This window comes from Phocoena phocoena, chromosome 12, assembly GCF_963924675.1.
Source record: "Phocoena phocoena chromosome 12, mPhoPho1.1, whole genome shotgun sequence".
Lineage (NCBI taxonomy): Eukaryota > Metazoa > Chordata > Mammalia > Artiodactyla > Phocoenidae > Phocoena > Phocoena phocoena.
In genome coordinates, this window is record NC_089230.1 from 73301978 (window position 1) to 73590335 (window position 288358).

Sequence of the window (288358 nt, forward strand, 5' to 3'; positions counted from 1 at the left end):
GATATAACATTCTGATACATACTCCTCTACTCTGTTTTGATCCTAAAATGCACTGACTGGTTATATTAGAAACATCAAGGACATTAAAACAATAACAACAACAACAATAGGAAAAAGAAAAAGAAATGAATGACTTGGAGATCATCTAATTTTATTAAGTGATAATGGGCATATAGTATAAAAGAACATAAGCTGTTTGGAATTAATAAAACTTTTAATAAAACTGACGAGTATATGAGATAGTTTAAAATATGTCCACAAATTCTTTGATATTACTTTCAAAAAGCACTGCCTAATTCTCCAGCCCTGTGAGCTGGATTCTGGGACTCAATTCTAAAGAAAATAGTAAGGCAGAAGTGACAATTTGTAATGGCCAAGACTAGGTCATAAAAGCACTTCAGTTTCCTCCCTGCTCTCTCTCTTAGATCACTAGATCTGGGGAAAGCCAGCTGCCACATCACGAGGACACTTCAACAAACCTTATGGAGAGGTTTCTGTGGTAAGGAACCGAGGCTTTCTGCCAACAGCCACGTGAATGAGCCATCTTAGAAGCAGATTCTTCATCCCTAAGAAAGCCTTGATTTGACTGCAGTACCAACTGACATCTTGACTGATTTCATGAGAGATCCTGAGCCAGAACTACATAGCTAAGTCTCTCAAATTCATGACCTAGAGAAATTTTGTTGTTTTAGGCCACTGAGTTGGGGGGTAATTTGTTACACAGCAATAGAATAGATAACTAATGTGCAGTAGTAACAAGGAATCGAGGCTCAACTTAAAAATCAATGTGGGGACTTCACTGGTGGCACAGCGGTTAAGAATCCGCCTGCCAATGCAGGAGACACGGGTTTGATCCCTGGTCTGGGAAGATCCCACATGCCACAGAGCAACTAAGCCTGTGTGCCACAACTACTGAGCCTGCACTCTAGAGCCTGCAAGCCACAACTACTGAGCCCGTGTGCCACAACTACTGAAGCCTGTGTGCCTAGAGCCCGTGTTCCACAACAAGAGAAACCACCGCAATGAGAAGCCCGCACACCACAATGAAGAGTAGCCCCCATCGCCTCAACTAGAGAAAGCCCGTGTGCGGCGATGAAGACCCAACACAGCAATCAATCAATCAATCAACAATCAATCAATCAATCAATAAATAAATAAATAATGTGGCCTCTCCACCTTTTTGGTGTCCTATCTGACTTTTAACTTTGCACCCTTCCCTAGAGCTGGGTTTGTGGATCTGCAGAAGGATCTAAGAACTAGCCAATACAATTAAATGAGGGTTAAAAAGTCTTTCAACAAATGGCTTTGGGATAACTGGATATTCATATGTAGAAGAATGAAGTGGACTCCTTCCTCACACCTATACAAAAATCAACTCAAAATGAATCACAGATCTAAATGTAACAGCTAGAACTATGAAACTCTTAGAAAAAAGTACAGGAATAAATCCTCAAGGCCCAGAGCTAGGTCTTCTTAGGATTTCTCAGAAATAACACTAAAAGCAGCATAAGCAATATAAACACAAGCAAGGAGAAAATAAACTGGACTTCATCAAAATTAAAAACCTTTCTCTGCTTCAAAAGATACCATCAACAAAGTGAAAAGACAACTGACAGAATGGAAGAAAATATATCTCCCATATTTCTGATAAGGGACCTGAACCAGATATATAAAGAACTCTTACAAGTCAATAATAAAAGGACAAATAACTTTGAAATGGGCAAAGAATATGAATAGACATTTCCCCGAAGAAGATACACAAATGTCCAAAAAGTCCATGAAGTGATACTCAACATCATTAAGTATCAGGGAAATGCAAATCAAAACCACAAGATACTTCATACACACTAGGATGGCTATAATAAAAAACACAATAATAAGTATTGGCAAAGATATGGAGAAACTGGAACATTTGTACAGTGCTGGTGGGAATGTAAATTGGTGCAGCTGCTTTGGAAAACAGTCAGGCAGTTCTCAAAATGTTAAACATAGAATTACCATACAACCCAGCAATTCTACTCCTGGGTATGGTACACATATTCAAGAGAAATGAAAACATGTCCACCCAAAAACTTGTACATGAATGTTCAAAGAAGCATTATTCATAATGGCCAAGAAGGCGAAACAACTCAAATGTCTATCAACTGATGTGTGGATAAATAAAAAACAATGAAATATTATTCAAGGATAAAAAGGAATGAAGTACTGTTATATACTATGATATGGATGAACCTTGAAAACATTCTGCTAAGTGAAAGAAAGCATGTATTTTATAATTCCATTTATATAAAATGTCCAGAATAGACAAGTCTTCAGGGATGGAAAGTAATTAGCTTTTGGTTAGGGTAGAGACGGGAGTGACTTGGGGAGAAACAGAAAACAACTCCTAATGAGAACAGGGTTTCTTTTGGAAATGACAAAAATGTTAAAATTAATTATAAGACCCACACACCTACGGTCAATTAATCTTCAACAAAGGAGGCAAAAATACACAATGGGGAAAAAGTCTCTTCAGCAAGTGGTGTTGGGAAAGTTGGACAGCCGCATGTAAATCAATGAAGTTAGAACACACCCTCTCAACATGTACAAAATTAAATTCAAAATGGCTTAAAGACTTAAACATAAGACATGACACCATAAAACTCCTAGAAGAGATCACAGGCAAAACATTCTCTGACATAAATCGTACCAATGTTTTCTTAGGTCAGTCCCCAAGGCAATAGAAATAAAAACAAGAATAAACAAACAGGACCTAATTAAACTTACAAGCTTTTGCAGAGCACGGAAAACCGTAAAAAAACCCGAAAAAACAACCTACAGAATGGGAGAAAATATTTGCAAATGATGCGACTGACAGGGCTTAACTTCCAAAACATACAAACAGCTCATAGAACTTGACAACAAAGAAACAAACAACCCAATCAAAAAAATGTACAGAAGACCTAAATAGATATTTCTCCAAAGAAGGAATACAAATGGCCAATAGGCACATGAAAAGATGCTCAACATCACTAGTTATTAGAGAAATGCAAATCAAAACTACAATGAGATATCACTTCACACCAGTCAGAATGGCCATCATTAAAAACTCCACAAGTAACAAATGCTGAAGAGGATGTGGAGAAAAGGGAACACTCTTGCACTGTTGGTGGAAATGTAAGTTGGTGCAGCCACTGTGGAAAACAGTATGGAGGTTCCTCTGAAAACTAAAAACAGAATTACCATATGATCCAGCAATCACACTCTTGGGCATGTATCCAGACAAAACTCTAATCCAAAGAGTTCATATGTTCATAGCTGCACTATTCACAATAGCCAAGACATGGAAACAACCTAAATGTCCATTGACAGGAGGAATGGATAAAGAAGATGTGGTATATATACAATGGAATTCTACTCAGCCATAAAAAAGAGCAAAATAATGCCATTTGCAGCAACATGGATGCAACTAGAGATTATCACACTAAGTGAAGTCAGAAAGAGAAAGGCAAATACCATATAATATCACTTATATGTGGAATCTAAAAGATGAGACAAATGAACCTATCTATGAAACAGAAACAGACTCACAGACATAGAGAACAGACTTGTGGTTGCCAAGGGGGAGGGGATTGGGAGAGAGTTGGAGTGGGAGGCTGGGGTTAGCAGATGTAAGCTATTATATATGGAATGGATAAACAACAAGCTCCTACTGTATAGCACAGAGAACTATATTCAGTAGCCTATGATAAACCATAATTGAAAAGAATATAAATAATGTATACATATATATAACTGAATCACTTTGCTGTACAGAAGAAATTAACACAACATTGTAAATCAACTATACTTCAATAAAAAATTGTTTATAAGGATGGTTACACAGCTCTGTGAATGTACTGAAAACCACTAAATTATACACTTTAAATAGGTGACTTGTATAGTATGTGAATTATATGTCAGTAAAGGTATAGAGCTATATATATGTGTATATATGTAAGATATATATCTATATATGTAAGATATACACACATATAGATATATGTATACATATAAAAATGGGCTTTAGGGATTTGTGCATTACCTCAAATTACATGCAAAATTTACATCTTACATTTTATTGGGGAATAGCCTACTTTTATAATACTGTCAAAAATAGTTTTTAAAGTAATCCTCAAAAAGGCTAAGAATCACTACCCTAGAGAATGTACTCTATATTAATAAAAACCTGTTTGCCTGAAAAAAGCTAAAATTCTCTTAATTTATTAAATCAAAATTTCCCTGGTTAAGGTTATGCCAAAAAGAAGCAATACGCACTTCCCAATTCTCTATCTCAACTCTTTAATCCATAAAAACAAAACCAGACAAATCCTAAATCCCGTCTTTGGAGAGAATATCACCTTAAATACAGAGTCACTTGACATATGAAATTATTCACTTCACTACACCACGTGCCAAGCAGTATGTTTGGATGCTGACTAGAGAGAATATACCTGATTTATTGATGCTTTTCCCATTGGGAGTGGTGGGAGTGGAGAATAAAGTAAAGTAAATCCTTCAAGACAGTTAATCCGCTTTTCTTTGTAAAACTGTGATTTTTTTTTTTTTTTTTTTTTGCGGTACACGGGCCTCTCACTGCTGTGGCCTCTCCCATTGCGGAGCACAGGCTCCGGACGCACAGGCTCAGCGGCCATGGCTCACGGACCCAGCCGCTCCGCGACATGTGGGATCTTCCCGGACCAGGGCACGAACCCGTGTCCCCTGCATCGGCAGGCGGACTCTCAACCACTGCACCACCAGGGAAGCCCAAAACTGTGATATTTGACCCTTGGGGCTTAATATAAAGTTTATGAGGAAAAAAACCCACTTTATAGTTATATCTTCATGGTCTGGACTCTCAAAGCAGCAAACTAAACATAAAGCAGTATTTTGAAGAACTACTCTGTGAAATCCAAGATGACTGTGAAATTTAAATAAGTGAATCAAAAATTATCTCAACTACCTTCCATTTCAAAATTGATTTTGTTTTACAGAAGCGTTGGATATGTGATTCTCCTTCTAGGGCAGGAGTCTTTGAGAGCAGGAACTATGTTTTATATATACTCGTACACTGCACAGCACATAACTTACAATAGTGAATGAAGCTCAAGCTGGAGTCATACAAAGTGGTTTAAGTGTAATGGTTAAGACTGGGAATAAATTAAAAATTCTGCAAGCTCTTGTTTTATCATCAATCTATGGTTTCTAAAAATTTTTTAAACTAGATTTAACCACAACTATAAACAAACACACTGCAATATGTGCTTCAGATACAAAAGACTGACATACAAAAACATTTAAAGCTATAAAATTTGGTAACTAATAAATATTAATACATAGTGAAATATGGAATGAAGGTTAGAAGGAACACAAACTAAAACATTTATGAAACACTTATAATTTTTCTTCTGAAAAACCAGAGAAGAAAGAACTGCAAAACCAATTAAACTTGGGGGAAAAAACCAACTTGATTGGATTTTCTGAAGGTGTATAAAAACAGTATAAAATAACTATAAATTCTAATTGATAAACCTAAGAATGTACTAGTGGTAGACACAGTAAAGCACATGTATAAATTTTACTGACAGGGACATTTTTTTCCTTAGCAGTATTTCCAGTATAAGAGATAACATCTATTTTGAAGATATACAATATTTGTGCATGGGGAAGATTAATCTGAAAATCAATTTACTAGTAATTTCTAACAATGAAAATGAGTTATCTGTAATTGGGGTATTAATATAATTGTGAAGCTAAGTTACCTCAGTTGACATTTTCAGACATACTTTTTTTATTTGGTATTTATATATATTAAAAAAAAATCCCAACCAATAATGAACAGCTAAGTTTCTGAGGTTTATAACTCTTGTACATGCTTACAGCTAAAAAAGTTGAGTCAGGTAAGCAATTTGGATTTACTTATTTAGCTAAAAAATTCTAAATTCTTAAATATGATTAAAAAGAGTACATATAGCATGGGACACATATAATACTAGGTAGAACATCAAAAGCAAAATCTTATGCTTCCTGCAGGAACTACTCAGTATTAACCAATTCTAAAGATATACCTGGGGACTGTCCAAGTGTTCTACCACATCCCAAGGATGTATATGAATAAATTATTTAAAGCATCATGCAATGCAGGGTAAAAACCCTATTTGTTGATTATGAAAGAAAAAGCACCTAAAAAAATGCTACAGAGATGCTTTTTCCAAAATTTTTTGACGAAATGAAAAATTATCAACCAGTAATTGTTATCATCTAACAAAGGAATGTGGCAATTATTGACAAATCTATTTCATTTTGACCAAAAGTTCTGAATTTCAATGTTGACACTTTCACTAAATAATCTTTAGCAAATCATTTATTTAACCGATTTATGAAGCTAGTTACCCCAGAAAATTAGTAAATTCCCTGGAGGGCTAACAATACAGATAGAAGAAAACACCTACCAGGTCTTTCACAAATAGGTTAAGATCACCCACTAGAACGCTTATGCTCTGTACCTCCCCCTATCTGACCCAATCTCAAACCTTCAAATGGTATATAGCTAGGAAACTCCAAACACAGGATCAACAGATCTTCAGCTTTTCTCTGCAGGTCCTGCCACCTGCTGGTCTTAAGTATATTCTAAGGATAAGACCTTCAAAGCAGCAGAGGTAGCAGCATCTTAGCTAACCTTATATTATTATGTGCTTAACCTTATGTGCTTAACTAAATGCCAGACACTGTTCAAATGCTTTGCATATTTCAATTCATTTAATCCTATTCGATCTTTTGAGGTATAGGTACTTACCATTATTACTGTCAACATTAACAGATAAAGAAACTGAGGCATAGAAATATACGTGACACAGTTAAATGGCAGAGCCAGGGATTTACACTTAAGCAATCTGGCTTTAGAGTTCTAACTGAACCACTGCTCTTCACTCTCATGGAGACTTTTTTCCTTCTTATACCCAATCCTACCTCAGGGCCAGGGAGTGAAGTGTCTTTCTTACTCCCTCTATAACACTTACCTGGAAATTCCAATTCTGGTTGAGCTCAGTTATGCCTGAACCCAAGCACCTGAACATCGCCGGAGAAAAATTATACAACTAGGCTGACCAACTGCCCTTTAAATTGAGAAACACAAACCTTAAACACTCAACACTGTTCTAATCCACCACGTTTCCTTTATAACCTTACCTGCCTGACACAACTATGTCATACCTTCCCTTCTCAAAGCTCTAATGCCACCTTTTCTCCATCATGGCTAAAGACCAAGCTTCAAATTATGTAAGAAAACAGAAGAAAAAGGAACGCTCTTACATTCCCTCCAACAAATCTACAAACCTATCTCCACCTATATTCATATTCTCCACTTTCCCTCCTGCTCTGAGGAACAAAGGACCCTCCTCCTTTTGCCGTGTTCTAGATTCCATCTCCTCTTGCCTTCTCAAGACTTTTCCCCAAGTGCTTTATTGGCTTTCTCTCCTCCCTCAGTACCAGTTTCTCCTTCTCTACAGGATCATGCCACATATAAGCCCTGGAATCTCTCATGGTGAAAAACTAAAATTAACAGCCTCCCCTCCACCCCCATAGGCTCTCTGGCTGCCAACCCATTTCTCTGCTCTCTATTATTACAAACCTTTTGGAAAGATTTCTCTGTACTCACTATTCCACGCCCTTATCTCCTATTCACTCTTCAGCCCACTCAAAAATGCCTCACGATGCTGTCCCTCCAAGAAAACCACCCATGTAAAGGTCACCAGGAAAGTGACCAAAGGTCACTTCTCTAGCCCATCATCTTAACTTCTCAGCAGCATTCAGTACTTTGCTCTTGGCTCTCAAGGTATGTTCTGACTTCTCTAATCAGTCTTTTTCAGTCTATGTAGGCTTCTTTTCTCTATTCGAATTTTATTTTATTATTTTTTAAATGCTAAAGTGCTTCAAGGCTCAATCAGGAGCTCTCCTCTCTTCTCTCCCTTAAGTTATCTCCTCTAGTTCTACAGTTTCAAATAGCATTTAACTGATATAGCCTAAATATATTACCACCTCTTCTATTATTTCCTCTTCTATTCTTCTAACTGGTTGGCGTCAACTCTAGCACGCCACTGAATCCTGCTTCTATTCTTGAGCGCATTCGTCCACAGAGAAGCCAGAGATCTTTTAAAATCACATTGTATCATTATAAGAACATCCAAACTGAAATACAGCAACATGTTTTGTATTGCAGGGCATCTTGCATTTGCTATTCTCCACACGCGGAAATTCTTAGGTCAACTCTTTGTGAGGCAAATGCCTTCCCATCTCCAAGTAATATCAAACCCTCAGAGAAGCCTTTCTCAAGTAGCCCACACTCGGCCCACAGGCTTAACATCTATTCTAGAATATCACATGATTACCCTCCTAGCATTTATTACAGTCTGAAATTATCCTATTTATTTGCTTGTTTCCTATCTACCCTCCCTCACTGGAATGCAAATGTCATGAGATCAGGAGCCCTACTGGACTTGTTCATTCCTGTATCAGCAGTCCCATAAAAGTGACTAACACATAGTAGGCCCTCAAATGCTTTGAATAAATGAATTAGTCAACGTGAACACAGTTCACAAACCATTTTGCTTTGTTTCTCTGAGAAAAGCTTTGTAGAAAACAGAATTAGTTCTATTTTTCTAACCAGCGTAGCCAACATGCACTCTCTTCAAACAGACTGTATTCATAATCGCTATTAAGTGCTTTAAAAAATTAAAAGATTCTCCTAAGAGCACCTATAAAAACTGTGCTGTATCCAATTATATTTAATATTTATATTTTACCAAATTATAAATTAGTTCAGTTTAAGCTTCAGTATTAGGCATAATTTCTTAATGTGGAAAATGTCATTCTAGCCCTTGTGAAAGGAAATCTGTTAAGTATGATACTCCCAGAGGTCTAATCTTTTAAAATTAATTAGGTGACAATCTCATGTTGAAGAAAATTCTGACAAAGAGTTTTACTATATTTAGCTACATTTTCACTTTTGCTTTCAGTCTATAAAAATTAAAACCTAAGATATGAAAAATCAAGAATCCCAGCATTCCATCAGAGTGAAAAACAACTAACTTGATTTAACTTTGCTTTTTCTTCCCATAGACATATACAAAAGTATACATCTGTTAAAAATAGTCTTTGAATTCTATAAAAGTGGTAACTTAAGGTTCCTTGTAGCTTTAAATTCTGTGATTTTTGTGACATATAAGCAATATGACGAAAAGTAATTTAGAAAATAGAAAAGCGTGGGCACATATTACAACTTAAAATGATCCATTACTGGGTAGCTGGGATTCTACTGTAAGCATCAAGTAGTAAACAGCTATAATAGTGAACACTAAGCATATGCCCTGAGTTAAAGATAACTATCCTGCCCCCAAAGCACACCTGGCAAATAAACATTGCCCATACATTATTCAAGATGGTGATATTTACAGCAACTGACTCAGGAATTCATTACTCCGTGGCAGGCACTACACTAAGCTCTTTTACATGAATTATCTCATGTAATCTTCACAACAAATCCATGAGGCAGGTATGCTCATGGGTCCACGTACATAGGAATGCTTTAGTGTTTGAGGTTCCACAGAGAGTAAAGGGAGGAACCTGGAAGAACTCTGGCAGGCTGACTCCTGCATCTGGTCCTTAATCACTTATCTTTCTGAACTACTTTTAAATTACAGGTCTTAATTCTTCTGACTGGCATATCCTACCTCTCCTCTGTTTTTCATTTTTGAAAACCTGTTCAGGCTATCTAGCCTTTCTTGACTCTTTACCTCCCCAGTTTTTAGACACTGTATTTTCTTTTCCTGTTGCACTTATTTCTTAAAAAAACAAAAACAAAAAAAACCTGTAATAATGTAAGTACATAATATCTCTGTTGTTCCTTCCAGACCTTGAGTTAAGCACAGGGACAAAAGCTCAACTCTGAATACCCCTACCTAGCTCACTGCTTGATATTGCAAGTGTTTAGGTTAAAGTGTAAGGCTAAATGACTATAAATTCTGATGTAAAAGGTTTTGTTTTGGTTGTTACATGTAAAACAGTGATTCTAATTCAATAAATGACTAGAGTGGAAGAGGAACCATACATAGTATTGCTATATATAATATATATAGTATATACAAGAACTATATATAGTATGTACAATCTACTTGCCTGAGAAAACAATTCTAAACAAGTAAAAATACGCTCTCAAGTGGAATTAAATCCTAGAGAGGTGCTACAGGTTTGGGTTGTGTCTCCAAAAACAATTACAGGTGTGGCTTCCCCAAATTAATGATGCCCAGGGCTGATGAATCCTGTACGATCTAGTTTATAAATTCTATTATTAAGCACCCAAGGGATGCTTTACAAGACCCAGTAAAGACAGGTTTTATTTTGTTTCTCTTTTGGGAAAGGGAGATATAATTCATGAGGGCTGCTAAGTACGAGGGGACAAAATAATAGTTCAGAAAGTAAGTGTTTCAAAGAAGTTTCCCACATTTTCATGAAACCTATGGGCATCACTGATAATTCAATTACATATTCTAGTTTCGTCATATTTGTATTAAACATATCTATAGAAAGAAATGGTTGTGTTGATAATTTAAAACTGAGAATCTAAAACAACTGAATTTTGCCTCTAGGACTTACCATATGCCTTTTTTAAACATACCTTTTTAAAGTTTGGCATTTGCTAATATTAAAATCTGCTTGATTTATCGATGGGGATGGGAGGGGGGATGAAACAGAAATGTTTTAGGTGGCAAGGGTAAGTCAGCCTGAGAGTAAATATCAGAATAATACACTTAAAGAAAATCTAAATTATCTAGATTGACCATGTTCTGGTTTGTTTTCAATTAGGAAGAAGCAAGAAAACAGTGTTTGTTTTTTATACATAAGAACAATAATGATAAAACTGAGTAGCTAGTCAGAGTAATTAAAAAGAAAGATGTGAAACAAGATAAAGGACAAATCTAACTTTCAGCTAACCTATCAAGTACTTTTCCAAGTTTATTGAAAACATCACTTTTCAGAAATTATCTTTCTCAAAATAAATGTTCATTTGTAGCTATTTTCTTCATTTAATAATGAAGAATAATGATTTTGCTTAAACTTTGAATGAAATATTTTCTTAACTAAAATAAACTACTAGAAATAAAGTAAAAGAAGCAAAAATAATCTTTACAGTACAATTAAACCCACCATATTAAGTTAATCAATTGTTTCAAATAAAATTTCATTTTTTTAAAATTAGTACTTTAACAATAATGGTCTCAGCATTAAAAAATTAATGAACAATATACTATTAATTTTACTATTCAACTTTAAAATAAAGACTGGTTGCTATACAAATTAACATAAAAATACTATACTGTATATACTAAACATATTTTTCTGTAATGTATTTAAGTTCGAGTATCTGTAAACAAATTTTATTCCCTGTGAAAAAAGATATAATTTTTTTCCCAACTGAAAAAAATCCTACACAATAAGGTTTATTTTCCTTTGTGAATTTTATTGAAACTGCTCCAAAAGTATAATCATGAGGAGTAAAACATACACACATACATGTTCACTAAGACGCAGATTCAATCAATGCCTATGCATATAAAGGATAGGAGCAAAATATGACACAAGCAGGGAGGCATCCACACTTTAGCTGAGTAATTTTACATACAGGGATTTACAAAAAAGCATTCACACTGTACACAAACCATGCATGTGTTTGTGCACATAGGTTTGCTCAAAGCTATGAAACAATGGTGCTACATAGTAAGTAGCCTTGCAAGTGTTAAAACCCTTGATGCGTAAAGGAAAGAGACTAGAATTAATCTGAAGGACATCAGGAAAACTTCAGAGAAAAATGAGGTACTACCTACAGCAGACCTGCCTTGCTTCTTCTACATCTCTTCCAATGTTCATTCCCTCTCACGTTTTATGGTTAAGGTAAAAATAGAACAAAAGTATTAATAACACATATATGAAAGAACAAAACCTTGCTGAGGTATTATTACTCTGCAAGAGAATTAACTCTAGATACTTTGGTAAATTCTGAAGCACCTAATAGAATCAGAACCAAAATAAGGTATTGCTTGATCTTTATTCAGAGGCCCTTTATGAAAACTAGGTACCCTCCAAAGCACTGATAAAACCATCAACTGTTATCATTATTATTAGACTCTCCTTACTTTCTGTTTCAGTCACTCTACTCTGTTAAATTCCTTTAGGATATCACTCCAATACAAGAAACCTGTCAAGCACTGCTATCATTATTCTCTGAACGTCGTCGTCTTTTTTTTTGTTTTTACTTCACTACTGAAGTAAAACAGCACCATCATCTTTCACACAATCACACAGCATGAGCTGTGGCTTTATTCCCTATTCTCATATTCAAATCTATCAACAAATTCAGCTTTTTTTTTTCTTCAGCTGAAGTTGACTGTGGTAGACAGTATCATTCAGAATGGCCTTTTAACCATGGCTCCTGAATAGTTTCCACCTGGACTAGTACAATAGCCATCTATCTTTCACTAACTTCAGCTTTCTAAGAGCCAATTAATTTTACACAGCAAAAAAAGAGTTGGAGCATATAACTCCCTGCTGGAAGCTCAGAAAAATAAGTTCATACACCATGAAAAGCACTTCAGCCCAGTGCTTACTTAGCATGTAGGAAGTACTCTCATCACTGCTACAGCTGTGACATTCAATCACTTAGAAAGTATATACATGCAAGCTTTTAATCATATGATTGAAGTCTTTTCATAAACTAGACCCTAGATTTCAATCTTAATACATATTTCTGTTCTAGCTAAGCAAAACCTAGTGACAAAGATTCTTTGCTTGACCAAACTTTGGCCAGGGTCTGAACCTTCTCCTGGGCCCATCTGTGCACTTTCTTATAAAATATAGTTTTTTCAAGAACACTGCTATGTCAGTTTAACCAGAATCCTCCACCCTCAATATCTGATCAGGATCCTCACCCTCCAACTACTGATTATCCTGGTCTGTCTGCAGCAAGAATCCTGTTAGGTTGGTTTTAACCAGAATCCCCTCTTACTCCTGATGTTTCCTCTTAAGAGTAGTTTTCCATCCACTGACCCTCAACTACTCCTTGGCTATAAAGACCCACGTGCCCACGCTGAGAGTTGAGGCCAATCTCTCTCTTCCACTGTAAAATCCCATTGCAGTGGTCCCTACACCTATGATGATGATACTGAATAAGGTTGGCCTTACCATCTTAAGAAGTGTCACTGAATATTTTTTCTTTAACATTAGTCAACTGTTCAAAGACTTGCTCCCTTCCACCTCAGTGCTTTTTTTTTTTTTTTTTCGCGGTACGCGAAACTGTTGTGGCCTCTCCCACTGCGGAGCACAGGCTCCAGACGCGCAGGCTCAGCGGCCATGGCTCATGGGCCCAGCCGCTCTGCGACATGTGGGATCTTCCCGGACCGGGGCACGAACCCGTGTCCCCTGCATCGTCAGGCAGACTCTCAACCACTGCGCCACCAGGGACGCCCCCACCGCAGTGCTTTTACATATGCTATTTCTTCTCTGGATAGGCCCCGTACTCCTTTTCATCACCTAAAGTTTTTCTATCAAACTATATTTGAAATGCTATGCCTCTGCACAATACCTTCTGATTCAACCCCTCTGACCTGGCTCATTCTTTAAACAGTACCATTTGTCAATATTTGGAAACATGGCTTACATTACAGGATAGTATTTGAAAATGCTTATATGCCACATTTTGAAAAGTTTAATGTCCTTTTTTCAATTGTGGTAAAAATGCATAAAATTTACCACATTGACAACTGTTAAGTGTACAGTTCAGTGTTATTAAGTATATTCAAATTGTGCAATTAACCTCCAGAACTTTTTCACCTTGCAAAACTGAAACTCTATACCAATTAAACAACTCCTTTTCTCTCAAAGATCATATGACCATATATACACCAGGGTTTATTTCAGGGCTTTCTATTCTATTCTGTCTTTATGCCAGTACCACAGTGTTTTGATTACTACAGCTTTGTAATATGTTATAAAGTCTTTTTTAAAAATTCCTTCTGCCTGAAACACTGAATCATAACTTAACCTGGCTAGTACCTACTCATCCTTCAGACCTCAGATATTACCTTCTTTGGGAAGTCTTCCCTGACCTTTACATCTCCCCAGCATTCACATACATACATCTTTCTGTGGACTCCAACTATACACTGTACTTCCCCTATCATAGAACTTACTTTGCTTCACTGTAATCGAACCGTGACTCCCAGTGGTGTTAATCCCTGTGACACAGTCTTTAACATTTTAGCTTTCACATCCCCAGCTCCTAGCAGTGCTTGACCTACAGTAAATAACCAATAAATATTAAAAACTGAATGACAATAGAATATACTCCAATGGTAAAAGAAAAAAGTCTAATTGATTTAGAAAATGTTCCTAAGACATAAGAGGTAAAAAATCAAGGTGCAGAATACTGTTTACAGAATGCTACCATTAATATAAAAAGGGGAGAATATATATTCATATAATCAGCATACATATGATATAGCTCTGAAAGAACACACAAGACAATAGTAAAGCTGATTACTTCTTGGAGGCCAGGTGGGAACTTGGGTGGATGGGGGCCAGGGAGACGGAGCCTTTTCACTGCATACTTTTTTTATACTTTTAAAAACACATGATTTATTCCCTCTTTATGGTATTAAATAAGTTTAATTTTTTAAAGGTATATGAATGAATAGTATCCCTAAAGAAAATCAAATAGCAGCTGTGTAATATGTGGCACTTTTTCCCCCCTCCTTCGTCTCATAAGAAGTAAGAAAATCAAAATGAATAAAACCTGTATCTTCAGTGTTACATCTGAACCCAGTCATCCCATCATTCCCAAAGAACCATGGAGACTAAGAATTTAGTTGATAAAGTACTTGCTTTGTTTAGTAATCTTCAAGTGGCATGGTAAGTTAATCTTTGAACATCCTTTCTAAAAGCATAAGCTGTGTATAAACTGCATTTTGAGTAAATATGTACTGTTTATTACTTAGTGACATGTTCACATACTAGCTTTACAAGATGTGGTAGCTAGCTTCCAAGATGGCCTCCGATGATCCTCAAGCTCTTGTGTAGTCTCCTCCTGAAATTACTGCTGGCCTATGTGAACAATAAATAGAATACTGCAGAAGTAAAAACAAGGCCATAAAAGACACTGTGGTTTCCACCCTGATGTCCCTTGGATCTCTTATTCTGGGGCAAGCTAGCCTTTATGCCAAAAGGACATTCAAGCAGCCCTGTGGGGAGGCCCCTGTGGGAGGAACTGAGGCCTCCCTTCAACAAACAGAAAGAACTTCCCAGTAGGTGAGTGAGCCACTTTGGAAGGGGGTTCTCCAATCCTAATTAAACCTTTAGATGACTGCAACCTCACAGAATCTCAAGCCAGAACCTCAAAGACAAACGGCTCCCCAATCCCTCCTGAGATTTATATTGTTGTTTCAGGTCACTACATTTTGAGATAATGTTACGTAGCAAAAGAAAACTAAAAAGTTTATTCTCAAATAATAGATTCCTTTTTAAACCACACCTCTATTACAACTTAAAAGCCATAATTTAAAAAGTAGTTAACAGATCACGTGAAATTGGCAGCTTCAAATTATAGAATCAGGTAGCCTTGGAGCAAAGAGTTTTGAAGACAGCCTTCCAATAAAATGCCAGTTGCCATTAAAAAAAAGATAAGTAATTCTGCTGGAACCCCTCATTCAGGCTCAAGGGTGAAATCCTGATTAACTGGTGTAACACCTATGAAACTGGTGGTATACAGTATGGAAGTCATTTAAATATTTATTCTTCTTTAAAAATGACAGACATTAACTTTAAAGCAAGTACCATATTTTCTTTTTTTCCTCAGGAGAAAAACCTCTGTCAAGGAAACTTTAAAATTGTTTAACATCAACATTGTTAATGTTGTTAAATTGATCATACTACCCAAGGTAGTCTACAGATTCAATGCAATCCCTATCAAAATACCAATGGCATTTTTTTTACAGAACTAGGACAATTTAAAAATTTTTATGGAAACACAAAAGATCCCAAATAGCCATAACAATCTTGAGAAAGAAAAACGGTGCCAGAAGAATCAGACTCCCTGACTTCAGACTATACTACAAAGCTACAGTCATCAAAACAGTATGCTATGGTAGAAAAACAGACAGATCAATGGAACAGAGCGCCCAGAAATAAAACTACGCACCTATGGTCAGTGACATGACAAAGGAGGCAAGAATGTACATTGGAGAAAAGATGGTCTCTTCAAGAAGTGGTGCTGGGAAAACTGGACTGCTACATGTAAAAGAATGAAATTAGAACATTCTCTAACACCATATACAAAATAAACTCAAAATGGATTAAAGACCTAAATGTAAGGCCAGACACTATAAAACTCCTAGAGGAAAACATAGGCAGAACACTCTTTGACATAAATCATACCAATATTTTTTTTGGATCCGTCTCTAAAGCAAAGGAAATAAAAGCAAAAATAAACAAATGGGACCTAATCAAACTTAAAAGCTTTTGCACAGCAAAGGGAACCATCCACAAAACAAAAAGACAATCTACTGAATGGGAGAAAATATTTGAAAACGTTATGACTGATAAGAGGTTAATATCCAACGTATATAAACAGGTCATACAACTCAACATCAAAAAAAACAACAACCTGAGTTAAAAATGGGCAGAAGAACTAAATACACATTTTTCCAAAGAGGAAATGCAGATGGCCGACAGGAACATGAAAAGATGCTCACCATTGCTAATCAGCGGGGAAATGCAAATCAAAACCACAATGAGATATCACCTCACACCTGTCAGAATGGCTATCATCAAAAAGAACACAAATAGGGGCTTCCCTGGTGGCGCAGTGGTTAAGAATCCACCTGCCAATGCAGGGGACACGGGTTCAAACACTGGTCCGGGAAGATCCCACATGCCGTGGAGCAACTAAGCCCGTGCGCCACAACTACTGAGCCTGCACTCTAGAGCCCATGAGCCACAACTACTGAAGCCCACGTGCCTAGAGCCCGTGCTCCGCAACAAGAGAAGCTACTACAGTGAGAAGACAGCGCACCGCAACGAAGAGTAGCCCACACTCACCGAAACTAGAGAAAGCCCACATGCAGCAACAAAGACCCAACGCAGACAAAAAAAAAAAAAAAAAGAATATAAATAACAAATATTGGTGAGGATGTGGAGAAAAGAGAACCCTTTTACACTGTTGGTGGGAGTGTAAATTGGTGCAGCCACTGTGGAAAACAGTACGGAGGGTTCTCAAAAAACTAAAAATAGAACCAGCAATATCATAAAAATATGATCTAGCAATTCCACTCCTGGGTATATAGCTGAGGAAAACCCCCACTAACTGGAAAAGATACATGTACCCCAATGTTCAGAACAGCATTATTTACAATTGCCAAGATATGAAAGCAACCTAAGTGTTCATCAACAGATGAATGGTTAAAGAAGATGTGGTACATGTATGGAACACAATGGAATACTACTCAGCCATAAAAAGAGAATGAAATTTTGCAATTTGCAGCAACATGAATGGACCTGGAGGGCATTATTCTAAGTGAAATAAGTCAGAGAAAGACAAATACTGTATGATATCACTTATATGTGGAATCTAAAAAGTACAACAAACTAGTGAATATGACAAAAAAGAAGCAGACTCACAGATACAGAGAACAAACTAGAGGTTACCAGTGGGGACAGGGAAGGGGGAGGGACAACAGGGGTAGGGGATTAAGAGGTACACACTATTATGTATGGAATAATATACAAGGATATATTGTACAACACGGGGACTACAGCCAATATTTTATAATGACTATAAATGGAGTATAACTTAAAATTGTGAATCACTATATTGGACACCTGTAACTTATATAATATTGTACATCGATATTCAATTAAAAAACATAATTAGAAACGCAAAAAAAAATTGAGACACACTGTAAGACATGTAAGTGTATATGAGAAGCCACTGCGCCAAGTGATGACTCTTCATCATGTTGAAGATAAGCAAAAAGTATAACTACAGAATGGGATGGCATTTATGGTATATAATATAAAAAATTCCAGCTATCTGGAAAATTTGATCACAATAACGCATATACTAAGGGTTTCGGGTGGCTGATACTCTACTGTATTTTTTCATAAAATAACAGCACAAGCAAAAGCAACTGGAAATGCAGGGCTATTTATATGTATAATGCAAAGGACTAAGCCTGCTATGCTTTTATAGTTTTTCGGATTACAGTCTGCTGTCACTTTTAAGTGATAAGAATTTATTTGCACTGCTTCTATACTGCTGCTTTATTTTATAGTACAGACACAGGAAAGAAACTACTTGCTTGGGTGAAGGTTTTTTTATGAAATAAAAACTATTCATCCAAAGGGCTCTTGTCTTATTTCCAAATTTAGGTTGCATTCCAGAACTTTAGATTACCTAGTATTACCACTCCGGTAAAGTAGTTTTTGGAAAATGATAGCACCAAACTAAATGGTCTATTTACCTAAACTCTTTGTTCATAAACATGAAACAATGGCAATTTAAACACTAAGTACATAATATAGATATATACTGGTAAATAACGTCAGCAAGTTGAGATACAAAGTATATTTTATAGAACAAGAGTAGGGAATTTATTTCCTTTCCTGCTCATATAAAACTCCATTAAGAGAGGAGAATTTTTCATTACCTCAGAAGAAAAAAGGCTGGAAATGTCTTCTGCAAGATGGAAATAAAAATATACAGCTCAAACTTGAGAATTGATGAGAGGAAGAAGTAGAGGAGATTATCAGACTCTTTTAAGTTTACTACCTCATCTACTCGTATAGGAGCTTTGCCAGATAAACATATTATTAACATTTCATCACTCTTGAATCAAGTCATCACTTTGTCATATCAAAGGCTTTAACTGGTTTTAAATTTAGATTTATTTCTCTACAGTCAAAGGTTTATCTTAAAGCCAATGTACCATAATAACAAAAAGATGTTTTATTTGTAAAAGTTATTACTAACATTAAAAACATTTTTGAAGAAAACAGACATTTACCGATTCAATAATGATCCTATTTAACTTTAAAAATGCAATACAAAGATGAAACGCAGTACACCTTTTAATTTGCAATTGAGGCTTTATTTCCCAGTTCTTACACAGATAAAATTCTAAGGAATTCTCAGGCCCTGATTAAGCCAGTATCTCCCAAATTTTGACCACCAATCCGATGGGAGAAGATTTTATGGGGCCCAAGGACAGGGCTAAGTGACACTGAATCAAGCGAGGAAGTTCTTCTCCCTTCATTTTCTTTCAATTCCTCTGACTACATCAGGAAATCTCAGATACCTGCTTTTTACTTATGGTGGTTACTTCAAGTTTCCTTTAAAATTATGTTAATAATTATATTGATAAATATGAAGTAAGTATACAGGAAGTATGCAGATATGGCCAAAATTCTGAAGCTGATATAAGAATGACCTAGTCAAGTTTGAGAAATACTACACTTTCTATTTGGTCAACAAACATAACTGCCTATTATGAGCATGCCGTTGGTTTTGCCATCATGAAGGACAGAAAAAATGTTCAAAGAAATGTAAACAGGAAAGTCAGAAAAGAAGGTAATTACTTCAAAATGAGGTAATTAAAGGATTCACAGACAAGGTGGCATTTAAGCTAGAACTTAACAGGTACGATTTAGACATGCAGAGACAGGGAGAACATTCAAAGAGAACAAAAGCATAACAATACAGGCCTGAGTGGTGTGTGACATGTTCTAAATCCTGACTGTGGAGGTGGTTACATGGGTGTGTATATAATGTACACATAAAACGAGTGCACATTATTACATGTAAATTATTCCTGGATAAGTGTGATACTGTATCTTTGACCTATGCAAAGAAAATCATTGAGGTTTCAGGCTTGGATAGTTTGGGAAGGGGAGGTAAACACAATCAGGAGAAGGGAAATCCCAATTCAGACAGGGGGATCAAAAGTACTTATTTTCATATAATAAATTTTCAAAAGTTGTTAGCTATTACACAAAAATAGCAGCTCCATACTTAATAGTTTCATTTCAGGGACAGAACTTACCCGAATTAAGGCTTACCTATTATAATTAAATGTACTGTTCCCCACCCCCTCAAACAAAGAAGCACATTAACAGTACTCACCCCTAACAAAGTAACAAAGAATAGACAGAAGTAGCCACACAGGTTGTGTTGTGTTACTGACACCTGAGGGAATTTAGCAAAATGATTTGAGATTGTATTCAACACAGACCTTGTTTGTAAGCAATTTAGAAATAACTGCCTTAGTATTTACATTTCAACCTTTAACTCTTTTTTTTTTTTTCGTGATACGAGGGCCTCTCACTGCTGTGGCCTCTCCCGTTGTGGAGCGCAGGCTCAGCGGCCATGTCTCACGGACCCAGCCGCTCCGCGGCATGTGGGATTCTCCCGGACCTGGGCACGAACCCATGTCCCCTGCATCGGCAGGCGGACTCTCAACCACTGCGCCACCAGGGAAGCCCCTAACCTTTAACTCTTTTCAATGATCTAAGCTCTTAAAATTATTTAGTTATTAAGTACATTTCAAGTGGCTTTTATCACATTTCATAGGTTAAAAATTCATGACTAGAAAGTGGAATCACTGTAAAAAAAACAATGCAATCATCAACAAGTCTTTACTTTTGGAACTTTATAATGCCATTCTTAATAAAATCAATAACTTGACCATAAAATCAAATTCCAAACTTGAATTAATTACAGTTATAGAAAAGCATCAAGAGCCCAGAAAAAAGATGATACTCTTCCGCCATAAATTAGAGCATTAAGGTTCACAGAAACCTATGTGAATCCCCAATATCCTACTAAAGCACATATAAGCCCTTTGGTCCAATGAGTTGCCACCAAGCTTAAGCTGAACACCATAGATGCATACAATGTAGGGAATTTTAGAGCTGAAAGGGCACTCAGCTCAACTACAGTAATTTTCCAATCGGATTCTATGTAATTATGCCCTAGGAGACGTTAACAGGTTGGCCATGAGAAAATGTGCTCTCTGGCCAGGTAAGTTTAGGAAATGCTTGGATAACCTTCCCCGGGAAGCTTACACCCTGGAAGTGTACGTGCGTATTGGTACAGTAGTAAAGGTTTTGAGAAGTCTTGCGGTTAAAAGTAAATCAGAAGTTAAGCCTGATGAAAACCAATGTGCTCCCAAATTATTTGCCACGGAACACTGTTTGGGGGCAGTAAGAGTATTAATGGATTCAGAACAGTGTTCAGGGGAAACAGTTTGGAAAAATGTGAACCTATGAAACTCCCTTAAACAGATGACAAATCTGAGGCCTAGACAGATCACACCTGGTCATCAGGAGAACAAAGGACTTGAATGAAATCTCTCCTTCCCAGGCAAGAGTTCTTTCCACTAGTTTAACTATTAAATAGGACTCCTTTGACTGCATATAGTCAAACATTTAATTAACATTTACTTTACATTTAATATTTTGGTTATGGTGTTACATTTCCAGGTTTGTGTATTAACTTAGATGTTTTTAATTCTTTGAGTCTCGGGTTCCTGATAATCAGGGTCACCTGGAGATCTATTGTTTAGTAATTCTGGGTAATGATTTAGTTCAGAGTGGCTGAAAGTAATCACTTTAAAATAAACCATTTGTACTACAACTGGTTTTAATTTACTCTCGTTATAACTTGTCAGCTCAACAAAATCACTGTTGTTTATCAGGTGGAGAGTTACTTACAACATAAAGCTAACATATGTTATCCACAGTAAAATGCGAGATCTTATGTCTACATCAAGACAGCCAACAACATCGAAATTGAAGGATTTTGTGTTTCTATAGTTCGGGATTTATTCCTCAGGCAAAAACTTAGTTTCCTATCTTTCCTGTAATCACAAAAAAAGTTTAGATTGCTTTAACTGCAATCTCCAAATCAGATTTTTCCAATCTTTATATTTCTCAAACTCCACAGAACTCTAAGAAAGTGTAAGAATAATCAAAACACAAATTACTTAGCTTTAAAAAAAAGTAGTTGTGTGCCACTCCCCTTCCCCCTCCGAGAATGGAGGAGACCGGAACAAGCGACTATTGTTATGTTGCAACTTTAAAAGTCTCGGGAATCAAAGGTGATGATTGTTAACAACTTCCTCATAACTGACCTGACTTCCTCTAATAAACTTCTACACTCCTTTCCAACCCCCCCGCATGTAATATGAACCAGGGCGGGCATTTGTGTCTCCTCAATCCTAAACCAACCCCCCCAGATGCAAGAGGCCGCACGAAGCCTCGATTCCGCCAACACAGAAGTGCATCCGCGCGCTCTCATCGCACAGGTGCGACTTCCACCCCAACCTCGCGCACCGCGCGGCCCCTGCGCAGGAGGCTCGGCCCGGTCACCCGACGCTCCGGCCCCGCCGGCCCCGGCCTTCCTCGCGGCGCCGCCGGCCGGCCCCGGCCCGCCGGTCCCCGCGCAGCTCCCGCCTCCACGGAAACCAGAGGGCGGCCGGCCGGCCGGCTTCGCGAGTTCAGGCGGGGCCGGGGCAGCAACATCCCCCAACCCATCAGCCGACCGGCGGGGCGTCCCGGCGGCTCGGGAACGAGCCGGGCCAAGCAGGCCGCTCGGGTCCGGCGGCCGGCCTCGCGACCGCGTTGGGGGCGGGGACGCTGTTACCTGCCGGGGCTCGGCCGCTTCCTGCCGGCGCCGCTCTCCTGGCAACCGCGGCAGCGACACGGAGGCCGGGAGCCGGAGGGCCTAGTGACAGCTCCCGGCGTGCACCGCGCTCGCGCTCGCGCTCGCGCTCGCGCCCACGCCGGCGTCGACGTCCTCGGCCCTCGATCCCCGCCCCCGGTCCGCTCCTTGCCTCCGGGCGCTAGCTGTAGCCACAGCGCCCTCAAGCGGACTGTCGGGGAAGCGGCCCATCACCACCAATTGAGGGAGCGGACCTGCAAAGGGGTGTAGCAGGTGTTTTCCACGCGCCAGCCCCATCATGACGGGTGGAGAGGTGGAAGGGATGCTAGGAGTTGAAAATAGCTTTTAAATATTATTTAAGTATTTGTTTAAATTGTTTAACTAATTGTTTAATTCCTCAATATTAAGGAACCCCAAGCACAGAGAGGTTAAAAGATTTGTGAAGTTAGGAGACAAATAGTTGTTATCACATAAGGAGATATTTTCATTCTAGAACCCTAGAATCATGTTGTTACAAGAATTGCACCCTTTTACCTAAAATGTAGGGTGAAGAAAATGGTTGATTTCTTTTGCGAATGTGAAATACATGAATACATGAAATATAACAATTCTTAAAAATAATGAAACATCAATTATGAAGAGCATGCTGTGTTAAGAATGGTATATAGGGAGTTCCCGGATGGTCCAGTGGTTAGGACTGCACGCTTCCACTGCCGTGGCCCACATTCAATCCCTGGTCAGGGAACTAAGATCTTGCAAGACGAGTGGCCCACAAAGAAAAAAAAAAGTTATATTTCAAAGAATGTGTCAGTGTTTAGGCACTTAATAGCTTTGAGAATTAAAGGTGGAAGGCATAAGGAGTCGAAATTGTGGAGGGAAATAATCAATAAACCAATATATCATATATATTAGGAAGAAAAAAAGAGTTTTATTTAAGCCAAATTGAGGACTATAGCCTGGGAGACACAGATTTAAGAAACACTTGAATTGTGTTCCACTGGACTACAAAATGGGGGCAGCTTATAAAGGCAAAAGGCCCAAAATTACATAAACTATTTGTCAAGTATTAGGATTGGAGCTGGCAGGAAGTACGGGTGCTTGTTAGGTAAGGATTGGTTGGGGTCTGAAACGGTTGCATAGTTACAAGGGGAGACCTTGAGACTATAAGTTTGCAGCTGGCAGCTGCTAGCAGATACTGTTCTGAGAATGGCTGGTGGCGTCCTTGAGTCTGATACAGTTCAGAAAATTTAAGTTCTCGGTAATACAAGAACGCGTCTGAAACTATGTCCACGATGACCACCTTGGCTCCATTTGGAATGCCTGAACCACAGTTACTCCATTTTTTTTTAATGCATGTTTTCTTTAATGGTTAAAGTAGATGCACGATGCATTTTTTTTTTGGCCGTGCCAGGTGACATATAGTATCTTAGTTCCGAGACCAGGGATTGAACCCACGTCCCCTGCAGTGGAAGCACAGAGTCTTAACCACTGGATGCCAGGGAAGTCCTCAATGCATATTTAATAGGCCACAAATAGGCTGTTCTGGTTATCCTAAAGTTCAAGTTAAACCTTGTATAAGCCAGAATGACTTCCCTTTATCTTAATATGTGAAAATTTCTTCCATCAAAACCATCATGCTTCATCACCATTGAGATGAAATAGCAGTCAACTTAATTCTTTTAATTGTGTTACCTCCAGCCATAATTTTTAATTATTCTGATGGATACAGGAATTTGTGAGGCAAAACAATAAACTTTAAAAACTCCAAATATAGATTTTAGAAAAACTGTCTTAAACTAGTATCTCTAGGGACATGGCTTTATTATTTATTTGGAAAATCTTCAAATTAATACGTTTGGTGTGTGATAATTGTGACGTTGAAATGATAAAGTAGAAAATCAATAAACATACGATTTTCTACATACAAGCAATCATTGTTTCTATTTTTTAAAAGCCTCTTGTTTGAAAAGAATTTTCATTATAATACCACCATGGCCTTATATTTTAATATATTCCCATGATAAGTACTTACATTGTGTTAGATCCTTTTCTTTACTGGGTCAAACTTTCCAAAAACATCTTCTAGTAGCATGATAGTACAACTTCCCTGAGTCAGTTTTTACTTTTGCAAAAGTGAAGAGCGGAAATGTACATATGGAGTCATTCTCATCTTCCTCTTTTCAAAAGTTATGGGAATGCTTGATCCTGCGCTTCATGATACTGGATTTAACCACACTCTCTTCTGCATAGATAACAGAAAACTTCTCTAATTTTTGCAACCGTTTCCATCCTGGAGCGACTGGGTCTAAATTGAGAAGCAACGCCACGTCAGTCCTGGACATTTGTTGCCTCAGACAGAGCTACCAAACGGCCGACTAGCGTTCATTAAAAAACAAAAAACCAACCGTAGTTCATTAAAACAAAAACAAAAACAAATCCAAGATACAGTGTGTTTGGGGTGGGGAGTTCGGCTCTCTGGCTTCCTGGGGACAGTGCCCAGCTATACCGACCCCTCTCCATCATCTCCCTCTCGTCCAGTCTCCTCCCTACCCACACTACCCAAAGCACTGCACTGGGGGTCTGACTTTGAAGGTCATTTCCAGGGAGCCGGATTCATCAGGTGGCACCGTGGGAGGACACTTCGGCTCCCCCCTCCGCCCATCTTTCTCCGCGCTCAGACCCAAAGCCGGAATTTGAAACTGCCACGCCCCTCAGATGGAGTCCTCGCGGCGGCGCGCTCTTCTCCCGGCAGGTGGCGCTGTGGGCTGGCGGGCAGCCGACCTCCGGGTCCTGGAGGCCCGCGCCGCCCGCGCCGCCCACACCGCCCACACCGCCGCCGCTGCCGGTCCTGCTGTGGCTCGGGTCGCACGTGCAGCCCCTTTCCGGCCCTGGTGTCCGGGGTCGCTGGAGCCTCTGGCTGGGTGCCCGCCATGGCGGCGGCTGCGGCGGACGCGCGCGTGTTCCTGGAAGTGCGGAGACGGCTGCAGAGCGCGCTGCTGATCCTGGGGTAAGGCGGGCGGTGGAGTGCGGGCTTCCAGGCGCAGCCTAGCTCGCTTTTCGGCTGCCCGGGCAGGCTCCGCCTCCCTCGGAAGGACGGGTTTTTGAATTTCTTTTTTCCAGTTGCTTAGAGCTTCTGGGTTACTAAAAGTGGAGGTGCTCGCCCCCGCGCGCGCCCCCAGTCTCCCCTCGGCTGGCAATCTCAGCATCACCTGGGAACTTTTTAGAAATGCGTTGTCTTAGCTCCACATCAGCACTACTGAATCAGAACTTAGATTAACACGTTTCCCGGGATTCAGATGCACAATAAAGTTTGAGGATACCTAATGTAGCACACCGTTGACAGTTCCCTGAGTTTCCAACAAAACAGTGGAAAAAATGTTTTGATTGCCTCTTTGGGATCCTCGTTGTAAGAAATCTGTTCCAATGTGAGAGCTTCCTGTTTTGTAAATAAACTCCGGTGTTATTTTTTCCTCCCCAAAATGTTCTCTATGCAAAGGAACTGACACACTGGTTCAGTAAACGTGTGTTCAGTGAACGACTAACCAAGGTTGCAGACTTCTTATTGGAGCTCATTCTTTTATTCATATTCGGAGTTCCAGTGAGAAGTTTGCAAGCATTTAACTTGCTATTCGTTACACAAACAAGAAACTGTTAGGAAAAGTGTTCTCTTTTTTTGGTTTGGTAGTATATGGGACCTCGACTGTTCCCTTGTGACCACTGTTTCAAACAGTGTAAATTAGACGTTAAAATCCTGAACGTTTTATTACCCAGTACCACTCTGAGATAGACTAATGCTTAGCCTTCTCTTTTCCTGAAACCAGCCGGATGTCTGGTGTGGCAGTTTTGGATTTGGCCTGAGAACTGGATTCAGTCCTAGCTTCTTCACCAGAGTAGAATCCTTTAATTTGAATGTTTTCAATTGTAAAATGGGGACGATGTTTATTACTTTTATTTCTCTTTCTCCCCTGCGTCCTCCCCTGCCCTTTCTCAAATCATGAGTTCCAATAAGTGCTGCACGTCCAACTCAAATTCACCTTGTGAGGTTATTTGGAGCCTACACCTTACACAAAACGAAACAAGACAACCTCCCTCCTTTCTCTCATCAAGGGGGCCCTTCATGGTTCCCCTGGATAACTCTCCCTTCTTTCAGCAGGTTAAGAAACCTAACTTTCCTGGACTCCTGTTTTGTCCCTGGTGGTCTTTGGCTGTTGAACTTTATCACCAGTCAATTTCCCCAACCCTAAAAGCAACCACTGTTCTGATTTCATTCAACAACGATTAGCTTGCCAGTTCTTGAACTATGTGTAAATGGAGTCATACAATATGTACTTGTTTGTTTCCGGCTGCTTTCCTTCAACAGTGTTTGCGAGATTCACGTTTCATCTATGTCATAGCATATGTCAATAGGCCATTCTTTTTTTCCTGCTGAGTAGTTTTCCAGTGTATGAATATACGACAATTCATTTATCCATTCATCTATTGCTGGATATTTTGTGTGTTTCTAGAGCTTGCTTGTTATGAATAAAGCTACCATACATTTTTTTTTTTTTTGGCCACACTGTGCGGCTCGCTGGATCTTAGTTCCCCCACCGGGGATTGAGCCCGGGGCCCTCGGCAGTGTGAGCATGGAGTCCTAACCACTGGACTGCCAGGGAATTCCCAAAGCTGCCATACATTTTTGTGTAAGTATTTTTGCTGGGTCATAGGGTAGACGGGGGCTTTACTTTATGAGAAACCATTGAACAGTTCTCCAAAGTGATTGTACCCGTTTACACTCTAACCAGGGAAAACTGAATTCTAATGGCTTCACATTCTCATCTGCATTTAGTGTTGTCAGTCTTCGATTTAGCTATTCTGGTGGTATACAGTAGTATCTCATTGTCATTTTAATTTGTATTTCCCTGATTAATAATGTTGAGTACCTTTTCATTTGCTTTTTGCATATATGTTCCTTTGTCAAGTGTCTTCTAATATCAAGTTGTTTGTCTTATTGTTGAATTTAAATAGTTTTTTATGTAGTCTGGAAACAAGACCTTTTTCATTTATGCCTGTGAGTATGTGAATATTTTCTCCCAATCTGTAACTTTTCATTTTCTTAATTGTGTCTTTTGATGAACAGAAAATCTTAATTATTATGAAATCCAGTTTATTGCATTTTTTTCCTTAATGATTAGTGTTTTTTGTGTCCTTAAGAAATCTTTGTCTACCTTCAGCTTGTGAGACTTTTTTCCTATGTTTATTTTCTAGGAGTTACATAGTTTTAGCTTTTACATTTAGATCTGTGATTATGTCAAATTAGTTTTTGTATTTGGCATGTGGTAGGGGTCAAAGTTCATTGCTTTTCTATAAGGATGCCCAGTTGTTCCATCACCATTAGTTAAAAGGCTGTCATTTCTTCCACTGATATAACTCTGTGTCTTTGTCAGAAATCAGCTGACTATACTGTTTGCATGGTATGCCTTTTTCGACCCTTTCACTCTCAACTTGTGTCTTTATATGTAAAATTTTAAAAGCATGTACTGGGCGGAGTTTTTTAAAATCCATTCTGAGAATCTCTTCTTTTTAATTAGAATTTTTAGTCTATTTGCAGTTAATGTAAATAATATGATTTTTATTCTTTCCCAAATCTTTTTTTTTTTTTTTTTTTTTGGTAGGTGGGCCTCTCACCGCCGCGGGCTCTCCCGCTGCGGAGCACAGGCTCCAGACGCGCAGGCTCAGCGGCCATGGCTCACGGGACCAGCCGCTCTGCGGCACGTAGGATCCTCCTGGACCGGGTCACGAACCCGTGTCCCCTGCACTGGCTGGCAGGTGGACTCTCAACCACTGCGCCACCAGGGAAGCTCTCTTTCCCTAATCTTAAAAGAACTGCTTCTAGCATTTCATCATTGGGTGTGATGATGTTGACTTTTGGCGAATCTGTTTGGCAGACTGCATAGTTCCTTTCTTTTTGTTTTAATAAATTTATTTATTTATTTTTGGCTGCGTTGGGTTTTCGTTGCTGTGCGCAGATTTCTCTGGTTGTGGCGAGTGGGGGCTACTCTTCCCTGTGGTATGTGGGCTTCTCACTGCGCTGGCTTCTCTTGTTGCGGAGCTCGGGCTCTAGGTGCACGGGCTTCAGCAGTTGTGGCATGCGGGCTCAGCAGTTGTGGCTCGCGGGCTCTAGAGTGCAGGCTCAGTAGTTGTGGCGCACGGGCCCAGTTGCTCCACGGCATGTGGGATCCTCCCGGACCAGGGCTTGAACCCACGTCCCCTGCATTGGCAGGCAGACTCCTAACCACTGTGCCACCAGGGAAGCCCCATAGTTCCTTTTTATTCCTAGTTTACTAAGGGTTTTCATCATGAATAGATACTGTGTTTTCCTTAATGATTTCTACATGTATTGTAGAAATATATGGTCATATTTTTTCCTTTAGTCTTTACTTCTGTGAATTGCATTAGAAACAGTCTATTTATATTAAGCCATCTTAGCATTCCTGGGATAAACCTTGGCCATTCACTTATTAAATTCACAGACGTTTACTGAGTTCCTATTCTAGGGCCCAAAACTCAGATTCTAGGTGCTGGTTATATGGCTGTGAACACCACCAACAAAGCAAAGACAAAAATACTTGCTTTCATTGAGTTTACAGTTTAGTGGTGGCAAGAGGGAGGCAGAAAATACACAAATATTTATATATGTTATAGTGAATAGAGATATGTACCTAGCAGAAAATAAAACAGAAAAGGGGGTAGGGAAAAAAATTCCAACCCCTTATTCTGAATGAGAAAGCAACAGTGGAGCAATAAACTGAAAGGGGTGAGGTCTGGGACTGTATTATTCCCAGTGGAAGACTGTTGCCCTGTGAGAGAACAGAAAGTATGAGGTGGTGCCTAGTTCAGAGAGACGTAGGTGGGCTGGTGAAGCACATAGTAAAGGGTCTTGCAGTGGTGTGCTGGAAAATGTTCAATGACCTGCTCTCCAGGAAAACCAGACAGACAAAAACATTCTTCCTGATTTGCAGCACTTACTGATTCCTGTGGTGGGAATACTTTCACCATAGATGATATCAAACTACCAAAGTGAGGTCAACTGGCTTGCAAAATGCCTGGAATGTTAACAATTGCCTCTAGTGTATTACTGGGTCTTAGAGACCATTGAAAGGACCTTAGCTCGGACTCAGAGTTGAGATGTGAGGTTATTAGATAGTTCCGAGCAGGGTGTGCCACCTGAAAGAATACAAGAGAATAGTGACAAAAGCCTCACATATAAAAAGTGTGGGCAATTAGGGTCTCAAAGACTTTGTTTTGGAATAATCTCAAACTTGAGAGTAAGTTGCTGTCACTCCTGAATACGTTACTGTGGATTTCCTACAAATAAAGACGTTCTCCTACAAAACCAGCATGCAGCACTCAAAATTGGGAAATATGTTACTGCCATCTTATACTCAGACCTTATTCAAGTGTTTCCAGTTGTCTACTTAATATCTGTAATACAAAGGAATCCAGCTCAGAATCATGCATTGCATCCTCATGTGTCCTTCGTTTGTCAATCTGGAAGAGGTCCTCAGTTTCCTTGACTGACACTTTCGAAGATTACAGCCCAGTTATTTTGTAGAATGTTCCTCCATTGGTTTTGTCTTATGTTTCCTCAAGATTACGTTCAGGTTATACATCTTTGGCAGGAATATCACAAAACAGATGCTGTGTTCTCATCGCATCCTCTCAGGTGGCACATGGTTTTGATTTGTTCCATTCAAGTTCACGTTAACTTTGAGAACTTAAATGGGGTGGTATCTGCCAGGCTTCTCCACCATAAATTGCCCTTTTTTTTCATTATCAGTAAGTATTAGTTGTATTAATAATTCTTTTCATTATCAATAAGTATTAATTGAGACTGTGTAAATGCCCTGTTCCTCATCATACTTTCCTTTTATTCATTTATTTATTATTATTTTAAATTGAAGTATAGTCATTCAATTATTCATTATCAGTATAGACCCATAGCTCTGTTTCATTCAGTGGGTTACTTTTTTTCTCAAATTATAAGCAGATGTGGCCAGGGGGAGTCCCTTCAACATGATTTCTGTGTTTTTTTGTTTGTTTGTTTTGACATTCTTTGATTTCTTCTTCACTTAGTTGCACAGCAAGATATGCCAGGCTCAGGCTCCTCTCATTCTCTTCCTGTCCCAGCCCTGGATGTAGTTATTTTTCCAAGGAACCGTGTTTTGTTTCATTTTTGTTCATTTTGTTTTTAAGTGGAAACTGACCTTTAGAAACCAAGATCTGGGCACAGAGTGTACTCATTACTATTGGCGTGTCACTTCTCCCAGATCCACTAGTAGACAGAACTAGAGTGTGTGTGTATGACATACGTATTGTGTTTATGTATATGTGTGTGTTTGTAAATATATCATAATACATACATATGTATCTCTATATATTACTGTATCTATTTATATGCATTGGAAACCATGACTTCACCCAGGTATTTTAGATTCTAGTCTACCACCATAGGATACGTTCTGGTTTTCTCCCTTTCCCTCTTTGTAGCTGTTCCCCCACAGTGAGAATCCTGGATTCCATTATCCTCATGACATGTGTTTATTTACTTGGTCAGCTCCACTCTATGCAATTAATCTTCCTCTGGCATCCTTTGCCACTTCCCTTCCCTCCACTCACTGTCGACACTCTCCCCACGTGCTTGGGCTCTCCTATGGACTGAATGTTTCTTTTCCCTCAAAATTCATATGTTAGGGCTTCCTTGGTGGCACAGTGGTTGAGAGTCCGCCTGCCGATGCAGGGCACACGGGTTCGTGCCCCGGTCCGGGAAGATCCCACATGCCGCGGAGCGGCTGGGCCCGTGAGCCATGGCCGCTGAGCCTGCGTGTCGTCTGGAGCCTGTGCTCCGCAACGGGAGAGGCCACAGCAGTGAGAGGCCCGCGTACCGCTAAAAAAAAAAAAATTCATATGTTAAAGTTCTACCCCGTGGTGGTATTAGGAGATGGGGCTTTGGGAGATAATTAAGTTTCAATGAGGTCATGAGTGTGGAGCCACTATGATGGGATTAGTGTCCTAATGGGAAGAGACTTCCTCTCTCTGCCATGTGAGGATACAGTGAGAAGGCAGCCATCTGCAAGCCAGGAAGGGGGTCTTCCCCAAGAACTGCTAGCATCTTGATCTTGGACTTCCCAGCCTCCAGAACTAGGAGAAATAAACGTCCGTTGTTTAAGCCACCCATTGTGTGGTGTTTTGTTATAGGCACCTGAGCAGACTAAGGCTCTGAAACTCCATGCTGAGCCGACCCCCTCTGCTGCTCACATTTCCTCCTTTCTCCTCTTGGAACCTGACGTCCTTGCTGGGTGGCCCTCCTCACCCTGCTGGGTTTCTCATATCTACCCCAGGCTTCAGTGGTTCTTCTACCCTTTCGAAGATACCTGTCTTGCTTTGCCGTATGTAATTGGCTGCATTTTTCAGGAAGAGGAAGAGAGGAAAGGGTGGTATGGCAGAGGTGGGCAGGCAGGGGACTTAAGAACCCAGTGGTTTCCCTTGAGACGCTTCCAAGTGCCAAGTGCACAGTCTAGTTTGAAAATCACTGAAGTACCAAACTGAACAAATTGTGTATCTTTAGAGCAGTGGTTGGCAAACTACAGCCTAGGGGCCAGATCTAAGCTACGGCCTGTTTTGTTACAGTCTATGAGCTAAGAATGGATTTTATATTTTTCAAAGGGTCATTAGGAAGAAAAAAAAGTAGACTATGCCTCAGAGACCATATATGGTCTATAAAACCTGAAATGTTTCCCATCTGACCTTTTATATAAAAAGTTTTCTGACATCTACTTTAGAGGATTATTATTTCTTAAACATCATTTCTGAAGACTAGACTTTTGACTCAAGAGTTTGAGTCTGTCTTCCCTGGAAAAGACTCAGGTTTGTTTTGTTTTTTTAATAATTTCTTTTTTAAAATTTAATTTAATTTTTAATTTTGGAGGACTTCCCTGGTCATTGGGGAGCTAAGATCCTACATGCCTTGCTGCCAAAAAGCCAAAACGTAAAACAGAAGCAATATTATAACAAATTCAATAAAGACTTTAAAAGTGGTCCACGTCAAAAAAATTTAAATAAAAAAAAAATTTTGACCACGTTGCACACTTAGTTCCCTGACCAGGGATCGAACCCACGCCCTCAGCAGTGAAAGCGTGGAGTCCTAACCACTGGACCGCCAGGGAAGTCCCAAGACTCAGGTTCTTGATATTCTGTATTGCCAATTAAGGGCAGATCTACACACTTCTAATAGGAACTAGCCAGAAAGTAGTTTTAAAATTTTCTAAGGCAAAAATAGGAGGCCTGACCAAGATTCACACCTGAACACACGGTATGACCTCTCTACTTGGATGACATGCAAGTGGATGGCCCACCTTCTGCACTTCAGTGACACTGAGTGGACGGCCTGCTCTTGCTGTCAGCATTTAAGAGGGGGATCCAGGTGCTTTGCTCCTCTGGTGCTTTGCTGAGCATATTTCAGCTTCATAGGAGTTTCATCTCTATATGTCTTCATACCCTTCTGTACTTATGGTGCCTGGTGGACAGCAACTGTGTTTTACTCTGTTGCCTGCACCAAGTGATTTGTGTTTGTCGTGGACTGGGTTAGTAAGTCCTTTTATGCCTGGTATTCATACATCACTAGATTGTTTTCTTCATTATTTGTTTATTCTTAAAATCGACAAAGTTTTTCTCCTGTACCTTTTGTTTTATGTAATCCTGGCTTCCTTATCAAAATCCTGTATATCAAATACCAATGCTTTACTCTCATGTATTACTGTAAGTAAAGTAAAACATTGAAATGCTGGTCTCAGGAGCAAGAATATGTCACTAACTCATCCATTCATTATTCACATAACATTTACTTAGTGCTTGGCCTAGGAGAGTCGCTGCCCCCCTCCACGTGCTTCCTTAGTCCCCTGTATTATGAATAAGTGCAACGTAGTTTTAATGCTCCCTTGATCATTCCTGTTTACTAGCCTGTCCCCTGCTTGGGGGTGTGGGGTGCAGAGGAAATATCTTGTTAATCATTGTATTCCCAGTACTTGGCACATGGTAGAACTCAAAAAAGGTGTGTTGAGTGAGTGAATGAAGGTCGAAATCATGCTAGGATCAAGGGACGCAAAGGTGAATAAGCCACCGTCTTATGCTGCCTTGTTGAATTCTCTGGCCAAAAATACTTTGATGGGGCTTCCCTGGCGGCGCAGTGGTTGAGAGTCCGCCTGCCGATGCAGGGGACGCGGGTTCGTGCCCCGGTCCGGATAGATCCCACATGCTGCGGAGCGGCTGGGCCCGTGAGCCATGGCCGCTGAGCCTGCGGGTCCGGAGCCTGTGCTCCGCAGCGGGAGAGACCACAGAAGTGAGAGGCCCGCGTACCGCAAAAAAAACCCCAACTTTGATGAGCAAGTGCGTGGTGCATGACAGACTAGCATTCCATTGTGCTGGTTTGCAGAAGCTGAAGTCAGGGAGACCGGTGGGAGGGAAGAGTCGGGGTGGGGAAGCGAAGTGGCAAGCTGTGCGGCAGATCCTGGAGCAGCCCAGGGGTAGGTCCGGGCTGGAGTAGATGGAGGAAGCACTGGGGTAGAGGAGAGAGTCGGCACTCAGGATCATTGGCAGTGGGGAAGAGTACATGCTTAAAAATGCATCGTTACCATAAAAAAAGAAGCAAGAATGAAAAATATGTCTCTGAACTTTCATGTCAACGGTGACAGCGAAAAGTACTCTCTGACTTCATCTAAACCTAGTATAGATTAGTTTCCTTTACGATAAGTTCACTGCTGTTTTTCCACGGCAGTGACTAAATTCAGGGCCCTTATTGAAGAGGAACAGAGAGCTCCTTGGCCGTTTTTGTTTCTTTCATAATGTGGCTTTCATCAATGAGAAATAATTTCTTGTGGGTTATTTTTAATTCCCAGCGTTCCAGACGAAGGAGGTCTGCCCATGGATGTTTGCATAACGCCGACCTCGCTCCAGATGAAAAGCCCTGGCGGCTGCACGGAGCTCTGGCTGCCAGCAGGGGTCAGGCTTGTCCCGTCCTCCTGCCGTGGGCTGCGGCACGTGGCCGGGGACGGCCTGCACCTGCGGCTGCAGGCGCGGGCGGAATTCTGCACAAGTGAGTAGTGCTGGCGGTCCTGTTTCTGCATTTGCTTTTTCGTTATAAATCAAAGGTGATTCTTTTTTTTTTTCCTTTGAAAGGTTGAACTTTTTCCAGGTGAAAATCACTGCTCATCAGCTGCATAGAATGTGCTGGGGGTCCAGAAGATGTATGTTTTTTGCCAGCTCTGCCCATTATTAGCTGCACGCAATTGAACATGTTACTTAACCGTTCTGAGGCTTTGTTTCTTTGGGGTTTTTTTAAGTGTTTTATTTTGTTTTCCTAATAGCCTGCACTTTTTTTTTTAGAGCAGTTTTAGGTTCACAGCAAAATTGAACAGAAGGTAAAGAGATTTCCCTCATACTCCCTGCTTTGTTTCTTTAATTGTAAAAAACCTGGCTCACAGAGTTGATAGGAGGATGAAATCAGATGGCAATCGTGCAAGACCTGGTTGATATTAAAGCATTACGTAGAAATATTCATTCAACAAATATTAGCTCATTGATCTAGGTGCTGGGGTGCAGAAGTGGGCAAGCTAGGAAGGTCTCTGCCTTCATGGGGCTTAAGATTCTAATCAGTGGGAACAGGTAATGAACACACAAGTTGTTTGGATACAGAGGTAAGTGCTGTGGGCAAAGTAAAGCAGAGTAATGGGCTAGGGCGTGACTAGGGGCAGATGAGGGTCAGGGAAGGCCACTCTGAGAAAGCAGTGTTTGACCAGAGAACTGAATGATGGAAATGATCGCATCCATTAGGGACATTTAATTAATTAATTAATTAAACTTATTTATTTTTGGCTGCGTTGGGTCTTCATTGCTGTGCGCGGGCTTTCTCTAGTTGCGGCTAGCGAGGGCTACTCTTCGTTGTGGTACATGGGCTTCTCATTGTCGTGGCTTCTCTTGTTGTGGAGCATGGGCTCTAGGCGCGCGGGTTGAGTAGTTGTGGCACACGGGGTTAGTTGCTCCGTGGCATGTGGGATCTTCCCAGACCAGGGCTCGAACCCGTGTCCCCTGAATTGGCAGGCGGATTCTTAACCACTGTGCCACCAGGGAAGTCCGGGACATTTCTAACTAGAGGGAACAATACATACAGATTCTGAAATTGAGTTTGATGCGTCATTGACTTTGATTGTTGCTATGCCTGTGATACTTCCAATATTTTGTTGTTGGCACATTGATTCAGAAAGGCAGTAGAAATGTTTCTCGCAATAATTTATCGAATGACCTCACTGGTTCATTGCCTCTTTGCCATGTGAATGATATGCTTCGGAGGATTAAAAATGATGTAAAAAGGGGAAACGGAGGCTGTGACAGCTGGATGTGATACTCGTTCTCAGAGAAGGATTGTAGTTCTTATAGATGCACTTGATTTCCCTGTTGCCTCATGGATGCGAAGCCTTTCATCTGCATTTCTCCATGCAGCCCCGAGGGCGGTCAACAGGATTGTACTGAAGAGCTGTTTAGGAGTTGTCAGGTGTTCCCTCGCATCTCTATCCTGGCTTTTGAAAGGAAAGAGAAGTAGAGGGAGCTCCGTTCCTTTTTTGTTGGAGAATGATTGTGCTTAAGTGCTGGATTAGTGAATAACTAGTCTGAGTTGATCAGGGTTGGTTTGAGGAAAGAAATGTCCTGGGGCTGAAGTGGCATAGGATAAACCTAAGAATGACTGTTGGAATAACCATGGAAAGAAGAATGGGGCCATCAAGATGGGAGATAGACGCTCTGAGGGTACCACATGATGGGCAGGGGAAGTGTTGTTTCAGGGAAGAAGCCTTGGGAGTCTGGCTCCTGTGATGTCATCACCTGTCTTTAGCGATGATGAACAGTACCCAGAGCAGGAATCTTGGGTCACATCAGGAAACTGGAGAAAGGCAGGCGTGAAAGCCACAGTGGAGCGTTTTCAGATCTTCTGCTAGTTTTCTGGGACCATGATTTTAGGTCCTATAATGAGGAGGTACGGAGACCTTCCAGAGACAGAATTGGTATGTTGCCTACCCATATTCTATAACAGTTAAATAGCAAAACTTGAGCCATTTTAAAAAATTTAAATCAGCAAACATTACCGTCTAGTTTCAACTGTTGGAAAAAATAAATTGCTGTGTGTTGGTTTGCATCTGTTGTTGGCATTCATGGGTCTCCAATTTCTTTACATTTTTAACACATATTTTACGCAACAGTCTGAAAAGGAGAAACATTTGAAGCCCTGCTTTGCAGTGCATGAAGGGGTATGCAAAATAGATTCCTCAGTATTTAATTGCTTTCGTGCTTTCCGCATAATAGGTGGTGAATAAATATTTGCCGAATGAATAAATATCAAATAGGTGCATACTGATGTAAACTTGAATCAAAATCTGTGGTAGGAAGCGAGTCTTAACATTTATAGCATTCAATCTGTGTTTTAGGGTTTTTACAAAGCTGACTTTTCAACTATAAGGATGCTCTTTTAAGGACTACAGTAGACATACTGTTACACTGTTTTGAATGCATAGGTCAGACGTGACCTTTGACCCAGAACTGGCTGCAGTAAAATCTGATGTAGTACCAGCATTGGATTCATCCCCAGGTGGCAGCGCTTCCCAGGATGCCCCTGGATCAGAAGGTTCTGACTTGAACCTGAGCCTGCATCATTGCTGGGTGAGCAGCAGAGGGCAGTGTGTCACTGAAAATTTGTTTATTGGTTCTGAAAAGAACATTTTGGATGTCTTACCCAGGTCTACTTATTATCTGCTCAGAGCTAAAGAATACTGTTTGTTTCGCTTTAGTGCTACAGGGCAGTCCTAGAAATTAAACAGAAGAATTTTTAACTCTAAGGCTTAAACTTGCTCACATCAATTTTTTTAAATCTTAGAATATAAAGTAACATAAGCCAAATTCAAATTGCTTGATTCTAATGGATATAACCTCATTTCTTCAGACTTTTTTTTAATAGACAAAAATTTTTGTAGGTTTGGATTTTGTTTTTTGGGCTTTTTTGGAAATGAAAGTTTCCTTCATGAATGAAATAATGGAAACTAAGGAAACATACTGTCTTATACTGCTCTTTCATATACTATGGGAAATATATGTTTTCCCACAGCTTTAATCAGAAATTGAGTTTCACTCTTGGAAGATGGAACTCTTCTTAGGAGCCGTTTCATTCCCCGGGACCTGTCCAATAAAGACCAATTTCGAGATTGATTTTGTTTGTACGTACTGGTGAGATGCCAGAGCGGACATCAACCTCGTTTCAGTCGAATTAAATTTAAGAAGTCTGTGCAGTCACAGTGATGAAAAACTGTCCCTAAGCATAGCAGAGGAAATAGCTCCTTTTCTCTCATCCTTATTGTTGGTATTTGCAGAATGAGAGAAATAACGAGTTATCTATGTGACACAGATCATTTAGGGCAACACCTAACTCTGAAACATGTAGCAAAATCTGTTTTTGAAAACACTGCCCAATATTTGCTTCTGCTTGAGTCATCAGATAATACTAACTAAATGGGTACTTCTGGGTAGATCATAAACAGTGCTTATTGGTGGTAATTTATTGCGGCTCTTAAACACTTAAGTATGTTAATGGATTTGTCCCAAACCGCTAAGATTTGCCGTTTCCTCGATTTCCTCTAGAACTGATCTCAGTGTTTAATCAACGCTCCCAAGCCCAAGAATGTTGCACGTTTTATTGCCAGTCCTGCGGTGAAATCATCATGAGGAACAGGTAAGGAACACAGTCAACTCTGGTTCATCCTGTGCCTGGCAATGGCTTTCCTCTTTTTCTATCAGAATCTTTGAAGGAACTGCCAAGGGAGCAGTCTGCGGCCTTCAAATGAGAGCCACATTGAACCAGACCAGCCCCCAAATGCTCCAGCAATCACGGAGCAGCTAGATTTTCTCCAGCTGACAAAGGGGAACAATAGGATGCTGGCTTTGAGGGAGGAAGGCTTATCTTGGTGGAATAGCCTGTAGAGATAGGCCCCTCTCCTCTGAAAACAGACACGGCATCTGTCACACGTTTTAGCCATCATCCTGGTGAATGAACTTCTTCCACATTAAGTGAATTTTCTAAATAACAGAAGCTTTTGCAGCACAATTTTGTACTTGAACTATTTCTATTAGTGCCTTTCTAAAATCCATTTCCTGTTTCCCTGCTTATTAAAACAGCATATAAAGCACAAACCAACCTTCTCTTGATGCTTAGGTTAATGCTGTAACCTGCCTTCGAGGTGTGCTGTGATTACCCCATTGAGATGGGAAGGGCCCTTTGCTGTATTCTTTGTATTCCCATGTTGTCTCTTTCAATTATTTTTCCATCCTCTCCTCCTGTCAGCCTCTTTGTTTCCTGGGCACAAACCCTGCTCTCTGAATTTTCTAATCACTCATAGGCTGGAAAGACAGAGCAAACCCTTATTATCGTTAACCATATTTTTTTTACTTTATTTGTTTTTGGCTGAGTTGGGTCTTTGTTGCTGCTCGCAGGCTTTCTCTAGTTGCGGCGAGCAAGGGTTACTCTTCGTTGCAGTGCGCGGGCTTCTCATTGCGGTGGCTTCTCTTGTTGTGGAACACGGGCTCTAGGTGCGCACAGGCTTCAGTAGTTGTGGCATACGGGCTTAGTTGCTCCATGATATGTGGGATCTTCCCAGACTAGGGCTTGAACCCGTGTCCTCTGCCTTGGCAGGCGGATTATTAACCACTGCGCCACCAGGGAGGTCCCTGTTGACAATATTTAAAGGAAGAATTTCGAGCTCTTCGTTGGACGGGTTTCCTTGGAGACTTACATGAGACCCCTCCTCCTCCAGTGTTCCAGGTCTCCATGGAGGGATTCAGCAGATCTCTGCTGGGAGCCTTTCCTGAACCCTGAGCTGGTTTATGTGCTCCTCGGAGATTTATTCGCCTGTCTTCCCGCTTAAACTGTAGGCTTCGGGTGCGGGATAGTCCTACGCATATTACTCCTCACTCATATTTAGGGTGCAGTGTTGTGTAGCGGCTGTTAGTACAGACCCGGAAGCCAGCCTGTCTGTGTTTGTGTCCACCAGTTACTAGCTGTGACCCTGGGGAAGTTACTTAACCACTCTGTGCCTTCATTTTTTTTTTTAATTATTACAAAAATATAGATAACAATAAGAGCTACCCCCATAGGGTTTGGGGGAGGAGCGAATGAGTGTAACTGGTAAGCATTCAGTATGTGATAGCTCCTGCTGTAATTCTTACTCTTACCACCATCTTCATCATCACCGCCCCCAGCAGCAGGCTCGCTGCCCGAGGAAGAGTGCATTCTCTATAAATTCTTGCCGGTTGACTCGAGTAAACGTTAGGGTGCTTAGCGCAGGCTCCGGACGCGCAGGCTCAGCGGCCATGGCTCACGGGCCCAGCCTCTCCGCGGCATGTGGGATCTTCCCGGACCGGGGCACGAACCCGTGTCCCCTGCATCGGCAGGCGGACTCTCAACCACTGCACCACCAGGGAAGCCCCATCAGCCTCTCTTGCTTGCTCTCTGATTCCTGGCAGCATCCCAGGTAGATGAGGTCGTGGAAAGTTATGCTGGTGTAAGTGGGGGGCTTGTGAGCAGGGCACCCTCTGAGTGATTATCTTGGGGAAGCCATGGGGTGACTCTGAATCTGCAGGGGAGGGAGAACGTCCTCACTCAGGTTCCCTAAGGCTGAGGTGGCCACACTGTCAGGGATAGGCCCGCTTGAGCCTGGAAGGTCCAGAGCATCCCAGGTTACCCTGGAGTTTAACCAGGACAGTTTTCCTTCTCTCAGTCTATTTCTGGCTTTGGTTTAACTCTCAGACGCAGTTTCTGAAACATGTGTGCCTCTACAACAGCGAGAGACCTGGAAGTCACAGAGGAGCGAGTTTACTAGAGTAACGGACCTCCCTGGTGTGCTTGGACTGAAGGATGCGCTCGTTCATCATTGGCTGATACTGCATCTTCTGTTTGGTGTCAGTCCTATTTACGACTGTGGACTTGAGAGCTCGGAGGGCTTAGAGGCTGACACTGGAAGGCTGTACGCGCTCTCCCGAATCCTGACCTTTGGGAGGCCGTGGGGTGAGAGGCAGAGCGGGAGAACGGGACCTGGGTTTGAACTCCAGCTTTACCGTCACAGGCTGGGGAACTTTGTCCACGTCACCTCAGCTTCTTCTTATGTAGATGTTAAGACGGCCTAGTTTCCTAACTTGTGAAGAGGATAAACGCTCTTACCTTTAAGGCTGTAACATATATAATAGTAAAGACTCGACAAGCTCTTTTTAGTTGGCTCTACAGCCTCCTTCCACCCCCTTTTCCATAATTGGCCTTATTGGCAAGCTAGCAGATTATCTAGTACAGTGTTTCAGGCCTTTTTGATTCAGGACTCCGTATTTTTGAGGGGTGCCAGGGAAATGACCCCCTCTCTCCCTTTTTCTTTGCGAGAAGGTCCACAGTGGACGTGACTTAGGTCTTGCTTACTTCACAAGGCTTCCCTGGACGCCTTTGCCTATCACACATGTGCGCCTGGCACCTGGGGGCCTCTTGAGCAATGCGGAGAAATCCTTAGTAGGCGACGGAAGGCTTTGCTTCCATTTCACTCTCAGGCAGCAGGCCCCGTGGCTCTCTGTTTGATGGAAAGACATGCTTCCTCCTGTGTCTGCAGAAGGATGTCATGCTGACTGTTTGCATCAAGCCCAGTGGTCTTCTCATTTCTCCCTCAGTTACCTGTGCCACGCAGGTGGTAAGGACATCTGTGCTTGTTGAGTAGAAAGGAAAACCAAAGGTATTTCAAAGGAGGCTTGTATGTGCTGTAATCAACTCACTGTCGGCATCCTTTTCAGGAAGGCATCTTGGAATATGGTGGTTTGTCTTAGCAGGAGCTCTTGTATTGGGAGCAATGGAGCCGAGTTAAGATCTGCTTACCGGCCAGCCTTTCTATCTGGGAACAAGTCACTTTGATTCTCGGTTTCCTCATCTGCAAAATTCGGAGGTTCAATTAGATAGACTTGTAAGAGTCCTGCCAGCATGAAAATTCTGTGCGTAGTCAGCCTCAAAAAGTTGCACCTTGAGTTCTGTGAAGCATGATTATTTGGATAGTGCAAGACTAATGCTTGTTACTATTTTTTTAATGAAAAAGATTCTTGTCAAGCAAATTATAGGTGCAGAAGACTGTTTAACCTATTAAGACTCATTAATGGCTTTTAATACTTACTCGCCCCGGGGTGCCTGAAATCTGCTAATTACAGCAGTCTTTTTTCTTCATTCAGAATCACACGTTCCTAGCCATTTGTTTGGTGGTTTGAAAATAATGCCTTGTTTCTTTACAATAAAATTCTCCAATTTGCATTCTTACCAGTTCAGCAGAGTTTTTCTGTAAAAATTGTCCAAACATATACAATTTTTGATCATTCTCTTGTTAACAGTCCCTAATATCAAGCAACAATAATAATAAAATTTAGTTCGTTGTGATCAGTCTCAGAAACAGCTAAATGGTCGTTGTGTTTGGAAGTTGTTATGTCTTTTAGAAATAAATTCATGTCAGACTTGGATTATATCGGTTGGCCAAACAGACTTTGAAACATCAGCCTGATTTTCAGTCGTTTGAGAGGTCTCCCAAGGTCTCTGGAAAGGCCCTCCCGGTTCCACCTGCACCAGCAGAGCTGGGTGTCAGCCCAGCAACTATGAGGGCATTGAAACTCTAGCAGGTAACAAGCAGAATGGACTTAACGGAAACATAAAAGATGTCGGAATATCCAACTAGTTGATTGGTCCATTTGACAGACCAGCTAATAATTATCGTAGTCTGAAAACAACTACTCCTATGAATAGTCACTTTTCTGTGAAAGAGAACAAAGAGGTGAAAAGAGAGGATAGGCACACACTGAATTTTTGGTAACATTGTACAAACTTTTGGAATACATAATAATGCCAGCTTATCTATATTCTAGTGGCTATATTTTGAGCTTTAGATATTTGATCTTTTTCTTAAAATTCTTATTGCCCACTTGGTTCTAATCCAATGTGAAATCTCTGTATTACCGTTGTTAATATCACTGATTAATGGTTGATTTTAAAGTTAAGGCATTTCATTTTCTTGTCTGTGTTTAAGTTTTAAATAAACACCATCAATCAATAACATTTATTAAAGTTGTGCATTTTAAAATGTAGTAAAATGGATATTCTTAGACGTTAGTGGTGGATCTTTAAATCGATCATTTTTTTTCTGAAGGCAATTTGGCAATACGAACTAAAAGACTAAAAATTGTTTATACTCATTGACCAAGTTTAAAAAAATAAATTAAATAAAATTGTGCATTTTAAGTTTTTTCCCCCAAAGCTTATGCTTAAGATACGTTAAAAATAACTAAAACATTTTAATTAATTAAAAGCATGTGTTGCTGTTCATCATAGAATCTTAAGCTGAGAGAATGTTCGAGAAATCATTTCACTCTTTCTCTGAGCTTCAGCAGGTTTTTACGTAAAAACTACCTTGAAAAAAATGTGGTATCTATTTTCTTTTGAAAGTTCTCTTGGGAAGTAGATCATATCAAAGTTTCAGGGTTTTCGATAGATACACTTTCAGGAGAGCTGTGATTAAAATACATCTTTTGTTCTTAAAGGTTTTATGTTGTTTCAGAACATCAGAAAATTTCTTTCGGCTGTAAAAACACTTTTATCTTTGCAATGACTTGTGAATTAGCCTCTTTCTTGCTCGATGTCTTATGTAGATAGCTGTGGGGTATAGTATAGCTTTTATTCACCGTGATACAGGGTCAAGTTAAGTCTGCAATATCACATTGTGCGCGAATGTGCATCAACGCTCCCAGATCTCTCTAAGTCTCAGTGCAGTTTCATTTCTGATCATGTATGAGGTTTTGACGTTGCTGCCTTTGACACTGTATTGAGCATCTGTTTATTGGCACTACGTGCAAAATGTCAAGGGACAGAGAATCTTAGTGATGGAGAAGATCTAGGAGCCTGTTTAGGCCCAGCTCTTACTCTAAACAGGCACCTTTGTTTGTCTTCCTCCTAATCTTTGTAAAAATTCAAATCCGACCTATCACTCCCGCACCTTAAATTCTGTGATGCTCCCCAACTATCTGTAGAACCAAGTTCCCGCCCCTTAGGTTGACGTGTCACACCCCATGTAGTCTGTACCATCCCACCTTCCCTGTCCCCTTTACTGATGTTCTGTGTTACCAGGAGAGGGAATATATTCCAAGGGAGAGAGTTAGTTTGGAGTCTGGAAGACCTGGGCTGTGATCCTGCCTTTCTTCATCAGCTCTGACTCTGTGAACTTGTAGAGACTATTTAACATTTCTGAGCCTCCCTTTGCTTCTCTGTAACAGGGGAATGGAAATTCTCATCTCACAAAGTTGTAGTAAGCATTGCATGGAATAAGGTGTGGGCGCTGCCCACCTGCGGTTTTCTTAAGTTCAGCTAAATGTGCGGACTTACAGCACTACCACCGGCCACGTTTCTCGCCTTCGGGGCAGTGGCAGGAGTTCCCCTCAGCAGAGGACCTGCAGCAGTTCAAGCAAATGGCAGGTCACATACCCCTCTGGGGACTCTTGTCTCCCCATGTGACACGGTTCCAGGTACAAAGTGCAAGATTCATATCTGGCAGGTGCAGGAGCTACCCGGAGAAGAAGCCTCATGCCCGAAACAGCCAATAGCTCCTGTGATAATCCTTTGGCATAGTTTCTAGGGTTCCCCACGAAGCTCTACATTCAGGGAAGTTTAAAGCACGGCATCCTCATCTAATATTTACAGCTCATTCAAACTTCTTCCTAGTCCAGATGCAATAGACCAATCAAGGATCTTTGTTACCATAGTCAGCATTGCCTAGCAATATAATCAATGCCTACCATCTATCTGGCTTCCAGGGTAACAGGTCTAGGTGGTTAAAACAAAGGTCGGATTCTCAAGCAAAGGAAAATATTTGTTAACCCTTTCATCCGAGTATGCTGTAGACCCAACCAGGGGCCTCACATGTTATAGTTATCAACACTCCTTTATTTAAGAGCTTACACTATGAGTCAGGCACTGTGCCTGACACTGGGACTCCAGTGGCAAGTTAAACATATATGGTGCCTGTCTTCATATTGTTTCCTACACCTGTGATGCCCTTAGTTCCTTTCAGTGCCTGGAGAACTCCTGTTCATCCTTCAAAGGTCTGCTCAGATGTTACCTCTTCTCTGAAGTCCAGCGGCACTCTACTTCCCTAGCACTTTGTACATGTTGCCCTGAATTCATGGATTGGTTTTGCGAGTCCATGAATCCCCTAAAGTAATATGCAGATTTTGTGTGCAGGTGGGAATGTATGTTTGAAGAAAGGGCTCTCATCGGATTTTCAAAGGGGTCTGAGCCATCCTCTCCCTTTCCCCCCTCAACTCCCAAGCATTTAGAACTGCTGCTCTGTTATGAGCATTTATTATATTCTGGTTTTGGTATTTGTTCATAGATGTATGTTTCCCACTAGAACGTGAATACCTTGACAAAGGGACTATATGTACTAATATTTTGTGTCAGCAGAACGCCTGCCTCCTAGCAGTAGACTTTTAGAAAGTATATGTTGAAAGAATCGATTCTTAATCTCTTAATAGACTCAGCAATCTGAATGATGGTAGTGGTACAGCATTTCCTAATTTAAAAGGGAATATTCTTGCTTCTAGTAAACTAAAATCAGCCTTTCTTGTTCCTACTTCTGTCCTCTGGAGTGAAAATGAAATGTCTCCCCTCTTCCACGTTGTAATTGCCCTTTTATGAGACTCAGAGTTGATTGGGGAAATCAAAGAAAAAGGGTTCATGGGAGGGAATCATTTAAAAATGATACATTTGCATCTTAAATCTTTTCATTTATAACATGGCAAATGTACATTACCGTACTAGTATTTTAGTATGGAACTAATATCTTTTTGTTGAATATGAGTCTGCTGCTGTGGACTCTTGGCTTTCTTCACTTATGCCATCCTAAATTCATTATCCAGAGTTTCCAGTTTAGGTTTCTTTAACGTGGAATGAGAAGTTAGACACTGAAGCAGTCTGATTGCAGAACTCTTCTCGATTTTTATTCTTTTTCCCTCGCCTCAGTTTTTTTAATAGTTGTATCTCCCACATTCCACCAGTGATTTTGTTTTTTAATAACTGACTGTCCTCTACTCTGAAATGTTTAGTTTTCAGAGGAATAGCAGCTCATATTTCCTTGGTTTACATGTTTGATTAAATTATGTAACTAAAATAACGTGTAACAAACTAACGTGTTGGAGTAAATTATGTAACTAAAAAAAACATGCATAAGTGGTATACACAGGTCTGTGATCAAATACAGTTGATCCTTAGCAGGCAAATGGTCCAGTCGATTGGAGCAGAAGCGAGCAAGTATTCAGGGTGCTTTAAGCTTTCATGATATTCAAAGGCATTAGGAAGCCCAGAAGCATGTTTGTATTCTGGTTGTTTTTTTTTGCGGGGGGATAAATTATTTTGAAATATCCTCATCATCCTGCCCACATTTCTTCTCCCCTGAGACCAATTTAGATTAAAATAGAGGTAAATTTAGATTAAACCTTCCCAATTTAGATTAAAATAGAGGTAAACCATGGAAAAGTCTCAGGTGTCTATATTTCTACAGGAAAAAAATGAAACCATTAAAACAAAAGCTGGGAGCAAATATAAGGGGCTACTTAATTGTAAGGACGTTCTAAGCATAAATAATAATGACAGAGTGGAGCTTAATTTCTCTTCCCTTGAGTGTGGCCTGGATTTAATGACTCACTTCCGAACAATAGAGTGTGCAAAGGCAGAAATAGGAGCTCTGCTAGTGGAGGAACCTTGCAGATGCCACCTTAACCGAGTGATCAAGGTTGACATCCCCAGGAATAAGTCATGTTGATACAGTGTCTTCTCTGGGTTTGGTGTGATGAGAAGTCGCCTCAGTGGTAGACATCCCCCGAACCCATAGTCTCAGTCTAATCTTGAGAAAATACCAGACAAACTCAAGTGAGGGATATTCTGTAAAATACCTGGCCAGTGCTTTTCAAAAACCTCAAGGTCCTGAAAAACAACGAAAGACTGCCACAGAGCAGAGGAGATGAGGGAAACCTGATGACTAAATGCAGCGTGTTGTGAATTGGATCCTGGAACAGAAAAAGAGGACTTTAGTGGAAAGTAGTTTTGACAAATCCTCCCTGGTTATGTAAGATGTTAACGTTAGGGAAAGCTGGGTGAAGTATATATGAGAACTATTTGTACCACCTTTGTAACTTTTCTGTAAACGTAAAATTACACCAAAATAGAAAGTTTATAGAAAATAGTAATGAGAGAAATCACAGAAGAAAGGGTTGGATGATTTGAAATTTAAGACACGTTAGTCAAATTAGAGGCAATAACACTGGAAAAATATTTGTCCCAGATTTTAGACAAAGGACTGATATTCTTAATATAGAATATACTTGTACAATTTAATAAGAACATACTAACATCTCACTGGAAAATGACCGTTGATCATAATTCACAGAAGAAACACTGTGGCGAATAGATATGACAGCCAGTTCAGTCTCACCAGTAATTAAGGAATTGCCAGTTACAGCAGTATTGAGAACATTTTCACCAATTACATGGAAAAATGATAGTATTCAATTCTGAAAAAAGGAAGTGGAAGAATTATAGATTGGTACAGCCTTTCTGGAAAGCAGTTTGTCAATATAGGAATTGAGTGTAAAAAAGATGCACATTGGGACTTCCCTCGTGGCGCAGTGGTTAAGAATCTGCCTGCCGATGCAGGGGACACGGGTTCGAGCCCTGGTCCGGGAGGATCCCACATGCCGTGGAGCAACTAAGGCCATGCGCCACAACTACTGAGCCCGCGTGCCACAGCTACTGAAGCCCGCACGCCTAGAGCCCATCCTCTGCAACAAGAGAAGCCACCGCGGTGAGAAGCCGCGCACCACAACGAAGAGTAGCCCCTGCTCACCGCAACTAGAGAAAGCCCGTGCCTAGCAACAAAGAACCAATGAAGAATCAACGCAGCCAAAAATAAATAAATTAATTAATTTAAAAAAATGCGCATCATTTGTGCTTGTAATGTCACACTTACAAGATTTCTTTCCCAAGGAAATAATCAGATCTGTATACAAATTTTCTGGGACTGTTCATCACAGCGTTGTTGATAATGAAATACTCAAAACCCAAATATCTAACAGTGAGGGAATGACCTAAAAAGTTTTGGCATACCTATGGAGTAGAATGGAGTCATTAAGTATCATGACATAGATAAATAAAACAATGAAAGCAAGATACAGTTTGTGTATTTCCTCTGATCCCAGACTGTGTGCCTGTGTACAGCTGTCTCTCTTGAAAGGCTGGCAAAGAAATACAGTCATGTAAAAAAATATCTACCTGACCTTGGGTGGTAAAGAAAGGATTTTTAGAAACAATTTTATTGGAGTATAGTTGATTTACAGTGTTGTGTTAGTTTCAGGTGTACAGCAAGGCGAATCAGTTATACATATACATATATCCACTCTTTTTTTAGAATCTTTTCCCACGTAGGCCATTACAGAGTATTGAGTGGAGTTCCCTGTGCTATACAGTAGGTCCTTATTAGTTATCTGTTTTATATGTAGTAGTGTGTGTATGTCAATCCTAGTCTCCCAATTTATCCCTCCCCCCCTCTTATGATAACCATAAGTTTGTTTTCTACATCTACTTCTGTTTTGTAAATAAGTTCATTTGTGCCCTTTTAAAAATTTATTTATTTATTTAATTTTTTTTCCGGTACGCAGGCCTCTCACTGCTGTGGCCTTTCCCGTTGCGGAGCACAGGCTCCAGATGCGCAGGCTCAGCGGCCATGGCTCACGGGCCCAGCCGCTCCACGGCATGTGGGATCTTCCCGGACCGGGGCATGAACCCGTGTCCCCTGCATCGGCAGGTAGACTCTCAACCACTGCGCCACCAGGGAAGCCCTGTGACCTTTTTTTTAGATTCCACATATAAGCGATATCATATGATATTTGTCTTAGGAATAAGTGAAGTAAGTCTGACTTACTTCACTCAGTATGACAATCTCTAGGTCTATCCAAGGATGGTTTTTATTTGCTTTATACCTCCCTGCGTTTTCAAAATTGTCTATAGTGAGTATATGTTACTGGTGCCATCAGGGGAAAAAATAACACTGCAAGTAATGTGGTTAATGAGTTTCTTTCATCCTTTGTGCTGATTTAATTAAGAGCATGTCACAGTTCCATTTTGTCCTGTAAAACACTGTTTTCCTCTCTCCACTAGGAAGCTCCTCAGGGTGCTCCCCCTGCCACACGAAAACTGGGGTGCTCTGGTTGACGAGTGGTGCTGTCACCCCAACCCCTTTGCTAATAAGCCACTTCATCCACAAGAGAATGACTGTTTCACTGGAGACTGTTTCTTCTTGGTGAATTTAAGACGTGATTTACAGCAGCCGAGACCTGAAGTAGCCCCAGTGGAGACGCGCTGTCTTTCTTCTGAGAACCATTTAAAAATGGTAATATATCTTTCAAATTAAATGCTCATTTAGAGGTCGGTTTAGAAACTGCTTTCTCCAATCTTTTCTTCATTCAGGGCATGTGACAGACAGTTCTAAAGACCAAAATCCATGATTTTCAGTTGCCCTAATCATCTAGCTCTGCTCTTTTGTTATGGAAAAAGCATGTGGCGACCTTAAACCAAAACAGTCAAAGGGGGGTGGGGGGGTGGGCGGGGCGGGGGGAGGTGGCGGGAGGAAGAAGGGGAAGAGGACTTCTTCCCGCGTAGACTTGGGAGTGTTACCGTTTTACAAACCAAAATGCCCTCCTTCCTTGCTTTTAGGACAATATTCCATAATCCACGTACATTTTATCCCCACAGTCTGATTTATGTTAAATGGGTTCTTTGCCTTCAGGATGCGTACTGTCCTGATAGGTCCAGGTATTTTCCTGTATCTGCCCATAGTCTAGACTTCTGCTGGCGTCATACAATCAGATGCCATCAAGGCAAAAGGGGGACTGGAGGAACCCAAGCGCGGAAATAAAGCTCTGGCTGCAGGTTCCAAGTTGATGCTTAACGAGCGAGGTCAGGCAGCTCCTGCGCTCAAAGTTGCTGGAGGGGGAAGGCACTGTGGAGAACAGGTGGTTTACCTTATTTTAAAAGAAAATCAGTGCCATTGACTTGGCCCTTGTGAGAAATCATTCCCTGGATGGCAAGTCAATACTGATGTGATTTAAAAAGTTAAGAAAATCATTGCCAGAGAACCTTCATTTTAACATCTGATTATTGGTAGGAACAAAAGCATTGTGTGTTAAATTTCATTTAGAACTCATTTAATTTTTGTAATGAGAACTGAGCCACTCTAGGAAACACGCAGCAGTCCACAGCCCTTAGGTCGTCAGCTAGTTTATGGAACTATTTTCTAATTTGCGGGAGGTTAAGGAGGTTTGTCAAATATCGAGGTTAAGCTGTTATCTGTTTAAATTATGTAAGTATCTCATCTTTCACCATAAACACAAATCCCTTTACCTTTAGGTTTATTTAAAAGTATAGTACTTTACTGTCTCTAGCTGTCCTCCTCTCCCCCAACTCTTTCTCTGTATGTATCTTTACCTTTAGTAAAATCATAACCATTCATATTTCCTTTGATCTCCACTGCTTTTCAGTGTGTATATGTGTGTGTGTATTACATAATATATATTAGATAAAATGTAGGTATATATTCTAATGTGTATATATAAATATGTATAAGAATCCCCCCCCCAAATTCTAGTGCTGTAGCCTTCTATATTTTTAAAAGATAAATGGTAAGCACATAATATAAATCTATGGTATAAGTACATTTAATATGGTTAAAGTAAAATTATATATATATATATATATATATTTTTTTTTTTTGCGGTATGCGGGCCTCTCATTGTTGTGGCCTCTCCCGCTGCGGAGGACAGGCTCCGGACGCGCAGGCTCAGCGGCCATGGCTCACGGGCCCAGCCGCTCCGCGGCATGTGGGATCTTCCCGGACCGGGGCATGAACCCGCGTCCCCTGCATCGGCAGGTGGACTCTCAACCACTGTGCCACCAGGGAAGCCCTAAAATTATATTTTAATCTAAATTTCTATACTAGTACTTTATGTTTTATGTATTTTGACTGTCATTTTTATGATTAAGCTATAAATTTTTTAAATGTTTGGAAGATATGAGAAGACGAGTGGGAAAGATTAAATAAGAAAAACCATGAGTTTCCTTCTTTCAGATGAACTCTGCATTCTGTATGGAAGTAGATTCCTCACATTTATGTCTTTATCAATTATATGATGCCATTTATAAGAATTCCTCTTAATTGTGGATGGCCATCCCACGTGTTAAAGGAAGACCCTTCATATTGAGACATTACAGTTTTTTAAGTATCAAGGAGACTGTGGGAAATTACCATCATGACAAGCTGCTGTTAACAAGATTGTTTTCAAGGTAGCCTAGATGAAAGTTTCACTTTCATTGCATATTACTGCAGTTGAAAGAATATACCTGTGACCAAAATAGTAATGTACATTTGGAGGGACTCCTTAAACAGTACTCTCAAGGGTCTTGTGGGAACAAGGCTTCTCTGTGCTATTGAAAACCTGTTTCTCATATCACGCAGTCTAGCCATCTAGCAGGGTTTTGAAATGTCACATGGTGACACAGCATCCTAATGGTATCTCTTGGGAAACATTTTTTTGGCGAGACAATATCAAGGGTCCTTAGAAATGGAAGCAACACAAAGGAAAATAAAAACGAGGACAGGAGGCTGATTCACCTCTCTGAGCAGCGGTGCCGTGTCGCAGATATATTGATTTAATTAGTCCACAACAATGTCTGTCTTTCATGTTTGCTCTGTAGAGTTCCTGCACTGCTAGGCTGCTGCTTTGCACAATTCGCTTTATTATTTCCTTTAAGCATAGGTCAAGAAAAATGCACTGCAAAGCAGAGTTTCTCTTTAACAGAATTAAAAGCATTGTAATATGTTAATTTAAAAGGTCAAGACTGTTTAGCTTATCAGACATTAATGGTGCATTCTGTGTGTATTCTGAGTGTTTGGTAGGAGTAATTTCTGCCTCTGCTTGTGAGAGATTATAAAAACCTATTTTAATTGTGGAAAAGGATCTTAAGAGATCACTCACCTCACCATGAGAAATGTATATTTAATTCTGCTTAAGGAGTATTTGACAATTAATTACTCCAAAGCATATCTCTTGAACTAAAATATTCATAAATGACAGAAAAACAGCATAAACAAAGTCCAACACTTATTCCTTTCCCTGAATAACCCCGTATGTGTACAGTGTATTATTTGTGCCTCTGTGAACGTGACAATATATATCTTTGCTTTTCAGAAGACATCTATTGAATATTTGTTATTTCACAATATTTTCCATTTCACCATAATAAAAATTTTGCGTCTTACAACAGGTTGATAAAGGTGGCACCTCAGTCTTTTAAGATTCATATTATTATTCTAGACAAAAGTATAGCCACACTGATGACTTCAACCTATATTTTAAAGAACAAATGAAATTGAACATTGGTATTTTAGCTGGCGAGTATGACTAACAGTTTTACCTTTTTTTTCGTTATTTGTTTGTCTTGTTAAATCCATGAGGGTGTCTCTTTTCTTTTTTCTTAGAATAATGTGTTGAACTTTGTAAACATTCCCAAACGTAAAAAATCGAATTATGAACTTCCGTATAACAGTCATCTTGATTCATAAAGTATGCTTCATCTGCCCATTTTATTTTTAGGTTTTCGTTGAAGTGCTTTAAAGCTAATCGCAGACATTATATCATTTCACCCATATGGATTGTTCTTTTTCACATGAATACAGTGTCATTTTCACACCAGACAAAATGAACACTCGATGGTACAAAATACCAGGCCATATACACATTTTACAAATTTTATTAGAAGTATCTTCTGATGTCATTAAAATTTGTTTGAATCAAAATTCACACATTTGGTTGTTTGAGGTAATTTATTTTTTTATTGATCAGATTTTAAAATCCCAGTTACCTATGTGTTGAAAAGGTAGAATTTTATTTTAAAAACCAACCAACAAAACCCACTTTTTCTGCTTCATTGAAAGACAAAGCAAAATGTGCTATAAGAGCAATGATAAATGAAATACATAACAGCACCTGACAAAAAATTTTTTGCTTCGAATAGAAAAATCCCTTCTTCTTAAGCATTACTACTCCAATAACCTGTATTAGTTTTTAGTAAAGCCCTTAGTATTTGGTAAGATTTAATGAGGATGGTCTGATTTAACTTATACGAAATAGGATCCTTTAAAAAGTGTCTTTAGTACCAATTTGGAGCCATACAGATAGCTTTTATTGTAAGAAAGCATGAACCTGCCAAAATGTGAAACTTTACAGTTGAGCATGCTTGGTTTCTAAGCTGTCGTCTTCCTGTAACCTTGCCTGGACCTAAACAAATTGGCACCTGCCTTGGTTTCTATGTCTGTGGCTTTTGACTTTTTTTTTTTTTTTACCTCTAACTAAAGTAAGAACTGTATAATAATTTTTTTACATTAAGATCTGATAATGCACACACAGAGACACAGATGCACCTCAAGTAGATGTTTCTTAAAGAACTACTTACACTATGTTTGAAGCACGGTGATATTTTCTGTTCCATTCTATTTCGTATTTCTTTAAAGATTCAGGGTGCCACCCACTGAATTGATTCTATGAATTAGTTTGGAAAACACTTGGCATAGTGCTTAGGAAGTGTAAGCTCTAGCATCAAAGGGACCTGGATTTAAATATCAGCTCTATTAGTTACTAGCTAATAACTGTTTTTATTAATGTCAGCTAAAAACTGACATCCAGACAAAAAAATCTATACCTTTGTGGGAAGGTATGGGTTTTCTGCCCATTTTTTGAATGACGTGTGCCAAAAGTGTATTTTATTTACGTAACATCTGCCTAGCGGTTACCCATGTGACAGGGACAGTGTTTTACAGCACTCCGTTTTAGATCCTAATAAACAGCTCTATGAGTTAACACTACTGTCGATTTCATCTTACAGATGAAGAAACCGAAGCAGGTTAATTAACTTGCCCATGGTCACACGTCTAGTAAGTAACAGAGCTGGGATTTGAACTTAGGAAGTCTGGCCCCAGACTCCAGGCTCTTAACCACCATGATATTAATTATAATATCATCTCTTATAACAAACTATAAGTCAGTAAGATTTTTTTTATTAAGGTGTAATTGACATTTTACTACTTTTAGGTATATAACATAGCGAGCGATTCAGTATTTGCATGTACTTCAAAATGATCATGACAATAAGATTAGTTAACATTCATCACCATACTTAGTTACAGAACTTTTTTTTCTTGTGATGAGAACTTGTAAGATTTACTAAGGCATCTCTCAAGTATGCAATACAGTATGGTTAACTATAGTTGCCATGCTGTACATTACATCGCCGTGACTTATTTTATAATTAGTTTGTACCCTTCGACCACCTTCACTCATTTTTGCCCACCCCTGCCAACCTCTGTTCTGTATGTCTAAAAGATTAGTCTTTTGTTTTCTTCATAATTAGGTGACTGCTAGCTGTTTTAATCTGTATCCCCAATGATAAAGTTGGATTTTCAAAGTTTAACAGTGTTTCAGGAATTTGTCCCAGAATGCTATCTTTCCAGGTACAATGCATATCTTAAATGGAAAAATAGAATTATATGAATGGGTTAGGTATTTTTAACTTCCAGTGGTGATTATGAATTATAGATTACTTTTACATAAGTTGCACTGGACTAGGAGTCAAAATAATGTAGGTTTGGGCTTCCCTGGTGGCGCAGTGGTTGAGAGTCCGCCTGTTGATGCGGGGGACACGGGTTCGTGCCCCGGTCCAGGAAGATCCCACATGCCTCCGAGCGGCTGGGCCCGTGAGCCATGGCCGCTGAGCCTGCGCGTCCGGAGCCTGTGCTCCGCAATGGGAGGGGCCGCAGCAGTGAGAGGCCCGCGAACTGCAAAAAAAAGGAAAAAAGAAAATAATAATATAGGTTCAAGTTCTAATTCTTCTGTTTTCTAGACACATGAGTTGGGGCAAGTCACCTACCCTCTCTACCTTTGTTGCCCACCATCTGCCTATTCTAAATGATGTTTGGAGGTGCTTTTTAGAAATGTAAGATGCTTCTTGTTCAAATTACTTGGCAACGTGTAGATTATCAGGAGCTGACTAGTTTGGAAAAATCATTCTGTTCATTTTGTGTTTAGACTTGGAAAAAGTGATCTCTGTGCATGTGAATTACGCATACAAGCTAAATGTATTCCCAGTATTTAGTAGACAGCAAAATAAAATGTAAAGTTCAGTGTATACTCTAGAGACCATGTTAAAATTATATATTCCTTTTAAGAAAAGCTGAATGACATTTAAATGACATTTTTCTGTTCTACAGAAACCAAAGGCAAATACCAAAGTAATTTGTAAGCGTTGCAAGGTAATGTTGGGAGAGACTGTGTCATCAGGTAAGAATTTCATAATAAAAAAGCCAAAATGATTGCCTTCTTGTTAAAAGAAAAAAACAGTAGAAGGAGATTTTTATAGGAAATATATAGGAAAGATAGATGACTAATACATGTTGTAGAATTGATGCTTTTAAAAATAGAAATCAACTAATATATCATCCAGTATGCCAAGAAGTTTGTGTATTTTGACCTTTGTAAGTACATAGTACTGAGTTTTAAGCATTAAGAAGTTGGGTCATTTTCAGTATTTCATATCTTCTTTGTAGATATAAAGCAATAGTATAAAGCTTGTACTTGGGTCTATCTTAAAGAAGATTGGAGCTTTTTTCTTAATACAGCTCCTCAGTCAGAAGAATTGGTTGCCAGAGATGATGGAGGAGATGCTGGCTGTTGTGTTCCTCAGGGCTGTGTTTTGAGGCTTGGAGGTTGGGGATGCAGAGAACCTGTTGAAACATTCTGAGTTTTATACTCTCTTCCTTGTTCTTTTTTCCAATAGTGTTAATTATATTTTACATAAAGCCTATGTTATACGACTTTCCAATATAATAATGAAATCCTGATAATTAAAATGCATCACTCTTTAAAGATATGGTTTAAAAATGTCTAGAGAGCTACAGCATGCTGTGTTAGCTTTGTGGGTGAAGAATAATTGTTTGTAATAGAATTAATTAGAAGATGTGAGTTAAGTGAAACTATTGTACTCAAAGGAAGGCAGATGGTGGCATTTTTTTTGTTTGTTTTTTAAGATCATCAGAGTCTCATAACTTGCTCTGAGAGAACAGAAAAGGAAGAATGAGTAGTAGTAAAGGATGCCACCCTCAATGTCATTTTTGGAGAATGAAAACAAGTCCCTTAAGCAATGACTTAGAAAATCTTAAGGCTTCCAGTTTAAATAAGGGTGAATTGATTTTTTTCATGCTTTTCTCCCCTCCCTGAAGCCCAGTTAAAATGTCAGTTAAGGAATAAAAAAAAAAGGACATCCACAGAGACAAAGAGAAATGGGGAGGAGGCAACAGTGATGTGAACTAGAGGTGTAAGCAGACTTCTTTTGGAAGCTGTAGAGCTGAGACGGGTAGGAACACACTTGACAGTGTGGAGGAAGCTGCAACCTTGGTGTCTGCAGAAGACCATTTAGATTAAGGAGTGAACCAGTTCTCACTGTAGATCCCCAGAACTGGCCAGAGTTTAGAGGTAGCAGGCAAGAGGGACAAGGGACTGAAAGCGGGATGATTAATGCAAAGTTTGTATGTGGAGCCATAAGATTCCTAAGACTCTTTCTCCGCTTGCAACTTGCTTATGCCCTCAAGGTAGGAGATTGGAGCAGCCTTTCTTGGAATAAGGGAATGGAAGTGTACTAACCAGAGAAAAGATCTGCAGACACTGATTCTCAGGGGTCATGTAACAACAAAAAAAATGAGCTTATATTCAGCCAGGCTACTCTCAACAAGCCTTATATCTACACACAAGAGCTCCCTCTCAGCATTTTACTACCTTACACTTAAATCTGAATAGATTGCTGAGAATCAGTAAATATTAAAAAGAGTCCAAAGCAAATAAATAAGTAAACAGAGTGGACGCATTGAGAAGAAACAAATTATTTATAAAACAGAAGAAAATCTTTTAAAAAACCATAATAAATGTCCTTGGAGAAATGAAATAATATTATCTCTATAATTCAGAGAATGTCGAATTAAAGATGTAATAGCTTGAAAAAACTAACCAAAGGACTGGAAAATGAAATTAAGGAACTATTTCAGAAATCAGGACCAAAAGACAGAGGTTGAAAATTGGAAAGGAAATTTCAAAAAAAAGATCATGTAAGTTTCCTGAGGATAGGAATATTGTCTATCTCATTTCTCATGATAACCACAGCACCTAGATCAATATCTGGCACATAGTGGGTACCCAGTAAATATTTGTTGAATGAGTGAATGAGTTGAGCCTTTTAGGGCATCTGACATCTAGCTAGGAGAAATTCTAGAAAGAGAGAATAGAGACAACAGGGTGGGGGAAATTATCAAAGAACAGAAATACCAAAAACACATTAAAAAGGTATTTCCCAGAGCTAGGGCTTAAGTTTCTCAACTGAAAGAGCCCATTAAGTGTCTCATATAATTAATGGAGGGGTGACAGGGAAGCTACTTAAAGCCACGTAATTGAGTGATTTCCAAACGCCAAGGGTGAAGTTTCTAGAGAGAAAAAAGCAGGTAATGTACAAAGGATTAGGAATTACAATGGTGCTGAACTTCTTAATAGCTAGAAGACAATGAAGAATGCCCTCATAATTTAGAAGGAAAAAGATGTTCAACCCAGAATAATTCAATAGACAGTCAAACTGTCAGTCAGGTATGAAGATTATAAATACATATTTGGAAATACAGGGTCTCAAAACATGGACCTCAAAGTTACATTTTCCTTAGGAATCTACCACAGGGTATGCATCACCAAAGCTAGGAATTTAACTTCAAAAGAGAAAGTGTGGGATTTGGGGAAACAGATTGTCCAACACAGGAGAATGAGGTAAGGAAGTCCCAGGGTGAGGGATGTACAACAGGCATTACAGCCTGGATTGAAGCAAGGGGAGAGAAACTGTAATAAAGACTTTTTCAGTTATACACTGAAACTGGTAAATTTGTTGAGTTGTTTGACTACATGTAGCAAATAATCTTGAGACAAGCCATTTCATCATATGGGAAGAATTAACTAAAGGTGTTTGGAAAAACTAAACACACGAAAAAAGAAAGCAGTTACGTGCTTCAGGAAAACAGAAGATTGAACAAAAAAGGAAGCACTTCCATGGTATCATTATGGTCACAATAATGTGAACACTGATTATCAATTTAACCAAAAATCTTTATGATGTAATATATAAGTATATTAGGAGGTCATTGTATGTGAATATGTGTATGGGGTGATGTAAGGGAGCTATATCCACATCTACTCTAAAAGTAAATTAGTAGGACTCTAATCCCAAAAATGGTGGCATAAAGAGAATGGATAGTTCTACGCTGTAGGAAACAAGTACTGAACTGTACAAGTTCAGAAGAACAGCTACTAGAAAATAACCAAAATGAAGCAATGATTTGAGAGGTGTAGTTATCAAAAACTGCTACTGCCTTGGGTTAGAATGGCAAATTTGTGACCTTTTTTTGCTTGGGATCATGGACATACTTCACACGACCCCCCAAACTTGGGCAGGAGAAAAAAAACACAGCTTTATTATCTATAGGTGGTAGGTTTGGTTCAGGGTAGGCAAAGGAGAAAGTAGAAATTTAAGAGGGATATTTTGGAAGCAAGAGGGCCGTGGAGGGGCTGAGCTGATAACTTCTTAACCTGGCTCTGGCTGACTGCAAAACTATATGTGCATACAGTAGATGCCAGGGAGTCCAATAAGAATTGAAAGCTTGGGGAGACCAGAAAATTTGCTGTGCCTTTGATTGCATTCCTCAATTCACACACAACTCGGGCAGCAGAAGATGGAAGCCTTAATGGCTTGAGGCATTTGAGCAGAACCTCTCCCCAAATCTGCGGTCGATCAAACTGTGCAGAGATAGTGAATACTCTCTAGGGAGTCAGGCTAAACAAAACAGGACTGAGCAGAGACATTAGTGACTACACACTGTGGGAAGACATATTTTCCGGTTTAAGTCGAAGCTTGGTAATTGACCTATAAACCAATTACCCTTAAAAGGACAAAGCAAGGGACTTCCCTGGTGGCCCAGTGGTTAAGAATCTGCCTGCCAGTGAAGGGGACACGGGTTCGGACACAGGTTCGAGCCCTAGTCCAGGACGATCCCACATGCCATGGAGCACCTAAGCCCGTGCACCGTAACTACTGAGCCTGCACTCTAGAGCCCACGAGCCACAGCTCCTGAGCCCGCGTGCCACAGCTATTGAAGCCCACACACCCTAGAGCCTGTGCTCTGCAACAAGAGAAGCCACTGCAATGAGAAGCCCGTGCGCCGCAACGAACAGTAGCCCCCACTTGACACAGCTAGAGAAAGCCCGTGCACAGCAATGAAGACCCAACACAGCCAAAAATAAATAAATAAAAATAAATTTAAAAAAAAAAGGACAAAACAAAATCCAGAATTGGTACGATGTATTACATACAATGTCCTACTTTCTTACAGAAATTATTAGCCATGCAGAGAAAGAAAAAGGAGTGACTCATACTCAAGGAAAAAGCACGACTCAATAAATAGGTGCTGAGTAAGCACAGATATTAAATTAGGAGACAAAGATGTTGAAGTAGCTAATTATAAATATGGCAAAGAATTAAAACAGAAAACCTCTTGAGTCAACTAATAGCAAATCTCAACAAATTGGAAACTTCAGAGAAAGAACCAGTTGGTAATTACAGAGCTGAAAAGTCCAGTAACAAAAGAAAAATTCACTAGATTACTAAAACCTCATATTTGAGGTGACAGAAGAAAAAAAATGTTGAACTTGAAGATAGATGAATAGAAATTAACCAATCCAAAGAACAGAGAAAAAAAATCTCAAAATGGAGAGAATGTCAGATTTGTGGAAAAATATTAACTGTTTCAATAAATGTGTAAGTGAAGCTTTAGAAGGTGAGAAGAAAAAGAAAGGGTCAGGGAAAAAAATGTAGGAAAAAAATGGCTGAAATCTTGTCAAATTTGGTGAAACATTTTAACTTTTGGGTCCAAGAACTGCAGTGAATCTCAAGTAGGATAAACACAAAGAGCATTTCACCCAGGCACGTTGTGGTCAAAATGATAAAAGCCAGAGGTAAAGAGAGAATCTTGAAAGTAGCAAGAGAAAACAAAGCATCACATATAGGGATTAAGCATTAAGGCCAACTTCTTATAGAAGTAATGACGGCCAAAATACACTAAAATGAGATATTCAAAATGCTGCGGGAGGGGCTTCCCTGGTAGCGCAGTGGTTAAGAATCTGTCTGCCAATGCAGGGGACACGGGTTCGAGCCCTGGTCCGGGAAGATCCCACATGCCACGGAGCAACGAAGCCCATGTACCACAACTACTGAGCTTGCGCTCTAGAGCCCATGAGCCACAGCTACTGAGCCCACGTGCCACAACTACTGAAGCCCACATGCCTGGAGCCCGTGCTCCACAACAAAAGAAGCCACGACAATGAGAGGCCCACCCACCGCAAGAAAGAGAAGCCCCCTCTTGCTGCAACTAGAGAAAGCCCGTGCGCAGCAACGAAAACCCCACACAGCCAAAAATAAATAAATAAATTTATTTTAAAAAAATGCTGGGGGGAAAACAAACAAAAACACCTTTCATCTAATCTTTTTCCAGCAAAGCTCTGCTTCAAAAATGAAGGCAAAATAAAGACATTTTTCTATAAACAGATGGAAATAATGCATTACTAGCAGACAATGCTAAGGAAAGTTCTTCAGGCTGACAGTGCTAAGGAAAGATATGGTAATTGGAATCCATAGGAAGGAATGAAGAGCAAGATAAATGGAAAATATGTGGGTTAATTAGCACAAAAGCAAACTCAAAAGAGGTTAGCATAAAATTGAAAAACACCTTTTCCCTGCCATTTTCCAGTTCTTTAAAAGTAGAACTTTTGATTGCTTTGAGAAGTAAGGACAGAAGTCAAAGACTACACAAAGTAAGAACCTAGCAGGTGACTGTACAAAAATATGAGAGCCTGAATGGCCGTACCATTCACCTTCACACAGTAAAGGTGAATCAGAAGTGAAACAAGCCTGTGGAATTACAGACAAGTATCAGTTCTTTGGGACATTAGGAATTTCAGAACTTAGTCTGCGTTGGCCTAGACATAATGCCATGAGCCTGGGAAAATCAAATGCAAATCACCTCTGGAGGAAAATACTTTCATTATAAAACTCATGTTATTCCCACAAATAATTTGGCAAGTACAGTGTTTACCATACAACCAAACATAAATAAGTACACAAGTAAACAACATCCATCCACAAGAACTAACAAAAATAGCAAACAATAGAAACAGACTTATGTTATTGGAATTATCAGATGTAAACTGTAAAACAACCATGCTTACTATTTTTAACAATACAAAAGACAGATTTGAAGATATCAAAAGGAAAAGGAAACTATAACACTAAGCATATTTGGAAAAGAATGTCTAAAAAATTTCTGAAAACTATAATTGAAATAGAAAACTCAGTGGGTAGTTTAACAGCAGGTTAGGTACAGCATGGAGAACGATTTAATGAACAGAAGATAGATGAGAAGAAAAATCTGTAATCCAGCACAGAGACACAAGAAGGTAAAAAATATAGAAGAGAGAGTAGGAGACATAAAACACAGAGGAGATCTAATGTATGTTTAATCAGACTTCTAGAAGGAAAAGAGAAATAGAATAGAGCATAGGCAATATTTGAAGAGATAATTGCTGAGAATTTTGCAAAAATGATGAACAACAGTTGGTAGTTTGAAGTCCAATGAATTCTACTTAGATGAGGCCCAAGTAAGAGAAATAAAAAGAAGTCTATAGCTAGACACATCAGTGATATGGCAGAAAAATTAAAAAAAGAAAAGAAAATCTTAAAAGTAACCAAGGAAAAATGACATCACCTTCAAAGGAATAACAGAAATGGAGGTTTGAAGACAGTGGAATGAAGTGGAATAATAGTGTGCACAAAGGTTAAAGACTGCTAACCTAGGATTTTATATCAGGAGAAAATGTCCTGGTATGAAAGAATCAAGACAAAGATAAATATATTCTCTGTCAAACAAAAGCTAGGATAATTCAATTCTAATGGTTTGGTTTCTTATGAAAAGAAATTTTACCTGTATATTAAGTAAAAGAAAACGATCCCAGATAGAAGGTCTAAGTTCAAGAAGGATTGGTAAAGAAAGTGGTAAATATGTGGGTGACACTAAATGAATATTAACTGTGTAAATCAATAACACCTTGTGGGATTAAAATTGTGGAATTAAATTATAGTTTAACAACAGCTGGGACAAAAGGGATCACTTTATAATGTTCAGAGGTTCAATTCTGCATCTAATAACATGATTTCAAAATAGTAAAGTGAAAAATTGGACTTCAAGGGGAAATTATAAATTCATCATCATAACTTGAGATATATAATAATCTGTTAAACTTTTAAATTTGTTTTTTTACCTTTTTCTGTGTGTTTTACTGAGCAGTTGTAAACATTTGTAGAAAATCTACAAGGAACAACTTTCCATCTTATTAAAACAATTAAAAAATTGTTAGCACACCATTTTTAATGACTGTATATGATTCTCTTGCCTAAATGTATAGTTGTTTATTTAATCCAACCATCCTCAATTTTTAGAAATTTCAGTATTTTTCTATTAATACTATAAGCCCCTTAATAGATAAATGTTACAGATATCTGTGAGTATTTCTTTGAGATAAATTTTTAGGCATTTAATTATGGTGTCAAAATGTATAAACATTTTTAAGGCCTTCACCAAATGGCTTTCCGGAAATTTATTTGCACTCCTGACAGCAGAATGTAAGTGTATCCAATTCTCCATATCTTCATTGCTGCTGCACTTTATCATTCAGAAATATTTTATTTATTTGATGCTGAAAAATATTTTAATTTCCATTTCATTACTAGCGAGTGAATATTTTCCATGGATTTTTAAAAAAATCCAAAATGGTTATGTTTATATTCAGTTCTATTAAATATTTAGTTTACTGTTTAAATTTTCCTGTAAATGAAGAACTCAGATAACCAGATTTGGTAACAATTGTACATTAATCGACTCAGTGAGATTCTGGGTAGATATCAATGTGAGGTTCACAGCTTCTGTTCATGGGCTTTAGAATACTGTGATTAAAAAGCCTTTTTCAGTGACTCCTAGTTTTGTGGCTACTCTGTAGAAAGGAGGGAACCAAATGACTAATTTTTAGGTGAGTGGGCTTTGCCTGTGATGTGACTAGTTATTATGACCTTGCATACGTGTGAGCAGAGTCTTGCCGCACCAGGCTCACCTGGCCACGTGCTCTTCTAAAACAACACCAAGTTACCTGAAGTCTCAGACTGTCTCCTTGTAGCCATCATTGCTTTGTCTTCTGACACTAAGTCATTTTTGGAAAAGTTTTACTAGATGGTAATTGGACCAGTATAACGAATATTTGGTTTGGAATGTCTTAATTTGGAACCAGCATGTCCACAATAGAAATATTAATGTATTGGGGGGATCTTTTAATATTCTTATTTTTTGTTTCTAGAAAGCACGAAGTTTTATATGACAGAGATAATTATTCAGCCATCTGAAAGAAATTTTCCCATCATACCAAGGTACAAATAGCTGATTAAGTGTGTTCTGTAATTTCACATGTAAGGAAAGATAGGTATTTGGGAATTATTAATTATAATTATTTATTGTAAGTGATTATTTGGGAATTCATTTTTATTTATACCCCTCTTTGTTTGGAAAGGAAAAATAAACGTCTTTGGAAAGGTTTTTAGGTAGTGGAACCAAACCACAGATATGAAAGATTTGAGGATTTATTTATGGTTTGCTTGCATAATGGTATAGACAAATGTGCTCTTATAAATCTTCTAGTTCTGAAAGGTTTTTGTGTTTCTTTTTTTTTTTTTTCTCTGCGGTACGCAGACCTCTCACTGTCGTGGCCTCTCCCATTGCGGAGCACAGACTCCGGACACGCAGGCTCAGCGGCCATGGCTCACGGGCCCAGCCGCTGTGCGGCATGTGGGATCTTCCCGGACCAGGGCACGAACCCGTGTCCCCTGCATTGGCAGGCGGACTCTCAACCACTGTGCCACCAGGGAAGCCCTGTGTTTCTTTTTATGTGCTAGATACCCAAGGTTTTATGATATAATCACTCATAGGTTTTTGAGTAATTATTTCTGGTTTTAATTTAACTTACTTGAAACATGGGTTAGTTTTCAAATGACTTGTGTGTTTTTAAAAAGAATGTTACTTAGCCACTCAATCCATTAGTGTTTCTTTTCTTGGAATCTTTTTAGTCTTGCAAATGAAAGTTAACGGTAGTTATGTCTTTATTTCAGCTAATTTATTGATGTCTAAAAATTATGGCTCTCTGAATATAACCTTGAAATTTATCCTCCTATAAATACTTTGATTCTGTACCTCAGATCTGACACTCTGAGGGAATACAAATGGAAAACATTGGAGATAATACTGTCTAATGTTTGGGAGGAAATTTCTTACCTTCTTTTTTAACTTATTATTCACTGTTGAATGTACCGCAGCACAAATGGATTATTGACTTGTCTAACAGTATTTTTTTATTCAGTGGGGGGAATAGTTAGGTTTGGGGTGGAAAATGTATTAAGGATCAAAGAATGGGTTATAGAAAGACTGGTGCAAGCACAAATACATTACAGTCGATTAAAATTAGCACAGGTTGTGAGGGGATGGACAGCATATAGAAAAGTCCAGCATGCACCCACCTCTGCCTTATAGGTGCCCTGTGGGTATTTTTGACTCATCCTGCCAGTTAGACTTATTACGAGAGGCACATTGTGAAAACTGGTTTGTGTTCAAACAGGTCTCAGTTTGTACAGAGCATTATTGCCCAGTGCCTGGTGGAACTCTCCTCTGCTAGAAGCACTTTTAGATTCACTCTTCAAGGACACGACGGCAAAGCGTACATCTTGGTAAGAAATGATTTCACCCAGCTTTTTGTAGCCTAGTAATCCCGGGTCTCAGAAATTCTTTGGTTTTTGTCATTCTTTTTTCTTAATTCTCGGGTCTAGAAAATAAATGATGAAAAATTGAGTTTTTAATCTCAGTTTAATTCACAAATCAAGTCCCCTTAATTGGACAAGTGATTTAAGTGCCTCTGCGTGCTAGGTACTAGGGATTTAGAGACAACTACAACCTGATTCCTCGGTAGAAGCTCATGCCACAAGGTGAAGTTTTTCTACTCTTAGTTTTTAATGGCTTTCTTGGTCAGCGTAACACAATTCTGTCTTTCTCACTTTTTTCCCCATTTGATACTCTTATGGCTAAAATACGTTCTGCTGCTCCTGTTTTTGTTTTTATTGTTTTGTGTGTGTGTGGTAAGAACACCTAATGTGATCTACCCTCTTTACAGACTTTTCAATGCACAATACAGCATTGTTAGTTACAGACGCAGTGTTGTAGAACCGGTCTCTAGAACTTACTCACCTTGCCCAACTAAAACTTTATACCCTTTGATTAACAACTCCCCATTCTTCCCTCCCTCCAGCGCCTGGCAACCAGCATTCTGCTTTCTGCTTCTATGTGTTAGACTATTTTAGATTCCTCGTGTAAGTGGAATCATGTATTCTTATCCTGCTGTGTCTGACTTGTCTTATTTATCATAATGTCCTTGAGGTTCATCTGTACTGTTGCATATGACAAGATTTCTTTCTTTTTAGAGGCTAAATAATATTCCATAGGGTGTATGTACCACATTTTCTTCATCCATTCATCACTGGTGGACAGTTAGGTTGTTTCTGCATCTTGGCTATTGTAAACAGTGCTGCAGCGAACATGGGAGTGCAGAGATCTCTTTGAGATCCTGATTTCAGCACTTGGATGCTTGAGAAGTAGTAGCAAGTTTTGGAGAAAAGCCTCCGCAGTTAGCAGAATCATCCCCTACACGTACCACAAGCATTTAATATTAAACTGCTCCTGTCAAAAATAATGTTCTGCAGAAAACAATTGGGGACATAATGTGAAAATCCAAGATCGAGGGCCCCCGCCTCTTCTCTGCCTCCACACCTGCTTTATTCAACCAGTAAACATATATTGAGTACTTCTTATTTGAAAGACACTGTCCTGGGTGCACAAGATAGAACCAAAAATGCCTTTGAGGACCTCGCAAGCTAATAAGGGAGCATGGTAGCTAAAAGGAGAGAGGGATTGAAGTGATTATTAGGTGTTGCTTTGTGGCTGTCCATCCATCACAGGGACCCCATGCTTCTCTAATTCCAGATAATTTCTATTCAAAGCTGAAATATTTTCTAACTCAGGTTGATACTAAGTATACCTCATAGTCCTAGTCTGAAATCAGTCTTTTTTTTTTTTTTCACCTTTTATTTCAGCCGTACTGCACACCTTGCGAGGTCTTAGTTCCCTGACCAGGGATCAAACCCGTGCCCTCTGCACGTGGAAGTGCGGAGTCCTAGCCACTGGGCCACCAGGGAATTCCCTTAATTTCCTTTTATTGCAAAGTTTTCGAGTTGAAAATCAGGAGTAGGAACTTTTTAAACTTACTACTAATGTCTATTTAAATTAAAAAAAAATTTTTTTTTGTAAAAGTAATACAGTCTTGAACCACATTCTGACAGCATGAAGAACATAAAAGAAGTGGTAGCTCCCCTGTCCTGTCCCCTCTTCTGCCCCGCTGTGTCATACCATCCGGAGGTAATCATTAACAGCCTGACATGCGTACTTCATCATTCTTTTCCCTGTTTACAGTTCTGTGTACATACGCCCACAGGTATTTGTAAAAATAACAATAATGATGTGATTCGCATTGTTCTTTAACATGCGTTCTTCACACAACCAGGTATCGTGAGGCTTGTTTCTTTGTTAGTGTAAATATGGATTGGACTCTTCCGAATGAGTAGAATTCCACTGTATGGCCGGTAAAGACAGTGCTGCAGGGGAAATCCTCTTTGCACATGTATTTTAGTACTTCAGAAACAGATCTTTCTCATCTTATGCAGTATTGGAATTTGTGTACTTGAAACTCTGATATTTTATATCACCTCTAAAAAGTTGGACTAATTTATCCCTTGTGAACATCCTTTATCCCTTATAGACATTCTTTTTTTTTTTTTTTTTGCGGTACGCGGGCCTCTCGCTGTCGTGGCCTCTCCCATTGCGGAGCACAGGCTCCGGACGCGCAGGCCCAGTGGCCATGGCTCACGGGCCTAGCCGCTCCATGGCATGTGGGATCTTCCCGGACCGGGGCACAAACCTGTGTCCCCTGCGTCGGCAGGCGGATTCTCAACCCCTGCGCCACCAGGGAAGCCCCCTTATAACATTCTTGGTGCCTCCGCCCAGGTCCCCTCTCCTTGGCTGGTCCCCCCCTTTCCCATTGCTGAGAATGTTGCCTGCTCACGGCTCACGGTCACCCTCTTCTCCAGAGACTTGTCCCATCCTGACAGATGCTGCCTGGCCCGGGAGTTTCCTGTCCTCCGCCGTCCCCCCACCCCTGCCCTACTCAGCCCACTGCCGATGACCCGACCCTGGGCTACAAAACCTGCCATCTCCTGTCTCAAGATGGGACAGACTCTGTAGGTGGAATTCAGGCTTCAGAGCTCCCTGTGAGATCAGGCTGAGTCCACATTGTTGGCTACCCTGCCTTATCTTCTTGCCCTCTCTCCCTTTCTCCTGAGAGTATTTCCTCAGTGAATCAGCTGTGTCCAAATCCCAAAATAGTCTTCCATGAGCAACGTGTGGGAATACCTGCTCCAAACCCCTCTTCTGAGCTGACTGTTACCAATCTTTTTGTATTTGCCAATCTGATAAGTGAAAAGTGGTGGCAAAGAATTTTGCATTTCCTTATTACTAGTTATGTTAACATTTTAATATATTTATCACTTATTTTTTCTGTTTATATTCTGTTCAGTTCTGTTCATATTCTTCGCCTGTATTTCTCTTGGGCTGTTTTTTTTTTTTTTCTCTTATTGATTGCTAGGAGCTCTATAGATTATGGATCATAACTTTGTATGTATTAAATATTTTCTCCTAATCAGTTGTCTTTTCTTTAAAAACTTTGTGTTGTCAGTGGCTCTACCAAAGGTTATACTTTGAAAGTCTTACCCTACTTAAAAGTTACATATGTGATATTTTTTCTGGTGTTTTATAGTTTTGTCTTTTTTTAATGGTTTTGTTTTTGTTTTTTTGAGTGGTGGTATGAGGTCTGAATAGGGTTGTGATATTCTTGTACTTGGACTTTTCTCTCCATGTCTTTAGCTATGGCTTTTAAACTCAGACACTTTGGTGATTGAAGCTTTGGAAAGTTCCACAAGTATCAAAAAATTCCCTCTGTTGGAAGACTTATTGAAGGCCGATTCCAGTTCTGCCTGGAATGCTGTTAAGGTCCTCTACCAGCCATGCATCAAAAGCAGGAATGCAGAGTAAGTCATCCTTTTGTTCTCTCCCTCCACATTGGTTTTCGTTTCTGTTGCCACATTGGTGTTAAGACATTAAGGAATTAAATGGGACTGTACCACTTCCCTACTTGATGCTCTGGCAATCATACTGCTACCCATTGTGCTTTAAAAATGGGTTGAATCATTACAGGTCATTCATGCTAATGTGCAGAAAGCTTGCTTTTACTGAAAATAATTGGTCTTTTTTTTTTGTAATCTCAGCTGTCTGTACATATGGCTGCAGGACTAAATCAGGCTTCAACAGCTATGACTATTTACTGATAAACACTTTCCAGGCATTGGGATACAGTTGTGAACAAAACGCAGCCCCTGCCTCCTGGGGTTGTCATCCTCATAGGGAGAAAGAAAGCAGGCCATAAACAAAACAGACAAAACATCAAAAACTGATATGGCTCTTCCTGTAAGTCAGGAGCTCATCTGAGGGCTTCTCGCTCCTTTAAGCCCAACAACAACCCTGTGGGGTAGGTACACTTATCACCCCATTTTAAAGACAAGGACACTGAGACACAGGTGTGAAATGTAAAGCAAGTTAGTAGGGTGTAGGAGGTTGGCATTTTGTACTGAAAAGTCAAAGAAGGTTCCTCAGATAAAATGATATTTAAGTGGAAAACTTGAAGGCAGTGAGGGAGTGAGCCATATCTGAGGAAGAGCATTCTTGGCAGAGGGAACAGAAAATGTTCTTATTTAAACAGATTGGAAGTTTATACTTGTCCTGTACTCTCTGATGGGTTTGATCAAATTTGTACTAAGAACAGAAAGATCCCAGTCTTCTTCTGGGAAGTAAATAAGAAATTTTTAAAAATTATTGCTTGTCTTTTCTTTTCTTTGAATTATGCAAGCAGTTCGAGTTATAAAATATTCAAACAGTAGAGACTTACATAAAGTAAACTGTGAAAGTTCTCCATCATGTCTCTCTCCAGAAGAAAAAAGTATGTTGTGAATTTTTCCACTTTTTTTCCATTTTGCATCTTAACATAATTTGCAGGATGCATGTGTATTTTTTTACACTTGAAAAAACAAAAAACAAAACAACAACACACTGTGTCTTGGAGATTCTTTCCATGTCAGTGCTTGACATTTTATGAAAGGATGTACTGTAAGTAATTTAACCATTTTTCTGTTGCTGGATATTTGGGTTATTACTTTTTTGTGGCTATAATTAGTATTCCACTGTATGTTGTATATTTGTTTTGCAATTATGTGTACTTTTTAATGAGGTATTTCTAAAAGTAGAATCACTAAGTCAAAGGGTGTAACATTTAAAATTTAATAGGTAATATCAAATTATTTTGCAAAAAGGCATTGCAAATTTATACTCCCACATAAAGTTTCTATAAATGCCCATTTCCCTACACCCTCACCCAAGCTGCTACGTAGATTTTTGCCCATCTGATGCCAGTCTAAATGAAACAGATTCAGTTGACTCTCCTTGTGTTTTATTGAAGCATGATCAGAGAATATGGCTTATGTATTTGATGTTCTGGGGACTTTGTTGAGGGGTGTGTGTGCGTGGTGTGTACCTTTATGTATTTAGATTTATATAGTCAAATTTATTAAAACTTTTTATTCCTCTTTTTAATTTATTTGAAACGTGGATATTTTGAGAAGGGTATGTTAAATCTCATGCTGTGATAATGGAAAAGTCATTTTCTTCTGGTTTTGATGCCTGTTTTCGCAGTATATATTTTGAAGCTATGTAATTAGGTACATGAAAGGTTTGTGCCATAACGACTTGACTAATTGTGTATTTCATCAGTAAGATTTTTCTCTCCTTTCATTTTATGTTAATTTTCTTTAATTCTAATTTGATGTTATTATTGCTATATTTACTTTTCTTTTTAAAAAATTATTGATCTTTTTCCAATTGTGTTTTTTCAGTTGTGTGTTATTTTATCTTAGGTATATATCTTATTAACATTAACCTTGTAAACAACATGTAGCTGGATATTTTAAAACTCCAATGTGACAGTCTGTTTATTTTAATAGTAAACTTAATTAATTTACATTTATTGTGATTACTGATGTAGTTGAACTTAGTCTGCTAACTTTTACATTGGTTGGCTTCTCTGTGTCATTTCTTTCCTGTAATGATTTGAATATAAAAAAAAAATCTATTTCAAAATGATTTTTAATGGTTAACCTTAAATTTTTTTTTTTTTTTTTTTTTTTTGCGGTACGTGGGCCTCTTACTGCCGTGGCCTCTCCCGTTGCGGAGCACAGGCTCCGGACGCGCAGGCTCAGTGGCCATGGCTCACAGGCCCAGCTGCTCCGTGGCATGTGGGATCCTCCTGGACCGGGGCATGAACCCATGTCCCCTGCATCGGCAGGCAGACTCTCATCCACTGTGCCACCAGGGAAGCCCTTAAATTTTTAAGACATATCCTTATACTTGTTTTTCAAAGCTGTCAATATGTAGATTTATCTAGTATCCATTGTCTTCACCGAAACAAGAAACGACTCTTAACAGAGTTTCACATTCACTCTCTTGCTCCCTCCCGAATGCACTCTCTCCCTTTCTGATTCTGATGATGGTGGTTGTTTCTTCTTAAAGAAGTATCAAGCCAAAGCTCTACCCCTTTTGCTTACTTCTTACTTATACTCGTGCATTATCACCATAAATGTTTTTATTGTGTAAGTCTGTTTCCATAAAAACATACAGGATTGCTTGATGGTTTTAAAAATGTTTACAAATAGTATTACATTGTATGTATATTTTTACAATTTTTTATACTCACGATTCTTTGTTCCAATTGTTTGATTTGATAAAGTCCAACAACTCTTTTAAACTTGGACTGTAGTCGATCCTTGAATATCTGAAAATGTCTTGTACCTATTTTGTCTCTCTGAAAACCTTTAGGATTTTCTCTTTATCCTTGATTTCTAAGATTTCTTTCAGAGGTGTCTAAATGTAAGTGTTTATTCAAGATTTTCTCTAATGTCATAATCTGTCCTCAGTCTCTGTGAGAATCATAATTATACTTAAAAGTCTTCTGTTTTTTCTATTAACTCTTGTTCCTTGGATATTAACTCTTCTCTTTTGGAAAAAAAGAAAAAAAAGCATTGTGTTTGGTACTGCCTTTCATGGTGTTGCTTTTCCCAAATGTTTGATGATTTTACTGGAATTCCTGCACCGGGCTGTAAACTCCAGGTGAGCCAGTACCTTGATGGTCTTACTCATCACTCCATCTAGATGAGTGCTCGTAGAAGTGCTCAAAACATGCAATTTATGTTTACGTCTATGAAACATTTGTGAAGTGAATCACACATAGTTTTCTGCTTGTCCTTGTATTTGATAAGTAATGTTCATCTATTGGTGACTGTTTGTTCTTGTTACCATAGCTTGCCTTTACAGACTGGTGAATGAGAACCCAAAGGAGTTACTAGTCTGGATGTGCCCGTTTTTGGACAACTTTTGGGTATCATGAAAAAGGAAGTGATTGTAGCTTTAGTTATGGTGGTGAACCTTATATTCATTATTGTGAAGGATCTTTGCACTGCCTTTCTTCAGGAGTGTTAACAAGGAAGCAGTGCACCTGTCCCATCATTTCATGTATTTTTAACAAATCCCTGTGACACTGGGATGTAATGGACTATAAATATATAGTCCATTGTATTCTGCTGTGTTTATTAGTGGACTTTTTTTAACGCCATGTGTCTTGGGGATGAGTTGACATCCAGTAAATGAATTTATTACTTCAGTTTGCCTGTTCTATAAACCTACTTCTGTTGTGCTTTTCCTTCTCCTACTGTTTGCCTCTGGGTCCTCCAAAGGTGGGGAGGAAATTTCTCAGGTTGAGTAAGCATCGTGTGAGTTATTTACTTTTGTCTTTTAAGGACATTCATTTCTTTCTTTTGGGGCATGACAGAGCAAACCATAGACTCCCTGGCATATTTTTGGCACATGGGGTGGTATATTAACTATTTTAGTCCAATCGGCTAGAATTTTTTTCCTAGTGGAAGTGTGGATTGCCAGATGGCAGTCTAAAAGAGGAAAGTAGCAAATGTAACTATGGTTTTATTTCCTTGAGCACATACAAAAACGTGGCATGTAATATTCTTAGAATGTTCTTTCTAGCAATAGACACATGTCTCAACATTTTGAAGTCTATTGTCTTTTATTTAATCCCCCTCACCCTACCCACCCCCAGCCAGAGTTATCTTACAACTCACATTCTTTAGTTTGCATATCAAAGTTTAGATCCTAAATATTAACTTTCTAGCTTTGGATTCTTTTAAGTTCACTTCTGCGGTTTAATTCTGCTAGTTCAGTAATTCACCTGTGGCCTCATAGTCTCTAGATTGGGGGTAATTTTGCCCCTCAAGGGACATTTGGTAATGTCTGGAGATATTTTTGGTTGTCACAACTTGAGGGACCACTGGCATCTAGTAGGAGGTGGAGCTGGGGATACTGTTAAACATCCTGCAGTGCACTGGCGCCCTTACAACAAAGAATCGTCCAGCCCCAAATGCCAGTAGTGCCAAAGTTGAGATACCCTGTTCTAGATTATCTCCTGAAATCAGGCTGTGTCTACCTTTTCCCTCTGGGGGTCACAACCCACACTTTTCTTGAAATGGTATTTAGACCAGCAAATAAGGGAAATTTTACTGTGTCATGAGTTAAAGTATCTATAATCCCACATGTTAACTTCGGTTAGAATAAAACAGGATAAGTGGTAAAATATAGTGTAACTATTGCTACACTTCTCTCTTTTTTGAAATGGGGGGGCAAACGTGAAGAATAGATGTATTTTTGTTAAACAATGACAAAGGATTTCATAGATATCAAGTCCTTTGTTCTCATATTTTTAAGAGAAGAGATCTTAGGGGAATGCATTCATTAAGTGCAAATAAGTGGGTTTTTTTTTAAAGCTAAACTGAATTCTCTTTTGTATAAGTTATGTAAGTCCTAATATTGGTAGTGGTTCTTTCCACCTTTTTCGAAAGATACAATATCTGATTTAGGAATCTGGAAAATTTGAACTGATAAGAACTCTTCTATATTCTACTGTTAACAGCAGCATTTTCTTGCAGAAGGTATTGAGGGAAATGCTGATGATATGTTATATTCACCCCTAACTTTAGTAGAATTTAGCAATTAAATTTTATAAACTAAGTAGGTTTGTCTGTGTTGGCTAAATATTGGTTCTAAAACAGAAGTATTGTTTTTGCCTTAAGGTAGTCATCATTACTGCTTTTTCTAATGAAATAAAAACACATATAAACCGCACGTGTATACATTTCCTATGCATAAAATAGTATTACTAGTTGTTTCTGTTTGTGAAGTAGTATCTTTTAATCTCTTTTTCCTCTTTATTTCAGAAGGAAATTTGAAATTTGGCTTAATTTTTCCTTATTGTGGTAAAAATCACATAGCATAAAATTTAGCACCTTAATCAGTTTTCAGTGTACAATTCAGAAATGTTAAATGCAGTTGCCCTTTGAACAAAACTGACTGTGCATTCAAAAATCCACTTGTAATTTATAATCAGCCCTCTGTGTTTGAGGTGCCTCTGTATCCACATTTACGGATTCACCCAACCAAGTATCGCGTAGTACTGTAGTACTTACTATTGAAAAAAATCTGCATGTAAGTGGACCCACGCAGTTCAAACTCATGTTGTTCAGGGGTCAACTTTATATTCACATTGTTGTGAAACAGATCTCCAGAAGTTTTTCATCCTGCAAATCTGAAACTGTACCCGTTCTCCCCTTCCCCCAGCCTGTGGTAAGCACCATTCTGTTTTCTGTGTTTATGGGTTTGACTACGTTCATCTGCTAGGGCTGCCATAACAAAATGCCACAGACTGTGTGGTTTAAACAACAGAAATGTATTTTCTTATAGTTCTGGAGGCTAGAAGTCCAAGATCAAAGTGCCATCAGGATTGGTTTCTCTTCCTGGCTTGTAAATGGTTACCATCTTGCTGTGTCCTCACATGACCTGTTCTCTCTGTGCATGCACAGAGAGAGAGAAAAATCTCCGTGTCTCTTCTTCTGATAAGGACTGATAAGGCCCCATTCTTAAGGACTTCCTTAAAGGCCCTATCTCCAAATACAGTCACATTGGTGGTTAGAGCCCTAACTGTATTCATATTCAGCACATGAATTTTGGGGGAGCCACAATTCAGTCCATCACATTGACTACGTTAGATACTTCATGTAAGTGGAATCATATAGTATTTGTCTTTCTGTAACTGACTTATTTCACTTAGCATAATGTCCTCAAGGTTCATCCATGTTATAGCATGTAACAAGATTGCCTTCCTTTTTAAGGCTGAATACTATTCCATTGTATGTATATACCACTTTTTGTTTATCCATTCATTCCTCTACGGGCATTTGGGTTGCTTCCACCTCTTGGGTATTATGAGTAGTTCTGCTGTGAACTTGGATGTGCAAATAGCTGAGACCCTGCTTTCAATTCTTTTGGATGTTTTGTTATTTTCTGTTTGTTTGTTTTTTTTATAGTAGCCATTCTAATGGATATGAGGTGGTATCTTATTGTGGTTTTGATTTGCATTTCTCTGATGATTAGTGATATTGAGCATCTTTTTTGGCCATTTGTATATCTTCTTTGGAGAAATGTCTGTTCAAGTTCTTTGCCCATTTTTTAATGTAGTTATTTGATTTTTTTGTTGTTGAATTGTAGGATTTCTTTATGTATTTTGATATTAACCCCTCATCAGACATATGATCTGCAAATATTTTTTCTTATTCCATAGGTTGCCTTTTTATTCCACTGACTGTGTTTTTTGATGCACAAAAGTTTTAAGATTGATACAGTTCCATCTATTTTCACTTTCGTTGCCTGTGGTTTTGGTGTCATAGCTAAGAAATCATTGCCAAACTCTGCTTCGTTTTGAAGCTTTGTACCTGATGCGCCAGAGACTATCATTGCCTGAAATACTTTGGAGATAAAAATAAGCGATTTTGAGACTTAGAGGAATTTGTCCTTTTGATTGATAAAAACATAAATGTTAATTTATGCTAATTTTATATCCAACAAAACATCCAAGACTTGTTATTTGCTAATTGCATAACCTGCTGAAACACTTCATATGAGCTTATGTGGATAGTGTGTGAATACGATGCTAGAATGAATACATGAATGAACAAGTGAATGAATGAGTTGATATGTGTCACCAGCCCCTCAAGAGTACTTCATTAAACCATCTCAAGTGAGCGTCTTCTGCTTCCCCACATAGGAGTCACATGGTGACATTGTCCATGCACTGCAATTAGGGACACTGACTTCACAGAGTAGGAGGAACTTGCGCTTGAGAAATGAATGTACACTTGTTATATTTTATAAGTGAGGAAACTGAGAGAAATGACTACAGTTAGTCAGTTTGTTAGTCGGTTATAAAGCCACAATTAGAGCCACGTTGTTATGGTTCCAAATCCAGTGCTTTGTCATTATATCCTGTAGACCCTTTTAGGGGACCTGAAAATGTCGCTATAAATGTGTACTCTTTCTCAAGGACTGTCGCTGTGGTAGTTTAGAATGTGTCAGCATTTTGATTACGCCTCAAAATATACTGTTTATTATACTCAGTGAATATTTATACATATTAATATGTAACTTGGGTAGCAGAAACTTCTGATTTATATTTTGTTCATATCTGATCGTACAGGTCAGAATTTAAGGACACAAATGTGATTTTTTTCAGAAGTCCCTCACCTTAGCTTCTTAGAACAGGAATCCATTGAAAGAAAGTTAATCTAAAAATGCAGGAAAATAATCAGGTACCTCTAGGAAAATATAAATGCTTCTTTGGAAAGGACTTTTCACACATTTTATCTGCTAATACCATATTATCACCAAGACTTACCCATCGAGAGACCACTTTTCATGATGAAGCAAGTTGAGCACACACTTCTTTGATCTGTAATTGGAAAAATCCCTCTTCTGAGTGGACTGTGTTAAGTACAGTGGCCTAAATTCAAGCTTATTTTATTTGGAATTCCTGTATTATCCACAAATTCATTTATAATCATTAAAGAAGATACAGGAAATATGACTTATAATAAGAGTGAGCGTTTTTTCCTAGAGATTCCAATCAAGCAGGTTTCCTATGAGAAGTAGTTCATCTCTTGGGATTGCTTTCTCGGGGGACAATCCGGTTTCTTTCTTCTGAAAGAACGTGAGATAAGTATTGTCCTGACCTGTGGTGGTAAAGGGGGAGGTGGGGTGACAGGGATTGGATAAAGCAAAGGAGGGGAATGTGTATGTGAAATTGTTTCTTCGCTTTCCTATGCTTTCTAATCATGTGTTGGGTATCTTTATAAGTCAGGTCTGAGGTAATTATCTTAAACTTTCATGTCTGAACAGTTTTGGGTTTTTCTTTTTCCTTTTATTACCTCCTACTGTGCTTGGTATTTTATGTGATTCCACAGTAAGAACACAAAGACTTCTGCCATAAAGGAACTTGCAGTAAAGTTAAGGCTATGTGGTAAATGTCCCCCCCCACCAAAAATATTCTTTCAAAAAACCAAAATCTACATATATACTGAGGAACAGCTTTTCATAGAAAACAGTATTCACTAGCTGAATTGAAGAAAAAGGGGGAAAAGTTAGGAAGTGCTCTCCTCCAGTCCACCCCACCCCAGTAAGATCTGAAAAGAGCTGAGCTGCGAATGTGGTGGGTTCTTGGGAGCTCAGTGGCCGCTGCTGATGGGGTGTCGCTGGCTCACAGAGGTGCTGCGGTGGGACAGACAGTCATCTGCCCACAGAGACGCTCCCATGTACTTGCTTAACCTATCAGGGTTGCCTCAAAAGCTTCTGTCTGAAGAAAAGCTTCCAGAGCTGATACAAAAATGTTTGAGAACAACTGTTCCCTGTGCTATGCATTTCCCCAGACTGTGCTTCATTGGCTCCTGGCAAAGCCGCCCCTTAGAAAGATCCCACCGAAATAGTTCTGAGAGTTAGAATGGTCTTCCTTTTATTAGGCTGAAATCTGCTTCCCAGAAACTCTCATTCGGAACTACCAGAAACTAATCTTCTGTCTCTTGAACGTGGCAGCTCTTCAAATATTTCAGATAATCTGGCACTCATTCCTAGATTTTGTCATCTCCAAGCTAGACATCCTCAGATGGAATGGTTTCAAGCTTTCCTTTTCTTGTGCAGTCTCTTTTTTTACTTGGTCCCCTTTCCTGTGACCATCTTTTGTTTTTTTTTTTTCTTTTAACATCTTTATTGGAGTATCATTGCTTTACAATGGTGTGTTAGTTTCTGCTGTATAACAAAGTGAATCAGCTATACATATACATATATCCCCGTATCTCCTCCCTCTTGCGTCTCCCTCCCACCCTCCCTATCCCACCCCTCTAGGTGGTCACAAAGCACCAAGCTGATCTCCCTGTGCTATGCGGCTACTTCCCACTAGCAATTGGTTTTACATTTGGTAGTGTATATATGTCCATGCCACTCTCTCACTTCATCCCAGCTTACCCTTCCCACTCCCTGTGTCCTCAAGTCCATTCTCTACGTCTGCGTCTTTATTCCTGTCCTGCCCCTAGGTTCATCAGAACCATTTTTCTTTAGATTCCATATATATGTGTTAGCATACGGTATTTTTTTTTCTCTTTCTGACTTACTTCAGTCTGTATGACAAATTCTAGGTCCATCCACCTCACTACAAATAACTCAATTTTGTTTCTTTTTATGGCTGAGTAATATTCCATTGTATATGTGTGCCACATCTTCTTTATCCATTCATCTGTCGATGGACACTTAGGGTGCTTCCATGTACTGGCTATTGTAAATAGAGCTGTAATGAACATTGTGGTACATGACTCTTTTTGAATTATGGTTTACTCAGGGTATATGTCCAGTAGTGGGTTTGCTGGGTCCTATGGTAGTTTCATTTTTAGTTTTTTAAGGAACCTCCATACTGTTCTCCATAGTGGCTGTATCAATTTACATTCCCACCAACAGTGCAGGAGGGTTCCCTTTTCTCCACACCCTCTCCAGCATTAATTGTTTGTAGATTTTTTGATGATGGCCATTCTGACTGGTGTGAGATGATATCTCATTGTAGTTTTGATTTGCATTTCTCTAATGATTAGTGATGTTCAGCATCCTTTCACGTGTTTATTGGCAATCTGTATATCATCTCTGGAGAACTGTCTATTTAGGTCTTCTGCCCATTTTTAGATTGGGTTGTTTCTTTTTTTGATATTGACCTGCATGAGCTGCTTATAAATTTTGGAGGTTAGTCCTTTGTCGGTTGCTTCATTTGCAAATATTTTCTCCCATTCCGCGGGTTGTCTTTTCATCTTGTTTATGGTTTCCTTTGCTGTGCAAAAGCTTTTAAGTTTCATTAGGTCCCATTTGTCTATTTTCGTTTTTATTTCCAATTCTCTAGGATATGGGTCAGAAAGGATCTTGCTGTGATTTATATCATAGGGTGTTCTGCCTATGTTTTCCGCTAAGAGTTTTATAGTTTCTGGCCTTACATTTAGGTCTTTAATCCATTTTGAGCTTATTTTTGGGTATGGTGTTAGGGAGTGTTCTAATTTCATTCTTTTACATGTAGCTGTCCAGTTTTCCCAGCACCACTTGTTGAAGAGGCTGTCTTTTCTCCATTGTATATTCTTGCCTCCTTTATCAAAGATAAGGTGACCATATGTGCGTGAGCTTATCTCTGGGCTTTCTATCCTGTCCCATTGATCTATATTTCTGTTTTTGTGCCAGTACCATACTGTCTTGATTACTGTAGCTTTGTAGTATAGTCTGAAATCCAGGAGCCTGATTCCTCCAGGTCCATTTTTCTTTCTCAAGATTGCTTTGGCTATTTGGGGTCTTTTGTGTTTCCATACAAATTGTGGAAATTTTTCCTAGTTCTGTGAAAAATGCCATTGGCAGTTTGATAGGGATTGCATTGAATCTGTAGATTGCTTTGGGTAGTAGAGTCATTTTCACAGTGTTGATTCTTCTAAAACAAGAGCATGGTATATCTCTCCATCTGTTTGTATTGTCTTTAATTTCTTTCATCTGTGTCTTATAGTCTTCTGCATACAGGTCTTTTGTCTCCTTAGGTAGGTTTATTCCTAGGTATTTTATTCTTTTTGTTGCGATGCTAAATGGGAGCGTGTCCTTAATTTCTCTTTCAGATTTTTCATCATTCGTGTATAGGAATACCAGAGATTTCTGTGCATTAATTTTGTATCCTGCTACTTTACAAATTCATTGATTAGCTCTAGTAGTTTTCTGGTAGCATTTTTATGATTCTCTATGTATAGTATCATGTCATCTGCAAACAGTGACAGCTCTACTTCTTCCTTTCTGATTTGGATTCCTTTTATTTCCTTTTCTTCTCTGATTGCTGTGGCTAAAACTTCCAAAACTATGTTGAATAATAGTGGTGAGAGTGGGCAACCTGTCGTTTTCCTGATCTTAGAGGAAATGGTTTCAGTTTTTCCCCATTGAGAAAGATGTTGGCTGTGGGTTTGTCATATATGGCCTTTATTATGTTGAGGAAAGTTCCCTCTATGCCTACTTTCTAGAGGGTTTTTATCATAAATGGGTGTTGAATTTTGTCAGAACCTTTCTCTGCATCTATTGAGGTGATCATATCGTTTTTCTCCTTCAATTTGTTAATATGGTGTATCACACTGATTGATTTGAGTATATTGGAGAATCCTTGCATTCCTGGGATAAACCCCACTTGATCATGGTGTATGATCTTCTTAATGTGCTGTTGGATTCTGTTTGCTAGTATTTTGTTGAGGATTTTTGCATCTATGTTCATCAGTGATATTGGCCTGTAGTTTTCTTTCTTTGTGACATCTTTGTCTGGTTTTGGTATCAGGGTGATGGTGAACTCGTAGAATGAGTTTGGAAATGTTCCTCCCTCTGCTATATTTTGGAAGAGCTTGAGAAGGATTGGCGTTATCTCTTCTGCAAACGTTTGATAGAATTCATCTGTGAAGCCATCTGATCCTGGACTTTTGTTTGTTGGAAGATTTTTAATCACAGTCTCAATTTCAGTGCTTGTGATTGGTCTGTTTATATTTTTTATTTCTTCCTGGTTCAGTCTCAGAAGGTTGTGCTTTTCTAAAAATTTGCCCATTTCTTCCAGGTTGTCCATTTTATTGGCATATAGTTGCTTGTAGTAATCTCTCATGATCCTTTGTATTTCTGCAGTTTCATTTGTTACTTCTCCTTTTTCATTTCTAATTCTATTGATTTGAGTCTTCTCCCCTTTTTTTTTTGATGAGTCTGGCTAATGGTTTATCAATTTTTTTTATCTTCTCAAAGAACCAGCTTTTCATTTTATTGATCTTTGCTATTGTTTCCTTCATTTCTTTTTCGTTTATTTCTGATCTGGTCTTTATGATTTCTTTCCTTCTGCTAACTTTGGGGTTTTCTTGTTCTTTCTCTAATTGCTTAATGTGTAAGGTTAGGTTGTTTATTTGAGATGTTTCTTGTTCTTGAGGTAGGATTGTATTGCTATAAACTTCCCTCTTAGAACTGCTTTTGCTGCATCCCATAGGTTTTGCATCATTGTGTTTTCATTGTCATTTGTTTCTAGGTATTTTTTGATTTCCTCTTTGATTTCTTCAGTGATGTCTTGGTTATTAAGTAGTGTATTGTTTAACCTCCATGTGTTTGTAGTTTTTACAGATTTCTTTCCTGTAATTGATATCTAGTCTCATAGCGTTGTGGTCAGAAAAGATACTTGATACGATTTCAGTTTTCTTAAATATACCAAGGTTTGATTTGTGACCCAAGATGTGATCTATCCTGGAGAATGTTCCATGAGCACTTGAGAAGAAAGTGTATTCTGTTGTTTTTGGATGGAATATCCTATAAATATCAATTAAGTCCATCTTGTTTAACGCATCATTTAAAGCTTGTGTTTCCTTATTTATTTTCATTTTGGATGATCTGTCCATTGGTGAAAGTGGGGTGTTAAAGTCCCCTATTATGATTGTGTTACTGTCGAGGTCCCCTTTTATGGCTGTTAGCATTTGACTTATGTTTTGAAGTGCTCCTATGATAGGTGCATAAATATTTACAATTGTTATATCTTCTTCTTGGATTGATCCCTTGATCATTATGTGGTGTCCTTATTTGTCTCTTGTAATAGTCTTTATTTTAAAGTCTGTTTTGTCTGATATGAGAATTGCTACTCCAGCTTTCTTTTGATTTCCATTTGCATGGAATATCTTTTTCTATCCCCTCACTTCCAGTATGTATGTGTCCCTAGGTCTGAAGTAAGCCTCTTGTAGACAGCATATATACAGGTCTTGTTTTTGTATCCATTCAGCCAGTCTGTGTCTTTTGGTTGGAGCATTTAATCCATTTACATTTAAGAAAAGTATCGATATGTATGTTCCTATTACCATTTTCTTAATTGTTTTGGGTTTGTTACTGTAGGTCTTTCCCTTCTGTTGTGTTTCTTGCCTAGAGAAGTTCCTTTAGCATTTGTTGTAAAGCTGGTTTGGTGGAGCTGAATTCTCTTAGCTTTTGGTTGTCTGTAAAGGTTTTAATTTCTCCTTTGAATATGAATGAGATCCTTGCTGGGTAGAGTAATCTTGGTTGTTCGTTTTTCTCTTTCATTACTTTAAATATGTCCTGCCACTCCCTTCTGGCTTGCAGAGTTTCTGTGAAAGATCAGCTGTTAACCTTATGGGGATTCCCTTGTGTGTTATTTGTTGTTTTTCCCTTGCTGCTTTTAATATTTTTTCTCTGTATTTAATTTTTGACAGTTTGATTAATATGTGGCTTGGCATGTTTCTCCTTGGATTTATCCTGTGTGGGACTGTCTGCGCTTCCTGTTCTTGCAACTATTTCCTTTCCCATAGTAGGGAAGTTTTCAATTATAATCCTTCAAATATTTTCTCAGTTCCTTTCTTTTTCTCTTCTTCTTCAGGGACCCCTATAAATTGAATGTTGGTGTGTTTAATGTTGTGCCAGGGGTCTCTGAGACTGTCCTCAGTTCTTTTCATTCTTTTTTCTTTATTCTGCTCTGTGGTAGTTATTTCCACTATTTTATCTTCCAGGTCACTTATCCATTCTTCTGCCTCAGTTATTCTGCTATTGATTCCTTCTAGAGAATTTTTTATTTCATGTATTATGTTGTTCATCATTGTTTGTTTGCTCTTTAGTTCTTCTAGGTCCTTGTTAAATGTTTCTTGCATTTTGTCTATTCTATTTCCAAGATTTTGGATCACCTTTACTATCATTACTCTGAATTCTTTTTCAGGTAGACAGCCAATTTCCTCTTCACTTGTTAGGTCTGGTGGGTTTTTATCTTGCTCCTTCATCTGCTGTGTGTTTCTCTGTCTTCTCATTTTGCTTAACTTACTGTGTTTGGGGTCTCCTTTTCTCAGACTGCAGGTTCGTAGTTCCCGTTGTTTTTGATGTCTGTCCCCAGTGGCTAAAGTTGGTTCAGTGGGTTGTGTAGGCTTCCTGGTTGAGGGGACTAATGCCTGTGTTCTGGTGGATGAGGCTGGATCTTGTCTTTCTGGTGGGCAGGACCGCGTCCAGTGGTGTGTTGGGGTGTCTATGACCGTGTTATGATTTTAGGCAGCCTTTCTGCTAATGGGTGGAGTTGTGTTCCTGTCTTGCTAGTTGTTTGGCATAGGGTGTCCAGCACTGTAGCTTGCTAGTCGTTGAGTGGAGCTGGGTCTTAGTGTTGAGATGGAGATCTCTGGGAGAGCTTTTGCTGTTTGATATTACATGGAACCGGGAGGTCTCTGGTGGACCAATGTCCTGAACTCGGCTCTCCCAGCTTAGAGGCACAGGCCTGACACCCAGCCAGAGCACCAAGACCTTTTCAGCCACACGGTCAGAAGAAAAGGTAGAAAAAAAGAAAGAACCAAAAAAATACAATAAAAGAAAGTCATTAAAGTAAAAAATAATTATTAAAAATAAAAAAATTAAGAAGTAATTAAAAAGAAAGAAGAGAGCAACCAAACCAGAAAACAAATCCACCAGTGATAATAAGCACTAAAACCTATACTAAAAAAATCAAAAAAGAAAACAGACGGCCAGAACCTTAGGAAAAATGGTAAAAAAAAACCTTAGGAATGCTATACAGACAAAATCTCACACAGAAGCATACACATAGACACTCACAAAAAGAGAAAAAGGGGAAAAAATCATAAATCTTGCTCTCAAACTCCACCTCCTCAATTTGGGATGATTCGTTGTCTATTCAGGTATTCCACAGATGCAGGGCACATCAAGTTGATTGTGGAGCTTTAATCCGCTGCTTCTGAGGCTGCTGGGAGAGATTTTCCTTTCTCTTCTTTGTTCGCACAGTTCCCGGGGTTCAGCTTTGGATTTGGCCCCGCCTCTGCGTGTAGGTCGCCGGAGGCCATCTGTTCTTCGCTCAGACAGGACGGGGTTAAAGGAGCAGCTGATTCGGCGGCTCTGGCTCACTCAGGCCAGAGAAGGAATTGACTAGACAGGAGAAAGAAGTGATGCCTGGTTAGCTAAGGTTCTGACAATATAGGGCTGGTACCTCCGGCTCAGATGTAGCAGCCAGCCTTAGGAGCACAGATGGTTCCCTTTCTGTGACAGGACAGAAGGAGATCAGAACTGAAGAGGATGGGACAGGTTTGCATATTAGGTTTTGGAAAGACGAGAGACTCATCTTCTGATGGCCTCTTTTTTATCTGTAACATAGATGTGATAGCGAAGGGGCACGAGGGAAAGAGGTGGGGGTCACGGACAGTTGGAGGTTGGAAGAGGATAAAGAAGATGAAAAATGATCATTTGGAGAGCAGGTGAGGGGTCAGTAGGCATTGTTCATTGCCCATTTGAGGTTTGCCATCCTGAATTTATGGTGATATGAATCTTCCCCTCAGTGTGACTTTCTCCAGCTTATCATCTACTTGAGTGTAAACTCAGAAAGCAGAGTTGGGTTCAGCAGGGTTAAAACTGTGTTGTCTCAATGCAAAGAGTGTTGTGTTCTCCTTGTATCATTAAAACCACAGAATCTACATGGCCTGTTTTAATGAAGATCAAGGGTTGGAAAGTGGCCATAGCTTCTAATCATTTACTGAGAGTTAGGTGTAGTAGAGAAGAAATTGACTTTTAATTACATATTTAAAGCTTCTAAAGTGTTCTTTTAAAGCACACCAGATTGATGGGAAATGAGCTCTTTAAAATATGTTAAGGAAAACGGTATACTTTAAAATGGAGCTTTGGCACTTATTTAAATGTATGCTCTGAGGAGTTAAATTTTCCATAGGATTTTTGTAATCCCACTTTGTAAGGAAATCTATTGGCCTAACATGGGAGAACAAGTATAAAGGAAAATATGCATAGTTTTTCAAGTCTGCCAGACTTTTAGTTTGACAGTTGTCACATAAAGCGACTGCAATGGTCTTGGTTGGTTCTATTTTTGTTCTAGGCATGGGGAGTGAAAAATGAACCTTCGATTCTAAGGTCATCTGGAGTAGAGGGAAGAAGTCAGTTTCTTTCAGTATCATTTGGGGGCCTTTTTTTTTTTTTTTTAAATCCGTATGGCTGTAGGAGCTCTCCGGGTACTTGCACCTCTGTTGAAAACCAAGATAAATTGACATTCCATTGTTGGCCTCTCTACTGTTAAGGCTGGCTTCTTCTGTGACATCCAACTGACAGCAAGTGCTTGTCTCAGAAACCCAGGCAGGGCTTCAGGCCAAGGGCCTCCAACAATGCTTCTGGTCTCCATGGGATGCCTTCACGCCACTGCACCAGGTCCACTGCCAGAACCCTCCTCTAGCCATTTTCTCTCCTGTGTTAGAGGAAAATTGTCTTCCCACCTTATAAATCATTACTAATTCCCCAGGTAAATGATGAAGCTATCGTTCTTGTGAAATAATTTCAGCATCATAGGGTAAAGCTCACATCTCCTTGGCCACCATCTCCAATTCCAGCACCTCCCCCCGCATAAGTCACCACTGTAACCAGGTTGCTGTGTATCTTGCCAGACTTTATCTAAACATACACATATGTGTCTGTATGCCCCAGAAATATACGTAGAAATACTTTGTGTTCTCTTTTCCTTTTTCTTGTCATATAGTATCCTTCTGCAGTTTATTTTTTCTCTCGACATTATATGTTCTCAGTGCGTATGGATATATCTCATTTTTTAAACTGCAGTCTGATATTCCATCATGTAGGTATTTTATGATTTCTTAAGCCATTCTGTTACAATTATTTAAAATATTTCCCTGATCCTAACAATTCTGCAGTGAAGACCGTGTTCTTTATGCACCTCTGCAAGGACTTCTTTCAAGTGAATAGAAAGAAGTGGAGTTGCTGCTCCTGGAATCTATTTATTTTACATTTTTTTAATAAACTTTTTTATTGGAGTAGTTTTAGATTTATATAAAAGTTGCAAAGATAGTACAGATGGTTCTTGTGTACATACCTTTCATCCATTTTCAGTTTCCCCTGATGTTATCTTACGTTTCCATGGCACCTCTGTCAAAACTAAGAAACCAACATTGGTACATTGCTGTTAACTAAACTCTAGGCTTTATTTGGATTTCACTAGGTCTCCCAAACGTCCTCTTTCTATTCTAAGATCCAATCCATGATACCACATTGCATTGATTCGGTGCATCTCCTTTGTCTCCTCTGCTCTATAGCAGTTCCGCATACTTTCCCTATTTTTTCATGACCTTGACTGTTTTGAGGAGTACTGGTTAAGCATTTTGTAGAATGTCCCTTAGTTTGGGTTTGCCTGATTTTTTTCTCTTGATTAGATTGAGGTTATAGGTTTTGAAAAGAATACTATCACATCACATCATATTCAGGGGGTACATGGAATCCACAGCCATCACTGGCAATGTTCAGCTTGGTCACCTGGCTAAAGTAATGCTGGCCAGGCTTCCTCACTGTGAAGTGACTGTTTTTCCCTTTCCATATTCTTTTCTTTGGAATCGAGTCACCAATTCCAGCCCACAGTCAAAGAGGAGGGGGAAAGATAAGCTCCACCTCCTAGAAGGGCTTGATATCTACATATATTATTTGAAATTTTTACTTAAGGAAGATTGATTTCTTTTCCTCTGTTTATTTATTCAGTTGTTTTTATCTGATGTACTCATGTATTTTTATTTCATACCTTGGGTTATAAGCCAACACTATGTTATTTATTTATTTTTTAATATTCATAGCAGTTTTATTTTTAATAAACCCAAACTGGACATAACTCACATGTCCATCAGCAGATGAATGGACAAACATATTGTAATAGCCATGTAGTGGAATACCACTGAGCAATGAAAAAGAAATGAATTACTGATCTGTGCAACAACGTGAATAATTTTATTTTCTTTGTGAATTTCTTTTTCGGCTGTGTGTGCCATGTGGCATGTGGGATCTTAGTTTCCCGGCTAAGGATCGAACCCTTGCCCCCTGCAGTAGAAGTGCAGAGTCCTTACCACTGGACTGCCAGGGAAGTCCCTGTGAGTCATTTGTTTTTAATTGAATTAAAGTTGATTTACAATATTCTGTTAGTTTCAGGTCTACAACATAGTGATTCAGTATTTTTATATATTATACTCCATTTAAAGTTATTATAAAATTGGCCATATTCCCTGTGCTATACAATATGTTATATTTATTTTATTTATTTATTTGCTATTTATTCTGTTGCTCAAGTTGTTTCATCTTTGGACATTGGGAGCCCTTTTTGGCTGGCTCCCTGTGTCCTTTGACATGCCCTCATACTCTTAATTTTTGATCATCTTCCTACTTTCTGATACTACAAAATGCTCCAGAGTCATCTTATACTTTCCCTACCCCAGCCCAGGAATCAGCCATAAAAGAAGCCCTGGTTCTTTTTGTTGGAAATGGAAGTGATCCTTACTGCTAGTATTTTAAATATTAATACTTAGATAATGCCCAGTTTTTCTCCTAGGGGCTATTCTAACTGGCACTTTTACTTCTCATACCTGTTCTAGTACTTGATTATATTAGGTTTATTAATTTTGGCCAATCTGACAGAATTATATCTTTTTTAGGTGAATGTTTCACTGACTGTGTGGTTGAACATCTTTATGTTTACTAGCCATTCGAGCTTCTTCCATGAATAGCGTGTTCATATTCCTTTGCCTCCTTAAGCTGGTGTCTGTGAGTCTGTGTGTTTGTCTTTGGTATTAGGAGTTCTTATAGACTGTGATATATGTATATTTATCATGCCTTGTGATACACAGAAGTTTACATTTTGATCCTATCAAAATTAAAATTAGAATTGGAAGGCTTTCACTTCTGTATCCCACTTAAGGAGATCTTCTTTCTAACATGGCCGTTCATGCTTTTACTCTGGTCATCTACTGAAACTGCTGATCCAAGGACCTCAGGTGGTCACCTGCCAAGCAAAATCATTTGCTTTTTCTCAATTTTTAGCACTCAGCATTATTCACCATTTCTTCTTGGAAGTGTTTGTCTTGGCATTCTCCTGGTTTTGTTCTGACCTCTTCCCTTTCCTCTTTCTTTTGACCTCTTCTCATCCTCTCTTGCCCCATCTGCTTTGTCTTATACCCTGCTAACAGTGTTCTCCCCGACTCCTCCTTTCCCTTTGCAAAGCTCATCTGCTCTCATGGTAGAAACTCTAATTTCTGTTGAGTAAAACCTTTCAAGTCGGGGCTTTCCTGGTGGCGCAGTGGTTGAGAGTCCGCCTGCCATGTAGGGGACACGGGTTCGTGCCCCGGTCCGGGAAGATCCCACATGCTGCAGAGTGGCTGGGCCCGTGAGCCATGGCCGCTGAGCCTGTGCGTCCGGAGCCTGTGCTCTGCAACGGGAGAGGCCACAACACTGAGAGGCCCGCGTACCGCAAAAAACAAAACAAAACAAAAAAACCTTTCAAGTCTTCGTTCTCGGTGCTCCCTTTCACTTATATTCTGTGCTTTGTCTCCATCTTGTCTGGGTTGTCTCTGCCATAGATCTCATTGATCCCATAGCCCACATTCAGTATGGCCAAGGTAGAAGAAACTCATGAACATTCCTGGTGAACATACGCTTCCTCTTGTTTGTGCCTCTATCAATGGCATTATGATCCTGCTAGCCAGCCAGGCTCAAACCCTAAAGCTGGCCTTTGATTGTTTCCTGCTGCCCGCACACCCAACCAGTTGTGAAGTCATGTCCATTCTACCTTCAAAGTCTCCTTCATAACTATTCTTCCTTTTCTCTTTATAATTACTGTTAACCTACTTCAAGATGTTGTCACTCATCATTGACGTTTGTAAGTGTTTCTTCAACCTATTTGAACTCTCTAGTCCAGCCTGTATTCTGCAGCCAGCCAGGTCATCCCAATCATATCACTCGCCCGCTTTCTTTTATGCACCCGAAGTCTTTATCTCCTTGGATTAGTATATGGGGTCTTCCACAGCCTGCTCCAATTTCACCACCCCGGCCCTGCCTTCTCCTGGTCCTGTCACATGTTCTGTCATGTCCAGTCAGAATGGAATTCTGCAACTCCTCAAATATTTATTCACCTGTGCAGGTCATATATAGTTAAGTGTGTTTGTTCAGAGTATATAATTACCCATTATATATTAGCTTTCCATTTCAACCAATATACATATGTGTGATTTTTGTAATATTTCCATAAGAAAGGGATTGATACGGAAAATGATGTCTTTGTTTGTAAGTAGTCCTGCATGGGTAAGGTCTTCAGTAGGAAACCTATAAAAATTTTTTCTTCTGTTATCCATGGCTCATAAACTCTTCTTTACATCTTAGGGAATTACATAAAAATAAATATATAGAAGCTTATTCTAGGTTTCTTGGATTTTTAAGAAAGTCCTTAACATCTCTTATTTCCATCATTTTTCTCCTTTTAGCAACATAAAATAATAATACCTTTACCAGTGAAGTGGCTTATTAACCTTACTAATTTTATCACAGAGTTTGTCTCTAAGTCAATAAGGCCCAAACGGAGAGATTGGGAGGCATAGCTGACATTTTATAGGCTAGGTTGTTCCAGTTAACGCTGAAAAGTTTTTCAGGCGTAGTTGAGTTTTCTGAATAGAATTGTCTCTAAGTTCAAATAAGATTTATACAGACACTGTGGACTACCATTCCCACTTTTCCTTGGGGTAAATATTTTTGTGTTTTCTGTGCATTATGTACTCTTTTTTTTTTGTAAGCTTGATATAAATCCCCTCCTCTTTAAAGTGTTTAAGGATAAATATTATGGTTTTAGTGATAATAATTATAACTCACTCACTGATTGAGCTTTTATTATGCATCAGGCTTGTGCTAAAGCTTTTTAATACATTATATCATTGAATCTTCATATCATCTGTGTGTGGAAATGTTGTGCTTACCACTGTTTATAGAAACTAAGGTTACTTGCCCAGTGAGGCACAGCTAAGATGTATTAGACTTAGGATTCAAAAACACATCTGTCTTCAAAACCCTGGGCTATGTCTGCCACGTGTCCTTGTATTAGGATTAAAGGACTAGCATCTAAAGCCACTGCCAGTGAAGCAAAAACAGTGGTGGAGATGGATTTATTTACTTAGCACTCTAGATTTATACCATCAAACCTCATTTAAACCCCCAAGTAAGAGTAACTAATCCATTCTTTTTATCTACCTAATAAAGCCTAAACTTGTCTACTTACTGCCTTTAAACCTAATTTCAATACCTACTCTTTTTTCCCTCCTGGTTGCAAATAGCAGTCCTAATTGGCTGCCCCCTGAGCCCATCTTAGTTTATTTCCCCATTACCATGCACTCACTAATGGCTTCAAACCATCTTGGTGCTTTTTGGGCTGACCCCCTTCCCTTTCTTTTTCATATTTGACGCACAGGCAGGGGCTCCTTTGCAAATACTTTATTTTTCCAATATTCTCCATAGTGAGCTCTCATTTAGGTCTCCTGCTTCATTTCTTTTCCCTGGTCTTTGGACCCAATTCCAATAGCTATTTGTATGTTATTCACCTTACCCTTTTCCCATTGGGGTAACTGACTTAGCCACTGTAAAACCTCCAGATCCACCTTGGCTTACCAGCTGCTTTTTACCTCTTTGAGGAAACCATTTGGTCTGCGTTTATAAACACCGGCAACAAAAGCAGAACTTTAGGATAGGAGATTGTTTAGAAATGCTTTGTTCTTAGCAAAAATCTTACCTAAATAGTTCTTTAGATGCTTATAGATATATGCAAATTATTAGTTAAATTTACATATAACTCAGCAAATCTGTTCTAGAAGAGTAGTATGAACCTAGAAGAAGATTAAGGTAACGATACTATGTTCCAATTGAAAAAGTTGCATGGGGCTTTGTGATGTGGTTGTAGACATGCATTTCTTAAATTTAATAATCTTACCTGGTTTGGGACTTCAGCACTCTGAAGTAGGACGGCCACAGGAGTGATTCCCCCATCTATAGCTGGGGTGATTGTTAGGATGTTTGATATTGAGATGACCTGAAGCATTTGAGGCGTTTAGAAGTTGTAGGAGGGCATTTGACATTTTACAATGGGAAGAGTATGAAATTGGAGTCAGACGTGGAATCTAGTCCCAGATTTTCCATTGACTAGCTACATTGGCAGGACAAGTGACATGTCCTCTCTGGGCCTTAATTTCCTCATCTTTTGGGATGGGTATACTTTAACATTCTGCAATACCACAACTTTGGGACACACATAAGCATTTTAAAGAGTGTGACCTCAAGCTCTGTATTGTGTTTAGTTTTTCTTATAAACTGAAGGCTTAATTTTCCCTTGCTACAAGTATTTAGTGAATGCAATGCCTAGTCTCAGATTCATTTCAACAGACATTCACTTAGGCTTCCTGTGTGTAAAATTTTCTGCTTAGAGATATAAAAACTAAAAGTATAAAGAAGACAGAATTTTAGCTTCCAGAGTCTCAGTGTTAATCTTGGAAACTGGCAAATTACATAAAAGCTTTAGAAGGTACACAGCTATGTCCTATGATAGACAAACAAGGGGCTTTCTGATCATTTCTAATTAAGGAAAATTTCATGGAGAAGGTAGCATTTGATCTGAGAATGAAGAAATGGAAAGATAATGGGGGCAAATGGTTGAAGAGGAGAGAGTCTGAGCAAAGGTGGAAAATTACAGGATGTATTTCCCAAAATATATTTCAGAAGATATTTTTTGGGGGGGAGGAATTGATGCCAAAGTCAAATAATACTATTTGAGATTTTTACTGTGCAATTATTGTTGCCTATTATTACAACTATTTTGTTATTAAACAAAGTTGTGAATCAGTTGGCTCAGTGAAACTGTATATGTAGATATTTTTAACTGCTGTACTGCTCGGCACCTTAATATTCTAAAGGTAAATATGACTTGCTAAGTGGAACATATAGCACTTACCATTTATGAGTCTTACATGATCATGGAACCCTTTTTCATGGGAATGCTAGGTCCAAAGAATATATTTTTGAGAAATTGCACAAGAAGATCCTACGTATCAGAGGAACAGAGTGATGTAGAAAGAGAGATTTCCTGATATTAATTGAACCAAAGTTGGCAAGTAAGAGTTTAAGGAAGAAAGAGATTGAAGAATGTGTATGTTCACACGGAAGCCATTTTTTTGTCAGCCGGTAGGTGTCAGTGTGTGCCAAGTATGGCTTGGTTACATCCAGCAAGGGGAATAGATTAAAGGAGGGCAGTTACATGTCGGTCATTTCCAATAATGCCTGTTTACCGAAGGAAAACAGTTCATAAAAGAATTTATATCTGTTTACACTTTTAAAGTTGATATGTTTTAAACCACTTAAATAATGAATTTTATTTTGCTCACACACACTCCCAAGAATCCTGCCCTACTGTATACACAGATAAGATGGAAGGTTTATTTATTTATTTGTTTGTTCATTAATTCATCTAATAGATGGTGTGTCAGGTGATAGGTATACATTAGTAAGTAAAAGCTACAAAACTCCTGCTCTTGTAGAACATACAGTCTAAGAATGGGACTAAGCTATATCTAGTATTATGTATTTTGAAGAGTATCACCACTTACCTGATGACTGCATGGAAAAAACCCAAAAGGCAAAGCCAGTTCTTAGTAAAGGACTGAAATAGAAGTAATCTGTAGAATGGTTTATAATACAAAATATGTCCAACAGTACCTCTGTACACACTAGCCTATCTTATTGGACCCTGTCCAGTGTGCTGGGTTCCCAGGATTGTAGCTACAGGTAAACTACCCTGTGAGGAGTTAAAACTACTGGATCTGTTATGCAAGTACACAAAGAGAGCCAGGCCAGTGTTACTAACCCTAGTGCCCATGGCCTGTAGGGTGGACAGGTAACCAACAGTCCCAGAGCTGTCATCCTGCTTCCAACTCACACTTCCGTTGGAAAACCCAGTTTCTCCTACTTTATCCTCCTTTCCCTAAAGAATGCAAGATGTTTTTACAGAGACAAACTACAGATCCCATTTCTTTACCGTGGAGACATGTCCTATAAATTTTGGAGGGCTTATTTGACATATTAGCATATTCATATAAACTCTGTGTGTGTTTGCGCTGAAATCTATGGAAACAAAAGAAAATTTAATAAAAAATTTTTAACTTACAACTGTCTTTTTTAACATGAAGATCTTAATTTTTTTATTGATTCACTTGGAACTTTTGCAGGCGACGCTAATTAATGCTAATGTGACATATACATCTAATTCTCTGAAACCATATTGATTATGCCTGGAAGTTCTACCTCCTAAGGCTGTGTCCTTGGCAGAATTATGGATAATCAGACGCTTGGTGAAAAACCTTAAGGGAAAATTCCAAAAGTTGGGAATTCAGGAAATACTCAGGGGAAGATAGTTTTTGTTCAGCCAGTTTAGAAGGTAAATGTTAATTAGTTAGGGATTGCTGTGCTTGTGTTCTTTTTTTTTAAATCTTCAAAATGATAAATCTTTTTTATCAATAGAATTTATCCGTTTTACCTTCTTACATAAGATCTTCCTTAGCGAAAATTGGCGGAGGAGGGGTGGGGGCGGAGGTGGATTTAACTTGTAAGCCCTGGGAGCATCTCAGGAATCATCATTCATTCTTCATTGTATAGTTTAATTCATTTGTGAAAGCCAAACAACGAAAGGTTCTATTTAGATACTTGTAGAAGTGGTTTGCTACCCAATTCACAGGATTGTTAATGAAAAAGTAGCTGATCCCTACCTAACTCAGTGTATTAATCAGTCAGTGCCATGTATTCATTTAGTAAGCATGGTGCTAGGAAAAATGAGTTATTCCTGGCAGATTAAATATAATCCCACCTTCTTGGTATCATTTGGGTTACCTGATGGTGTGTGATGATTTTAAAGTATGTCCACCCATTCTTTATTCCTCCTTTTAAGAGGTGGAGCTTAATTTCTCTTGTCCCTTGGTGTGAGCTGAACTTACTGACTGACTTCTCAGGAGTAGAACCAAGTGGATGTACCCGAGTGGGGATTCTGAGAGTAGGTTATAAAAGGCACAGCGGATTCCTCCTTGCTCTGGGTCTCCAGTCACTCGCTCTGGGGGAATCTACCTGCCAGCCTGAGGACACTGGGGCCCTAGCCCAACCTTCAGGTGTTGCCCTGCTGGCATCTTGGCTACCAGCTTGTGAGAGATCCTGAACCAGAGCCAGCCAGCTCAGTCGTTCCCAGATTCCTGTCCCACAGAAACCGTGAGATGTTTGTTGTTTCAGCTGCCAAGTTTTGGAGTGGTCGTTAAGCAGTAGCAGATGACTAACCGCAGGGATAAGACAGAAACCTGGAGGCCTGGGACCTACTACCCGCACCTCCAGCAAATTTCAGGGTGTCAGTGAGCCCCATGAAATTGGATAGAAAAGTATGTGTGTATTATGCATGTGCATTTCTCTTGGCAAGTATTCAAAGCTTTCATCAGTTTCTAAAAGGAGTCCTTAATCTCTGAAAGACTCTAAATCTGTTTTTATTCAGAGGAAATAGAGCAGCAGGGCCCAGAGAAATAGATAGAAAGGTTTCATTGTGGGAAACATCTCTTATATATAAGTAATTGATGTGTATTTGCTGAGGAAACCTGGAATGAATTGGGCTTTAAACAGTGAAAAGAACTTACACAGTCACATGGGACGGTTCTCTTTCAAAATGTGTTTGGTTGTTGTAGATCAGGGCTGGGCAGACTATAGCCAGCAGGACAAGTTCAAGATCCCCCCACTCCCTTGCTTTTGTGAATAAAATTTTATTGAAGCATACTACGTGCATTTGTATAAACAATGTCTAAGGCTGCTTTTGCCGTATAAGAGCAGAGTCGAGTTGTTGTGACAGATGTCCCACAAGACTAAAACATTTATTATCTGACCCTTTATGAAAAAGTTTGCTGATCTTTACTTTTGAATGCTGAGATGAGGCTGGCATTCTTGTGGGGTGAAAGTAGTAGCTAAGACGCATCTTTCCAACTGATGAGTGAACACACCACATGCCATGTAGCAGACTCCGTTACAGGTAGGTAATCCATTAACAGCTACTCTCCGGGCCCCATAGGAGTGATTATCATCCTGGTCTAAGGAAGAAGTGGCTATCTGGACAGGCTCCTGGAGAAATGAGGTTTGTAGAACAGAGGGCACGGGTTAATGATGCTGGATCAGAGGTGAACACCCCAGGGTGTTGAACTGCTCAAAGTGGCTCTTTAGCTATAAGGGGTATAAGTAGGAGAGCTTGCTGTAGTTTGTTACTATAAAGCTCTTGCTTCCCCTGTATTTATCTCGATGACTTGACATCTTTCTTTTTTCCCCCAAAAATTTCATAAATGATCTATAAATGATGCATACTTTATTTTGAAATAAGAGGCTTGAGGGCTAGATTCTAGACTATTTCCATTCTGTTTTGTATAGTATCGTGAACTCTCTTGTCACTAAGAGTTGCTGATTGATTCTTCCAGATAAAAGTGATATTCTGGAACTTCAGGTTAGATTCTGTTTCCTTGAAGTTAACTTCCTGGAAACAGCTGGTTTTGCTTTGTACTTTTGGTTTCCTGTGCTAAATGTTCATTCTTTAATGTCTAAGACATTTCTCAAGCTTTAATAATATCCAGTTTAGAAAAAATCTCAAAAGGAAATGGCACATTTGTGTCAGCGTTTTGTACGGTCTTTTTGTCTTATTTCTGCTGACCGTGACTGCCCAGGTGCTCTACCTCCAGCTTGATACCTGCTCTACCTCCAGCTTGATACCTACCATACCGTTGTATGTACTAACATCGACCTCATGCGAACACCAGCTAATGTCTTTAGCAGGGAAGAGCAGTTACCAGATTCATGCATCTGTATTCAAAGCCAGTTGTTGAAGAGTTCTGTCTGTATGGCTGGTTATGCCGGTGAAAGAGTATTTGTTTTCTTACATCTTAAACTTCGGTGAGGGAGCCAGTCTCTCAGAGTACTTTAGCTAATTTCCTAGGAGTTCTTACCAAACTTATAATCTAATAAATTACGTTTTGTTATGAACTGTTTTGAATTTATAGAAGAGTTAAAGATGGGACTTCCCTGGTGGTCCAGTGGTTAATACTCTGTGCTCCCGATGCAGGGGGCATGGATTCGATCCCCGGTTGGGGAACTAAGATCCCGCAAGCCACACGTCATGGCTGAAAAAAAAAAAAAAAGAAAAGTTAGAGAATAATGTAATGAACTTCCTTTTTCTTATTCCCAGTTTTTAATAAACTTTACCATTGCCATATTTGTTATAGATAGATAGGTAATTTTTGAAAATAAGATATTAATACAGTTGAAGCTTCCTCTGAACCCACCTTCTTTCATTTTCCCAGAGAAAAGGGCAGTTCTGAAATTTGGTGTTTACCATTGTCATGCATACTTTTATAAATAAGTTTATATGCTGTTGATCACCATTCATATTTTTACAAAATATGTGTACTTCTTTACTCTTACTAAATATAAATATTAAGACCAATACTATTCATTTGTGTGTTTTTAAATGCCATGTAAATGGTATCAGGTTGTATGTATTCTTTTGCAACTTGCTCTTTTCACTTAACATTGTGTTTTTAAGGCTTTTCCATGTTGAAACTTATATTCCTTTATTTTAACTATGGTAAAATATTCCTTTGTTAGAATATAGCACAGCTTATTTACCTGTTATCCTTTCAGTGGACATTTAGGTTGTTTTCAGTTTTTTTCATTACAAATAATGCAGCTTTGAGCATTCTTATTCATATGTCTTATTAATATGCATGAGCTTTTCTCTTCTTTACACTAAGTGGAATGATTGGGTCTTAGAGTATGTTTTCAGTACTATTAGCTAATTCCTAGTAGCTGTCCAAAGTAGCTACTCAAATTTACACTCACAACAGCACCATAAGCATTCCTGTTGTTCCACATCATGGTCAATTTTGATATTTCATTATGATAAATAGTACTTTCCTAATTACTAGTGTGATTGAGCACTGACTTTATTTTAAAACTTTTACTCTTTAACATTGTGTTGGTGATATTAGCTAATGCAATTAAACAAAAGAAAGCAATTACAGTCATAAGAATTAGAAAGGAAGAAATAAAGCTCTTAGAGGGTGATATGATTCTATATCAAGGAAATCCAAAAGTATCCAGGAAAAAACAACTGCAGACAATAAAACAATTTATTAAATTAGCAAGTTATGTAGAGGTTATTATTTTTTAGTATACAATCAAAAATCACTTAGAATGTATTGTGAAAGGGAATACCCTTTATAATAAATAGCAAGAGAGAGAGGGGATACATAAACTTAACAAGAAATGTCCAAAACTTGTATGAGGAAAATTGTAAAAGAGACCACAAAAGTTGCCATAAACAAAAAGTTTTCTTATCTTTTGGATAAGAAAGCTAAAAATCATAAAAATTCCAGTTATCCCTAAATTAATGTATAAACCCAATAAAATAAAATAATAGAAATACCATCAGACTTTGTTTTGTTTTCAGCCAGACAAGTTGATTTACAAAATTCAAATGAAACAAATGAAATTAGGGGAACCCTGAAAAATAAAAGAAATCAGGGGAGAGACTAGACCTATCAGCTATTAAAGTGTATTAAGCTACTGTATGTAGGCCCGTGAACCATGGCCGCTGAGCCTGCGCGTCCGGAGCCTGTGCTCCACAACAGGGGAGGCCACAACAGTGAGAGACCCGCGTACTGCAAAAAAAAAAAAAAAAAAAAAAAAGTATGGGACTGACCCATGAATGGACAGACCATTGGAATTCAGTAGAAATAGACCTGATCTCATATGGAAATAGAATATATATAATAAAGGTGGCCTCTCAAATCAGGAAATACAGAATTTATAATAATTTGTGTTGGGATAATGGGACAGATACAAGGGAAAAGAGAAAATTTTAATCTTCACATCCTGCACTATATACATTCCAAATGGATCAGAGGTTTTAAAAAAAATATGAGTGAATTCTTCCATCACCTTGGAGTGCGGCAAATTTTTCTATGACTCAAAATCTAGAAGCAATAAGGAGAAAGAATGACGAATTTGATTATATTAACAAAAATAACTTTTGAACAACAAAAGAGCATCATAAGGTAAAAAAGAATAACTATGAAAACTCTTCGTAAATTAAACCACAGACAAAGGCTAACAACCTTAATGTATGAAAATCTACAGAGAAGAAGGCTAACAACGCTATAGAAAAATGGACTAAAGATATTCACACGTATTCCATAGGGACAGAAATGCAAAGAACGCTTAAACATATAAAAAGGTGTTCAGTCTCACTCCTGATAAAATAGATGCAAGATAAAACTCCTCTGAGTTTTATTAGATTGGCAAAAACCCAAAAGTTTGGCAACATATTTTCCAGATGAAACTGGGGGGAAATGAGAAATCTCATACCATGCTGGAATGCAAAATGGTACAATCCCGATGCAGGAGAATGTGACAAAATACAAGTGCATTTCCTTTTTGTTGCAGCAATCCCACTTCTAGAAATTTATTCCAGTGACACATTGGCCAAAAATGAAAGGACGTATATATACAAGACTATTCAATGTAGTATTATTTGTACTGTTAGTAACATGAATGAATGAATGAAAGAAATAAAGAAACAACCTAAATGCCCATCCATATGTGGTGCATTCTTTTTTAAAATATTTATTTAATTAATTTATTTTTGGCTGCGTTGGGTCTTCATGGCTGCACGTGGGCTTTCTCTAGTTGTGGTGAGCGGGGGCTACTCTTCGTTGTGGTGCACGGGCTTCTCATTGCAGTGGCTTCTCTTGTTGCGGTGCATGGGCTCTAGGCACGCAGGCTTCCGTAGTTGTGGTGCACAGGCTCAGTAGTTGTGGCTTGCGGGCTCTAGAGAGCAGGCTCAGTAGTTGTGGTGCAGGGGCTTAGTTGCTCCGCGGCACGTGGGATCTTCCCGGACCAGGGCTCAAACCCGTGTCCCCTGCATTGACAGGTGGACTCCTAACCACTGCGCCACCAGGAAAGTCCCTGCATTCTTGCAATTAAGAACCATACGACTGTAAAATGTGAGGAAACTTTTTGGTGAAGAAAACTATGTACAGTATGCCCTGGTGAAGAAAATTGTATATAGTATTCTATCATTTATTGAAGAATGGTTAGAATATGAATATATTTGCTTATATTTTAAAAAGTCAAAGGATAAAACATAAAAACCTTAAATAACATATAAAAGGAGGAAGAGAAGAGGGTGAGTAGAGTAAGGGTAGAAGTTAGACTTTTAAAAATCTACCAGATTTCATAGATCTTGTGCACATAATTTACATAATTATAAGACAAAATACAATTTTAAAAAGCCATCCCTAAAAATCCATGGGCGGGGGGGCACCTAAGTGCACATATACTGTTGGTAGCATAAACATATGAAGAGGAAGCGCTCCAGTGACTTTAAAATACAGTAAGTGGACTGTGCGTCTCTCTTGGGGATATATCCTCATGACAAAAGAAACTACAAAAACATCTTAAAGCCTTTTCACTGGTCATATTGTTGGTGATCACGTGGCTGATATACTGAGGCTGTTGTTATGTGCATTTTAGGATAAGTCAAACCAGTAATTATGTTGGTGTCATGAGAACTGGGATTTGGGGCAAGGGAGAAAGAAGATATACATGCAGGACTGAGAGGTTAAAAAACCTCTGTAGTCCTGCATTTGAAATAGTATATTAAAATGAATACACGATTTAGTTATTTATTTAAAAATTTATTTTATTGAAGTATAGTTGATTTACAATGTTGTGTTAATTTCTGCTGTACAGCAAAGTGATTCCATTATTTTTTTTTCATATTTTTTTCCATTGTGGTTTGTTATAAGATACTGAATATAGTTCCCTGTGCTATACAGTAGGACCTTGGCGTTCATCCATTCTATAGAGAATAGTAGTTTACATCTGCTAATCCCAAACTCCCAATCCATCCCTCCCCCACCTTCCCCTTCCCTTGGCAACCGCAAGTCTGTTCTCTATGTCTGTGAGTCTGTTTCTATTTCATGGATAAGTTTATTTGTGTCATATTTTAGATGGCACATGTAAGTGGTATCCATGATTTAATTTAATCTCAAAAAAAATAACCCTTTTAGCTTTTTTCACTGAAAAGTCTTAAAAATATTGACTAACCTGTGGCAATGCATCCATCAAACCCAGAGTATTTGATCTCTAAGTACCATTTTGCAATACAAGCAACCAGGACTCCAGCCAGAAGTGATTATTCCAGGTATGTACAGGCAGTGAATGGGAAGAACTTGTAATATCTTGTTCTAACAGAAAAGAAGTTATCAAGTATTATCAGGGCCATGTCAAAAGGACTCAGGAGACAACTTAATTAGGCTTCACTAGCTAAATATGGGTCAATCTGAGTCAATAAAGATAATAGCTTAATAATAAGAATAAAACAATAAATATGTTTAGGTCCATGAGTTCATAACGATACTAAAAAAAAAATCAAAAAGAAATTTCATTGGTCATTGCCTTTGGAAGATGCTAGTGAACCACCTCATTGCTTTGAAAGGGGGGAAAACTAGCATTTATCCTGCCTTTTCTCTGAACTCACCTCAATGGAACCAAAGAGATCATGAGGCAGAGTTTCTTTTTATAGAAGGATTCCAGCCAATAAATGAAAAAGAAATCATAGAATTGGGGTATCACCATTTCATGACCCATCATGAAACAATGGGACTTGGAAATGGTCATCTATGGATACTAACATCACCAGAAGAAAGGCGGAAAAGGGGAGTTGATTATATGCCTCCTGATAGAAGTATATAACCCTACTTACGAAGTGATCTTCCCCAAAGCATCAGACCTGGTCAATCAAGTCTCTAGATCCAACACTCAGCTTACAGGAAAGTCAGGAGACAGAAACATGTTAAATTATACCATCAGGTTGTAATCAGAAGAAACCCAACTGGGAAACTCTACAAGGCAAACGACCTGGTTTCTTTAACAAAAAACTAGCAAAGGAAAAAAAAAAAAATAGAGGGGAGAACCTGTTGATTAAAAGGAACATATGACTTATCAAACAGTTGTAATATATGGACTGTATGTGGACCTCAATTTAAACAAACTGAAAAAAGAATCTTAAAATAGTTGAGGAGGGACTTCCCTGGAGGTCCAGTGGTTAAGACTTCGCCTTCCAGCGCAGGTTCAATCCCTGGTTGGGGAGCTACGATCCCACATGCCTCGGGGCCAAAAAACCAAAAACATAAAACAGAAGCAAATTCAATAAAGATTTTTAAAATGGTCCACATCAAAAAACCTTTAAAAAAATAGTTGAGGAGATGTGAACATTTGATGAGATGGAAAAATTATTGTTAGGTTTTTTTCAGGTATGGTAATATTATGGTTATGCTAGTATAAAATGAGTTCCTAACTTTTAGCGTACATATTGAAGTATTTACAGATGATATGATAGCATTTGTAAAATTTGCTTTAAAAAAAATCCAGGGGCTGAAGGTATTTGGTGGGGAATATAGCTGAAATAAAATTAGCCATGAATTGGTAATGTTAAAGCTGGCTGACGGGATATGGGTGTTTATTACACTCTTCTCTCTACTTTTGTATATCTTTTGAATTTTGGGCAAAAAAAATCTTTTTTTAAATTTAGGTGAAATGATTTTCATTGAGAAACAGAGGTAGTTTACCATAGGCTTCTGCCTATTCGTTTATCAATCCATCCTTCTAGAAAACAATCATTAATGAAGGATGTCTTGTTCTTAATGTGGTCTTCCCACAGCAGCACTGGGTAACCTGTACTTGAATTGAGAATCAGCTTGCCATTCTGCAACTAGATCTAGAGTATACACTACTACTTTATTCCCCTTGAAAAATGAGAATAAAATAATGTTTTAAAATATTCTATCATGCCTTAGAAAACCATTAATGGGCCTTACAAAAGAAAGTGAAAAAAGTCTCTTCTCACTTATAAATGGGTATATTCCAAAAGCTTCTTTCTAAGGCAGTTCCTTAGAACTAGAAGTATGTTTCTCATAGAATTAATGTTATAAATATCAGATAGGTTTCCAGTCCAGTCCACAAAAATCTATTAATCCATAATATAGTATAATCTGCAAAACTGACAGAATACTAAGGGTTCAGTACAGGCAAAAAATACATCATTTTTCTAGGAAAACACTTTTTTTTTGTATGAAGTATGTTCATTTACAATATATATTACTTTCAGGTGTACAGCACAGTGATTCAGTATTTTTGTAGCTTGTATTCTGTTATAAGTTATTACAAGATAATGGCTATAATTCCCTGTGCTATACAGTATATCCTTGTTGCTTATCTATTTTATACATTGCATCTGTTAATCCCATCCCCTAATTTGCCCCTCCCTCTTCCTTTTCCCCTTTGGTAACCACAACAAGTTTGTTTTCTATATCTGTGAGTCTGTTTCTGTTTTGCATATACATTCACCTGTATTATTTTTTTGTTTTTTAATTTATTTTTTTGTGGTACGCGGGCCTCTCACTGTTGTGGCCTCTCCCGCTGCGGAGCACAGGCTCCGGACACGCAGGCTCAGCGGCCATGGCTCACGGGCCCAGCCGCTTCGCAGCATGTGGGACCTTCCCGGACCGGGGCACGAACCTGCGTCCCCTACATCGGCAGGTGGACTCTCAACCACTGCGCCACCAGGGAAGCCCCACCTTTATTATTTTTTACATTGAATATATAAATGATATCATACAGTATTTGTGTTTCTCTGTCTCACTTACTTCACTAAGCATAATATTTTCTGGGTCCATCCATGTTGCTGCAAATGGCAGAGTTTCATTCTTTTTTATGGCTGAGTAATATTCCATCACACACACACACACACACACACACACACACACACACACACTTCCTGCATCTTCTTTATTCATTTAGCTGTAGATGGGCACTTGGGTTGCTTCCATGTCCTGGCTATTGTGAATAGTGCTGCTATGAACATTGGGGTGCATGTGTCTTTTTGAATTAGTGTTTTTGTTTTTTTCTGGATACATACCCAGGAGCAGAATTGCTGGATCATACGGTAATTCTATTTTTAGTTTTTTTTTGAAACCTCCATACTGTTCTCCATAGTGGCTGCACCAAGTTACATTCTCACCATCAGTGTAGGAGGGCTCGCTTTTCTCCACATCGTCTCACCAGCACTGTAGGAGGGCTCCCTTTTCTCCACATCGCCTCCCAACATTTGTTATTTGTAGAGTTTTAGATGATGGCCATTCTGACAGGTGTGAGGTGATATCTCATTGGTTTTTTTTTTTTAAGCATCTTTATTGGAGTATAATTGCTTTAAAATGGTGTGTTTCTGCTTTATAACAAAGTGAATCAGTTATACGTATGTTCCCATATCTCTTCCCTCTTGCATCTCCCTTCATTGTTGTTTTGATTTGCATTTCTCTAATAATTAGCGATCTTGAGATACTTTCATCTGTATGTCTGTTTTGGAGAAATGTCTATTCAAGTCTTCTGCCCATTTTTTGATTGGGCAGTTTGTATTCTTGATATTTAATTGTTAGGAAAATACTTTCTTAATTGAATTCAGAACTCCAAAAGATGAGTGACTTTCCTACATCTTTATAGGACTGAGTCTCGTAATACTCCTGGATCATTTAGTTGCCATATGCTTTGAATTTTGGAAACAAAGAACAATAACATTCACATCACCTGTGACTTGGACCACTCCCATTCTTAAATTAAATACTTGAAACAGCAGAATTTATCTACATATGAATGATCTTAGTGGTAAAAACCTGCCTTTTATGCTTTTTTTCCATATATTATCTCATTTGATATTCACAAGAAACCTTTGAGGTTAAAAGGGCCAATATTATTACCCCTATTTTACAGCTGAAAAGACTGAGGCTCAAAAGAGTAATGGAAAACACTTGGGAGTTGGAGGAACTGGAGTTGAGTCCTTCTTCTGTGAGATCATGTGCATGTCATTTAAACTCTTGAACTTCAGCCTGCTTGTCTGTAAAATGAGTGTAATGAAACCCCATTTTCAATGTTATTATGGAGATTAAATGAACTAATATATTGAAAGTGTCTGATAACGTAAGAGATACTATGCAAACTTTCATTCTGCACTGAAGACGAAGATCGTGGTAGAGCTATTTTAATAAATGGTCACCAAGTTGAAAAACTAGAATGGTAATGACTCATCTATATGAAACGAGGAAATGGGGAATGTTTAGCTTAGAGAAAAGTTAGGAGAAAGAGTTAGATGTCAGATATTTTCTGAAGGGCTCCGGTTGTGAAGAGATTTCACTTAAAGAATTTCTTTGCAGTGAGTCTCCTGTTACTGGAGATATTCAAGCCAAGACCGTATAGTCACATGTTAGGAATATTGCAGGGGGGTTTCATTCCTCTCAGGTTTCTATTCTTGGGGATCTATTGTTGAAATATAACAAACTTTTAGAATTGGGTTAAGATTCCTGATAACTGATTCCAAGGTCTGAGAAATACTGAGGATGATAGTCCTGTAATGGAATAAAAATGGCAGAAAATGATTTTTAAAAATTCATTTAGCAAATATTTATTAAACACTTACCATGTTGCAAGGTGATGTGCTAGGTACGGAGGCATTTTTAAGGAGCCATTTCTGGTGTTTCATTGTTTGAACCTATGAGATTCTGTTCTGTTTCCAACCACTCTCTCACCTTTTAAATGTATCCCGTGTCAGTCTGGATCATTCCAGGTCTGGTAAGAGAGATGATAAAATGTTAACATTGCCCACTACTTATGTTCTTGTTATTCCAACTGATTGAGTTTCCAATTTTGTTGGAACTTTCCTGCCTAGACTTTAATTCTCCAGGGTAGAGTCAGAATGTGTTGAAATGACCTCCTAAAGAAAAGAAAGGGAGAACAGATCACCTCATACAAAATACGTTTTTGCATCGTAGGCTCTGAGGATAAAGTATGTGGCTAGATGAGTACCGTACCAGAACCTTAATGTTGTTTAAACATACGGATGAGTGCGTTGTGTGTATTTTGTGTATTTTAAAATTGAGATTTTTGTTTGAACAGTGTCTTTCATTTGGTGTATTTCATGGTGACTTATCATAATAGACTGCTTTAAATCGTCTGAAATAGCAAGACATGAATTTCAACAATGACTTCCCCAAGGCTAGAGAAGTCAGCGGGAGCTGAAACCGCTAGGTAGACAGTTTTTTTTTTTTTTTTTTTTAACTCATATGCAAGTGTAAAACTTTTATGAGGCTGCTTTAATGAGGCCCTTTGGGATTTAGAGTTATTTATCTAAGCTCTTATTAAAAATGAAAACTTTTCTATGTTTAGCCCTGGAAAGCAAAACTGATCCTAACAATACCGTAAGCTGGGAGCATGAATCCTGTTCTGCAGACTGACTCAGAAATAAAGTGCAGGAACTTTGGGGCTAGTGTCTTCAGCACTGATGTGATGGGAATGGGACAGTGACAGCAGAGCCAGTATTTCAAAGTCTCCTTTAACTAAAAAACTTCAGCTCTACTATGCTGGTAATTTAGGGTGTGATATGACTTATTGAAATGGCTTCCAGCCCAAGAGTCCTGTTTCCCAGAGCACTCCAGTGTCTCCATCGGAGTCGAGTTGCCCCAGGACAGTGTCATCTGGTACAAGGTCTGTGAGCCCTTTTCATTTATGGCATCTGCACTTGTTGAAGTCTTTGACTTCTGCCCTCCCATGCTGAGAAGTGGGACACAGGAGAGAGGTTGTTTCTAAGGTTAGTGTGCCCAAATCACTCGTACGTAACCCAGCGGAAGAGCCGAAGCTGCCTCAGGAAAAACTTTGCAATCATAAAACTTGCTCAGCTTCTTCGTAGGTATCTTCTGGTTTGATGAGTCTGGGTACTGCAGTGAATCTGTTCTCAGACAGACCCTGGGAGTTCAGATTTTAAAATATCTGTGATGCAGTACAATTATGGGGAATGAGGACATCGTGAGGGGAGAAAGCAAATGTTACAAAACCAGGGGCAAGATCTTCTGCAGACTTTAAGAGCTTATCAGAGTCAATTTAGCTTGGGTGTGTCCAGTCCAGTTGGCAGAAATTTTAAGATGAGAAAGTGGGCGGATAAATGGATGAATCCATGGATAGAAAGGTAGGGTAGAGAGATGGATAGACAGATAAAACTTATTGTTGATAATATGATTGTTGGTGGATAGGTTTCTGTGCTAAAGAATGAGTAAAAAGAATTGGACAAACAGACACATCTGAGTGAGAGCATGGTGACAAATGCAGAATTTTGAAGACGTGTATGAACTGACCACAAATGAAAACCTGTAGCCAGTGAGCAATTTTGGATTATCTTTAAGGATCTTTCTTCAACAATTAACCTTAATAGTACTAATGTAAGTCACTGGAAGTAGTATATCACTTAGTGGAATCTGGGAACTTCTGAGTTTCCACCTCTGATTCTGAGACAATAAAGAGAAGAATAAGGGTGTGAAACACACAGATGATATTTCTAAGGAGGGAAGCACAGAACCACCAGCTGGCAATTATGGTGCAGAGTATGGAGGTGACAGAAGGCAAACACCAAGAGAGAGGCTGATGGCAGAAATGTTGGCTGAAGTCCAGAGGTAGAGGCAGTACAAGCATGAAAATTTAAACAGGTCAGGGAAATGTCAAAATGCACTTAAGTTTAGGAACTTCTATTCTGGAAGAATCTCAAAGCAGTTGCAGATGGGAGGAAGACTGTGTGTACACTTGGTTTTAACTCTTCAACTTGAGCAGCTGTGTTAACAGTTGAGTTGCTAGGCACTATCAGGACTAGACTATTTTAATTTTGGAGAAACCCAACTGTTAAAACAGCTGTTTGGTCTGATTATACTTAAGCTGGCTCTGCTTAGGTAACACAACCTAATGGGATCATAGCACCAGGCAGATTGGCTGTTATTGTGATTTTATTGGACATAACAAAAAGACGAACGGATGCTAGGTTGATTGCGAGGTTGGACACTGACTTTCCGAAGAAACTACACTCTCTTGTTTATTTTGGCAAAGTGCAAAAGCAACTATCATGGGCTTTTACCTTGTTCCAAGTCCATGGAAATTACCTGAAATAATTTTGCCTTGTGTTCCTTGGATGCAAGCTTTTTGTTCCTGGCACTTAAAAAAAAAAGTCTCCCTAGTTTTTTCTTTTTTGTGTGTGGTACACAGACCTCTCACTGTTGTGGCCTCTCCCGTTGCGGAGCACAGGCTCGGGACGCGCAGGCTCAGCGGCCATGGCTCACGGGCCCAGCTGCTCCGCGGAATGTGGGACCTTCCCGGACTGGGGCACGAACCCATGTCCCCTGCATCAGCACGCGGACTCTCAACCACTGCACCACCAGGGAAGCCCTGTCTCCCTAGTTTTTTTCACATCTCCTAATAATACATAATATACCTGCTCAAGTCACCTCAAGCAGTCAGTCATTTGTATATTTATTTTGTATTCTTTGTTTTCTAAGCAAAAAATGCTGTTAATAGCAACCACCAAGTTTGTCAATTTGCAGACAACAGATTTTTAACGTCTAGAGCAACTTGAATGACATCACTGACAGTGATGAAAATCTTAGATTCCAAATTTACCATCTCAAGTACTTTTTTTCATGGAAAAGACAGCTGATAAGGTTAGTTTCAGTAAATTTTTAAGTTAAAGGTTTAAAGTACTTGTAATTTGATTTGGTTGATTTCTTGCATAAAAACTAAATTTACTTTATGTATTGTTAATATATATTTTAAACATTCAAAGATAGGTTTCATTTCATATATTTTCAAAATGAAAATAGCTTGACTTTTTATATGATCACCAAAATAGTCACATTCATTGTAAACATTTGAAACGATACAGGAAAATATAGTATAAGAGAGCAAGCAGAATTCTTATAATTTCAGTCCCCGTAGGAAACTGCTATTAACATTTTGGCACTCTTCCTTGTATATACCTCTTTATGTACATTACACAAAAAGATATGATTAGAAGATTTAGTTTTATATGAATTAATTTTAGCTGTATTATTGTTCTTTATTCTTCTTTTGCTTTGTTTTTAACTTGTCAAAATAGTGTGACTTTCTTTCCATGTCAGTGTAGATCTGCAGTCATCATTTAGGTCTTCATTTTTGGGGGTTTCATATTTTAAAGTAGTGACTTATTTTTGCTAGTTTCTAAAATTCAATGTTGTAAGTAATTAGAAAGCAGATTTGAAGGTGATGCTTGGGATGTTAATAAGAGGTAAACTTAGGTATCAAAAGTATACTTTCACTGAAAATATATGTTTCTTTCACTAACCAAAGCAAGTGTACAGGTTTCAAAAGTTTGTATGAATAAGTTAACAAAAAACGCTAAATAAACAAATGGGACCTAATTAAACTTAAAGACTTTTGCACAGCAAAGGAAACTATAAACAAAACGAAAACACAACCCACAGAATAGGAGAAAATATTTGCAAACAAAGTGACCGACAAGGGATTAATCTCCAAAATACACGAACAGCTCATGCAGTTCAATATCAAACAAACAACTCAATCAAACAATGGGCACGGGAAGATGGTGGAAGAGTAAAACGCGGAGATCACCTTCCTCCCCACAGATACACCAGAAATACATCTACACGTGGAACAACTCCTACAGAACACCTACTGAACGCTGACAGAAGACCTCAGACCTCCCAAAAGGCAAGAAACTCCCCACGTACTTGGGTAGGGCAAAAGAAAAAAGAATAAACAGAGACAAAAGAATAGGGATGGGAGTTGTGAAGGAGGAAAGGTTTCCACATGCTAGAAGCCCCTTCGCGGGTAGAGACTGTGGGTGGCAGAGGGGGAAGTTTCGGAGCTGCGGAGGAGAACGCAGCAACAAGGTGCGGAAGGCAAAGCAGAGAGATTCCCGCACAGAGGATTGGTGCCGACCGGCACTCACCAGCCCGAGAGGCTTGTCTGCTCACCCGCCGGGGCGGGCGGGGCTGGGAGCTGAGACTCGGGCTTCGGTCGGATCGCAGGGAGAGGACTGGGGTTGGCGGCGTGAACACAGCCTGCAGGGGGTTAGTGCACCACGGCTAGCCGGGAGGGAGTCCAGGGAAAAGTCTGGACCTGCCGAAGAGGCAAGAGACTTTTTCTTCCCTCTTTGTTTCCTGGTGCGCGAGGAGAGGGGATTAAGAGCGCTGCTTAAAGGAGCTCCAGAGACGGGCGCAAGCCGCGGCTAAAAGCGCGGACCCCAGAGACGGGCTACGAGACGGTAAGGCTGCTGCTGCCGCCACCAAGAAGCCTGTGTGTGAGCACAGGTCACTGTCCACAGCCCCTTTCCTGGGAGCCTGTGCAGCCGGCCACTGCCAGGGGCCCGGGATCCAGGGACAACTTACCTGGGAGAACGCACGGCGCGCCTCAGGCTGCTGCGACGTCATGCTGGCCTCTGCCGCCGTGGGCCCGCCCCGCACGCCGTGCCCCACCCCCCGCCCCGGCCTGAGTGAGCCAGAGCCCCGAATCAGCGGCTCCTTTAGCCCCGTTCTGTCTGAGCGAAGAACAGACGCCCTCCGCCCTCTGGCGACCTACACTCAGAGGCGGGGCCAAATCCAAAGCTGAGCCCCGGGAGCTGTGCAAACAAAGAAGAGAAAGGGAAATCTCTCGCAGCAGCCTCAGAAGCAGCATATTAAATCTCCACAATCAACTTGATGTACCCTGCATCTGTGGAATACCTGAATAGACAACGAATCATCCCAAATTGAGGAGGTGGACTTTGAGAGCAAGATTTATTATTTTTTCCCCTTTTCCTCTTTTTCTGAGTGTGTATGTGTATGCTTCTGTGTGAGATTTTGTCTGCATAGCTTTGCTTCCACCATTTGTCCTAGGGTTCTATCCGTCTGTTTTTTTTTTTAACTTCTTTCTTAATAATTATTTTTTATTTTAATAACTTTTATTTTAACTTCTTCCTTCCTCCCTTTCTTTCTTTCTACTTTTTCTCCCTTTTATTATGAACTGTGTGGATGAAATTCTCTTGGTGCTGCACCCAGGAGTCAGTGCTGTGCCTCTGAGGTGGGAGAGCCAACTTCAGGACACTGGTCCACAAGAGACCTCCCAGCTCCACATAATATCAAATGGCGAAAATCTCCCAGAGCTCTCCGTCTCAACACCAGCACCCAGCTTCACTCACCGACCAGCAAGCTACAGTGCTGGACACTCTATGCCAAACAACTAGCAAGACAGGATCACAACACCACCCATTAGCAGAGAGGCTGCATAAAATCATAATAAGTCCACAGACACCCCAAAACACAACACCACACGTGGACCTGCCCACCAGAAAGACAAGATCCAGCCTCATCCACCACAACACAGGCACTAGTCCTCTCCACCAGGAAGCCTACACAACCCAATGAACCAACCTTAGCCACTGGGGACAGACACCAAAAACAATGGGAACTACGAACCTGCAGCCTGCAAAAAGGAGACCCCAAACACAGTAAGATAAGCAAAATGAGAAGACAGAAAAACACACCGCAGATGAAGGAGCAAGGTTAAAAACCCACCAGACCTAACAAATAAAGAGGAAATAGGCAGTCTACCTGAAAAAGAATTCAGAATAATGATAGTAAAGATGGTCCAAAATCATGGAAATAGAATAGAGAAAATACAAGAAACATTTAACAAGGACCTAGAAGAACTATAGAGGAAACAACCAATGATGAACAACACAATAACTGAAATTAAAAATACTGTAGAAGGGATCAATAGCAGAATAACTGAGGCAGAAGAACGGATAAGTGACCTGGAAGATAAAATAGTGGAAATAACAACTGCAGAGCGGAATAAAGAAAAAAGAATGAAAAGAATGGAGGACAGTCTCAGAGACCTCTGGGACAACATTAAACACACCAGCATTCGAATTATACGGGTCCCAGAAGAAGTAGAGAAAAAGAAAGGGACTGAAAAAATATTTGAAGAGATTATAGTTGAAAATTTCCCTATATGGGAAAGGAAATAGTTAATCAAGTCCTGGAAACACAGAGAGTCCCATACAGGATAAATCCAAGGAGAAACACGCCAAGACACATATTAATCAAACTATCAAAAATTAAATACAAAGAAAACGTATTAAAAGCAGCAAGGGGGCTTCCCTGGTGGCGCAGTGGTTGAGAGTCTGCCTGGCAATGCAGGGGACATGTGTTTGTGCCCTGGTCTGGGAGGATCCCACATGCCGCGGAGCGGCTGGGCCCGTGAGTCATGGTTGCTGAGCCTGTGTGTCCAGAGCGTGTGCTCCACAACGGGAGAGATCACAACAGTGAGAGGCCCATGTACTGCAAAAAAAAAAAAAAAAAAAAAAAAAAGCAGCAGCAAGGGAAAAACAACAAATAACACACAAGGGGAATCCCCATAAGGTTAACAGCTGATGTTTCAGCAGAAACTCTGCAAGAAGGGAGTGGCAGGACATGTTTAAAGTGATGAAGGAGAAAAACCTACAACCAAGATTACTCTACCCAGCAAGGATCTAATTCAGATTCGATGGAGAAATTAAAACCTTTATAGATGAGCAAAAGCTGAGAGAGTTCAGCACCACCAAACCAGCTTTACAACAAATGCTAAAGGAACGTCTCCAGGCAAGAAACACAAGAGAAGGAAAAGACCTACAATAACAAACCCAAAACAATTAAGAAAATGGGAATAGGAACATACATATCGATAATTACCTTAAATGTAAATGGCTTAAATGCTCCCACCAAAAGACACAGACTGGCTGAATGGATACAAAAATAAGACCCATATATATGCTGTCCACAAGAGACCCACTTCAGACCTTGGGACACATACAGACTGAAAGTGAGGGGATGGAAAAAGATATTCCATGCAAATGGAAATCAAAAGAAAGCTGGAGTAGCAATTCTCATATCAGACAAAATAGACTTTAAAATAAAGACTATTAGAAGAGACAAAGAAGGACACTACAAAATGATCAAGGGATCGATCCAAGAAGAAGATATAACAATTGTAAATATTTATGCACCCAACATAGGAGCACCTCAATACATAAGGCAAATACTAACAGCCATAAAAGGTGAAATTGACAGTATCACATTCATAGTAGGGGACTTTAACACCCCACTTCCACCAATGGACAGGTAGTCCAAACTGAAAATAAATAAGGAAACACAAGCTTTAAATGATACATTAAACAAGATAGACTTAATTGATAATTATAGGACATTCCACCCCAAAAAACAGAATACACATTTTTCTCAAGAGCTCATGGAATATTCTCCAGGATAGATCATATCCTGGGTCACAAATCAAGCCTTGGTAAATTTAAGAAAATTGAAATCGTATCAAGTATCTTTTCCGACCACAACACTATGAGACAAGATATCAATTACAGGAAAAGATCTATGAAAAATACAAACACATGGAGGCTAAAGAGTATGCTACTAAATAACCAAGTGATCACTGAAGAAATCAAAGAGGAAACAAAAAACTACCTAGAAACAAATGACAATGGAGACACGACGACCCAAAACCTATGGGATGCAGCAAAAGCAGTTCTAAGAGGGAAGTTTATAGCAGTACAATCCTACCTTAAGAAACAGGAAACATCTCAAATAAACACTCTAATCTGGCACCTAAAGTAATTAGAGAAAGAAGAACAAAAAAAAACCCCAAAGTTAGCAGAAGGAAAGAAATCATAAATATCAGATCACAAATAAATGAAAAAGAAATGAAGGAAATGATAGCAAGGATCAATAAAACTAAAAGCTGGTTCTTTGAGAAGATAAACAAAATTGATAAACCATTAGCCAGACTCATCAAGAAAAAAAGGGAGAAGACTCAAATCAATAGAGTTAGAAATGAAAAAGGAGAAGTAACAACTGACACTGCAGAAAAACAAAGGATCAGAGAGATTACTACAAGCAACAATATGCCAATAAAATGGACAACCTTGGGGCTTCTCTGCTGGTGCAGTGGTTGAGAGTCTGCCTGCTGATGCAGGGGACCCGGGTTCGTGCCCCGCTCCGGGAAAATACCACCTGCCGCGGAGCAGCTGGGCCCGTGACCCATGGCCAGTGAGCCTGCGTGTCTGGAGCCTGTTCTCCACAACGGGAGAGAACACAACAGTGAGAGGCCTGCGTACAACAACAACAACAAAAAAAAGGACAACCTTGAAGAAATGGACAAATTCTTAGAAATGCACCATCTGCCAAGACTGAACAAGGAAGAAAGAGAAAATATGAACAGACCAATCACAAGCACTGAAATTGAAACTGTGATTAAAAATCTTCCAACAAACAAAAGCCCAGGACCAGATGGCTTCACAGGCGAATTCTATCAAACGTTTAGAGAAGAGCTAACACCTATCCTTCTCAAACTCTTCCAAAATATAGCAGAGGGAGGAACACTGCCAAACTCATTCTACGAGCCCACCATCACCCTGATACCAAAACCAGACAAGGATGTCACAAAGAAAGAAAACTACAGGCCAATATCACTGATGAACATAGATGCAAAAATCCCCAACAAAATACTAGCAAACAGAATCTAACAGCACATTAAAAGGATCATACACCATGATCAAGTGGGGTTTATTCCAGGAATGCAAGGATTCTTCAATATATGCAAATCAATCAATGTGATACACCATATTAACAAATTGAAGGAGATAAACCATATGATCATCTCAATAGACGCAGAGAAATCTTTCGACAAAATTCAACACCCATTTATGATAAAAACCCTGCAGAAAGTAGGCACAGAGGGAACTTTCCTCAACATAATAAAGGCCATGTATGACAAACCCACAGCCAACATCATCCTCAATGGTGAAAAACTGAAAGCATTTCCACTAAGATCAGGAACAAGACAAGGTTGCCCACTCTCACCACTCTTATTCAACATAGTTTTGGAAGTTTTAGCCACAGCAATCAGAGAAGAAAAGGAAATAAAAGGAATCCAAATCAGAAAAGAAGAAGTAAAGCTGTCACTGTTTGCAGATGACATGATACTATACATAGAGAATCCTATAGATGCTACCAGAAAACTACTAGAGGTAATCAATGAATTTGGTAAAGTAGCAGCATACAAAATTAAGGAACAGAAATCTCTGGCATTCGTATACATTAATAATGAAAAGTCTGAAAGTGAAATCAAGAAAACACTCCCATTTACCAATGCAACAAAAAGAATAAAATATGTAGGAATAAACCTACCTAAGGAGACAAAAGACCTGTATGCAGAAAATTATAAGACACTGATGAAAGAAATTAAAGATGATACAAATAGATGGAGACATATACCATGTTCTTGGATTGGAAGAATCAACACTGTGAAAATGACTCTACTACCCAAAGCACTCTACAGATTCAATGCAATCCCTATCAAACTACCACTGGCATTTTTCACAGAATTAGAACAAAAAATTTCACAATTTGTATGGAAACAAAAAAGACCCCGAATAGCCAAAGCAATCTTGAGAACGAAAAATGGAGCTGGAGGAATAAGTCTCCCTGACTTCAGACTATACTACAAAGCTACAGTAATCAAGACAGTATGGCACTGGCACAAAAACAGAAATATAGATAAACGGAACAGGATAGAAAGCCCAGAGATAAACCCATGCACATATGGTCACATTATCTTTGATAAAGGAGGAAGGAATGTACAGTGGAGAAAGGACAGCCTCTTCACTAAGTGGTGGTAGGAAAACTGGACAGGTACATATAAAAGTATGAGATTAGATCAGTCCCTAACACCATACACAAAAATAAGCTCAAAATGGATTAAGGACCTAACTGTATGGCCAGAAACTATCAAACTCTTAGAGGAAAACATAGGCAGAACACTCTATGACATAAAGCACAGCAAGATCTTTTTTGACCCACCTCCTAGAGAAATGGAAATAAAAACAAAAATAAACAAATGGGACCTAATGAAACTTCAAAGCTTTTGCACAGCAAAGGAAACCATAAACAAGACCAAAAGAGAACCCTCAGAATGGGAGAAAATATTTGCAAATGAAGCAACTGACAAAGGATTAATCTCCAAAATTTACAAGCAGCTCATGCAGCTCAATAACAAAAAAACAAACAACCCAATCCAAAAATGGGCAGAAGACCTAAATAGACATTTCTCCAAAGAAGACACACAGATTGCCAACAAACACATGAAAGAATGCTCAACTTCACTAATCATTAGAGAAATGCAAATCAAAACTACAATGAGATATCATCTCACACCAGTCAGAATGGCCATCATCAAAAAATCTAGAAACAATAAATGCTGGAGAGGGTGTGGAGAAAAGGGAACACTCTTGCACTGCTGGTGGGAATGTGAATTGGTACAGCCACTATGGAGAACAGTATGGAAGTTTCTTAAAAAACTACAAATAGAACTACCATATGACCCAGCAATCCCACTACTGGACATATACCCTGAGAAAACCATAATTCAAAGAGTCATGTACCAAAATATTCATTACAGCTCTATTTACAATAGCCAAGAGATGGAAACAACCTAAGTGTCCATCATCAGATGAATGGATAAAGAAGATGTGGCATATATATATAATGGAATATTACTCAGCCATAAAAAGAAACGAAATTGAGCTGTTTATAGTGACGTGGATGGACCTAGAGTCTGTCATACAGAGTTAAGTAAGTCAGAAAGGGAAAGACAAATACCATATGCTAACACATATATATGGAATTTAAGAAAAAATAATGTCATGAAGAACCTAGTGGTAAGACAGTAGTAAAGACACAGATCTACTAGAGAATGGACTTGAGGATATGGCGAAGGGGAAGGGTAAGCTGTGACAAAGTGAGAGAGTGGCATGGACATATACACACTACGAAACGTAAAATAGATAGCTAGTGGGAAGTAGCCACATAGCACAGGGAGATCAGCTCCGTGCTTTGTGACCACCTAGAGGGGTGGGATAGGGAGGGTGGGAGGGAGGGAGATGCAAGAGGGAAGAGATATGGGAACATATGTATATGTATAACTGATTCACTTTGTTATAAAGCAGAAACTAACACACCATTGTAGAGCAATTATACTCCAATAAAGATGTAAAAAAAAAAAAAAAAGGGCAGAAGAGCTAAATAGACATTTCTCCAGAGAAGACATACAGGTGGCCAAGAGGCATATGAAAAGATGCTCAACATCACTAATTATTAGAGAAATGCAAATGAAAACTACAATGAGGTATCACTTCACCCCAGTCTGAATGACCATCATCAAAATGTCTACAAACAGCAAATGCCAGAGACTGTGTGGAGAACAGGGAACCCTCCTTCACTGTTGGTGGGAATATAAATTGGTGCAGCCGCTATGGAGAACAGTATGGAGGTTCCTTAAGAAACTAAAAATAGAGCTACCATATGATCCAGCAATCCCACTCCTCAGCATATATCTGGAGAAAACCATAATTCGAAAAGATACATGCACCCCAATGTAATAGCAGCACTATTTACAATAGCCAGGACATGGAAGCAACCTAAATGTCCATTGACAGAGGAGTGGATAAAGAAGATGTGTTGCATATATACAATAGAATATTACTCAGCCATTAAAAAGAATGAAGTAATGCCATTTGCAGCAACATGGATGGACTTAGAGATTATCCTGCTAAGTGAAGTAAGTGAGACAGAGAAGAGACAAATATCATATGGTATCACTTATATGTGGAATCTAAAAAGGTGATACAAATGAACTTATTTACAAAACAGAAACAGACTCAGAAAATACGTAGAAAACAAACATGGCTACCAAAGGAGAAAGGTTGTGGGGAGGGATAAATAGGAGTTTGGGTTTAACATATACACACTACTATATACAAAATGGACAATCAACAACTGTATAGCACAGGGAACTCTACTCAGTATTCTGTAATAACCTAAATGGGAAAAGAATCTTAAAAAGAATGGATATAAGTATATGCATAACTGAGCCACTTTTCTGTACGCCTGAAACTAATACAACATTGTAAATCAGCTATACCCCAATATAAAATAAAAAGTAATAATAATTTAACAAAAAAACTTTGGTTATAAATGAAATATTTTTGTTATTTTAAAGTAAAGTATTAAACAAAAGCTTTTCTGGTTGGACCATCAAGAAGCATTGTGTTGCTATCTTCCTATTTCTTAGGCTACAAAATGCAAGCTTTCCTCATTTTAACATTCACAGATAATTTCTTATTATAGTGTAAATTTGTTCATAGGATGGCAACATTTTTCTATTCACATTGTGTTGTATTGCTGTTAAAAAAATAAAAAAAGACAAGTTAGCTTTTGTAGCTCCCCTAATGTCAGTAAATAAAGGTGCTTAACTGCCTTTCATCAGCTCCTGAGAATAACTTGAAAACCTTTCTAGAATACTGATTTCTTGAGTATCCCACATTTAATACCCCATTCCCACCCCCACTTACACACACATTTATACAGGGCTGATTATCCACATTTTCAGTGTCTTTTTCATACTTTGGTCCCAAATATTGAGAATAGTCTCTCCAAAATGAACAGAATGTACAATAGTGAAAGCCAGTTATCAGAGATAGCTCATTTCAAGGGTATGGTGGCAAGGAAAGGGAAACTATATATTTAATAATTTTTAAAAAATTGTGGCCATTGGGGGTTTCAGTGAACTTGCTCTCAGGTTCCAAAAGCTTTCATTTAACAAGATCTCTTTCTGCCTTGGAAAAATTTAGTCAAACATTTCCCTCTTTGACTCAAGGTGCTCACCTAGGGGATACTTCTTAATCCATAAAACCTTTGAATAGAACTTTGGAGTATACTTGCCAGTCTCCCTAATCACATCTCTTTAGGGTGTGCTAATGGGTAAATGATAGATATAAAATTTAGGAGACTCTGTGGCCTGATCTGGTAGATCTTACGGTTTATATTCATTTTATTAAGGTACAGAAGAGTCAAATTGTTACAGGGGAATTGAATTTAAGTTGGTAGAAGTGAATTTTCTCTATGCAAGATAACTTGGAAATTGATTCTCTGACCTTACCTGAAATGGGTGTGGCCATCTGGGCTTTCACGTTACCAGAGTTACTTTGACATGTGTAAGTTAGTGATCTTGACATTTGGATTCTCATCTCTCCTCATAGAGTGACAGAATTTTTAGTCATCAGGATGTATCTTATGATGAATCAGAGAGAGCCACTTGTGATGTAGGGTCATGCAGTCCAGTTACTAATAGCTGGGATACCAAGATTGGCCAGGCCTGATTCATCTAAATGAGTTACACCATTGCCAGCTGCCCTCTCGTGAAGGAAGAGTGTCTGGATTTTCAAGAGAAGGCCATCTGAGAGTGGACTTAGGAAGAGTTATAAAGAGTAGCCAGGGACGCTGAAGATGACGGTATTCAGTAAAGGCAGCGGAGAGGAGGGGTGGATGGTGCAAACCACCAGGAAACACCCCTTCTGAAGCCACGGGCTGATACAGCTCCGATAGATCATCTCTCTCTTCTCTGCTGAGACCAAATGTGTTTTCACTGAACATCTCAACACGGTCACTGCCAACCGATTTGAATTGAGAAATGAAGATAACCTGTTTGTTATACCAGGTCTAGGAAATATACCAGGTCTAGGAAATAATAAAAGAAGAAGTCTTAATCCATTGCTTCGTACTTCATGCATCATAAGCACTTTTCCATCCACATTGGCAAAGGACTTAAACTGTGGGACAGAGTAGGTAGTGTTGATCAGTGGACGTGTTGGCTGCGGTGGCACCTGTTGGGACAGGGAAGCTAGGGAGCCCCAGTGTGAGGTTTATTTATGAGAATGTCATCAGAGTGGACCTAATTTATTACATCCCAACCTCATACATTGACTTCAGTTACTCAGGAAAGTGGTTAAATGATTGGAAATGCATTTCTCAGTCTCCTTTTCAACTAACTTCCTCTGGTAATGGATTGAGATACAAATGTGAACCAGGAAACTTTCTCTTTAAAATGCTTCAAAATTTTTTTCTAACTGGTTATACTTACTAAAATATGCTAACACAAATACAATGATGTATAATTAGTTGGAACTTTTAAAATATGTTATCAAATATGGTAAATTAGAAATCAGATTTTGACCTAAAAAAACAGTGGTTCTTATGCTGAGGTCCATGAATCTTAAAAACATTATGCTAAGTGAAAGAAGCCAGGAAAAATAAGTTCATATATTGTATGATTTCATGTATATATGAAAGGAGGGCATGAATGGGCTTGGGGAATTCGGTGATCTGAGAAACAATCAAAATTCTGTGCAAAATTTTCTTTGTATAAATAAACACCTTTGAGGGCTTTCTTGGTGGTGCAGTAGTTGAGAGTCTGCCTGCCGATTCAGGGGACACGGGTTCGTGCCCCAGTCTGGGAAGATCCCACGTGCCATGCAGCGGCTGGGCCCGTGAGCCATGGCCGCTGAGCCTGCGCGTCTGGAGCCTGTGCTCCGCGGTGGGAGCCACAACAGAGAGAGGCCTGCGTACCGCAAAAAATAAAAATAAAAAAAACACCGTTGTAGGGAGAGACTTCATAGTTTAAATCATATTATCACGGAAACCTGTGACGTTCAAATGGTTTGGAAATTGCTACTTGAAAGCCTTTTAAAAAATGAATTTGTATCCTTTGTCCTCCTTTTATAAATATGTAGTAGTTCTTTCTATTACAGTGGTTTCTGCCCTCTGCCTGTGATTTTTAAAGATTTTTTGTTTATTAACAATACCATTAAAAAAAAATAAAGCCCTTATGGCTTATGAGTTTGTTGTAGTTTCTTAGATTTTTCTGGAAAGATTCTTTTTTATAGATTTGTTTTTTACACTTATGCCATTAACACACCTTGACTTTAATTTTGAATATGGTATAAGTTTTTAAATTTATTTTCTTCCAAATATCCTTTTGTATACTTGACATTTTCTACAGTTTCAAAAAATCTGAAGGACTAACTGTCCTCTTTTGATGGACTTCTTTAAATTATGACATCTCTAATGATATTACTTCTAATTATGAAGTTTCTGGCAGGCATGTTTGTAGGGTCAGTTCTCTTTTTTAGTGATAAGGATAATGCCAGTCCGATGTGCTCAACAACTGGTATCTTGCAATATTACAGTCATTTACAAAAAGCAAAATCTCTTATTATTTTTTGGCATGAATTAATACACTTAATTTTGAGATTGCCTTGTTGGTATCTTATTTAAGCAGAACCATTTTACCCGTGCTTTCTGATACATGGGAGAGAGAAAGAAGTTTATATCTCTCTCTTGATAAGCTTATAGGTCTTAGGAGCAAAGTCTGAAAGCCATAGCTTTCAGGAATTGTGTACCAAAATCTCTTCTCTCAAGAGCCCTTTAATTCAAAGAGAGTTGAAGGACTGTTTTGACATTTGTGATTTAAAAAGCTCACTTTTTTCCTGTGATTTTCAAAGAAAACACTGTAATTTCAAAGAAATACTGTTCATCACTTAATGGACCTTATTTTGAAATTTATAAGCAGTAGTTGGTATGTGCATTTTTCAAGTTCTATTTTTACGAATTAGTAGTTTTAGAATATTTAAATATGATGGAGTTAATACAGCTTATTATAACAGATATGCCAGTACATTTAGTTGTTGCAGAATTTTGTGTTGTTGACAATATAAGAATTTAAAAATTTTTGACTCTTTGTCCAAATTATGTGTTAAATGGTTGTATGTTTTTAATGATTCTAGCACTAAGTTTTGGTCATTTGCCTGATTTGGTATTTTGACAGCTTACATTAATGAGATTATCATTGTTAAAGCTTTGAAACTGAATTTTAAGAATCTACAGGTATAAACAATATTATATTTCAACATCATTAATAAAGGCTGTTTGCCTTATTAGGTCTTTCTAGGACTGAAGTGTCCAAATCAACTACTAAAATATGAGAAACATGAGATTTAAGTTAACAAGTTGAGCTCTTTTGTACCGTATTACAGTGTGTTGGACTCTTTTGGTATAATTGTAATTTTTGGCAGAGGTGTTTGTCATTTTTGCCTTTGTTACATTAAATGACCTCTCTGTTTCCTAGAAGACTGTATCACCTTTCTGTTTTCTCAGGTTCTTTTCTTAATATTGATGGGTGTTTGATTCATTCTCAGTTTCACTATTTTTGTTAGAAGTGATGGAAAATGACTTTTTTTCTCCTTCTCATTGCCTCTTTAAAAATAGATAGGCCATAGCTGCTTCTCTAGGGAATTTTGTCAAGGCAGAAGTTTAGAAATAAAGATGGTGTGTCCTCTGCTCACATTTGGTCTCTTAGACTAAGGTCACCTGGCTGACAGCTCTGGTCTCCTAGGAAGGCTTTTCCTCTCCCAGTGCTTTAAAAATCACAGAAATAGGTTTCACTTGATATTTAGTTCATTATTCTGTTTGAAGTATCTTGTTGCTTTTATAGGTCAAATGTGATTTAGGTCTATGATGTCTTTGTAGGAAATACCAGAAATAATCCAGATTCTGGATTATTAGAATCCTGTTTCTTAAAATGTTTATATCATTAACAGTAATTTGTATTGATATTTGAGCTATGGGTGGATAGTCTCAAGTATCAGCTCTGGCTTAAACAACACATACCCTAAATAATACATAATGAGTTTGGTACTTATATTAAGATAAACTGAATTTTCTCCCTCTTTCCCTCCTGTTCTCATTTCTTTCTTCCTTAATTAGAAAAAAAAAATTAAAAACATTAACTGAAGTTTTGGGGAAAACCTACCCATAGCTCTAACTTTCCAAAAGAGTTATTTTCATTTTTCATGTATTACTTTCTCTCTTTCTCCACAGATATGGATGTTTCATGTGATTAAAGTAATGTTTTATGCAATTAAAATTGTAAGAAAATTTATAAGTCTTAACACTAAAAAAATAAGTCCTGGGCAAATGAAATGTGTACTGAGGAAAAAAAAAATAGGATAGGATGAATATTAGGATTTGAGAGCCATATTAGGTCCAGCTGGATGATCTGATGTCAAAAATAAGGCTGTTCAGGGCTTTCCTGGTGGTACAGTGGTTGAGAGTCCACCTGCCGATGCAGGGGACACGGGTTCGTGCCCCGGTCCGGGAAGATCCCACATGCCGCGGAGCGGCTGGGCCCGTGAGCCATGGCCGCTGAGCCTGCGTGTCCGGAGCCTGTACTCCGCAACAGGAGAGGCCACAACAGTGAGAGGCCCGCATACCGCAAAAAAAATAAATAAATAAAAATAAAAAAAATAAGGCTGTTCAAAGTATGAAAAAATGACATGTTCTGAGATATCTAAAATTTATCCCAAAGAGGACTCAGGAGATAGGATTTAGATCAGAGTAAGTAAAATTTTCTTCTCTCATTGCAAAACTTGATAAATATCAGATATATCTGCTTTCAAACTCTAATAATAAAATTTATATAAAGCAAAAAAATAAATAAAATTTATCCCATTATTTGCCCTTGGGCTTCTCTAATTTTTTGGATAAAATTTATTAAAAAATATCTACTATGCTTTTGCTCTGTTTATGATATAGCAAGAAAAGAATGAGATTTAGGTGGAGAGGAACATGCTTGAGTTTCTTCTCCATCACTTACTATGTGATCAGTACAAAGTTCTTCACCTTTCTGAGCTTCAATAGAGATAAAAGTTGTTAAATCACAGAATACTTTAAGATTGGATTGAAAATGCTAGTTTTGGATTTACATGCCATACACATACTTACAGTTACAGAGAAACATGACTAATTAACATGTATAACTAATAATTGTATTTTTTCTTTGTGACTATGGTTATCATTCGTGGAATGAATGTCCTTTTTATGTAAATGTTGGTGGTTTGATACATTGGTTAGGTTATGTATAAACTCCAGGGTCTTATGAGGAAACTTGGCTTATCCAAGATCACTTGCTGGTGAGTGACAAGGCAGTGCTAATGTATTTTATTTTCTATTTGAGTGTCCTTTTTGATAGGTCACACCATAGCCACCTTTTTGATAGGTCACACCGTAGCCACCATTTTATTTTCTATTTGAGTGTCCTTTTTGATAGGTCACACCATAGCCACTTAGCAGCATGTTGATACCTTTAAACAGCATTTAAACATTCCTTTGTCTGCACCACAGATCACATCAACATCATAACATTAACTTGTTTCTGATTATAAAAAATAACACTTGGAAAATAAGAAAGAATAAAGAAGAAAATGTAAGAAACAGGTTATTATATTCCTCTCGTGGAAATAACCGTTTATATTTGTGTTGCCTCCTAATTTTTTTTCTCACTGTAGAACTATTTTCGCTTACTGTGACATAGGTGTATTTTCCCATGTCCATCTTACCACCTTTCTTATTCAAGTTTTAGAATATATATGTAATAAAGTAGCAGCTTAGAAAGGATAAAATAATTTCCTACAGAAAAATGAAGATACTCTTAACTCTATCTTTTATGAGCTAAAGAGTTAAAATGCAGAAGAAACAGGCGTTGGCAGATTCCTTTACTAAGGTCCTACTTGTGGTTTGTTTGGAGAGGATAATGCTACTTACGATGTCTTCAGAGATCAGTGTGGTACGATGGGGAGAGAGCAAGGCTTTGAATTCGGGCTCGCTTGAGTGAATCCTGGCCCCATCACCCACCAGCTGCATGATGCTGGCCCATCACTTAAACTCTCTGACCTCTGGTTTCCTCACCTTTAAAATGGGATGAACATGCCTGTCTTTCAGGGCTGCTGTAGGATTAGACCCAACAACCGTCAATAGAGCGCCTGGCCCACCATCTGGATGAGATGATAGTCAGAAGCAACCTAAGTCCTAAGACTTGTCAAATTTAAGCATTCAATATGGAGAGCATGTTATAACCATAAGCCAAGATATAACTCTGTTCTGAAACGATTTATTTGTATAATTCACCATTTCCTCTTTCTCTTGCAAATATGATTACTGCCGAAAGAGGAGAAGAAAATGATGAAAAGTGAAAGTGGCTTCAGTTGATCTCTGATTGGCAGGACCCTTCACTATGAGCTGCAGCAGCCCCGGTCCAGGTTGCGGTGTTCCCTTCGTCTTGGGGGACACCCTTGCTGACGGTCTGCGGCATGATGACCCAGGGTTAGGTTTGGGGGTTTCACAGATGAGTCCCCAAGGGACATTCACGCTCCAGGCCTCTTCTTGTTGAGGCAAGAGATCCAATTCAGAAAAAGCAAATACCTTTTCAAGACCCTGAAAAAAATTTCAGAATGAAAATAGCTTTAGTCAGCCCTATTGTGGGTGATAGGGCAGGCGGTATCAATTCTGAAAACTTAAGTTGTTGATTGAACATACAATAAAAGTGAAAAATCGCTATTGCTTTTAGCCACTAAAGAAGTCAGTACCTGGGTGTATCTGAGGAACAGCAACACCAACCTTATCTTTATTTCCACACTAGCTGTAGAGTTAGAGGAATCCACAGGCCGTGGTTGCTCATCTAGGATGAGTCAGAGATGTAGACACAGCCCAGAGAAGAATGCAAGGAGGGTGGTGGTTTAGGATTGTAATAGCTACAAGTACGGTATTAAGCAGGTAGTTAATTCCCATAAGGGAAACAGGAGGATGTCTCTAAGAACTGTTACCTAAGTGGTCCTTGCAGGATGAACAGAAGTTCACCAGTAAGGATGACAGCCTTCTAGGCCCAGAAGACTGTATGAGCAAGACACAGCATGTGTAGTATATCGCAGTTCAGGGAATGGAAAGTAACCATGTGGTTGTGGGTCCTAAGGAAGGGGGAGGGGAGGATGAGCTTGAAGCCACCGCGCTAGTGCGACACTTGACTTTTACCAAAGACAGCAAGATTTTTACTTCCGTGCCAGTGAAATGTTGGGAATGTTATATACTTGGTAAAAGCAGAAAGAATCACTTAGCCAATCAATAGGAAAGAGTAATTTTTAAAACACAGAAAAAGCACTCAACTGGGCACCTGCTGAAATAGACCATTTTTTAGGAAAGTGAACAGTGTCCTATCTCAGTCCAGCTAGTAGGCAAGTGCTGCAGAGTTAACTCCCCACCCCACGTCAGAGATGTATCAGCCTAAGTAACCTGGTGGACCACACAGCTAAAGCATCTGCTATGGCTCGTCATAGAAAGTGTTAAATCCCTTATGCCCTCAACCACTGATGCTCTCTCAACTTGCAGAAGTCACCACTGGTTCGGTTAAAGGTACCTTTACAGAGAGAGGTTTAAGGAGAGGCAAACGTGTATTTTTAAGAGAAAATATATATTTAAAATACACGTATATTACTCTTTCAAAATTAGGACAGTGATAAGAGACACTTTGGTAGGGGCACAGGCAGGAAGTACTCAAGTAAATAGAAGAGTTGATAGCATAAGACCCGTGCTCTTCTCAGTACATTGTATTCTCATAATGCTTTCCTGATTTTCCCTTTACTTTAAGCACTAGATGGGAAGTCAGGAAACCAGGATTCAGAGCCAGCCACAGCGTTTTCTAAACATCTGCCTCATCTCAGACAGGTCTCTTTACTTTTCTAGCCCTCCGTTCCCTCTCCCCTCCCTGGTGAGAGGATTTTCGAGTAGGTCCCACAGGAAGTAGCAGAGCTGCTTCACGGGCCTCTCTGGAAGATGACGGGGGTCTCCAACCCTTCCCTTCCAAGAGAGCAGCTTCACTCTCGTTTGTATTATGAACAGGGGCTTTTATAAGAATTATTGATAAAAGGATTCTATCACTTTTTTAAAGTCTGGGAGAAAAAAACAGAACCCGGTATTTCATGGGGCATATCCAGGTCAGAAAGAATTTCCACATCTGGAGAATGGGATAACAGTAGTTCCATTTCATAGCTATCTGGGGGTTGAACAAGATTACTACATGTGGAACAGGGCGTAGAACAAAGGAAGCGTTTGATGTGTTAGCTATTAACCCCCCACCCCAATAGGTCCCTCACAAATGAGACTGCATTTCATACAACTCTTAAACTTTGAGTATGAGCTGTTGACCTGAAAAAAATTGCCTAATCCGTCTGTTTTCTATCAAAAACACTCTAAAAATGTCTTGTACATGTTCTCTGTGAATTTTTAGTGTAACCATTTTATTTCTATTTCTTGTACATCGCTCTTTCTCTCCCACAACCAAAAGTTTTCTCCTTACATCAGATTTTTGAAATACATCTGACCGGATGCAATGATGAAGTTGCACATATTGGTGTGTTTCAGGCTCGCCAGCTCGTGGGAAAGTGACGTCAGTGTCCACAGCCTCACCCTGCCCTCTGCAACCTGCTTGGAGCTGCTGTTGATATTGTCAAGGAGCAATGCCACATTGCCTCCCTCCCTCCGCTGCATGAATTCTTTCCAGGTAAGGCATGGCTCCTTTACCACGGCGTGATTTCTCAGTTTGACTTGTTATCGTTTTTTAAGGATCCTGTCTTTAACAGGCGCTAGCCCACGGAAACCCACATTTTCACAGGATAGTAATAACGAGCACAATGAGTGTGTTGCCTTGTTCTGTCTCTTTCTAAATGGAGCCTCAGAACTGATTAGATAATGGTCTAGTAGTGGCCGAACCCATGCCTCTCTAACCTGGGGTTTGTTCTCGTCATCTCCGTCTTTCCTGCCTCTGAGAGAAGAGGTGGGAACGTTCGGCAAAGACACTTGTGAATGCCACTTCCCTTTTCCCAGCTTTGCCCTAGAACAAGGATTTTCGGCCAGCATTAGTATCTTTGCTGCTTTTAGCTTGCAGTCAGATTGCCGAATGGAGGTTTAACGGTGGCTGCATCCTCCCCCAACTCTCAGCACTTTTTCCCTCTCTCCCCACTCCCTCCCTTCTCTGGGTATTTATCTGTGCTCCTGGTCAGAGCAGTACAGAACAGAACAACACATGTGGACTGACCAGCAGGAAGACACCTTCCCTGGTAGGCAGCTAGTTGTCACCCAGGTGGCATATGAGAATTCACATGTTGGCTGGTCACTTCACTTGTGACCATATAGCTACTGAATGTTATTGAACTTATCTGTGACTCTCAGCATTGGAAAAATATTCCCAAGCCCTCTGAGCCTGTTGAGCAGGCCACGTGCATTGCTGAGAAATGACTGAACGTGGGTGGCTTGTTTCTACTTCTGAAGGGTTGCTGATGTGTCCTAAGATAACTTCAGAATTGGTGGATATTGCTTGGTGCATCTCTGTGGTAAAACAAGACATGGATTTTCCTATGAAATACAGCTCAGGAATTTGGTAAAAGGAATAATAATAATAACTGCTCCATAATAATTTGCATCCGTATTCTCCTGGTAACTCTGTTACATTGATTGTCTCTGTGATTTTCTTCCTGATACACACATTTCGGACTTTGGCTGTGTCATACCTGTTTGAATTTATCATTACTCGATGATCAGCTTGAAGGTCCTAGATTCAAGGACCAGAGAGAACACCTTCCCATTTTATAGGAGAGGAAACTGAGACCCAGAGAGATGGAGTCAGTTGGCCAGGGAGTAGCCAGCATGTTAGAGACAGAGCCGGACTCGCCAGGCTTACGCTGGGTAACAGCTTCTGCTACCCAGGAGGTGGACGGGGTGTGAGTGGTCATATCTGCCTTGGAATGTCCACAACACCCCCTTATTATGTGATTATTGTAATTATTTGTCTACTGCCCTGAACTGGAACTGATTTAAAATTCTGTGTATCAATCCATATTTCTTCTAAGTTTTGCTCTTTGGATTGAACATTGAATAACACAAAAGTTCACCCACAAACTTTTATGGGAGATGCGAGAAACTTAACAGTGGGGGAGCGAGGCTGGAAGATGATTATTTTTTATTTCACTCCCTTCTGCACTGTTCGAAGTTTTTATATGATGGATGAGTGAAGAGCAAAAGAGATGACTCGGACTTGGAGGATTTTACAGCCTATCGGGGGAGATAGAACTGTCATCCATGGGTGATATAAATCTAGAATCATTTTATTACAAGGTAGCCTCCACGCAAGTCTTAAAGAGATTAAAGGTAAAAGAGTGATCTAGGTCGGGCGTGGGGGATTTGAGAGGAGGCCCACTCCGTATTTCTTCTCCAGGAGACGGAGGAAAACCAGCTCCTTCAAGGCGCTCACCTGGAGCACACATACACACACAGGCACGAAAGCCTGGCCCGCCCTGCGTGCCATCCGTGTTTGCTCCTGGCACCTGTCATCACAGGGGCTCTCACCATCAGGATAATTGCTGACTGTCCCTCTCTATTAGTGACTGTGCTTCTGCTTTCAGTGCATTTGCTGAACAAGATTGTCAGGGGCACACACACTTTTCCCAGTTTCAAAGGTACAGAGAAACTGGGCGCGGGTTCACAAACAATGTCTGCTAAAGAGATCTTGTCCCTGCCGTTACCCCTGGAAGGATGCATTCTTATCAAGAACACACCAGGAATTGATTTCCCCACGCAGGTCTTCACTCCAAGATAAAGGATCAGTGAACAGGGGAGGGTGTCTGTTGGGATTAGAAAGAGATGCTCTGCTTTTTCACCTTCGGAACACCTACCTCATCAGTTATTACAGTGGCAAGGAACTGGGCTGCTAATGTTGCCCGTGTTGGGGATTTACTTCTTCAAGTGGAAATTCACTTTAGTGCGCGTTTTTTTTTGTTTGTTTGTTTGTTTTTTTACAAAATGCTGTGCTGGGGCTTCCCTGGTGGCGCAGTGGCTGAGAGTCCGCCCGCCGATGCAGGGTACACGGGTTCGTGCCCCGGTCCGGGAGGATCCCACGTGCCGTGGAGCGGCTGGGCCCACGAGCCGTGGCCGCTGAGCCTGCGCATCCGGAGCCTGTGCTCCGCAACGGGAGAGGCCGCAACAGTGAGAGGCCCGCATACCGAAAAAAACAAACAAACAAACAAACCATAGAGATAAAAGAGCTGTGTTGGCAAGAGCTGTAATATAGTAAAATGACACTTGTTAAAGATACCATCTTTACATTTCCAGTTCTCTAACTTTGCAGGGCGAGTCAGTTACTGTGAGCTGCTTTTTCTGTAAAAATGTTATTTTAGGTTTCTGAGGATTCAGACAGCACTACTGCCTGAGCTCTTATCACTGCCAAATCCCAGAAGGAAGGGTTTATCTTATTAGTTAGAGCCATTAATGTCTATGAAATTCTAACTTCTTACGTTATAGTGCAACATTTCTCCCAGGCTCACAGGGATATCGTTGGGTGGTTTTGTTATACTTTTCACTTCCACTCTGGTCCAGTCCCTTAATATCCCTGGTATGATTCTGAGCAAACAATGTAGGATTTGGTTGAGAATCACATACCATAGTTGTTGCAGCCCCAAGAAGGATGGACTTACCACGTCACTCCCCGCTTACGGTCCTTCTGTGACTTTCTATTGCAGTGAGAACAAAATCCAGACTCCTTATCCGGACCCACAAAGCCCAGCAGTATCTGTCCCTACCTCCGTCTCTGGCCTAATCCCCTGCTCGCTCTTTCTCACCCACTCTGTTCCAGACACACTGGCCTTACTTCCTGCTCCCTCTCGTGGGCTGGTCCTGGCCGCCGGGTCTGTGCACTGCCTGTTCTCTGCTTCCAGGAGAATACTCTGGACCAGAGCTTTGCGTGGCTGGGTCCTCTTGTCTTTCAGGTCTCAGCTCAGGTATCCCTTCCCCTAAGAAGCCTAACCTCACCCCCACCCCCTGTCCCTTACTAAATTCCCCGCTCCCTGTCACCATTATTCTATAATCTCGTTTTATTTTCTTCATGGCTCTTTTCACTATTTACAGTGCTTTTTCTTTCTTTTTTTTTTTTTTTTTGTTTGTCTTTTCTCCTGTACAAAAATGTGTGTTGAATGAGAACAGGGAGAATGTCTATTTTTGCTCAGTGTTGCATCAACAGAACTTAGGACAGTGCTCGGCTGTAGGAAGCATTTAATAAATATTGGCTGGCTGGCTGGCTGGAGATGGGTGGACGGACGCACCAGTAAAATGCAAACTGGCGTGGCCATTTGACATTCTAGAGAATTCCAAAGGACTGAGCTAGGGAGAAGCAGAGGCACGGGCAGTACACCCTCAGGGGCAGAAGCAGCAGCTTTTTCCCTGCCGGGACAGGGTGGACTCCAAGGGTAAGGTCCAGATTTGAGATATGTCAATAAGACTGAGCATAGATGGGGGTCTGAAATGACAGCCTGGAGCTCTGTACAAATGAGAAAGCCTCGAAGAAGGGGTTGACCTTGGAAGGAGCTGGCGAGATCCAGGATAAGCAGAATGACCAGTAGACAGGTCCAGGCTCCCTCTGAGCCCTGGAGACCACAGGAGGGGAAACCGGAGTGATGCTTTGGTGCCAGAAACTGAGGCAGAGGGGACTGGGGGTGTCGACGGCTCCTTTGGAGGGGGCAGGCGGCGCTGCTGCCACTGTAACTGCTGCCAGTTTGATTCGCCTCTTGAGAGCTTCAGAGCTCTGGGGGGAGGTGGCAGAAGGCAGTTTCCATAGCCATCTTGGTGAGCAGCATCCAGCTTTTTAACCCGAAGTCCTGCAATGGCAGCTTTAAGTCTGAACAAGGTCTCTGGAAGGTAGAACCTTAGAGCACCCAGGTTGGATCCAGGACTGGGTCAGGGCCACTGGGTTTAATGGTTCTATGCCTCTTTCTTCGACTCTTGTAGCTGGAAGGATCAACTAGTCTAATGGCCTTACTTTTATAAATAAGGAGCAGAGGCAGGAAGGGTAAGTTGTTATCGGAGACTGAAACTGATTCCTACGTTAGGCTTTTTGGGCTACAACCTGATTGTCCCCGTTCCGTGGGACACAAGTTGCTTAGCATATAAATAGGTGTCACTCATAAAAAGCCACGAGATATTTAATCATCAGATAATAATAATGCAAATTAAAATAGCTAATATTTATTCAGCGCTTTCTGTATTCCAGGCCCTGTTCTCAACGATTTGTACTTATTCGTTCATTTCATTTTTATGAGAAACACCATGAGGACGGTATATTATCGATATTATTCCCATTCCACAGGTACAGAAACTGAGCCAGGGAGATTAGCTTGCCTACGCTCACACAGCTAGTGAGCGGAGGAACAGAAGGTTCAAAGCCTGGCTCTAGACCGCACCTCCACCCCCATTCTTAACCACCAGATAATGTTGCCTATTAAAAGAAGTTTGGTTAAACAAAGTTAGATCTTTTCTTTTTAGCTGCAAGACTTTTCAGGGCCTTTCAAGCGTATACAGGGGCAGTGTGACCCTCCTAGTTGAAGAATGTTGTAAATGCTTTTAAAATTTGATATCAGGAAGACTTTTTCTCGGGGCGTTTTATGGGATTAGTGCTCTCAGCACAGATGGGGAGACAGTGTCCTGTCCGATCTTGAAAGATTTGGATGACGGTGACCGAGGCAGAGCGCTCACCTTCTCAGTCTTTGTGTCAGCCTTGTTTGTCTCCCAGAGAAGTAGTGCTGCAGTCTTAGTGGATTGTCAGAAGGATAGCATCTCTCCCTTTAGTGACTAGGGGGTTCTCCTCCTGGTCTGGGCCACCTTGGTCCGAAGGTACAACAGGAACAAGCTGTGCCTGCGGCCCCTTGTGGTACATACTGACCCTGCCTGGAGGCGCAGCAGGCCCTTGGCTGAGCGTTGCTTTCCCGGTCTGCACCTACTGCCCCTTCCGTTTCACTCGCGCCTCATCCAGTCTAAACACAGCGTTGCTAGGTAGTCATGTGGCAAGGGCTCCCATTAATAGATGGGGCCGTCTGGCTCAACTCCGTCTCTCTCCTAACCGATGGCTGGACTCCCACCGAGAACTCCCAAGGGGAGTCTGCCTTGGGAGCTTACACTTAACTGAGAGATTAGGAATGTTCTAAGGCCTTGAGCTCCGAGTTCAGGAAGCCCCTTTTGTTCATTCGCATACCTTACCTCTAACTCCAAGCTCTGCCCACTGCGCCCGGCCATCCAAACTGTGTGGATGGGATTTTCCAGGCCAGAGAGCCCCAGAACTGAGGCTTCTTTTTCTTACCCAGGTAAGTTGCTACATCCTACAGTAATTTAAATGTTTCCACAGACATTATCCTTTTTAAAATCCTCACAACAACCCTCATGTTAAAAGGGGCATGGAATTCTGTGGTGGTCCAGTTGTTAAGACTCCATGCTTCCAATGCAGGGGCACAGGTTCAATCCCTGGTTGGGGAACTAAGATCCTGCATGCTGTGCGGCGTGGCCAAAAAAAAAGATCGTTTTAAAAAAATAATAATAATAAAGGGGTAGAACGTAAGTAATGTAGGCAAGATCACGTCACTACCAAAACACAAGGCTGTGTTTCAAACCTGGGTCTTCTGGTTCTGAGTCTATTACGTATTGCATCTCATGGCAGTTACATCAGAGAAAGTACCAAATGATCCTGTCATTGCCCTGGGTCTTGCACATCTTAGTTTTACCACATGGCAGCAACAGTATCTCTTCTATTAATACCGTCCTTTAGAGAATCACAGCCTTCAGCTAAGGGGGCAATATGAGCGGTATGGATCCTGGCAAATACGTTGAACTTCATCAGAGTATCGTTTTATGTGTATGCTGTGTGGCTGTATAGTGCAGTGAACATATGTAGCAGAGAAGAAACAAAAGAGCTTCATAGAGTTTATCTGTTTCCACCTGACAGGCTTAGTCAGGGAAGCTTCCTCAGCTCTTGATGGATTTGAAGTCATAGACTGTTCCACGGGGGAAGGTGAAGCTGATGAAGCGCCTTGACTAAGGGTCGCGTATACTTTTCCAGAGCAGGGAATTCTCAGTGATGTTACTTGTGTGTAGTTTGATTTTTTTTAAATAGATCTCTACTGGAGTATAATTGCTTCACAGTACTGTTGAACAACAGAGCGAGTCAGCCATATGCACACACATGTCCCCATATCCCCTCCCTCTTGCGTCTCCCTCCCACTCTCCCTATCCCACCCCTCTAGGTCATCGCAAAGCTGATCACCCTGTGCTATGCGGCTGCTTCCCACCAGCCAACTATTTTACATTCGGTAGTGTATACATTACATGTCGATGCTACTCTCGCTCCGCCCCAGCTTCACCCTCCCACCCCACATCCTCAAGTCCATTTTCTATGTCTGTCTCTTTATTCCTGCCCTGCAACTAAGTTCATCAGTACCATTTTTTTTTCTTTAGATTCCATATATATGTGTTAGCATACAGTATTTGTTTTTCTTTCTGACTTACTTCACTCTGTACAACAGACTCTAGGTCCTATTGTAAATAGTGCTGCAATGAACATTGTGGTGCATGTCTCTTTTTGAATTATGGTTTTCTCAGGGTATCTGCCCAGTAGTGGGATTGCTGGATCATATGGTAGTTCTATTTTTAGTGTTTTAAGGAACCTCCAAACTGTCCTCCGTAGTGGCTGTATCAATTTACATTCCCACCAACAGTGCAGGAGGGTTCCCTTTTCTCCACACCCTCTCCAGCATTTATTGTTTGTAGATTTTTTGATGATGGCCATTCTGACTGGTGTGAGGTGATATCCAATTGTAGTTTTGATTTGCATTTCTCTAATAATTAGTGATGTTGAGCATCTTTTCATGTGCCTCTTGGCCATCTGTATGTCTTCCCTGGTGAAATGTCTAGTTAGGTCTTCCACCCATTTTTTAACTGGATTGTTTGTCTTTTTGATATTGAGCTCCGTGAGCTGTTTGTATATTTTGGAGATTAATCCTTTGTTGTTTCACTTGCAAATATTTTCTCCCATTCTGAGGGCTTTTTGTCTTGTTTATGGTTTCCTTTGCTGTGCAAAAGCTTTTAAGTCTAATTAAGTCCCATTTGTTTATTTTTGTTTTTATTTCTGTTACTCTAGGAGGTGGATCAAAAAAGGTCTTGCTGTGATTTATGTCAGAGTGTTTTTCCTGTGTTTTCCTCTAAGAGTTTTAAGGTGTCTGATCTTACATTTAAGTCTTTAATCCATTTGGAGTTTATTTTTGTGTATGGTGTTAAGGAGTGTTCTAATTTCATTCTTTTACATGTAGCTGTCCAGTTTTCCCAGCACCACTTATTGAAGAGGCTGTCTTTTCTCCATTGTATGTTCTTGCCTCCTTTGTTGTAAATTAGGTGACCATAGGTGCATGAGTTTATCTCTGGGCTTTCTATCCTGTACCGTTGGTCTATATTTATGTTTTTGTGCAAAATACTAGCAAACAGAATCCAACAGCACATTAAAAGGATCATACACCATGATCAAGTGGGATTTATCCCAGGGATGCAAGGATTCTTCAATATACACAAATCGATCAGTGTGATACACCATATTAACAAATTGAAGGAGAAAAACCATATGATCATCTCAATAGATGCAGAAAAAGCTTTTGACAAAATTCAACACCCATTTATGATAAGAACTCTCCAGAAAATGGGCATAGGGGGAACCTACCTCAACATAATAAGGCCATATACGACAAAACCACAGCAAACATCATTCTCAATGGTGAAAAACTGAAAGCATTTCCACTAAGATCAGGAACAAAACAAGGATGTCCACTCTCGCCACTCTTGTTCAACATAGTTTTAGAAGTCCTAGCCACAGCAATCAGAGAAGAAAAAGCAATAAAAGGAATACAAATTGGAAAAGAAGAAGTAAAACTGTCATTGCCGATGACATGATACTATACATAGAAAATCCTAAAGGTGCCACCAGAAAACTACTAGAACTAATCAGTGAATTTGGTAAGGTTGCAGGATACAAAATTAATGCACAGAAATCTCTGGCATTCCTATACACTGACAACGAAAATTCAGAAGGAGAAATTAAGGAAATACTCCCATTTACCATTGCAACAAAAAGAATAAAATACCTAGGAGTAAACCTACCTAAGAAGGCAAAAGACTTGTACTCAGAAAACTATAAAACACTGATGAAAGAAATCAAAGATGATATAAACAGATGGAGAAATATACCATATTTTTGGATTGGAAGAATCAATACTGTGAAAGTGACAATACTACCCAAAGCAATCTACAGATTCAGCGCAACCCCTGTCAAACTACCAATGGCATTCTTCACAGAATTAGAACAAAAAATTTCACAATTCGTGTGCAGTTTGATTTTAACTTTAAGAAACGCACTGATATCCAGTGCCAACATTTCCATGACATGAAAACCATATACGGTGACCCTTGAACAACATGGGTTCGAACTGCATGATTCCACTTATACATGGTATTTTTCGATGGTGAATATCACTGTACTGCGTGGTCTGTGGTTGGTCGAATGTGCCAATGGATAGGAACCGTGGATGCAGAGGGCCAGCTATGAGTTACACACAGATTAACCTCCACGTTGTTCAAGGGTCAGCTGTATTCAACTTCTCAATTGTTCAGAAATTAATAATTTTACAGATACTTCTCCCATCCAGCTACTTTTTCACTACCTGTTTTAATATCTGTATCCAAAGAGGAGAAGAAAACAACACATAAAAATTTGGTTCAGTCATTTGGCCATTAGTTGGCATCTTAGGTGAAAGGCTTTGATTGTATGGAAGTTTGAAGTTGTGGTTCCAACTTAAGGATTTTTTTATAGGTATATGCAGTCTATATAGCGCTCCAAGAAATGGGTAGGCAGGGGCCTGGGAACTTTGCAGACGAGGAGTAACAAAGGGGCTACAGAAAGGGAAAGTGAGGATTCTGTCTGTACACCAGTTTTTTCCTGCCTGCTTTCAGATGTTACACTACATAAACGGTCGTCTATCATATGCCATGCTCATGTCTAGGTAAATTATAGCCTTTAATATCTTTTAAGGTGACGTTTTATTAAATGATTATAAAAAGATAATCACCTTGATGATAAAAGATTGGGAAATACAGAAAAATGTAAAGGGAGTGAAAATCACTGGGAGTCACCAGGATTGACATTTTAGAGTAATTCTTGTTAGTGTCTCTCGTTCTATATATGCACATATACGCACACACACAGAAATATATTTTGGTATAAAGTTGGCCCCGTTGGAGATGCTGGGACTCAAGTACTGGCTGTATTCTGCCTTTTCCTCTGTTTCGTCACTGGCATGAAGACAGTCAGCCTTCCTGGAGACTGTCAGAGGAGGGCTTTATAAACCAGGGTCCTGTTATCAGGTGGGAATAGAGGGGAGGGAGGCTGCGAGCCACTCCAGATGTCCAAGGGTTGCTGCAGATGGAATTAGGAGGCGGGCAGACCCGCATCAAGATGGGCAGGCGCTGGCTAGATAGAAATTGTCCTGATCCGCACGCACCGTCCAGAGATTCGAGAGCATGCAGCGCTGGTGCCCTCAGGTCCCAAGGCACGTAGGCCTTCTTTCTTTCCTTCTGTAACGCCTTCGTCCTCAGTGGGCAGAGATAATCTGGGGTTGAGTGCCGCTCGTTATATTTAGGGAATCCAGTCTCGAAGGTGGTGATTACTGCTCTGGCTATTTTCAGTCTCTCTCCTTAAAACAGATTTCTGAGAACTGCCTCAACAATTTGGGTGTGAAAAGGATGTTGCCCTAACCTTCCTTTCTGCCCCGTGGGGCGTTCTGTGGTTTGGGGAAATAAGCAGGTATCCTTAGATTCATACAGGTCTCTAGTCTGAATTCTCTATCCTCTGTCTCTTCTCGTATTGGACTCTGCTGTTTGGCCACAGTCTAGAGAATACACGGAGGGGCCTGGAAGGAGCCTGGAGGTTTCCCAGAGGGTCAGCGAGCCCAGAAGTCTTCTCGCTGCTACACTGCTTCTTTCAGGAGGCTGTTCCCCTGTCCCAGATTCCCCGCCACATGCGCTGCTCCTCAGAAATTTCTATCCTTTCCAAGGAGTTGGGCTTGTAGGCAAAGCGGGACAGTTCCCAGGCCTTCCATGGCCTTTACTCTGAGGGGCTACCACTTGGTGCGGAGCCTGGTAGGGCTGGGGCGCCTGGCTTCGGCCTTATTGAGAGAAGTAGGAACAAGGCGTAGCCCAGAAAGTCAATCATTCTGTCTCTTGTTTCGTTTGCTTGTTTTTAATAAGGTAACTTTTTCCCTCTGACTGTGAAGGGAAAATACATGCTCATGACAGAAAAATCTGGTATGTTTTTCATTAGCAAAGGAATACTTATTTGCACTTTAAGCCTGAAAGTATAGAATCTTCAAATCAAACAGGTTCAGTCCTTCACAGCCTGGCGGCAAGAGCAGGCCTGGGGCAGGGCCTGGGGAGCCTCTGTGGTTGGAGGGCACTCACTGTCTCTGTGCCTTAGACTCAGTAACTCTGAAGTGGGTGAGGGGAGGCCTGGAGGACAGATGGGTTTGGCTGATTCTGCAATGCTGGGATTATGGATGGCTCTGGCTCTTGTATGTCAGCGTCCATAGGAAACTTGTTCAAAATTCAGATTTCTGAGTGAGAGCCCCAGAGATTCTGCTTCAGTAACTCCGGAGGAGAGCCCAGGGATCTGCGTTATAACAAACACCCCTAAAAAAATAAATTAATTTTTGGAAAACAAAAAATACCCCCAAAAAACAAAACACCCAAAGCGTTTCTGAAAAAGGTTTTTGAGAACCAAGGTAAGAAAGACTTCAGTGAAAATGGAATATATTCCCACTGAAGTGAGAAATGTAAAGGAAGAAAATCTTTCAGTTATGATGAATACTTAGTCATTAGCTCAAGTAGCTTATTTTCCTCTTTTCTTCACTTTTTCTTATTAATCTGCACATTACACAGTCCCTAACAAATGAAGTAAACTGAATTGTTGTCATGCAGTTTGTTTGTTTTTTTTGCGGTACGCGGGCCTCTCACTGTTGTGGCCTCTCCCGCTGCGGAGCACAGGCCCCAGACGCTCAGGCTCAGCGGCCACGGCTCACGGGCCCAGCCGCCCCGAGGCATGTGGGATCCTCCCGGACCGGGGCACGTACCCGCGCTCCCTGCATCAGCAGGCAGACTCTCAACCACTGCGCCACCAGGAAAGCCCGCGGTTTGTATTTTTTCTTTTGCTGTCTTTTTTTTTTTCTTCTACCATGATTTCTCCCTTTCACACTCAGATGCTTGGTAGAATCCGGAGGTCATTTCTCTCTGTAACTCATCTTTGTGCCATTCAGCATGAACTTAGCATCCTCTCTCCCTCAGGGCCGTGCAGCCCTTGTAACCTCTCCTTCTCACAGCAAGGCTGGTGTCCTAGGACAGTCACTCACCCTGATATAGGACACTCAAGCTCTAGTCTCAGATCTGCCACCACCTGGATTTTGTGACCCCCAGCTAGCCAGGTAACCTCTGTGGGTCCCAGTTTCTTTGTCTGTGCAATGAGGGCATTGGGTTAAAATCTAAAGTTCCTTTGAAAGTAGATGCACACAGAGTCATTTTGTCTGTTCCCTGTTTGTTCCTAATCTATTCACCCAGACTGAATAATATAACGTTATTCCTTAAGGGGACTAAGTCCTTATTTCTTTTGAACATCTTGAAAGTGTTTAACTGAAGGAAAGCATAGATAAAGCCACATAATGTAGGGTTTTTGTTTTTGTTTTGCTCTCCAAGAGAATTGTGTCTCTGTCACAGCATCTTCCTACCAGCCACAAAGAAAGGTCAGGAATGGTGGGCTTAGGGTGCTGTCCGGCCCTCGGCTCTTCCTGCCTGCGAGACCCGGCTCACTCTTTCCTACGGAGGCAGGCGAGGGGAAAACACTGTCAGGTAGGCTGTGTGCCAGAGAAGAGCGAGAGGAGAAACCTGGAATGTTCTCTGCACAGCCTTTGATTTCTCTGCCTCTCTCTTCTTCTCTCCCCTCCCTCAGGCTTCTTCTGCTTTCGGTTTCAACTTCTGTTTCTTTTTTTTTTTTTTTTTTTTGTGGTACGCGGGCCTCTCACTGTTGTGGCCTCTCCTGCTGCGGAGCACAGGCTCCGGACACGCAGGCTCAGTGGCCACGGCTCACGGGCCCAGCCACTCCGCGGCATGTGGGATCTTCCCGGACCGGGGCACGAACCCGTGTCCCCTGCATTGGCAGGCGGACTCTCAACCACTGCGCCACCAGGGAAGCCCCTCAGGACATTTTATAACTGGAAATTTGTGCCTTGTGACCCCTTTACCCACTTTGCCCCCCCCATGCCCCTCCCATTCCTTGCCTCTGGCAATTATCAATCTGTTCTCTTTAGATGATACCAAGTTTTAAAAATCTTTCTGAGGCTATTAAATATACCCGCTTTTAAGTCCTTTTCATTTGTTCTGTTCTTTTAATTTTGTCTGGAGTCGCCTAACATTCTAGTTGTGCATTTTGTGGCCTAATTCAGGGTTCCGTTTCTTCGTGTGTTTTAGAATGTTGGTTTGCAAGCTCACGTTGTTTAAGTTCTCACCTTGTGTAAGTTTCTCCCCTTAGTGCTCCCCGGGCTTGCCCCACCTCCCTGGTAGTTTTGTAGCTACTTCAACCTGCCTAGTCCAGAACCGAGTCCAGAATGGGGGGCGGGGGTTCTGTGCTGCTCTTGGGCTTCCTGCAGACTTACGCCCTGAACCAGCAGGCAGCCTGGCCTCTCGCCATTGCTGTAGCTGTGGACTCTGTGTGAGTCGTAACCTCCAGCAGGTGTCAGTAGTGACTTTTTTGGGTCTCCTTTTGTGGCTATTACTCTGCCCTGGAGCCTGACTTTGACTTCAGCCCCATGAGATCCCTGGCTTCAGCTCTGACTCCCCGCTTTGTTCTTCTGGTCCAAGGAGATGCTTAGCTCGTTGAGTGTAGCTATGGTTTGGAAGTTTCTCACTTTATATTTTGACCGCCATTGCCATATATTTGAAGAATTCAAGGCAAGGACTTTTAGTGTCGTCTCTGGCTCTCTGTGATTTAACCTTGGTTTTTATATCAACAGAAGGAGAATAACAACTACTCTTCCTATGTGAAAGCACTTTGTAAGTCATATAGGCAAGGTGTGGCCATTTTTATGATTAATGTAATCAGTATCACATTTTTCCACTACTCTACATCTTTGGAGTCACATTTTTCTTGGGGTGGGTGAGTGGCATGGTGAGGGAATGAAATATCCCCACATTTTTAGTTTTCTACTAAAAGTTGTCAGCGGTTCAGGTCACAAATTACAGAGTGGTTTCTTTAGGCAAATGGATTGTGGCGTTGTTTTTACTTTTAGACTTGTGCGAAATGCAAAGGAAATTGTGCTTAATGACTGTAGAACTAGCACAACCATTCACTGGATTTTTCATTTTTTTCTCAACTTTGTTTCTTTTTTAACCCAGTCATGGTGTCCAAAACACAGCTTGCTATCTGATATTTAGATGCTTTAAAAAAATCCACTTAGGGCTTCCCTACTGGCTCAGTGGTTGAGAGTCCGCCTGCCGATGCAGGGGACACGGGTTCGTGCCCCGGTCCGGGAAGATCCCACGTGCCGTGGAGCGGCTGGGCCCGTGAGCCATGGCCGCTGAGCCTGTGTGTCCGGAGCCTGTGCTCTGCAACGGGAGAGGCCACAGCGGTGAGAGGCCCGCGTACCGCAAAAAAAAAAAAAAAAAATCCATTTAAACTAAACCTGCTCTGGGTATTTTAAGAGTTTAAATTTCTTCTTTCAGTTGATTACTTTTATCTCATCATGCAGAAGGCTTGGAGAGTCTCACTGTGAAGATGATGCTTTTTATCAGTTTTATAAACCATTTTGTTTAGGTCCTTCCCTCCCCGACAAAAAAACCCTAAAAACTGTGCATTATCAGGTGTCAAGAACCAGCCAGAGAGGCCCCAGCCTAAGTTTGACTCTGGATACAAAAATTAAAGGTTTCCTCTTCTCCTGCTGCCCCAGTCTTGGCAACAGTCAGCTAGAGCCCTGCTTTTCTCTTTTAACTGGCCATTTCTTTGTTGTTGTTTTTTTTTTTTTGCGGTACACGGGCCTCTCACCGCTGTGGCCTCTCCCGTTGCGGAGCACAGGCTCCGGACGCGCAGGCTCAGCGGCCATGGCTCACGGGCCCAGCCGCTCCACGGCACATGGGATCTTCCCGGACCGGGGCACAAACCCGTGTCCCCTGCATCGGCAGGCGGACTCTCAACCACTGCGCCACCAGGGAAGCCCCTAACTGGCCATTTTTTAAATTGCCTATCTTGTCTCCCTCTCTTTCTCCATTCTCTGATCACCCGAGGTTAAAAATGCTCCCTGCACGTTTCTACATCGCAGAAAACAACGGCAGCCACGTAGTAATCAGTCTCCCAAAGTGAAAACATTAAACAACTTCCCAACTGTGAAAATTCTACACAGAACCACACCTTTAGCATTATTCTGGAGACAGAGAGTGCCAGAACTGCAAAGTGACTGTGAGTAAATAGAAAAAAAAAAATCAACAGGTTCCAGCACTCAATTCCGTATACTTCTGCCCCATCTCCACTCTGCCACAAGGCTTTTGGTGAGCAAAAGCAGACTTAAAAAAAACTGCAGAGAAGGCAGGAGAAACTAGCAAAGGTACCTAAGAGCTATTTGGAATGGCCACTAGAAAGATTAAATCCAGCCTAAAGTTTAAAATGCTAGAAAAATGTCCAAGCAGATCAGAGCACGGAGATTAGGGAGGGGATTTTTAAAGTGCATGTGATTTAAAGGGCCAGATGCAATACAGGACCAGGTACACCATTTAAAGACATACAGGATTTAAAGGGGCAAGCATGATTTTTAAAAGGTAGGCATCACTTAATAGAGCAGTCTTCCAGAAGTATAACTTCTGGAAGAGAAAAAAAGGAAAAATAAAATAAGTACTTTTTAGAAATTAGAGGATGAAGGAGAAAAGGGAAATTTAGGGTTCTCTAAGATAAAAGAGAATCACACAGAGGATTGATACCTCTTTCCTACCACCGAAACACTCTGACAGAAAACCGCACTAAAGCTTTGGGACTTTGCTAGGCTTACAGAAAAGGGCACCTGTTAAAATGGGAATTTATAAAGCTTTCAGTATCATAAAAATGAACAAAATAAAGTAAATTCAGTAGAGAAGCTTTACAGAAAATCAGAAAATGGGGACTTCCCTGGTGGTGCAGTGGTTAAGAATCCACCTGCCAGTGCAGGGGACACAGGTTCGAGCCCTGGTCCGGGAAGATCCCACATGCTGTGGAGCAACTAAGCACGTGCACCACAACTACTGAGCCTGCACTCTAGAGCCCATGAGCCACAACTACTGAGCCTGTGCTCTGTGCCACAGCTACTGAAGCCCGCGCACCTAAAGCCTGTGCTCTGCAACAAGAGAAGCCACTGCAATGAGAAGCCTGCGCACAGCAACGAAGAGTAGTCCCTGCTCGCCGCAACTAGAGAAAGCCCACGCACAGCAACAAAGACCCAACACAGCCAAAAATAAATTTATTTATTTATTTTAAAAAAAAGAAAAAGAAAATGAAAAAATCACAAACATCAATTCAGGAAAATTCTCCCCATAATGCAAAAGAAAATTGTAAGTTCACACTCTAAATAGAATTAAGAATTCTCAAACAAGCATTTGAGGATATGAAAAGTCACTCTAAGTCAGAAAGGCAAAATGGACAAAACCCAGGATAAATAAAGGATTTAATTGAACTCAGAAAAGAAATGGAAGAAAAAGACAAAATTATTTCAGAAATGAAGAATTAATTAAAAAGTGCCCAAATGAAAATACTCTAATGAAAATTTAATAAGGAGTTTGAAGAAAGATAGGAAAATAACCAAGAAAATGAAAAATGACATAAAGAAGGAAGTTAAAAAGTATCTGAAGGGAGGCAGATTTTTACCTCTACCCTCTTAGGGTTTTTTGGCTGTCCCTGAGGTTTAAAGTAGCATAAAACAGATTATCAGGAGAAAAGCATACAAATTTATATGAATTTTACATGGCACAAGAGCCGTCATAAGGAATGAAGACCGAAAGAAATGGCAAACCTACATGTTTTGATGGTAGGTTGAGCAGAGAGAAACAATTGTGGAAAAGTAACTGAACTATGTAGAAAAGCTAAAGGAAGATAATTATTTTAACAAGGTCTGACGGTATAGAATTCTTTCAGTCCCAATGATAAGAACATTCCTTGATGATAAAAATGTTACTTTTCTTCTGGTTCAGTGAAGACATCTTTCACGTGGGAATTTCATCTCCTGCTTTTAAGAAAAAGAAGGAAAGTCAGAGTGTTTTTTCTTGCATTTGCTGTTTTTCAAGTGCCTTTACCTCAAAATAATCTTTATGCCAAAGTGGTATATTTTGGGGTGGTATATTCTGCCATCCTTCAGGTCCAAGAGAAAGTGTTGGGAATGAAAGAGGCAGACAGAGTCATTAAAAAATTTTATGGGGGCTTCTCTGGTAGTGCAGTGGTTGAGAATCTGCCTGCCAATGCAGGGGACACGGGTTTGAGCCCTGGTCTGGGAAGATCCCACATGCCGTGGAGCAACTAGGCCCGTGAGCCACAACTACTGAGCCTGCGCATCTGGAGCCTGTGCTCCGCAACAAGAGAGGCCACGATAGTGAGAGGCCCGCGTACTGCAATGAAGAGTGGCCCCTGCTTGCCACAACTAGAGAAAGCCCTCACACAGAAACAAAGACCCAACACAGCCAAAAATAAATAAATAAATAAAATTTTAAAAAATTTATGGTAAAGAGCTAATATATAAAACTATAATTAAAATTTTTTTTCCAGAAATAGAAAAACCTGAATCCACACACCTGTGGAAACTTCCCACAAGTAGAAAAAGACCTGAATCTACACATTGAGAGGGTTCACTGGGCACCTGGGCAAGTTAACCTAGAGCGATCAACTTTGGTACACATCATACTAAAACAGATTTTAGAAAGATTTTCTAAAACCTTGACCCAAAGGTCAAATAACTTATAAAGGCAAAAGAATTAGACTAGCATCAGACTTAAAAATCTACACATCAAAAAAAAAAAACCCACCACCACCACCAAAAACTACAGGGACTTCCACAGCGGTCCAGTGGTTAAGACTCGGTACTCCCAATGCGGGGGGCGTGGGTTTGATCTCTGGTCAGGGAACTAGGATCCTACATGTTGCCGCCAAAAGAAAAGAAAAGAAAAGAAAAGAAAACAACAACGAAACCACTACAAATCAAAGGAACAGTGGAGCAGCATTTAAAAAACCAAAGAAACACCTCAGTAAAGTGTGAATAAAGCATTTTATATCCAACCAAGCTGTCCTTCAGATGTTAAGGCAATGCTGAAACAGTTCTGACCATACAAAGTTAATCCTGCACTTAGCCCCTCTTGAAGAATGTACTAGAGAAAGGTTAGCAAACCATGGACTGCCACTTGTTTTTGTAAATAAAGTTCTGTTGGAACACAGCCACGGACATTTGTTTACATATTATCTGTGGCTGCTTTTGTGCTATATTGGCAGGGTTGCAGTACACTGGGGATCATATGGCCCACAAAGCCTCAAGTCTCTACTATTTGGTCTTTTATAGAAAAAGTATGTTGACCCCTATTCTAGAGGATTCCCTGGTAATGGCTGAGAAAAATTCAGCATAGGACTGGCCCTGATCATGACCTTTAAAAATATAAAGATGCACGTATTAGACTAGAACAGTGACAGGAATGATGGTAGAAGACTAATGCACAAATGTTACATACTGTGCAAAGTAGAAATAATGTAACTAAAAGGCGGGAGGAGAGGGAGAGGGAAAAATGAAAACAGAAAAAACTCGTATAGGCAGTAAGTGGGTGATAAAGAATACTCCTACCAAAAGCAAAACCTGATAATCCAGATGGTGACTAGTTAAATAAAGGATGTTTAAAAAGAATAATTGGGCTTCCCTGGTGGCGCAGTGGTTAAGAGCCCACCTGCAAATGTAGGGGACACGGGTTCGTGCCCCGGTCCGGGAGGATCCCACATGCCATGGAGCAGCTAGGCCCATGAGCCATGGAGCGGCTAGGCCCGTGAGCCATGGCCGCTGAGCCTGTGCGTCCGGAGCCTGTGCTCCACAACGGGAGAGGCCACAACAGTGAGAGGCCCACTTACCGCAAAAAAAAAAAAAAAAAAAAAAAAAAGAATAATTACAGGGCTTCCCTGGTGATGCAGTGGTTCAGAATCCGCCTGCCAATGCAGGGGACACGGGTTTGAGCCCTGGTCCAGGAAGATCCCACATTCTGCAGAGCAAGTAAGCCCGTGTGCCACAAATACTGAGCCTGTGCTCTAGAGCCCGCAAGCTGCAACTACTGAGCCTGCAAGCCACAACTTCTGAAGCCCGTGTGCCTGGAGCCTGTGCTCCACAACAAAAGAAGCCACCGCAATGAGTAGCCTGCACACCCTAACAAAGAGTAGCCCCCACTCGCCGCAACTAGAGAAAGCCTGTGCACAGCAACAAAGACCAATGCAGCCAAAAATAAATTAATTAAATAAATAAAATTTTAAAAAAGAATAATTACAAAGGTAGACACTAGAACAAAAATAAGAAACTTTCCTAAATGTCAGTATACACTTCTTGTGGGGAAAGAAACACAGGGAAATTTTTTAAAATTTATGGTTATAAAATATTATGATAGATTTATGACTAAACACATCAGGTATAACAATAAATGTGAATAGGCTTAATTTACCTATTAGAAGAAAAAGATTTACAATTTAGTTCACAATATAAAACCCAAATATATGTTCTATATCAGAGACCTAGCTAAAATAGATATTCTAAAAATGAAGGATGGACAAAAGTGTACTGTATAAATGGAAAGAAAAAGAAGTGGTAGTGATGCTGATATCAGACAACATAGAATGTAAGCCCCAGAGCATTAAATATGAAAAAGGACACTCTTGAATGCTAAAAGTCACAGTTTTCTAACAAAAACAAAAAAGAGGAAGGCCCTTATACCTGGATATTCATAAATTCTCTTATTAAACAACTCCTGAAAGGGACATATATATTGAAATTGCAGAATTTTTTTAATGATGGCATCACGGTCTTTGTGACAGGCCTCTTTCACTTAACATAATGTTTTGAAGCTTCATTCATGTTGTAGCATGTATCAGTGCTTCCTTCCTTTTGATTGCTGAGTAATACTCCATTGTGTGGATATATCACATTTTAATTCACCCACTCGTCAGTTTATGGATATTTTGGTTGCTTCTATTTTTGGGCTATTATGAATAACGCTGTTATGAACAACGGAGTTGCTATTTGGAAAAAGGTAAATTTGATGCATATTCTCACACCACACATAAGAATAAACTGCGAATGGATTAGGGATCTAAATGCAACAAATGAAAACTGATGAAGTTGAATAAGGTCTGTAGTTTACTTAGTAAATATTGTACACATATTAATTTCCTGGTTTTGGTAGTTGTCCTGTGGTTATGGAAGATGTTAATATTAGGGAAGCTGGTTAGGGGCATATGGGAACACTCTGTACTTTTTTTTGCAACTTTTCTCTGAGTCTAAAATTATTTGAAGATAAAAAAGTTTGAAAATAATGAGTGGCATACCGAAAAATGAAAAAAAGGTATTCTGTGCAAAGTGGGAGGCTAGACTAAGGCTTATCTTTTGAGCTCTAAGAAAGGGAACATCCTGGTACCATGTAGGGAAGAGAGGTGTTAGAGGGAAGCCAGACTGCATCTGAGGGTTTGGGCCAGGAGGTAGCAGGGATACAATTTAAGAAGTCCTCACATACTGACAAGGGCTTAGTTTGCAAAATACACAAACAGCTCATACAACTCAATAACAAAAAAACAACCCAATCAAAAAATGGGCAGAAGATCGACATAGACATTTCTCCAAAGAAGACATATAGACGGCCAATAAGCATATGAAAAGATGCTCAACATCGCTAATTATTAGAGAAATGCAAACCAAAACTACTATGAGGTATCACCTCATACTGGTCAGAATGGCCATCATTAAGTAGTCTACAAATAACAAATGCTGGAGAGGGTGTGGAGAAAAGCAAACCCTCGTACACTGTTGGTGGGAATGTAAATTGGTGCAGCCACTATGGAGAACAGTATGGAGATTCCTTAAAAAACTAAAAGTAGAACCACCGTATGATCCAGCAACCGCACTCCAGGTCATATATCTGGACAAAACCATAATTCGAAAATACACATGCACCCCAATGTTCATAGCAGCACTATTTACAATAGACAAGATATGGAAGCAACCTAAATGTCCATCGACAGATGAATGGATAATGAATATGTGGTACATATATACAATGGAATATCACTGAGCCATTAAAAAGAATGAAATAATGCCATTTGCAGCAACATGGATGGACCTAGTGATTATCACACTAAGTGAAGTAAGTCAGAGAAAGACAAATATCATATGATATCACTTATATGTGGAATCTAAAATATGATACAAATGAACTTATTTACAAAACAGAAACAGACTCACAGACATAGAAAACAAACTTATGGTTACCAAAGGGGAAAGGGGAGAGGGAGGGATAAATTAGGAGTTTGGGATTAGCAGATACAAACTATTATATATGTAAAATAGATAAACAACAGGTCCTACTGTATAGCACAGGGAACTATATTCAATATCATGTAATAAACTATAATGGAAAAGAATATGAAAATATATATATACATATATGTATGTAAGGCTGAATCACTTTGCTGTGCACCAGAAACCAACACAATATTGTGAATTAACTGTACTTCCAAAGAAAATAAAATAAAAAAGAAGTCATCACACTGATTATAGTTTACTTTATTACTATAATATGTAAGATAACATGTAAGACTTCAGGTTGAGGTGGAAAGTTTTGATATATACACAATAGTTAATTGTTTTTTGAGTGTGGGCATCATTTATTTCAAAGCTTTTAAGCTTGTTGATGGTATAAATGCACACTTTGAGGGTTGGAAGGATGGATAGAAAATACTGAAGAAGTAAATGTTGGTTATCTTCATCTTAAAGACATCCATGACTTAACATTAAGGTTCAAAGTATAGATGGTGGCGTTGAGGAACTGGAATCTTAAGAAAATCAGAAATCTTCTGTTTTTTATTTATAGAAAGCCCTTATCTAGTCCTTGAATTATAAAAGAAGCTTAGCAAAAATGACATTTTCTCTAAAAGCATTGAAGTGACGCTTTCCCCCAAAAAAATCTTAGTTTCATGATGCAACAGGCAATTCTAGTAGGTCAGTGTTTATTACATTGGATAGAATTAGGGCCCAGGGTATGCAGGACAAACATGGCTATTGAAAAGCCATGCCTAAGAAGTAAGAAAGTTGTTAAGAAAGCGTTCATTGGCTTGTGGGCTAAATGGATATCTTACCTTTACCCAAAGAAAGATTTATGTCTTTAACCTCTGATTTTTCTCATGAACTCAATCAGGAATCATACTTGGCATGGTCTTATTATTTTGGTTGCCATATTGGTTTTTTAGAATCATGTTTGAAATATTACAGAAGAGTTGATTAAATACAGTGTTTGTAGTCATATTTAAAGTTGGAATAGATTTAGTGACTCAAGCCTTTGTTATAATAGTGTTTCCACAAGAAAATCAAATTCATATTGAATCACCTAACTTACAGCTTTTTCCCCCCAAGAAGATAATTTACCATATGTACAAAGACGGCTGCTATTTGGATTCCTTTGGATATCTTTATCCAGTATTTTGTCAGAGGGGAAATCGCTTTATGCATGATCTGAAATAATTGAAATAATTGGAAGTATAATGAGAGCCAACATTTAGAAGCTCCCCTGTGCTTCTTTCTGCTCTGCAAAATAAAATTATCACTGAATGCGTTCATGTTTTAAAATTTAAGCAGACTTGGTCAATGAATCTTGTTTTCTAAATGTGCGGAGGTGATTGTATAAGGTGGTTGGTGCCTTTTTAAGCTTCCCCATACATTTGCAAATTTACTGTGATGAAGTGGTAACTTGCAGTCTAGAGCTGATTACAGAAATCAGGATGTAGTTAAACTGTATTTTTTAAAATTCAGATTATTTCTTGTTCCTCTGCTTTTTATGATACATGTAACATCATTAATAATGTTTTCAGACGTCCATGAGAGATTTGAAGACTTGTTTTGTTTTTTTGTGATTGATAGCAATTGGCTTAAAAAGAAAGTCATTCATATGTGTGGCTCCCAGGATCCAGTTTAGCATCTGACCAAACGTTGCATTCTTTTTCACTTTTTACATGGGTCCCACTCCATTTCTACATTCAGGTTGACAAGTCACAGTGAAATGGACTGAAAATTCTGAGAAAGGGCTTGGGTAATGCAAGCTGGGATTTCCTCCTGTAAGCTTCTTAGGAGTCTGGGGGAACAAGTTTTCTGGCTTCTGACCTAGGGAAGTAGGGCCAATAAGGAAAGAAATTCCTCATACATTTCAAGGGTGTTCAAAAGATGCTGGGCAGGCAGAAAATATGATAGCACTCCAGGGACATTTTTGTTACAGTAGATTGATTTATAAAGACAAAAATATATTCAAATTAAAAGAAAGGTGACTTCGGTGTATTATTCCTTCTTCAAATCATATATTTTATTTTCTAAAGAAGTAGGCTTTGTTTTCAGACATATCTGTGTCACTTAACCTTATCATTCAAATTTTTGTCCCTATGTAATATATGGGACATCTTGACTTTGGTAGGCTGTGAACACAAAACCTAAGCAAATCAACCTAGATGGGGGAGAAACTCATTTTCCTTATCCCTAGCCTTGTGCTAACTTTTATCATGAATGTCATCACTAGCTGACCCATTTCTCTACATGGAAATATGGAAATTACATTTCTCCTCCATGACGTGGGCACCCGCCAATTTTTCCTTTCTGATATATTCTCCTTTAGACATCATTCTGGTATTTTTGATATGTTTTCCTCTACTCATCCTTCTCTTATCTTATCTACTAACCTGAAAGTTATGTCCCTAAATTGGATCTCTGTGGAAAAAAAAAAAAAAAAGAGCACACTAGCACTGAGGCAGAGTACCGTGGCCCAACAAGAAGAAATGGGAGTCCTTTAAAAAAAAATAAGCATTTCTCTCTAATTTTAAAAGAAATATATAGTGCTTGTTGGAAATTTTAAAATGAAAACGTCTAAAAAGTTCCTGAATCATATCCTTCAGCGTTAGCATTTAAGTGTCTTGCCTTCTGGAGTTTTCTCTGCATACATGCAGGGGAGAACTGTGGGGGAGGGGGGGCGGCGGTGATGAAAAGAGAAGGCAGTCGGTTTTACAAAACTAGAATCATACTGTACATAATGTTAAATCCTGCTTTCTGCATTTATGTCATTAATAGTTTCTTATATCATTTAATAAGAATAGCTTATATTTATTGAGTATTTACAATGTGGAATCACTCTTGTAAGCACTTTGTACATATTAACTCACTGAATCTTTTCAAGAGTCCCGAATATAAGTACTGTCATTATCTACCTTTGTCACATGAGCAAACTGAATCACAGAGAGATTTTAAAAGTTCACAAAGCTCGTAAGTGATAGAGACGGGATTCAAACTCAGATCTCACTCAGAGTCTGTGACTTTTAACAATTACGCTGTTGTCTTCCGTCACTTTGAAACATGATTTGTGATGCCTATATGATATTCAATCACGAATAGTGTTGATTTCGCTTTTTTCCCGTAATGTTTTATTTTGGGGAACAGTTTCCCTGGCCATTAATGTGATTTGCAAACATAATATTTAATGACTGCATAATATTCATTTGTATGGCTATCTGTATGAAGTCTGAGGCTGTTTCCAGTTTTTAAGATGATAAACAGAGTCCCTATCTGGGCCTGGGCATAAAGCATCTTTGGGACTAGGATCTCCCTACCACAGCCATAACAAAGGGCCTTGTTTTAGGAATCTGTGCCAAAGGAAAAGAAGTTGCTTCACAGTTTACATGGACAGGAGATAATCGTGATAAACTGATTTCTGAAATATCAAGAGAAATTTGATCATTCTGAACCACCTCCGAAGGCAGGCAAAGCACAAACCTTTTATGGCCTGCGTCCTGACTTCTCCACCATCCTGTTATCCTGGGTAAAAAGGCAGCTAGAACAAATGACCAGGAAAACCAGAATGAAGGTAAAAAAATCCAGCGTTGCTACTCCAGCAGAGTGCAGGCAGCTTCATGACAGAAAGATCTCATCTGTGGAGGAGTATCCATGGGGTTGCCCAGCAGTGGGAGAGGCATATCTTGGTCTATACGAATGTGCGGAGCTGAAGCAGAAAGACAAAACTCTTGTCTTTGCTTAGCTACCTGGAAGTGGGGAATCACAGGCCTGGTAGAAAGGAGTCCAATTTGCTTCTGGGCAGAACTTGGCCTCCTATTTGATGGAGACACCAGCCTATGAGATGATACCTACCATATTTGCAGAAATAATGGAGAAGAATCTTAAAGTTCTAAGAGTAAAAGCTCAGGTCTAGATCACACCTAAGTCTTGGACTGAAGACCCAGAAAGTGGATCTTTTTAAAGTGTGGCCAAATGACGTAATGAACATCTGGTCTTCTTGCAGATTCACTACAGGGGCAGCCTCAGTGCAAGTCAAGTGCCACTCGTATTTTTGGGAAGGGGATGTCCTTTGACCCTGGTGGTAATCTTATCAAGGTGTCTGCAAACGTCAACTTCCTGAGGGCTGACATGGGAGGAGCTGCCGTGTGTTCAGCCATTGTGGCTGCCACAAGCTCAGCTTGCCACTTAATGTAATAGGTCTGGCCCTCTTGGTGAACATAACCTCAAGCCTAAGCCTTCAAGCCAGGAGATGTCATCAGAGCCAAGAATGGGGAGACCATACAAGTCAATAACATTAATGCTGAGCCAGGGGTGTTAGCTGGCATTCTCTGTCATATGTACATCTTCAATCCAAAGTTCATCAGAAATGTTTCGACCGACCTAAACAGGTGCCACAGACATAGCTCGGGGGTCGGGAGGAGGGACAGGTATCACTGGAATTTTTACCAGTTCATACTGGTGGCCTACCAGGCTACTTGAGGCCAGCATGGAAATGGAGGACCACGTCTGGGGGATGTCTCTGTTTGAACGTTGTATAAGGCAGGTTACAGATTGCCAGCTCATTGCTGTTAATAACAGTGGGCAATATAGGTCTGCAGGGTCACGTCCAGCCACAGCACACCTGAATGGGACACATTCTCCATGGGCTCATTTAGACATAGCAGGTGATGACCAGTAAAGATGAGATTCCATGTCTTAGGAAAAGCATGACCAAGAGGCCAACAAGGACTCCAGCAGAGTTCTTAGGTTCAGACAAGACAAGGGTAAGGTTTAATTTAAATACTATGAAATTTCTACATTCTACCTTAAATTGAACAGTTGAACTTCAAAACATTTTTAAATGGATGAAAAAATTTTAAAGGAAACAAGTGATGGCATTTTTAAAAACACAGAATACAATGAAATATGTGTGTCTTTTTAAAAATTTATGCAAAGATTCAGCAATTTTAAAAATAAAGCTCAGGGGCTTCCCTGGTGGCGCAGTGGTTGAGAGTCCGCCTGCCGATGCAGGGGACGCGGGTTCGAGCCCCGGTCCGGGAAGATCCCACATGCCGCGGAGCGGCTGGGCCCGTGAGCCATGGCCGCTGAGCCTGCGTGTCCGGATCCTGTGCTCCGCAACGGGAGAGGCCACAACAGTGAGAGGCCCACGTACCGCAAAAATAAAATAAATAAAAATTAAAAAAAAAAAAAGCTAGTATCCTGCTGGGCAAGGATTTTTTTAAACGTATTCTATAAATGGTAATAAATTGTTTACAAGTTGCCTGATCGCTTTTTAGATCATATAATTGGATTGAGAGGCAAAATACATGTTCAAAATATGTTTTGAATCTGTGATACTAGAGACGGTAAACAAACTAAAGTTACTCAGCAGTTTTCATAAATAATAAATTCAGCTTTTTGTACAAAAAATTAATTATGCTATAGAAACAATTCTTGTCCATAAGCCTTGGCCGAATCTCTAATCATTTCTGAAGGCAAAGGGTTATGAATATTTTTTTTTTTTTTTTTTGCGGTATGCGGGCCTCTCACTGTTGCAGCCTCTCCCGTTGCAGAGCACAGGCTCCGGACGCGCAGGCTCAGCGGTCACGGCTCACAGGCCCAGCCGCTCCGCGGCACGTGGGACCCTCCGGACCGGGGCACGAACCCGTGTCCCCTGCACCGGCAGGCGGACTGTCAACCACTGCGCCACCAGGGAAGCCCATGAATATTTTTAATATTTTTTGTTTTGATACGTTTTGCCAAATCACTCTCCAGAAAGTTCACATCAATTTACTTTTCCACCAAAATATACTGTTTTATCAATTAGTAGTTGTAAACTATGCAAGAAAAAGGCTGTACCATTTTTTGCTTTTATTACTGTACATCTTGTCAAGTACAGTGTACAGTTAGAGGCTCAGTTAATGTTTTGAATAAAGAGAGAAATGTGTTTAATGATGGCTGTTTGGGGACTTTTTTTTTTTTTACACGTCTTTATTGGAGTATAACTGCCTTACAGTGGTGTGTTAGTTTCTTTGAAGTGTGTTCCCCCACACCCCCACACCCCCGCCCCACCCCCCCGGGTCTGGCTTTTCTTTATATGCTGTTTTTGCATATGCACGTTTCTACTTAAGAAAGAAATTAGCCTCTTTTCACTGCTTTACCTACTGTGAATTACCAGGTATGCAGGGAAGGTGTAATTAGCCTACAAAGAACATTACAAAGCTTAATTTATGTTTTTACATTTGACTCCAGGCTTTGGTTGCACACAATTTTTTTCTGCATCTCCTCTGTTAATATGGTGAATTACCTGAAATTTTCAAACGTTAAACTTACTCTTGAGTTACTCTCAGTTTGGTCATGATCTGTAGTTTGCTCGTCTTTCGTTTAGGTTCTGCATTTACATTCAGAGTTGAGATAAGCTTGTACTTTTCTTCATTTATACTGTCTTTGTGGGGTTTTTGTGTCAAGGTTTTGATAGGCCCATAAAACAACTTGGAGAGAGAGTTTCTTCTTTTTCTGTTTGGTAAAACTCATTTGTAAAGCTGGACCTGGTATTTTCCAAGTTAGAAAAATGTTTAACTGCTGACTCAGCAGAAGTAAAGGTTTAGGATGATTCAGGCTTTCTATTTCTTCTTTAATCACTTTCAGTAACTTATATTCTCGAGATTTGTCTGTTTCATCTACATTTTCAGACTTTTGGTGAAAGTTGTTAGAATATACCTGCTACAACTATTATTTAGTTGTTTTTTTTAATTAATTAATTTTGGCTGCGTTGGTCTTCGTTGCTGCGCGCGGGCTTTCTCGAGTTGCAGCGAGCAGGGGCTACTCTTCGTTGGGGTGCGTGGGCTTCTCATTGAGGTGGCTTCTCTTGTTGTGGAGCACGGACTCTAGGAACGTGGGCTCAGCAGTTGTGGCTCACGGGCTCTAGAGCACAGGCTCAGTAGTTGTGGCGCACGGGCTTAGTTGCCCCGTGGCATGTGGGATCTTCCCAGACCAGGGCTCGAACCTGTGTCCCCGTATTGGCAGGTGGATTCGTAACCACTGCGCCACCAGGGAAGCCCTATTATTTAGTCTTAATCACTAATCTTTCTTCAGCGATGTCCCATCTCATGTTTTGCCTTATCCATTAAATTTCTGATGTCAATTTTTATATTTTGCATTTCCAGAAATAAGTTTGTTTCTTTTTCACATCTTCCCGAAGTTTTGAAAGTCTCATGTTCCCTAGGCATACTTTTGGTACTTCTTTTATTTCTTTAAACGTACTTATTATATGTTCTTCCATAATTAAAATCCCTACAGTTTTGTGGGTCTGGCTCTGCACCTTGTTTCTGCTCAGCTGCTCACGTATTGGGTAACTGTACTGGCAAGCTCGCGCTCTCCTTGGAACTTTGTCTGTGGGAGTTCTTTGAGGCCCGGGTGGAAAGTATGTTCCTGCAGAGAGGATTATTTGGGAGGCCCCGTAAACAGGGTGAATTCTAATCCCAAACAGGGTGAATTCTAACGCTCTAGCGTGGACCTGTGATCAAGATTTCTCAGGGGTGCCTTTCCCCCACCCCCCCATGCCAGACTCTGCGTCAAGGCCGAGGCAGGCAAGTAGCCTCACCCACAGTCTGCCTCTAGAACGTGGATATTTTCCCCCAATTTGTTCACTGTGGAGTGGGGCAGGAATCTCCGGCGTCTCTGATCCAACCTTCTATTTTTCCGGGCCCCAGGCTTGTCCTAGGACCCCCAAAATTCTACAGGTTAAAGCTCACACTCCAGTCGAAACCTTCAAGGATAGGCAGAGGCCTCTGGGAAACTCTTTCTTCTGCCCTGGCTTACCAAGAGGTGCAGGATTTTTTTCCCACCGGAGGGTTCAATTATTCTCCTGACAATTTAGCTGTGGGCTTTAAAGATTTAAAAAATATTTATTCAGCATTGTTAGTCTTTTATATTGAGAGGGCTTCTTCCGACATCAAGTCTACCATATTGGAAGAAATGGGAGTTCGATCTTTTGTTTTCCTAAAAGACAAATAAATGTTTTAAAGTTGTAAACCCTATGTAGTAACTTCTTGAGAAGTTACACTCATAGGTCAACCTAATTTTCTAGATCACAGCCCAAAGCAGGGTAATATGTTAAAAGTAGCAGTAGCTACCATTTTGAGTCTTTTGAGAATGCAAAGGACTCCGTGCTAAGTGCCTTACAGGGTTGATCTCATTTAATCCACCATCACCATTCTATGAGAGAAGTACTGTCATTCACATGGTAAAGAGGATCACCTATGCTTAGAGGTTCCCGTGACTTGCCTGAGGCCACAGAACTAATAGGTAATTCATAACATTGACTTTGGATCATCAGGCAAAGGTTAAATTGTGCCTGATGAAATCTTTTTAGGCTTGGTGCATTGCTGTTTTCAAGGGCAGCAAAATGTGTAATATATCTTAAATTGTGTTGCTGCAGACCAGCACGCTGTTACCATGCTGAACAGAGAAGCTTATCAAAGGAGTACTGCAGGCAATTCACCTTGCCTTCTTAACTACTCTGCCTCCTCTGGGAAAAATTACTCTTAGAATTCCTCCTAAGGGTTTTCTGGATATCCCCAAAATGCATCTGTCAGCCTGGATGAGAAGGGAAAACTTTGGCGAAGGACTTTAGAGATTAGTTGCTAGACGCGGATCCCCTTTGTTCCATAATTCATCCCAGAACACTTCTCTCCCATGACTCCAGCCAACCGTGTGGTATTTGGTTATAGTGTTAATATATAGTAGTTCTCTCTGTGAGTATGTTTTTTAAAAAAATTTATATACTTGTTTTTTTAGCAGTGGAGCCTTAATGTTAGGAATCAGACTTGGAAAATGAGACTTTTCTTAGTAATTTCATATGGTGATGTTTGAAGTACTCTCTTCTCAGATAGTGAATGTTTATAGTGAACTTTTGTGTGTGAGACGTTGCTTCCTGTTTGCCATTTTGGGGATAGACGTTGAAACTACAGTGTCTGCTTGTTCTTCTCAGGCAAGTTTTCTCTCTCCTAAAGTAATCAGTCGATTGATTCCCTTACAAGTAACCAATCTTTATCAGTCCAAGAAAATCAAGGGAAAAGATTCCTGGCAAGACACTCTGCCCAAATCCGGAAGAATGGTTTCCCTGGGGTTTTGACTCCCTCTGTGCCAGGCTAGTCATTGAGACCCGTGCTGCTGCTTCTGGGACCTCCACTCAGGACCTTGACCTTAGATTCATCTGCCCTCCTAGATCCTGACACTTGTACAGCCAGGAACTATATGAAGAGCAGGAGTCGCCACCATTTTGGAACTTAACCCACCCCCTCCCCTGACTTACATCTTAAGAATTCTACTTTCTCCTTGTGGGGCTGCCCACTCCCCTGGCCTCTGGAAGCGTGAGCCTCAAGGGGGAGTAAGGAAGGTCCAGAGTCATGCTCACTAGGGTCTCTCTGCTCTGTCTATGCATGAGGGAAGTCGAGGAGAGTGAAAACTGTCTTATAATTCTTTCACGAATGAATCCATAGCAGCAAAGAAGACAGTGCACTGGTTTATATCTTGTTACACCCAACCTTATGCTTCCGTGGACCTTCAGCTAAGCTAAACTAGGAATCTGTTCTGGAAGATGCTTCGGTCTTCTTTTGAACTTCATCACATAAACTCAGGTGTGTTTCTTAATACCTGATGCCATCATTTTCTCATTTGTAAAGTGACTTTTAAAAACCTTGTAACCATAGCAGTTCAGTCATGCATATAACCAGCAGAAACAGTTTGGATTTGTGGAGGGTTTGTTGTTATCTTAAGGATGCTACATTAAAAGCCTTTAAGGTATATTAATGTGAGGACTAGAACATCATTACATGCTTAGATATCAGTAAAATTTCTGCAGTAATGTCTGAATACTTTATGAGCTTTGCTGTATTTCATAATTAAATAAGATATCAAATACTACATATTTAAGACACGGAATCTCGGAAATGATAGGACTTAGGAGTCGAGATGCATTTTTAAGCATGGGCTTAGAAATCAGACAGGTGTGGTGTGAAAGTTCAACCCCTCCACATGCTGACTATAGGACCCCCCTTAGCCTCTGTCTCTTCATCTGTATATTAATAGTATTACTTTATGGGTATTGTAATTATAAAGTCAATGAGTATATGAGAAGTACTTGGAAAAAAATAAATGCTGAATAAATGGTTGTTACGTTTATCCCTGGGACTATTCCCTCTGTTTCTAATTCTACACATCGACTTCTGTTACTCTCGGAGACGCGTCCCCTTATCTCCCAGCCCAGTGCTCTGTTGTCTGTACCACTCTGGTTCAACAAGCCACGTTATAAACCTGATATTAGGTACTGTAAAGGATCCCACAGAAGACAATAAGATTAACTCCTGCGTTTTCATCACTTCCTGCTCTGGCTGCTGTCACTTAGTATGACAGCTGCTTAAATGTACTTCCAAGGTTTCCAGTGAGATGATAAATTCCTTGAAAACAGGAACATCATCTTATACTTGTATGATATAATTCACAATGCCCGGAACATTGCTGGGTGTCTGCCCAGCTATTCAATGAGAGAATAGCTTTCAAAATTCTAATAGGGGAGGGGCCATATGGAGTAGTAGAAATGGTTAGACTTGGGGAGAATGGGAGAGAGAGAGTGAACCAGCTGATTGCTAAGTACCCCTCCAACCCCAGGCTCTGCCAACCTTCATCAACACATGAAGTCAGGGGGTAAAACCAGAAGAAGAGAAACATCAAACCTCAAATATAAAAACGTCTTCCGGGTGGTCAGTTTTCAGTATGATACTTATTTTTGAAGTCATATATTTGTACTCGAATATCGTAGAAACTCACACAGGCCCAGACCGTGATCCTGGTGTTTATAACTGAATCTTTAAGAGTGATTGCTTGCCACAATATTCCTGCTAGCTGCTGCTAATGTTATAACTATTTTGTTGTGATCTCCTGTAATCTGCTCTTGCCCTATTATAGCTTAAGGTTAATGCAACACAAACAACATTATCTAGACTTGTGTCTTAGGGGCATGAAGTTCTAATTTGGGGTGAAAATGACCAAATATATTGCTTTCTAAACGTTATTGCTTTTTACTAGCTCTCATTTTTCCCCATCCATAATTCAAGTTAATGAACGTGCTATAAAACTTAAAACTTCTTGTTTGTAAATATATGCCCTCAACTCTTTATTGTCTGAGAAAAATGGAGGGGAGAGCATTTCTCTGGTGATAAAAAAAGAAAAAGGTGGACAATCCCTCAGGGATTCTGATGCATCTATAGCAGCACCTAGGCCTTTGGGACGCAGATCAGCCTGTGAGATGCCAGAGAAACAGAAAAAGTAATTTCCATTATCCTCTCAGAACGAGAAAAGGTGGACTCAGGCTCTTTTTTTCTAGCCACTTGCAATGCCTGGCCCTTATTTTCTTGTCACCGGTGGGAACTCATGAAGATGTTGAGAAGGCAAGAGGTATCTATCATCTTGATTGTTAAACATGAGAGTAAAAGAACAGCAACAGAGACAGTCAGGAGAAGGGGCGCTCTTGGCGGAATGCTGTAAATTATTATGGACAGGAACTCACACCTTCGCTGAGATTTTATAGGCGTGCTGTAACAGTGGTTTTCAGTCTCCCTACTCCCAGCAGCAGAAGGCTTTCTTTCAGCAAACTGAGCAGAACATGAATTTCGAAAGAAGGTAGGAGGTAGAGCCACACTGCTTGACGCCAAGGTGGACGGCGGAGTCTGCTCTGCCAGCCAGCTTCTCCCTACCCCTCCCGCACCCCCCAGGTCCGCACTGGAAGCACCCTACCTGCAGAGCGTGGAAACACTGGGCTCACCACTCTCTTCTCTGCCCAGTCCACTCGCTTAACTTTGTTTTGCTCGCTGGCACCTTTGAGAGCGTGTTAAAGCTTCTTACCCTATTCCTAGAAAAATGTCCATCCACGTATAATTCTGCCTGCAATTTCAGGGCATTCACGGACCACTCCACCACCATCACTGGGCACTTAAAGTAAATCCCACCAGTCCAGACTTATCCAGTCAGACTGCATCTTTTTCATGCTAAGTGAAGACAATAGCAACAAACAAACGAGACAAAATATGATAACCTCAACCACCTAAACACACTACACCCAAATCATTTGAAATTCTGTTTGGAATGAAACTGTAAGAAACCTAGTCTAGTTGTAGGTCTGCAGCGATGAGCTGGGTTGCCTTCAACACATCTTATAAGACTTCTTTGGGCCTCAGTTTCTTTAGCTCTAAAAGGATGGGGTTTGACTGAATGATTTTTGAGATCTTTTCCAGCTCTAGTGTTCTATAATTCTGTGAGCCAAATTGAGGCGAACACATGAAATCGATAGGCCTCTCCGCAAGCAAGCATCAGTTTCTGTTGTTAAGTTTGGATCATTAAGTCCCTTATTTATTTATTTTTTTTAGTCCAGTTATCTCTGTGTCCTTCTGTACCTCTTCGGTCATCTCCATCACAAACAAAAAGAAAATTGATTTATTTTCTTCCCTTTTTTTTTTTTTTTTTTTTTTTTTGCTGTACGCGGGCCTCTCACTGTTGTGGCCTCTCCCGTTGCGGTGCACAGGCTCCGGATGCGCAGGCTCAGCGGCCATGGCTCACGGGCCCGGCCGCTCCGCAGCATGTGGGATCTTCCCGGACTGGGGCACGAACCCGTGTCCCCTGCATCGGCAGGCGGACTCTCAACCACTGCACCACCAGGGAAGCCCCCTCTTCCTTTTCTTTGACTCATTTAAAGTGGTCAGCTACTTCCCTGAGTTAAGCTATCTCTCAATAAGTTTGGGCTAGATAGAGGAAAAGATCGTGGTGAAAGGGAGGGGTCAGTGACTGGGATGCTGATGCAGAAGGGCATTCGTGGAGATAATGAGTAATTGGGGTACGTAGGTGCCCAACTCAGAGAAGTGGGGCAGGGCTAGGACGAGGTAGACCCTAATTTTCAACCTGTCTACTCTGCCTCCTTGAAATTAGCCCTGTCATTCTCCTTCTGAGAAAAAAAGAATGCCTTGATTTAGGGCTGTCATGTCTGCCCTGCTGTAAACTCCAGTCATAATGATGCTGCTAAAACTGTAATGTATGGAGCATCGACTTTGCGACAGGCACAGTAATAGAAGCCTTGTGCATTTTATCTCAGTCAATCCTAAGAACCACTCTTTGGAAACTGGTGCAGTTGGTCCTGTTTTTCACAGGAGGAAACTGAGGCTCAGAGAGGCTAAGTCAAAGCCAGACAAGCAGCAAACCACAGAGCAAGACTCCAAGGCCTGGTTGCCTTTCTCCCACTGTGGTCCAAGCCCACTGGGCTGCCAGTTATTAACTAGTGAAACAGTCATGGGTTTTACAGAGTGCTGTAAAACCACATCTGCCTCAGTGAATCTGCCTGCAGGCAGGTTTATTATTACCGTGCCGCCTCATTTTCTGCAAGTACATACAACTTATGAGATAATTTTTGAAGTGAGCGACTTGCCTAGAATAGAGGATAACCGTCGACATGCTTTTCAGGATAAAAAAGATTTATTTTTGTTCTTTTGCTTTTTAAAAATTCATCACTCTGCCTGGCACATTGGAGGAGCCCAGTGAACATGGGGAACAGAGACGACATGGATGTGTGCATGAATGAGAAGCAGGTCATTCTCCAAAGTTTAAATGAACTGATTTTGCATTAGTGAATCCAGAAAGCAAAACTTTGGCATTCCACAGCGGCATGGCTTTATTGTCTATATTGCAGGAACAAAATATCATATAACTTTGCACATAACCCTCTAAAGCTCTTGATAGGTTTTTTTTATATTCCATTTCCTAAATCTCTTTGTGCAGTTACAAGTGTAGTATTGCACCACTTTCACTGGAAAAAGGACTAATTTCACATTGTAATGATTGCACCTGCTCTGTGACAAAAACCTTGATTTTTTCTAAAAAGCCATTTTCCAACTTAATAGCGCAAGGAAGGAGACTGTCCCTGGGGGAACCGTGACACAACTTTAAAATTTACTCGTTCTACAGTTGTCCTTCAGCTCTGAAATGGGGGCAAAATAAGGATGAAGGTGGAAGGAAAAACCATAGAATAACTGAAGGTTATTAATAGCTCGAAGGTCATTAATGACACTGAGGGGGTAAAAATGATAAAGCGAACACAGAAAATCATCTTCTGTGAAAAATGAAATAGGATTGCTCTGAGCAAGAAGAAAGTAAGGGGGAGAAAAATGACAGAGGAAAGCTTTTTAGTGCGTTTGGGGGGGGGGCGGGGAGGAAGGACTGTACGAAATGAGTAACTCTGAATTGGAGCCAAAGAATGGGTTCTAGCCCTTACCAGAACTTCAGAGCACATCCCTTTAAAGACAGGTAAAAATACAACAACATGGTGAATATAACAAAAACGAGGCAGACTCACAGATATAGAGAACAAACTAGTGGTTACCAGTGGCGGGAGGGGTGATATAGGGGGAGGGGATTAACAGGTACAAACTATTCTGTATAAAATAAGCTACACGGATATATTTACAACACAGGGAATATAGCCAATATTTTATAATAACTATAAATGGGATATAGCCTTTAAAAATTGTGAGTATATTGTACACCTGCAACTTTCATAATATTGTACATCACCTATACTTCAATTAAAAAAAAAAAAGAAAAAAGGTAAGTTGATAAGACCACAGAGTTAGCAGAGAAGCCTGGTGTCCTAGAGACAGTTTGTCCGTGCCCCAGGAAGAAAGTCCACCGTCAGTTAGTCTGAACACAAGTGCCTGATGGTCAGGAGACACAGCATTAGCCAGGGAGAAGCTGCTGGTACAGGAAGCAGGTTGAGCCTTTCTGAGGGATGACAGGACAAAGCTTTAGATGAGGTGCGTTTCAGCCCCTCTGATGAGCTTTCCTGAGATCACACAGTACTTGCGAATGTCATGGTTCCCCTTCTTGCTACTGTCTACCTCTTTTCTCTACCTTCTTCATCCTCACTGGGAAAGGCATTCGTTATTTAGAAGGCAGTAGCACTAGTGAAATGCACATAACTCACGTTGTTTTTGGAAAGTCTGAATGGTTGAGTTTAAATAGAAGTCTCAAAAGAAATAAAATGTCCCACATGGGGGCCGTATGCGGAGTTTAAAAGGTTTCTGTGTGAAATGCTGTAACCTTTAGCCTCTGTGCTTCTGTACTGCCTAGCTCAGACTCCGGATCGGTGTGCTGGTTTATGATGATCGGTTTTATTTTCATATTGGAAATAAAACAACAAAACCCAGTGGCTGCCTGAAATGCTTGAGCTCTGGTTATTCAACGTAGGAGCAGTATTCTGGTAATGGGGCTTTTTGCTGTGTCCCCAAATACTGCACTTCCAAGCCTCATTCTGGTCCTGTTACCATGGAGGGAGATGATTGGCGAGTACAGTGAACCAACGATTAAGTCTTGCATTGAGATGAAAAATGAAGAGATTGTGTCACAAAACCCATTCAGTGTCCACTGTGGTTCCTTTGCCAAAGGCTCTTGCTGTGACCTACTTCTGCAGGTAAGAAAAATGATTTTGCCATCCTTCTATGACATGGCTATGGTGAACTGTTCCCAAGTGCCTTGGTGTAGGTGGCCTTGTGCGGATAAGCATTAATTATTTTAAGACCGCTGATGCATCACCTCGGGTGTCTATATTTGTCTTCTAAGAGTGCATCATCACTAATTATAGGTGATCTTGTGGGATTAGATCTTTTGAGTTAGACGAGGATGACACAAAATGTGCATGGAAAGCAAACCCATGTAAACTTGGTGAGCCACGATCATTGTTTTTTGTTTGTCTGTCATAATTTTATTGGAGTAGAGTTGATTTACAATGTTGTATTAGTTTCTTCTGTACAGCAAAGTGAATCAGTTATACATATACATATATCCACTCTGTTTTAGATTCTTTTCCCATATAGGTCATTACAGAGTATGGAGAAGGGTTCCCTGTGCTATACAGTAGGGCCTCATGGTCATTGTTGAGACCCAGACGGTGCCTCAATGTTCAGAATCACACTTGGAACATCTTCACCTTGTCAATGTCACCACCCGACTAAGTTTTTACATTTTAAATCACTTGATGATTGAGGTTGTCTTTAAGTTTGTGTTTTCATCATGAAAATGGTTATCACCCCATTCTAATTCTTAGATTCTTACGTTACCCCAACAAGCAACTTTTGTAGGAAACAAAATCACCATGGAATCCCCAGGCCCCTACCTTCTGATAGTTACCTCTTCACAGAGCTGGGAAGGGCAATGAGGGTCTCTGCCCCTCGGTCTCAACCTTGAGGCTGTGAAGCAGTGCTGGGCAAAGCTGTAAGCAATGTTTTCTAAGCCAAGTCCCATTTGGGCCAGGGTGAGGCTTTGCCCAGTAGCGTGGAAGTGTTAGAGTTGAAAATATCAAAATTCCCACTCTGTTTTTAGCTCCATCCTATTAAACATTTTTTTTTGACACCTCCATAGAAAAGAACTTAGCCTGGAATCTAGTTACGTAACTCATTAATTCAATCATTTATTCATTTCAGCCAACAAATATTTATTGAAAGCCTCCTGTGTGCAAGACCCCATGGAGGGATAGACAGAAATTTAGATAAGACATTACTATCCCACATTGCAGGTTTGCCTTTTATGGGGTGGAGGGTGGGTGGATAAAAATGGTTTTTACTGGGAAAACGAAAACACCAAGTGTCAGCAAGAAGAGGCATGTGGTCCCCCCCCATCTCCCCCCCCCCCACCCCCAGTGTCCCTGTGCATGGGCAAGGGCTGTTGAACATTCCATGGAGCTGTGTTGCATGCAAGGTTTGGGAATTAAAAATCACTGGGGCCTCTTTTGTGAATCCCACCCTACGAAGTAGCTCCCTGGAATCAGCAGTTCAAGTATTGAATGGATGGTGGTAAAGCTGGAGTATTTGAATATGTCAGAGATGGTGGCCAAAGTGTAAAGGTGCCTTTCTTGTCCACCACCTACCACGTCTAAAACTCTCTTTAGATGTGCGTCTAAAACACATCCAATTTCACTCCCCTGCTGGGCAGCAGATGTGCCCACAGGAACCAGGGCTCAGTGTGAGGCTGTCAGGTTTCCAAAAGAATTTGGCTAATGGGCTTCATTGCTCAGAGAGCTCGCCTCCTGGAGAATCAACGCGAAGGTTAGAGACAAGCACAGAACTTCAGGCTTCTGAGAGTGAGTGAGGGATACAGTCCTTGAGGGCAGTTTTTCCAACTTGGGAGTTCTCGTTCGCCCGGCCAGAAGTCGAAGCAGCTACTTCCTCCTGCATAAAGGGAAGGGAAGTAGACGTGCATGCTTCTGTTAAAAGTCAGTTAATTCAAACTTGAGGGAAAAGTTCTTGGTCTGGGAGAAGGCCAGAATGTTGAAGGAGCTCTGCAGCATCTCCACCAGAGGCATTTCTGAGTAATCTGTCTCTTGATTGGCTTAGGTGTACAGGTAATGGCACAGCCGACTCAGGGCTGCCTCCAGGCTTTAGTGTAAAATGTATTCTGGGTGCTACTGTAAGCAGTAGGGAATGAAACTCACTGGCACGAAGGCTAATTGTATACAGTTCAGACTCCCCCCGAGGGAAAAAATGTTTTTGAAATTCAACTTTAGTAACCTGAGTCATGAGCTACTTGTTTTCTACAAACATCGGAGGTAACAGCACCCGTACCATAAACTAGTTCACGGCATAGCACTTCCGGATCCATTTCTTTTTCCACTTAAGCACAACTTTTTACTTTGTACCAGCAATTTCCTGAGATTCAGGGAGAACCGTGGAAATCAGCTGCCAGCTTGTTACTGTGACCTGTGCGATGGCGGGAAGCCCTCACCCAGCTCCACGCCTGGCTCGCCCTGCGGCTGCGTCCCGTGACGTTCGTGAGCTCAGAACCATGGGCGGGAAGAGCGTGGAGTCTGGGTTGGGTGATTAGATGCTGAGGCTGAAGGGGGCCAGGCGGGCTCCCTGACCCCCACTGTTTTTATCACCCAGGGCTGTCTGTGCACAACCATATCAACATTTCCCTGAGGCCCAAACGTAATTCCTTCAGGAAGTTTTAAGTGGAGTAGCCCACGGTGTGAGTTTTACCAGTGGGAGAGGGGAGATAGGAAGGGTGTGTTTGAAGGGAGAGTTGTGGAGAGGACTGCCCATACTCCGTCCATCTTTCCCCCGGTATAATTTTTTTGGACGTTTTTATATCAAGTTTTAATTTTTTTTCTCCCCCCTTCTGTGGTACGGGACGGCCAGGTTGGGCTGGAGTTGGTCATTTCCCTTTCCCCCAGGTCAGTTAGGCTCTAATAACGCCCAGCCGGTTAGATTCTGGTTAACTAGTTGTCCCCCGCCCCCCCGCCCCCCGAGGGCAAACCTTGTTAAGAGCAGAGGGCTCTGGCATATTTCAAAATGGTTCCTTTTCCCCTCCCCTCTCTGGAAGCTCAAGGGGATTCTTCTCCCGTATTTACTGTGAGAACCTGGGTCGAGCCTCTGGAGGTAAATCTCACACAACTGTGGGACCCATCATAACTGGATCCCCTTGCAGTTTTTCACTCTCAGACCGGTGCACACTGAGCCTCCAGCGGTTTGTCAATTACAGCCCAGGTTTCCTACCTTGGCTGTGGCTCCCTCTAGTAAACCTCTCCTCCAGTAAGCCTTGAATCCCCGCCTTGTCCTGTCTCTCCAGTCTCGGTTTGCCCTGTGTCCTCCTCTCCCTTACGGATCCAAGAGCTGTTGATTCTTCAGTCTGTTCAGCTTTTTACTTGTTAGGATGGAATGGCAACTTCCAAGCTCCTTACATGCGGAACTGGAAGTTTGCCCAAGATTTTAAACTTTCAATCAACATTAACTGAGCATGATTTGGATGTTGAAATGTGTTTTTTGAGCAGTTGAACTCACAGAATTGAAATGTGAAATTTTTTTTCCCCCAGTCTCGTCCTTCACCTATATTTTGGGGTGAGGAGAGAGGTTATTGAGCTCTTTTTTGTTTCTTTCTTTTGCTAATAATTAACATTCAATAGGATGTTCAGATTTTAGTTGTTCAGTTTGATGAGTTTTGACAACTGTATATACACTAGGTTTCTCAGCCTTGGCACAGTTGATATTTTGGAATAGATAATTCTTTCTTGTAGGGAGCTGTCTGTTAATCCGTGACCTCTAGTCACTAAATGCCAGTAGCATCCCCTCCTGGGGGGTGACAATCAAAAGTGTCTGCAGGCATTGCCACATGTCCCCTGGGTAGCAAAACCACCCGTGGTTGAGAACCACTGCTGTACATACACCCATGTAACTACCATCCAGAAAGAAGGTATAGATCATATCCATTCCTCCAGAAAGTTCCCTTCAGGCCTTTTTATTAATCCTCCCTCCCCCGAAACCAGTGTCTCTCATTTCTATCATCATAGATCCATTTTGCCTATATTTGGACTTTGTATAAATTAAATCGTGTAGTGTATACTCTTTTTTTGGGTCTAGTCTCTTTTACTTAACATGATGTGTTTGCAGTTTCTCCACATTATTGCATTTGTCAGTGGTTCACTCTTCTTTTTATTGCACAACAGTGGTCCATTGAATGAAAAAACCACAATTTGTTAATACATTCTGCTCTTGATGGATACCTGGGCTGTTTCTGATTGAGGGCTGTCTTGATAAGGTTGCTGTGAACAGTCTGATAAAGGCTCTTTGTGGACATGTTTTCAATTTCTCTCAGTAGATATCTAGGAATGGAATTGCCGGGTTGTAGGGTAAACGTGCGTTTAACTTTTAAGAAACCGCCAGACGCTTCTGCAAAGTGGTTATGCCATTTTACACTCCCAGCAGCTGTGTACGAGCATTGCTGTTGTTCCGTATCATCATCAACGGCGTCATCATTTGGTGTTGCCAGTGGTTTTTATTTTAGCTCTTCTGGTGGGCATCTCATTATGATTTTTATTTGCATCTCCCTGGTGCTTTTTGGTTATTTACATTCTTTTGTGAAGTGTCTGTTGTGAGACTTTTTATGGTTGATTTGGAGGAGTCCCCATTACACTCCCTCCAGACCCCACCGCCGATAATAGGTTCAGGTTTTACAGGAACCTGCTGCTGCTGCTGAGGGGCTGGGAAACATTTTGCCATCTGAATAAGTTTGCTCTAAATTATCAAAATTACTGTGAAGCGTGCCCTTCCATTTTTTCATTTTTTTCCTCTGTTCCAGACATACTGTGAGGGTTATAGGGTATTTTCCTTTAGTGAGGGCAGAAATACTGTTCCTAATTAGCCAGACAAGTTTACAAAACGACTTTTATTGTCTTTGGGACGGTCTTCCAGTGCTCAGACTCCACCCCCTCATTCTTCCACAGCTTTGACAAACAAATTAACAGCAGGGACCTGTCCATGCAAGGCAGTGAGTCACCTTTATTATTCCATGCCCAAGGGACCTCCTTGATCAGCCTTTTTCTGGAAGCATTTTTCTTTTACTCATACAGGAAGGTCTTTACCTAGTTAAAAAAAAAAAAATTAAGTTCTCTATCTAGAAAGATTCCTTTTTCCATCTAAGTTCTGATAACAGAACTTAACTATTTCCTTTCAGTTCCAGTGGAAAAGGAAGGGACTCATGATCTTTCTTTGGTTTCAGTTTCTCTCTCTGTTGCTAAGGTGGTATTTTTCTAACCTGTCCTCCTTAGGTAACCAGACAAAAAGGTTCATCTCTGAGTAGTTGAGGACCTGGTTTCTGAATAGGGTCTGAATGCACTTTGAAAAGGGAACATGGTGGCCCCCAGAGGTGGGTAGCGGGTATATATGTGTACACATGAGGTAACGTGTCCAAGGAACTTTGGAAGCAGTAAGGCGCTCAAGTTCTTATCTCCAAATACCATTCCTCACTGAAGGACCTAGGCTTCTCCGGAGAATGGCTGATTCCATGTCTGGGATAAGATGAGGCTGAGTCCCATCCTACCAGAAAGCAAAGCAACCAACCAACCCAACCAACAAACAAAAAAACAATATAAACTATTAAGATCATGTCCTCAGGACTTAGGCTCTGAGTTGAAGAGATTCTCGCTGACAAAGATGGGATGATGTGAGCATTAATACAAATAAAGACTGTAGTGGATTAAAGCATATCAGATGTATTTTAAATCCATGAGTTTATAGTGACACTAAAAACACAAACACTCACCACATTCCAGTCTATGGAAAACCCGGCAGACAAAAGATCTGATTTCTTCAAAACATAAAAATCAAAGGGAGAAAAAAGAGGAGAAACTTATGATTTAAAAGAAACTTAAAAGACATATGAATCCATTGTAACACTACTTAGACATGTTTCGATTCTGATTTGAACAAACACCAGCTGTTCAAAAATTTTATGAGCTAGTTGGGGAAACTTGATCGCTGAATGGATATTTAATTATGTTAAGGAATTATTATTAATGTTTTAGATGTGGTCATGGCATTGTGGTTTTATTTTTATCCCAGTCCTTCTCTTTCAGAGACACACACTGAATTATATACAAAACAATAGGTCTGGGATTTGCTTCAAAAGAGTTCTGTGGCAGGGCTTTGGATGAAACAAAATGGCCATGAGTTGGTAATTATTGTTTCTGGGTAATATTTGTGATTTTATTATACTATTCTGTTGACTAGAAAATATGTTAATATTTGAAATCTTTTATAAATTAAAAACAAACAAAAAACAGCCAAGTGCCCTGCAGATTACTGGTGTCGTGGATTAACCGGCAGAAATTTGAACAGGGAGAGGTGACCGCTGGGGGTGATGGGACTTGAGTGAGGAGCCCTGTCTTTTTTTATTAATTGAAGTAAAATTGACTTACAATATTATATTAGTTTCAGGCATACAACATAGTGATTCAATATTTTTTGTACATTACAAAGAGGTGCCCTGTCTTGATGGGTTTGTTCATAAGTTTGTCAAAATGAAAAGATAGTAACTGGCTGATGTAACCAGTCCCCAACATTCTTCTCTCCACATTTGCTTCACACTAATGTTATGAACCAAGGGTTCTCGAGAAAAGGAGTGAGATCGTGCACGCTTATCTCATATGGGCTCTTGGTTGTCCCCAAACCCCTACTGAGGGACCCCCAACTGGGCCCACTCTCCTTTTCCATTCATTTCTCATACTTGAGAAAGATGACCTCAAAGAAAATTCGGGGGAATTTTAAAAAATACATTTTTTCTTTTCAAAGAAATTTTTTTTACCCCTAAACCAGTAGAAAATAGAGAACATTTTTCAAGTGTTTATAGGTCTTGTCTTTAAAAATACCAAATGGACTAGTTCTGAGAACACAGCAGACTCTGTGGAATACTTGTTTACGCTCACCACCTTTTAGCAGTTTAGGTGAGTTAAAGACACCTGAAACAATATATGAGTTTCAAAATTTTCTCCACTTCCCATCAGAATGTAGTACGTTATTTTCTCATGGCTTCCCAGTCCTTCCTCTCCTCAGATCAAAATTGTCTCTGGGTCTCATCTCAGAACTTCTCTAATCCTGAAAAAATTATTTCGCACTTTGTCGTAAAAGACCCGTAGATATTTGATGTTCGTTTTGCAGCTCAGTGAGTCACGATGCTCAGACCCCATTTAGGTAGGGGGAGGGAGGCTTTTGGCTGAATAAGCTTTCCTCATCCTCCGTGTGGGGAAGAGAGGACCTCCTTGGGGCCAGTCACAGACATCACAGTATCTCCTACCATCCTTGACCCACCAGAGGAAGAGGGAAGCCCCATCTTACAGATGAAGAAACTCAGGCACGGAGGTTGGGTAACCTGACTGTGTTGCCTCTGGAAATTACATACAGTCTTTTTCCTAAAGCCAGGAAGCCTCTTTCAGCTATAAATTGTGCCAGCTGTTACTTGATTGAAGTATGCTGAAGTATGCAAGTTCTTCAGGCAATCTGTGATACCATCTCATAGAACATGCATTTCTGTGGGAAGCTGGCATGGTGAACTCGTAGTGAACTCTGAAGGCCAGCATTTGAAGGCAGTTAGCTGATTTTAAAGGTTACTGGTATTTCCCAACAAAATATAGTTCAGCATTCGTCATCTCCAAGTAGTCAATGCCCCAGAAGCCAGGAAAGTCCAGTCCACGTTGTAATACACTAATGATGAGTGGTTATAAGTCGTGTTTAGGTCCATCCATTCACTCCCGCTGCTTTACAGAGTGCCTTGATGAATAATCAGTCAGACTCTTCTTTCTAGTTAACGTTATAAATCGGATATTTTGGGGAGAAGCCTAATTATTGGTAAATTCAGCCAGATGGTTTCATGTAGTAAAGACCCATGGCTTAGTCAATAATCCTGGGTTCAGAACTGAATTTCTATGGAATGAATTATGTCTCTAACCAAGGATGTGCTGGTTTGAACCACTTGGAGTGCTTTCCGTTACACACACCCTCTCTACACAATCCTGTCAGTGGCCTCTGGGCTCGGAGTTATTTTTCTAGTAGCTGGTGATATTTTACACTAAGCCATCTACATTCTTCCGTGTGCAGACATCATAGGTTTGCAGTTTTTTCTTCAGACGTAATGTGTGCAATGTCAGTCCCTGTCCCTGGTAGATACTATTGTCATAGGATAGTATAAGCGAGAGAAAGCCTTATGTAAGCCTTGGAGGTTTTTTATACACAATCAGCCAATTGTGCCTCTTCCTTTAAAAATAATTAAAGAAGCATGAATTTATTCACGAACAGCATCTGTAGCAATATTTAAAATACATAAAACATTAACGTCTAGTTATAATAATAATAATCGTCTCTTTCAGTTTTTGAGGATCTTGTCCATTCCAGGGCCTGCCAGGCCATTGATGTCCTTTGCCACTAGTCCCCACGGCCACCGGTGGGCAGAACTGGAGGGAGAGGAGGCTCTCAGCTTGGAGGAGTCAGGGAAGGGATTCAGTCTCATCTTTCCCTTGGTCTGAATCTTTGCTCTCTGTACAGAGTACCACCTTCTCACACCAATCTGTCTTTACTTCTCAGCTTCATATACTCTATCTCCAGCTTTCCACATCTGTTAGACTTCACCAGTCTGCACTCTCCTCGTGTCCACCTAATTTCCTCTGGCTTCTCGTGGAGCTTAGAATGGCAGGTGTAAAACTTACCACTTTGAACCCTGGGAGCCCTTGATGAGTATGTACCCTTTTCTCTTCCCATACACTGAGCTGTTCTTGACTTGGAGACGCTCCACCAACAGTTCTATATACAAGAGCCCCTCTTTACTTTCCAAGCAAAAAAATCACCAAGCATTGTCCTCTTCAGTGTGCTGCCTTCCGCACACATTTACTGTTGTTTCATTTTGTAGTTATAACATCCTCATGCTCCTCCTTTAAAACAAATAAATGACAGTTTTATAAGCCCTGTTTATTTCCAGCAACTCCAAATAACAGGCTTAAGAAATAAATGGTATTTATTTAAAAACGGATATATTAGCATGCTTTCCTTTTTAAAGATTCATGTCTCTTTAATATTATATTTTCAAAGTAATGTCTAAGGAGTTAGTGGCTAAAGAAAATAAGCATCTGGTTCCTATGTGATCCATTTCTCACTAGACCTTAACTGTTGTTTGATTATTCCAAGTCATAATCTTTTCTACTGAACTGACTAAACTATGCCAATGTTAACTTATCCTGCTTGCTAAACTGACAGACAAAACTTCCTTTCTGAGGTTTCAGGCTGATTTCTCATTTATCCTGCAGGCTCTCCTCACTTGCCGGAAGCTTTCTCTTCGAATCAAGGAATTATTTTCTTTTTACAAGAAGGGCTTGAATTTGCTCTTCTGTCTTTTTCTTTCTCCTCCTTACATCTAACCGTAAAGAAGTAATCTGCTTTCTGCTTAACAAATAAGAGCGACTGCATCATTTCAACTGCTACTAAATCTGTTTTAAAATTGGAATATAATGGATTCTTTCTTCAACTAAAGTTACTTGCAATTATCTCTCACCATAATTAGATGGAAGGGAGCTTTGATGATGGAATGAATACTAGGCTTGGAAACAAAGACCCGATTGCACACCCAGCCTTGTTGCTAGCTTATAGCGGTGAGCAGAAGTTCCTCAGCTTCTCTGAACCTCAGTTCCTCATTTATAATCCAGAGACAATTAAATTAGATATTTAATTCAAGTGGATTTTATAAAGATTTAATGGGATGCTGCCTGGCACTTAATTTCTTCACTGCATAGAAAACATATTAACATTTACTAAAGGGCTTATACAAACTATTAAAAACATTAAGCCCCCTGTTGGTAGGTTTAAAAAAAGGATGTGAATTCACGATTAACCGAATTACAAGAAACAAACGTTTGGGAGAATGTTTATTAAACAAACGTTTGGGAGAATGTTATTAAACAAACGTTTGGGAGGATGTTTAAACTCATAGCAGTTAAATAAATTCAAAAAGCATGAGATGTCATTTCCTTTTATTAAATTAGTACTAATTTTTTAAAAAAAAGATAGGATGCTGGTGGCATTACCAGTCGGTACAGCTCATTGGAAAAAATATGTATCAAATTAGATTAATACTCATACATTTCAATCTAATAATCCCATTTCTGGGACTCTATCCTAAGGGAATATTCTAAAAATTGAAAAAAATTATAAACACAATAGTAACTACTTCATTATTACTTTTTTTTTTTTTTTTTTTGGCGGTACGTGGGCCTCTCAGTGTTGTGGCCTCTCCCGTTGCGGAGCACAGGCTCCGGACGCGCAGGCTCAGCGGCCATGGCTCATGGGCCCAGCCGCTCCGCGCCATGTGGGATCTTCCCGGACCGGGGCGCGAACCCGTGTCCCCCGCATCGGCAGGCGGATTCCCAACCACTGCGCCACCAGGGAAGCCCCATTATTACTTTTGATATTAACAAACCTGGGAACAACTTAAATTTGTAATAGATTGTTATGATGGACTGTTTTGCAGCTATTAAAATAAGAATAAAGACTTACTGAGGGGCTTCCCTGGTGGCGCAGTGGTTGAGAGTCCGCCTGCTGATGCAGGGGACGCGGGTTCGTGCCCCGGTCCGGGAGGATCCCACATGCCGCGGAGTGGCTGGGCCCGTGAGCCATGGCCGCTGAGGCTGCATGTCCGGAGCCTGTGCTCCGCAAGGGGAGAGGCCACAACAGTGAGAGGCCCGCATACCGCCAAAAAAAAAAAAAAAAAAAAAATTAAATAAAAAAAAGACTTACTGAGCAGCACCTAAATATGTTTATTATGATATAAAAAATATGCACATGTGATAATCAATATGAGAAAAATGCATCTTAAAACCATATGGAAATAGACCCACATAATAATAATATTAGAGTCTTTGGGGAAACAGGAAAAAAATAATGCACTTAATTTCTTCACTGCATAAAAAACATTAACATTTACTAAAGGGCTTATACAAACTATTAAAAAAATTAAGTCTCCGTTGGTAGGTTAAAAAAAAAGGACGTGAATTCACAGTTAACCAAATTACAAGAAACAAACAGACGCTCTCTGTTTTCCTCTTTCTCCAAATCTTTTGTAAGATACTGTTAATTTTAAGATTAAAATTAGAGTTATAATCTAATGTATTCAGTCTGAAAAAAATATTTGTCCAGTGCCTCTTATGTGTCTGGGAAATTTGTTATAGCAATTCTGGGTTTTAAAAATGCCAGAATTTTTTCTCATTATTTACCCCAGGGCAATAAAAAAAACAAAAAGTTGTGCTTAGTGGACTATTTAGAATAAGTACTTCATATACAACGTAAGATTTCAGGTGTGTAACCTAAGCATTTAATGCCAGACTGTCAGCCCAACCCGTGTTAAATATAACGGTGTTGTGTCTCACTGTAGCCGTCTGCTTCGGGACTCATTCCAAAATTAACCTACCAGCTTACTCAGGTCATTCCACTGAGGAAAATGGGATCACAGTGATATATTAACCATAACATCAGTGTGAACAAGACTTTGAATAATGCATCTCAGAGCGACACTCTAGGTAACTGGATTGGAGTAAGCTAGACAAGGTCATTTGCAAAGTATTGTGGCATTATTTTAGTCGAAATTTTTAGTGAAAGAATGGTAGAGTCACTCGTAGCTGTAAGAAAGAGTTTGAAAGATCACTTGCACACGTTGCCCAGTTTCCCCCAGTGGTAACATTTTACAGAACTATGATACTGGGGTATCGACATGGTGCAGTCCTCCCATCTTACTCAGATTTCCCTGGTTGTATTTGTACTCCTTTGCGTATGTGTGTGCGAGTGTATGACATTCCGTGTAATTGTATACCTGGGTCTCTTTGTGCATCCACCACAGTCAGGACACTGAACAGTTCCGTTGGCACCAGGATCCCTCCTGTTGTCCTTTTATAATCACACCCTCCCTCCTCTCACCATCCCCAACCCCTGGTAACCACTACCTTGTCCTCTGTTTGTGAAATTTTGTCATTTCAAAAATGTTGTATACACGGAACTTTACAGTACGTAACCTTTTGAGCCTAGCGTAACTCCCTGGTGAATCTTCCAGGTTGTTGCATGTGTCAACAGTTCGCTGCTTGTCAGTGTGGAGCAGGCATCCACAGTGTGGATGTACCACCCGTAAGCATTCATCTGGGCTGATTCCAGGTTTGGGCTCTTAAAATGATGCTGCCATGAACATTCATGTACAGCTGTTTGTGTGAACATAAAGTTTTCATTTCTCTGGGATAAAGGTCCAAGACTGCAGTTGCTGGGTCATACAGTAATTATGTACATGTTTAGTTTTTAAAGACTGCCAGACTGTTTTCTAGAATGTCTATCCTGTCTTATAGGCATACTCCAAGCAATGTATGGGAGATTTCTTCTTTACCAGCTTATTCTGAAGTCAAATTTGTGACAGTTTTCTTTACCTGAACCAAATAAGTTTGCTAAAGATGCCCATGTTAAGTAGATTTAGAAAAGAAAACTATATCAGGGCATATCAGAAGCTCTTCCCTCCCACCCCACCCCACCCCCCAAAAAAGCCATTCTCTCAACTCTTACTAGACTAGCTTTACACAGTGGGTCAGTTTGAGAGATTTGGCCCCTTCAGTCTCTAGATAGCTAACAAAAAGGACTCAGTCCTCCTTTTGTAGATGTTGGGCCCGATCTATATCAATATCAAGATACTGGTCTAGACATAATTTGTTTCTTTCTCCCTTGTTTTGACAATCTTGTTGTCTTCTAGAAAAAAAAAAAAGTTTGTTTTAAAGGACTCTTGGATACCCTAGACCAGCGTCTTCATTTTGCAGTGGCCAGAAATGAAGGCACTGGATTAGGAGTTAGAAGAACTGTGTATGAGTCGTTCCTCTAATTAGCTGTGCCGCTGTAAATACATCAGTTACCTCTCTAAGATCGCTCAGCTGGGTAAAATGCTTTCCAACTCTAGCGCTTATCAGAATCACCTGGAGGACCTACAGGATACCAGTTGCTGGGCCCCGCCCCTAGAGTTTCTGGTTGAGCAGGTCTAGAATGGAGGATTTGAGTGACTTACGAGTTCCCAGGAGATGCCATTAAGTCTGGTCCAATGGAATAGAGCTTACTTTATTTTGTATTTGCCCTAGTGTCTGGGTCTCAACATATGTTTGAACGAACAAAGGAATTATAATGCATGGCATATTTGCCCATTTACAAGAGATTTATGTCAGGTAATAATAAATGCTGTTTAAATGAATGAACGGAAGTGAAAAAAGAGCGAATCTTCATTCTTAACAGCCTTTGACAAAGACCTCAGGGACAATATTATTAGTAAACACTGGGTAATAGTTCCATTGTTTGCATGTGTACCTAGTTGTCTCTATAATATCTTCATCATTAGGTTAAAAATTTAAGTTTCTTGAAAGAAACAAATGACTCTGGTTATTTGGTTAAATGTATTGCTTTTTATAGTTTCTCAGAATTCCTAGTATTAAGGACTGTTGAATACATATTATTGACTGCCTGAATTGACTAAAATAAACATTAGATTTGCCTGTATTTAAAAAAAAAAAAAAAAGTCTGGTGCAGAGATGACACCTTGAGGACTCAGGCCAGATTATGCCAAAGTCCTCTGGGCCCAACAGTTAGTAACATCCCCTCACTTATCCACACCCCCCCAACACCCCCCCAAAAACCCTCAAGTTTGCTTTCTGGTGGAATAATTTATGCATTTATCCTTTTTTATTTTTTTTAAGTGACCCAGATATATAGCAGAATATAATACAGTCATTAAAAATGTCATAGAAGAATATTCACTGTCATGGGAAGATTACCACAATATATCATTAAGTTAAAAAGAAGCTACATATTACAAAACAGCATATGCAGAAATGTCCAGTTATACATAGAAAGTAAATCTAGAAAGATACATCCAAAACACTTAATAGTAGTTACTCTGAATAATGAAGTTGCAAAAATTTTATTTTCCTCTTTCTGTGCGTTTCTAATTTCATCTGTACCTAATATATTTATAGATCAGTTATGAAAACGAAAAATTACGATGAGCAATACAAGTCTTGATTTCTCTAAGTTTTAATCATTACAGTTAAGAACTTGTTGAATACCAACCAACACAAATAAGGCTCTTCAGGTATGAGATAAAATTGTCCAGGAGGGTTTACAGAGGCAGCTACGACCTTTCTTAGCCCTTTCCCGAAAAAGTGTGGGAGCTCACTTTGTGCCGTTCTCCTTACTTGACAGAATTCTGCACTTATGCGCCTGAATAGTCCCGGCCCCAGGAACGCTCGTTACGGCATCTCATCACTGCCTGCGTGATGTTTCCACAGAGCTTTTCCACTGTTCAGTAGTGGGATCCACAGCCACAGCCTCCCAAGCTAGTCCCTCCTCCCTCCTTGAGAGCGGGTTGGAAAGTGTTTTACACGGATGAGGCTAGTCTCTCCTTTGGTTGCGTCTCTGTTACAAAAATTAATATATACAGCTAAAATAGGAATTTTAAAATATCACTGAGATAAACCTATTTAGATGCCAGAAACCAGCTCTCTGCTGTGGAAAGCTCTTTTGTCCCCCACGTGGGTTCGTGTCCCCTCCTGGAATTTCTACCTCTACTGCTGTCCCAAGTACATTGTCTTCTTCAACACCCATGCTTCTCAACATTATGACGGATCAGAGTGAGCATGGCTTCCTTGAAATATTATTTGTTGAAATGGTTTTGCTACTAAAAATGTCAATGAATTGATACTGTAGGAAAACACTCCATTTCTGGACTCTAGTGACTCCGTTTCTGAATAAACTTGTTTGATCAGAGGCATGTTGCCGGTAGGGCAGTGCAGTGGTGATTTTCATGACACCACTCCTGTCCAGAGCTGCAGTGGTACCGCTGCCTTTCTGCCACGTTCCCTCGTGTACGTTCCCATAGGAATGAGAAACTAAAAGGACTTTCTGATTTATGAGTGACAGTGTATTTATTGTGGTGGTACTGTTTAACGTTATACATTTTAACACCCACCCATATTGGCATCATAGAATTTCCTTTAACAAGTATGTTTTGTGCTTGAGAAAATATATTTTTATGTAACACCTAAAGACTGTTGCCATATAATGTTTGCCCCATGGGCTTGCTATCATTAGCGAGTTTGGTGGGCTTGCCTTATATAACCAGGAGCTTCGGCAACTGCATCAGGAGGGCTTGTTCACCACAGTGCTGTTGTAATAGCACCATCCAACACCAGCAATGCTTCCACAATGCCCTTACTCTGAAAGAGGTGCTGAGAAGCTTACATCCAGAACTTTCTTGCTTTGTTGAAGAATAGGCTCAGGACCCAGGAATTGCTGCTTTTGTCCATGTGTCCAGCCCCATCTGGAGAGGAAGAGGCATCGGTCGTCTTTACCCCACTCACATCTATGTCTTCTGGTACTTCACACGCTGCCCTCCGCTAGAAAGCACAGCTGTGCTTTGCTTCACTGGTTCCCGCTAGATGAAAATCACAAGCTTTTGATTGACCTATAAATTATCCTAGTGCATCCATGGCCTAAATAAAATACAAGGTAAGGGTTTAAATCCCTTTAAAGACACTGATCCTATTTGCTTTTTTCCCACTTTCTAAAGGCTTTTACAGAATTCGAGTTGGAAGGCCGCGCTGGTGTTTCCTTGGTCTAGTATTTCTGTCCACATATAAGTGTGTGGACAGCGTCCACACAGGCGTTGTCATTTTAATGGGATAAGGTCTTCTTCCTCATTGTATTGCTTCTCACATCTTTGGTCCTTTGTTCCATCCTTCCTGTTTGCTAGTAGTTCCTTTAGCAAAGCCAGCATCTTTCAGTGGGAACAAAGTATATCCCACTCAGTGCCATGCCAGGTTTTATTGTCTCTCCTTGCCAACACACTATTCATAATTGGAGTAATAACTGCCTTGTTCGGGCTACTGCTTCAGAAACCGCACTTCCTTTCATAACCCAAGAATGATCCTTTTTCTGCCAGCAGGCGTTAGGCGTCCGTCTTAGACTTATTCCAACCTATTAGAATCATCTCATGACTTGACTCTCCCCCACTCGCATGTTAGTGCCACGAGGGAATGCCTTCTCACTGTGGTCTGTGACTGGACAGTCACAGGCACATAGATGGTACTTAATCATCGAATGAATCGAGTGAATGAAGACAGCCTGCCAGCCCAGAGAGAGGACAATCTTATACTGTTTATTCAGCACAAAGAGTGGAGTCCAGGTGTCATCAGCACAGGCCTGATTGATGCTGAATTAGTGAGTTAGTAAATGGTTTGTACCCCATTGTGATTTAAGACTCGAAACAAATAATATGCTTGAAAAGGTCATTTTCTTTTATTATTTTTATATTTACATTTATATTGTATATTTTATTTTGTCAATGAAGTTTGAGCCTAGAAACTGGATTTTGTAATGTAAAGTATAAACTTTTTTTCCATGCCATAACATTTATTCCAGACATAACTTTGAACAGGAGCCGTACCTAGACAAAAATATATATTTAAGGAATAGTTTTAAATATTTATTTTTTTAAGTCTCCAGTACCCTTTAAAAGGAACATTTGTGTATGGCTATGCTACTTATTCTATAGAGACTTTTCTAAAGCTCACAATTATTATGAAACTCACAGTTTCCAGTATTGTACAGTTTTATCTGTCTTGTTTAGTGCACCTCAAAGCATTTATGTAGGATTTTTTTTAATGTTAATTTTATCTTGTGCAGTCTGCCTTGACAGCATGTCTTTTTATTGATTGAAATTCCAGCTCTATGTTGAGAAATAGAATTTCATAGTATAATTTTGTTAACTAAGATAACAAGAACATTCAAAAGTGTTTAACATATTTACGCAATTGTACAGAAGCATTATAAACTGAACATTTGGTCCGCTATTACAGCAGCCTGGCCCTGTTTATGGTAGTTTAAGAAGATTGTTTTTAGATGGTGACTCAAAGCAGAGGCATTATTTTTAGACATTTTCATTCTCTCTCCCCTTTTCCTTTCCCAAGTGTCCAAATCCAGGAGGAGAGAACAGGGAGAGTCAAATGTTACAGCCAACTCCAGAGTCCTGTCTTCCCTGGTTTCTAATAATTATTTATACTTTTGTAACTATATATTCCAGGAATGTAACAATGGAGCCTGAAGCTGTAGCTGTACTCATAGACTCTGCAAAGCTTTAAAACTTCTCACTTTGGGGAATAAAACTAAAAAGATGAAATACAGAGATTTTCCTCAGTGTAGTAGAACAAAATAAAATTATCCTGTCTTAAAATAAATGGCAGTTAGGGCAAGCAATTTTTCCTGTCATGGACAAAAGCTAGGGAACACAAAATCAACATCTGCAATATGTTAACTCACAGTGTTTTAAATAAAAAGAAGCTAAAATGCATTGTACGGTACCTGTTCCCAAGGATGATTGCAGTTTCTTGTTATTAAGTCCTGCAAAACACATAGTGTCCTTGGCAGGCGGCACTATAAAAAAGAACGATGGAAAAAAAAAAAAGACATATTAGGTCAAATTAAATTTTTTTTCTTTTTTGATGAGGACTCCATTTTGCATTATTTGTTTTAATGAGCTCTGCCTCATGTAGTTTTCTCCATCTTGTGTCCATATTCACAGGCATGCAAAAGAAAATAAATCTTTCCTATTTGAGACAATAATGAGGATTAAAAGTCCCCCAACCTGTGCAGTTTTATCTCGATCGTCTATCTGTAAACTTACCAGGGGAAAAAGCATGGATTAGAAATCAAAATTTCTTCCTAAAACCATCATTGCCACTTACTAGCTTTGCATCCTGAGCGAGCCACTTAGTTTTTCTGAGCTTCTGTTTCTTCATTTGTAAAACAAAGTTTCGAATGCCTGCGTTACCTAAATCACCAGACTGTGCTGAGGATTGAAAAGTGTTAAAATAGGAAAGTGTTTTACAGGTTTCAGGTAGGTCCTGTTATAATTCCCATTTTGCAGACAAGGAAGGGCTGAGAGAGGTTAACAAGCTTGTCAAAGGTCACAGAGAGATCTAATTCTAAATTTCAGCATTTTCAAACACTGGCAGTGTTAACGTTTTGAGGCTGTTAGTTCTTTCTTATGGGGAGCTGTCCTGCACATAATTGGATGTTTAGCAGCGTCCCTACCTCTCTACCCACTAGATGCCATTAGCATCCCCCAAGTTGTGCCAACCAAAAATATCTCCAGGGACTCCCCTGGCAGTCCAGTGGTTGGGACTCCGGGCTTCCGCTTCAGGGGGCTTGGGTTCGATCCCTGGTCTGGGAACTAAGATCCCACATGCTGTGACAAAAAAAAAAAAAATCTCCAGACACTACCAAATGACCCCTGGTGGGTGAAATTGTCCCAAGTAGAGAACCACTGGTCTGTATGGTTCCAGAGCCAAAGTTCTTAACCATTTTTATGATGACATTTATCATCATCAGTTATTCTAAGTAGTTCCTGGTTGGAATACTCCATGACACAGCAGTTTTCAGAATTCAAAAAGAGATAACTGGGTTTTATCCATCGTCTTTGTGTCTCTGAGTATCAGCAGTGGTATTGGCATCTTGGGAATCTCCCTGTAAACTGTTCTTGAAGAAGCAGGATGTCCCCACGGGGATGCTAACCACCGTGAGCGAGAAGTCAGACTCAGTGAGCCCCGAAGTCCCCTTCCCTGGGATTCTGTGATCATTCCCTAAAGGGCCCAGCTGGTCTGTCTTCAACAGCCCCTTCTCATCAGAATATTCATGGGCTCCTAATGTCTGTCATCTGAGAGGCCAGGGAGGGAAACACAAGTATTTTCATAAGTATTCTCTCATTTACTCTTCACAATAAGCCCTTGAGGTTTGCATCCGTTGTCCAAAAGAAGGGGTGAGCTCACATCCTTCTACTCTCCTATCTTGTCCCCTCCGCATTCCATGTTTATGTTTTGTTTAGGAATCTTAACCTCTCTTCTGTGCCTGCTCCTTCAACTTTGTTCTCATTGCAGAAATTGATGTGAAAACTCAGCGGGAAGTTGATATGGAAACTCAGCAGGGGCCTTTCTCACCAGCGCTGTATGAAGAGTAACATCCTTCTGAATTACTCAGCATAAAGCAGATGGCTTTTGCCCTGCACGACTCTTCACTTTTCCTATCCCCTTAACAGGGATCATTAAATACATACCTCCTTCAACTGCGTTTGGGGACTTAAGTACCAAATGTCCAAGAGTACAATGTTTCGCTTCTGCTGCTCACTCTTTCCCCCCAGAAAAGGCCTGGGACGAGCTTTCTAACTGCCCCGTGTTTCTCCATCTTTATCCCTAACCTACATTCCACTTTCTTCCTGATGCTGGCACCTTCCCAATTTATTATCACCCCTGAACCCTGAGCTAGAATTTTCTAAGTGTTTATGATTGACTTTATTACGTTTGTTTCTCCTTTAGCTAAAACTCTTGAGAAATTCGATGCATTTGATCTGGACCTTATTAAATAGTCTGAAAGTATTTTGTAGCTAAGCCTGTATGAATTAAAATGTTTTAAAACAACCGAGTTTTAAGATAAATTGCTGCTGGCAAGCCCAATAAATATGATGCAATTAAAAGCATTGGCATGACCCGAAGAGAGACTGGTATAATTACCAGTCGTAATGAGAAACTGGAATTGCCCAGGAGTCTTCGGGATTTGGAATAATGCTCATGGAAGATCCAAAGCAGCCGTTTGAACCAATGGGAAAGAGAACTGGATTACTTCACGGCAATACAACTTGAGTGTCAATTTAAACTTCTTTTTTTCCTTTAAAATGCATGTGAATTATTTTAACTACTGTATGGTTCATTAAAAAAGGACTGATCTACTCCTGCTGTGAAATGGCAATGTCTGGCCCGACTAAGAGTCGCTTTTCTTTGTAGACCTGTGAGCATCCTTACCGAGCAGACTTACCTGATTCAGGTTTGATGTGTACTCAGCCATTTCATCACATTATATAAGGAAAGCACTGTGGGTTTTTCTTCCTTTTCCAGGTGGCCTTTTTGAAGATGTAACTGCGGGAGCTGACACATTCCTCTCCACAGCACGGGGCGCACCGGCAGCCAGCCGTCGGCCCAGTGGGCAACAATTACAGAGACAAGAACCCAGCTACAGAATGAGAACAGGGCATCGCAGTTTTGAGTTTACCTGCCTGCATCTATTCTCTAAGAGAAGAGTTAACTTGAAACCTTTGAAAAACCAAGGCTGTGAAGAAAGTCATAGTAGCAGGTTGAGAGATGAGTGTAGAATTTACGTCTCTGTTTCCCACCGAGAGGAGTATTCAAATATGTGCTGTGTCAGCACCACCTGGAGAGAGAGAGAGAGAGAGAGAGAGAGAGAGAGAGAGAGAGAGAGAGAGAGAGAGAGAGAGAGAGAGAGAGAGAGAGCCGGTGGAGACCCATCTGTCCTGTGCGGAATGCAGCAAGGGGCTTCATTGGTGGAATTGAATGCTAGCTGCTGCAAATCTTAGGACATACACTTTCAGAGAACTTCGCAGGCTCGTGTAAAAACATTTTTTTAAATGAAATTGTGGAATTTTGTGTACCTTATTCAGAGGAGATGCTCAGTAAATAAATGTTTGTTGAATGCATGGTTATCAAATTAAAGGGTTTCCCGTTTATGCAAACCTGTGTGTGTTCCTTTTGTTCTTTATTTCCTTTACCAAATACTGCTTCAGATCAATAAATATACCTCATTGACATCCTGTTACAGAGCTGTCTGAGCCCTTGTGTGCCAGAGCAGGTGGTGAGGAAACCACTGAATGAGAATGACAGAGCTGGAGGGGGTCCTTCAGGGCATAGGCCTCGCCCCTCATTTTACAGAGAAGGTTTCAGACTTGTTGGTAATCCTACAGTAGGAGCAACTCTGGGACTGGAGCCAAGCAGATCCTCCCTGCCCACTCCTCAAGGGAGGACAGTCTCTGGATTTGCAGCTATATCTGCTTCTCATCAAGCCTGTTTGTTACCAAACTCAGGTTCAGCTGCTCGCCGCTTGAAAGCCAATACTCCAGAGACGAGTGTTGGTTGGAACGGAAAAGCTGCTTTATTCAGGAGGCCAGCAACCTGGGGAGATGGCGGACTCGTGGCCAAAAACGAACTCCAAAGATTCTGCTCGACCACGGAAGTTTTTAAAGGGAGAATCATTTGGGGAGGGGGTCTGAGTCTTCATTTTCTTCTAGAGTGTACAGACTTTCTTCCGGTTGGCTGTTGGTGAGGTAACAGGGCGGTGCTCCAAGAATCTTGCGCTCAACCTGAAGTTACCATCCTCCACTTGGATGGGGCGGTCTTAGTTCCTGCAGAAGATACTGTTATGTGTATCCCTTGAGAAGGAACCAGGACCCCGATTTAATGACTGCACTATTGTTTCTTGACTCCTCCTTAGTTTCTGCATTCCTTCCCTTCTCGTATTAGCAACTGTTTGAATCTGCCCTTTGGAACTCAGGGAAGGTCTAGGAGGCTGAATGAAGCCTATTTCCTACGAACAAGAAATGGGGGACATGGAAAGGAGTTGTACCCAGGAGGGTCCTCCTTTGTTTCGTATTGGCATTAATCCTACCCTACAGACCACCTAATGCCTCTTTACTCAAAAAGTTTTCTGTCCCCTGATTTCCTAACACCCTTAACATAGGGGTCACTGGCGTTGTGATTTAGTGAACCTTTCATGATTTCTTCTTCCGTGTAGTTTTAACCGAAACACAGGTCCTACCAGCAGAGCAGTGGTGTAATGCTCCTAATTCTGTGGCTGGTGAACGGACATAGGAAGAAAACCCCTCTGTCTGATCCTGCAGGGTCACTTTATTAAGCACAGTTTGAAACATTAAAGTTCTGCGTATTACATCCAAGACTCACAGCCATAAGGGAGAGTTGGTTTGAGATCACTGAAGCTACTAAACTCCCAAATGCCCTGCTGACTTTTGGTGCTTTTGATTTCTGTCTGTCAGTACAGAGCAGGGTTTTCAACCTCGGCACTATTTACATCTGGGGCCCCATAAATCTTTGTTTTGGAGACTGTCCTGTGCTGTGGGGAGGAAAAACCTTCCTTCCTAAACCCTCCTAGGTTCAGTGGCTGGGGCTTGCAAATCAAGCTGACAAAAGACAGATTAACGACAGAAAAATAAAACCAGCTTAATTACATACATCTGCACAGAAGTTTCACAAAGACATGAGACTTTAGGAAGTGGCCAGATGATCGAAATTTATATACCATCTTAGAATAAACAAAGAAAAGGGAGTTTGCAGCTTCTGGGCAGGGGGAGGCAAGTTCTAGGAAGGTGAGGGGAGGAAATACGTGGTAAATAAGGGTTGTCTTGTTTTGTTGGTAATAGTTTCTCCGATGATAAGAGTTGTCTCCAGGTGTAGATGTTTTCCTGATACAGAGACATCTTTCTAAATGGGAATTTGCTTTATAAATGTAAATTTCCTTTACAAATGGGGAAATTTAGACTTCATTTTTAGGCAGTTAAGGGGAGGTTAAAAAGCTTTTCTTGCCTCTGCTGGTTCTCAGTTGTCTTTAGCTCAAAATAATCCTTATGCCAGAGTGGCGTATTTTGGGGTGACATATTCTGGTACCCGTCAGTACGTTGGAGAATGTTTAGCAGCATCCCTGGCCTCTATCCACCAGATGCCAGTTGCTCCCTCCTCCAGTTGTGACAACCAAAAATGTCTGCAGACATTGCCCCGGTGGCTGAAACTGACCCCAGTTGAGAACCACTGCTATTGAGGACGTGTCCTGAGAACAACATGTAGTGGTTGCCTATAGTGGTGTATTGCCAATGACACAGTCATTCACAAAATCTGAGTCTTTTTCTGGCACGTGGCCTGGTTTTAGTATAATCTTGTTTTCGCAAATGGACACTGCTGATGAATACCATTGTGTGACTATTTCTTAAGAGGTCAGTTTGTTTTGATCTAATTGTTGGAGATCGGAATAAATTAGGTGAAGCAGAGTTCAACCTGTGCCTAAAATAGAATTTCCTTCTGAGATAGTTTTTCTCTCTCTGGAAAAGAAACCCATACCATACTAATGTTTGTTTAGTTTAGATGCTCATGATTCAAAAGATAACTCTGCCACTCAACAAAACCCAACTAGAAAGGTATTCTGATTTACTAACCTTGTGCAAGTAAAATCAGGTTAAGTCAAATATAGTGACACCCCTTCACCTCTGTCTGGGGTCTGAATGAGAACCAAGCCAATGAGAGGTAAGCCCACCCCGCTCCTTTCTGTTGACAGAGGGGGGCAGTGCAAGGTGGAGTGGCTGTGAGGGACTCTGAAGGAGGGGTGGGAACCAAAGGAGGGGACAGACACACACACACACACACACACACACACACACACACACACACACGCACGGCAGATTTCTGTCCACGCACTTTAGTTACCATGGGTGAAGCTGCATCTGTCGTGCCACCTGAAATCTTGTCACGGTGAAGTTCTCAGGCTCAGTCGGTCTCCATTGGTTCTCCCAGGGCTAGGAGGGGAAGGCCAGCACAGCTCAGCTAGTGCCCAGAGTGAGCTGAATGTAAACATCAAGTCACTGGGTAGGTCTGAGAATAACATGTCTAAACCCAGGAGAGTTTATTTCTTTGGGACCACAGCGGGTGGGAAAAGAAGGGAAATGGGAGGCTTTCTATCCGACTTCCTCTTTGTACAGAGAAAATTGCTTCTCTGTGTGTGTGCGTGTGTGTGTGTGTGTGTGTGTGTGTGTGTGAATTTAGTAAACCACGTTAGGAGGGCTAGAGAGAATTGAAACAGGCTGTACAACCTTAATGTCGTCCCTTGAAAATTGTTCCACACTAGCCTCCTGTGTCTTGTGAATACAATTCCAGAATCTATTCCATAGCATTCCTAGATAATGGTACTGAGAATTTTGAACAGTAAGAGGTTACCAAGGGCCAGAAGCATAGTAAAATATCAATTTCCAGTCCATTTTTTTTATATCTAAAAACTTACATCACTTAAGTAAGTTGTGAACAAATAAGATCAACGAGCATTGCTCACCCCTCATCCTACTAGGGTTACGTGGTAACACACTGCAGTGACTGACCAGCAGTGCACCCTGAGACGAGTTCGGGATGGAAAACCAGAGGAGGCGCTCTGTGCTTAAACAAGCAGGCTCCTTAGATAGTTAGATGCATATCTCAGGAAGAATTTTATGAACCCAGAGTGTTGCATCTTTCCATACATAGGAAGGCACTAGAATCATGAACTTGAGATATCTATTCTTTGCGATTAGCAGTAATCTTTTACCAAGATGTGTGCTAGACTGCATGTATGACCTCACCAAAAGTCTTATATAAATGGGCCACTCCCCTACTTCCTTGGAGCAGTTTTCTCAGAGCTAATTGATTGGCTATCTCCTGGGCTATAGTCCTCAATAAGACCCTGAGTAAAACTTAAACTCACAACCCTTATGTTGTGTGCTTTTTCTTTAAGTTGACAAAGTGATTATCTGTTAAATCACATATCGCTTAAATAACCTTAAATAGGTTTTGTGAACCTATTATCACCTAGTGTAATTACAGTACATAGGTCCTGTCGAACATTTCTGCCGGCCACCCATTCCGGCAAACCAATCTCTGAGGTTTCTTCGTTTAACATGTATTTATCGAATGCCTTCTATGTGCCAGACACAGTTATGGGTACAACAGATAGAATCAATAAAACAAAGTCCCTACCCTCACAGAGCTTACATTTTCATGGGGGAGCTGACCAAAAAAGTACTATATGTTATTGTAAAATGCTATGTTATACAATAGTATAATTTCTAAAAATAATAAATACAATGAGAAAAAACTGGGTAAAGGGAGAGTGAAGGGAGGTCCAACTTGAGCCTAAAGTGTACAAAATATTTCAACTCCATGAAAAGTGACTGTGGAGACACATTATTAAATGCCAACAGATTGAGTAGAAACCACAAACTTACATCATTTTGCCGAAAGTACCTTGACTAAACAAGATACACCAGTGTTAGCAAAGCTTGTTTGATTTCATTGATTACAGAAAAGCTGACTAGAACTCAGATGTAATTGGCTTTGTAGTAACCACTTCGGTAATTAAACCCATCAGTAGCCCCTGTAGTAAAAAGTGCTGACAAGGTTAAATGGTTTTGCATAGAAAAAGCCAGCCTAGTTGTTGACCCTGTAACATTTGTTTTTGTTCTTAGCATATAACAAAGATTAATTGGGACTCATGTTTCATTGTAATTCAGGATGTGGGGATGACTGGTACATCTTATTTTGTAGTTAGAAAAGCATTAACATTTATCTTACACATCAGAGGGGTGGTTCCCACTAACTGCTTATCTAAGCGTTCTACACATTCTTAAATAATCTTTATACTCAGTGGCATTCAGTGTGACTTAATATAATGATTTCTCTTCCTTTGCCTCTTGAGATGCCTCCAGCTTTTATCTATTGAATCGAGCTCATCATTCCTTAATCTGGGAGAAAAAGTTGGGGGGACTTACATGGAAATAAATTCTTTTAAGAGGTAAATTCTCTAGTTTTAAGAAAATGACAAGAGAAACATTTGGTCAAAACATTTTAAAAAGCATCCAACCTATCCTAATATTCTTTTAAAAACATGAGTCCATTTTCATTGAGGAATAGACAAAACTATTTCATTCTCAATCCTGTTATAGATAAATTAAGAAACCCATTTTCAGGGGCCCACAATTATTCTAGGGTCCTTGGGCTACAAGGTACCATTAGCAGGGTGCAGGATTTGTGTCCCCTTTCTGCTTTGCAGTAGACCTATCTGTGACCTTCCACAGCCTTTCTTTAATATTTTTATTTGATCTCTTAACATTTCATGGATTAAAACTTTTTCCTCCTATTTTATTATTTGTTTTGGAGGCAAAAAAATGAGAAGAATCTTTATGGCCAAAATTTGTTTATACACACTCCATCAGTATGTTGGTTGCACATTTCAGTACAACTACCAAAAGACCTAAATCGGGAACAAGTAGGTAACCTAATTCAAAACGACTGCAGCAGTAAATTGCCTTTTTGGAATGTCTGGCTGAACCTTTTCTAAACTCAGGAAAAATGGGACTTGTTACCCTTTGCCCAGAACCGTTCCAGGCTTGAGGAGGCCATTGGCAGGCTTTCTGCAGACTTAAGCTGGGAAAGGAATTATAGAAGCAAAGCATTTTGTAAGTTCCCATACAATAATGGAATCTCTGTTTCTTCATTGAGTCTTAGGAAACCAGTGCTTGGAAACAGGAAACAGATCTCTGACCTGTATCTCCCTTTACATTTCCCACCCCCTTCCCCATCCATCCTTAAGCAACACCATTTCTAGGAAAATGAACCAGAAGCACCTGCCTTGGTTACTCCTATACTCCCTTCCAGAATCGAGACTTAAGGGTCAGCTCGGTGCTCTGTGATGACCTAGATGGGCGGGATGGGTGGGGGGGTGGGAGGAAGGGAGGTCCATGAGGGAGGGGATATATGTGTACATATGGCTGCTTCACTTCGTTTGTACAGCAGAAGCTAACATCACATTGTAAAGCAACGATACTCCAATTAAAAAAAAAAAAGGCTTAAGGATTGGAAACTGGTGTGGCCTCTTCTCTTGAAACTTTGATTTCATAGAATGGTGACAGTATCAAAATTAGTCATCATTCCATAATCGTACATATTGGACTCAGAGAGTATACCACCCCACAAATATTCTGAATAATAAACTCGACAAAGGGCACTATAAATTCTCTCAATTGTTCATATGATTACAAAGCTTAGTGCAAACGTTAAGAAAGAATTCTTGAAATAAGGTACATAAAGTAACAAAGGAATTGAACTAAAATTCTGCATTTTAATTCAGTTAAACCTGAGAAGGGATGTCAAGAAGAAAAGAAAAAGTGGCCAAGGTTCTTTCTCATCTAGCACAGCAGAAGATGCTGTTTTATGGTTGAAATTAAGAGAAAAATAAGTTGAAATATATTTTTAAATTTTTTTAAAGAAATCACGAGCAAATTGGAAATGTACGTGTTAGAAATCCCTAGAGGAAACAAAGAGACTCGATCAATAAAACATTTCCTATGTATCTTTCCAACCCTGTGATAATTGTTCAAGGCAATTTTAGAAAAGCCTGTTTCGATACTTGTATTTATTTGTTCCTCTGCTTTATTCCATCACAAATGAGTGATGAGAGCAAACCACTGGTGTGGACCGCAACGACTGTAGGAGTTCAAAGAGGTCCCTCCCAATGAATATGGCTGGAGAAGATGTCCTTGTTTGGATGAGGCACAGGACTCGATGTGGGCCTTCAATGATCACGAAATTTGTAAAGACAGGAAGATGGAGACACTCAGGAAGAGCATTTCAGGATATTAAGAACATTTGGCTTGTTTGGAGGAGTTGAGATGGAAAAGTGAATAAGATAGAAAAAGAGTTCTTGTTAGATGGTGGAAGTCACTGAATGCCATCATGAAACCATAGAAACTTCCTTCTGCCTTCTCCAGATTGAGCACAACGTGAACAAGAGACACATTTTTCTTTTGTGCCCCTGAGGGCCTTTTGAGCTCTGGGATTTAGCTGCAGTGGTTAAGAGTGAAAGGCGCTAGAGTCAGACTGCTTGGGTTGAAATGTCACCTCTATAATCTTTAGCAAGTTACTAACCTCATCTTTATTTTTTGTTTTGTTTTGTTTTAAATTTTTATTAGAGTATAGTTGATTTACAATGTTGTGTTACTTTTCTGCTGTACAGCAAAGTGAATCAGTTATATACATATATTCATTCTTTTTTAGATTCTTTTCCCATATAGATCATTATGGAGTATTGAGTGGAGTTCCCTGTGCTATACAGTAGGTCCTTATTAGTTATCTATTTTAGGTATAGTAGTGTGTATATGTAAATCCCAATCTCCCAATTTATCCCTCCCTTCCCTTTCTCCCCTGGTAACCATGAGATTGTTTTCTGCATCTGTGACTCTATTTCTGTTTTGTAAATAAGTTCATTTGTACTCTTTTTTTAGATTCCACATATAAGCAATATCACACGATTATTTGTCCTTCTCTGTCCGACTTACTTCACTCAGTATGACAATCTCCAGGTCCATCTATGTTGCTGCAAATAGCATTATTTTGTTCTATTTTTACGGCTGAGTAATATTCCATGGTATATATGTACCACATCTTTTTTTTTTTTTTAATAAATTTATTTAGTTTTGGCTGCATTGGGTCTTCATTGCTGCTCTCAGGGCTTTCTCCAGTTGCGGCGAGCGGGGGCTACTCTTCCTTGCGGTGCACGGGCTTCTCATTGTACCACATCTTCTTTATCCGTTCCTCTGTCAGTGGACACTTAAGTTGCTTCCATGTCTTGGCTATTGTAAATAGTGCTGCAATGAACACTGGGATGCATGTATCTTTTCGAATTATGGTTTTCTCTGGGTATATGCCCAGGAGTGGGATTGCTGGATCATTATGGTAGCTCTGTTTTTAGGTTTTTAAGGAACCTCCATACTGTTCTCCATAGTGGCTGTACCAATTTACATTCCTCCCAACAGTGTAGGAGAGGTCCCTTTTCTCCACTCCCTCTCCAAAATTTATTGTTTGTAGATTTTTTGTTGATGGCCATTCTGACTGGTGTGAGTCACAAACTCACTACAGTGTGTTTCGCTGTCGTTTTAATTTGCATTTCTCTAATAATTAGTGATGTTGAGCATGTTTTCATGTGCCTTTTGGCCATCTGTAACCTCATCTTTAAATTGGGGTAAAAAATTAGCATCTATGTCGTAGGGATTTTTGAGTATTACATGGGTTAAGATACTCACAGTGTTTAGAAGAGTGCCTGGCACACCGTGCACCATACATTTTAGCTATAGCTATTATTCTGTTAGCTATTCTTTGCCACTCCTCCTTCCCATTGCCTATGAAATTTATTTTCTGAGATTTTAAGCAGGAGAATGACATGATGAAGGTGGTACATTAGGAAAATTAATCTGGTAGCAGAGCACCCAGTAGATTGAGAAGAAAAGGAAGATCTATTGTTACGAAACAAGAAGAGGCTTTCCAATTCCAAAAAAAACTGTCAAAGAGAGTCTTGATGGAAGAACTTCATCAGTGCTTTTCCTGTTCAGTTCCTAAATATTTTTGAAGGCCATTAAAAGTACAGTAGGATACATACTTTTCCATCTGCAGTCAGCTCTGATCTACCACGGTGCAGGATAACCCATTCTCAGCACTTTCATATAGACCTTTTACAATGAGTTCTTTTTCAGTATTCTCTTGTGAGCAGAAAAGCTTTTGCAAAACTCTTTAAGAGAGGAAAGGAAGCCAGCCCAGAAGTTTCTGACCATTTCAATTTACCTTTTATATAATTTCCAAAAGTAGCAGGAGTTCTTTTTCATCGTTCAGTGCCACTGGTTCCCAGGAGAACGAGGTAGAGTCTTCATGGTGAACAAGCCTTATTGCCTTATATTCTTAATTTTCTTGTGTATTTTTCTCCCTCCCTTATGTTCAAGCATCAGGCTCTGGGGTCACAGCAGTCTAAAATATGGGTACTCAACCAGAAATACCACAGATGGGAAAGAAGTTGTTGAAGATGTTACTAAATTTCATGGGCTTCCCTGGTGGCGCTGTGGTTGAGAGTCCGCCTGCCGATGCAGGGGACACAGGTTCATGCCCCAGTCTGGGAAGATCCCACATGCCGTGGAGCGGCTGGGCCCGTGAGCCATGACCGCTGAGCCTGCGTGTCCGGAGCCAGTGCTCCGCAACGGGAGAGGCCACAACTGTGAGAGGCCCGCATACCGCAAAAAAAAAAAAAAAAAAAAAAAAAAAAGATGTTACTAAATTTCAGATAAGCGATCGCTTTTCTTCTTAGAGAATAACTCAGCATATTCTTGAAATGAATTAGGACCTAATATTTGAGTAACGTAGGTTTATGTAGACTACTGTAGTCAACTTCATCATAGGGAAGTAGACAAATGGGGTCAGACGAGCAAGAATAAACTGTAGTTCTCTGGTTCTTATCTTCACCTGCTATTGAAAATCCTGCAGCTCCCTGCAGAATTTTCTATATCTAGGTGGTGATCATGTAAATCATCTACCAGCTGTCACCTACCCCATGGCGTCTGCCATTTTCTTCTTCTTTTATCCAGCATCATTTGGTGCTGGTGATCTCCACTGCTGAGGTGTCCATGGTGGGGCTGTTGTCTGTGAGCATGGCGTCTCTTATTCCTGGATGCCCCCCATTGGAGCAAAAGGGTGCAGTTGTCGCGGAAGCTTGGATAAGCCAAATGGTCTTCTGTGTAGCGTGCAGAAGTAGGAGAATGTTGAGTGTCTCCAGGTTGTGTTACACTTTGTGACAGAAATCCCAAAGCAGTGTTTCCCTGCACCCCAGTGTCTGTAGTTTGTTTTTAGTAAAAATTGCTTATCGATTTTTAAAATTCGAAGTCCCCATCTCATAGCTGGACTTGAAGACAAATTTTGAGTACGACACACTAAAATGCCACTTTTGAACCAAGCCCACGTGCAGAATTCTATCTTCTTTTGAAATGATTTTCTGCCAGGAAGTTTCTTGGACCCAGATGTTGCCACTGTTTGGATGAAGATGGGACTGAAATACATTTATATATTTTTGACTGTTCTACCTTTACAGAAGTGTTGTAACTTAAGCATTAACCAATTTTTTCTTCTGTTTTAATTTGCAAGCCGTGTAGCAGTGTAGAATTACTAAATTTGTGGCTATGGTTATGGTGAAAATTTATGGAATCCAGCTGATTTTTGCAATTACGTTCTGTCCTAGAAAAGCTGTCTTCAAGAAAGCCAAGCACTGTAAGATGTCACTTATATGTGGAATATAAAAAAGTTAAACCTGTAAAAAACAGAATAAAATGGTAGTCACTAGGGGCTGAGAACTGGGGTAATAAGACTGATGGTGTTTAAGGGTACAAACTTATAATGAGTAATAAATAAGCCATAGAGATCTAATGCACAGTATAATGAATATCGACAATAATATTGTACTATAATTGTGTAAGGTGATAAATATCACTACGTTGGCAATATGAGAATATAAATGTATCGAAGTAACACATTGCACACCCTAACCATATATAATGTTACACGCATTTATTCATTAATTTTTTTCTTAATTAAAAGAGTATACAAATTAAAAAGAAAAAGGAAAGCTATCTTCTTTGTATCTTAGGTCATTCAATTTTATTTTCAGAGAAAATTGCTGTGAAGCAAAACTTTCATGTAGAGCTTCCAACTGAACTTCAGAATCAATTTATAATGATTCTTGTGTTTTATTTTGTATAATAAAGCTAAACAAGAGTTAGAACTCTTTGAAGGCTAAAAGCTCCTTGAGGGCAGGCCCAGTGTTTCTTCGTCTCCTTAACCCTGTGTTCAGCATGGTGCCTGGTACAGAGAAGGCATTCAATAAGTTGTTGCCTTCATTAATTACTCTATTGGGGACAATAATATTGGAAACCTAGAAAAGTTAGACCAATAGGGCATGACCCTATGATTTGAGTCTATCCATTCTTACAAAATGTTTGTGCATCTCTGTTAAAAACTTCTACATCCTTCAAGGTTTATTTTCAATATCACTTTCTCTTAGAAACATTCTCCTTATGAGCCCCAAAATATTTCTCTTTTGGAAATATATTTTTCAAAAGTAAAATGATTAAGTCTTTGGTTCTATTGAAAATGCATTGAAGACATCAACCCATGGCTATGAAATGCAGATGAAAATTCAATCTTGATTGAATTATATCTTCTTACACAAATATAATGACCAGGTTTGCAAATCCATTCTATGTCCTGACTCTTTCCTGACCTGGTTTGGAAACTTTGTGTAAAGTGGCACTTTATCTCTTATTAATTCCAAAGATGACAGACACAGGATTTCATTGTCTAGTTAGTGGAAGCTGTGTTCTCTGATGAGCTGCCTTGCCCTTTTGAAGCTTTGATTTATTGGGACAGAGCAAGCACTGGCTTTGGTATGTGCTGAAAGGAATCTAGGGTAAGGAATAATTTATAGTTCTCTCTTTGCAGCTGGAAAAAAAAATAAAGGTTATTTTCATTATATTGCTATAGGAACTGTTTGAAAACAAAAGAAAGATACTGTAATAAGTAGAAACCCAAAGAATGACATTGAGCTACTGTTTCAGTTAGCTTAAAAAAATTGTTAAAATCATCTTTAGAAGCAGATTGGCCCTCCTGAACTCTTATCTTAATTTTACAGAAAACAATGTCTCTTCCAATTTGGCATGAGAGCTGTGCAGAGCAGCATTTCTTCAGCTCCCAGGCAGGTTACACTTGCCAAAACAAAGCGTGGGTGGAAGGTAACAGGAAAGAACTGACTGGTAGCACTTTCTATCTGGGAAAATGCTGCCAAAGAGGAACCAAAACAGAAGTGCCAAGGAAAAAGTACTCAGCTATTCACAAAGATAAAAGGATAGCAAACATTACACAGCACCGAATTTGTTTGGGCTTCCCAAGATTTCATTCTTCTCCTTTTTATACTCGATAAAGGCTGTGTTTGGCAAGATGCTCGCTATATGATCCTTCTATTGAAACATATTAGGGGACTTCCCTGGTGGTCCAGTGGTAAAGCATCCGCCTTCCAACACAGGGAACGTGGGTTTGATCCCTGATCGGGAAACTAAGATCCCACGTGCCGCGGGGCAATGAAGCCAAAGCACCACAACCACTGAGCTCACGCACCTCAACTAGAGAGCCCGCGTGCTGCAAACTACAGAGCCCACGAGCTTGGGAGCCCGCACACCACCAGAGAGAGAAAACCCACACGCCACAACTAGAGAGGAGCCCATGCACCACAACGAAAGATCCCTCACGCCTCAACGAAGATCCCTCGTGCCACAACTAAGATCCGACGCAGCTAAAATCAATCAATCAAAAAATTTTCTAAATAACACGTATTAGGAAAGTCTCACGGAATCAGAGTATTTTCTGTCATAGAATAAAGTCTGCATTTCCCCTTGTGAGCCAGCCAAGACTTTGTTTAATCATCACAGTGAGTGTGCAAACTCTTCTAATCTCGTTAATTCCAAATTCCAACCCCAGCTCTTAGTGTCAAGGATAAGTAAGATTTCAAGATCTTGAGTAGGGAGCAAGGTGAACAGGAGGAATGATACCCGTTAGTGGATGGGTCAGGCTCAGGTAGGAGGACATTGTAAGCAGAGAACAGCAGCAGGGGCAGGTGATCAGAGGTAGGAAAGTTGGGGTGTGTTTGTGGAATGGTAAGTCATCTGGTTTAATAACAGGTGACATTTTTAGACATGTACAATATGCCAGGTACCAATTCATTGGTTTGTCAAAACCACATTATGGACTTCCCTGGCGGCACAGTGGTTAGGAATCCGGATGCCTGCCAATGCAGGGGATGGAGGTTCGAGCCCTGGTCCAGGAGGATCCCACATGCCGTGGAGCAACTAGGCCCATGTACTGCAGCTACTGAGCCTGCGCTCTGGAGCCCACGAGCCACAACTACTGAGCCCGTGAGCCACAACTACTGAAGCCCACGCGCCTAGAGCCCGTGCTCTGCAACAAAGAGAGGCCACTGCAATGAGAGGCCTGCGCACTGCAACGAAGAGTGGCCCCCGCTCGCTGCAACTAGAGAAAGCCCGCGCACAGCAACGAAGACCCAATGCAGCCAAAAAATAAAATTAATTAATTAATTAAAAACACCCACATTATACAGAATATACTTTTGTGAGCACCATTTTATAGATGAAGAAACCAAGGCTTAGAGAAATCAAATGAGTCACCCAAGGTCATACAGCTAGAGAGTGGCAGAGTTAGTATTGGACTCTCGCTCGGTCAGATCCAGAGCATGAGTTCTTATCCACAGTGCTATGTGTAACCTTTCAGTCATGACAGAGGAGAGGTCCTTTCTTGGAGGAAGAGAGAGCGGTAGAGAAGCGACAGATAATCTGGAAATTGTAGAGCACTCAGCCCTTTTTTTCTAATTGCTTGCTGGACATCTCCACATGAATATAGTGTCTGCCCTTCGAATCCAACTGGTCTGAAAACCAAGCTCATTGTCTCCTCCATCTTCCTGGGAACCCCTCCCCTGGCTGTCGGTATCCAGGCTGCAGCATCATCACCTACACTTGGGTACCCAGGGTGGAGCCCTCCCTCACCATCCTTCTTCTCTGTAAGTCTCTCTTTGCCCTCTTCTTCCAACCCAACTGCCGCTGCTCTGCTTCCCACCCTCACCTGGGAGTCTCAACTGGGAGTCTCACCTGGACTGCTGCAACCACCTACTGACATACATGTCTTTCTCTGTACCTCCTCTAAGCCCCCAGTGCATCCTGCAGAGGTCAGCCAGAATACGTTCAGAAACCAGGGCTCTGATCATATCACTCTCCTCAAAACTTTGTGGCTTGCTGCAGAATTGCCTCAGAATCCTGTCGGGTCTCCTCAGTCTGGCTTTCAAGGTCCTCCACGATCGGGTCCCAACCTACCTTTCCAGCCTTACCTTGTCCTTATCTCCTCACTGATGTGAAATTTCTGAGACCACAGACCAGACTTTCCCATGGCCTGCCTTACACTTTCTAACTTCCACTTGGTCCCTTCTTAATGGAGTGCTTCCTAACTGAAACACCCCCTCCCACTTCTCAAAACCTTTCTTCTCCTCCCAGGTCAAATTAGTTATCCCCATACGAGCTCTCCCATAGCATTTTGCTTATCCCTCACCCTTCAGATTCTTCCATCTGCTTCATGATGTCATAGCCTTTTGGGTTTAAAACTTCTCCCCAGTTAGATCACAAACCCTTTGTGATGAAGGACACTGGTCATCAGTCATCCGTGTGATTCTACAATTTAGTAGTAAGTTCACTGAAATGAATTATGCTGAAATGAAGACACACTCACTTGATCCTGAGCAGAGGCTACCTTTAAGAATGGACTTGAGGCATTTCTTTCTTCTTCTCTGAACCAGAGGATCATCCTTGGTTACAGACCACACCTTAAAGGAGCAGGTTGTTATGGTGCTACATGGGGCAGGGTGGCTTAGAAACATTCCCCAAGTGTTTCATCACGTACAGTCCAAACCAGGCTAATTAATGGAATGAAGGAGGGAAGATGTCAGAGAGCTCTTTAACTTGGCATATTCTCTTTTTTTTTTGAATTTTATTTTATTTATTTTTTATACAGCAGGTTCTTATTAGTTATCCATTTTATACATATTAGTATATACATGTCAATCCCAATCTCCCAATTCATCCCACCACCACCCCCCCACACACACACACTTTCCCCTCTTGGTGTCCATATGTTTGTTCTCTACATCTGTGTCTCAGCTTCTGCCCTGCAAACCGGTTCATCTGTACCATTTTTCTAGGTTCCAGATATATGCGTTAATATACAATATTTGTTTTTCTCTTTCTGACTTACTTCACTCTGTGTGACAGTGTCTAGATCCATCCACTGGTAATTTGATAGGGATTACATTGAATTTGTAGATTGCTTTGGGTAGTAGAGTCATTTTCACAATGTTGATTCTTCCAATCCAAGAACATGGTATATCTCTCCATCTGTTTGTATCATCTTTAATTTCTTTCATCAGTGTCTTATAGTTTTCTGCATAAAGGTCTTTTGTCTCCCTAGGTAGGTTTATTCCTAGGTATTTTATTCTTTTTGTTGCAATGGTAAATGGGAGTGTTTCCTTAATTTCTCTTTCAGATTTTTCATCATTAGTGTATAGGAATGCCAGAGATTTCTGTGCATTAATTTTGTATCCTGCAACTTTACCAGATTCATTGATTAGCTCTAGTAGTTTTCTGGTGGCATCTTCGGGATTCTCTATGTATAGTGTCATGTCATCTGCTAACAGTGACAGTTTTACTTATTCTTTTCCACTTTGTATTCCTTTTATTTCTTTTTCTTTTCTGATTGCCATGGCTAGGACTTCCAAAACTATGTTGAATGATAGTGGTGAGAGTGGACATCCTTGTCTTGTTCCTGATCTTAGAGGAAATGGTTTCAGTTTTTCACCATTGAGAATGATGTTTGCTGTGGGTCTGTTGTATATGGTCTTTATTATGCTGAAGTAGGTTCCCTCTATGCCCACTTTCTGGAGAGTTTTTATCATAAATGATGCTGAATTTTTTCAAAAGCTTTTCCTGCATCTATTGAGATGATCATATGGTTTTTCTTCAATTTATTAATATGGCGTATCACATTGATTGATTTGCATATATTGAGGAGTATTTGCATCCCTGGGGTAAATCCCACTTGATCTTGGTGTATGAGCCTCTTAATGTGTTGTTGGATTCTGTTTGCTAGTATTTTGCTGAGGATTTTTACATCTGTATTCATGAGTGATATTGGTCTGTAATTTTCTTTTTTTGTAATATCTTTGTCTGCTTTTGGTATCAGGGTGATGGTGGCCTCTCAGAATGAGTTTGGAAGTGTTCCTTCCTCTGCAATTCTTTGGAAGAGTTTGACAAGGATGGGTGTTAGCTCTTCTCTAAATGTTTGATAGAATTCACCTGTGAAGCCATCTGGTCCTGGACTTTTGTTTGTTGGAAGAATTTTCATCACAGTTTCAATTTTATTACTTGTGATTGGTCTGTTCATATTTTCTCTTTCTTCCTGGTTCAGTCTTAGAAGGTTATACCTGTCTAAGAATTTGTCCATTTCTTCCAGGTTGTCCATTTTATTGGCATAGAGTTGCTTGTAGTAGTCTCTTTAGGATGCTTTGTATTTCTGCGGTGTCTGTTGTAACTTCTCTGTTTTCATTTCTAATTTTATTGATTTGAGTCTTCTCCCTCTTTTTCTTGATGAGTCTGGCTAATGGTTTATCAATTTTATCTTCTCAAAGAACCAGCTTTTAGTTTTATTGATCTTTGCTATTGTCTTCTTTGTTTCTATTTCATTTATTTCTGCTGTGATCATTATGATTTCTTTCCTTGTACTAACTTTGGGTTTTGTTTGTTCTTCTTTCTCTAGTTCCTTTAGGTGTAAGGTTAGGTTGTTTATTTGAGATGTTTGTTGTTTTTTGAGATAGGATTGTATTGCTATAAGAGATAGGATTGTATTGCTATAAACTTCCCTCTTAGAACTGCTTTTGCTGCATCCCATAGGTTTTGGATCATCGTGTTATCATTGTCATTTGTCTCTAGGTATTTTTTGATTTCATCTTCCATTTCTTCAGTGATCTCTTGATTATTTAGTAACGTATTGTTTAGCCTCCATGTGCTTGTGTTTTTTATGTTTTTTTCTGCTGTAATTGATGCCTCATCTCATCGCGTTGTGGTCAGAAAAGATGCTTGATATGATTTCAATTTTCTTAAATTTACTGAGGCTTGATTTGTGACCCAAGATGTGATCTATCCTGGAGAATGTTCTGTGTGCACTTAGAAGAAAGTGTAATCTGCTGTTTTGGGTCGGAATGTCCTATAAATATCAATTAAATCTGTCTGATCTATTGTGTGACTTAAAGCTTGTGTTTCCTTATTAATTTTCTGTTTGGATGGTCTGTCCATTGGTGTAAGTGAGGTGTTAAAGTCCCCCACTATTATTGTGTTACTGTTGATTTCCTCTTTTACAGCTGTTAGCAGTTGCCTTATGTATTGAGGTGCTTCTATGTTGGTTGCATATATATTTATAATTGTTATATATTCTTCTTGGATTGATCCCTTGATCATTATGTAGTTTCCTTCCTTGTCTCTTATAACAGTCTTTATTTTAAAGTCTATTTTATCTGATATGAGTATTGCTACTCCAGCTTTCTTTTGATTTCCATTTGCATGGAATACCGTTTTCCATCCCCTCACTTTCAGTCTGTATGTGTCCCTAGGTCTGAAGTACGTCTCTTGTAGACAGCATATATGTGGGTCTTGTTTTTGTATCCAGTCAGCAAGCCTGTGTCTTTTGGTTGGAACATTAATCCATTCACGTTTAAGGTAGTTATCGATATGTATGTTCCTATTACCATTTTCTTAATTGTTTTGGGTTTGTTTTTGTAGGTCCTTTTCTTCTCTTGTGTTTCCCACTTAGAGAAGTTCCTTCAGCGTTTGTTGTAGAGCTGGTTTGGTGTTGCTGAATTCTCTTAGCCTTTGCTTGTCTGTAAAGCTTTTGATTTCTCCATTGAGTCTGAATGAGATCCTTGCCAGGCAGAGTAATCTTGGTTATAGGTTCTTCCCTTTCATCACTTTAAGTATATCATGCCACTCCCTTCTGGCTTGTACAGTTTCTGCTGAGAAATCAGCTGTTAACCTTATGGGAGTCCCCTTGTATGTTGTCATTTTTCCCTTGCTGCTTTCAATAATTTTTCTTTGTCTTTAATTTTTGTCCATTTGATTACTATGTGTCTCAGTGTGTTTCTCCTTGGGTTTATCCTGTATGGGACTCTCTGCACTTCCTGGACTTGGGTGACTATTTCCTTTCCCCCATGTTAGGGAAGTTTTCAACTGTAATCTCTTCAAGTATTTTCTCAGGTCCTCTCTCTCTCTCTCTCTCCTCCTTCTGGGACCCCTATAATGTGAATGTTGTTGCGTTTAATGTTGTCCCAGAGGTCTCTTAGGCTGTCTTCATTTCTTTTCATTCTTTTTTCTTTATTCTGTTCCACAGCAGTGAATTCCACCATTCTGTCTTCCAGGTCACTTATCCGTTCTTCTGCCTCAGTTATTCTATTGATTCCTTCTAGTGTTGTTTTCATTTCAGTTATTGTACTGTTCATCTCTCTTTGTTTGTTCTTTAATTCTTCTAGGTCTTTGTTAAACATTTCTTGCATCTTCTCGCCTCCATTGTTTTTCCAAGGTTGTAGATCATCTTCACTATCACTATTCTGAATTATTTTTCTGCAAGGTTGCCTATCTCCACTTCATTTAGTTGTTTTTCTGGGGTTTTATCTTGTTCCTTCATCTGGTACATAGCCCTCTGCCTTTTCATCTTGTCTATCTTTCTGTGAATGTGGTTTTTGTTCCACAGGCTGCAGGATTGTAGTTCTTCTTGCTTCTGCTGTCTGCCCTCTGGTGGATGAGGCTATCTTAGAGGCTTGTGCCAGTTTCCTGATGGGAGGGACTGGTAATGGGTAGAGCTAGCTGCTGCTCTGGTAGGCACAGCTCAGTAAAACTTTAATCTGCTTGTCTGCTGATGGGTGGCGCTGGGTTCCCTCCCTGTTGGTTGTTTGGCCTGAGGTGACCGAACACTGGAGCCTACCGGTGCTCTTTGGTGGGGCTAATGACGTACTCTGGGAGGTCTCACGCCAAGGAGTACTTCCCAGAACCTCTGCTGCCAGTGTCCCTGTCCTCATGGTGAGCCACAGCCACCCCCTGCCTCTGCAGGAGACCCTTCAACACTAGCAGGTAGTTCTGGTTCAGTCTCCTATGGGGTCACTCCTTCCCCTGGGTCCCGATGCACATTCTACTTTGTGTGTGCCCTACATGAGTGGAGTCTCTGTTTCCCCCAGTCCTGTTGAAGTCCTGTAATCCAATCCCGCTAGCCTTCAAAGTCTGATTCTCTAGGAAATCCTCCTCCCGTTGCTGGACCCCCAGGTTGGGAAGCCTGACGTGGAGCTCAGAACCTTCTCTCCAGTGGGTGGACTTCTGTGGCGTAATTGTTCTCCAGTTTGTGAGTCACCCACCCAGCAGTTATTGGATTTGATTTTATTGTGATTGCGCCCCTCCTACCATCTCATTGTGGCTTCTCCTTTGTCTTTGGATGTGGGGTATCTTTTTTGGTGAGTTCCAGTGTCTTTCTGTCGATGATTGTTCAGCAGTTGTGATTCCGGTGCTCTTGCAAGCGGGAGTGAGAGCACGTCCTTCTACTCCGCCATCATGAACCAATCCCCACCTTGACATATTCTTAATGTAGAATATCTTTTAATAAAAAAGGAGATCCCAATCATTCCCCATTTGTGTGTGTGTGTGTGTGTGTGTGTGTGTGTGTGTGTGTGTGTTTACAAGTGGCCTAGGGAAAATTTGACAGGCAGACCAGGGCACCACACAGAAATGAAATCCATAGATATGATAACCTACATACATACCTAATTTTAAGTAATTATAGTGCACTAACTTCAGTACAGAGAAGACATGAAAGAAGTGATTTATAATTATAATAACCTACATTTCAGTAGGCAAATGCTCAGCCTAGGACCACACTGAGGACCTGATGAAGCCATCTGTGCTTGTACCATGGGTGTGATGGGCACACATGCAGACTCATGCAGGTGGGTGGGTGGTCTGAAGGACTCAAACCCATGAGTGGAATTGCTGGGAAAGTGCCGACAAGACAGTGTGCAGTCTCCTCTCAATTCTGGAAAATTCCACAGGTATTAAAATCATGCAAAACATATGTTGTTTTTATGTATAAATAGATTCTAGGCTCCGATAGTTATAAACAAATGTTTCACCTAAGTGAATGTCTGATAAAACATCCAAAAATTATGTAGGATGTGGAACAGTTCTTCGCTGGGCCGCTCTGTGCCGTGCCTTGTGGAACATTTAAAATCCCTGACTCCCCCTAAATGCCAGTAGTTCTCCCAAATGTCATGACAACCAAAAGTCACCCCCTCCATTTTCAAAATGGCCTCTCATAGGCAAAGTCACCCCCAATGAGAACCCCTGACCTGTGTCACTAGGTTTACAAGGAAGTAGGTTCAAGAAAATAAATGAATCACTAAAGTTGGCTTTTCCAGAAAGTAGTTAAATCAGTTATGCAAGTATCACCCACATGTCTTGAGTCCTAATCTAGTGCTTTATTGTTAATCAGGTATATTCATACAGACATAACTATATATACATACGTTACATTTATATATATTTATATATTCACACACATATGATGACATTTGTTTTGTTGAAAACCCAAGTGGTCAGTATTTGACAAAGTCTGATTCATAAAAGCCTGTTCTGACATTTTGATTAAAATTAATTCAGTCATATTGCTTAACTCAAGTAAACAGTTTTGTATGAAAACATGGACTAAAGCCAGGAAAATGCATTTCCTCATTATTACAGACTCTTTCATTTCCAATCATTATGGGTAGGTAATGAGACTACGCTTCCACTGAAAGCAACAACTTTCCACTGAATACAACTGCAGAATTTGGGAGGTCCCCAAGACCACCCTTACTTCAGACACCAATTGAAAATTTGGGGCTCCTAAGATACCCACAGGTTTGATAATTTGCCAGAAGAACTCACAGAACTCACTGAAAGCTGTTTTATTCATGGTTATGGTTTATTACAGCAAAAATATACAGATTAAAATCCACCAAGAACAGAGATATAGGGGCAGAGTTCAGGGAAGTTCCACGTGTGAAGCTTCCCTTGCACTCCCAGTTGAGTCATGTGTAGGGCTAACTTCTCCCAGGACAATGTGTGATAATATGCACAAGGTATTGCCAATCAGGGAAGCTCACCTGAGCCTTGGTGTCCAGAGTTTTTCCAAGGACGTAGTCACTTAGACATGGCTGAAGCCTGTGTAGCTGATACCCAGTGACTCACATCCTCCACAGTGGGCTCTTGGTGTGACCCAAGGCCCTTAGGTAACCAAGACACACTAGTATCAGGCAGAATGTTCCAAGAGCTTAGAGATCACCTCCCAGGGGCCAAGAGCAAAGGCCAGACCCCTCATTGAGTGAGGTTAATTCTTTCCTATAAAACAACCTAAAATACTACAAAATATTTAACACCCCTCTTTTAAGAGCATCAAAGACCTGATAAGATAACAGAATTATTAGGCCAAGATTAAGTGAGGGTGGGACCCGGAGAGGTAGGCAAATCCCTGAAGCCATCCCTGCTTTAAAGACAATTGCTAGTCCTGATGGACTTGTCCAGCTGGCCTCAGAGGTGTGGGGAATCAGACCAAGCTCGAGATGGGAAATATAATAGCAGACCCTTCTGTCATCATTCTGGGACCTCACAGGGAAAGGGGAAACCACAAATATTCATTTAACATCCTCCTGCAAGAGAACGCCAGGATATTTACCTTGGCACCAAGCAGTGATGGAAAGAGGGAAACGTGAGATGTAACGACAAGTTGATCCTGACACAGATTTGCAGCCCAAAATTCCCAGGTTTGCGGTCCAATAAAACGCAGCCTGTGAATTTTGTTTAAATTGGCTTTAAACCGGTGGTCCCTCCAAGCACTTGGCAGAAGTAAATTTCAATCCTCTTCGGAGGAATGCACCTTCATCCTGGGCCTCAAAGAGTTCTCACAAAGAATTTTCTGAAGGAAATGAGCATCATATAGTAAAAGATACCTAAGCACATAAGGACATAAGACATGAGAGGAAGAACCAACAATAAGAAACAGACCCACAAATACTTCGGATATTGGAAGTGTGAGAGAGGCGGCAAAACAACTATGTTTCCTATGTTTAAAGAAATTAAAACCCTAATTACTACCAAAGATATTAGGAGAGCTTAGAAAAGTGAATCAACATCTTAGACTAGTCCAAGATTTGAGCCTCTTCACATAATACACACCCATAGACAATAAATAAAAATCGTTGATCTTCTGGAAATGTTTTCAGAGTTGTGGATGAGCTAAGTTGGCTCTAGTCAAACGTACATTCTCTTTAACTTTTGATCCTCCAAACAAAAACGTGGAAATTTTATGATTTATATCGCTCAGTGCTATTTACGAAAGAAATGTAAATACAGCTATTCCTTAATCTGCCTCACCTTAAAAGTAAAACAAATTGGGTCTACCATTTACTAGTTCTTGGGCCTTGGGCAAGTTATTTACTATCTTTAAGTTTTCTGTGAAATGGGACAATAATAGCAAGGACTCAGTTTTTAGTAAAATGAGGATGAGAATAAAATTGATTCCTAGGAGTATCGTGAGGGGTGAATGAGAAAATGCATGTAAGGTGCTTACCACACCTGGCATAGAATAATTGATCAATACATGTGAGCTTCTTTTTAAAAAGGAAGATGCAGTGTTTAAAAGAAGATAAATTATGGGGCAACTATTCACTTGACAAGTGTACATATAGCGTCCTTTTTTTGTATTGAAGTATAGTTAACATACAATGTCGTGTTAGTTTCAAGTGTACAGCACAGTGATTCAGTTATACATAGGCATGTATATCTATTATCTTTGACTCTTTTCCCTTCTAGGTTGTTACAAAATATTGAGTATAGTTCCCTGTGGTGGCGTTCCTTTAAACAGTGGTATACCTGAGACACACTGATGAAAATATTCCTTTAGTCCTGAATAGACATGTCTGCCACAGAAACAGGGAGGAGAGTGCTGGGACCATGTTTACAGGTTTTTACCTTGTCGGGCCATTCTGTTCCTCTAGTTCCATTTCCTTCCCACGCCTCACTTTCCCCTTCCCTTTGTTTCCTGTGTCTCTCTACTCAGTGAACGTGGAAAACAGCTGGACACATCCTCAGCAAAAATAACACTTCAAACATGTGAAAACTATTTTATTACCTTTTCTCTGTTCTTCACGTTGCATAAGTCGACTCATTTAAACTCTTCACTTGGTCAGAGTTTTCCAAAGCTATAATCATCACTATTTTAGAACCTCTATGTTTTATCAAACCCCACTTAAATGTTGAGCCTAAGGAAGACATTTTATCAAGTGATGGTCTGACTAGTGCTGACTCATTTAGAAGATGAATTTCCTAACTCATTTAGAAGATGAATGTCCTGCTTCTGCTTATGTTTTCTAATCCAGTCTTATTCCTGCTTTTATTCTTTCAGGGGTTGGCAACTGAAAGAATTCTGATTGCAGGCTAAGTCTGTCCATTGCCTGTTTTGTAAATCAAGTTTTATGGGAATATGCATCATTTAAGTATTGTCTATGGCTGCTTTCTTACTACACCTGAAGAGCTGAGAACTTGGGACACAGACCTTTCGGTCCACAAAAGCCTAAACTATTTACTCTCTGGCCCTTTGGGGGTTCCTAGACCATTCCTGCCTTGGGAATAAACACAGGATATTTGCTTGGCCTGGAACAGTCCTCTGTCTGGAACAGTCTCCTCCCTACAGCTGACTGCTTCTCATCATTTATATTCCAGCTCGTGTTACCTCCTCAGAGAAGCTTCCGTAACCACTCCACCTAAAGAATCCCCCTTCTGTCACACCAACCTATTCTTTTTCATATTCCTCTGCTCTTTTCCTTCAAAGCACATATCATAATTAGGAAATTAAAGTTTTATTTGTTTGCTTACTTGTTTAAGGGCTCTTTCCCTCTTGTCTCTGAGCTGCATGAGTGAGGAACAATGTCTGTTTTGCCCACTGCTCTATCCCCAGACCCTGGTAGATAGTAGGTGCTCAATAATTAATTGCTGAATAAATGTATAAATAAATGGCAAACTTGCTTATATACTGACCTTTATTTTGCAATTTGGATTTTCTCTTTCAATGTATATCTTGCTCAGATAATGTTTGCTATATTTTCTCTCCTTTGCTCCAAATTACCAAGGTCATGCTGTATTTAATTTTTTTTTTTTTCTCCTTTGGGATAATTTCCCTCTTAGCTTGATGCCACCTGCAAACTTAATGATTGCTATCTGGTTATTCATGTGCTTTGGAGCTGAATGAAGAAGACAAGTTGTACTAATGACTCTGGGTCATTTCAGGAATAGGAACACTGAGTCTTCACAGAGAAAGCATCAACTCATTCCTGAGTGAGATGCTGGAAATAGTATATTCGAATATTAATGAATACCTTGTCAATTGCATAATGTTTGTTTCTGGAATATTTGTATTTTGATGCCAGTGTGCATTTTGATTTCTAGAAAAGCCTTCCCATTAAGCCAAAATTGATTATACTTATAAAGCATTCTCTAATTATAAAAATTTTCCTTTAAAAACTGTCCGCAGTAAATGCCTCTTCAGAGTAAAATGAGGTGTAGCAGAATGAAAATCCTTGTGCAGTGTACCGATTATGGCTCTGGTTAAACTGTGTTTCTGTTTTGCAGTGATGGCTTTACTAAAATGAAAGCTTTGCTATTGCCGGTTCCACTGCATACCTCTCCTTACCAACCACTGCATAGGCCAGCCTCAGGGTAAAATCCAACAGCTCCTTAACAATCCGAGAACACGATCCAGACTGGGGAGAGAACTTAGAGCACGGGGTACAGCCAGTAGTTCTCAGAGTGTGGCCTGTGGTTCTCGGACCGGCAGCCTCAGCATCACTGAGAACTTGTTACAGATGCAAATGTATGGGCCCCACCTAATGAATCAGGAACTGGGTGCGGACAGAGGTCAGCAATAAGTGTTTTAACAAGCCCTCCAGGAGACTCTGAAGCAGGTCAACTGCTGAGGAAGGCAGAAAATAATTACCCCCAGGTAAACCCAGGGTACACCCAGGTGGTGTTTAGGTAGGAAGCTTGTGGGGTTTTTTGTTTGTTAGTTTTTAATATTTATTTATTTGGCTGTGCTGGGTCTTAGTTGCAGCATGCGGGATCTTCACTGCCGCGTGTGGGATCTTTAGTTGTGGCATGCATGTGGGATCTAGTTCCCTGTCCAGGGATCGAAGCCAGGCCCCCTGCATTGGGAGCGCAGAGTTTTAACCGCTGGACCACCAGGGAAGTCCCGGAAGCTTGTGTTTTAACTCACTTGGGTAAAGTGCAGAGCTTCCCAAGCTGTACACTAAGGAGTGAGGCTTTCCAGATGGATCCATTCCAGTGCTTCTGGGATGAGTCTCTAAAAGTCAATGAGCTGCTTCTTTGTTCTGGAGAGACCGTCTGCAGACAGGTTTGACGGTCACTTCTCCTGACCCAGATGTGAGTGATAATCGGGTAAATGGTAAATGAGTGAGACCTTTCTGCTCTGCAGTCTGCATTACACACTTACTTCCCAGATCTGTGACCACCCCTGGCTCTTTTTTTCATTAAAATTGACCTCAGGTTCCTCTCATTAGCTTCCTCTACCTTGATTTCTTTAGTTTCACAGGGCTGAAATGGAAGAGGGATTTCGAAATTAGGAACAGAATCACCTGGAGGCTCATAAAAATAATGATTGCTGACCTCCCCTGCCCACCCACCCCCGTCACCATCCTCTTTCTGATTCAGTAAGTCTGGGGTGGGGCGCATCATTTGCATTTGTAACAAGTTCCCAGGTGATGCCGATACTGCTGGCCTGGGGACCACTCTTTTAGAACCACTGGTCTGGAAGAACAAAAAATCAGTTTAATTCATCAAACAGTACGCGAGTATTTAAAATAGATGTGTTTCTTAGTTAGTCATCCAAAGTTAATCCAAACAGGGAGGATTTTTTTTTAATTTTTTTTTTTCAACTTACACTAGTCAATATGGGTGGTGTGCTGAAGCATCCCTGCACCACATACAGGAAGTGAGCTGTACGCATCTCTTTCCGACTCTGTGTTCAGTGACATCATCTCGGTGGCTTGAAATTATCCACGATAGCAGGATTTATGCCACGGAAATCAGACAAACACTACAAATCAGGGCTCCTCTCCCAACTTCCATTCTCAGAGTTGACTGTCAGATATTTACCAGCACACCGCTGAGAAGAATCATAAATAACGAGCGTACGTAATAAGATCTGACATTTGTTTTTGCAGGGGCATCGATTTGAATTGGAGAGGAGTTGGGGACTGAAATTAGTAAATATTTGTATCTTGCAAGGAAATATGAAAGGAAATGGTGAGGTTAAGAAGTTATTCAGCTGCAGTGGTTGAGAGTCCGCCTGCCGATGCAGGGGACACGGGTTCGTGCTGCAGTCCGGGAAGATCCCACATGCCGCGGAGCGGCTGGGCCCGTGAGCCATGGCCGCTGAGCCTGCGCGTCCGGAGCCTGTGCTCCGCAACGGGAGAGGCCACAGCAGTGAGAGGCCCGCGTACCGCAAAAAAAAAAAAATGTTCTTCAGCAGCTTTGGGGACTTCCCTGGCGGTCCAGTGGTTAAGACTCCACGCTTGCACTTCCGGGGGTACAGGTTTGATCCCTGGTCGGGGAGCTAATATCCTGCATGCTGCGCAGTGTAGCCCCCCCCAAAAAATAAATAAATAAATTATTCAGGAGCTTTTTAGGAAAGTCGAAAAGGTAGGGAGATGATAGTATTGTAAACTATTTGCATGGTGGGCTTTGGAAACAGATACACCTGGGACGGAATCTGGCGCTCTCACTTATGGGATGTGTGATCTTGGGAAGGGCACATTTAACCTCCCCAAATTTTAATTCCCCCATTGGTTAAGTAGAAATAATGTGTTGCTATGAAGTTCACATGAGAGAAGTAATTTAAAGCCTAGCACAATGCCAAACACAGAGTAAATCGTTACTTTCCCTCTGGAAATGTTCATTATTATTTCTATTAAGCCCAGAGGTAGCCAAAATTCTGTAAATAAATATTTACTAAAAGTAGCACCTTTTAGTGCACGCAGCACTTTGCCAGACACCATTAATAAGTTGTTGTAAACTCAAGGAGTTTAAAAATAAGTTGTTGTAAACTCAACGTTGTTATGGTGCCATCACATTTTCTAATTAGACTGCAAGAAGGGAGAACTGAAAGGTATTTACTTAGGTACGTATGCTAATACTTGGAGTATAAATATTTACAAAACAGAAAGTAGACCAAAAAGAATAGAATTACAAACTATAAAAAACTTAAGTTATAAAATATAATGTGAAATAATTGCTCTTTTTGATCGTGCTTTGGAATAGCTGAAATAATTTCTCGGACCTAGAATACTTTGCAAAGAATACACAGAGAATAAAAAATCTCTTGTTTAAACAAGAGATAATGTTAGCATATGATTTTAAATGATTAAAGGCAAGAACCTCTTGTCCCTTTTCGGGATAGTAGAAGAAAGGTGTTATGTAACACGGTATGAAATAGAGTATTAATTGGCACAGCAAATTAAAACACGCTTTAAGATATAATTCTGTAAGAAGTGAACTATTCACCCGGCTTTCCGTTTTTGCTACCTGAGTATTGACTGAAATATTTACGTATCTATTGTTAATGACAGTTAGAGGGGTTCTTGAACATAATGTTATGAAGGTGTAAAAATAATTCATTTAAAATGTCTTGAGTCCACGCTCTGTAAACAGAGTGACATATATTTATATAATTTTTAATTGAAGTATAATTAACTTACGATATTAGTTTTAGGTGTACAACATAGTGATTCAATATTTTAATACATTACAAAGTGATCACTATGATATCTAGTTATCATCTGTCCCCTTATAATATGACTGACTGTATTCCCTATGCCGTACATTACATCCCTGTGACTTATTTATTTTTAAACTGGAAGTTTGTACCCCTTAATCCTCTTCACCAATTTTGCCTCTTCCCCATCTCCTTCCCCTTTGCCAACCACCTGTCTATTCTCTGTATCTTAGTCTATTTCTGTTTTATTATGTTTGTTCATTCATTGTTTTATTTTTTAGACTCCTCTTGAGTGAAATCATACAGTATTTATCTTTATCCATCTGACTTATTTCACTTTGCATAACACCCTCTAGGTCCATCCATGTTGTCACAAATGGCAAGATTTCATTCTTTTTTATAGCTGAGTAATATTCCACTAATTATATATACCACATCTTCTTTATCTGTTCATCTATCAATAAGCACTTACGTTGCTTCCATATCTTGGCTCTTGTAAATAATGCTGCAGTGAACATAGAGGTGCATCTGTCTTTCCAAATTAGTGTTTTTGTTTTCTTTGTATAAATACCCAGAAGTAGAATTGCTGGTTCCTATAGTAGTTCTGTTTTAAATTTTATAAGGACCCTCCATACTATTCTCCATAGTGGCTGCACCAATTTACATTCCCACCAACAGTTCATGAGAGTTCCCTTTTCTCCACATCATCGCCAACATTTGTTTCTTGTGGTCATTTTGATGATAGCCATTCCAACAGGTGTGAGTTGATATCTCATTGTGGTTTGGGTTTGCATTTCCCTAATGATTGTGATGTTGAACATCTTTTCACGTGTGTGTTGGCCATCTGTATGTCATCTTTGGAAAATGTCTATTCAGATCCCCTGCCTACTTTTTGATCGGTTTGTTTTTTGATGTTGAGTTGTATGAGTTCCTTGTATATTTTGGTTGTTAACTCCTTACCAGATGTATCATTTGCAAATATTTTCTCCCATTCTGTAGGTTGCCTTTTCATTTCGTTGATGGTTTCCTTTGCTGTGCAAAAGCTTTTAATTAGGTCCCATTTCTTTTTGATTTTATTTCTTTTGCCTTAGGAGACAGAGCCAAAAAATATATTGCTATGATTTATGTCAAAGAGTGTTCTATCTATGTTCTCTTCTTAGAGTTTTATTGTTTCAGGTCTTATTTTTATCATAAATGGACATTGGATTTTGTTGAAAGCATTTTTTGCATCTATGAAGAAGAACATATGATTTTTATTCTTCAGTTTGTTAATGCAGTGTATATTATTGATTTGCAGCTATTAAACCATCCTTACATCCCTGGGATAAATCCCACTGGAACATAGTGTTTGATCCCTTTAATGTATTGTTGAATTTGAGTTTGCTAATATTTTGTTGAGAATTTTTGCATTTATGTTCATCAGTGATATTGGCCTGTAATTCTGTGTGTGTATGATGTCTTTGTCTGGTTTTAGTGTCAGGGTGTTGCTGGCCTTGTAGATTGAGTTTGGAAGCATTCCTTCCTCTTCAATGTTTTTAAATAGTTTGAGAAGGACAGGTGTTAACTATTCTTTAAATGGTTTGTCAGATTCACCTGTGAAGCCATCTGGTCCTGGACCTTTGTTTGTTGGGAGATTTTAAAATTATTGATGCAATTTCATTACTGGTAGTAGGTCTGTTCATATTTTCTATTTCTTCCTGATTTATTCTTGGGAGATTGTATGTTTCTGGGAATTTATTCATTTATTCTAGGTTGTCCATTTTATTGGCATATAATAATTCATAGTAATCTCTTATGATCCTTTATATTTCTGTGGTGTTGGTTGAAACTTCTTTTTCATTTCTGTTTTATTTATTTGGGCCCTCTCTCTCTTGCTCTTTTTTTTTGTTTGTTTGTTTGTTGTTTTTTTTGGATGAGTCTAGCTAAAGGTTTATCAATTTTATTTATCTTTTCAGTGAACCAACTCTTAATTTCATTGATCTTTTCTATTGTTTTTATTAGTTTCCATTTTATTTATTTCTACTCTGATCTTTATTATTTCCTTCCTTCTACTAACTTTGAGTTTTGTTTGTTCTTCCATTTCTACTTCCTTTAGGTGTAAGACTAGGTTGTTTGAGATTTTTCTTATTTCCTTAGGTAGGCTTGTATCACTATAAACTTAACTCTTAGAACTACTTTTGCTGTGTCCCATAGATTTTGGATCATTGAGTTTTCATTTCATTTGTCTCCAGGGATTTTTTGATTTTCTCTTTATTCCTTCAGTGACCCATTGGTTGGTTAGTATCATATTATTTAACCTCCATATGTTTGTGGGTTTTTTGCAGTTTTTTTCTTAGTGTTGATTTCTAGTCTCATGCCTTTGTGGTTCGAAAAGTTGCTTGATATTATTTCAATCTTTTTAAATTTATTGAGACTTGTTTTGTGGCCTGACATGTGATCTATCCTGGAGAATGTTCCAGGTCATTTGAAAAAAAAAGTTTATTCTGCTGCTTTTGGATGGATGTCCTTTATATATCTATTAACTCAATCTGGTCTAATGTATCACTTAAGGCCAGTGTTTCCTTACTGATTTTCAGTCTGGATGATCTGTGCATTAGAGTCCCCTACTATTAAGTGTTATTATCAATTTCTCCCTTTATGTTTGTTAATATTTGCTTTATGTATTTAAGTGCTCCTATGTTGGGTGTATACATATTCACAATTGTTATATATTCTTGTTGGATTTATCCCTTAACCATTATGTAATGTCTTTCTTTGTCTCGTTACAGTCTTTGTTTTAAAGTCTATTTGTCTGATTTGTGTTGCTACCCCAGCTTTCTTTCCATTTCCATTTATATGGAATACCTTTTCCCATCTGCTTACTTTCTATGTGTGTCTTTAGATTTGAATTGTGTCTCTTGTAGGTGGCATATATGTGGGTCTTGCTTTGTACCCATTCAGCCACTCTATGCCTTTTGATTGGAGCTTTTAGTCCATTTACATTTAAAGTAATTATTGATAGGTATGTACATAGTGCCATTTTGTTCATCATTTTGGGGTTGTTTTTGAGGTTCTCTTTCGTTCCTTTCTTCTTCTTTTGCTCTCTTCCTTTGTGACCACTATTTCTAGTGTTATGTTTGGATCCCTTTCTATTTTTTTGTTTGTATCTAGCATAGATTTTTGGTTTGTGATTACCATGAGGTTCTTAATATAACAACTTACATATATGTAATCACATGCATGTGATTATTATAAGTTGATGATCTCTTAAGTTTGAATGCATTCTAACAACCCTGCATTCCCCCCCACATACAATACTTTTCCATTATATTTTATATCTTTTTGTTTTGTGTATCCCTTAACTATTTATTGTGGATATAGATAATTTTACTACTGTTGTCTTTAAACCTTTCTATTACTTTTGTAAGTGGTTGATCTGCTTCCTTTACCAATGAGATTTTTCCTTTCATAATTTTTATATTTCTAGTTGTGATCTTTTCTTTTCCACTTAGAGAAATACCTTTAACGTTTCTTTAAAGCTGGTTCAGTGTTGCTGAACTCTTTTGGCTTTTGCTTATCTGTAAAACCCTTGATCTCTCATCCAAATCTGAATAATAGCCTTGCTGGAGAGAGTATTCTTGGTTTTAGATTTTTTCCTTTCCTCCCTTTAAACATATCATGCCTTTCCCTTCTGGCCTACAAAGTTATTGCTGAAAAGTAGCTAACAGTGTTATGAGAGTTCTCTTGTATGTCCCTAGTTGTTTTTCTCTCATTTTAGGATTCTCTCTATATCTTTAATTTTTGACATTTTAGTTATAATGTTTCTTGAACTTTTGGGGTTCATCTTATTTGGGACTCCACTTCCTGGACCTGGATGTCTGTTTTCTTTCCCAGGTTAGGAAAGTTTTTAGCTATTATGTTTTCAACTATATTCTCTGCCCCTTTCTCTCTCTCTCTTCTCCTCTGGGACCCCTATAATGAAAATTGTAGTACATTTGATATTGTCTCAGAGTTCTCTTAAGCTATCCTCATTTTTAAAAATTCTCTTTCTTTTTTCTGTTCAGCTTGGGTTATTTCCACTACTTTGTCTTCCAGTTTGCTGATCTGTATTTCTGTGTTATCTAACCTGCTGTTGACTCCTTCTAGTGTATTTTTTATTTCAGTTATTGTATTCTTCAGCTGTTTGGTTATTCATTATATTTTCTCCTTGTTAAATTCCTCACTGTGTTAGTCCGTTCTTCTCTTGAGTTCATTGAGCATCTTTAAGATCACACCTTGAACTCTTTATTGGGTAGATTACTTGTCTCTACTTTGTTTAGTTCTTCTTCTGAGGTTTTGTCATGTTCCTTTGTTTGGAACATATTCCTCTCCTCATTTTGCCTAGTTCTCTGTGTTTATTTCTATGTATTAGGTAGGTTGGTTACATTTTCTTGTCTTAGAGAAGTGGCCTTGTGTCAGAGACATCCTGTGGGGCTCAGCAGCACTCTGTCCTCTGATCACAAGATCTATAAACTCTAGGGGTGCCCACTATGTGGGCTGTGTGGGCCCTTCTATTGAGGCACGCTGGTAAGTGAGGCTGGTCCCCTGCTCAGTTGGCTACTAGCCCTGCCTTATTTGGCCAGGGCCAGGTCCTGGGGTGGCTGGCTGTGTGGCCCAGAGCTTCATGGGACTGGTGCCAGTCCATGGTGGACAGGGCCAAGTTCTGGCGTTACCGGCTCACAGCCCAGGGGACCCAGGGTTCATTCTGCCCAATGGTGGGTACATCTGGGTCCCCACTGCAGCTGGCTGCTTGGCTGGGGGGTTTCCTGGACTAGTGACTACCTGCTGGTTGATGGGTTAGCCCCTGGCGCTAATAGGCTAGAGGTAGGAATCCAAAATGGCATTGACAGTACCAGTGTCCTTGTGGTAGAATGAGCTCCCTCCAATGGCTGCCACTAGTATCTAAATCCCCAGGGGGAGTCCCAGTTGTCTCCTACCTCTCTGGGAGGCTTTCCAAGATCAGTAACTGGGACTGATCAGACTTCTTTCAAATGACTACCTTTTTCTGGGACTCGGAGTTTGTGAAATTTTGTGTGTGCCCTTTAAGAGTGGAGTCTCTGTCTCCTACAGCCCTCCAGCTCTTCCATATGCAAGCTCTTCTGGCCTTCAATGTCAGATGTTCTGAGGGCTCATCTTTCCAGTGCAGGACACCAAGGGGGGGGGACCCTGATGTGGGGCTTGGGACCCTGACCCTCGCTCCTTGGGGAGAACCTCTGCACTGGTGATTATCCTCCCATTTGTGGGTCATCTTCCCAGTGGTCTTGACTAGCCCATATCTCTGTCCCTTCTCCCCATTTTGCTGTCTTTCCTTCTTTATATCTTTAGTTGTGAAAAAATATTTTTTTTCTAGTCTTCTTCTTTTTTTTTTTAACCTTACTTTCTGTTTAATTCATTTTGCCAGACACTTTTCTGCTAGTCTTCTGGTTGTTCTCATTAATAGTTGCTCTGTAAATAGTGGTAATTTTGGTATGCCCATGGGAGGAGGTGAGCTCATGGTTTTCCTACTCTGCTGTCTGGACCCTACTATACATTTTTAAAACTTAAATATATACATTAGCTTTACATACTATTGAGTGCGGTTCTCATGTCAATATCATGTTTTTTTTAAATTAAATATTAGATAATCATCCTTATCCAGATGTCCAAGAAGGATTTCTGTTTTGGATTGCTCCTCTCCTTGTGTTATCCAAATCACCTTATGTCTTCTGACTACTTTGTGTTAAAACCACCTGGATTCTGTCACATATATACTGTGTGATTTTTGGCAACTCACTTAACCTCTCTGATCCTTAGTTTCCTCTTCTGTGAGATTGTCAAAGTAATAGTTCAGTTTCATATAGTTGGTGTGAAAATTAAGGTAACGCATGTAAAATATTTTGCATTCTGCCCGACACATTTGGTAAACACTCAAAAACTAGCGGTGGGGTTTGGTGTTTCTCTCTCCTTTCAGGGTTCTTATTATTAGTTGCAAATTGCCTCCAGTCAATGAATATGCAAGTGATAACTGTTCACTTTAAGTGCTGTCTTTATAAAGGTTTTTCCTTCACTGTGCTCTGCAAAATGCCTGCCTTACTGGAAAACTAACTTGAAAAATTGCCTCTTGCTGTCATTAGACCCTGTTGTAGCTCTTTCTCACCTGAGTATTCTTTAGCTGGGTACTGTGGCCAGTGCTGTGTCCTCCATTTTGATAGAGGGGCCTTTTCTTGCTAAGGGATTTTTCTTTTGTGGGGCTTTAGATAAAAATGTATGTCCAGTACATAGGTTCTAAGACTTCCTGGATCACAGCATTAAATATCCCTGCTGTGTTCCAGAAGCACTTGAGGGAAGAAATAAAGCTGAAGCCTTTGAAAAATTAAAATGTATATTCCCAGCTATAGAAGCACTTAGGAAGATGGTGGGTGGGGTGGATGGAGGTGATGAAATTTAAGTCAAAATAGTAAAAATTAAAATAGAAGTGAGAAGTTTGGTTAGAGTCCAGGAGAGGAGAAGAAAGAGAAGTTCAGGCAACAATAAAGACTCCATCCCCAGAGTGTATAAGGGGCAGAGAAAAGAGGGCAGAGATTTAACAAGAGAAAAGGGGAAAATGAAGATGGTTCCAGGAATGATTTCAGGAGAAAGCAGTACAGAGGATATTGCTCAAGCCATTAGGAGGGTCTGAGAGAAATAAAGCAATGAGCTGTAGCTGTCAGGCAGCTTAACTGAGTTGCAGATAGGATGGGTGCTTGTGAGGGGTATAATTTTAAAAACTCTATATATATGTGTAAGTTCTCTTTTGCAACTCCACCCTCCCCCCGACCTTGTACTATTCTGCAGAACATTCTTTGTCTTGGGGAGGTTGAAGATTGTTATAGCAGGCATACAAAGGAGGATGGGGGTGTATTGAGGTAGGGGTGAAGGGGTAGGGCAGTGGAAGGGTGGGGCTAGATGGGGGAGAACAAGATAAAAAGAAAAGCAATTAAGTTTTAAATTAGCTCCTGAAATCTGACATAGTGTTTTGCAAGAAGACACACCTTTAAAAGCCAGACGCTTTAAGACAAAGGAATTTTCTGATTCTTAATATATCAACGTTTAGTGGACTTGACCACAGAGGTGCTTCTGATAGAAATCCCTGCAGACAGGAAGAAGGGTCTGGGTTGAGCTCCTTTGAGAAATCCTGGGTCCTTGTGTGACCTGGCAGGGACAGAAAAATTCCTGCCTGCTCCCGAGAAGTGGGGGAAGGGTACGGGATATAGCCACTGAGGTGGGAAGAACGAACCGTGTGCCTGATGGTTTTGGGGGAATGGTCTGGGCCAGGGATTGGATGGGCACTCTAAATAGAACCCTGAGGTTTTACGGGCTGGCGAGGGCCAGGGTGGAGCTGGCTTGGCAGCAGAGCCCCTGCCCTTGGTGGCTTTCTAAGTGGCATGTAGAATAACAGTGAAATGGCCAAGACAGCAGAGCAAAATTCTTTGCTGTGATATTTTTTTAAAGACCAGAGGTGATGTTGGAACTGATAGGTATTGGTTTTACTAAGTCAGTTTTCAGATTTTTATGGAAATTGTGCTTCAAAGATAAATATCTGAAAATACAGAGGACAGGATACGTGAGATTTAGCCAGTGCAGTGGGAAAAAGGAGTTAACTTAAGAGAAGGTTCAGGATATATCCTAAGAGGGAGGCACACAGTTTATTTATAGCATGCAGATCAAGAAAAGGCATTGACTATTCAAAAGGATATAGATTTTTCTCTTTATAACCAGGCAGATTTGTGATCTGCCAGATCAGGTGTATGAGTGCCGTGAATCCCTGTCCTGCCCTCACCTCCACCAAACAGTATCCCTGGGATGAGGTAGTTACTGGGGAAAAGGTAAGTGATGCGGAGAGAGCTGCTGAGCAAGGCCACTCATGAAACATTTCCTGTGGACTCTCCTGTAAAAACGTTAACACTGAATCTGAAGGTGGCTAGAGGGAGAAAAGGGGAAAGCGATTTGAAGATGGAGTAAGTCATAGCTTATGCAGACGTCCTCCCTGGTAAAAGCCAGAGAAGTGTTGACTTCACAACCATCCTACTCAATCAACAGAGTTTTATTTGCCAATGAACACATTGGGTCTAATAGGACTCTCCTTTCAGGGGCACAAGGCGTCTGGGGCTTTGATGAATCCATCTGCTAGAACTGCTGAAAAAGGGAAAAAAGGAGAAAAAGCACAACAACTGCAGGACTACAGCAGCCTCATCTGTGAATCACTTGACCCCCTGGGCAGGGATGGGCACCTTGCTGCTTCCGGTCACTGCAGAGCTGTCTGCGTTCAATAATCATTAGCTGTTTCCTGTTCACTGGACTGGATACAAAATAGATTCAGGAAAGGGTTAGCTGCCCACCCAATCTAAGACTCTTGGGAGTTAACAGGCAGCTGGGCAGTAACTTTCCATGAGGGCAGCTGGAGGGTTTTTTCTTTTTTCTTTTTTCTTTTTTTTGGGGGGCTGAATAAATTATGTGGCTCATGTTTGGGGCAGGGGGATGGGATTTGGTTGGATACCCAAGTGTGACAGGTGTTTATTTTGTGTTAAGCTAGGATAATTTGTTATATGAAGTGGCTCTGGAATATAAAAATGGCCTCGATTCAACTCTTAAACCAAATATTTGCAATTTGAAGTAATTAGCAGTTAGGACAATAACATCTGGTACATTTGCAGGCATATTTCAAGGAAATTTATAGTCATGGGCTCAACGACATTTATTGAACTCCGTTAGCCCAGTCGCAAATAGTAGGCTACTATCGCTCTGCTGATAGAAAAACAAAGGCAGAAAGAGGGTAAATTACCTGCTCTGGACGAGTGGCTTACTGGCAGCGAGGATTAGAACACAGAGAAGCTGATCTGGTCCCAGGGAGCTGACCTTTGAGGCACAGCAGAGGTGACATTGCAAATGCCAGCCCCTGTTGGCCATGACTGATACCTGGAGAAGTCTGTGACTTTAAAGACATGATGCTGCTTCCATAAATAATATTTACCAGGTTATTTATTCATGGGTTATGGATTATTCACAGGTCATAATTGTGAATGAAGCCATTGCAGCTGATCCTACTGTGGTGATTAATATTACATTAGTGCATGGGATGATAGAATAAATACACACACATTTTGTCAATTGAAGATGCCCAAACTGAACGGATGGTGCATGCAGCTTCTAGAAAGCAGAAGATTTTCCAGTCTTCTACTCTAGGCCTTGTAGTAAGTATGTTAGGGAAGCCTAAGGACACAGATAGGGAAGGGCATAAAATAGAGCTGCCCATCAAGAGAACTGAGTTCTCATTTGCAACAGGAATAAGTGAATCTATTATGAGCTGGAGGACTTGAGAGAGAAGCTTCCATGTAGATACTCTTCATACTCCAGTGCTTTGCTGTGCACGTGTTCCATGGAAGGCCTTTTTCCTTTTTTTCTCTTATCCACCTATAGAGAAAACCTACATGCATTAGCAACTCAATGGTAGTTTCATCTTACCACAACACATAAAGATATTTATTGGCAAAACACCTCACAGGGGTGTTTTGTTAGAAAAATGAAGGCCATCTGTGCTGGCACCTCTGGGTAGTACTTCTTTCTTCTCTTTTGTTCTGCAGAATTGCACTGCTTTGTACTCTCTCACTTTCAGCAGCAAAGCAATTTTGTAAGTGGTGCACTCAGATGCTCTGCTGAAGTTATAACTGATACAGGCACTGGGATGAAGATGCTGCAGTGAAAAATGGGGCATGTCAAAGAAAACTGATTCACAATCACAAAATGCAGACAAGGTGGTAGGAAGTGGTGAGTGTACTGCAGGCTGGCAGTTGCCCGCTTCCAGGTTTGTCCACAGCCCGAGGGAACCATATCTTGTCAGAAATGCTTGTGGATGCTAATCTATCAACACTTGTTCAATCTCAAATTGTATCAGAGGGTTCAATCTCCTTTTGGACTTCAGCAGTCACCTCCTAGCTCTATTAGATCTCCTTTGGTCAAATGAACTTCCATTTAAAAGCTGTAAGGCTTTTCTCTTCTGTCTCTTTCCCCATGGAACTGGAAATGTGGGCATGTACTGTTTATTTCTTTTAACAGTGACCTGATAGATCTTTGATATAAAATTCCAATCACCTCCCAGAAAAACACACAATCCCCCACACACCATCCCTTCTGTGCCCCTTTGTCTAACAGTCTTTCCTGCCTGGGTCAGTGATTTTCCTTTCAGTCATGGAATCCAGCTGCTTTATCTTTTCCTGTTGTGGATTTTTCTTACAAGTGCTACTCTCCTGCCTGGAATCTTTTTCCTCCTTGCCTCCACGCATGTCTCACTCTCTCTCTTTCTCAGCAAATTAAATCCTTCTCTAAGATGCATCATCTCACAGACCTTTCAGTTTCTCACTACCTGAGACTTCCTTTTCAGACAATATTTCATATGAAATAACCTGCAAATCCTCCCCTGACAAAATACCTAGAAACTCTGAATGAACAATTTTTTAAACCTCCCCTATAAATGCCTAGATGAGTTCATAAAACATAATCTCTAGGGGACAAATGAATAAAAAGCCATATCTGACACTCTAATTGCTGTGTGTATGTGTGTGTGTGTGTGTGTGTGTGTGTGTGTGTAGGAGAGGGATGGTTTCCAGTAATCATGATAAGATAGGGATTTAGATGATATCACCATGGGGGGACCAATGACAAGGCTTGGGGCCTATATGAAGTAGGGATTGGAACTGAGACCTTTATGGTGGGACTCTTGAAGGGCAACACCCTCCATAAAAGAGAGACTAGAAAATAAATCTGCTCACCCTCACAAGGATTCTTTTAAAACTAAGCATGTTTGCTGTAGGTCAGTCTTCCATGAAGAATTTCATAATCATTGGCTTGTTAATCTCGTGGGTTTGTGGTTCAAATGTATACTGCTCTGTATGATTTGTGAACCCACAAGTTGAAAATCAACATGAGAAGTCACAGGTCAGTGAAACCCATGAGTACCTGGAAAGAGCAAACACAGAGGTTTCCCACAGAAATAGACACTCTGAAGATGAGCTCACAATCTAAAATTACAAAATACTTAAGGAAATAATTCACCCTGAACTAAAATCAGCAAAGGCAGTAAACAAACATCAGGATCATAACCTGAAGAAATTCAGATATTACATTTAAAAATCTCAAACTGTATCAGAGGGTTCAGTCTCAGACTTTAAAAGGTGAATTAAAATGATTAAAAGAAGAAATACAAAAGAACAAGAAATGGCTAGTATCAAAGAGAACCTCTAGAAATTTACATGTAATCATTTAAATAAAAACTCAAGAGTATATTAAACAGAATATTAGATTCAGCTGAAAAGTCAATTAATGAACTGAAAAATATATCTGAAGAAAACTATAATGTAACTCAATTAAATGTATGGATGATATGAACTACAGATAGACATAAACAATAGACTGAGTTGCTCTAACGTATATGTCTAGTACAACTTCCACGTGGAAGAAACAGAGGGTAGAATTCCCCTTAAGAGAAAAGATCACATACATTTATTCTCTCCTGTTACTATCCATCCATCCATTCATCCATCCACCTGGTCATTAATCCTTCCCTCCCATATATTCACTCACTAAACATTTATTCAAGTATATAGTCTGCCTTTATATTGTGTTATGTGCTTTGTGCACAGAAATAAAAATCTAGTCCCATACTTACACTTCCAAAAAATTGCTTAATGTTATATAATCATCCTTAGAATGGTCAGAAACTCTCAAAGGGAAGAATCTAAAGTTTAATTAGGATCTCAGTTAGGTTACCATCTCAAATGCTGCAATATAGTACAAGTACAAAGTAGTAAAATGAACCATCCTGAGGAAAAAGGAAAAAAAAAAGAGAAGGGCATTTATGTAGGAATATTAATGTGTACATAACACAGCAAGAAGAAATTACGCAGCTGGCATGAGCCATGGTTGATGTTGCCTTCAGCCGGCACCGCCGATTGTTGGGTTTCTTACTGAAACCTTCATTCCTGAGCATCTGGGCTCTTGATGTCCAATCTGTCTTGAACTGCAGGACTCTTCCATTACTCTTTACCTCTTGACTTAACAGAGGCACCTTAGGATCAGTTGGGTTCCAGCCATACTCCTTCATGCCCCTGTTTTGCAGCAGTCACTCTATTTCCCCAAGGGAGCCAGGACCTAGCATCACTTTTTTGCTGCTTTATCTAGCGTCCCCAGGAGGAGTAAATGAACAGGTGATAGTTGCCACCTCTAATTTAGGGGGACTATTGTTAAATCCTTTGATAGAATCATTTCTCCTTTGGATATTGAAAACTCTAAGTCAGCAGAGTAAAAAGTCATGGAGATTGGGAGCAAATATTTTGTGAATGAGTCATTGGGTGTAACTAAAATATGTGCCCATCTCATTCCCCTCTGGTGCTGGGACTCACGTCTTCTAGCCAGTCCTCTTCAGAGCGTTTACCATAACCTGTAGGACAGCATTTCAAGCTTGAAAAATGTTGTGTACCGGTTGACATGATAACTGGATATTTAGTAAGCAATTCCAGCTACATCTGGGAGATGGGGAAACAGATGTGATCAGTGAATTTTTATTGCATTGACTTATTTCTTTTTACAATAAAAGGACTTTTTTTGGCCAGAAGCAATGTTGTGTGACATTCCGTTAGGATGAAAAACCCATCTAGTAAGTCCATGGTATTGAAAAGACTGTCCAACATGAAAGGCATATCCAAACTCAGAATAAGTGTTTGTTCCAGGGGAGGTAGCAGGATTCAGCATAATTAATCGGCCATAAGATGGCTTCGTGGTTCAATTAAGTGTTCTACCATATTGGAGGGTATGGGCTGTAGTTGGCAGATTTGCTGACTGACTGGGACAATAGCCAGACAGTCATAGTGAGAATAGGTCCTTCTTGATGAGTCTGTGTATTACCTCTGTCCCTGCCAATGTGGATGACTGTGCAGAAGCCCAGGGAGCAGGATTGGCAGGCTGGAGAAAGAGGCTAACTGGTACCACAGGCTAGTTGAGCGCCACTTAATTACCAAGCAGCTTCTCTGCAGTAAAGGCATTATAATCAGCATCAATATGAGATACTGATACTCTCCTTGTCGTCAGTCCTCTGATCCTGTCTCTTCTAAGAACTTGACAACCCATCCAGTCAAACCAATCAGGACCTTCTTTTCGGCAATGTGGGCAGAAAAAGTACTTGAAGCTCTGCCCACTGGGACTATTTCTTTCCTTTACTTCATTTCTCTTCAGGTCTACCCCAGGGTGGGCTCTAATATCATGGTGGCCTACCTTTGCCTGTTGTCAGCCACAGATTTCTCTTTCATATCAGCTAGTCATAGGAAACTTCCCATGCAGCAGTGTGAGCCCATGAAGTGAGCTGAGGGAGGGACAGCAGCTTGGGAGATGTAGCCCTGCTAGAAAAGTGGACAATGTTCTTTTTCAGTTTTTTCCTTGAGGATCTTCCTAAGGCTGGTCTCTAATACACTAATTTCTCCTTGATTGTGGAGTATATTACTTACAGCCAGTTTTAGAACTAGGTAGATCTGAAAACTCCAAGTTTATGATGGTCAACTTGTAATAGGAAAGAACCTTTGTATTTTATTACAAGTTAATCACTAAAGGGATGTTGCCTATAAGCTTAAATTATACGTAATGGCCCATCTCTGGGAACCCTGCCTCCCAGGTAATGAGCATTAAGCTAAAATACCTTTGTTTAGCTCACAGGAAACATCCTGACCAGGCCCATCTGTAAACGACTGCAGGAAGGAAGAAATTAACACATCCTCTCTGGAGGCTGACCAGAACCAGGAAACGTTTGACTTTACTCCCTCCCCTTTGAGTATAAAAGAAGCCTGAATCCTAACTCAGGCAAGATGGTTCTTTGGGACATGAGTCCACCGTCTTCTCGGTCTGCTGGCTTTTCTATGAAAGTTGCTGTTCCTTGCCCCAGCAACTCATCTCTCGATTTATTGCCCTGTTGTGCAGTGAGCAGTACGCATTTGGACTCAGTAAGAAACTGAGGTTCCTGATCACCAGATGTTCTATGGTTAGCAGGATTCAGTGACAAGCAAACAGTTGTTTTCCAAAAAAGTAGTTATACACCAAAGGGGACATGGCTTTCTTCAAAATTTCTGGGAGCCTTCACTGTGACTCTTCTGCTGGGATTTTGCCACAAGCTTAAATACATTATCTTAATCTGCCCAAGGCATTTAAACTACCATACCCCATTGAATTGGCTGAGTCGTGGAGATCAAAGGACAGAGCTTTTGCAGTATAGCTTGGACAAGATAAAAACTCTTCTTTTGCTCTAAGCCTTATTCAAATTAAGTAGTGTCAGATCACCATATAAACCAGTTACCTTGTAAATACAGTGTATATAGCTTCCAAAATGCAAGGATCCCACCAAGACTTATATGTACGTGAAACTACAACTTACTTTTAGTTTTGAAGGGGATATCCGGCCTTGTACGAGGTTGCCCATCTGCCAAAAACTTCACTGAACTATCAGATCCCTCTAACTTTGTGACACCTACCTACTGTCTTCTGATGAGCCTGTGTCTAGCTTGAGCCTCCAGGCAACTTGCTACTTCCTGCTCTTCAGGTTATGTTATTGTTATCATCAATATGGTGGACCAGTGAGATATGCTGTAGCCTCGGAAACAGTCAGGATCCTTGGGAACTAAATTGTGGCACAGGGCTGGGAAGTTGATGTTTCCTGAGGTAGGATAACAAAGATGTACTACTCTCTATTTCAGGGGAATCTAATGGTTTCTGGTGTTTTTTTCTGCTTGTGGAGATTTGAAAAGAAAATCACTGGATCAGTAGCTGCTTACCAGGTGTCACTGGCTATACTAATTTAGTGCATTAAAAAGAGTACATCTGGGGCTTCCCTGGTGGCACAGTGGTTAAGAATCCGCCTGCGAATGCAGGGGACACGGTTTCGAGCCCTGGTCCGGGAAGATTACACATGCCGCGGAGCAACTAAGCCCGTGTGCCACAACTACTGAGCCTGCGCTCTAGAGCCCACTAGCCACGACTACTGAGCCCACGTGCCTAGAGCCTGTGCTCTGCAACAAGAGAAGCCACCACAATGAGAAGCCCGTGCCCCACAAGGAAGAGCAGCCCTGGCTCGCCACAACTACAGAAAAGCCTGCGCGCAGCAACAAAGACCAAATGCAGCCAAAAATGAAATAAAATAAAATAAAGAAAAAGAGTACATCTGGAATAGCAACATTTGTTGGCATCATCAACTAGCTCAAGTTATGAAAATTCACTATTACTTTCTCAGAAGCAATGATATTTTGCATTAACTAAACTAGAGAATTAAACTGGGCATGTTAGAATTACCACCCTGCATTTTCTAGCCTTCAACGGTAGCAATAATCTCTATGCTCCTAGGGGTGTAGTATTGCTCTTGATTTACTATTCTGTACAAAAAGAGAGATACACAGGCTCCAGGTGGACCTATTTTCTTACTCTATGAGTTGGAAATCTACTGTGATTATTTTTCCAGCTACTGAAATGTATTCAAACATTATGTTCAGGACCTGGGGAAATAACCATGTAGTGAGTTGTGGGGTCACACATACCCAATTGTGAGGGAGTCTTGGGTGAAAATTCTTTTTTTTTTTTTTTTTTTTTGCCGTACGCGGGCCTCTCACTGTTGTGGCCTCTCCCGTTGCGGAGCACAGGCTCCGGACGCGCAGGCTCAGCGGCCATGACTCCGTGGCACGTGGGGTCCTCCCGGACCGGGGCACGAACCCGCGGCCCCTGCATCGGCAGGCGGACTCTCAACCACTGCACCACCAGGGAAGCCCCTAAAATTCTTTTCATAACTTATAGTTCTGGGAGTATAACATATTGAATATTTATATCTGTGTGTATTGTGGAGGGGGTCTTCTCATTGGGGAAAAAGCCTAGATACTTCATGAGACATAATTTTTGGTGTTTTGGGGCTTGAAGGAATTCAGGGTAATCTCAAAAGATCTAGGGTTAAGAAAAAGATAAAAAAAAGAAAATCTGTGAGGAGTCAGCAAACAGCAAACACACAGGGGAAAGTAGGGATTTCTCCAAAGTCAGGAAACGAATTGTCACTGCTTCCAAGAAACTGTGCCTTGGCCTGGTGACGAGGTAGGGGTGGGAAGTTGCTAAATCTGAGTGTCCAGAATAAGCCTAGGAAACTTGAAGGTGGCCTGAGTGGTCACAGCTTGGTAGCCTCTCCTAGCTCAAGGCTGAAGGAAACCAAATTCTTGCTAAATATCTTCATTTTAGGCTTTTAGGTTTCCACTCATTAAAATCAACCAAATATAAGCCTACCATCAAAGATTACTAAACATGCAAAGGAACTAAACTACATGAGTGAGAGTTAGTCTAGGTAACCTATGACATATGAGACCCTCAAGACTCTGAACATGGGAATCATAAAATAGACTTCCATAAGATGTAGAACATCAAATAATATTTTATAAAGTTAAGAAAAAATAGAAGATGGAATAACCAAAATGTGCAAACTACAAGGCACTATTTAAAATGTCTGGGCATATATAAAACAGTATGAATGAACAATACAATTTTTAGAAATGCAAAATGTAGTTGTTGAAAAATGAACAGATTGGTTAAAGAGCAAATTAGATATAAGATAAGAGAAATAAGTTAACTGAGAGACAGACCTGAAGAAATTAACTGGGATACAACACAGAGAAGTAAGGAGGTATAAAATAGGAAAGAAATGTTAAGAGATGTGGAGGATAGAAAGAGGAGGTCTAACATCATGTTACTTGAAGTATAATACATGGAACAGTACTGCAAGAGCCCTGCTTAGGAGATTGTTAGAAATTCAGACTCAGGGCTTCCCTGATGACGCTGTGGTTGAGGGTCCGCCTGCCGATGCAGGGGATGCGGGTTCGTGCCCGGGTCCAGGAAGATCCCACATGCCGTGGAGTGGCTGGGCCCGTGAGCCATGGCCGCTGAGCCTGCGCGTCCGGAGCCTGTGCTCCACAGTGGGAGAGGCCACAACAGTGAGAGGCCCGCGTACCGCAAAAAAAAACCAAAAACAAAAAAAACAAAACAAAACAAAAAAAATTCAGACTCAGCCTCTCTGATGACCTCTTGAATCCAAATCTGCATTGGTCAATAAACTCCCCATGTGGTTCATATGTACCCAAAGGTTTGAGAAACTGGGTGAACAAATTTAAAATTTGAATCCCAGAGAGAGACTATAAAGAGAATGGAGAAGAAGCAATGTTCAAAGAGATAACGAATTGATGGATGACATGAATTCACCTATTCATACCAAGAAGAATAAATCAGAAGAAATTTTACACCTGGAAAGGCTATAATCAAACTAGAACACCAAAACCCCAAAATAAATCCTAGAGAGAAAAGACAATTAGACATTTGACATCTACAGTGATTTCAATAGCAACAATAGAAGCAGAAGAAAGTGGAATAATATCTTCAAAGTGCTGGGGAAAAAGAAAAACCTCTCTGTATCCACCAAAACTACCTTTTAAGAAGAAAGGCAAAATAAAGACATTTCATAACCAAAAATGGAGAGAATTTATGAACAGATCTATACTTGAGAACTTCTGAAGGCAGCATTTAAGGAAGAAGAAAGATTATTCTAAAAGGCATGCAAGGAATGGCGAACAAAGAAACTGATAAACCTGTAAATAAGTCTAAACAAACATGATCTGTATAAAATCATATCTGTGAGAATTAAAGGGCAGAATTAAAATACTTGACAACTAGTATTATGTAAATTGGGAGGGGTGGTTAAAATTAAAGTGTTTTTAAATCTTTGTATCATCTGGGTTAAGGTCAATATGTTAATCATGGTCTGCACTGTGCTAGGTACTCACCATAAAATTTCCAGGAAAACCCCTAGAAGAATAGAAATAAACAGTATAAATTTTCAGAAGAAAGTACAGTTATCAGAAAGAGTGCATAACTTCCAGTTTGATTTTAAAATAAAATTGTTTACATTAGTTTTAAATGTATCTAGTATGGAATCAAAGTACGATAGCATTTGAGATATACCATCACCTATTTAAAAGAACAAAATTGTCATTAATAAGCAGAAATTTTGCATTGCTCTAGTTTTCAATTTAGGCTAGATTTCCATTTCCCTCTTTCTGATACATTTTTTAAAATTTTATTGAAGTACGGTTAATTTGCAATGTTGTGTTAATTTCTTCTGTACAGTAAAGTGACTCAGTTATACATATATATATATTATTTTTCATATTCTTTTCCATATGGCTTGTCACAGGATATTGAATATAGTTCCCTGTGCTACACAGTAGGACCTTGTTGTTTATCCATCCCAAATGTGATAGTCTGTCTCTGCTAACCCCAAACTCCCAGGCCTTCCCTCCCCCACACCCCTCCTCATTGGCAATGACAAGTCTGTTATCCGTATCTGTGCATTTCCCTCTTCCTTCAAAAGTTATAATAATATATAGTTGGCCCTCTGTATCCACAGTTTTCTGCATCCTCAGATTCAACCAACCATGAATCAAAAGCGGTTTTAGTCCGTGGATGGGAAACCCACGGATATGGAGGGCCAGCTCTTTTCTTTGTACTACCAAGGGACTTGAGCACCTGAGGATTTTGGTATCCATGGAGGCACCTGGAACCAATCACCCTCAGATACAGAGGGACAACTATACTTCCTGGTAGAAAGTTTTTTACTGATCTATCACAACTCTTTCCATAATCATGGGTATAGATTAATATTAATTTTTATTTCCTATGATACGTCTTTTTTTTTTGCAGTACGCGGGCCTCTCACTGGTGTGGCCTCTCCCGTTGCGGAGCACAGGCTCTAGACGCGCAGGCTCAGCGGCCATGGCTCACGGGCCCAGCCGCTCCGCGGCACGTGGCATCTTCCCGGACCGGGGCACGAACCCGTGTCCCCTGCATCGGCAGGCGGACTCTCAACCACTGCGCCACCAGAGAAGCCCCTGATATGTCTATTTTATTAAAATTTAAAATTTAATTACTATTACACCTACTATTAGTGCACGATTGGTCAAAACAACATACGTATTCCACATTTTGATCAATAGAACTAAACATACAAAGTAAAATTTTATTGCAAATGAAATGCATCACTTCTTGGGACAGTACTGCTTGGTTTCAATGAATTTATGTATCCAAGAGTTGGTAGAAAGACACAAGATTTAGCAGTAATTGTATTCCTATTTTGTGTTATATAAGATGTAAATCCTGAGAAAATTTTTCACACAAATAAGTAGATGAGAATAGAAGGAGTTTTATTATAGAACGTCACCCACAGTGAAATTCCTTTAACACAACTGAATGATGGTTTCTGAAGAAGGGAAGCTGATGTAATCCCTTTTTTAAAAAAAAAATTGGCAGTAAAATATACATAACATAAAATTTAACCTTTTAATTACTTTTAACTGTATTCATTGGCATTAAGTACATTCATATTGTCGCACAACCATTACCACCAACCATCTTCAGAACTTCATCTCCCAACACTGCAACCCTGAACTCATTAAACACCAACTCCCCATTCCTCCCTTCCCAGCCCCTGGATAACACCATTCTACTTTCTGTCTCTGTGAATTTGACTACTCTAGATATCTTGTATAAGTGGAATCATACAACATTTGTCCTCTTGTGACTGGTCTGTTTCACTTAGCATGATGTCTTTGAGCATAATGTCATCTGTGTTTTAGCATATCAGAATTTATTTCCTTTTTAAAGCTGAATGATACTGTACTGTATGTATACAGCACGTTTTGTTTATCCATTCATCTGTTGGTGGACACTTGTGTTGTTTCCACTTTTGATGGCTGAGAAAAATCGAATCCCTCTTTAGTAAGATAAGTAATGGACAGTTATAATATCCAGTTGTAACCTTCTGCTTATTTGGTACACATCCAAATGAGTTTTCCTTTAGTCTCTAGTGGGCAAGTTACAAAGTAGTGAGGAAGCACAATTCCTCTGACCAAAGAAGCCAGTTATAAAAATTTTCCTGCTTCCATTTCCTTCCCTTGTTGAATGTTTGTAAATTATCTGTGGAGAATAAAATTAAATGGTCATGCTTTTGAGGTGCCAGACTATAGGAACACCAGTGACAGTTCCAAGTCCAAGACTTTCCAAATAAAGGAAGGATTTCACATGGCTGAGAAATCGCCTGGCCGGCAATGCTTGCTTTTCCAAGTGTCTCCAATGTATTCCAAGCGTAATGCATTACTTACTATACCCCACTCTTTTTTTTTTTTTTTTCTGTAAAAAGCTTTATGGTTTCCATTTGGTCCAAGGCTTGGGAGAGAGCTCCAGGGCGGTTAAAAAGCTGCCTAGTGGATGCAGGGAGGGGCTTCAGGCAGAAACCCCGACGCCAGAGGGGGGCTCCTCAAAGGCCGCTGGGCTCCAGGGGCACCTACTCGTGCTGGAGGGTGAGCCTTTCCAAGAGAGACCCACCCAGCCCAGCCTGGGGACAAGCCGGCAATTGGAGGTTGGTCAGGTGGTCACCCATCTTCTTGATGAGTTTCACCTGCTCATCTAGGACAAGGCTCTCCAGGAAGTCACAGAGGTGGGGTCTGCGCGGGCAGAACCCAGAGCACGCAGGTCCACAAGGGCCTGGTTCATGTTCTCCTCCACGAGCATGGCAGCTTCCATAGCATCCTGGGTTTTACTCCACTCATCTGGAGATGGCTTCCGCACGTTCTGGAAGAGGGCGCGGCCGCCACGCTGGTTTTGTGTTTTCAGGAGATGCTTGGCTCCGTCGCACTTCTCCTTGGCCAATTCACGGAAGAAGTGGCCCATGCCCTCCAGGGCCACGTTGTCACAGTCGAAATAGAAGCTCACAGAGAGAGAGGTGTAGGAGGCCCGCAGATGCGTGTCGGCCAGGGGGTTGACAGTGGCCTCCACCTCAGTGGGATAATTCTGACGAATCTGGAAACTCGTGGTTGATCGGTAGAAAGCAGTTAAGCTCAAAAAGTGGTGTTGGCTGGTCCCGGTGACCAAGGGTAGCTAAGTGGCTGATTCTGAAGGTTGCGACTGGAAAAAAGGTTGGAGGGTGATCGGAGACTGGAGCAGGGGATGTCCCTGTGGGTCTGTCTCACCCAAACACTATTGAAGCAAGAGACAGATCCGCGGCACTGCCTAGCACACTGCCTACACCCTGACCTCCTCTGCTGCAGTGAATGAATCTTATCAGTCCTTGTCTTAGTTTTCTATTGCTGCATAACAAATGACTGCAAATTTCAAAGCTTAAAGCAGCACACAGGGCTTCCCTGGTGGCGCAGTGGTTGAGAGTCCGCCTGCCGATGCAGGGGACACGGGTTCGTGCCCCGGTCCGGGAAGATCCCACATGCCACGGAGCGGCTGGGCCCGTGAGCCATGGCCGCTGAGCCTGCGCGTCCGGAGCCTGTTGCTCCGCAACGGGAGAGGCCACAACAGTGAGAGGCCCGCGTACCGCCAAAAAAAAAAAAAAAAGCAGCACACACTCGTGAGCACACAGTTCTATGGATCAGAAGTCTAGGTGGGTTCAACTACATCCTATGTATAAGATCTCACAAGGCTGAAGTCAGGGTGTCGGCTGGGCTGGGCTGGGCTCTTATCTGGAGGCTCTGGGAGATAATCTGCTTCCAAACGCATTCATATTGTTGGCAGAATCGGGTTCCTTGAGGCTGTAGATCAGAGGTTCCCTGTTTCCTTGCTGGCTGTCAGCAAGGGGCTGCTCTCTGTTCCTAAATGCTGCTTGCATTCCTTCTCATGGGGCCATTTCCATCTTTAATCCAACAATGGCACACTGAGTTCTTCCCGTGTTTTAAATTTCTCTGACTCTTTTGCTTTTGGCTGGAGAAAGCTCCATGATTTTAAGGGCTTGTGATGAGTTCAGGCCTGCCTAGATTATGCCAAAGAACATAACATAATCACAGAAATGAAACATCATCATGTTAATAGGTTCTGGAGATGAGAGCAGAAAAGTCCTGCCTACCATAGTCTGCCTTCTTACCTCCTTGCCAAATTCACACTCTTCCCAAATATCAAATACATCCATCTATGAAAGCCCATCTATAAAAAACCCACAGCAAACATTATACTAAATGGTGAACGTCTGGAGATTTCCTCCCTAAAATCAGGAAGAAAATAGGCATGTCTGTGCTTACCACTTCTATTCAACATTGTACTGGGGGTCTAGATAGGACACTTAGGCCAGAAAAAAATAAAAGGTATTCCTTGGAAAGGAAGAAGTAAGCTATCTTTATTTGAAGATAACATGATTTTTTTGTATGTAGACCTTTTTCCTAAAGAATCCTAAAACTATTAGAAATAATAAATGAGTTAAGGAAGGTTTCAGGATACAAGATCAATATAGAAAATTTAATTGTATTTCTGTACTCTAGCAATGAGACAATTCAAAAATGAAATTAAGAAAATTCCATTTGTAATAGCATCAAAAAGAATAAAATACTTAGGAATAAATTTAACATAAGAAGTGTAAAAGTTGTACTCTGAAAATTATAAAACATTATTGGAGGAAAGTAAAGAAACCTAACAAATGGAAAGACATTCCATGTTCATGAATTGGAAAATGCAGTGTTAAGATGGCAATACTCTCAAAACTGACCTGCAGATTCAATACAATCTGTCAAAATCCTAGCTTTTTTTTTTTTTTTTTGCATAAATTGACAAGTTGGGAATTCCCTGGCGATCCAATGGTTAGGACTCTGTGCTCTCACTGCCGAGGGCCCAGGTTCAATCCCTGGCCAGGGAACTAAGATCCCGCAAGCCTCCTGGCATGGCCAAAAAAGAAAAAAAAAAAAAAGAAAAAGGAAATTGACAAGCTGATCCTAAAATTCATATGGAAAGGCAAAGGACCCAGAATAGCCAAAGTAATCTTGAAAAAGAAGAACAAAATTGGAGAACTCACTCATACTTCCTGATTCCAAAACTTACCACACAGCTGCAGTAATCAAGACTGTGTGGTACTGGCATAAAGAGAAACAGGTCAATGGAATACAATTGAAAGTCCAGAGATAAACCTTTAACTTTATTGTCAACAGATTTTCAACAAAGGTACCAAGACAACTCAAAATGGGGAAAGAATAATATTTTCAACAAATGGTGCTGGGACAGCTGGCTATCTACATGCAAAAGAATGAAGCTAGAGTGTTAACTTCTTACACAAAAATTAACTCAAAACAGACCATAGACCCAAATGTAAGAGGTAAAGCTATAAAACTCTAAGAAGAAAACATAGGAGTAAGTCTTCATGACCTTAGGTAGTCAGTGGTTTCTTAGATATGACACCAAAAGCATAAGCAACAAAAGAAAAATCAGATACATTGGAGTGCATCAAAATGAAAACCCTTTGTGTTTCAAAGGACAGCATCAAGAACTTGAAAACACAATCCAGAGAATGGGAGAAAATATTTGTGAAACATTTATCTGATAAGAGACTTGTATCCTGAATATGTAATGAACTCCTGCAACTCAACAATAAAAAGTCAAATAACCCAGTTTCAAAAAATTGAATAGACATTTCTCTAAAGACTACATACAAGGAATATATACAAGTGGTCAATAAAGCACATGAAATTAGGCATTAGAGAAATATTAATCAAAACTGTAACACTCCATACCTATAGTGTTACCTCTATACCTCTATAGAATGGCTGTAATTTAAAAGATGGGTAATAAGCGTTGATGAGGATGTGTGAGTAGGCAAGTGTATAGAGATAGAAAGCAGATTAGGAGTTGTCTGTGGCTGTACTGGGGGAAAATAGGAGTGAGTGCTAATGGGTATGGGGTTTGGGGGGAGCTGATGAAAACATTTTGTCATTAGATAATGGTGATAGTTGCATAAGTCTGTGAATATACTAAAAACCATTGAGAAATACACTTCAACAGTGTGAGCTTTAAGAAATGTGAATTATATCTCAACGAAGTTGTTATTAAGGTAAAAAGAAAATTTAACCTGGCATCGAGGTATGAGTGATTGGGGTGGATGAGGGAAGTAGAATAACAGGTTAATAGACTATTGATTTCAGTGTTAGTGATGGCAATGGGGAAAAAAATGCAAGAACCATAACCAAAGGGAGACTTAAAGAATGTAATAATTCCCACAGCAAAAGGAGTGAGAAAGGAAAGGATCAATAGGCTTTGTTCACATGTAACTCAGAAGATGGCTGGGCCACGGAGAAGCGAGTGACAGGGGATGTGGGCAAAATGATGTTGGGTTTGGAGATCTGAGTTGAACGTGAAAGAGTAAAAGGGAGACGGTCAAAAGCCACTGAGTGCCTGTACTTAAATTAACAGCTAACATTTATATAGAACTAGCTACATGCCAGATACCATTCTAAGCACTTTTTAGCACGCATTAATTAGCACGCATTAATTCAATGGAACCCTTGCAGCAGCTAGAGATAGAGACTACAAATATCTCCATTTTACAGATGAAGAAACTGAGGCACTGAAAAGTTAAATAATTGCTCAGGGTAGAATATGAATGTATGTTCTGAACTTCTGTGCCTCTATAGAGCCTTTCTAGAGTTTAACAAACAGATAGTAGACATTTTATAAGTAATATTCATCTCCTCAATTATTCACACTTATTCTTCACAATTATTCTTCACTGATTGTTTACAAACAGCAAACAAATCATCATAGAGTAATTTAGTCTCAATTTATGTAACTTGACTTTGGAATCTATCTGGAAATAAACCCAGCCACGTTGATGGCAAATAAACTTGCTGTCACCGGGGTCTGGCACTTCAGGCAGATGTGAAGGGCAAGTTTAGAGGGATTCCTTTATCAACCAAGGGTAAGACGGATGTCTACTCATATCCCCTCTGACACACTGCCATCCTCTGTGAAAGAAATTCTGCTCTGTTGGTCTCCCTCTGGCTTCTGTAACATAGGTAGAGGATTGTCTTTCTGAAGAGCTTGAGATTTTACTTCTACTAGGCGTTATTAGTTTTGCAGCTATCTTTCTGGCATGATTCCTAAAATTTAATTTGCAGAAATAATTGTTTCTCTAAAAATAATGGCTCACGGCATTCCCCTGATGTTTAAAATGGCTTACCTCTATCACTCATTATGAGATCATTATATTTCGTTTATTTCATTTTTCTAAAGGAAGTTACACTGTCCGGGGCATATTGCTATGAATGAGGGGTTTGGGGAAGGGCAGTCACGCACAGCCTGCTGACCTCGCAGGGATGCATAAGAGCGTGCCTCGGGCCTGGAACGTTTCCTTACCTGGAGCCCTCACCACCTGTGCTGAGCATACTGCCTTATTTGTGAATCTCTTTTCCTGTTCTAGGTTTGATGTGTATTTCTTTGTTCTGCTTCAAGTGTGTGCATATGGCACCTGGACAACCCCACTGCTGTGTTTGTTCCTGGTGGGGAGAGAAGGGGGTCCTTTGCCTCTATCACAGAAGGGGTGTGTGCAGACCTGTGTCAGCTGTGGGTCAAGGTGCGCTGGCCATGGGGCACCCACACTCGCTATCAAGGCTGATCTTGCTCTGTCTGTTCTCTGAGTGTTGTTCCATCCAGTGTCTGTGGGAGTCATGTTTTTCTCAGCAACCCATGCAACCATGCGACCTGCAAACCATGCAACACATATAACCATGCAACTTGCAAACCATGCAACCCATGCAAACTGCAGCCCATGCAACCTGCAGCCCATGCAGCCTGCAAACCATGCAGTGGGTTGACATTCTGGGACTCCTTCCCTGGAGGTAGTAACAGGTGTCACTTGCTTAACAAGCGCCCAAACTGTATCTGAAGAAGAGACCAGATGTTAAACCTATTAGGCTAATGTCAAGCCTTCAAGAGCTAAAAATCAAAATCCAATAGTATTATTTTTAAAATACAGACAACCAAAAAGAAAGCCATTTGTCATTCCATAACTAAAGCACAGTCACTGATAAAGTTTCAGGGCTTATCTTTGCAGTTTTTTTCTTCCTTCTTAAATATACATTTAAAAAAGTATTAGGTTTACAGATGAGTTTCCAGGAGAGTACAATATAGAGTTTTCTATATACCCTGTACCCAGTTTCTCTATTATTAACATCTTGTATTAGTATGGTGTCTTTGTTAAAATTAATAAACCAATATTTATATGTTGTTAATTAAGTAATATATTTTATTCAGACTTCCTTAGTTTTTACCCAGTATCCTTTCTCTGTTTCAGGATCCCATCCATGAGACCACATTACATTTAGTCATCCTGTCTCCTTAGGTCTTTCTTGGCTATGACATTTTCTCACACTTTCCTTGTTTTTTTTTTTTTCGGTACGCGGGCCTCTCACTGCTGTGGCCTCTCCCGTTGTGGAGCACAGGCTCCGGACGCGCAGGCTCAGCGGCCATGGCTCACGGGCCCAGCCGCTCCGCAGCATGTGGGATCCTCCCGGACCGGGGCACGAACCCACGTCCCCAGCATCGGCAGGCGGACTCTCAACCACTGCGACACCAGGGAAGCCCCACACTTTCCTTGTTTTTGATGACTTTGACAGTTTTGAGGAGTATTGATCAGGCATTTTATAGAATATCCCTTAACTAGGAATTTGTATGATGTTTTCTCATGATTAGACTGGGATTATGGGTTGTCGAAAGGAAGACCATGGAGGTAAAATGCATTCTGATCCCATCGTACCAAGGATGCAAACTATACACATGATTTATCACCGTTGATGTTGACCTTGACCTCCTGGATGAAGTAGTAGTTGTCAGGTTTCTCCCCTGTAAAGTGACTCTTTTCTCTCCCTCTCGCCATCCTGTCCTCTTTGGAAGGAAGTCACTATGCATAGCCCAGACTTATGGAGAGGGAAGTCCACATCCTTGAGAATGGAGTGTCTATATGGATTATTTGAGATTCTTCTGCATGAGAGATTTGTTTCCTCTTCATCCATCTATCTATCTAGCTGGCTTTATTTTTATTTATTTATTTATCATTGTGAACATATGAATACACTTTGAGTATATGAATATACCTATGAATATACTTTTTTGTACTTTGGGTTATAATCCAATTCTGCTTTATTTATTTTCTTGCACAAATTTTTCCAGCTTTCACTATTGGGAGCTCTTTCAGTTGGCTCTGTGTCCTTGCCTTTTGACATTACCCCCTAATTGTAAGTGGTTCTGTTTGTTTGAGTACTTCCTTACTTTCTGGTACTGCAAGATGGTGTAGGGTTATCTTCATGGTCTTGGTCCTAGTCAGCCATTTCTCCAAGGAATCCTGGTCCTTTTATTAGAGAATGGTATTAGGAAGCAAGATCTGGGTGTTAGGTGTGCTCATTGTTACTGGGGTGTCCTTGCTTTTAGGCCCTTTCAGCTGACAGAGCAAGGGCATAATGGTTCAGTTCTAGCATACATGTATAGAAGAATTAGAATTGTTAACTGGTATTCATATGGGAACCAACTTTATTAACTAGACCACAGTATTTATGTGCAGTTTCTTTTGCCTATAGTCTTATGGTTCTCACTCATTTCTAAAGTTACTTACTCAACACCTCTCCCCCTACTCCTTTCACTGTAATTGTTTCACACATTTGTAACACAATTAGATTCTTTTGTCACATTCTGCATTCCATGCTAGGATCTGTAGGCTCTCCTAAGTGATTTTTTAAGAAATTTGCATCAGTTGAGGTTCATTCTTTGTGCTGTAAAGTTCAATGGGTTTTGACAGGGGTATTATATATCCACCATTATAATTTTATATAGAATAGTTTCACTGCCCTAAAAATCCTCTCTATTTCACCTGTCAACCCTCTTACCCAACCCCACCCCCCCAATCTCTGCCAACAACTGCTCTTTTTAGAATTGTTTTGTCTTTTTCAGAATGTTATAATTGAGATCGTATAGTATGTAGCCTTTTCGGACTGACTTTTTCACTTAACAGAATGCATTTAAGATACATTCGTGTATATTTTATTATGGCTTGATAGCTCATTTCGTTTCCTCACTGAAGAATATTTCACATTTTTGTCACTGGAGAATCATACCAAAATTTGTTTATCCATTTATCTATTGAAGGACAAGTTGAGTGCTTCTGATTTTCACTTTAAAGCTGCTGTAAATATTCACATGCAGGTTTTTGTGTGGATATACGTTTTCAAATCTTGTGACTACGCACCCAGGAATGCGATTGTTAGGCTTGTAAGAAACTGCCTAACTCTTCCGAATGGCTGCACCATTTTGCATTCTCACCGGGGATTAATGAGCGTCCTTGCTGTTCCACATCCTCACCAGTAATTGGGATGGTTAGTTTCTCTGGGTTTTAGCCGTTGTAACAGCTGTGTAGGGGTATCTCATCCTTGTTCTCATTTGCATCGCCTCAGGACAACTGACGTTGAGCATCGTTACATGTGCTTATTTGCCATTCGTATACCGTCTTTGGTGAGGTGTCTGTTCAGATTTCTTGCTCATTTTTTGATTGGGTTGTTTGTTTTCTTATTGTTGAGTTTTAGGAGATCTTTTCATAGTTTGGATGTAAGTCCTTTATCAGACATGTGAAAATATTTCGCAAATATTTTCTTCCTCTCTGTGGCTTGTCTTTTGGTTTTCTTAACAGTGCCTTTGGCAGAGCGGATTTTAAAATTTTTAATAAGGTCAGACTGCTTTCTTTCATGAATCATGATTTTGGTACTGTATCTAAAAAGTCATCACCAAATCCAAGGCCACATAGATTTTTCTCTTTAGTCTTTTTTTGTTATATGAACATGAGATTATAGTCTATACTGTACTGTAATAGGTTTTTATACTTATCCATATATATGTAAATTTTCATGTTGTTAAATATTCTTCTAAGTCATTTATCATTGACTGCCCAGTATTATCTTATTAGATGTACCAGTAAGGATTAAATCAACCCTCTAATGTTGAATAATATATTCTTAGATTTACTGAGTCATTTTAATATACACATTTCTGAAAAGTTGTTTCAGGTTTAAACTTGTTGGACTAAATAAGGGGATCTTAGTCTCTAGATTGAAGAAATATCTGTATCCTTTCTTCTCTCCTTTTTTTTCTTCCTTCTACAAATATTTAGTGAATCTATACTATGTGTGAGTTTCATTAGTGGTTCATCCTATTAGACTCAGTGAACTAGAGTCCCTGCCCTTAAGGAGGCTATATTCTAGTGGAAGAGTCCTAGATGAGTAAATAACTAGTGTGATTCCGATTTTAACTATTATAATGAAGAATAATATAAAGGAGGGTAAAGGCGTAATGATAGACCGTGGGTGCTGGGACCCAAGACAGCATTAAAAACTGATAGTTTGGAAGAAGATGATGTTGGAGGGATAAAAATCTTGCTGAGGTTTCTGAACTGCTAATAGTGGGATTAAAGGAAGGGGGGCCAGGAGGTTAGAGAGAGTATAGAGTAAGAATTCAAAAGAGGAGCAATTCTGAGACATGATGATGTCCTCAGTGTGCCGTGAGAAGGAGTAGATGGAATGACGGAGCCTCCCATCAATGGAACTCTGAGGAACCAAGAATCTAGGGCCCTGGATGGTCACCCATGTGAAGTCACACAGGCTGGTGGCTATACTTGGAGAGTTGAGGAAGAATTAGAGCCATAAACTGTGCAGAAGAGGGTGGAGTGAATGGAGATCAGAACTGACAGAGCTGAGGAAGGGCCAAAGTGGTGTAGCCAAATGGCAGCATCCTAAACTCAGCAGGGATTATTATTAAATAGGAAAAAATAATGGTCTGGAAGTGGCATAAGTGATTTAAGAAAATGCTAACCCTATTTCCCAACCTCCAGGTGTAAAGTGAGTAAGAAATGAGTTAGAATGGTCTCCTGAAGCCTGATAATCTTTGAGAGCAACAATCTTAGGGGAGAAAGCTTTTAAGCCAGGAAAAAGAGATGGAAGATGCTTTCTGTGAATAGTGAAAGGATGGAGGAGAGCTTGTTTCGGGGGAAAACTTTGGGAAGGCGGGAAGCAGTGGGGAGGGGATAGGAAGCACAGAGAAACACTGGGACACGAGTGGAGAACAAAGAAGGTAAGAGTTGCTTCTGTTTGGGGCCATGGCCAAGGAAGACAACAGGCCTCAAGGTTTTAACAGAACTCAGTGATAAAGTGCCGTGGTGCCAGAGCAGTTGGAGGCTCAAGGTGAAGCTCATGGTTGACACCTTGTTGTGGTAGAGCCTATGTCAGGGAGAGTGGAGGCCACCGCTGGGAGAAGCTGTAAAGGAAGTTTTACTCCGAAAATAAATGGTATAAACAAAACCGTAGGCAGTTGCTGAAATTTTGAGGAGAACAAAACAGTTTAAGCACCCTTACACACTTCAGAAATACCCATTTATCCTTAAATAATTGATTCATTAACTATAAGTCACTCAGGTTTTATTGAAAGCAATTCCCTTAAGAAACTTTATGTAATTATAGTTCCTTGCTCTGCTTCCTGGGAGTGTGTACCTGAAATAATGACACTATATTTCTTTAAATATACTTGTTATGGACTGAATGTTTGCATTCCCCCAAAATTCATATGTTGAAATCCTACCCCGCAATGTGTCAGTATTAGGAAGTGAGGGGGCCTTTGGGAGGTGATTAGGTTATGAGGTGTTTAGGTGATTAGGTTAATCTCATGAATGAGATTAGTGCCCTTGTTTTTTTTTAACTTTATATTTTATATTGGAGTACAGTTGATTAACAACGTTGTGTTAGTTTCAGGAGTACAACAAAGTGATTCAGTTATTCATATACATGTATCTATTCTTTTTCAAATTCTTTTCCCAATTAGGTTATTACAGAGTATTGAGCAGAGTTCCCTGTGCTATGCAGTAGGTCCTTGTTGGTTGTCTACTTTAAATATAGCAGTGTGTACATGTCAATCCCAAACTCCCTAACTATCCCTCCCTCCCACACTTCCCCTCTGGTAGCCATAAGTTCATTCTCTAAGTCTGTGAGTCTGTTTCTGTTTTGTAAATAAGTTCATTTGTATCATTTTTTTTAGATTCTGCATATAAGCAATATCACACAATGTTTGTCTTTCTCTGTGTGACTTACTTCACTCAGTATGACAGTCTCTAGGTCCACCCATTTTGCTGCATATGGCATTATTTCATTCTTTTTAATGGCTGAGTAATATTCCACTGTATATGCATCTTCTTTATCCATTCTTCTATCGAAGGACGTTTAAGTTGCTTCCATCTCTTGGCTATTGTAAACAGCCTGCAGTGAACACTGGGGTGCATGTATCCTTTCATACTATGTTTTTCTCTGGGTATATGCGCAGGAGTGGGATTGCAGGATGATATGGTAGCTCTATTTTTAGTTTTTGTAATTGGCTGCACCAGTTTGCAGGTGATTAGGTGATTAGGTTAATCTCATGAATGAGATTAGTGCCCTTATAAAAGAGACTCCACACAGTTCCCTCATCTCTTACATCATGTAAGGACACAATGAGAAGGTGGCTGCCCATGAACCAAAAAAGTGGGCTCTTCCTGAACACCACATCTGCTGATGACTTGCCAGCCGTTTCTCTGGTGAGACATAAATGTTGTTGTTTAAACCATCCAGTCTATGGTATTTTTGTTATAACAGCCTAAATGGACTAAGATAATTTCAAAATCGCCCTGACTACCTTCTCCTAATATCATGTACCTGCTGTTCCCCTCCCCCAATGGCTATTTTTCTTGGCCTTGGCTCAAAAAAGAAGCAACTCTTGTGTGTTCTCCACTCACGTCCCAGTATTTCTCCGTGCTTCCTCTCCCCTTCTCCAATGTGTCTGGCAGTTTAGGCTGGAGGAGGACTTTGGGGCCTGAAGAAAATCAGAGATGGCTAACCTCACTTCCACAGGGAGAGGCAGTATCAGTGCCTAAGGGAAGAGTATGTCATCCTTTCCCCATAACTAGAAATGGTGGTGGTGGGGGGGGGTTGTTGGTTTTTTTTAACCTATAGAAGGTTTTTACCTTTTGAGGTCCTCTTCATCACATAGGAATGACAGTTATTAAGCCATTTCCCAGTGCCTAGAACATTATTCTTTGGGCTCACTAAATGCTACTCCAGTGTTAGGGATGTAATAACTTCCAAATGGATTTGCCCTAGTATGAGGAAGTCGTTTTGAACGTGAAAGAAATTGAATCTAAATGTATAGTTGTTGAGGGACTTCTCTGGTGGCACAGTGATTAGGAGTCCCCCTGCCAATGCAGGGGACACGTGTTCGGGTCCTGGTCCAGGAAGATCCCACAAACTGCGAAGCAACTAAGCCTGTGTGCCACAACTACTGAGCCCACGAGCCACAACTACTGAAGCCCACGTGCGTAGAGCCCATGCTCTGCAACAAGAGAAGCCACCGCAATGAGAAGCCCACACAGTGCAACGAAGAGTAGCCCCCGCTCACCACAACTAGAGAAAGCCCGCGTGCAGCAATGAAGACCCCATGCAGCCAAAAAGATAAATAAAATTAAAAAAAAATAGAAAACACAAATGTAGAGTTAAAATAAATAAATAAATGTATAGTTGTTGCTAATAAGGTTGCTATGTGAGGAAATTTACATCAAAGATTTATGTTTTGTGAAGCTCTTTGTCTTAAAAAAGAGTATAGCACTAAATATAGTTTGAATATGTATAAAAAATAGATAAAATTATGGATAATTTAAAAATATTATAAATAAAATATATGTTTAAAACAATAAATATTATTAAATGTGCAAATAAAATATAATTAAAATCATTAATGAATCCCTCTTATATTTAGTCACAATAATATTTTGAAAAAGATTTTAGGAACAACATATTATAGCCAAAATATTAAGATATCATCTAGTAATGATTTGTAAAGTTTTTTTTTAAAGTCAATCAATTATATTTAAATTATTTTTCAAGAGTTTGGTCTAAGTGTTGTAAATTCATTATTGCTTCCAGTTAGAATTTTCAGCTGCAAGGCTGGTGGTCTTTTCAGTAACAGAAACCGTGAAAGATTCTGACCATTGCCTCAGATAAGGGGAGGAAGCCCCTAAACAAAGACAGTAACTTCACATGTGAATGAGAACTTGGGATCTGGGATGAAAAGTTCAGGCTCAGGTGGTCAGGAGAGAAAATCTTCAGGTTGTAAGAGGGTAGAAAAAAATTAGTGTTGTGTGGGAAAAGGTGATTTGTTAAGGTGGACTCCCTGTGCAAACAGGAGAAAGGGAGTAGCAAAATTGAAATGGGAATGTACTAAAGCTTATGGGGGCCAATTGGCTTCACTGATACTGTCTTTTGACCTGAAAGTTAAAAGTACTTCTGTGTGGGGACTTTCCTGGCTGTCCAGTGGTTAAGACTTCGCCTTCCAATGCAGGTGGTGCAGGTTCGATCCCTGGCCGGGGTGCTGGGGTCCTACATGCCTCACGGTCAAAAAACCAAAACAGAAGCAATGTTTTAACAAATTCAATAAAGACTTAAAAAATGGTCCACATCAAAAAAAAAAATCTTAAAAAAGAGTACTTCTGTGTGGGTGTGAATGCCCCAGGGCGGGAAGAAAACAGTAAACCTGTGGTTGTGTGGTGTGATGTTCAGCATGCCCGGAGAGCATTCTACAAAGTGACTCAGACTCTTGACTCTATTGGCCAAGGAGGTAGTCAGCCTATCCTGGCATCTCCATATAACAATTTTGTTAACAATAACTAAACCCATACACAGAAATGAAAATCACGTACATAGTTATAAATGGTCTGGAACTGAGCTGGACTGAATGTAATGTGTGAAATGTGTAATTCCCTCAAGTAATTGTTTGCACCCAGTGACGTACATAGGGACCAAAGAATCTGGAAAACCACAGTATTAACAACCTGTCTTGAACTGTGACTTCCAGGGAAGTTCAGAGATTTACAGACATGTCTTGTGGATAATGGGTGTGGAAGACAATGGAATTCAGGTTTTGTGAAAAAATGTTGGATATGCTCAGGGTCTGAGGAAGTTGTGATTGCACATATAACACAGAGGCTGTTACACACACTTGAATCTGTCCCTCTCCAGCCAGTAAGAGTGCTCCTTGGAGGAAATATTTGTGTTCTCACTTCAGAAGAGTCTGCTGAAGTCTCAAGACACAAGGAGATGATAGAGCTTTAAAGATCTGTACTTAGCATAGCAGAAGCCCGTGTAGCATACTGGACAGGAAGCATGACAGTTCTGAACAGCCGAAGCCAGCAGAGATGAAGATTGCAATCAGTTGAGGTCACTGGCTCTCAAATGCTAATCACATATCATATGGTTGACTGCCTGGTAACCCCAGGAATGGCTTTGTGATGCATGCGGTAGATGTCTGTATCTCTAATCCTCATGCTCTCCAACTATGCTCTTCCTGTTGGATTAGCATTCTACATACTACGGTGTTGAGGCTGCGGGTTAGGGGTGGTAACAGAGGGTGTGAATCTCTCTTGGTTGGAACCACTTGCATATTGCAGTGGAAGTGGAAATGGATCCACCCCTTGGGTAGCCCGATGACACTTCCTGTGTGACACCAACAACTCCCTACTTGCAGTGCCACAGGAATAGTTTAGGAGCATTTCTGTTCTACCATTTCATGCCTGATATCATGTGGGCTACACTTGCTCCAAGCTGTGTCTCTTCCAACTAGTATGTCTTTGGTCACACAGAGTCTGAATTCCCTAGGGACCTGAGACAGTTTTGAGGATTGGCTCTACCCTGCTGACCATTCTGTGGTACTTATACAGATTTAATCTTTTAGTACATCCAGAGAATTATTAGTTCCCAGGGATGTTTTATGGTGTTCCCTATAATTTTGTAAATCACTTGGTTAAACGACGTTAAGCACGTTCCTTTCCTGCAAGACTTTTCAGGGTCTTAATACGCTAATGTCATTTGGAACAAGGAGATGATATGGTATTCAGCATTTCACGAATTTATTTGAAAATTTCTCATAGAATACTCATTAACATCCCTCTCTCACATAATTCTTATTAATAGCTTACAGGACAATGCTGTTTCAAGGAGTGCAGTTTGAGAAATATTGTTTTACAGAAATTAAGAAAAACCTTAGCCTGACCTTTTGAATGAAAGAAAATCCCATCAATCCCTGGCAGAGCTGAGCTATTATTTCTGGGTGAAATTCCAGTGTCACTAACACGATTATATTAGCCAAATAACCTCTCTGAGCCAGTGGGGACAATCTGTTACCTCCTGTTTTAAATTTCCAAATGATTCCCTTGGGAATTAACATCTAGTCCACTGAAAGAAAAACAAATTCTTCTCCATGGAAGAACTCTAACTGCTTTGTTATATAGTCATGGTTACATGCTTTTCCTATTTTTTATTAATTTTGTTTAAAAAAATCACTAAACAAATTGTAAAAGGACATTGTCTAGGTCTTACTGTTGAGTTTTAGAAATGAATTTTATTATAATTTGGTATAGTAAGATAGTCATTTCCCAGGACGATAGCCGTCTGAATCGGATCTTTCTTCTAGTCAAATATAGGAGCAAGCATCTAAGACCAGTGCTCCCCCCCGCTTGTGATGGTGTGATTTACCCACACAGGGCCTTTGAATGCCATGTTCTCAGATGGGGCTTAGAAACATGAACTTTCTGGTGCTTTAAAGTTCACTAGGACTGAGACATAGCTGGGGTCATGGGTCTCTAAGTGACAGAAGATCTTATGACCTCCAGGTATTTGTGACTGGGGGACCATTGTTTCCTAAAATGTGGATAATGTAACCTGTGATATAAAGAAGGGCAAAAAATGAGCATGTGTTCTTTGACTGGCAGGTTAAGAGAAAAGCCCTGCTTGAATGTATACTTTTGAGGTGAAGTTTCTGACCCCAAACTAAGGGTATTAAAACCTTGTTACCTTTAGCTCTCCAGCAAATGATGACTTCAGAGACCAAAGCAATACAGCACAAGTTTTTACAGAATCTCTTTTAAAATGCCAGACTAAATATATGGTATTCAATCTCAACTTTCCAAAGTACTTATTAGAACAATAAACTTTGTGCTTTTTATGGAATGATTCTAGGTAACTGGATAGTGTATTAGTTAGTATGGGCTAGGTTTGCTGTGTTAACAAACAACTCCAAAATCTAAATGGCCTACAACCCAAAGATTTATTTTTAATCCACACTACATTAACAGTATGTACAGGTCCATCATGAGTAAGTTACAACTCTGTTCCCCATCATCTTTGGGATCAGACTGATGCAGTAGCATCTATCTGGAGTATTGCCAGTTTTGTAACAGAGGGAAAAGTGACAGCAAATCACATACTGGCTCTTAAAGCTTTTGTCCAGAAGTGACATGTCACTTTGACATTTTTTAACAGCCAAGAACAAATCTCGAGACCAAGCCTGCCATCAACGGAGTAGGAAAGTATAGTCCTTCCCCGGAGAGGAGCAGTGAATACTTTTGAACAAGAATGCAGTCCACCCCGGCCCTCCTGAGGCTGTTTTAGAGGGATGTGGTTTTTGGAGCAGGAGAGACTCAGGAGCTCACTGTTATCTTGGAAGCCTTCTGAGTGCCAACTCCCAGTCTAGATCGTCTTGAGTTGGGCAGTTCAGGTCTTCAGTTCTCCAACACGTACCACTCCTGTCAATGCCCCAGAGTGCCCTAACTCCCCAAGGTAGGCTCAGAAGTATTCTGGTTAAGGCCCAGATAGACACTACAACGTGATCTTTGCTTTAGAGGTTTTCTGGACCACCAGGACAAGGTGTAGCCTGGGGGGGAATTGAAGGCTAGCCCTGAAGGGTCAGCAACATCCAGGTGTCAGTGCCGCCTTCTTGTCAGCATGCTGCCAACCTTTTTGCCATGGACACTCCCCGACCCATATTTATGCTCACGAAATCCTGGGTGTGGGTAGTGATAAAGACCTAAAATCTACACAGCTCTTTCTAAAAAGCCAAAGGAGCCCTTGTAGGAAGAGGCCTCACAAACTTTGTGGACATCCCAGAATTCCTGAGCTCATGAGGGAAGGAAAAGGTGGGCTGAGTGAACATGACTGTATTTCATCCGGAACGATTATTTTATCCAGAGTGACTCCGTTTTTACCGGTTGACATAATCGAGGACCTTCACAAGATTGAAAGAGTTTGAGACCACAGCTTACAGAGGATGAAGACGGGTGCCTGAGTCAGTTAAGGAGGGGGAAAAAAATTAAGGAATTTTCTATTTATAGAGGCCTTTATAGACTATTTCATTAAAAGAAGATTATATACATTTCCACCCTTATATTTAATTTTTCAGTTTAAACCTATTTCCTTTCAGCCTGTCATTGGCAGTGATCTGGAACAGCAAAGCAGCACTTTGTGTGTGTCAGAAACCTTTCTGTTCTCTCAACTCTGCAAACACTTCTTTTGGGGACTTTTAAGCCCATATACATATGGGTATATATGTATATATATACCTATATATATATATATATAATTTAAAAATATATATTTATTTGTATTTATTTTGAAACAATCACAAAATTACAGAACATTTACAGGTCAATTTCAAAGAATGTTTTTTCTTGAACCATTTGAGAGTAAGCACCCTGTTACTTGAGTTAATTTTTTTACAAACAAGGACATTTTCCTACATAACCACAATATAGCCGTGGTATTAGTTTGCTGGGGCTGCCATGACAAAATACCCCAGACTGGCTGGCTTACACAACAGCAGTTTATTTAGCTCCCCGTTCTGGAGGCTGAAATTCCAAGATCAAGGTGTTGGCAGGCTTGGTTTCTTCTGAGGTCTCTCTCCTTGGCAGGCAGACAGCTTCCTGTCTGTGCACGCACATTCCTGGTGTTTCTCCGTGTGTCCTAATCTCCTCTTCTTATAAGGACACCAGTCAGATTGGAATAGATCCCCCCCACACCCCTCGCCAACAACCTCATTTTAACTTAATCATCTCTTTAAAGGCCCCATTCCCAAATACAGTCACTCTCGGAGGTACTGGGAGTTAGGACTTCAACATACGAACTTGAGAAGGGTCATAATTCAGCCCATAACAATCATCAAAGTCTGGAAATTAACGTGGATAAAGTACTGCTATCTAGTCTTCAGACCCCATTTTCCAAATATCCCAATAATGTCCTTTACAGCCAAAGAATCCAGCTCAGAATCATGGGTTGTATTTAGTTACCAGGTCGCTTAAGTCTCATTCCGTCTGGACCACTTTCTCGGATTTTCCTTGATTCTCGTGGCCTTGATACTTTTGAAGTTACAGGTCAGCATTTTGGTAGAATGTCCCTAATGTGGTGTTGTCTGATATCTCTTCATGATTTGATTCAGAGTAGCATCTTAGCAGGAACATCACAGAAGTGATGCTGGCTTCTTCTCATTGCATGCTGTTAAGTGGTACCAATCCTGATTTGTCCCATCACTGATGATGTTCACCTTCTCTTGATTAAGGTGATGTCTGCCAGGGTTTCCCAGAGGCTTATTCTCTTTCCTTCTGTAATTACCAGATATTTTGTGGAGACGTGCCATGAGACTATGTAAATGCCAGTTCCTCACCAGACTTTCAGTTTATTTGTTTATGTATAACTGTCTTGTCTCGGGTTTTCTTAGTCCAGTGGGTTATAATCTATTACTACTGTTACGTATCTTGATGATCTCATTGTCTCCAGTTTGGCCAGTGGAGGCCAAGATGATTTCTCTGTCCTTTAAAAGTATCTTATTCATTCTGAGAGCATTTTCTGGCACAAGATGTTCCAGCCGTGGAATTAACCATTTTACCAAGGAGCCCTGGTTCCTTTCAGTGAGGAATTGTATTTAGATATATTTTGACAACAGTATGTCTAAATCCATCTGTTTTAATAGTATCCTATCGTAACAATGTAAATACGATTACCTATTCATGCTTGGCTTCTATAGAGATGTGTGATCTGAACAGATGACCACTAATCTTTTCGGTGTGGTTGTTCATTTTAGTATTTTTTTATAAGGGAATATACAGATGTAGTAATGGGTATAAAGGACAGAACACACCAGATATCTGTATATAAATTAGCATAGGTGAGTCCTAGTTCTAAAATTTACTTCTGGGGAAGAAATGAATCTCATTTATTTCTAACAGGGCAAATTAGATAAGAAATCCAGTTAGTTTCCCAAATCCTGCTTTCATTCCTTAAATCAGTTCATTAGAGATGTCACATTGTTACTTTTAGAGTCTACGGCTTGGATTTGATAAGAGACCAAATGTATGGCCACTCCTAAAACTAAAATATGAAAGGTAATCTATTTAGAATGTGATTTTAAAACACTGGCCTTGGGTGCCTCTTCCCACGCGAGGACAATCGCATCTAGAGTCTGTCATACAGAGTGAAGTAAGTCAGAAAGAGAAAGACAAATACCGTATGTGAACACATATATATGGAATTTAAGAAAAAAAAAATGTCATGAAGAACCTAGGGGTAAGACAGGAATAAAGACACAGACCTACTAGAGAATGGACTTGAGTATATTGGGAGGGGGAAGGGTAAGCTGGGACAAAGTGAGAGAGTGGCATGGACATATATACACTACCAAACGTAAGGTAGATAGCTAGTGGGAAGCAGCCGCATAGCACAGGGAGATCAGCTCGGTGCTTTGTGACCACCTAGAGGGGTGGGATAGGGAGGGTGGGAGGGAGGGAGACGCAAGAGGGGAGAGATATGGGAACATATGTATATGTATAACTGATTCACTTTGTTATAAAGCAGAAACTAACACACCATTGTGAAGCAATTATACTCCAATAAAGATGTAAAAAAAAAAAAAACAAAAAAAAACTTGACCTGAAGGGGTGCCTCCTTTTGTTTATTTATCACATCTTACTGAGAAAATAGTTCTGATTTTCTTGAATTCTCTTTGTATTTGAGCCAGTTGGAAAAATAACGTGATTATTTCTATTCTTGGTTTTCAAACTGTTCTTTTTCTCTTTCTCTTTCTCTTTCCCTTATTATGCTTCTCACTTCCTTTTGTCCTTCTCCTTCCTTGCCTGGCTTTGCTTTGCTGGTTCACATCCTCTCCGATACAGTCAGAGTCATCAGTGGTGGAAAAATGTGACTGCCAGGAAGCCTACTTTCGTTTTTAAAACTAAATGTGTTGACAGCCTTTAAATTTATACCCTTGTCAGAGATGACATGGAACATTTAAGCTTTGTTCCTAATTTCGGACATTTAACTCTGTCGAACAGTATGGAAGATGAAATCCAGACCTTCATATTGGTAAAAGACATATTAATTTCTTTACAATATGTATCTTTTAAAGTTCTTCTTTCAGAATAAATTATGTGGCCATAAAAATTATATGTTAATATTAAATAGATCATGATTTTCTAAAAAATTTTCTAAATTTTTTCTAAAAATTCTTGTTTCTTAAACTTGCAAATAAATGATGCTTACTCCAAGAAATGTCATAAATAATTTGCAAAAGAACATTTTATAAAATATAAGATGTATTAAAATCCGTATTGAATATGATGTATCTTTTCCTGATGATTTAGGTTTATTGTAATCAATAAATAATTTTGTTAAACAGGAAAGCAAATATTGAGGGCAAATACTGAGGTATATAAACCTTTTTTATTCCATTAAAAACATGATAGGCTTCTAAATAAAAAAGTTCTTCTTTCAGGAACTGTGACCATAACCTTCTAGAAATGAAATTTTTTGAAAACTCTAAAAATGTATGTCTGGTCCACGCGAAAAGACAACCTACTTCTGGACAATTGGCCAGATAGAGAAAGCCTAGCAGGTATATTATCTATAAATGTGACCTTCAAATTCTGATATTTGTGAACAGGTCTCTCACACTTTATGATGAATGATGTTATAGGAGCTAATTAAAAAATGAGCAAATTTTAAAATAGCTTTCTACTTTTGCAGTTCTTTGGCTTCTGTGACTCAGGAATCATATTTCTCTCATATGGTGTTTGATAAATTTCAGTGCGTATACTGTAGTTCATATCCAGCCTTAACCTGGTTCTTTTAAGTTGCCTAGGGACTTGTCTAAAAGAATGTTCAAAATATACTCCGTGACACACAAACAGTTTAATTTAAAGGTCAATGGAAATTTAAAAATCCAAATGCACAATAGAAAGTATAATCAAATAGCAAGTCAGAATTCATTTCCTCTTATTTTTCATCCTCATTTCTTTTGAAATATAAACCAGCTCTTTAGGCTAACAAGCCTTTACAAGCTAATGTATATTTGATGCTAGCAGTCATACAAATATATTATCACGCATTTAGATCCTTTTAAAATTTTTACAAAGAAAACTTTTTTGTCTTCATGCATTTGGGCTGCTATAACAGAATCCCACAGACTGGCTCATAAACAACAGAAGTTTATTTCTCACAGTTCTGGAGGCTGGGAAGTCCAAGATCAAGGCATTGGCATGGCAGATTTGGTGTCTGGTAAGGGCACGCTTCCTGGTTCATAGGTGGCCATCTTCTCACTGTGTCCTCAGATAGTAGAAAGGGTGAGGGAATTCTCTGGAGTCTCATTTATTTATGAGGGCACTAACCCCATTCACGAGGGCTTCACTCTCATGACCTAGTCACCTCTCTAAGGCCCATCCTGCAAATACTACCATCACATTGAGGAATGGGTTTTAACATATGCATTATGGGGGGACACAGACATTCAGTCTATAGCACTTTTTATTTAGAAATTATATTCTTTTTGACAAAGAACATTTAATACAGTCACCTCTTCACAGAAGGCTGAATAATAACAGCTATAGCTCAATTATGGCTCCTATTTATTGAGCATTTACTACATACTTGGCTTTTTCATATATCTTTCATTTAATCCTCATGGCAACTGTACAAGGTACATAATATTATGTCTCTTTTACAGATGAGGAAACTGAGGCTCACTGAGCCTTAAGTAATTTTCCCATGATCCCACAAAAAGAAAATGATAGGATGACGGAGAAACCCAAGTCTTGCTAATTAAACAATTCATAAAAACACTTTCCATTACAATGACAGTCCCTGAACAAACCTTCCAATGCAATTTGACATATTTTCCTTCTTAGAACTGCTCTCTCTATCCGTGTACTGAAACGTGAACCCTGATTCTGAGCCTCACGCTTTCACTTTTCTATGTACTCACTAAAAATTACGTAGAATTATTTTTATTGGACATAACAGGCACCAATAACTATTTATTGAGTGCAGAATCGATTCCAGAACAATACCATTTTCATGTTTTTAAGGGACAATAACTCCTTAATAAGCATGACCTGTGGCATGGTGTGTGTTGGTGAGATCTTTGGACAGCGCCGGTTCCCAGATCTCCACAGCAGAGTATTAAAAAGTAAGACATTCATTCCTGAAATAACAACTTCTCCCAGCAAAGGAGCTCTTAAGCCACATTGGCATTTACAAATACAGTCTCATTCAGCCAGTCATTTCCTGGGGTGTGTAGGGATCTGAAGCCTGTTCGTGTTTGTGCAAAACCTCACTGTATTTTTATGCCTGAAAAGGGAACTCAGTGACAGTCGCTACAATTGTCTCAGCTTCCCTTTGAAAGGCATCTCGCCAAGGTCAAGTATTAAGAAATGAACTTTTTGTTCCTTTGGTCACTATCATGAGAACTTGAAGATAAATAAGATTTGTACTGTGCAAAGATTCAAAGCCGCAGCTAGATACGTGTTCTAATGCCTCGTCTATGATATGCTGTGAAAATTATATTCCTGATAAAATGCCAGTCTAACTACTTTTTAACTAGAATTGCCCCATCACACAAATTGTACTGAGACATCGAATAATGCATTTCTACTTCACACTGGAATGTCTTTCGCTATTTTTCATAAAGTTTTCTCATTTTCTCCCCAAGAGATGTGCTTGTTGAACAAAGTAATTCTTTTTTTTTTTTTTTTTTTTGCGGTACGCGGGCCTCTCACTGTTGTGGCCTCTCCCGTTGCGGAGCACAGGCTCCGGACGCGCAGGCTCAGCGGCCATGGCTCACGGGCCCAGCCGCTCCGCGGCACGCGGGATCCTCCCGGACCGGGGCACGAACCCGTGTCCCCTGCATCGGCAGGCGGACTCTCAACCACTGTGCCACCAGGGAAGCCCACAAAGTAATTCTTTAGCATTGTGAGACCTGTGCTTCAATCGGTGATTCAGAATAAGATGTACATTATTAAAACATAACCTCTTTTATCTTCAGTACCCATCACAAGAGCTTTTCCTTCCTGAAAGACCGCACGTGGTTGAGGATGAACTGTGCTCTCTTGACACCGCAGAACCCAGAAAATTGTTCTCTCCCTCCCAGTTTGTATTTCTGTCCTCTGCACGAGGTGCTCCCAAAAGGCTGGCAGGGCAAGTTTGAAACAGCACTAACGCTCTCCGTTTCAAGTAGTGACCGAGGATCCTTGAGTATGAAAGCAGCCTTCAAGAGCACATTTCATCTTGTGACAAGTCTCTGCAGCTCATCCTGCTGAAATCTGGGTTGTGTTCGGTAACTCAGCTCGTTACCTAGAGAAGTGAAAAGTCTTGATTGACCTGTCCTGCTTCTACAGCTGATAGAACTGTCAGCTCTCCTGTCACTCGGCCATCACCAGTCCTCAGATATAATAAAGGCCTTGAAGGCAATACAGGAAGTGAAGCATCCCAAAGGCGTAAGCTTCTCAGAAAGGAGGCTGTTGTTGAACTAAATACTCTCCTTCAAGTGTCCAAATTCACAGCAAAGGGGAGTGAACATGCTTCAGGGTTGGTAATTTTCATCAGTGTAGTTTTCTTCTCCATCTCAATGTGTTCATATCACTTCAATCTGTGAATGTCCCAAGTATAGCAATGTAAAGCTGAACCTGGCAAGGACAGAAAAGCTAACTCAGCAAAGGCATGATTTGTGTGTGTGTGTTGAAGGGTATGCGTGGATAACAATGGTTAGTTGTAAGGGGTGCTTTGTGTGTGTAAAGGAAAACAAAACCCAGGTTTCAGTCAGTAATTATTCAATTCAATTCTATTTATTAAACCAGTAGTCAACATATACTGAGCTCTGGATCTTGACTAGTATTGTCCTCTCTGCTGAAGTTAGAGACAGAAGATGCTCTGAGAGAGATTGTTTATGCTCACAAGACATCCATGTTCTCCTTTACATTTCCCAGACTACCTCGCTATTATGTTTGGACCATGTGACTAAGTTCTGGCCAATGAAATCTCTGCAGAGATGATATAAACTACTTCCAGACTTGACCCCTGAGAACATATCACATGACTCTCCAGGTCTCTCTTCTTTGCCATGTGACCTTGGAGGCCACGTGTTCCAGATGGCATCACATACAAGGAAGAAGTAACTTGGACTCCTGGGTTTCTGCTTAGAAGAGCTATCCGTCCCAGTTGGACTAAAGAAGATATGTATCACATCTTCTTTACCCAGTCATCTGTTGACAGACACTTAGGTTGCTTTCATATCTTGGGTATTGTAAATAATGCTGTATGAACACTGGGGTGCATGTACCTTTTAGAATTAGTGCTGTCATATTCTTCAGATAAATACCCACAAGTAGAATAGCTTGATCATGAATGGAGATTCCTCAAAAAATTAAGAATGGAACTCTCAGTGGTTTTTAAAGTGTGGTTTTTATATTAGCAGCATCAGCATCACCTGGGAACTTATTAGAAAGGCACATCCTTCATTGAGTTCATCTGAGGTCTACTAAATAAGAAGCTCTAAGGATGGGACAAAAAAAAAACCCAAACTTTTAACCAGTCCTCCAGGTTATTCTGATGTATACTAAAGTTTGAGAAGCACAGGTCTAAACTATTTTGTCAATACAGACATAATCCTTGCTCTCAAGGCTCTCACAGTCTAATAGACAGATGCCCTTATGTCATAGCCTCTTCATAGTTTTCCCAAGACCCTCTTGCCTTAATAGAAACCAGGCTTTTCCCCAAGCATAGGGCATTCCTTGTGGCCATCTCCAAGTGGTGCTTTTTATTCTTCTACCACTCGCATTCCGTACCTTGTGTTTAGAGACGGAATTGATGTTCTCTTTGCTTCTTCTAACTTAGTACTCCCTTACTTGTTTTCTTTAATGCCGATGCCATTCAGCTCTATCACCCCACCCCCTCCTGGTTCCTGTCATCTGGAAGCTTCTGGGTCTCTTTCATTTGTTGACAGTTTTGGCACCTGGATCACACTCTTCACCTCCACCACGAGTATGGATCGTATCTATGCACAGTTATACTTGTTTAAGTCTCTCCCAGGTAGAATAAATTCTTAAACTTCACATATCCCTAGAAGATTCTATCTTATTTCCCCTCTCCCCATTCACAGCCACATTTCTTGAAGAGCTGTCTATAATCATTGCTCCATTCTTTACTACTCTCAAAACCATTACCATCTAACTGTGCTCTCATCAGCCCACCAGAATACCTTTTGTGAAGGTCATTATGTCTTCCATGTAGCCGAATTCAACTGGTGATCTTGACACTCAATGACTGATGACCACAACCTCCTTTTAAAATGACTTCTTCCCTTAGTTCTCTTGATATCCTCTTATATCCTTCTGTTTCCCTCTTATATTTTCTGGCCAGTTCTTCAGTGTTCTTTATACATACTCATCTTCCTTGAAGCACTGTCCTGGGCTTGTTCTCCACCCTCCCTTTTGTTCTCATGCTCTAGTCCTTCCCGAAGGAATCTCAGATAGAACTCTGGTTCAAGTACCGTGGATGTCTAGATGACTGGAAATTTCTATTTTCATTCAAGATCTCGCTTCTAATTCCAGTCCCATATGTCCAACTGCCCACTGACTTCTCTTGGATACCCTCAAAAGTACCTTAAACTCAACATGTCCGGCCCTGAACTTAGAATCTTGCCATTTCCCCAAACGTGATGTTCTTTCAGTATTTCTTATCTTGATGAATGCTGATCTCATCGGACCATTTGCACAAGCCAGAAACCCATGCGTTTTTCTTGACACTGACTTTTCCTTCACTGTCTACATCCCACATATCACCAACATATCACTGTATTTGATCATACAGAATATCTCTCAAAATGTTCCTGTTCTCGCCCTTTCCACCAGCCTCACTCTTGTCCAAGCTACCGTGCACTCATGTCTGACCTATCATAATTGCTTCTCATGTGGCCTGTCCACATCTATTCTATGTCAGCCCATTCTTTCTTCTTAAAATCTTCCATTAGCTTTACATTGTTTTTAGAATAAAGAAAAAGATCGTTATGGTCCTGTATGCCACCTGTCACAGGTTCTTACAGCTCGCTTCACACTCGTGCTGTTGCTCTCTTCCCTGTATCTACAGAGCCTTCTTTCAGGTTCCCAGTGTTGCCCTCTTGCCTCCAGCTACAGGGCCTTTGCACAAGTAAGTCTCTCTTATTTTTATTTGAAGTGTGATTGATTTACATAGCCACTGGTTTATTTATTTGTTTATTTATTGATTTATTGGTTGCACCATGCGACATGCGGGGTCCTAGTTCCCCAACCAGGGATCAGACCTGGGCCCCCTGTATTAGGAGCACGGAGTCTCAACCACTGGACCACCAGGGAAGAACCAAGTCTCTCTTTATAGAATGCTCTCTCTCGAACCTCATCCTCTTTATGTAGTGTTAGTACTATATCATACCTAGATCTCAGCTAAAGGGTCCCTTCCTCAGGGAAGGCTTCCCTGAATTTAAAGCCTTCATTCATTATAGGCCCTCATAGATTCTTATTCTTTTTCCATAGAGCCTCTTTCTTAGTTTTTGTTTCTTCGTTTGTTTATTCATATTATATTATTTTTGTTAAATGTCTTTCTTGCCCACTGGACGTTCTATGAAAGCAAAGATCCTTTTATTTGCCTACAGTCGTATCCCCAGTGCATAAGAACAGCTCCTGGTGCGAAGAAGCTGCTCGATAAATATTTGTTAAATGAATGGAGGCCAAGACGAAAATTACATTTTTGTTAGTCACGTTTTCTTCTCTGTCGTTTCTCTAACACAGTCGTAGCTAAATTGCTTGCTTTGACTTCTGGGCAGAAAGCTCAAAACCAAGGTAAGACTGTACAAATGTTAGGATAAATAATATTATGTATAGAGGGAGAACCGTATTTGGATTCCGCAAAGGAGCATTGAGGAAGGTAAATTAAAATTATGTCAGCTTCCCAAGTAGCCTAGGTTTTACCTGCAAATCCTCTTCAGAAATTGGCAGAATGTAAATAGTGTTTTAAGGGTGGGTCTGCATAGCATTTACAAGCATGGACCTTGAAATTAGACAGACTTGTATTTGTTTCTTACCTCTTCTGTTTTTTGGCTATGTGACCTCTACAAATTATTTACCTCATTCATTGATTTTCAGTTTCTTTGTCGGTAAAATGGTGATTTTAACATCAGTTTCGTTTGGTTTGTAGAGATTTGCTCAGTGTCTGGAACACCTCATACCAAAAATGGTAGCAGGGTTTCTAATGATTATTAGAGAATTTCAGCAAGTCTAATTCTGCCTGACTTTTATTCTTGTTCAAACAGATTGTTCAATACACATCACAAAATACTGTGCTACAAGTCATCTACCATCATTGTTTTTGTGAGGCCCATTTGTGGTAAGCGATGTAATTCCTGAGGCTCTGGATAGATCCTTCAGATATGTAATTCCTTCCAGCCCTCAAAATGCTACTCAGGACAAGTAAGACACATTCTTAAGGTTCTTCATTATAAATCCTCCTTGGTCAGTTAGCTGGCACAGTTGGAGACTTTTAATTAACTGGTTGATTTTTTCTTCCATTCTTATTGAGAGGTAATTGACATATAGCACTGCATAAGTTTCAGGTATACAGCGTGAGGATCTGACTTACATATGAAATGATTATCCAATAAGTTTAGCAGACATCCATCATCATATAAATTTACGAAATTAAAGAAATAGAAAAAATCTTTCCTCTTGTGATGAGAACTCAGGATTTCCTCTCTTAACACCTTCCATATATAACCTACAGCAGTGGTAATTATAGTTATCATGTCGTACATTGCATCCCTAGTACTTATTTATCTTATAACTGGAAGTTTGTACCTTTTGAATGACTATCCAATTCCCCTCCCCCACCCCCATCTCTGGTAACCACAAATCTGATCTTTTTTTCTGTGGGTTTGTTTGTTTTTTGAGTATAATTGACCTACAACACTGTGTTAGTTCCTGGTACACAACATAGTAATTCTATATTTCTATACATTTCGAAATAATTGCTATGATAAATCTAGTTAAAATATGCCACCTGATAAAATATTACATGTTATTGACTATATTCCTGACACCATACATTTCATCCCCTTGACTCATTTATTTTGTAACTGGAAGTTTGTACCTCTTAATCTCCCTCACCTATTTCTTTCCTCTCCCTACACCCCTCCTCTCTGGCAACTACCTGTTTGTTCTCTGTATCTATAAATCTATTTCTGTTTTGTTGTGTTTGTTCATTTGTTTTGTTTTGTAGATTCCACATAGAAGTTAAATCATGCAGTATTTGTCTTTCTCTGTCTGACTTACTTCACTTAGCATGATATCCTCTAGGTCTACCCATGTTGCTTCAAATGTCATTATTTCATTCATTTTATGGCTGAGTAATATTCCTGTGTGTGTGTGTGTGTGTGTCTCCATTTCACATTGTGCTATATAGTCCCAAATCTAAATTAGCACATCTACTTAATATGAGCTCTTATCCAAGCCCTGTACACAATGGTCAAAGATGATCCCTAGTGAATGCAAAATTTGCTTGCTCTTAGCTACTTCTCAAGTATTTTTATATTTGGGGGAAAAATTATTTGCATGAGTTATCACACCTGGATACCTGACTCCAAGGAAACATGAAAGTCTTATGTTGGTGCTCATACCTCACAGCCAGTGGTTTTGTACACAAAAGATACTCAATAAATATTTCCCGAATAAGTAAATTAATAGAGTAACAAATATATTTAGACTTTTTTTTTTTTTTTCCGTACGCGGACCTCTCACTGCTGTGGCCTCTCCCGTTGCGGAGCACAGGCTCCAGACGCGCAGGCTCAGCGGCCATGGCTCATGGGCCCAGCCGCTCCGCGGCATGTGGGATCTTCCCGGACCGGGGCACGAACCTGTGTCCCCTGCATCGGCAGGCGGACTCTCAACCACTGCGCCACCAGGGAAGCCCTATTTAGGCTTCTTTACAAACTAATCCTTCTAGAATGATTGGCATGTGCTGCTATTATGATTCTTGAGTTCCTGTAGTAAAACTTTGAGGGATTTTAACTTGTTCAATGAATGAGGCAGATAATCCCCTTGGACAACTTGGTTCCTCACAGCTACAATCGTAAGTAGATTTTATTTTAAAAGGTAGATTTTATTAAAATTATGAGTGAAATAATAAAATTATAGGGAAGTAATATTTTACTACGCATAAATTGAAACAGAAATCTATATCTAATATTTATTACACTGTCTCAACCCACCTCTGGATATGGATGGGGACCACTTTCTATGACCCTGACTTCTCTTCTGCCTAATTCTTTTTTTTTTTTTTGCCTAATTCTTATTAAAACCCAAGTTCATAATGTGGCTTTTCTTTCTGAGTGAGATTTCATGGCTTTTTTGACCATGAGGAAGTTCTGAGTCAAATTTTCAACTCACTTCTTATAATTGTTCATGCTGCACTTTTTAAAAACTATTATTTTATTCTGTTTATTCCTCTTTCCTCTCTATGGTACTTGTATGGTACAGTAAGGTAAAGTATTAATAGTTCAGATTTCTCCTAGAGGCAGCTTTTGATGCGGCTGGGTCACAGCTTTAATTAGACTGATTTTATCTGTGATTAACATAGTCCCCCCCAAATGGATTTAAATTTATAATTTCGATATGGCTATTTGTGTATTAGAATTTTATTGAGAGGTATATAATGACTGTTTCTATATCCTTGAAAAGCAAATAGTTCCAAAAATTCTTCTGATCAGGGCCATCAGTCAGAACAGGAGCATTAACCACGTTGTAAACATACTGCATATCCACTGCGCTGCGGGCCCTGACATGCTGCAATTATTTGTTTGATCAGATTTTTAAAATGCATTTGTTATATTGTATGCTTTGGTAAAATGCCTCAAATCCTCTTTTAAAATGATAAAGTATAACGAAATAAACATTTTCAGAACGTACTCTTGTTGCAGGCACTGTGTTAGGTACTACAGACCTGAGTCAAAACTTGATTTGTAAATTATAGGAAAGAACGTTGAAGCCTAATGAAAACTGGTAAAAATGTCCCCACCCCCTAAATATATGTCAGTTCAAAGGGATAATGGCAGATTTGTGCAACCATAAATTCTTTCATAGATTTAGAAGTAGGAAAGGAATAAAGGGGGTATTTAATACAGCTTTTTCCAAATGTGTTCCATGGAACACCATTGCAGAAAGTAGTAGTATTTTCAAGAAATAAATGAACACTTTCCGTGGTCAAATGATGATGGTGCAAAATCATATGGTGGGTAAAACTGCTGGTGCCTTAGCACAAATCAAGGGAGTGGGTCTAACCTGTACTAGTTGTCATTGTATTCTTCACTGTCACACACTTGCAGTAAAACAACAATAAACAAACAAAAAGCCAATTTTACTTAGTAATGTTCTCAATGGGGCAGTAAAAATTATTATTATTAAATCTTGACTATTGAGCACACATATTTTTAATAATCTAGGTGGGTAAATGGAAACTATGCACAAACACTTCTCCTGCATGTGAAGTAGGATGGCTATTTTGAAGAAAATCATTTGTAGAGTTGAGTTGTAGCTGAACTAGCCATGTTTTTCCTGGAACACCAGGAAATGTTTCCTTTTCACTTGATAAAATGACTACAGATAACTAGTATTGAGACATGAATATTTAGCTGACATTTAAAAAGAAATAAATGAATTCGTCCTGCACTTCAAGGAAAACAACTGACATCATTTGTTGCCAATGAAGCATAGTTGATTGACAATGTTTTGTTAATTTCTGCTATACAGCAAAGTGATTCAGTTATACATATGTATATACAATCTATTTCATATTCTTTTCCATTATGGTTTATCACAGGGTATTGAATGTAGTTCCCTGTGCTCTACAGTAGGACCTCGTTGTTCATCCATCCTATATATAATAGTTTGCATCTGCTAACCCCAAACTCCCACTCCTTCCCTCCTCCACCCCCCTCCCCCTTGGCAACCACAAGTCTGTTCTCTATGTCTGTGAGTCTGTTTCTGTTTTGTAGATATGTTCATTTGTGCCATATTTTAAATTCCACCATATAAGTGTTATCATATGGTATTTGTCTTTCTCCTTCTGACTTATCAAGTGAAAATTTGAATTTTGGAAAACTTTTATCTGCCACCATGAGCTTAATCCAATATGTAAAAACTTTTCTGATGAGATTGGTGGTGATATTAATTGATGTTTCTGATATTGTATAATGAAATGCATCAACATTTGGAAGATTGCCATAACTCGGTGAATCAGTTACCAAATCATGCACGGGTAAGAGATCCATTCAAAGAGCAAGCTAGACCAATAGATTTTAATATAACACTGAATGAAAGTTTATTGACAAGGTTTCTGATTCCATGTTGCAGTTAACCTTTCAGAAGTGACCGCTTGTTGAGTTTTAGTGTAGTATCAAAGAAAGAGATCCAGAATTATCTGAATGCTAAAATATTCTCCCCTTTCCAGATCCTAGATCTTGAGATGCTAGATTTTCTTTATATGCTTTAATAAATATAACATAGCAAAATTAATTGAATGCTGAAGCAGGTATGAATGTCCAGTAATACAGACTCAAAAGGGATTTTTTTTTTTTTTTTTGCGGTACACGGGCCTCTCACTGTTGTGGCCTCTCCTGTTGCGGAGCACAGACTCCGGACTTGCAGGCTCAGCGGCCATGGCTCACGGGCCTAGCCGCTCCGCAGCATGTGGGATCTTCCCAGACCGGGGCACGAACCCGTGTCCCCTGCATCGGCAGGCGGACTCTCAACCACTGTGCCACCAGGGCAGCCCAAAAGGGATTTTTTTTTTTTTTTTTTTTCGGTACGCGGGCCTCTCACTGCTGTGGCCTCTCCCGTTGCGGAGCACAGGCTCCGGACGCGCAGGCTCAGCGGCCATGGTTCACGGGCCCAGCTGCTCCGCGGCATGTGGGATCTTCCCGGACCGGGGCATGAACCCCCATCCCCTGCATCGGCAGGTGGACTCTCAACCACTGTGCCACCAGGGAAGCCCAAGGGATTTTTTTTTTTAACGTAGAAAAAAAAAATGATACTCTGCTAAATATTTTTTATTTTGGAAATAAATTTTCAAAAAATATATTATTTATGTGATATGTAATGGGTGTACTATTGTTATTTTTAAATGAATTAATAAGGATATAAGTATATCAGTTTTAGTTTTTAAAAGAGTAAATATCAATAGAAATAAACAAAAGCAATTTTTATCCTCAATAATTTTTAAGGATGGAAAGGGGTCCTGCAAAGAAAACATTTGGGAACCACTGGACTAGAAGAAACCTCCACATTTAAGTCCTTTCATTTATGCATCTTCCATGAAAATTAAAACCAGCACTTACATTTCTATGACGTTAAAAAATAGCCATAAGGGACTTCCCTGGCAGTCCAGTGGTTAAGACTTTGCCTTCCAACACAGGGGGTGATGGTTCCATACCTGGTCAGGGAGCTAAGATCCCACATGCCTTGTGGCCAAAAAACCAAAACATAAAAACAGAAGCAATATTGTAACAAATTCAATAAAGACTTAAAAAAAAATGGTCCACATAAAAAAAAAAATCTTAAAAAAAAATAGCCATAAAATCTTTATTAGTGTCATAAATGTGAGAAGTATGTCTTTTCTGGTTATTTCTAGGAACAAACTTTATGGAGAATGAAAATCCTGAAATGTTATACTTGTTTTATTTTACCACAACTACCTTCTGTTTGTGTATCAAATAAGTATTCTCCAAAAAGCTTAATGATATTAATATTAAAATAATGTTACAATACAGATAAAACTTGAGACTCTAAAAAGATAGCAGCATAAATAGAAATTCGATAGTGAGGAATACATTCATTATACTTTCCCAAAGGCTTTTCTTTTTTTTCCATTGAATTATGACACCTGACAAATGGCTGCAGGGAAAATGCCACATGACTTCCCCTGTTGTTTACAGCTTGTCACAGGCAGGTGCAATACAAAAAAAGATGAATGCATCTTTCCCATTCCAGAGCATCTCTACTCACAAAAGGAAACTGGTCTCTCCCCATCCTAAGAGTGGTTGACTTAGAGCACTACAACAGATCAATGATGTTGTGGGTGCTTAATAAATTTAGGGAAACAGAACGAAAAAGATGGAGTCCCACTCATGGATTTCCTTGCAAAGTCACCCCGCACTAGCCAAGAAGCACTGTTTATGTTTACTACGGGAGCCACTTTTCTTGTATCCAAGTTACCCTTTTGGTTACATATTGGTACCTCTGAGAGCCTTGCTGCTCCAAGAGTGAGTCACAGACCAGCAACCTTCATATCTCCTAAAGCTTTTTATAAACGTAGGCTCTTGGGCCCCATCTTAGACATCCTGAATCACAATCTGCATTTTAACAAGATCCCCAGGTGAGGTGTACACTTACTCATGTTGGAGAAGCCCTGATGTACATCAGATGATCTCAACTATGACTGCACTTTGAAAGCATCTGGGGAGTTTCAAAAAACCCTGATGTGTGGGCTACATTGCAGAGCAACTAGATCAAAATCTCTGAGGGTAGGACACTCCATTCAAGAATAGGCCTTCTTCGATACATATTCATAGATGCACCTTTGGATTTATTACGGAAGTCAGTGGGAAAACATACTTCTTTCATTGGCAACCTTTTATAAAAACACCTTTATTGAGGTGTAATTGATATTTAAAAACACTGAATGTACCTAATTTGATGAGTTTGGGCATAGGGATACACCCATGGAACCATCACCACAGTCAAGGAAATAGACATATCCATCACCTCCAAAAGTTTTCTTGTGTCTTGTGTGTGTGTGTGTGTGTTTGTGTGTAGGAACATGAGATCAACCCTCTTAACAAATTTTAAGTGTACAACACAGTATAGTTGACTATGGGCACTGTATCACAGGAGTTTATGTTGCGTAACTGAAACTTCATGCCGTTGAACAACAGCTCTCCAGTTCCCCCTACCCCAGTCCCTGGCAACCAACCTGTCCTCTGCTTCTATTATTTTGACTATTTTAGATACCTCATATAAGTGGAATCGTGCAGTATTTGTCTTTCTGCAATTGGCTTATTTCACTTAACATAATGTTGTCAAAAACTCCAGAAATAGCAAAATTAAAACCACCATATCAATAAAAAGTATTTAGCAGGAGTTCGTTATGCATATAAGGACAGTTCAGGAACTGGGACAGTTCAAGTTCAAACACTGATATGAAGTTCAGGGGCATGACATTACAGGATGACTTATAAAGTGAAAATGAGGAAGTTGTTTAACCTTTACAATGAGGAGTTATTATAATGGGGGTTTCCAGACAGCAGGGGATTGGTTAAAAGTTGAGATCCTGATTTCAGTTCTCTTGGATATATACCCAGAAGTGGGATTGCTGGATCGTATGGTAGTTCTCTTTTTAATTTTTTTAGGAACCTCAATACTATTTTCCATAGCAGCTGCACTATTTTCCATTCCCGCCAGTAGTGCACAAGGGTTCCAATTTCTCCTCATTCTTACCTACAGGATGTTGTTATCACTTATCTCTTTTGTGATATCCATCCTAATTGGTGTGAGGTGATACTTCATTGTGATTTTCACTTACATTTTCTAATGTTAAGAGATGTTGAACACCTTTTCATTTACCTTTTGGCCATTTGTATATCTTCTTTGAAGAAATGTCTATTCAGATCCTCTACCCATCTTTTAATTGAGACATTTTTTTGTTTGATTGCTGTTGACGTGCAGGGGTTTCTTGTAAATTTGGGGTATTAACCTCTTATCAGATATGTGGTTTGCAAATATTTTCTCCCATTCTTTAAGTTGACTTTTCACTCTGTTGTTTCTTTTTTCCATGCAGAAGCTTTTTAGTTTGATATAGTTTCACTTGTCTGTTTTTGTTTTTGTTGTCTGTGTTTTTGGTGTCAAACCCAAGAAATCATTGCCAAGACCAATGTCAAGATGTTTATCTCTAGGAGTCTTGCAGTTTCAGGTCTTATGTTTAAATCTTATCCATTTTGAGTTGACTTTGTGTATGGTGTAAGATAAGGATCCAATTTCATTCTTTTGCATGTAGATATCCAGTTTTCCCAACACCATTTGTTGAAGAGACTAGTCTTTTCCCCCCTTGTGTGTTTCTGGCACTCTTATCAAATTCAGTTGACTTTTTATGCATGAGTTTATTTCTAGGCTCTCTATTCTGCTCCATTGGTCTATATGGTCTGCTTTTATGCTACACTGTCTTAAGTACTGTAGCTTTGTCATATATTTTAAAATCGGGAAGTGTGATGCCTACGTGATGCTTCCAGCTTTGTTCTTCTTTCTCAAGATCGCTTTAGCTACTCTGAGACTTTTGTGGTTCCAAATGAGTTTTAGAATTTTTAAAACTTTCTGTAAAAGTGACTTTGACATTTTAATGGGGATAGCATTGAATCTGTAGATTGCTTTGGGTAGAATGGGCATTTTAACATTATCATTTCTTCCAACCTATGAAGGCAGATGTCTTTCCATTGACTTATGTCTTCTTCAATTTCTTTCATCAGTGTTTTGCAGTTTTCAGTGTACAAGTCTTTCACATCCTTGGTTAAGTTCATTTATAAGTATTTTATTCTTTTTTATGTGATTGTAAATGGGATTTTTTTTCTTAATTTCCTTTTCAAATAGTCTGTTGTTAGTGTGTAGAAAAACAGCTGATTTTTGTATGCTGATTTTGTATCTTGCAACTTTGCTGAATTCATTTATTAGTTCTAACAACATTTTGGATGTGGAACTTTACTGTTTTCTATGTATAAAATCATATCACCTGTGAACAGAGATAACTTTACTTCTTCCTTTCCATTTTAAATACCTTTTATTTCTTTTTCTTGTCTAAATGCTCTGGCTAAGACTATGTTGAATGGAAGTGGCAAGTGTGGGCCTCCTTGTCTTGTTCCTGATCTTAGATAAACAACCTTCAGGTTTTTACTGTTGATTATGATGTTAGCTGTGGGCTAGGTCATATATGGCCTTTATTATGTTGAGGTATATTCTTTCTATACCTAATTTGTTGAGAGTTTTGATCATGAATGGATATTGAATTTTGTCAGATGCTCTTTCTGCATATATTGAGATGATCATAGGATTTTTATCCTTCAATCTGTTAATGCGGTGTATCAGATTGATTGATTTGCAGTTGTTGAACCATCCTTGCATCCCAGGCAAAAGTCCCACTTGGCCATGGTGTAAAATCCTTTTAATATGCTGCTGAACTTGGTTTACTAGTATTTTGTTGAGAATTTTGCATGTATGTTCATTAGGGATATTGGCCTGTAATTTTCTTTTCTTTTGGTGTCCTTGTCTGGCTTTGGTGTCTGGATAATGCTGGCCTCATAAAATGAGTTTGGAAGTGTTCTCTCCTCTTCAATTTTCTGGAAGAGTTTGAGAAGGATTGGTGTGAATTCTTCTTTAAATTTTTGGTAGAATTCACCCATGAAATCATTTGGTCTTGGGCTTTTCTTTTTTGGGAGGGTTTGGTTATTGATTAAATCTCCTTACTGGTAATTAATCTATTCAGATTTTCTATTTCCTCATAATTCAGTCTTGGTAGGTTGTAGGTTTCTTGGAATTTATCCATTTTTTATAGGTTATCCAGTTTGTTCATACTAGTTCTTTTAGGATCCTTTGTATATCTCTGGCATCAGTTATTGTCTCCTTATTCACTTCTGATTTTATTTATTTGTGTCTTCTTTTCTTCTTAGTCTAGTTAAGGGGTTGTCAACTTTGTTTTTTTAATCTAGCTCTTAGTTTTATTGATTTTTTTCTATTGTTTTTCTAGTCTGTATTGTGTTTATTTCTCCTCTAATCTTTCTTATTTCCTTCCTTCTGCTAACTTTGGGCTTAGTTTATTCTTCTTTTTCTAGTTTCTTAAGGTGTAAAATTAAGTTGTTTATTTGAAATATTTCTTCTTTTTTAATGTAGATGTTTATTGCTATAAACCTCCCTCTTAGGACTGCTTTTGCTGCATCCCATATATCTTGGAATGTTGTGTGTTTGTTTTCATTTGTCTCAAGACACTTTCTGACTTCTATTTTGACTTCTCCTTTGATCCATTGTTTTGTCAGGAGTGTGTTGTTTAATTTCCACACATTTGTGAATTTTCCAGTGATCCTCCTGTTATTGGTTTCTAATTTAATACCACTGTGGTCAGAAAAGATAGTTGGTATGATTTCAGTGTTCTTAAATTTGTTGGTGTCCTGACATGTGATCTGATCTATCCTGAATAATGTTCTGTGTGTGCTTGAGAAAATTGTATTCTGCTGCTGTTGGGTGGAATGTTCTGTGTCTTTTAGCTTCATTTGATCTATAGTATTGTTCAAGACTGCCATTTCCTATTGATTTTCTGTCTGAATGTTCTATCCATTGTTGATAGTGGGGTATTGGAGTTTCCTACAATCATTGTATCACTATTTCCCCTTCAGTTCTGTCACTGTTTGCTTTATTATATATTCAGGTGCTCTGATGTTGGGTGTATGTGATTGCTATATCTTCCTGATAAATTAATATTTTTATCATTATATTATGTCCTTCTTTGTCTCTTGTGACTTTTTAACTTAAAATCTATTTTGTCTGATATAAGTATAACCACTCCTGCTCTCTTTTGTTTAGTATTTGCATGGAATGTCTTTTTCCATTCCTTTATTTTTAGTGTGTGTCCTTAATTCTAAAGTGAGTCTATTGTAGAAGGCAATAGTTGAGTGTTGTATTTTATCATTCAGCCACTCTATGTCTTTTGATTAGGGAGTTTAACCCATTTAGTTTAAAGTATTGTAAATATTGATAGGGAAGGACTTCTATTGTCATTTTCTGTCTGTCTGGTAGTTCCTTTGTTCCTCTTTTCTTCTCTTGCTATCTTCTTTTGTGTTTCATTGATGTTTTGTACTGATATTCTTTTATTACCTTTTACTTATCTTTTATGTATATTCTGTAGGGATTTTCTTGTGTGGTGGCCATGAGGAGTCCATAAAACATCTTATAATTTTAACAGTCTGTTTTAAGCAGATAAAAACGTAACCTCAATCACATACAAAAACTCTACACTTTTACTCCCCCCTACAGACACACACACACACACACACACACACACAACCTTTATGTTATTCTTTTCACAATTTACTTGTTTTTGTATTGTGCCTCCATTAACAGGAAGAAAAATGAAAATTTTCATAGTTAAGAACTTGGGTTTGGTGTGAGAAAGATTTAATTGTTTTGGTTAGAACTCTTTGGTTGCAAATAACAGATGCCAACTCAAGCTAGCAGATATCTGTAAAAACTAATTATGGACAAGTTACTTAACTGTGCTGACCTCCAGTTTCCTTATCTGTACAATGGGGACATTAAAGAGTACCTACCCTCTAGAGTTACTGGGCTGCTCAAAGGAGATAATACATGCCAAGTGCTTAGGGTAGTGCCTGGTTTATAATCTGAGCTCAATAAACGTTAGCTATTATTATTGATAATGAAACCTGTGCAGGCAACTTGACAATACTAGTTACAATACTAAGAGTTGGAAAGAAGGCTGAGTTGCCAGCTCCTCTCCAGGTCTACCCCTTAGCCTGGAAGCATGGTAACACCAGGGGGTCCTGCTATTAAATTAGGACTCATCTCTTTTTATCTAGTATGTTGGCTAGGATTTGGGAGTGGAGAATGAAGAAAGAGCTGCAGGGGCTTATGAAAAAACAAAGATAAAAAGAGCTACATGATTAAAAGTCCACAAAATAATGGGATTCAAAGAGTTATGGTTTCTTACAAAGAAATATTTTCTTTTGGGATTCATTGTTTCCATGAATCCCATAACCACTCTTGGAGTGCAAAATGCAATAAGAATTACATGGGCCAAAGAAGGAGAATGCTGGTGGACATTCTCTACAGGAGAGTACATTTTTAATTTAAAACATTAGCATATGCTTGTTCTCTATGAAAGCCCATTGCAGAGAGTTCAGGTTAACACTAATTGATTTAAACCTCAGATCTCAGTAGGAACCCACGGATGTTAACTGCTCACTGATGCACTAAAGCTTCCTAAGTTTCTCACAAAGCTTCAGAGTAATTGTAAAATATTTTCTCTAGGTCCATGGATTAGTGAAGTCATTATTTGGGGGAGGTGCTGTGAGGCCTGAGCTAATGCTGTACTAAAAAGTCTCTCTGGGAAAAGAAAACTTCTTGGTGGGTTTGTGAGTTGTAGGGTGAGTGTCCAGCTGAAAAATACATCTAAAGTTCATGTAGACCCGGCAGAAGAAAGGATTCCAAATTTGTAGAATCTGAAGCTTAAAAAATTGGGGGAGGTCCTCTTTAGGAGATCGGTCTTAATGAATTACAGTTAGAATAATGGTACTTTTGCAGATTTTGCAAAATTATATCACCATGTGAGATCATATGAGGGTGTCACCCAGGGCTCTGGAAGTGATGCATGCACATCTAGGGTCCTGAAGTTTAAGCTTCACTGAATTGGGGGTGAATCCACCTCTGTCTGGCAGTGAAGTTAAATAATCAGATGTTTTATCTAGACAACATGATCTGGAATTAGGGTCCTGCAGCCTGTTCTCATTTACACTTTTGACTCAGAGTGGTCTCAGCAATTCACTTGCTCACTTGCAACCTCAGTGTCTTGGTTTGTTCTGGAAAACACGAATATGTATGTTTTTCTTCTGTCAGTGTTGCTGCAGCAATGACTATTTCTAAGACACTTAATATCTTTCCTTGGGAAGAAAGTTGTACCCGTACACCATCTTACTACATTTTTCATCCTAAGTGAATCTCTTGGGTGATCTCAGACTCAGTGGAGTGGAGGCTCGGAAATCCTCTTTTCGTGTCTTTACGTATCCATCAATATAACAATGGAAGAGGGACAAGCCTTTGTTCTGAAAATCTGCAAGTTGCCCACAAAACTTATTTGATAAAAATTGTATATTGTTACAGAGACAAAAGTGTTACCCAATGCCAGGTTAATAAAAACAAAAGATAAAGACTCAAGTTTTCCGGCAGGTATTTGTAGGGTGACTCCAACACAAATTAAATGAAATATTACTGCAGAAGTGTCTTGGTTAAAGCAAAACTGAAACTTAGTGAACCAAATAGAGACACTGGGCTTACTCAGACTAAACATTAGTTCTGAGGACACCTACAGAATTGTTAACACTTTGCCCTCTTACAGCGAGTATCCCGAATGCTACTTTTGGCTTTGAGGAAATTTGGTTGCTTGTTTAGTTTTACCTCAAAATTGGTCACTAAGTTAGTTGTGAGCCTGATTGATATGTGTTCTTCAATTCTTAATAACACCCTAGTATTTATTTCATTGAAGTATAGTTGATTTATAATGTGTTAATTTCTGCTGTACAGCAAAATGATTTAGTTATACATATATACACATTCTTTTTTATATTCTTTTCCATTAGGGCTTATCTCAGGATTTTGAACATAGTTCTCTGTGCTGTACAGTAGGACCTTGTTGTTTATCCATTCTATACGTAATAGTTTGCATCTACCAACCCCACTCCCAGTCCGTCCCTCACCACCCCCCACCATCCTCCCCCTTGGCAACCACAAGTCTGTTCTCTATGTCTATGAGTCTGTTTCTGTTTTGTAGATAAGTTCTTTTGTGTCATATTTTAGATTCCACATATAAGTGATATCATATGGTCTTTCTTTCTCTTTCTGACTTAATTCACTTAGTATGATAATGTCTAGGTCCATCCATGTTGTTGCAAAGGGCATTATTTTGTTCTTTTTTAAGGCTGAGTAGTATTCCATTGTATGTATGAACCACATCTTCTTTATCCATTCATCTGTTGATGGACAGTTCAGTTGTTTCCATGTCTTGGCTACCGTGAATTAGTGCTGCCATGAACATAGAGGTGCATGTATCTTTTTGAATTATAGTTTTGTCCAGATATATGCCCAGGAGTGGGATTGCTGGGTCACATAGGAGCTCTGTTTTTAGTTTTCTGAGGAACCTCCATACTGTTCTCCATAGTGGCTGCACCAATTTACATTCCCACCAACAGTGTAGGAGGGTTCCCTTTTCTCCATACCCTCTCCAGCATTTGAATAACACCCTAGTATTAATTGAGATAAAGATTCTGAAAACTTGGCACTTGTTAAGAACCGAATGAACACCTCTCACACTGTTTGAGACAGAGCTGTTGACATCTTCATCTGTGTTCCCCAATACATTTCTCTTTAAAAAATATAAAACCAAACTGGCTTGATTTTCCCTTTCTGCCATAACTGTGGGACCTTGGGTGTTAGGGTGAACTCTGCCAGAAATTACATCCTGAGACAAGAATTTGAGTATAAGGGAGGGTAAGTGTGGCAGGGAGTGGGGAAGTGGGTCAGGGAAGCCAACACAAGGGATGTCAGCAGGTTACCTGTTTCTGGGAGATGGTGTAAAGCACACCTCAGGGTTGTGTCATCTGAGGGCAAGGAGCTGGTTAACCTAACTACCTGTGTCATTGGCTGAGAGTTTGTCTGGAGGCGTTAACTCCCCAGCACCTGCTTCTTACCTATGCATAAACTCAGTTGGCTCCTGAGGCCAGAGAAAACAGTCAGGCAGGTAGAGACAGGGGCTCGCTGTAGGATGCTGTGGGCCTGTGTGGGTACCCTGGTGGTGAAGGGTGTCAACAGCTTCCACCATACAAGGCAAATCACAACTTCAGTGCTGGAAGGAAACTTTGAGTTCACCCTACAGGATCCATTTTCTTTCATTGCAAAAATGAGAGTTGTCCACTAAATTCTAGACATTTTCTTCTCTCACTTTTTAATTCTTTCATTGACTGTAGATCTTTCCTGTAGGTGCAGTTCTGGACAAGGTAAGAATTCTGTACAAAATCCTGTTCTGAATATGCCTGGTGAAGTGTATTTGCTAGAAGCATGGTAGGAGTACCGAGAGACTTACAAACACTTTGGAAATGCACAAAATTCAACTCTTTTCATTCTATAGAAGCGTTAGCATGGGGACTTTTTTGTTTGGGTGTTAAAATGTGTGGTGTGAAATAAGGGTGCGTGAATCAAAATGATTGCTTTTTTGTGGTGTTGGAAAAGGAAATCTAGAGTGAATAAAATCAAATAGGGAACTTAGTATTTAACTTGAACCTGGTTTTAAAAGTAGTCTCAACTCAGGCAATTATTGAAGTTAAACAAAGTTAAAGGTTAGATATTTGAAAATAGCAAGGGAATGATTTTCTCTATTTATCTCTGAGGTCTTCTTTCTTAAAAAGGAAGCAGGGAATCAGTGGACAGTGGGCTTTCCCTCAGTGGCCGTGTTTGAACTTGAAGCTTTCCTGGTTCATGTTATGTTGTGTCTGCTATTGATTGATGGGGGCAGGAGGAAGGAGAGGTGCTTGGCTTTGAGCAGCTCTGGCCAGAGATACAGGCAAAAATCCCTCCATGACTCACTTTGGGAGCTACTCTCCCGGAGCCAGGAATATCCGTCAGTAAAATAGCAAGGCAGGCAGCCCGGCACTGGGAAGGAGCTACATCGGCTTCTGCCTGTCCCACGAAGGCCGAGACCTGGCTGCCAGAGGCCCTCTGAGGGTCGAAGACCTGTGCCCCGTCTGTAAATAGGCCTCAAATCACCACGCGACAGACATCCAACCATCCGGCCTCCGTGCGCCTGGTGTACTCAGGGAACAGGATTATTCTGGGCCCGCCAAGCTGATGGTGAGCCCTCATGTCAACCTTCGGAAAATTTCCAGTGATCTGAGCCTTGCGTCACCCTGGTGCCACTGCAGAGATGTGACTAGTTTTGCTGATATATTTTAGACGCCTTTAAGAACTAGACGGGAAAAGTCCTTTCCCATGAATCCATTACCCGAGAATGGAAAGGATCCTTACACTTCAATTCCTTTATGAATTGTCTGGTAAATTGTTAAAATGCAGATTCATGGGCCCTTAATATTTCCTGGGTGGGGCCCCTGAATCTGCATTTTAGTGTTTCCTTGGTCGATTTTGAGGCAGGTGGTCGATGGGCTGCACCTTGAGAAATACCTTGTCTTGTGGATCCATTTGGTTTTCATGAAGGGGGTGGGGTAGGGAGGTAAGAGAGGGGCAATGCCCATCTCATCTTGCAGTAGAGAGCAACAGCTGAAAATAAACCCATTCTTGGATTTATTTTGGCTGGTTTGGGGGAAAACACACCATCCCCCAATTTCACACTGGGCTGTACCTAGTTAAAAAACAGAAACCTAATGCTTGGGAGGATTCTGGGTTTGAAACCACCATGATATTTGATAGAGAGAGGAGGAGACCTTGATCGCAGAGGGTGATTCAACTCAGAGAACTAAGCGTGTATATATTCCATTCTGATCTTCACGCTTCGCCCTGCTGCTGCCCCAGTTCTCAGGTTGACCAGATGCTCCTCTTGCAAGGAAACAGCTCTTTTGAGCACAGATGGCTGGTTGTTATTCCTATCATGGATGTGTCAATGTCACAGTTCCTACATTAGTCGAACACCTCACCCTAAACTGATTTTTCTGGAAAGTTAGTCACTGCTTGCATGGCACGTACAGCTGACCCTTGAACAACATGGGTTTAGGCTGCGTGGGTCCACTTATAGGCAGATTTTTTTCAGTAGTCAGTACTATGGTACTACACCATCTGTGGCTGGTCGGATCTGCAGATGCCAAACTGAGGATACAGAGGAACCAGGGACAGAAGGGCTGACTATAAGTTATAGGCAGATTTTTGACTTTGTGGAGCATTGGCACCCCTATTCCCCCCCACCCCCGAATTGTTCAAAGGTCGACTGTATTCATATCTGTGCAGAACTGTGTTGCTTTAGTCTGGTATTTTCTCTGGGCTTGTTCTGATTTCAGCGATTGTCACCAATATCATGTATTATGTAAATGTAATCCACAGATTCCCAGACTCTTTGGAGGGGAACACAATATTTAACTATTTGAACTTACATCACCTAGGCCCTTTCAAATGTAACAAGAAAATCTTGGGAGACATTCTGAAGTATCTGTGACTGGCTAAGGCTTTTGGAAATCCAAGGTTAAGATTTCATGGTTTAAATAAAAGTATGGTTCCATGCAAGCCATTCCCTTAAACTGGGAGACCATAGATAACGTTGCCCACTGGTTGGTTTTACTGAAACACAAATGGAATACTGTGGTTGTTAGAAGCTAGAGTGTTTGTTGCCGTGGCTGTCCCTAGCCCTGTTTTAGGATTTGGGGGTTGCAGACAAGCGTCTTAAAAATCGATTAATGATTTTTGTTCTGGCCAAGTGACAGAAGAGTGGCAGCATTCTGCAGGCTAATTTCCAGCCCTACTCAGCAATACTTTTAGCCCATGGGCTACTCTGAGCACAGGCAGGGGAATGGAAATAGTGGGGTGTGGGAAGAAAAGACAGTCACAGAGTAGAACCAGAAGAAGGGACAGAGGAGAAGTTGTGCAAGAAAGAAAGGAAAGAGGGCTGTGCATGAGAGTGTGTCACCAACCGGGACCTCAGGTGCCACCGAGTAGTTTTAGTGCTCCAGGCTGCCTGTTCCGGCATTGAACTGTCACGGGTCTAAATTTCCATTCTGCACAGCACTGCCACATTCAAAAGAGTTATATTGTGAATCTAGGAGTCAAAACAGCAATAGAAGTGAAAGGGAAAGGAGAACTAGGGCTTTGGGATTGATAGGAACTCAGGAGAAATAGTGTAAAGTGCTTCAACCCTCTGCCCCTCTCTGCCTGGCCACCCCTATCCCAATAGTGCCATGGGGATTAGGCAGAAGAGAGAGAGAACTGCAAACCTCCAGCTACAAGTTGTCATTATTTATTGACCTTTAATGTGGGAGGCACCATGAAAGTCACTGGGACTTATTCAGAGACGAATGAGACATGTTCTCTGCCTTCAGGGGGTTCCCAATCTGGCAGTAATAAAAGATCCATCAACAACAGCCCCCATTGAAAAGGTGAGAAGCATCGTGATATATATCTGAGCAAAGAAATATTAATTCTGCCTGAGGGGGTTGGAGAATTTCAGCTGTGAAAAATATTTAATAATACTCTACCTTAGGAGATATTTATTTTGATAGATTGTTAGGAAGATAAATAACTTGCTGTTGAAAGAGGGATTCTAACCTCATATAGAATTGCAAAGTAGATACAGCCTGTAACACTTGAGTGTGTCTCTCCTCTTAAAAAATGTATGAAACATGTGCATTGAATTTAATGAAGCAAGCCAAAGGACATGGATAAGTGTGCTGGTCAGTAAAAGACAAATCACTTTTTTCTACAAAAGGCGATCTGAAAGTTTGCTGATTTGAATTGAGTTTCTTAAAAAAAAAAGAAAAAGAAAAAAAAGCCCTGTAACTCGAGATGACCCCAGAATGCTTGTGTTTAAGATCAGTACTCTAGTGATTTCTAAAGGCAAGAGCTCCATAATAATCTAATCTTATATATGTGAAGCTCTCTAATCAGTTTAGTGCTGGTGGGTATTAGTTTTTTGCTGGTCTAATTGCTCACTGGACCATCCTCTGGAATCAGAAGCACAGATAAAGGGAATCCATTCTTCTGTAAGAATGTGCTTATATTGCAGACCTATTACCCATTGTGGATTTTCATTAACTGGACTTTGCAGTGGGCGGTTCTACTTTATGTGCCCAGCGGTTGCTCTGTTGATCTTCTGGGGTGGGGGGCGGGTTGGCAGGCATTTCATGGCTTAGGGTTGCCTGAAACATTTGGAAGGAATGTTTAATTTTAGCACTGTTGCCTAGATCCGTTCTATTACCTGCTATGAAGTCAGACCATCGGGCCCTAATGAGCTTACCCTAATTAAAGGGCAAGGTTCAAGAGAACATGCTTCTTGTTTTACCAAAAACCTTTTATATGAAATAATGGCCCAGGGTATAGAGATAAACAGTCCAATAAATACTGTGTAATTTCAATTTATATGGTGAGAAGTTGAAGTAGCCTTGTGGGAAGATAAACTTTAAAATGAGGTAATTGTGTAGATACCGTTTGCACTAGGTTCCCTAAACGTGTCACTAAAATATTCTTGAAATAGGAGGGCTCAGTTTGGTCAAAACCCATTACAGATTTAATCGAGAGTGAGACATATATAGGAAATTGTGTGGGTTGGCAATATAAACATTACGGGAAGGTCAGAAAGCCTGCAAATCTAAGAAATTTGGATCATTCGAGGACTGAAAAAAGAGATTTGAATCTATAGAGTAATTTGGGAGTCAACAGCAGGTGCTTTTTTTCATAACCCTTCCAATAAAAAAGAGAAGACTTTTCTTCTGGGATTATGCTGTCAGATCTGATTAGTTTCTTTTTTTCTCTTTTTATATGATTACTTACTATTTATCAATTTTTATGCTTTTAAACTCTTCTCCAAATATTAGCAAATGTAACATATGTTCCTCTTGAGAAATAGAGTGAAATAAACCCCTATTCTCTTTCCTTTTTCTCTAACTTGAATTTCTTTTCTTACCTGTAAAAAATTGAAATATAATTGACTTACAACATTATATTAGATTTAGGTGTTCAACATAGTGATTTGATATTTTGTACATTATACAATGATCACCATGACAAATCTGGTTCTCATCTGTCAGCCTACAAAGTTATTACAATATTATTGACTATATTCCCTATGCCGTACATTATATACCTGTGACTTATTTATTACTATAAAGTTGTACCTTTTAATCTCTCTAACCTATTTCACTCATTCCCCCATCCCCTCAACCACCCCACTGGCAAACACCAATTTCTTCTCTATATCTATGAGTCTGTTTCTGTTTTGTTATGTTTGTTTATTTGGTTTGTTTTGTAGATTCCACATACAAGTGAAATTACGTGGTATCTGTCTTTCTATGTCTGACTTATTTCACTTAGAATAATACCCTCTAGGCCCATCCATATTGTCACAAATGGCAAGATTTCATTATCTTTTATGGCTAAGTAATATTCATATATGTACATATGTGATATGTGTCACGTCTTCTTTATATATTATCTATCAATGGACACATAGGTTGCTTCCATATCTTGGCTATTGTAAATAATGCTGCAGTGAACATGGGGTGTATATATCTTTTAAAATTAGTATTTTTGTTTTCTTTGGTTAAGTACCCAGAAGTAGAACTGCTAGTTCCTGTAGTAGTTCTCTTTTCACGAGGAGGCTCCATACTCTTTCCACAGTGGCTGCACCAATTCACATTCCCACCAACAGTGCATGAGGGCTCCCTTTTCTCCACATCCTCACCAACATTTGTTATTTGTGTTCTTTTTGATGATAGCCATTCTGCAGGTGTGAGGTGATACTTCCTTGTGGTTTTGATTTGCATTTCCCTAATTACTTGTGATGTTGAACGTCTTTTCATATGTATGTCGTATGTATGTCTTCTTTGGAAAAATGTCTATTCAGGTATTCTGCCCATTTTTTGGTCAGGTTGTTTGTTTTTCTGATGTTGTGTTGCATGAGTTCTTTGTATAGTTTGGATATTAACCCTTTATCGTATATATCATTTGCAAATATCTTCTCCCATTCAGTAGGGTTTTTTTTGTTTTGTTTGTTGATGGTTTCCTTTTCAGTGTTTTGTTTGATGGTTTCCTTTTCAGTGCAAAAGCATTTTAGTTTGATGTAGTCCCATTTGTTTATTTTTGCTTTTGTTTCCCTTGCTTATGGAGACACATCCAAAAAAATATTGGTAAGATCAATGTCAAAGAGCATACTGCCTCTGTTTTCTTCTAGGAATTTTGTGGTTTCAGGTCTTAAACATAAGTCTTTATCCATTTTGAGTTTATTTTTTGTACATGGTATGGAAAAAGAGTTCACTTTGATTCTTTGGCTCTCCAGTTTTCCAAACACCATTTATTGAAGAGGCTGTCTTTTCCTCATTGTATATTCTTGCCTGCTCTGTCATAGATTAATTGACCATAAAGTGTGGGTTTATCTCTGGGCTCTCTATTCTGTTCCTTTGATATATGTGTCTGTTTGGGTGCCAGTACCATACTGTTTTGATTACTGTAACTTTGTAGTATAGTTTGAAATCAGGAAAAATGATACCTCCAGCTTTGTTCTTTTTTCTCAAGATTGTTTTGGTTATTTGGTGTCTTTTCTGTTTTCACACAACTTTTAGAATTATTTGTTCTAGTTCTGTGGAAAGTGCCATTAGTACTTTGATAGGGCTTGCATTAAATCTATAGATTGCCTTGGGCAGCATGGTCATTTTAACAATATTAATTCTTCCAATCCATGAGAATAGTATATCTTTTCATTTGTTTGTGTCATCTCCAATTTCTTTCTTCAGTGTTTCATAGTTTTATGAGTACAGCTCTTTTACCTCCTTGTTTAGATTGGTTCCTCAATATCTTATTCTTTTTGATGCAATTGATTATTTTCTTAAATTATCTTTCTAATGGTTTATCAGTGCATAGAAATGCAACAGATTTCTGCATATTAATTTTGTATCCTGCAACTTTACTGAATTCATTTATTGCTTATAATAGTTTTTTGGTGGTGTCTTTAGGATTTTCTATTTATAGTATCATTTCATCTGCAGACAATGATAGTTTTGCTTCTTCCTTTCCAATTTGGATTCCTTTTATTTCTTTATCTTGTCTGATTGCTGTGGCTAGGACTTCCAATACTATGCTGAATAGAAGTGACAAGAGTGGGCATCTTTGTCTTGTTCTTGATCTTAGAGGAAATACTTTCAGCTTTTCACCGTTGAGTAGGATGTTGACTGTAGGTTTGTAATAAATGGCTTTTATTATGTTGAAGTATTGTTTCCTCTATACCCACTTTGTTGAGAATGTTTATTAAAAATGGATCTTAAATTTTGTCAAAAGCATTTTCTGAATCTATTGAGATGATCATATTATTTTTATTCTTTAATTTGTTGATGTGGTGTATCACATTGATTGATTTGCTGATATTGAACCATCCTTGCATCCCTGAGATAAATCCCAAGCATATTCAGTTTGTTAATATTTTGTTGAGGAATTTTTGCATCTAAGTTCGTCAGTGATATTGGCCTGTAATATTCTTTTTTTGTGCTGTCTTTGTCCTTGTTTTGGTATCAGGGTGATGCTGGCATTATAGATTGAGTTCGGAAGCATTCTTTCCCCTTCAATTTTTTGGAATAGTTTGAGAAGGATAGGTGTTAACTCTTCTTTAAACGTTTGGTAGGCTTTATGTCTGAAGCTCTGTGTTCCTGGACTTTGGTTTGTAGGGAGCTTTTTTTTTTTTTTTTAGCTGATTATTCAGTTTCATTACTGGTAATCAGTCTATTCATATTTTCTATTTTTCCGTAATTCAAACTTGTGAGATTGTATGTTTCTAGGAATTTATCCACATTTTTAGGTTGTCTATTTTATTGGCATATAATTGTTTGTAATAATCACTTATGATTCTTTGTATTTCTATGTATCAGTTGAAACTTCTCCTCTCTCATTTCTGACTTCATTTATTTTGGGGCCTCTCTCTTTTTTCTTGATAAGTCTGGCTAAACATGTTTCAATTTTCCTTATATTTCAAAGAACCAGTTCTTACCTTCATTGACCTTTTCTATTGTTTTTTATTGTCTCTATTTTATTTATTTCTGCTCTGATATTTATTATTTCTATTCTTCTACTAACTTTGGCTTTTGTTTGTTCTTCTTTTTCTAGTTTCTTTATGTGTAGGTGAGATTTTTCACCTGAGATTTTTCTTGTTTCCTGAGGTAGGCTTGTATCACTATAAACTTCCCTCTTAGAACCATTTTTGCTGTATGCCATTGATTTTGGAATGTTGTATTTCCAGTTTCATTTATCTCCACGTAATTTTTGGCTTCCTCCTTGATATTTTCAGTGACACATTGGTTGTTTAGTAGCATATTGTTAACCTCCACATGTTTGTGTTTTATGCAGTTTTTTTAAGTTGATTTCTAGTCTCATATTGTTGCTGGAAAAGATGTTTGCCATGATTTCAATCTTAAGTTTACCAAGACTTGTTTTGTGGCCTAGCTTGTGATCTATCCTGGAGAATGTTTCTCTGCACTTGAATGTGTATTCTGCTTTGGTAGTTGTGGTGCATGGGCTCAGTAGTTGTGGCTCGCGGGCTCTAGAGCGCAGGCTCAGTAGCTGTGGTGCACGGGCTTAGTTGCTCCATGGCACGTAGGATCTTCACAGACCAGGGCGGATTCTTAACCACTGTGCCACCAGGGAAGTCCAGGAGGTCCTTTTAATTTAGCAATCTTAGCCATTTGGGATATGTGTGAATTTTTTTTTTTTTTTTTACCATTTTTTCCTTTGTATTTTGGCTTTGCTATGTGGAAATTTGTGTTTTGTATATTTTAAATTATCAGTCTTTTCTTTTATGACTTCGGATTTTGTGTTAAACTTAGAAAATTATAAATCATATAAAAATACTTACCCCATGGCATTTCACCAGGTATTTTTATGTTTAATTTTTTACTTTTAACATTTTAATCCATCCAGAAATGACCCTAGTTCAAGATGTGGATATGTTTTCCATATGGCTACCCATTTTCCCCAGCACCATTTCCCTTTCTCACTTATTTAAATATCACCTTTGTAACATCCTAAATCACCTAATGAATTTGGGTCTATATCTCAACTAATTGTTTTATCTGTTCATATGCCAGAGCACTGTTTTTAATTATTGAGACTTTATAATTTTATAAAAATCTAGTGATACTAGTTCCTACTTCATTTTCAGAGTTTTTTGCATATTATTTTTTTATTTAATACAGACTTTAGAATCCACTTGCTTATTTAAGATATCAACTGGTATTCTTATTGGAATATTATTAAATATTTGATTAACTCAGGGAGTATCAACCTCCTTGTAATATTGAGTCATCCTGTCTAAGACCATTTCCATTTATTCATACCTTCTTTTGTATTATTCAGTAGCATTTTAAACTTTTCTTCATAACGTTCTTGTACATTTCTTGTTAATTTTATTCCTTGGTGATACGATATATAAAGTCATTTCTTCTATTATACCTTCTATCTGTTATATTTAACTATATAAGTTATTGATTACTACTGTGTTTATTTTTTTCACCTTGCTCCCTTACTGAGTTATCTTACCGTTTGCAGTTAATTGGCTTGGATGTTCCAAATATACAGTCATATCATCCGCAAAAAAAAAAAAAAAAAATTCACTTCCTCCTTTCCAGTATTTTATACCTCTGACTCTTTATTCTTTGCAGTTCTGTTGGCTAGTAATAACATTAGTGAAATGTTAAATAACAGAAATGGTGACAGGCATCATTTCTTGTTCCTGCCTTTTGTGAAAATGCCTCCAGTGTTTCCCTATTAAGTATGTGGTTGGCTTTGGGGCCATGTTAAGATGGTATCTGTCTTTTTGTATTTTACTGAGTGTTATTCTTTCAAGAATGGTTATTAAATTCTTTTCATGTAATTTCCATAATAAATCTCATGAGGTTATGTTATATTATTCTTGTAACATGCTGCCAGATTTTGTTTGCAAATACTTTATTTAGGATTTTTTGCACTTATATTTATAAGTGAGATTTGTCTCCAGCATTCGTTTTATGCTCTTTTGTCAGTATAGCTATCAATGTTAAGCTTGCTTCACAAAAATAGTTTAAATACGTCTGTCAATACCTATAATTTGAGCTGTTTAAAATCACTGAGATTTGTTAGAATTATCTTGTGAATAAACTGGGCTTAGTTCTTTTGTTGTTGTTTGAAGCTCTTTATCACTTTAGATTTTTTATTTCTTTTGTGGTCGGCTTTTACAAGTGGCCTTTCCTAGAAAGTTATCTATTTCATACAGGTTTTAAATTTTATTTTCATAGAATTCACCAAATTCTATGCAAATTAGTCTCTTGTGATTCTTTAATTTCTTATGTTTACATTTCCACTTTATCATCTTTTTTAAGGTTGAATGCTTGTGTCATTTGTCTTTATTCTTTATTATTCAAATAGGCATTTAAGGTATGAATTTTTCTCTTAGCACTGTGTTGACTCTATCTCATTTATCTTGATATGGTGCATTATTATAACCACTGTTTTCTAGAAATTTGGAAATTTTGCTTTTTAGTTCCTATTTTACTCAAGCATTGTTTAATGGAAAGTTTTACTATCTCTAGATAGAATTTTCATTTTAATGGCATTGTGATTTCTACTTTTGGGATTTACAAGTTTATTTTGGGAGTCCAATATGTTGTTAATCTTTGTGAATGTTTATGTCTATATGAAATGAAGGTATTGTCTCAATTTTCAGGGTGCAGAATTTTATATTTACCAGTCAGATCTCTGTTGTTAATTTTTATTTTATTCTTCTATACCTTTACATATTTTTCCTCTATACTATTTGTCAATGGACTGAGAAAAGTAACTTCAAATCTCTTACTTTAATGTGTTTCTAGGTATTTATCCTCTCAGCTCCTATAATTTCTGCTCTAGTTATAATGCTGCTATGCTATTTGGTGCAGAAATATTTTAGCAGTTGTATCTTCAGTGTAAATTTTACATTTTGTCATCATAAATAGGTTTCTTTGTCTTGTTTAATGCTTTTTTGCTTTGGATTCCGTGCTGCCTGCTGTGAAACCTTTAAACCTCACTTTCTATTTGTTTTTGCTTTTTATAATGCTGCCTATCTCTTTATTTTCACTTTATAAATCACCTTAGTTTAGTTTCCATATATATATGTAGAATTGGGTTTTTATGTGTGATTCAATTTTTGTCTTTTAATTGGTGGGGGCCATTTAGATATATTGATATGACAGCTGTGCTTCATCTTGGTTCTGCTGTATTCATGCAACGTTTTCGATTTTAAAGAGTCCTTCACTCTGTGGTCTTTTTTCATTGTTTGCCTATGTGTAGTTTTTCTGATATTAAGAAGATTGCATTTTTGTTCTAATTACCTTTTCATTATGTTTTTATGTAATACCTTTGATTCCTCCGTGTTTTTAGACTATACTTATTAGTTTCCTAGTATATGCAACACTGAAAGTAACATGTTCTCTGTTCCTTCTCCCGCTCCTCTTTTACTTTATCAATTTATTTCAATCAATAAGATTAGCTTTCTTAGTGTTTCCCTTTGTACTTGTAAGTGTTTTGAAACTTATATTACTTGATTTTGTTGCCTTTGAGATCCTTTCATTTCCAGGTATTCAATATTAAAGGTGAGGTAATCAAAAAACTTGCTTATCACCTTCCTTCACAGTTCTCTCCAAATTTTTGTTAGTGGTACCATGTTGAAATATTTTTTCTTTGGTTTACAGTGAAATACATTCGATGTTCACCATCACTTCTCTTGCTATACTTTCCCAGCTGTATTTTGGTTGGATGGAACTTGTCATCCAGCAGTTTCTCAGAGAGGGATCATGGCAATATTCCCTGAATTTTCTCATATTTTTAAGTGGTTTGACTGAAGCTTTTATAAAACTCCGAGGATAGCTTGATTGAATATAAATTCCTAAGCTCACAGTCCTTTCTTTGAAAATCTTAGGAAATGATTTACTTGTTTTTGGCATTGGATTCTATGGAGAAATCTGAGATCAGCCTTGTTTTTTCCTCTCTTCATATATTCCTAGGTTTTTTTTTGCCTGGCTGCCCCCCAAATTTTTTGCTTGTTTTTGAATTTTAATAACTTTTGTAGTATATGTCTCTTTTTTTTTTTTTAAGATTTTTTTGATGTGGACCATTCTTTAAAGTCTTGATTGAATTTGTTACAATATTGCTTCTTTTTTTTGGCACAAGGCATGTGGGATCTTAGCTCCCCCGACCCGGGACTGAACCTGTACCCCCTGCACTGGAAGGCAAAGTCTTAACTACTGGACTGCCAGGGAAGTCCCTGGATATGTCTCAGTTTTCATCATTTTGGATTAATTATTCCTGGGTCAGTGTGTGCCCTTTCCTCTAAAAGAAAAACTCATGAGATTAGACATGTCATATTTGCTATAAAACATATTATTTAAAATGTAAGTAGCATTATACCAATGTATAAAAAATGCTTACATTTTCCACTAGCACTAAAATACTCATTCACAGGTTATTTTGCACTTGTTAGTCTATTCAAATAATGGATAAATATTCATAGGTCTAGTCTATCCAATTCAACAAAAATTTGAATACCATCTATGATAATAGCAGGCGATATGACTCATTTGAGATCCTTCTCTGCTTTACTTTATCTCATCCTCAAAACAATCCTATGTGTAAATTCTGCTATTATCCCTGTTTTGTAGAGGAGGAAACTGAAGCTTAGAAAAGACAGGTAACCTGCCTACATTAGAAAAAGCTGGGGCCAGGATTTAAACCTAAGCCATCCAACTTTACAGTCAGAGCTCATTTTCTCACTAGATCACCCAATTATCTAGCTGTTTAGATGCTTCACTTGATGCTGAGCTATTATTTGATCTATCATTGTATCCCACTTATGCAAACTATGAGCTCGAAGGTTTTTGCGCTTTAGATCCTTCAGTTAGTCAGTTCTCAACTGGAAGTGATTTTACTTTCCAGGGGGCATATGGTAATGTCTGAAAGGTTTTTGTTTTTTTAAGTGGGGTGAGAGGTAGTGCTGTTGTCTGGGTAAAGACCAGGGATGCTGTTGAACATTCTACAATGCACAGAACAGCCCTTACAACAAAGAATTATCCAGCCCAAAATGTCAATAGTGCTGCTGTTGAGAAAATCTTAAGTTTTTAAAAAATTGCTTCTTTTTCTTTCCCTGATATAATTTTATAGCAATAAATATTTCAGTAACTGTTGTCTCATCATCGAATTAAAGGGAGACTGCAAAAAAAAAAAAAAAGGGAGGCTGCTCATTAAGGAACTTCATCCCCATTACTGATGAAGAGCTCTAAATTAATTATTTCCTGATTGCATGGTACAGTATTTATGAAAATTAGTAAAAATTGTTCATTTTTCTTTGGGGGTGGAGAAAAGGGTCATTGGAATAATGAAGTTGGACAGAACTGACAGACTTTCTATTTAAAAGACCATTTTATTAATTAGCCTTTCTCTTCAGGGGATGAGATCAACACTGATTGAAATTTGCTCAAGATCATTTCCTTATGAAAAGCGTACCTTTCAATTTCATCTTACACTTCAGAGCAAATAGAACAATGTACCCCACAGTTTTAGTAAAGCCTGGCCCCCTCAAAGACAAAAACCTGCTGCCAAAATGAAAATTTAAGGATTGCTGACTGGATCCTTTTATTTCTTCCTTTTTTTGTTCCTGTAATTCACATGTATCCAAAGCAAGAACTTCTATTAAGTGCCTGTGGAGAAGGGTGCGGAGGTGTGTCACAGTACTCTAAGCCCAATATCTTTTTCTTTTTTTCATATTCTTTTCCATTATGGTTTATTACAAGACATTGAATATAGTTCCCTGTGCTCTACAGTAGAACCTTGTTTATCCATCCTATAGATAATAGTTTGCATCTGCTCACCCCAAACTCCCAATCCATCCCTCTCCCCCACCTTGGCAACCACAAGTCTGTTCTCTATGTCTGTGAGTCTGTTTCCATTTCATAAATAAGTTCATTTGTGTCATATTTTAGATTCCACTTGTAAGTGACAACATATGGTATTTGTCTTTTTCTGGCTTACTTCACCTAGTATGATAATTTCTAGGTCCATCCATGTTGCTGCCAAAGGCATTATTTCTTTTTTTTTTTTTATGGCTAAGTCGTATTCCATTGTACATATATACCACATCTTTATCCATTCCTCTGTTGATGGTGATTTAGGTTGTTTCCATGTCTTGGCTATTGTAAATAGTGCTGCCATGAACATAGGGTTGCATGTATCTTTTCAAACTGTAGCTTTTTTCCCCAGATATATGCCCAGGAGTGGGATTGATCGATCATATGGCAGCTCTATTTTAGTTTTTTGAGGAACTTCCATATTGTTTTTCCATAGTGGCTGCACCAATCTACGTTCCCACCAACAGTGTGGGAGGTTTCCCTTTTCTCCACACCCTCTCCAGCATTCGTTATTTGTAGACTTTGCGGTACGTGGGCCTCTCCCGTTGCGGAGCACAGGCTCCGGACGTGCAGCCCCAGCGGCCATGGCTCACGGGCCCAGCCGCTCCGCTGCATGTGGGATCTTCCCAGACCGGGGCACGAACCCGTGTCCCCTGCATCGGCAGGCGGACTCCCAACCACTGCGCCACCAGGGAAGCCCAATTTGTAGACTTTTTAATGATGGCCATTCTGACTGGTGTGAGGTGATACCTCATTGTAGTTTCTATTTGCATTTCTCTAATAAGTAGCGATAATGAGCATCTTTTCATGTGCCTATTGGCCATCTGTATGTCTTCTTTGGAGAAATATCTATTTAGGTCTTCTTCCCATTTTTTGATTGGGCTGTTTGTTTTTTTGTTATTAAGTTGTATGATCTATTTGTATATTTTGTAAATTAAGCCCTTGTCACTTCGTTTGTAAATATTTTCTCCCAGTCTGTAGGTTGTCTTTTCTTTTTGTTTATGGTTTCTTTGCTGTTCAAAAGCTTATAAGTTTGATTAGATCCCATTTGTTTACTTTTGCTTTTATTTCTATTGGGAGACTGACCTAAGAAAACATTGGTACAGGTTATGTCAGAGAATGTTTTGCCTGTGTTCTCTTCTAGGAGTTTTATGATGTCATGTTTTATATTTAAGTCTTTAAGCCATTTTGAGTTTATTTTTGTGTATGGTGTGAGGGTGTGTTCTGACTTCATTGATTTACATGCAAGCCCAGTATTTTTTAAAAAGTGAATTAGCTGTATAACCAACTGGGAAGTTCATTTTCTTTGGCACCAGTTTTAAAACTTTCTGTTTGCATTTCCCCTATCATACAATACCAGCAGCTACCAGTCAAATATTTGGGAAGTTTTAAAAACATTTCTGGGAAATGATTCCTGTAGTAGGGTTTCATGAGCTTACAGAATAATTTTTTTTTAATTCATGATATATCTTTCTTACTTAATGAGCGCTCTTAGTATTGCGAGGAAACTGATTTAGGAAGGATAAATTATGCATTTTAGAACAAAAATAAGTAGCATAACTATGGTATTTATCTGTATGAATTCCTCCTAGAGCGGGTAAATGCTTTTCATAAGAAGTTCTCCAGCTAAAGGTTCCCATTAGTAGTGGTTTGGTTGTTGTCTTTCTTTAAAAAGTAGTCCCGGAAAGGTTTCATGGCACCGGCATTCTTTCTGCGTGTCTCCTCCACCCACATGCAAAGGCATCCTTAGAACATCTGGAGGACAGTATGACAGCCCAGTCCTTCTGGTACCCGCTGTTCCATGTGTCTCTCGATGTCTTCATAATTAAGATGCAAAGTAAAAGTGACAGAGCTGTTGCTGGTGAATAGGCAGCAGCTGACACCTCCATGAGAGGGGACAGGCTTAGCTATGGGGGTAGAGGATCATAATTCATCTGCCCTGACAGACAGGAACACTTTAAAAATGGAATGTTGCGAGGCTCTTTGCCTGTCAGATGTAGCTTCCTTGCTACATTTCATAGTTTTCTTTGATGAGAATAAATGGGGCGACTGTGGTTCCACCAGGTCTCTAAGTTCTGAAGCACTCAGAGTGGAGCTCAAGGGAGCTCAGTTTCCTTAGGAGACAGTGGAGAAAATTGAGATATTTCTTTGGGAAAGATAACCCAAATATAGTGGAATAAAATCTCTTCAGGTCAGTGTAGAAGTTCTTGGTGATGGAGCTGATTGCACGTTTTAACTAATTAGAACTTTTAAACATGTGAAGGGCAGAAAAATAGACAAGACACTTGAGTTATGGCCCCAGAAGTCTGTTAGTAAATTACAGAATAAGATCATACAAGTCTATAGACTGGAAACTTACATCTTCCCTCTTATTTGTAAGAAAGCTGTAATAGACAAAGAAAATGGGATTTTGGTGCTATATT

The 288358-nt window shown here is 39.8% G+C and overlaps 2 protein-coding genes and 1 pseudogene across 2 annotated transcripts; 2 read left to right on the forward strand and 1 right to left on the reverse strand.

Moving 5' to 3' along the window:
* The first annotated feature begins 25707 nt into the window (after nt 1-25707).
* On the forward strand, nt 25708-128788 carry UBE3D (ubiquitin protein ligase E3D). Its single transcript, XM_065888656.1, has 10 exons — nt 25708-25784; nt 34711-34907; nt 38492-38582; nt 49113-49344; nt 55273-55342; nt 63542-63611; nt 64850-64958; nt 68257-68420; nt 125949-126087; nt 128756-128788. The coding sequence occupies exons 1-10, from the start codon at nt 25708-25710 to the stop codon at nt 128786-128788; spliced, it is 1182 nt and encodes a 393-aa protein (XP_065744728.1).
* Nucleotides 128789-130027: 1239 nt separating this feature from the next.
* On the forward strand, nt 130028-176706 carry LOC136131901 (cytosol aminopeptidase-like; annotated as a pseudogene).
* Nucleotides 176707-230823: 54117 nt separating this feature from the next.
* LOC136131902 (ferritin light chain-like) lies at nt 230824-237171 on the reverse strand. Its single transcript, XM_065888657.1, is given in 6 exon segments — nt 230824-230984; nt 230987-231345; nt 233349-233380; nt 234563-234640; nt 235894-235997; nt 237084-237171. Coding segments are annotated over 6 exon segments (822 nt in total).
* Nucleotides 237172-288358: the final 51187 nt, after the last annotated feature.

What these genes read in the sequence shown, in the direction of transcription:
- UBE3D (XM_065888656.1), top strand. Translation starts at nt 25,708, where the DNA reads ATGGCGGCGGCTGCGGCGGACGCGCGCGTGTTCCTGGAAGTGCGGAGA. An exon ending in AATTTTCCCATCATACCAAG is followed by an intron (nt 63,612 to 64,849) that starts GTACAAATAGCT and finishes GTGTTCAAACAG; the next exon opens with GTCTCAGTTTGTACAGAGCA. An exon ending in ATCAAAAGCAGGAATGCAGA is followed by an intron (nt 68,421 to 125,948) that starts GTAAGTCATCCT and finishes GGTGTGTTTCAG; the next exon opens with GCTCGCCAGCTCGTGGGAAA.